Genomic DNA, 279,214 nt, shown 5'->3' on the forward strand with positions numbered 1-279,214 from the left:
TTCTTTTTTGGTTGCTATGACTGTAATAACTCATGATTAGACAGTGGTAGTTGATGGTTACGTAATTACTCACCGTCATTATAACTTATGTACTTTCTCAACTATTTAACAACCAGCTTCATTCACTCTTGTATTCGAAATCAAACCAGTCTATATCTATACTTTCTCAACTATTTTACAACCAGTCTATATCTATACTTTCTCATTCTATAATCTCTTCTCTTGTAATCGTTATGGATTCAAGGAATCTATTGAATCCATATGGTCAGTCCCCTAGTTTAGTTGGCCTCCTGAATAGTCAGAACTTTCCTTATGAAAGTTATCAATCGGGTGTCCACTTTGGAGAGTCACAACAGTCTGATATCCCTCCTTTTAGTTCACAAGAAACCGCGACACCATTGGCCTCTAAGGACAGAAAGAAGTGGACACCAGCTGATGACGAGGTTATCATCAGCGCTTGGATAAACACGTCTAAGGATTCGGTGGTAGGAAATTCACAGAAGTTAGGGACCTTCTGGTCCCGAGTAGGTGAATATTATGCTGCATCTCCACATGCAAAACAGAGTGGTGACCGAAGAGAGCATCTGAATATAAAACAGAGGTGGCACAAAATAAACGATTTCACCAACAAGTTCTGTGCTGCATATGCAGCAGCAGAGAGACAGATCAGCTCTGGTCAGAGTGATCACGATGTTCTCAAGATGGCGCACGAGATCTACTTCGCTGATCACAAGAAGAAATTTACTCTTGAGCATGCGTGGTGTATTCTGCGGTTTGAACAGAAGTGGCTAAGTCTGAACACTCCTAAACCGACTGGTTCTTCAAAGCGAAAAGAATGTGACACCCCGAGCCAAAGTACAAACACCACTGCTGCTGATGATGAGGTCCGGCCTGAAGGTGTAAAGGCGGCTAAGGCTAAAAGGAACACTGAAAAAGGAAAGTCAGTGGCTGATTATGCGACCATCATGGAGATGAAGAGGGAAGATTGGGAGATGAAGAAGGATGATTTGGACAGGAAGGAGAGACTGTCTAAGCTAGCTATTCTAGACACTCTTTTAGCCAAAAAAGAACCACTGAAAGAGGCTGAAGAAGTTGTAAAGAATAACTTACTAAAGCTGTTGTACTGAGATTAGATCGCCTCTTGTTTTAAAAAATGTCTCTTGTTATAATGAATTAATCTATGTCTTTTGCTTCGTTGCTACAATGTTTGAATCAATATATTTGTTTTGCTCCATTGTTTGTATTAATCTTTGTCATTTGCTTCTCTTGTTTTAAAAATCATAACTGCTATTGATGATTAATACTTCGTATTGTTTTTTGCAGGTATTAAAACATGGGAAGGTATAGCTACACCCAACCTTCAAGCTCAGATCCGTATGACAGGCCTGACAGCAGTGAAAACGAGACGGAAGACTTAATCCGTCGTGACCAAGCTGAAATAAGCTTGAAATATGCTGAACTGGTTCAGTACCCTCCACAACCTGAGGTGGAGTTCGGTTTCCCTCAGACTTGTTACTGTGGCTCAGAACCTAGAATTGCAGCGTCAAGATCATCAGCGTTTCCAGGGAGACTGTACTACACCTGCGGCCACGTTGACGACGGCGAATGTCATGTCTGGAAGTGGTGGGACGTCGCCTTGATGGAGGAGATGAAGGCCAGGGCCAACCACCTATTGGTATTAGAGGCAAAGGTAGAAAATCTTAACTTAATGTCTGACCTTGAAACTGAGGAGAAGGTACGTAGACTAGAGAAGCAAGTTCAAGAGAAGGATGTTAGAGTTGAGAAGTTAGTTGAGGAGATATTAGCTAAGAATAAATCAAGTGTTATCGGTGGATTAGAAGTACTTGTTGGTGTAATGGTCATAGTATTAGTTTTAATAGGTGTGGTGATCGCGTATAAGTGAGGGAAGACTTTGTAATATTGTAATGTTGTTATCAACTTTGTTGTTGTGTGAGACTTGACATGCTTGTAATATTTGTTATGTTCAGACTTTGTTGATTTCCCATGAATGCTATATGTTCAGACTCACTTTCCCGTGACCACAAAAGATACAAAACAACAGACTCATACTCACTTTCCCGTGACCACAAAGATACAAAACATCAGTCACTATTGTTTCACAAGATGTATATGTCGACAATAAACACAACCCGGGATGATATATCATTCTCTATAAATATGAGAATGGTTCGAACATTATACATATTCATCAAAAATCTCTTATACTCAACAATCTCTTCTACTCAATCTCAATACCAGTTTTTTTGTTAATAAAAATATGGCATCTTCATCTCATTACCATTACCATCAAAAAGATGATGATGATGATGATGAATATTCACATGTCTTTCAAGAATTTGATGACTTCCCTGCTAATATTCCGGAACCGAAAGAGCGAAAAAAACGTATATTTATCGAGAGAAACCGGGAAGAAGGCGACCGGCAGCTATGGAATGATTATTTCTCGGAAACTCCTACATACCCTCCCAATATATTCCGGCGGCGCTTTCGAATGAGTAAACCCTTATTCTTGCGTATTGTCGACCGTCTCTCTACAGAAGTTGAGTATTTTGCTCCAACAGAAGATGCAGTCGGAAGGCAAAGTCTATCACCACTCCAAAAATGCCCGGCTGCAATTCGTCTATTGGCTTATGGTGGTGGGGCCGATACAGTCGACGAATATGTCCGACTTGGTGAAACAACAGCTCGGAATTGCTTGCATCGATTTTCCGCCGCAATTATCAACTTGTTTGGCCATGAATATCTAAGACGTCCAACATCGAAGGATCTTGAAAGACTACTACATAAGGGAGAATAACGTGGATTTCCCGGAATGATTGGAAGCATCGACTGTATGCACTGGGAGTGGAAGAATTGCCCTACCGCTTGGCAAGGTATGTACTCACGAGGAACCGATAAACCAACGATTGTCCTCGAGGCCGTAGCTTCTTATGACCTCTGGATATGGCATGCATTTTTCGGAGCTCCAGGTACGATGAACGATCTTAATATTCTAGATCGATCACCTGTTTTTGATGACATTATTAACGGAGTTGCTCCGGAAGTCAACTTCCATGTGAACGGAAGGGAGTACGATTTGGCCTACTATCTCACTGATGGTATTTATCCGGAATGGGCGACTTTTATAAAATCTATCCGACTACCACAAGGTCCAAAGCATTCACTATTTGCTGAAACCCAAGAAGCTGTCCGAAAAGACGTTGAGCGTGCCTTTGGAGTCCTCCAAGCTAGATTCGCCATTATTAAAAATCCAGCAAAAATATGGAAAAAATCCATGATATCTAATGTTATGAGAGCATGTATCATACTCCATAATATGATTGTAGAAGATGAACGACGTACAGACGATCAAGATGAGACGTTTCAAGATGCAGATATTTCTTTTCTCGTTAAGGAACCTACTGAGCTTTTCAGTTCACTTGATCGTCGAGCAAGAGTTGGGGGTAGACCAGTCCATCAACAATTGAAACATGATTTGATCGAACATATATGGGATAAGTTTGGGTAAAATCTCATTTTTAAGTTTCTATCTATTAAATAAAAATTATGCTTTTATTTTATGTTTTTGTAATTTTTTTAACTTTTGTAATTTATTTTTTACTTTTCTAATTTTTTTTAAACCTTTGTAATGTTCTTATGTTTAATGTTATAAGTTTTAGTATAAAATCCTATTAATCCATTCTCATTAAAAAAAAAAAAAACTTTGGGGTAAGAACCTCTACAAACTTCTACCAATAATCCCTACTTTTAAGCATGTATCTTGCCAAAACTTCTTAATCTAATTATATTATTAAATATATCCTAAGATATGCAAGCATGTATCTTGCAATGCTGATGGCCTTATCGTAGCGACTCTTCTTCTTCATCACCATTGTTTGGAATCACAATAATTTGCCCTTATCACTAACGCTAACTTAGTAACTTTAGTTTGGGATTCAAGGAGTTTTGATCTCGAGCTTTAAATAACTTTACAATGCCTTTGTACTAAAGTTCAACTTCTCTTTCATCCTTCATCTCACCTTATCTTCAATTGGATTAATATAAGGCGACCTTTTGCATCCTCAAATCTCTTGCAATATGATATCACGAATATGTGGATCGCGACTCAGCATGCGTGGTTCTGACGATCCCTGGTGTAGATCCAAGCTCCCTTGATGAATCTGAGTCGTCGGATGTTAAACTTAAGAAGGTGCGAGCAGCAGTCAGTACTTATCGAGAAGCTAACGAGAGTTGTTGCAGACAGCTAAAGATTGAAGGAGATGCATTGGAGTGTTTCAGTGGAACAGAGAAAGAGATTGTCAAGATGATAAAGACAGTTATGATGATGAACGTACAAGGCAAGCCACGCCTAGCCAATTTCTAGGTGATTTTTCGCCTTTTATTTGTTTCATTTTAATTTCTTAGTTCGACTGCAACCGCTTTTCAACTTATGAATTGTGGTTTGAGCTAGAGAAGCAACACAAGCTCATACACGGCGTGTTTTCAGGTTTGAATATTTCAAGATTCCAGTCTAAAATCACCTCAGCATCTTGATCCCTACTCTAGATTTTATATTCTAAAATATTTCAATTGTGTTATTATATGGATTGTTACAGCCTGTGATTTTACAGTATTGTGCAGTTTATCTGAAAACATCTGGAAACTGAGTCATTTAGTTGTCCGGCATGAGACACATTTAAGAAAGTCACAGAGTCATCGGGCCTTGGAATTCACAGCTAGCAAGTAGCAAGGAAAAGTAAAGGAAACGTTTTGTACTGAGGCTTTTACTCATACCAAATATTTCATACTGTTTATCTTATATTTATTTGTAAGAGTTCAGACTATAAGACAAGGGTATGTTTAAATATTCGTCAAACTTTAGAGGTGGATGGATAATATGGTTTTTAATCCTTGCAAGCTGTTGTATGTTAAATTGGAGAACATGTTTTCAAGCGAGTTTCAGCCTAAAAGGGATCTATTTAGTAAGATGAATATCCTAATTTTAATATAAGTGCAACATGTTTGTGTTTAATATTCCCCAACAGTTCTGACCTCTCCTCCCCGTTTTGTATTAGGTGCATTAATGTCTTAGATTTATTGGGCACATGAAGCTCATCGATGGGCATCATCTCCAGCAACGTCCAGTCCTTGACATGATCATGGGGAATGAGATTGTTGGTACACGTACAACCTAAAGAGTAAGCAAATTGTATTCCATATTACCACCCAACTTCTTAATGCTTCCTTATTAATTTACTCACTCACCATTGAATGACCAAATGCAAGGGCTCAACAGTAATATCATGTTATCCCGGCTTTCTGTAATTGCTTTTAGTTGTTAGCCACTCATTACAACTTCACTGCTTCTGTCATTTTTCATGTCCTAACTTTGGATTGTTCCTATGTCGTCCCAATGTCCAAACTCACAGGGAAGGTCTGGTTCAGCTCAATGTCTTCCTCCAGATTCCAGAGTATTCATTGAGAACGAGGTCAGCCGACCCATCCAGTATCTATCTTGGTACGTGCTTCTGCTTTAAAAACTTTCCAATGTTTTCCTTCCACCTGAACAATATATCGTGTTGTATGCTAGCTGTGCATCCTAACGCATCTGAACTGGTGAACACATCGAAGATAACGAATTTTGAAACCTCACAATTGGTGCGATAGTCACCTTCGTCAACAATGAATCCGTTCAGGTACAATATTAACACAACTGTACTGCTATTTTTTTGTAACTGAACTACTACCTTTTTTTAACAAGAAAATTTACTCCAATCTAAAAGAGACTTTGATTCGGACAGTCAAACCGTACTGCTATTTGTATAACACAACTCATTTTCTTCCTCTATGGATGCAGATAATAAAGACGAGGAATAAATCTACAAGTACAAAAAGGTAGTCGAGGCATAGGTTGGTCATCTCATACGAGGAAATTTAAAGTAAGTTCTCTTTCCTGATGCCTGAAAACATGTTCTCACTTCATTGAAACCATAATCTCAGAAATTTATCATTTATGTCTATAATAAGGTGTTCCGTATGTACCTATCTACAACAAGCGGCCATACCTTTATGTGTATTCACTTATATTTTTTGAAACAAAAACAATGTCTTCGATTTGTTGAGCTTGGTCTGAAGCTCAATGTTTTTTACTTTTGTTAACGCTATTTCGTCTCATATAGAACGGTCCTTACGCATGCTTTCTTATTGACTTCTATTTCAATGTTTCTACGTAAAAAATAGAAAATATTGGGTGAAGAATATTCACAAGAAGCCGAAAGCAAGTCATCAACAAATAAAAAAGAACTGCAAGATTTCTCACCGCCATCATTTCTATGTCAAACTTTTAGTTATTTTGGCTTTTTCTTATAATAATAGTATCATATATTTGCACAAAAATTTAAACATAAAATATTTGACCATACAAAGTAATTTTATTTTACATTTTACTTGATATCCGAAGTACCATAATAAATAAACTAATATCCAAAGTACATTTACTTATATCTAAACATTGAATCGTTAATTTTGCATTTTTATAATAAAAAAACTTATTTACAAAATAATAAATACCAAAAAACAATATTGAAAATAAATTATAGTTTAAAAATTTTAAAACAATTATTGAATCACTTTTTGGCATATATTTACATATTTAAATATTAAAAGTGATTACACATTTTATGATTTTTTTATGAACATATATATACATAGATATGAAATTATTTAATTAAATCGATCAGATGATGTATAAACAAATTAATATATGATACATAAAATAAGAGAAAGTTTTTTTAAAAAATATTAGTATAGAATATTTTGAACTTTTAATAAAGAGTTAGACATGATTACTAAAAGATTAATAGAAACTTCAATTTTTTACATCTAAAATATATACTAAATATAAATAATGATGTTAGAACAAAACGAAAAATTCAAAATATTTCATCCTAATTTTTAAAATATTATATAAAAAAATAAAGGATATAATATAGCAAAAAGTAAAATTAATTATTTATATATATTATATTTAACATTAAAAATTTATAGATAAATAATATTATATTTAATATTATATTTAACATTTTCAGTGTATTTAACACATACAAAATTTTTTAAAGTTGTCTTATTTAAAGCAATGAGTATTTAAATTAGCTTTACTTTAAAATTGTAAAAAAATAGATTATAATCATAAAAATATATATAATAAAATATTAAATATGATATAAATATCATATAAATATGAAATAAATAATACATATAACAAAGAAATATGTGATGTGAAGATTAATGATATATTTACTTAATAACCTAAATATGTAAGAAAAGATACTTTAGATAATAACTATGGTTTAACAAATTTTGTATTAATTTTGCATTTGTTTACCATCCCATACATATTTTAGATAGTAAAAAAATAAATTGTAAGTTTGACTCATTTCTAATTCAATTTCTATTTATATTTTTTATATCATAGAAATAATATATTGTAATATAAATATTAAATATAAGATTATTTGAATAAATAAATCCGGGCGTAGCCCAGACAAAATCTCTAGTATTAATTAAAAGTTTAAAGCCCTTCTTTATAACCCGCACAGCCAGACAAACTAATAACAACAATAAAAAGATACGAACATCAATGATTCAATTCCATCTTATATCACTTCAAAATACAAGCTAGAGTCGAAGAGTTTTGATGGCATTTATACATTATTAGGTGCTGAGACCCCGCGCAAGCGCGGGGCTGGTTATTTTGGATATCTGTGGGATGGTATGATTTACAGGATGTTGGTGTTGTTTAAGATTTGTGTAAATTAAAGAATAAAATTTATCGGAAGTAAGACAACAAAATTGATCTTAGCTTTTGACGATTAACTCAAGTTAGAGACATCTCCCAAAACGGAAGGAAAATTCAAAAAGTATAATTAAGGTAAAATATAGAGAATGTAAAAAATGCCTAAACATGAAACAGAGAGCGTGGAACAACGGAAAGGGAAAGAGAAGAAAATGAAGAAGCTTACGTCAGGTATATGAAATTAAAAAGACAGATATTGTGACAGCGCAGCACCAACTTATTTGGGGATCCATATCAAGTTATCAACTCTGTATATATCCGTTGTTTGAATAAATACTCAAAGTTTCAAACTACTTGCATTACAAAATTATTTTATTTTTTCAAAATACACATTGTTTGCTAGTACTTGTTAGGGAGCTCAAGGACCGTTGCTAGTACTTGTTAGGGAGCTCAAGGACCGTAGTACCATATATTAAAGCTACACTAATCTTCATCGCTAAGATCACACATTGTCTACATCCTCAACGTTAGGATATTCCAAGTAACACTTCTCCTCGTCTTCCTCGTCACGGGTTCCATCTTCATCTTGTAAACTCCAAGTAACCATCTTCCAAAATGCAGCACTCCACTTCTCTTCCCTCTTCAGGCTTAGCGGTGGTCTGTGACAAAATCCAGCCGTTGGATTGAAACAGAGCTCTTATATTGGCTTTGTGGTTCATAAGAGTTTAAAGAATGGTGAAACTGGAAGCATCGTGGCGAGTGGCACCCCTTCTAAGGAGATCTGCCCCCTGTGTGAAATAGTTTAACAAAACATAAAGATTAAAATAGTTTAACAAAACATAAACGAAGGTTGACGTTTTTATATTATGAAAAAGTAATTGTGGGTTTAAAATGTTTAGGCTCAAATTATGTTGGGCTCTATGTCTAAAACATGATTTGAACTTAAAAACTGAAAATTAAAAAAACGTTAGGTTATCTTTCTTTTTTTTCTCCGTCGTCGGGACAGCATCACCTGTGGGATCCCTGGCATGATTAGAGCTTAAGTTTGTGAGATTGGGGAGCGATAATAGTGTGATGCGTTATTGAAGAGGAGTTTACTTACATCAGTTAGGCTTCGTCCGCATCATTCCATTGTCGTTGGTCCTCGGGTGCTTCGTCGTCGGTCCTCGGGTGCTTCGTCGTCGTCGGAATCTGCAAAAGAAAAGGTTTTAATTTGTTAAGTAAGATGTCTTTTATTTCTTTTAGATTCGGTTGCTAAAAACATAATTCATTCAGTTTTCCTATTTAGTTTGGAGATTGCAGGGATGAAACAGTAGATCACAGAATCCTGTAAGAAAAACAGAGAAAAATCATTAGTTGTTCATAAAAAAACCCATAGACAAAACCAAAACAAAAAGATGAAGACACGTTTCATATATGAACAAAGAATAAGCAAAGCAAAGTTAAAGTGATAAAAAATAAGTTAGAAACAATCATCACCAGTTCATCAAGGAGGAGAATGGTGATGCCCATAAGCTCTCCATTCTTGTTAATGTTCCTGGAATCCTAGAATCGGATGAGCCGACCAACAATGGACTGAGTGGACCTTCCAAGGCGGAGAGAGTTGAAGGTGGAGTAGGGAACGGCGGCTGAAGCGGCTGGAGCAGCTGGATAAGTCATTTTCGTGACAAATGTGAGAAAGTAAAGCGATCGGAAAAATGAGAAAGAAAAGTTTGAGACAAGATGGAGCTTTTACCTCGAGGGATTCTATATATATGAGAGCTCTGAAGGCGTTAGAGGAGAAACTAAGCGTTTGGTAGGCGCAAAACATGCATAGAGCCTTAAAGATCGACCATAATAGCTGATTGCCGGAAGGGGAATCGCAAGCGACGAAGGAGATGGTGAAGATGGTGGCTTTCCTAATCTTCTTAGCTTTGTCTGTATCACCACTTTGGACAGATACAAAGCTTAATAAACAGAAAATCAATAAGTCCAAAGCCCACTTTTTGTCGAAGTCCATTCGTTACCCATCAATTAAAAAAAAAGAGGTGGGGTCTACAATGTTATATTAGTTTCCGACCTTTATAATATATATTAGTTTCGACCATCAATATACAAAGTATCATTTAGTGCAATGGTATAGTTATGGGTGCTTATATCTCAGTAACCCGGATTCGAGCTACTTATTTGATATTTTTTCACACTTTTAAAAAGTGGAATCCACAGACCGTTAACGTGTCTCCTCAAGAGGAAAAAAACTCTCCTATTATATAATAGATTTAAAAATGTAAATTATAATATTGCATTCAACATTTCATAAGAAAATTAACAATAATAATAATAATAATAATAATAAGCAATTAAAATTGATAATTTTTATATATATTTCCAATTGACTATTTTGATAGAGGATTAAGTTTGTACAAGGACCTATTGGTGAACCACAACAATTAAGATCAAATCTGAGAAAGCCTAGCTAATACGTGTAACATAATTTTTTTAGCTTTAGAACTGAGAAGTGTTGACCAAAAATTATTTTATTTGTGTAAGTTTGTGTCAGTGCTGGATATGAGATTTGGAAGGGTGGTTTGAAGCATTTCTTAAGAATTTTAGTTAAAAAAAATATTTTTTCATAATTTGGAAACCTGTATTTATGTAAGAACCTCTAAAACCAAGACCAATGTTTTATTGGACCGTGTCTAGATCCGGTCCCGGTCATTGTGGGGGTTAAATTTAACCTCTTCATTTATACGAAACTGATTTGTAGCCAAACACATCTTCACGTAAGATCATGCATGTACTTCTCAATGTGTTGGTGCATGTCCCATAGATTCAGATATGAAATGATCTGATCTTTTTGTGGTTCAGTAGTCAATAGATTATCAATAAAGGACGATCGCTTACCAATCAAATCATTGATGTTTGAGTGAACAGTCATCATATATATGATTCTAGAAGGTTCTATAAATTAAGTACTAATGTGAAAGCAGACACACGCATAAACCTTAATTCCTAAATAGTTTTATAACTTAACTAGGTTGCTATTAACCAATCGGTAGTAGTCTGTAGTAATATTTTGGGACTCGGTCCAGAATTCTCGATTACTTGTGAAAATTTGGGTTTGGATTTGAGTTTCGGAACAATGGTTAACATGGTGAATCATAATAGACGACCGGTCTATTTTTAACAGTTAACATTAGTAGAAAAATATTCAAAATTCAGATCATACAGTGTAGTAATCAGTCTACTTTTTAGCACTAAATTTGTTTTTTCCGAAACCATTTCCGAAACCGATTAGATCATCAGATATAATATATATATAATTTTCTATTCCATTTATTATTTTGTGTTAGTTTTATATAAATTTCTATGTTAATCTAAAAATTAAATACTATAAGATTTTTCCAGCTATAGTTTCAAAACAGTTGCATGTAATCGTATTACGTTGGCACACGTCGGAGAGAATGTATCCCAATTAGCAGCTACATAAACGGATAGGTTCAGATTTAAAACGGACGGTTGGGCCACCAGCCTTATAAAATATAAGTGGATTCTCACATTACTAAAAGCCCATGCATTAGCGGTACGTCCACCCACCCAAAAAGGCGGGTAATTCCTTTGTGCGAAGCCACTTAAAAGTCGTGTATCATTTTCTGTGCGTATGGGTCCTATACACTTTACAATGTTTATAGAGATTCGGACACATAGTTATGAATTTATCCCATTTTAGGTATTTCAATTGTCAATAGATTATCATCTAGAAACGATCTTACACCTTCCCAATCCATCATTCTTGAAGATTAATCGTCACATATATGGCGGATTCTAAAAGGTTCTATGATCAAATGCAAATGTGAAAACATATCTTTGTGTTCGTTCATGTGAATTACATGTATAGTTTTCTTCACAAATTCTTCTGTAAATACATTTTTCTAATTATACTTTACTGTTTACAGTAGCTTACACTTTAGCTCTTATATACAACAGTTTCTTTCGCCAAATAACAAACAAACATTATATAAAATTCTGAGACATTGAAATTTATAAGAATCCAATCAAAATCATGCGTCCATTTCAATCAAACATTATATATATATACAAGATTTTCTTTTATTTCTCTTAAAAGAATGGGGGTGAGTTGGAGAAGAAGACAAAGCATAGGAAAGCTAGTCCATTAAGTGAATGGATTTGAATAGAACATGGATCCTCTCTACTTTGAATAATTGAAATAGCATTGTTTTTTTTTTATCAATTGAAATACAATTGTCTTTTTGCCTTTCTCCATTTTTAATTTTATTTTTATTTTATCTGCTTTTTGCCTATAGTTTTGTTCTTCTCAGTTTCTGTTATGGAGAAACTTCTCTTGAGCAGCGTCACGTTCTCTTTAATTTATAGAGTTTATGCAGATTAAGCTGATATGATATTTTAAAATGTACAAAAACATGTATTATGTTTTTAAAGTTACCCGTATGATGAACCTGATTTGAATTGATGTGAAAGTTACTTTTCTTAGATATCCGCTCATTGTTTTAAAAGATCAGATGGTCAAAAGATTGAAATTAAAATACTGGATTTATCCAAGATTGTTAATTTGCTAACGATAAGCACATGTAAAAGCTGGTCCCATTTGTTCTGTTTAGCAAAGAGCCTAAATAAACATCATGTTACATGTGACATCGGTGTATAGTGTTTATTTCTTAGAAATTAATCCAACCACAAAACCAAACTTGCATATGTTTATATATATTGAAATTTTCTCACTGTAAGCAATTACAAACTAGAGTTGTATCATTTTTTGCATGGAATATTTAATTAATAGATGAAAGCAAATTCATGTGATTACTTTGAGCTACAGAACAAATCCAACTATCCACTACAAGAAAATATTTATATTGTGACAAATGTTTTAGTCACAATAAACATAGTTCCGTAACAATATAACTATTGTGACAGAATTGTTACCATTTATGAATAGTCGCAATAATGTCGTCACAAATTTATGCGGTAACAAAAGACGTCTTAGTTTGTAACAAATAATTCTAGTAACTAGTTTGTCAGTAAAAGTGACAAAAATAAAAGTAATAAAACCGTCACAATTATTGACTAAAATCTGGTCTTAAAAACGTTGGCTTTGGTGACGACTAAAATGTCTCCATTTTGTAATTAATTGCAACAGAACTTAGTTACTAATTTTCCTAAATAGTGACTACAGCATTGTCATCAGTTCGTTACATTTACATACTAAAAAAAGTCTTGAATCCGTCATTCAGATTATCAGTATTATTACAATTTCTCAATTCGGTCATTTTGGTTTCCCTATTACTAAAACTTTGTCACATTTAAATAGCTACTAATTTGAGGTATATGAACTATTAATATTTTGTATTAAATATGTTAGCTCCGTATTAGTATTATTTATACAATTTTCATTAGAACTACACAATTAGGAAATTATTATTAAAAGAAAAACATACACAAAAACTTACATAGATGTCAAGATTATTATAATATACTACATTATACATAGAACAAGAGTCTGTTAAAAAATATCAGAAAGAATAAACTAAACGAAGAAGAAAATCCCAGAAGCAGAGGAAAGCAAATGAATAGATTCATCAAATCTTGTAGTGTTATTTCCGCACCGGCCTTATTAACAGAATCTCGATCTTATAAACTGGCCATCTTGGGAGGTTTGTGATCTTGTCGAGTGATCTTATATGGGTTGACTCTCGTTTCTCTTCTTGATAAAGTCCAAGAGAAAAAGGTCTTCCAAAATCGATAGGCTGGGAATTTGATCCTCTCTCATAAAGGCGCACACCCATGATTAGAAGATGTATCAACAAGTGCCAAAAAAAATTGAGATTCAATACAACAAGCAATTTAAAGAACTGATTCAAAATGTACACCTCCTACAGAAGATTAACCATACGTAATGCAAACTGAAATTAGTGATTGTGAAAATTTAGAAACCAAAAAAGAGACAGCTTCAATTTTGTACAAGACCAGTTCTTAGGTTTTTAGGTAAACTTGTGATGAGGAAGAGAGTAAGTTGTTAACTTGTTTATTTATATATTGTATTCGACTAAATCTTTAGATACTAATGAGTAATAACGTTTGGTGCCTATTATGGTAACAACCCGGATTTTAATGCTTATTTACCGGGATTTATCGCACCACTTTGATTCTCTAATTAATTTCTTATACTCCTTTGTAAAATTAAATCTTTGGGTACTAATGAGTAATGACTGATAATCTTTGGATACCAATGACTGAAGAGTAATGACGGTTGGTGTTTATTTCGTCCGTCTTTCTTCAACTACCAAATTTTATACTCTCCTAAAATTGAAAACTGTTTCTCTAGTTAAAAATTCCGGTAAGAATTTTTTTCTGAGAAAGGGCTAAAAATTCCAGTAAGAATTATTATTTTTTAATTCCCATACAAACATAATCCTTATTTAACTTGGCATCACAGAATTTATATCTCTCCATTGCCATTTTATTTATTTCGTTTCCATAACATAGGTTTGCTAACACTTCCATTTAATTTTATATAACTATATTACATAAACGACAATGAATATTACTAAAAGATCTATGTCACGATTGTTATGAAATCTATTTTTGTCATAGTTATGTTACTAATTGTGACGAAAATTAACCACGGCTTAGATCGTCACAAAATTATGACTAAACAGTTACTATTTTATGACTACAACTTCTTAGTCACATTAATGTCTCTAGAATGTCACAGTTTGTGACGAAAATTAACTACGGCTTAGATTGTCACAATATTGCCACTAAACAGTTACTATCATATGACTGAAAAATTTAGTCACATTAATGTCTCTAGAATGTCACAGATTTGTGACAAAAAAAAATTGTCTCAAAATTCTGTCACAATAGCCCTCTTTTTTTGTAGTGATCACTTCGGAGTTGGGGGTCTTATCACTACAAGAAAACAGCGGTATTCTAACGGACGTTCCGACGGAAAATGAATTCCTCAGAATATACCGAGGAGTTTCCGAGGAAATTCCGAGGAAACACAAAATTTGGTTTCCTCGGAATTTCCTCGGAATATACCGACAGAATTCCGAGGAAAATTCATTCCGTCGGAATATTTCGACGGAATACCGAGGAAAATTGTATTCCTCGGAAAAAACCGATGAATTCCGAGGAAATATTATAGACGTTAGAGAGCCGTTGGAGAGCCGTTGGGGGATTTTAAAAATTCCGAGGAAATTCCGACGAACTAGCCGTTTGCATCGGAATTCCGTCGGAATTTCCTCGGTCTGTCGGCAGGATTTCAACTATAAATACAAGCACCCCTCTTCCTCTTTATTCACTTCATATCTTCATCCTCCCTCTCACTCTCTTTACACACGAATTTGATTCATAAAAAACATGTCTTCTTTAAATTATTTTCGTTCTTGGATCGATCGACCTCATTTGGATCCGAACACGAGATTGCTTACGGAAGAATACCAACAAGGTATAACCGAATTCATGGGGTTAGTTCACCGACAACCGGAAGCAAAAACAGGTATGTTAAGATGTCCTTGCTCTAATTGTAAAAATAAAAAAGTTATTAAACAGTGGGATGTTTGGACTCATCTATATTTGAGTGGGTTTACACGAAGTTACAAAATTTGGTATCATCATGGGGAAACTGATTATGAACATGGTAGTACTAGCGAACCTCAGCCAGCGGTTAGATTAGAAGATCCAATTAGAACGGATGTAGATTACGGTGTAGGTACTGAGCAGATGGTAAATGATCATTTTAGAGGGGAAGATTTACCCAATGCCGAAGCTAGGAGATTTTATGATATGTTGGATGCTGGAAAGCAACCATTGTACGAAGGTTGCAGAGATGGTCATTCAGCTTTATCATCTGCTACAAGATTGATGGGCATTAAGACGGATTATAATTTGGCTGAAGACTGTGTGGATGCGATTGCTGATTATGTAAAAGGTATTCTACCCGAAGATAATGTAGCTCCTGGCTCATACTACGAGGTTCAGAAACTCGTAGCTGGTCTTGGTTTATCGTATCAGGTAATAGATGTATGCAGAGACAACTGCATGATTTATTGGAGGGCGGATGAACAGCGGGTTTCATGCAAATTTTGTGGGAAGCCTCGTTATAAAGATACGAGTGGAAGAGTTCCAGTACCATATAAAAGGATGTGGTATTTGCCTTTGACGGAAAGGTTGCAGAGGCTGTATCTGTCTGAACGCACAGCGCAACCAATGAGATGGCATGCGGAGCACTCAACAGATGGTGAGATCAGACATCCTTCAGATGCAAAAGCGTGGAAGCATTTCCAATCAAAGTATCCCGACTTTGCGTATGAGAGAAGAAATGTCTACCTTGGATTATGTACTGATGGTTTCAGCCCGTTTGGCAAGAGTGGAAGACAGTATTCTCTATGGCCAGTCATTCTTACACCATACAACCTACCCCCAAACTTGTGCTTGCGACGAGAGTTTTTGTTTCTCTCGATTCTCGTTCCCGGACCAGAGCATCCTAAGAGATCACTTGATGTGTTTCTTCAGCCACTAATATATGAGTTGCAACAACTATGGGCTCAAGGTGCTGAAACATACGATGTTTCGTATAAAGAAAACTTTCAAATGCGGGCAGTACTAATGTGGACAATAAGTGATTTTCCAGCATATGGTATGTTATCTGGATGGACAACGCATGGAAGGCTATCATGTCCATATTGTCAAGATAACACTGATGCTTTCTAACTAAAACACGGAAGGAAAACGTGTTGGTTTGACTGTCACAGGAGATTTCTACCACCAGATCATCCATATCGTAGAAGTAGGAATTTGTTTACGAAGAACAAGAGGGTGTTTGACAGTCCACCTCCGGAAATTCGTGGGAAAGATTTGAAGACACAACTTAGAGATTTTGGTGCAGAAAGGACGCCAGACGTCGGTGGACATGAGCATTTTCCGGTAGATGGTGTTGGAAACCTACATAACTGGCACAAAAAAAGTATTTTTTGGGATCTACCATACTGGGAGGATCATCTACTAAGGCATAATTTAGATGTCATGCATATTGAGAAGAACTTTTTTGACAATCTCATGAACACGATCCTTAATGTTCAAGGTAAAAAAAAGGATAATTTGAAGTCAAGACTGGATTTAGTCGATATATGTGCTCGTTCAGAACTTCATGTTGATGAGAGTGGTAGGGCTCCTTTTCCCATATACCGACTTGATGCAGCGGGAAAGGATGCGTTCTTTGATTGGATTTCAAACGATGTGGAATTTCAAGACGGTTACGCATCTAATTTGCGTAACTGTATCGACAGAAAAGAAGGAAAGTTTACTGGCTTGAAAAGCCATGATTGCCATGTAATGATGCAGCGCCTCCTTCCGTTTGCCTTCAAGGAACTATTATCACGAAATGTTCATGAAGCAATTGCAGGGATAAGTGGTTTCTTCCGCGATTTATGCACAAGATCAGTGACTCTTGAAGGTATTGAAAATTTGAAGACTAACATAGCTGTGATTCAGTGCAACCTTGAGAAGATATTTCCTCCCTCATTTTTTGATGTTATGGAGCATCTTGTTATTCACCTGGTAAGAGAATTGGAACTTGGTGGTCCTGTGCAGTATAGATGGATGTATCTGTATGAGCGGTATATGTTCCATTTGAAGAAGATGGTGAAAAATTTAAGTAGGGTGGAAGGGTCTATAGTCGCACAGATGATCAATGAAGAAACTTCAAACTTTGCCGAGTACTACTTTCCAGCAGAAGTTCAGACCAAAAACAGAAGACCTGCTCGGCATGATGATAGAGGCGAACGGGCAACATATCATTGGAAGGTTCCAGACATTTTCACAGACGTTGGACGCCTTAGCGGAAAACCAAAGGACCGTCGACTTACTGATCAGGAGCGCAGTCATTTGCAAACATATTTACTCACCAACTGCGAAGATGTTCTTCAATATGAAAGGATTTTCATGGCAGAAAAGCGGTTCGAATATAGATACGCCACAGAGGACGAACTAGAAGAAATGAAGCAGAGAGAATTTGGTGGATGGATGTTTACTTATGTGAGTGATGGTTTGGCCAGAGGTAAAATATTTGACGATTGGATACGCGAGATGGTCGTTGGACCAAACTTTGTTGTGAAGTCATATCCGAGATTTTGTACTCGATGATATGCATTCACAACTCAGAAGAGGAGACGTTCGAGTACGACTTATGATGCTGGTGTTTGTTCTGCATCAGGAGATGATGTATACTACGGACACATAAATGAGATTTTGGAAATCAAGTATTTGGGCATGGTTGGATTACGCTGTACTGTTTTCTATTGTGATTGGCACGACAACACTCCAGATCGAGGTGTGAGAACAGATGCATTTGGTGTTACATCAGTAAATTCAAGACGGAAGCTGCAATATTATGATCCTTTCATTCTTGCTTCTCAGGCCGATCAGGTTTGTTATATCAAGTACCCCCGGGTAAGGAACAGAGATGATCCATGGGTTACTGTTACAAGACTCAACCCGAGAGGCCGAGTTCAGGGAAGTTCTGAGCTGGAAGACCCACTACAACCAAGCACATCCGGCAACTTAAGTGCAGCAGAAGATTTAGGTGGAGTTGGCCTTGTAGTCGATTTAACCGACTTCGGAGAGGAAGCCGCCGTTCACGTAGAGGATGAACCAGTGATTGGAGAGTTTCACCAAGATCCAGATTCAGATTCATCTGGTGATGACGACTCGGAAACAGACTAGCGTCGACATTTTTTTTTTTTTTTAAATATAAATACCGAGGAAATTCCGAGGACAGATAGGTTTTCCTCGGAATTTCCTCGGAATATATCTTCTCGATTTAGGGATTTGATTATAGATTCCTTTTCCTCGGAATTTTCCGAGAAAATTCCGACGAAGATAAGGATTTCCTCGGAATTCCCTCGGAAAATTCCGAGGAAATTCCGAGGAACTTGGGGTTTTAAACCGAAAACAACGTTTTACGGATTGAATAACACGTATATAACCTTTATTAAGTGTCTTAACCAGATTATGATGTTTGGAACTAGGAACTTTGGTGTTTTATCCAATAACAAACACTTTTACGATTGCATGAACGAAAACCACACAACATAAGGGAAACACTTATACACTTTAATAAACGGTAAAGGGAATACTTACAATTATTTTTGAAATTGTGTTATTTCATGGTTTATGATCATCTATACAAAGAATCCTCAATGGTATGCATTATAATTGTATAAGAAATGAAATACGGCGAAAATAATCGATGTTTTAAAACCCCAAACCCTGGTTCCTCATAATTTCCTCGGTAATTACCGAGGGTATTCCGAGGAATCCTGGTTCCTCGGAATAATTTCATTTAACCGGGTAAACCAAGCCGCCAAATATTTCGCGAAAATTGAATCAAAGAATTCCGAGGAAAATTGAATCAAAGAATCCCTCTCGCGATTTCCGGCGACTCCACCATTCTCTCTCGCGAATTACGGCGAATCTCCCCTAATCCTCCCCCATAATCATGTAAGAACCCTATCCCACTCTCTTAGGGTAGATTTGTATGGTTTTTAAGTAGATTTGATGATTTTGGAATGAGATTTATAGATTTTTGTTAGGTTGATTATGTATTTCACTTGATTTGGATTTTTTTTTTGGTTTTTATTGATTTTGTGTGTATAAAAATCGAATTTGTAATTATATATATATATATTCAAAACGTTTTTTGTATATAAAATCTATTTTTGCATTTTAAAATCATTTATATATTTATTAATGATTTTTAAAATCTATAAAACTTTTTTGTGATTAAAAATCATATATATAATATTTAAAATCATTTTTTGTGGTAATAAAACGTTTTATGTATTTTATATATAAAATATAAATTCTATATTTATTAAACATTTTTAATATTATTAAAACTATTTTTTGTAATTATTAAACATTTTTAATATTTTTAAAACTTTTTTTGTAATTATTAAACTGTTTTTGGGGTTTATTAAAACTATTTTTTTTAATTTTTAAACTATTTTTTATTTATTAAAACTTTTTTTGTTAATTATTAAACTATTTATATTTTTGTGATTAAAAACTATTTTTAATTAAAACTATTTTTTTTTAATTTACAGGTCTAATGATGATCAGATCCGGCCTCGCCAGCGTCGTAGCCGGGGTGGTATGGGGAGCCAGTCTCGGGGTTCGTCCAGCCATGTTCAGGATTCCGTTTCGCCCCACAGCTCTTACCATACATCTCCCTCTCCATTACCCGCTCCTACTGCTCCCGCTCCCGCTGCTACACCCGCTCCTGCTCCTACGGGTCCTCCGGGAGTGATGAGTGTTGCGGAGTTGGTTCGACAGCCCGGTCGTGACCATCTTCCCTATCTCACTGAGTATCCACATGGACATGGTCAAACATGGTAATTAAACTTTTATTTTTTTTCCTTAAAATTTAATTGATTATTAATAATTTGTTCTTTTTATTAGGTTCAACCGATCCGGGAACGGGATCAGCGCATGGATCAACCGTATGATGTACTCTGCCCTCGACAAGGGACATCCGACTTTTACTCACTTCCCTCTCGAGAAGCAGCATCTGTGGTTTCGTCAGTTTGCGGTAAGTATTCAAATTTTTTACTTATATTTTTTATTTATTAAAACTATTTTTTTGTGATTATTAAACTATTTTCTATATTTATTAAACATTTTAAATATTTTTAAAACTATTTTTTTAATTATTAAACTATTTTTTATTTATTAAAACTTTTTTTTGTAATTATTAAACTTTTTTCTATATTTATTAAACTATTTTTTATTTATTAAAACTTTTTTTGTAATTATTAAACTATTTATATTTTTGTGCTTAAAAACTATTTTTAAACTATTTCAGCAAGAATTCAACTAGAATTCCGATGATACGCTCTCTATCTATAACCATTTTGTCCATAAAGTTATGGACAACTATGGGAAGCAAATGTACGAGTGGAAGAAGAAGTGGGAAGTAAACAAGGTAGTTTTTAATTTATTAACAATTTTTAATTTATTAAACTATTTTTTAAATTATTAAACTTTTTTTTAAAAAAATTAAAAGGTCCCAAAGTCGATGAACGACACGGTCTGGAAGGAGTTGTGTGAGCATTGGGATAAGGAAGAGACGAAAGAAACTTCTTCCACCAACTCCAACAACCGCAGGAGCGACTGTAAAGGGAAGGGCATCTACAAGCATAACTTGGGTGCCCAATCTATTGCCACTCTCGCGGATCGCATGGTAAGTTCAACCGCTTTTTCTTCAATTATTTAAGTTTCAGAATTTTATATTTTATGTATTTTTTCAAATTTCTAATGTCTGTTTAATTTATTTTTTTTTCAAGGCGGAAGAAAATGAGGGCGACCCGGTTGATGATCTCGCCCTAATGAAAAGGGCGTATACCAACAAGAAGACCGGTCAGATTGATGATGGTCTTGTGAGGGACGTGGTCGACCTGGTCCAAACTCAGGTGTACGACGAAGTGTCTCAGCTTCAAACCGATGATGACGATTCGACGGCTTCGACCAACTTGTCCCGGGTTCGAATCAACGAAATCGTTGAATCGGTAAGTTTTTTTTTTTTAAAGTTCAATTTATTTATTTCTTGATTTTTATTTTATCATCAATTTATATTATCTAAATTTGGTTATTTATATTTCAGTCGGTTCCAAAGAAGAAGGGACGTTTGGTCGGTTTGGGTCGTCGCTCCCGGTCGGCTGCTCCTTCTTCTGCACCACCGCCATATGTTGATCCAGAAGTTCTTACGGCTCAGCTGAAGAACAAGGATGATCGGATATCTGCGTTGGAGACCCAGATGGCAGCTCAACAGGCGGGCTATGAGACCCAGAAGAGGCTGAACGAGCAGATGATGGAGATGATGAAGAGGATGTACCCGAACGAGGTGTTCCCGAACATTCAAGACCCGTAGTTTTTTTTTTTTTTACCAAAAACTCGGAATGTTTTATTTAACTTTGAATATTATCTACTATGTTTTATTTTATGTTTTATTCAATTTTAATTTTAAATTTTTGAATTTAAATTTAAAAAATTTTAATTTTTTTTTAAAAAATAATTTTTTTTAAAAAATAAATTTTTTCGAAATTCCGAGGGAATGGAGTTCCTCGGAAAATTCCGAGGAACTTTCTTCCCTCGGAAAATTCCGAGGAACTTAACGTTCGTCGGAATTTTCCGAGGGGGTGTAGTCCCTCGGAATTTTCCGACGGATCGGCGTTCCTCGGAATTTTCCTATAAACATTCCGAGGAATATTTCGTCGAAACTTCCGAGGAATATTTCGTCGAAACTTCCGATGATTGGACCATCAGAATTCCCTCAGTATATTCCGAGGAACCTTCCGACGAACTTTGTGTCCTCGGAATTTCCTCGGAATTTTGTTTCCTCGGAATTCCGTCGGAAATTTCCGACGGAATTCCGAGGAAGTATGAATTTCCGAGGAGATATTTCCGAGGACTTTTTTCGTCGGTATGTCCTCGGAATAGCGTTATTCCGACGACATACCGACGATTTTTTCCCTCAGTATCCCGATGTTTTCTTGTAGTGTATGGCTGTGAGAAAGAAATCATTCTTAGGTAAAGGTGGCCCATATGTTTTAATTTCTTCTGATGAAGCTCCCAGATGATGCATGGTGCACATAGGCATTGATGTGTTCACTGTTTCTGTATCAGTTCTCCTTCATGCTTCCCTAAACTGCTATTAGACCGAAAATGCTCCTATCTCCCTATATATATCTTCGTTATAATCTTGATAGGTCGATCTTATATCTTCTTGATTTGTCTAGTAGTCGTATGTAATCAATAAAATAAATGAAGTGCTAAACTGTGTTATTGATCTCTTAACATATACATAAAATATAGAGAACATAGTAACTAACAAAGCAAAGAGTCAAAGACAGATATGTTATTTTATTTATTTGATGGGCTTCTTGGTGAGCCAATCTGAGAAGGCCTGGAGAGTGTTCATGTCTGCTCTATAGTGTTTCTGGGTGAACTCAAGCAACATAGACCAAGTGAAGTCAGGGTATCTCCTAGGTGTGTTGCTGTCCAAAAGCTCTCTTGGTGGCTTCACTACTCTGTCTTTTTTCGGACACAAGAAGAACGCAAGTGATTTCCTCTCGCTCTGGCTGTTCACCACCGCCCGGTGCAAGCAGCTCTTATATATATTGTTTGATAGAGCCTACAAAACAAGTTTTAGTATATACCGAAACCTAGCCAATGGTAGTGTATCTAACCAAGAAGTGGGATTTTTCTTTAGATGATTACCATGAAAGTATCACCGATATTGACAACAAAGGCCTTGGGGTTGGGACTAATGGAGCGCCATTGATTATCGACAAAGACTTGAAGACCATTAACATGGTCTTGGTGAAGAATGGTGAGAGAAGTTGGATCACAATGAGGTCCTGTTCCTAATGTAAGATTTGGTTTTTGACATGGAGGGTAGTAGTTCAGTCTCATAATCGAATCATTTTCTTCGAAAAACTCTCTAAAGTAGTCTCGGGATACGCCTAAACTTAGCCCCAGAAGCTCCATGATCTTCAGTGACAAGGAACTCATTTCCTCACAGTACTCTTGATACACCTTCCTGTAACCAACCACAAACCAAATAATAACGTAAGTCTTCTAGTGTTCAAAAAAAAAAAAAAAAAAAAAACGTAAGTCTTCTAATGTCACGGTACAGTGGTTATTACCGGTTCGGTACAGAATAAACCGGTTCTTGCCTCTTTTTCTTTTTAAAACTTTCTTTTAAAGGACGAAAAAGCAGAGGAGGAAAGGACAAAAAACATGTTAAAGGTTTGATGATTTTTATTTTCTCTATCTCATAGTTTATTGCTCTGTTTTAACTTTTACCCTAGTGGCAAAAACTCATGTCCCAACGCATCGCAGAAGTAATCTTGAACAGTGTTTGGGCTGTTCTTGTCGTCGCAGAACCGGAAAGAAAGGGTTTCCTTCCATGGAAGCTTGGTGGAGAAGCGGCCGGTGAAACTGCTTGCGTAGCCACAACTCTCGCCGGGTTTTCTCTGAACCTTCTGTTTCTCGGAGGGAGGCATATCGTAGAAGCGGGCCATGCACTCATGAGCATCTGATATAAGCTCTTCGCTGATGCCGTGATTGACCACGAGGAAGAAGCCGTGCTTGCTACATGCCTCGGAGATGAGCCTAGAAGCTTCTAAAGTGGCGGAGGGAGAAGAGGAAGCAGAGAGAAAGTTTTGGAGATCGATGAGGGGAACGTCAAGCTCGGGAGCTTCGGTGCAAGGTTTCTCATCGTCAGGCCAAATGAATTGGTTTGGGATAGTGGCTTGGAGGTTAAGCATTGAAGGGTTGAAGATTAGTGGTGGTCTGAATATTACCAAGGTCTAGTTTTGGTGTGTGTTCTTCCTGTGGAGATTTTGTTATGCAGCTCACCATTTTTGATAAATCTTTCGTTGATGAGTAAGTGAGTCTTGTTAGGCGATACGGGATCCAAGGGTCCTTGGAGTCTTTATATAATAAGCAAGCATTTAAGTCGTATAGTGTTGCTCACTGCTTCAATTTTTGTTTTATAATAATAAGTTTGGAAGTAAAGACTTCGGCGATAATGTGATATTTTAAAATAAAGCTTTACAAAAATATATATATTATCGTCTTAAATTTTTTTTCGACTCGAACATTATTTATTTTATTGAGAGAATTTAATTTTACAACACTTGAAAATACAACGATGGTTTAATAGAGACTCCATAACTAAGGCTGTTTAATATGGTAAAACCGAACCGTGCCGAACCGAATCGAAATAAACAATATGATTTGGTTTTGGTATATACCATATAAACCGAATGAATATAATTTTATAAAAACCGTAGGATTTGGATATGGTTTGGTATATAACCGATTAAACCGAATAAACCGAACAAAACCAATTAAAAGTAGAAACATCTAAATATGTATCTATTTTATAACAATACATGAAAATATATTTGTTACATAAGTTAAATTTGTGTTAATAACTATTACCATAATTTTATAGTAATAAAAACCTTAATTTGTAAAACATTTGACCAGAAGAAGTGTATACACCAGAAGTGTTTACTTTGTTCCAAAAGGAATACACAGTCATCGGTGATTATGTTGCAAAAAAGACCAGTAAGTCTGAGATGGTGTATGAATACAATGTATCTTATCGTGGTGCTGCACGAGAGCATTTGGTTAAGTATGATGCTGCAAACCAAACAGTACATTGTAGTTGTATGAAGTTTTCATTTGCTGGGATCTTATGTCGTCATGCATTGAAAGTGTTGGACAAAAAGAATGTTAGAAGAATTCCACCTACTTACATTCTGAATCGATGGAGCAAAGAGGCAAAAGCACGGACCCTATCTCATTACCATTCAGAGATACCCAATGAAGCAGTGAAGCAATCAATTGGAAAGCGATATAGTCATATTTGTCGTACTTTCCGTGAGATTGCATCTGTTGCCGCTGAACATATAGAACTGACATTGTGTGCTGATGAAGATGCGGTTGAGTTGCTTAAAAAACTGGAGGAAAAGAAAAAAGAACTTGTGAGAGCTAATAAATGGATCCTCCATAGTTCAGAGGATAAACTTGTGGAAGAAGAAGAAGAAGGAGATGAGGACATTCCGAATGTACGTGGAATAAAAAGAAAAAATCCATGTGGGCGACCGAAGAACCAAAAAGTCGGATCCCATGGTCGGTTTAAAGGTGTTCTTGAAAAGAAAAATTGTGGTACATCAAAATCATCAAGTAAGGCTAGAGCAAAGAAAAAGTTATCATTTCAGGTATTGATATATATTATTCGTTTTTGGTCTATGTCAATTTGACATCGAAATGTGACTAATCATTATATGTATAATAAATTTATAAATGCTCCAGGAATCAACTTGTACTCTTGATACCCAGCCATCTTTTGCTACCACCGGTCCTTTTTTACATAATGAGTCATTTTTCTCTCAAGTATCCCAGGTAAAAATTTTATTATGTAAAATATTTATAATTTAGTTATATGTTAATATTTTAAAATTTGATAAATCATTTAGGAACCAATTCTCACTCCTAGTATCCAATTATCTGTTGCTGCCACAAATTCGACATTACATAGCGGGTCATTTTTCTCGCAATTACTCGAGGTAGATATTTTATTTTATCTGTTATTAATAATTACTTTTATATGTCATTTAGAAAAACAAATTTTGTTTTATTTTGTAGGACTTTGACAAAAGTTATGGCGATGGTTCATCGAAGGATATCGACAAGAATTATGGTGATGGTTCATCGAAGGACATCGACAAGAATTGTAGCGATGACTCATAGAGTTGCCTGTTTTTTATTGATTTTTTTTTTTGTATTTTCGCATATGGTGTTTTGGACAAAACCATGTTTAGAGTATTTCTACTTTTCTTTTTTTTAATGAAGATTGTTTACCCCAATGATCGATGCAACATATTTTTAGTCTTCAGTTTATGGCAAACCGTTTGTTTAGACCTTGAGATGAAGAAACATGACAGTCTAAACTGAATCCTGAGTCTGAGATGGAGAACAGTGAGCCACTTGCACTCACATTTTTTGTTCCAGATTTATGATCAATCACTACGGAGCAGCATTAAGACATAAGGTATAAACCATGGTGGCAATGAACTCTAGAGTTTTTTGGAAGCCAGCAAACGAGAAGTCAAGACCTGAAAGAATAATGAATATAATGCAAATATAAGAGGTTTACACACAGACATGGAGGCATACTGCTTGTTGAGACACCAAGCTCCCTGGAAGATCTCGTAACTTCTTTTGGAACACTGTTAGCAGATTAGATACAGACAAATAAGTTCTCAAGGGCAAGAATCTAGTTTAGCAGTTGCAAGTATTTAAACTGTTAAGCCTTATTTTTGTTAGACAGCATAGTTTTACCTCCACTTCTTGATTTCGTGAGGCACAACAGAAGGAAGATAAACTTGATCCAAGACGTATATCTCTGCCAAACGTATATTTCTGCCTCCTCTTGTGGCTCTTCCTCACTGCCAAACTCAGACGGTCACCAACGTAGCAGTGTACTCATCTTCTCCCGAGGAAGAGGATTGTCTTGTGGCTGTCAAGTTTTTTGTTTTTGTTGGATGGTCCAAGGTGAATTAGAAAGCAAAGAATTTGAGACTTGAAAGTATTTCTTTTATGTACCGATGAAGAAGAAGGCGGATTGATTCCGACGGCGTTATTAACTTTAACGTTTATCTTTTTCCTTTTTTTTTTCTGTAAATAAATATATTTCTAATTTTTTAACTTTTTGTTTTCTAAAAACTGAATATGAGTTGGCAAGATATTATTGGGTAGGTGAACCTATAAGTTCACTAAGGGGGTGAACCTAAGAATTTCTCATAATTAAATAACAATACATCACAATTCAGACATCTTATTTTCTAAGTCTTATTTTGGTCTTTTTGCTTTATTTTAGTCTTCACTAAATTAATATGAAAATTATAAATTTGATGGACAATAATTAATGGAAAATTTTAATAACTTTTTTCTTATCTGTAAACAAACAGAGTTTCGTGTTCAATTGAAAAAACATGACTTTAATGAACACTAATATGGAAAAGTAGAAAAACTTTTCTTTCATGTTTCCGTTTTGTTTCATATTTTCAAAATTTCAAGCTTTGATTTTAGTTATAGATTTGATTATTTTATTTGATGGTAGAAGCATTTTTACTTTTTTGTTTATTTATTTGAACATGTAATATATTTTTAATAAATGATTGTGTTGACAATATGATTCTAAAATTCATATAATATGATCTCAAACTAAATAATTATGTTTTTTGGTATAAAACCAAATAAACCGAAAACTGACGGTATATAAACCGAACTGAACCGAAGTAAATATGGATTCAGAGTGGTAGTTATATTTTACTAACTGAAATACCAAAAACCGGAAAAAACCGAATCTAAACCGAACCGATATCCGGATTGAACACCCCTACCATAACATATAGTGAAATAATCATCTACGTTGGTAAATTTCTCATTAATTATATTAATATTAATTTGTCATGTGGAAATTTCTCAACTGAAAAATTCTGACATAATTCTCTTAACTTTTCTCAAAAAAAAAAATATATTAAATATTAATATAATTCACCAGTGAAGATATCCTAACTTTTTTAAACACAAACTTACCTCTTTATTCATACTTGTCTTCTTTAGTACAATACAATACAATCCTAACTACACCATAAATATTCATAAACGGCTAGTCAAAAAAAGAAAAACGTCTCAATCTTAAATCTCTTGATATAAAACTATTGGAGTAATAAGATGAAAATTTTTCTAGAACAACCATTTTTAGTTTATTTTGATTAATAATATTTGTACGAAAAATAATACTCATATATCTTCAGTTTTTGTACATTCATTTGAAACGGCTTATAAAGCTAAACGGTTCTCTTGAATATAAGTATAAGTTGTATAACTCATGGTAGATGGGGAACTGGAGTGATGAATATACCTAAGATAATACTTACAAAACAAAACACTGTGGATCCTTTAGGTGGGGGTTTGTTTTTATAGTTGGCAGGACATAAGAGCTTTCCAAGGTTCTTTGGCTTTATATGAGAAGTGTTTGTTCCACATTGTTATTTTGTGTCTGCTTGGCTGTAGAAATGTAGTGCAAAAGCTTATTCGCTACTATTAAATCAATTAATGTTTCTGTCTTTTGTGGTGGATTGGCCATGCATATTCTATAATTAGAACCCAACTTTCTTTTTTACAAGTCGTGACAACTTATATAAATAGGAAAAACAATGGGCAAAAGAAACGATGGGAAAGTAATAAAAAGGGGACTCAAAGATGAGAAAGTTTCATAGAACCAGGAGGCCAACATTTACTTTACATTCCTTGCACGAACCAAACAAAAAAACTTCCATTTGAGTGTCTACTTTTAAAATTACTTACACCTGATGACAAAAGTTGTATGTAAATTAATAACAACAGTGCAAAAAGAATAAGTGCTTTTTTTTTTTTGCTTTCCTGGATGAACGTAAAGAATTCTACATACTTAACTGTTATAAGCCATATGATTTTCAACTGCAATATATATATATATATATATATATATATATATAATTATTTTGCGAGAGTCTTATTTATTAAGTGAAGGTTAGAATTTGGTGTTTTATGTTTAAAGTTTTGTTTTGTTATGATGTCAGTTACTTAATTTGGTTTTGTATAATTGTCAAATTGACCCTACAGTTTAACGAGTCAAAGCTCTTCACTAAAGCGTGTCCTCTTTCTTAAGACACAACAATCTCTTTGTCATTTTCCCACAATATTTCTACTATTATCACACGAGACAAGTGAGTTAAAGTGACTTAATGAAAAAAAAAATGCGGATATAGGCATATAGCCAAAGAGAGACAAGCAAAAGTAGGTTAAGAGAAATAAGGACTCATTTCCTTTTTAGAGTAAATTCATGCTTTGATTGCAAGGAATTCTAGTTTAATTATCTGAGTTTGGATCGTTATGGCTAAGTGAAGGAGCCCGCTCATGGGGTTTGCAAAAGAAGAAACTTATAAATTAGAGAGGAGAGAAGAGCATGATCGGCTCAAGGTGCAAATGGTAGGGTCCATTTCCCATTTCCCATTTCCCTTTGATAAACTAGAGCGTTCTTTTACTATATAGTAGTTTCTAATCATTTGAGCTAAACCGTGGGACAAAGAACTACTAACAACTAAGAAGGGCTGCTACAAAGGTGGGGACGACTAAATGTGTGTGTGTGTCTGTGTGTTTAATGTGCTAAGTATTTTCTCCTTAATTGCTACGGGAGATAGAGGGAGAGAAAGTGATGAGTAGGATACTGAAGGACCTAACAATGCCTGAACTATAAAGGACACGATTAGACATGTGTTTTTGTCGCAAATAGTAGTTCCAATTAAAATCCTCTTATTGATCCACTAAAACATGTGCATCCTTTTTTTTTTTTGTCTCTGGCATTATTATTATTTTTTTTTTGTAAAAAGCATTCTTAAATTAAAGCATAAGACCGAAAATGTTTTACAAGCTTTGCAGCTATAGTTAAGAGTCCAGCCCAATTGAATCACATATTAGAACCCAATTAACAATATAGTATAAGCCCAAAAAGGAAGTTAGTTTGATCGGAAAAGTGTAAAAGATCGAGTTAATACGGTGGTTGAGCGGTGAAGTTCCTTGAAACAATCACTCTTTTCACGCAAACCATTGTTGCATCATTTGCGACGATCGGACAGGATTGGATTCTCTGAAGCTCTGGATCTTGTTTCTAACCTGCCTGTCAATCTGGGAGAAGATCGTGTCGATTGATCGGTAGTTGTTTGCATGAAGTCGGCTGTTCCTCTCATTCCAAATCCAGTACAGAGTTGATTGCCAAGCTAGGAGTGTGAGAAGACGTGAAGAGGCTGGTGGGGGAAGGGAAATCATCTGGTCTAAAGTTTGCAACCAGGTAGTTAGAGGCGAAAGTGGTAGTCTGCTCGCCGTGAGCCGCCAAAGTTGATGTGAGTAGGAACAGGCTCCAAAGAGATGATCGCGGGTTTCAGGATAGGAGTTACAGAGGAGGCACTGCTGATCAACTTGTAATCCCCATCTAGCCAGTCTATCACGAGTAGGGAGCCTATCTAGAACTATCAGCCACGTATGAAAGTTGTGCCGTGGAATCCCTCTAGAAGTCCAAACTGCTTTATGCCATTGGACATCCTGCCTTTCATCTGAAAGGTAAGTGTAAAGCTCTCCCGTTCTGAAGTTAGTTGAGATCCTGCCATTTATTTCCCACTCATAAGAATCTTCAATTTCCAGCATTTGAACAGTGGTTATGTAGCAGTGGAGCTGAAGATGGTGATCAGTTCTTGCTGGGGGTAGTCGCCAGACGCCACGACGGTGGAGAGAGAGGAGACAGTGGCATTCAGGGGGATTCCCATTCGAGAGCGAGAGGCATCCAAGTAGTCATATAGCTTCCCAAAGGGCGTCAAGTTGTCAAACCAAAATCTAGCGGAGTTGCCATTGCCAAGTCAGAGCTTTATCAATGGAAAAGCAGCGTCCTTGAGCTTCAGTAATTTGTTTGTGAACCAGGAATATGATTGCTTTGGAGTAGTGGTCCAGTAGTTGTGAATGGATCCTTTGAGGATGACTTCTTTGAACCACATTACCCAAACAGAGTCTTGACGAAAGAATAGCATCCAGACAAGCCGAAGGCAGCATGCTTTATTCCATGTTTTTAAGTCCTTTACTCCTAGGCTGCATTGCCTCTTGGTGAGCACCACTGTTTCCCAAGCAACCCTCGCATTATTATGTCCTTCAAGATTTCCTTTCCATAGGAAGATACTGCAGAGTGAGTTGATCTGAGCAACACAGGCCTTGGGCAAGATAAACGCAGAGCACCAAAAGTTTGTGATCCCAGCAATGACAATTTTGATGAGGAATCTTCCTGCGAAAGATAGCGACTTTACAGACGAAGAGTTGAATTTTACTTTTACCTCCTGGATCAAGGGCTCGCAGTTGGCAAGAGTGATCTTCCTTGAATCAAGAGGAACACCCAAATATCTAAAAAGTAATTTCCCAAGGGCCATTCCCGTTGATGCTTGAACCGTTTGTACTTCCTCTGTTGTCAGACCTGATGCAAAGAAGCTAGTTTTCTGCATACTAACCGATAAGCCTGATCTCATTTCAAATTCTTTCAAAACTTGCAGGACCTGTTGCACCGATTCAATTGATCCATCAATGAAGATTAAGAGGTCATCCGCAAAGGAGAGATGGGTCAGTTTCATTTTGTCGCAATTGGAGTGAAACTTCAATCTGTTTTGCGATGCAGCTCTGTTCAGCATGTGTGAGAGGACATTCATAGCAATCACAAACAGGTAAGGTGATAGGGGGTCACCCTGTCTAACCCCCCGTTTCCCTTTAAAGAACCCGTTGACCGTTCCGTTATAGCCTAACATGAAGCTAGTAGTGCAGATACAGGCTCTGATCCTCGAGATGAACTGAGGGGGTAGGTGAAGACCATGGAGACATGAGAATAAGAATTCCCACGAGAGGGTATCAAAGGCTTTGGAAATATCCACCTTTATGGTAATTTTCTTCACCCCTTTGTTCTTGTGGTAACCATTTATCAGTTCTCCTGCTAGGACAGTGTTCTCTACCAACAGTCGATCTTTAATGAAAGCGGTTTGACTTTGATGCTCTTGGGAATTTAGGGACCAATGTAAGGATTGTTGCATTTGATGTTGCAGGCAGAAAGCATGAGGCAAAAAAGTTTTTAGTTGATGTGATCACTTCAGCACCAATGGTTTCCCAAGATGACTTGAAGAAAGCTGAGGTTAGTCCGTCTGGCCCTGGCGCCTTGTTGGGGTTTAATCTGAAAAACATTTTCGAGATTTCTTCATCTAAGAGGATCGATACCATACTTTGCGTCTGTTCTTCAGGGAAAGTGTAGCCTAAAATCTCGTGGAACAAGTCAGGATGAGAGAAGATTGGAGGGGGGTGGTAGTTTATCGGTCCAAGGACAGATTGAAAATGGTTGATCGCCAGTAAGCTCATTTCAAGAGGATCAGTTATCAGAGCACCAGTGAGTGTCATGAAGGCACGTATGCAGTTGTAGCTTGCACGAACCTGACAAATCCGATGAAAGTAAGTAGTGTTTAGGGGTCCTTCTCTTAGCCAATTTATCCTTGATTTTTGACGGAAGTACATCTCTTCAATCTGCCTCAAAAAAGTCCAGTTTTGTTGCAGGTCCTTCTCCGCTAGGAAAGTAGCAGTCGTCAGGTTCAACAGGGCCTCCACCTGCGCACATTGAAGCAAATTGTTAGCCTCACTAACTCTCTCTTGTATTTGGGAAAATTTTTCTCTGTTTAGTGCTCTCAGATCACTCTTTATGACTTTTAGTTTCCAACATAGCTGAGCAAGCATTTGACACATATTTCCGGCTTGAAACCAAGCATCTTGTATTAGCTGATTGAATTTTGGGTGTCTGGTAAGATAGTTAGGGAACTTATAAGGTTGAGTACCGGCTTTAGGTAGGGAGAAAGCTAGGTCTAGGATGCATGGTGCATGGTCAGAGAAAAGCGGTGGAAGGAAGGAAGCTAAGGCGTTTGGGTAGGTGGCTAGGGTTGGAAGTTGACTAACAGCCTGTCTAATTTCTTTGAGATGGAACTTTCTGGTTGACTGTTAGTCCAGGTGTGGTGGAGGCCAATATAGTGGAGATCAAATACTCCCAATTGGAGGTAAACGTCATGGAGTTGATACATCAGCGAATCAGGGGTGGTTACATGAGAGCCTGAACGGTCAGATAGGTGGAGGGTCTGGTTAAGGTCACCACCGATGATCCAGCAGGAGCTATCTAGATCAAGGTCTTGGTGTAAGGAGAGAAGTTCAGCCCATAGTGCATTTCGATCGGAGCTTTCATTAAAAGCGCAGATCGCAGAGTAGATAATGGGGGCTCGGTTTGGGAAGGTGATTCTACTTGTAATGCACTGACTGGATTGAGACAGAACTTAGACATTAAGGGAGTCACGCCTTATTAAAATAACCCTACCATCATGGTGAGAAATATGGTTTGAGCTAAACTTCCAGTCGGGGCAAAGGCTAGAGAGTATAGGAATTAGATTGGGTTCTTTTATATGTGATTCAATAATAGTACCAAAAAGAGGCTGATGAGTATAAAGCCAAGAAATAAAGGGTATATGCTTATTCGGTTCGTTAAGTCCCCGAACATTCCAAAAAAAGAGTTTTACACTCATTAAGAAAGGTTTGTTGGATCCCCCGATAGAGCGGAAAGATCCATAAGAGAAAAAGAGTTTGTGGAGAGAATTGAGATCTTTTTAGGATGGTCGTTTAAGGACGGCACATGGGAGAGGGAGTTAAAAGGGGTTAGTGTTTTTAAAGGGGTTTTTAAGAGGATGAAAGGATTGGGGTTTGTTGTTTGAGGAGGAGATAGGGTGGGAGAGGACCGGGATCTTTTGAGTGAGGGTCTAGGATGAGGGTCAGGGGTGGAGAAAGGACAAAAAGGCTTGGGGTTTGAGGTTAATATGATGGCCGATGAGGTCTCCATAGGAATTGGATCAGTATTTGTACCAGAGAGGGGAACGACAGGGCGGAGAGGTGATTTTTGGCCATCCACTAGCGAGATGGGCACTGCCTTTGAGGGAGTGGACTGGGGCAAAGAGGCAACTTTAGAATTACTTGCCTCATGATCCATAGGCTGACTTGAGCTTGCAACTGGCTGGTACTTTTTGGTGATTTTTTCAGAATTTTTGTTGCCCTTTTTTGCAGTAGCAGGCGGTTCAGCCCTTGAGGGAGAGTAATGAAAACAGTTTCGAACTATATGCCCCAACTCATGGCAGTGAGAGCACGTCGGGGGGACCCAAGGGTAATGGACAGATAATTCAACGACTTCACCGCTCTCCCGTTCAAATTCAACAATGGAGGGCAAGGGCTTTGTTAAATCAACCTCCACTTTCACATGAGACAACGTGAGGCTAACCAAATTCCTTGTAAACTCGTCTGTCTCCTTCGGTTCACCTACTAGACCCGCTACTAAGCTCAAACCTTTTGTATGACGCAGGTCTAAAGGGACTCATGTGAGGTGGGCCCAAATCTGGATCGCTTTCAGCGGTGGAGTGCTCGGAGGACCACTGAGCCGTGTGAAACATGGAGTCACCCACATGCCAAATGTTCTTCTCCAAGATCTTTTGCTTCAGGTAATCACTTTGGATCCGCACCAGAACAGTTCTGTTTAACGGGTTGTTATGGATCTCCAGCCTCTTACCCTTTCCCCATAGATGATTGAAGACACTTTGTATCTGGCTAAATGGGGGGGGGGGGGGCTTGGCCATTAAAGTAACATTTAATAAACTCTTTATGTAACTCTGCTCCTTGTTAGAATACATAATCAGGAATAAGCACACGGAATCTTCCTGAAGGAGATATAGAGACAAGAGCAAGTCCTTTGAGGGTCTTATCTTCAGAGCGACGAATCCGCTCAACAAGTGAAGGTGGGAGAGGAATAGTGGGAAGCCGAGCTGCAGTGGAGGGGGAGAATATAGGTTTGGTTATTAGGGGGTAGATGGGGAGAAGAGGGTTCTTCACCTACTGGCAAGATTGATGGAGGTTGGGTGTGGAGAGGGTGAGCAGAGGTTTTGTTAGTCAAGAATGGTGAGTTTTTGGGAGGAATGGTTGTGTAATTTTCTTTAGAGTTTTGAAAGGTTCCAAAAGCATGAACAGTACCTTTTTCAGATCCAGTGTGAGAGTCTCTTGAGACATCACAAATTGGTACTTCAGGGGCTGAGATAGTGGTAGGAAACAAGGTTTCAGCTGAGACCAAAGGGCCATCAGCAGTTTGGGGTTGATTTTTTGACCCTTTACGAAAAGTAAGAGGGACAGTTGGGCGAGAGGAGTTGGCTGGGGGGGGAAGCTAGGGGAGGAAAGTTTTGGGGTGAGAAAGGTGAAGTACTGTCAGGAGGGTCAGGAGGAGCCGGGGGAAGGAGGGAAGGGTCATCAGCATCAACATACGGTGGTTTCAGACCGGAAAGACGGCCAGGGACGAGCCATTGATTTTGCATTGAAAAACGTGTCAGAGAGGTTTTGACTTTTTTATAACGACCAGGGTCTCTGGCAATTATTAGGTGGAGAAAAGAGAGATTGGTCTCTTACCTAAGCACACTAGAAATAGTTATTCTTGGGTTCACCGAGGTTAGGTGAATTTCGTTATTTCATATTCGATATCTTATAGAAAAAGATACAAAATATTGTCAAATTATATTATGTTTTTTAAATAAAAAAATAAATATAAAAAATAATAGTAATTACAATAAAAAATAATAGTAATTACCTAAACTCTTGGGTAATACCTAAACCCTTGGTTAAACTCTAAACTCTTGGATAAATCAAAAACACTAAACACTAAACCTTAAATCTTAAACCCTTGAGTGTTTTAGTGTTTAGTGTTTTTAATTTAGAGTTTAGGATTTATCCAAAGGTTTAGGTTTTATCCAAAGGTTTAGGATTTAGTTTTTTTGCTGACGACGTTAAATATATATATATATATATATATATATATTTTTTTTTTTTTTTTTGTAACTACTACTATTTTTATTAAAAAAAATTATCTTTTTATTTGAAAAACATAATATAATTTGACAATCTTATTGATTGGTGAACCTAGATCTGTTTTTTTCTTAGAAAATGATATTACTCCATCCTCAATTAATGAGGCTGAAAGGAGGTCCTCTCTGCTTAAGTATGGGGTTTATGTCATAAAAATATTATTTGATAAAAAGGACAAACGAGAGCATGAGAAAAATCTTTTTGTCACCAATAATCATGTAATATATGCCACAAAAAACTAAGGCAGACTCATTTATAGCAACCAATCTCATTAATTAATCTATCTATATTAGCGTCTCATTATGGTAATATTTTAATATGAAGTGTGTGCACAGATTTTTTCAAATTATAATGTAACTAAGTGATGTTAACCTATATGGCTATATTGATATCGAGTTAATGTATGAGTCTGTAGATCATTGTTCCATACGTCGTCATTAGATTACGGGGATTAGTATGAGATTTAGCATGAGATTCTTTGATTATTAAGAAAAAGTATGTATAAAGTATAAATAAAATAGCAAAATGAAATAGTTAAGAGCAAAGTTGAGCCGATGAAAAAGAAAAGAGAAGTTGAGACTGGAGTCTTGAGCAAAGAATAGTAAACATTGACAAGTCCTAGTAAATTCAAAGATACTGAAGCTCTGCGGTTCTTTTACGCATACAAAAACGTTTGGACATGTGGCCATGTTTGTAACCTATCAGTGCTATCACTGTTCCCATCAAACAAAGGTTACTACTTTAACTTCTTTGAATTTGTAAAGTTCAAAACTTGAAAAATCCAAAAAGAAAGTGCAGGACTTCAGCACAAAAGCATTGTTATTTGTCTTTCTACACCTATTGATATTATGTAGTATTAAAAATCAACGCAAATAATATATATACTATAACACTATTATATAACAAAAGATTCGAATTTTCCGCCAAGTAAGAAAAACAAAGGAAGATCGCCCCTAGCATCAAAGGGGATTATCGACATCCTTTTCCTATCTGACTGCTCAATGCTCATCCGAGCAATTACCAATAAAGGACAAATCAAAGAGATTTATGGTATCCTTAGGGACATCGATCACGTCTCTTCTGCCTTTATCTCATATCTCGTTCTCAAAACAGAGACGCTGACTTTTTAGCTACACAAGCTTTTATGGCTTTTTCAATTTCTGCATCTGTATCTCATCCCTTTATGGGTTAGTCTTTTTTGGCTCAGACTCTGCTTTTAATATAATTAATCGTTGCAAAAAAAAAACAAAGGAAAAAGAACAATATAGTAGATAATTCTTATACACTACTTTTCTCTTGAATCTATGGATACAGAATCGATTCAATATCCAGAATTTGAAATATGAAAACAAGAACAAGTTGATTAAGGTACACGAATAGATCATCACACTAGACTTTCGAAAGGTGCACTCTCTCACTCACGACTTTCAGGCAATCCGATGGACAACTCAGTTTTGACATCCGATATGTTCATGTTTCCATAAGCACATGATGGTCCACTCTTCTCACTCTCTAGACTCCTCGAGTGCATCCACAAGGTCGGTTCTTCAAACTGAAATGATAACATGTACACTATTCCTAAATTCCATGGAAGAAGAAATTCAATATTTAAGAGAGGAGAACTATAAGGTCCGAATTTAAAGTTTATGCTTGTGCATTAATGAAGTAATGCATATCCTTGGATTATGTATATGTTTCTGTGTACCATTTGTCGTAGACTACTTGTCTCGTTCAAGACTTCTTTCTCTCCTGAAATCTAATGGAGTAAAGTGACCAAATTATTCACAAGGAGAATTAGAAATACAATTAAACTAATTAGTAATATTTACCTCTGCTTTTAGTTTCTCTATCGTATCTTCATTTAACTTAGCCTGCTAAGATTATAGAATCCGGAATAAGCTCATGATTCCGATTTCAATTTCAACGTCTCACACTTTTGTTCAACACATTATGACAACATATATAACGATTGTAATCCTGAGAATTATACCTTTCTTGATCTTACAATAGTAAGGCTTTTCTCAAGTTTGATAGTTATCTCCTTGAGTTCCTCCACTGAACACGAATCCAAATCTTGCCCCATCAGTTTCCTTAAGATGTTATCGGAGTGTGTATTCAATCATATAATTAATGCATATCAAGGATACATATGTACACATTATTTATTTAAAGATCAGAAGATTACCGGCTATGAAGTTGAAGAAGTTCAATCTGGTCTAACGTTTTCGACATTTCGTTCTTAAGCTCCTGCACAAATTGCTGTTTTTGTAGTCTCTCTGCCCCAAAATACTCGCTCCCATGTATCTCATCTTCATCATCTTCTGCATGCTGTATAGATTTTGCAAGAACCTTATCGCTATTATTTATTACCATATATAATTAATCCCGATCAAGAAAACATTATCATGATCAACAAGAGAATTTACTTTTTTTGTTGTTAAAGGGTTTTCATTAATAAAGAAGGTAAGATACATAAGGCAAGCAAGCACCATATTACATAATATAAGAAGCAGAGAGAAGGATCAGATACATCACTGATAGATTAAAGATAAGAAGAGCAGATGAAGACTGGTGATTATGGGGGATCGAACCAGAACTGAGCAAGGCGAGGACCTAAGGGATGGCTAAGGGACAGTAAGGCTGAGCATTTATCTCTAAGAGCAGCAGATATGTATCCCATTATACGAACAGGCGGCAGCGTCAAACCGTCATGTAACCGTCTATTCCTCTCCTTCCAGAGCTCATAGATAGCAGCCTGCCATACTTGAAGAATTGCCAGTTTAACCATAGAATCCGAGTGGGCATTAGGGAGCCATAGCAAGATATCAGCCCACACCAGGGGCACTGAAGGCAAGTGAAACCTCCGAAGCATTGATCGCCACACCACTCCAGAGAAAGAGCATTCAAAGAATAGATGATTGCGCGATTCATCTCCTTCTCCACATAACAAACAAATAGGTTCCAGATCAACATTCCAAGAGACAAGGCGATCAAAGGTTGGATTTCTATTTAGAATAAATAGCCAAGTAGTAGTTGAATGCCTAGGAACTGAAGCCTTATGCCACACCAAAGGAGCCCAATGCTTTTCAGGAAATGACCTTCTGATAACGTTGAAAACCTGCTTGGAGCAAAAACTTTTACACTTCGATCCATTCACTGACCAAACCGCCTGGTCTGAGCCTGTAGTCAAGTGCAGAGTTGTGATATAGGATAGAAGCAGAACTAGATTCTCTGATCTTGCATTTGGAAGCGTCCATCCATTACCAGAGCGAAGATCCGCAACAGTCGCGCTTGAGGGGATACCGAGAGAGGTTTCAGACCCTAAAACTCTCTTAAGATACCAAATGGTGTCCAAGGATCCCACCAAAAAAATGTTGAATCTCCACTTCTGACCTCAACACTGATAAAAGATAAAGCTTTGTGGCGCAGGGAGAGAATTTTTCTGAACATCCAAGAGTACTCATAGTTCTTGTCAGATCAACAAGAGAATTTACACATGCAAAATTCATGTTTTTGGAGACATATATTCTAATCTGAATGCTCGTCATGCCTCAAGTCATCTGTCTTAGTAAATTAAATACACGTTTTGAGACATATTTGTTCTAACATTTTTCTTTTCCCTTAAATGGTCAAATCAATTAGCAAACTCGAAACTAAAAATGAAACGAACATTACTGTTATTACAAAAATTTCGGTTGCTTATCTAAGCTAACTCAAATGTAGTTATTGGCAATTGCTAATAGAGGGGACGAAGATTATTAGTAGTGGTACAGTTAACCAAAAGGCTACAATAATATACTATATGGTTTGGCATAATTAATGATCAGTGTTCTGGTTTGATAATCATTATTACACACTAGGTCACTGGGACACATCACAATTTAAGATCTTTCTGTTAGTTTGGATTTGGTGTTAGAAATTCATTTACCTCTACAAGATCAACACACTCAAGAATCCTTACAACTATACCTATAGGACTAAAGTTCGAGACTATGGCACAAAGCCACATGATAGTGTCTCATACCTCATGTCGTTTCCTATTCTTAAAACGGCAGAATTGTACTTTTAATGTATTTCTTTCTATGGCATGACCAGTTTATCACCGAGATTCTTTTTTTTTTTTTTTTTTTGTCACTAATCACCGAGATTCTTTTATCTTACAATAACGTGTCAAGTGGTTTCAGCATGAGTTCCAAGGTATACTAGGTTCAAAGTTCAAGAACTCTTTTTGGGGAAAACCCTAAATTACTTGCTCGTGCTTGAAGAAGAAAACTTGAGCATACACATTAATTTTGTTAGTTAATTTGACTAGGTGTTATTTCATTAAACAAGAGATTCCATGGTACTTCAAAAAGAAGTACTTGTCTGACTAAAGATAAACAAAGCACTTTGAAAGAGAATGCTTGAGGGGAAATTAAATTTAACAGCTGCAAATATCTAGAAATTTCTAGCACGATTTTGTAAAAGAGAGAAAAAACTAATAGCATTACTGACTACAGAAACAAACCGAAGTAATTAAGCAAGAGCTAAGCATCATAAATAATTAATGATTATTGGATTAGAAGTTTAGTAAATGAGATATATACTTACTCGGAGCTTGCGAAATCATATAATCTTCCTTTTTGAGAAAATACAATGGCTGCGACTTGAGCATCGCATAGAACTGAAAGCTCGTGAGCTTTCTTCAAGAGACCTTTCCTACGCTTGGAGAACGTGACTTGTCTGCTCGTCACGTTCTCGATTCTTTTGATCTCGATTTTTCCTCTCACCATCTTCCTGCCAGGATTACTCAATATCCATAAGAAACCCTAAATCTGATGTACGTTTTTTCGAAAGTGAAAAATTAGTTTCTTTCAGAAAGAAAATGAACTCACTTGAATATAAAGAGTAGATTAACTATGAACTAAAAGTCAAGGTGATATCAGATATAACTTCCCAAAACATCTGGGAAAATACAGAAACCTCACAAAGCCTTTCCTAAATTTGACAAGATTCGCTTCAAAAGAACATAGATCTGTGGGGGCCAAATTAAAAAGCCGACCAAGAAAATAGCGATATGAACAAAGGAATAAGTTGTACAAGAAAAAAAAAGATGTATAAAGGCAAAGCACAATAAAATTGGCGAAAAGAGAAATGAATGAACGAGCAGTAAACTAGATCCCTCTATGATTTAGTCTCCCCTTGGTCTACCCCTCCTTAGTACTCACAAACCCTAAGCCAGCGAGTCATAATTTTTCTCATCTTATGTAATAACTCTCAGGATTAAAGATTTTGCTTAAGTTGCCAAAGAAACTTTGATTATCCCAGGTTGACAGAGCCAAAAGGAAAAATAAGTAATACTAGACTAGGTTAAGATCCGCGCGCGGAATGAATATTATATATAAATTATTTTTAAGAATTATATATATTTTACATATTATAAAATAATAAATATATATTGAATAACTAAAAAATTAGTAACTATTACATATATAATTCTACTTAAATAAATACGTAATTTTATTAATCCAGACAAACACTTTTTTTCTATTTTATATAGCATAAAATTAAGTTTAAATGATATTAACATAGATATATAGTACATATTATTTTTGATCATTTGTATTTCTTTATAACAAAACTTTTAAATCAATGATAACAATAAAAAAATTGTGGGATATTTAATATTTAGTAATTTATAATTTTACAATCATTCAATGCAAAGTTTAAAATCTAAATATTAAGTTGTCAATAATTGTTCAAAATGTTTATCAAAAAAATTCAAAGCAAATTCGAAATTAAAATACTTATGTATTTTATATGGTATATAATTTATTTAATTTTTAAATATTAATATACATATATATAATATTTATTAAATGAGATTTCCTACTTATGTAATTTCGTAATCATTTGTATATTGTTATAACATAAATTTTAAACAATGGATCACAAAAATTTCAATGTGAGATTTTTAACAACTTTAGTCATTTATATTATTTTTTTTTTAAATTTAAAATATAACATATACGAAAAAAACTAAGTTTTTATTATATAGTTAATGTGGTTATTTAATTTATTTTAATAAGTTAAAATTTTTAAAAATGATAGAGAATAGAGTAATTTTTATCAAATCTTTATTATTGAAAATCATTAATTGCCATATATACTTTAGCCACATTAGGTAATTCCGTAATTTTATTTAAGGAAACAATAAAAACATTTATGATTAATTTATGGTTAGTTTAATAAAAAAACTTATTATATATTTATATGGACCAACATATTTTTCTAAGGATTCTAGGAATAATTGTGGTGATGACATATGGCTACAAAAATATGTTGTAATGCTTCTCTTTTAATATATAGGGGATTTGAGCCAAAAGGAATAAAGTAATACTAGATATTATAAATGTATAATTTTGATAATATTACAAATATTTTAGATATATAATCTCCATTTTAGTGTCATATATTGTGTAACTTTATAATATTATTGTTTAGATTTATTATTTAGAATTCTTAATATATAGTGATTTGTTAAATACATTTTATTTTGTTATCAATTTTTATTGCTTACTAATATATTTTCAAGTTAGATACAATAAAATAACAATCTGAAATAATCAAATAGAAAAGGAAAATTGCCACAAATAGCATATTTATAGTACCACTTTTCATGTTTACACTAACCACTTTTACCCTCACTTTTAATAAAGTGTAAAAGATAATTATACCCTTAGGGTTAACTAATCTAGACTTAAGGTTTAGAGTTGAGGGGTGGGGTAGGGTTTTTGGAATGTGAAATTTAGGATTCTAATAAATATATAAATAAATACTTAAAAATATATATAAAAATTTTTAAAAATAGTTTCAAACATAATTTTCGTTTTTCAAAAAGAAATTTGAAAAAAATAAAAAAATTTGAAATTTTTTTTTTAAAAAAAATTTATAAAAAAGTTCAAAGTTGAAAAAGTATAATTTTATTTTTTTATTTTTTATTTTTCTTTTATTATTATTTTATGTAAATAATGATTTATTATATATATAAATAATAACAATGACATAAGTGTATTTTGCCACTTAATGAAGAAGGTATTTTTGAAAATATCTCTTTAGTGGTGGTAAAAATGAAAAGTGGTACCATGAAAGTGGTAAACATGTAATTTCCCCAATAGAAAATCTCCTTCAAAATATATTTTTTCTTCAATTTATACATTTTTAATATATATTTATTTATATTATAGAAATGATATATGTTTAAGATAATTTATATTTACATGATGTGTTAATACACTATTTTGTTTATCCTAGGGTATAAATATATCTTTACCCTTTAATAAAACTTCTTTTGGTCATTTTTCTCTTATTTTGACTAAAAGAGGATATCCAAAAGAATATCTCTATAAAGTTTAACCTATGTTAATATATTTATTTTTGTATAAAAATATTATATAATTTACAATTTTAATTCATTTTAACGATGAGTGATAATTTATTTAAATCAAAACTATTTAATATAATTTTAAAATAAAATAGGTCAATTTACCTATTTAATATATTTTTCATATTTAATTCATATAGCACTCCTATTTTTATATTATACATAATATAATTATAAATTTATAAAAAATAGTATACATAAATTGTTTTTCTTGTTTTATAATATAATTTTAATTAACATTGATCTATAATAATATTATATTATTAATTACGAAATTAATTAGTGTGTTATTTTATATAAATATTCAAAATTTTAGTAGGATTTTGTTAGATTTTTCTCAACATATTTTGTTAAAATAAAAAAATAAAATTAAAATTTAGAGTTGGGTTATTATTAATGTAAATAATCAAATATGTCATATTAATTAATTTTTTAAATAGTTTTACTATGATTTGTTAATAGTAGATAAAAATAGGACTATAAATTAATAAATTAGATTGAAGCTTCTGAATGAGAAATGTCATAGATTTTCATTTTAGTCAGTTAATTTAATTCTAATTTAACTGTATAATTTTTAGTCATAAGTCTTATAAAATTATTCTTATACTACTACTCTTAGAGTGCAAGGTTTAAATCCACCTTGCTACATATAGGTTCTTTCGGAAAAAAAAGATATACGCTTTCAACACGTATTTACTTTCTAATTTTGGAAAAATCTTGCCTATGCGCTTTGATATTCTCTTTTGCGACGTATTTCCAATTTCATGTAACACAGAGTTTATCAATATATTTTCATTGTGTATTGTGAGTAATTTGTATACATATTTTAGATTCCAAATATTTTATAAATAATATTAAAATATTACAGAAATATAAACTACAAAACATACCTTAATTTTTAATATTCATGAAATTTGTGTTACTTTATTTTGTATTAAATTTTCTTAATGCAACATTGTTGATGTGTGAATTATTTTTAAAAATTTAGTTAATAATTCTTCAATTTAAGGTGTTCATTTAATTTTATATGTCGAATAAAATTTATAGAAATTTTTATGTTTGTGTTAGTTTATATATTTTGTATTAGTTTATTTGTATTAAATATGTTTAATGTAACATTGTTGATGTCTAACATTTGTTTTTCATGTTAAGTTAATCTTCTTCGATTTAAGTTGTTCATTTTATTTTATACGTAAAAATAATATTTATAAAAATGTATGTAATATATATGAGATATACAACTGTTGAACTACAACTTATGAGATTGATCCCTGCTATTGCCAGCACACCTCGTCAAAATTATGCTCAGTTTGATGGTGATCATGCGTGACGAATCTGTATAAATTCAAAGTTTTGGTATGTTATTATCAGTGGAAGTGTCGATCTAGTGTGCTAATATTCTAATAAAAAAATGTAAAATTAATCGCCCACTATGGTATTTGAACCCACGACCCCAAGGTTAAGAACCTTGCCCTCTACCAAATGAACTAGATGGTCTTTCCCCGTATTTTCAAGTTTTGATTTGTTATTATTAGTGGAAGTGTCCATCTAGTGTGCTAAGATTCCAAAAAAAAAGTGTAAAATAAATCGCCCACTATGGTATTTGAACCCACGACCCCAAAGTTAAGAGCCTTGCACTCTACCAACTGAGCTGGATGGTCAAGGCGTGTGGGGTTCTTGGCGCTCCTCCTTGGTGGTGTGGGGTCGACGGTGTGGCGCTCCTCGCCTCCGTCTCTCTAACCTTTCGTCATCTTCCTGTGATTTGGCTTTTTTGATAGCGGTCTGGATCAGCGAGTAGATTGGGCGTACTTGGGTTTTCGGTCCTCGTGTTACTCTGAAGGTTGTCACTCCGGAGGATTTGTGCCCAACCCGTCTCATTGCTCTATATGAGCTGTGTGTTAAATGGGTGTAACGGTCCCAGGTTTGGTGGATTGGAGGCAGCATTCTCCGGTTACCAGCTCGCACGACGGCATCGCTGGTTGTGGACTCTTCCTTGTGCTGCCGGTGAGGCGATTTTGGAAAGACTCGCGGTGTCGAGATGTGATTCTTTGTGCAGGTGTTGATGATTGGATCTATTGGAAGCTGTAAGTTCTCGGTGCTTCAAGGTTTGAGGGCTCTTTTCTCTCCGGTCGCTCGTGGCAACCGGGAGCTCAGTCCGTTCATACCTCTTCTTTGGTCTGTCACTGCTCCGCTTTGTTCCGGTCTCTCTATTATCATGTTCTGTTTTTAGTTAAGCTTCTTTGTTGGTAGATGCTCTATTTAGATTAGTTTAGTTTCATTTATGTTCTTTCGCTACTTGTTCCCTTTATATTTTCTTTCAAAAACTAAAAATTTGGTATAATAAATTTAACATTTTACCAAAAAAAAAAGTGAGCTGGATGGTCTTTCCCCATATCTTTCTGTAATTATTATCTGTAATAAAACCAAGCTTGTAGTTTTGGAGAGGAGTGCAATGAGACTAGTTTTTTTTCTAAAAATAGGGCATACAGAATTGAGAAAGGGGACTAGGCCCAGGAAAAGAAACCCATTATCAAATCATAGATTAAAATAAAAAGCGTAAACAAATCGCCCACCGTGGGGCTCGAACCCACGACCACAAGGTTAAGAGCCTTGCGCTCTACCAACTGAGCTAGACGGGCTTGTTACTATATTTTCAAGCAAAATGATTTAAATCATTAATATATTCCCATTTTGACTCGGCTAGTTCTGATGCAGAGCATGTCCACACTCCTTAATTTAATAGCTAGTTATGTTCTTGAAACCACTGGCCATGCTTCAATCTCCAAAAATTATTTGTCAGCCATATTATTATTATTATTATTATTATTATTACAGATTATTAAAACTCTACATAAAAATAGTGAAATGGCAGTTTTCTGAAGATCTGCTGTTGTCTTCCATGATTAAAATGTGATATAATGTGCTTGATGATGGTATTATAGATGGTTGAAAAAAACAACTCTAAGGTTAGCTTTCCAAACATGTGTGTATGCCATTTGGAAATAGGAGAATTCGCATCTCCACACTCAAATATGTCGTCCAGCTTCAGAATTGATCTTAGTAATGAATCAAACTATGTGTGCTAAGCTCGAAGTTCTGACTCGAGACTCGTGAGCAGAGTCAGGTTTGTAGACATTATTATAAAACTTTTGAATGGGTCCTCACTTTCTAAAGGTAACCACATCGTGGTGGTCCGTGCTTATTCAGCTGGCTATGAGCTCGTTGAAGATAGTTTACTCTCATTTTTTACCAGAATCCGGATAGACAGTTGAGTTAGCATTACCATCTACTGACACGAGGCATAGGAAGTGTTGAGATTGAGTCAAGAAAAGCAGAGGAATGGGCGGGCCAGTTGCAGTGCTCTTTTCTTCAGCTTATAAAGTGTAACGCATGTTCGGGAATGATGGAACCACTGGTGTAATATTGCTTGGTCTTCTGATGATTGGTGGTACACGGCCATCGAATGTCTTATTTCAGTGTGGAAATGAAACCGGAATGGGAAACTGCGAGTGAGAGCGATATTTGAGATGATGGAAGGGATCATAACAATAAATACAACAAGATCCTTAAAAGAAGTTGAGAAGATAAGAAATGTCTTTTGCATGGGATTTTAAGCAACTTGAAGGAATCAAAGATGAATGGAAGATTTTCGACCAACAAAAAGAATGGAAGGTTTTTTTTTCTTTTTTATGTGTATGGTACTAAAAAGTTGTTCGTTTGTCCATTTAACATCTTTATTTAGATGCTGCATCCAAATGATTTACATTTACGACTATTCGTTTATACATCCAAATAGTTCGGTTATTGCGCTGAGGTTTTGAGCTTGAAAATGTCTTTGCATGGGGATTCAAGCAACATCCGAAAAATAGGACACCGTGGCAAAAAAAAAAGTGGTGATCGGCTCGCCTTGGTTGGACGGTGAATCCATCTATTCCCATATTTACCGTGTAATGGTAAAACTCGACGCCTAAATGTAACATTAGACATTTAATGCACCGTAACTCTAAACCTGTTCGCTTTGAAAATATTCATTTGATTTGCTAGCTCAGTGTACTGTGTATGCTTTACGCGATGCATAAAGAATCGTATTTTGGAATCGTCTTTTAGAACGCTTTCAGTTTTCTCAACTTCCTCTATGCGATCATATCATCTTTTTCTTTATGTTATGTAGGAACCAATGTATCAAGTTTAGGGGTTGAGTACTTGAGTGTGGAATTTTTAATATCAAGGAGGACCTAAAGAAATATGACCCACAAGATTACTATTTTCAAAATGCAAAAAAAAAAAAAAGATCACTATTTTCACAACCAAAACCAAAAATAATATCTCAATAGAGTATCTTCCTAACAGATATTCGCTGACAAAAATAAACGTCTCTCTCGTTGCTAGTCAGTCTCAACTCTCACGTTAATATTGACATATTGGGAGAAAAACAAGACGACACAAATAGAAGAGGGGGAGGATTAGAGCATGATTATCCCTAAGAGACATTTAGAAATTTTTAATAATTTTTTAATATTTTTAATGGGACCACTTTTCCCACGCCAATCTTCTTCTTCTCCACCTCCAAAAACTTTCTCCTTGTAACCATTCCTATCCAACACATCATCATCTCTCCTCTCAAAACCATGTGAATTCTCATAAACTTTTTCCTTGTATGCGTAAGGGAGAGCTTCATCGGTGATGTCGTAAGGGAGACCTCCGACGTAGACGGAGTTATTGTCGTCCATCGCGGTCTGCGCAAACACTGCCACAGAGGCAAAGAAGAAGAAGAGATCTTCTCTGTCGAGGTTGATTTTCCCTGAATTTGGTTTGAGAAGAGATTCTGTGTGAAAGGATTTTCCCTGAATTTGGTTTGAGAAGAGATTCTGTGTGAAAGGGAGAGAGAAAGACGAAAAGGCGAAGTTAGAGTTGGTTCTTCCGTAAGCTTTCTAGACACCCACCTCTTACCAAAATTTTTTTTTTTAATTTTTTTAATTAAAATTTGGGCTTAAAACCCCACCTAAGAACTAGCGATAATGATGGTCTTAGTGGTGATGTGAATAAAATTACACAAATAATATGTTTTTCTTAAAAGGAAAGTAAAGCTTGAAAGTGATGTGGCACATGTCATATATTGTACGGAACTGACAGTGGAACCACCTAGGGGACCAGTGGTAGGGATGGTGTTTTACGCTGTTAAGCCACGGTGCTAAGATATTTTGACGTGCCCACGACCTCTATTGTTAGGAGTAAGGGCCCATCTTTCTTGTTTTGGATTAACCGTGTGGGTTTCTATTAAATTCACGGTTTGCTAAAAACGGTTATTTCGGTTAAATACTCTACTTTTGGAAACTTCTAATGACAAATAATTTTTAATGTCATTCGCGTTGACACCCATCCGAAGAGTCAATTTGAAGATGTGAGGATCATCTAAAACTTTTTGAAGGTACCTTTCAGAATCAGAAGTACTCTATGTATTGTTGGGACTCATTTCATATGTATGGACTATTTCCACGTGTGATACATGATCGATAGAAGAGTGGCTAACATAAGTGAAAATGACCAAATGGAGATATGAGCCGACCCGTGAGAAAAAAAGCATGCGAGTTTTTCTATAATAGGGAGTAAGATCTTCGAAAAGAAGGTACGTGTACGTAGGAGTTGATCAAAAAAAGGTATGTGTAAAAAAGTAACTAAACTCACACATTCCCCCGAAAGCACACAATAACTCGAAAAGAAGAGTTCTAACCCCCTTTAGGAACTCATAGACGATCTTATAGAAACATCGTTCTACGTATAATCTCCTCATCTTAAACCTCATAAACTTCTCGAATAAGTACTTCTTAGTGAACCAGAGCTGAGGGAAATTTAGGACCATAAAGTGACTTTGAGGTAGGCCTTAAAGGTTTTGAGAAGTACAACTCTCCGGAGAGGAACATAACTTCAAAAAAATGAAGATTTAGATGCAACTGGACCATCTGGTAAATATTAAATGACAGCAACAAAACGCTAGAAGTTTTGGTCAAAATAAGTCGCCCAAGTAGCTAAAAATAGTGGATCTCCCCTTGCCAAACTGAATGCAAAGAAAAATTTAATAGTGGATATGAAAGTCAGATCATGTCAAGGCAAAAATAAAAAGTTTTTTTTTTTGTTTAGTTTTCATTCTTGTAAATATGGTGGTTATAGAGAACACGAGACATAACTTCCACACGTCAAAAATGACATTTGCTCTATATAAAAAGGAGGTTAAAGAACATAAGCTACCGACGTGACCCCGTTCCCAGACCCTAAAGAGTCCACTCCTAGACCAGTGAGTATCAAAAGCTTAAAGTTGTGTATACATTTGTATCGATCTTTCATTTACAAGTACATAAAGCTTGTCACACTAATATAATTCTGTCAGTAATCAAATTTACTTTTGGTTTCTTAGTCAGCACAAATACTTCTCATAGAATACTAACAAATATCTGAGCAATTGATTCCATGATGTATGAACAGAGCCGTGCTTATAATGTATTAATAAAGGCATTCGTTTCAAACTCTGATTAATAGTTTTATTTGGGGCCCTAAAATTAAAATAGTTTCTAGTTTAATGGTTTTGACTATTTTTGTAATAACCTTTTCACAAACTCACATTCTGAATTCAACTATTTTTTTTATATAGTATAATTAAAGCATTTTGACATACTAAACTTATCTTTACAATTTTAAAATTGTGTATTTGGTGAAGATGATATATTAGAAAAGTGTTTCAGTATAGTCGTAAATAATTTTTAAGAAAAATTTGTCTTAGCCTCCTAAACGATCGCACGGCACTGTGTATTAGCTTGTTTTTGTAAAAATTACTCCAGAGAAAAGGTTTGGGTTATTGATTCGATGTGATATGTGAACCCACGTTTTGTTTTCCTGGTTTGCATTAAAAGATCTAAAATAGTACCAACAGTTTTAGTCTTCAGTTGTCATCAAACTTATACCACTCACGGGTATGCAGAGAGATCTTTTGCTATTCAAAAACAAAATATCTGCAACTTTTGCTATTTAAAAATGTACCATAATTTTCTATTACCAAAGTACTTCAGAGCGTTTTCTGCTATCTACTGAAGTATTTGAACTTTGAATTTATTTAGGTAGCTATTACTTTTGTTATTTACAAAAAGCAGCTGAAACTACTTATATATAGTGCCCATACTTTTACTATTCACAAACAAAATCCAGAAGTTTTGATATTCGTCTTCAAGTCTTTATCTATTCATAGAAGTTCCCATATATATGTTATCCATAATATGCTAATAATGCATACAGATTTTGCTAGTAACTAAACTTTTTATTTTAGAGGTCTCAGGAACTTTTTGTCAATAACAAATACATGATGAGCACTTGATTCGTGAAGATGTGGAGTTTATTTTCCTTCAAAGAAAAGGTTTGGGTTATGGATATGATTTGAGGTGTGAACACCCGTTTCGTTTATCGGATTATGTTTTTAAAAATCGAGCGATATAAGTAGTAGCATGCATCGACTGTAGTTTTTAGCTGTCATCAAGACGTTTACCACTTACGGAAGTGCTCAGAGATATTTTCCAACTTCTGCTATTTGAAAATGTACCCACGTTTTTGTATTATTTACCAAATGGCCTCAGATTTTATTATTATTTGATTAAGCATCCGAAACTTTTTTAATTACCTAAGAGCAGCTCCAACACTGATATTCTAAGAAGTTCTTAACATAAAAAAAAGATAAAATCATAAAAGTATTTTAAGAAAAAAGCAAAAGTTCTTAAACTAAAGAGGTTTAGAACCGATTGAAATATTAAAGCAACGACTGTCACTTTATTAATGTTTCTAGAGTTAAAATATTTTTTTTTCTTTTAAATTTCTCACCATATTTATCGATATTGCTGCTCTAAGTGTTATATAAATTTATTGCAGAGATTCTCAACATTAAAACAATTAAAAATATTTAAAAAAAAAAAGAATATGTAGAAAAGTGGGAAGGGTCATTTGAGATATTCAACAAAAAAATAATTGGAGATACTCATTACAAATGTCATTCTATAAGTTAAAAAACTTTCATTTCAATTAAATTTAATCAAATGGTTATTTTTAAAAGAATAGTAATACTATTACTGTATATGGTTAGATATTTTGGATGCTCTAAGTACTTCACATATCATTTTCTATTTTTGCAATAAAAACACTGCTACTTACAAAAAAATTTTGAAACTTATTTATGTAATGTTTACAAAAAAAAAAAAAAACTTATTTATGTAAGGCCTATTTAGCTGAATATACAAATTCCTTGTGGTAATTGCAGATCTATGCATTATTTTTAAATATTTGCATAACCATGTAACAATTGTTCTGTGCTGCCAATATTCTCCTCGAACTGAGACGAAAATGTTTACCTGTTACCGGGGTTGAAGAACAAAATGTATTTTGATTGCAAGTGGAGAGGAAGAGCAATATATGTAGAAAACCGGTTATAATTTGACATAGTTGACGTACATACATATTGAAACCGGATTTAGGAGCAATAATTTATTGCGATCCTATATTAGACACATATGTTGCATGAAGTTCATATTAAAATCAGTAACCGGTTATAAATTCTATAAAACCGAAACATCAGATCTATAACCGGTTATAAATTCTATAAATTTTAGACACAACTAGAGAATGAGTTTAACTTTTTAGAACGAGACGATCTTTTAACATATAAAATGTATCTAAGTGCTTTGGGTTTTTGTAGGAAAGAAAAATAGTAGTTGAACATTCTTGATTCTTTGCATTATTATCACTCTCTCTCTCTCTCTCTCTCTTTTTCTCTCCTCAGTTCTTTGCATTTGTGGTAATTAACAGTGTGTTCAGCTCACGTGTAACGTGTAACAGGTCGTATATTAGGAGCTACCGGTTATAATTTGACATAGTTGGCGTACATAAATATTGAAACCGGATTTAGGAGCAATAATTTATTGCGATCCTATATTAGATACATATGTTGCATGAAGTTCATATTGGAATCAGTAACCGGTTATAAATTCTATAAAACCGAAACATCAGTCCTATAACCGGTTATAAATTCTATAAATTTTAGACACAACTAGAGAATGAGTTTTACTTTTTAAAACGAGACGATCTTTTAACATATAAAATGTATCTAAGCGCTTTGGATTTTTGCAGAAAATAAAAATAGTAGTTGAGCATTCTTGATTCTTTGCATTATTATCACACACTCTCTCTCTCTTTCTCTCCTCAGTTCTTTGCATTTGTGGTAATAAACAGTGTGTTCAGTTCACGTGTAACGTGTAACAGGTCGTATATTAGGGGCACGCTTGGTATTACCACAATTTATACAGTACCATTACCTGTTAGCTAATTTATATCCTTTTTTTGTTATCTAGTGCAAATTCCCTTTATGTAATGCATATACTTGTTCTATTCACACACAATCACACGCACACAAAATAATCCGGAAGTTTTGATATTCTTAAGCGTACCTAACTTTTGATATCTGCTAAGATTACCACACGAGGTATCCCTTTATTTTCTGCTATCCATAATAATGCACATGACTTTGACTATTCATTAGATACCCCATAACTTTTGCTAAAAAGTAATAACTACATGAATGAAGTAGTTTTCATGACTTGGTATTCACAAAAGATCTATAAACTTTTCATATTTACCGAATTGCCTGGACTTTTCCTATTTAATATTTACCAAGTACCAACTATGAAACATCTGCAATGAGAACCGGAGGAGAATGAGCTTTTATTATTTTTAGATGTCTCAGAAGTCAGAAAGTTGTTTGTCAATTAATTTTTTTTTTGTTGGTTCAAAGTCTTCAAATTGAAATTTCTTTCTTGCAGAGGAGAGCCAATAAGATGATTATGCTGCACAAAAAAATACTAGCATTTGATAACACAATTGTTTAAACATTCACACTCAGCTTCCACATTACCAAAAAAAAAAAGATTCCCATAAAAAGGCAGAATCCGAAAATCCAAAAGAAGTATTATACGAAAAAATTGAAAAAAAAACTTTGCACTAATAACTCCAAAGGGACACGTCAGCATCTCCGTCAAAGTCATAGTTATGTCCGAAATGTACGGACGGCGGCGGCAAAAGCATTCCTTCCGCCATACTAGCCAACAAGGCCGGCATCTCTAACATGGACTCCTCGTCCATATAAAACACATCGTTGTTTTCCTCCGTGAAAATAGCCTCCACGATCGTCTCCTCCATGTCCAGGCCATGATCCGTCGTCGTATTATTTATCTCAGCCTGAAAAGCCAAGGCGGCTTCAGCAGCCGCCTTCTGAATCTCCTTGGGGCATGTTGTCTCCGGGATACGGAGCCGCCAAGCCGAGTCAGCAAAATTGAGACAAGCTGATTTGCCGCGGAGGGCTATGGCGGCGACGTCGTGAGCACGAGCTGCGATCTCGGCGGTTAAGAAAGTACCGAGCCAAATCCTGGATTTCTTGTTTGGCTCCCTCACTTCACACACCCATTTACCTGAGTTTCTCAGACGAACTCCTCTATAAACTGGGTGACGCGTCTCCCGAAACTTCTTACGACCGGCTGGTTTCTTCGGACAGCTCGCGGCCAGCTTCGGACAATACTCTCCGCCTAATGTAACCGGAGACTCATACTCGGAGCCCAACATTTCAGAAAAGGTAGAAAATGAGGTCATTGTTGAAAACTTTTTTTAAATAAATAAAAAATAACTGGATAAGTAACTACAAAGATCTATGTTTCGTTGGTTTGATAAATGTTTAATTTATCTCTCAGGTGGATTCTAAAGTTTGTAGTTCGATCAAAAGTTGGGAGTGAGAGTTGGTGTTTATAGGCCTTTGGATGTAGAGGCCTTTGGAAGTAGAGGCGAACACGGAGTTTCTGGTTCCTGGAATGACAAGTGGACATGACACAGCTAAGCGATCCCACGGCTTGTGTATGCGCTGTTTTTATTCACTAATAATATTACACGTGTCCTGTTGACCCCACAAGAAATTTCTTTTGACTCTTCACTCGTTATCAAATACTATAAATTTATTAATTCTTTTTAAACTTTGTGCGAGTGTGTGGCTGTTTTGTGTTGTGTAGGGCAACCGGTATGTAACTATTAACTTCCATGAATAAACAAAGATGGGCATTTTTTGTCAACCATCTAGAAAATAATGGACACAATCGATATGCAAAGAAGATATTTTTTGTGCTCTCTTTTTGTTTTTTTCCTTGATATTTTTTGTGCTTCTGTGTTTTTTTTCTTCCAACAATCTTCATGATTTTATTTTTATTGATATTTGAATATCCTCTATATGTGTTTTTTTTCCTCGACACAACTATTCCTTTAAGGCTTAACATTCCAACGATTATGGTTTCAAGTATCCAACAACTTGTTATAATGATAACTCTCGTTGGAGTGTTATGATTACAGATTTTTTTTTCTTTACTTCTTATATACTGTATAGGTCTAATAAATGACAGTTCAATTACAAAGCATCATTTAAAAGAATATTCGTGTCTAACCATTCTTAGGCTAACGCAAAACAAATATCTATATATATATAGAACAATTAGGATAATCCAAACAAACGTGACAAAACATCCACACAAAAAACAGTCGAAGAATATAGGGTGAAAGAGCGGAACCTTACTGAAATCAACTAGCACAGTCATAGAGACAAAATATTAATGTTCTTTCGTGGCATGCAATAGACTTTCAATTAATCCAATGACGCTATTACTTCTAATGTAATTACTTCTAGTTCTAACTTCTAAGTGATAGAAGATTAACAGAAAGTACTTAATTTTTTTTACTTATATAATATTAATATAGATAATTGGTTCAATTAAAATTTTGACTTTACAAGATCAAATCATTCGCACATTCACAGAGTAGAAAACAATTGATTTAATTGTATAGTGAAAAGAAGAAAAAACAAAGGAGGGGTGTATTCAATATAACATTAGAGGTGATTTGATTTTAATGAAGTTACAGAGATTTAAGTAATTTTTGTTAAACCATTCTAGAATATAAAATAAAACTATGGGATTTGAGTTTTATTTTTATTTTTTAACTAAGAAATTCCACCCAAACATCATAAAATCACCTAAAAATTTTAAAACTCCACAATTTAAAATATTTTCAATAACTGTGGATTTTAGAGTATTCTAAAATATGTCAAGTTCAATAACAATAGATTTTAAATAAGTTTTATGTTTGAATAATAGTTGATTTGTCATTTTAATACAAATTATATACTCAGTTGAATGCACCCCCTTCCCCCCTTCCCTCCCCCCCCCCTTAAAAATTTTAAAATTTCACAATTTAAAATATTTTCAATAACAGTGGATTTTAGAGTTTTATAGTACTCTAAAATATGTCAAATTCAATAACAATAGATTTTAAATAAGTTTTATGTTTGAATAATAGTTGATTTGTCATTTTAATACAAATCATATACTCATTTGAATGCACCCCCTTCCCCCTGCCCCCCCCCCCTCCCCCAAAAACATTTTATCTTATGTCTCCTCAAAGGAAAGAAACCTACATGAAATATCTCGTTTGAAGTTGCTCTTGTTCTAAGTGAAAGAGATTAAAAAGGAGAAGAATAGGTGCAGCTCCAACGGAAACTACTCAAAAGAAAAAACTTTTCACTAACATAATATCAATAGAGCTTATTGATTAAATTATAAATTTAAAAGATCAAATCATTCACACATTCACAGAGTAACAAGTGATTTTACTGTATACTGAAAAAATAGTTTTCTTCCATCTATCTCTCTTTTCATTTTTCAATGGAAAAAAGAGAGATGAAATATCTCGTTTGAAGTTGCCCTAGTTCTTTTTGTTTTCTCTTTTCAATCGACAATATAAGATAACTTATTTTCTATTCTTTTGATACTGGTCTAATTTGGAGTATGAAAAGAACAATTTATTAAGTACACATTGATGATTAGTTCTCAAGTTCAAATAAAATATAATATTCGATTGTGTTTCTCTTATCTTCTGTGCTTCTTAAAGTACTAAAGTTGTATAATATAATAATATAGTTAGTTTTTTAACTATATATAATAATATAGTTAGCGTAAGATGAATTGAGTAAATAATTGACCACCATCGAATGCAAGCATGTAAAAATGTGTAGCTTCGTCTGAGCCAACGGATTAGACAGATACAATAGCAAATTAAACATCACTCTCAGTCTCAAAGTATATCGATAAAATATCTGAAATCAAAAATAATATCTATGAAAAAACTTGTGGTCTAAACCTAAATCACGTGGGCGCGAGTATTTAAAGCCGGACGTTCGATCAAACGTATATGATTTTCTATTCTTACTATAAATCCAAAAGGTAGTATCCCTCTTTAGAATATCTTAAGTAAGTATGGACAATGAAAACAAGAAGCGAACTAAAACAACCAAAACCAAAAAGAAATTGAATAATCAATTTTACTGTAAACTAACAGAAAAAACTGTGTCAAAAATTATATTTATCTAATCAAATTTTCTTTTCTAATATAAAATACTGAAAAACTGAAAGAAATGAATTAAACCAAATAGAATATCAAGTGTTCAGTATTTCTTCTTCATTAATAGATATGTAGAAGACTTTTTCATGATTAAATTAATTAAACTAATTTGAAAAAGAATAAAAGTGAGGAGAGATAAGAGAAATTTTCTTTTGAGAGATACATATGCAGTAACACATTTTTCTGTTAGTGTAATTTTATTTGTAGAGTTTTTTTTTGAATTTTTTTTTTGTAGAGTTTAACTGTATTAATTAAACAAATGATAGAAAGTCCTTTTTCAAGGAAAAAAAAACTCATACAAATTCTGATGTCATTATTCGCTAACAAAAAACATGTCTCTCAGCCTAGCAATTCTCTCACCTTATTATATTGACAATGTCAGAGTAAAAACTAAAAACAAGACAAAATACGAGGGAAAAAGGAGTGGTAACGTGAAGAAAATGACAATAAAAATAATAATAATGGTATCTTGAGAGGAAAGTAAAGCTTGAAATTGACGGAACTCGACAGTGAGAGGGACCAGAAAAGGAAAGGTAGGGACAGTGCTTCCGCTGTTAGGCCACGGTTACCGGACCCATCTTTCTGTTTTTGGAATCGATCTCTACTAATAATTTAACTAGATTTTTTACCCGCACATCCGTGCGGGTAGATTTTCATTTTATAAATATATAACGGATACCATCTCAAAACTTTAAAAGACATGATTTATATTTTAGTGTTATATATTGTGTAAATTTATAATGTTATTGGTTATGTTTCTTATTCGATATTATAAATGTATAATGATTTGTTTTATATATTTTAATTTATTATTAATTATTATTATATATTAATATATTTTCGAGTTTGGTAAAATAAATTGATAGTATGAAATAAAAAAATTGAGAATCTCCTTAATTTTTTATAATTTTTACAGAATGTATACAATACATTTTAAAACTTTATTTGTTATACTATAAAACTGATATTTTCTTAGCATAATTTATATTTCTATGTTATTTGTTTTAGTATATTGTGAGATTTTATAAGTAAATACATTATAATAATACTATATTATTAATTATGGAATCAATCGCTGCATTAATTAAAAAAATATTTTAAAATTTTATTAAGATTTTGTTAGGTTTTTTCAACCTATTTTATTATAAGTAAAAATAAAATTTAAATTTACAGTTAAAATTTATTTACTAATATCTATATAATTTATAAGATTTTTTAGAAGTTATATATTAAATTGATTAACTTAAATATTCAAATAGATGAAATTGATGAAATAGACCTATTATGACTTTTATGGTATTTTTTTAATAAATAAGATATAGAATATAATTACAAAATTTGAAAAATAGCATACACTTTTATTTTATTTTGTTTTATAATAAAATTTTATTTAAATTAATGAATAATAGTATATATTATTAATTACAAAATTAATCAATGGTATTAATTTATATAAAATATTTTAAAATTTTAGAAAGATTTTGTTAGATTTTTTCTTAATATTTTGTTATAACTAAAAATAAAATTTAAATTTATAGTTAAAATTGATTTATTATTAATATCTTAATATAAATAATTAAATAAATGTAATTAACGAAATGGACCTAGTATGACTTTTTTATGGTAGATAAAAATGGTACTTCTCTTTTAATAGAGAAGATGATTGTTTCGGTTTTAAACTCTACTTTCGTCAATGTTATGTGTTACTTATCGCTAAACTAGATTACATTCAGAACTATTGGAAATTTCAGTTGGAAATTTACAGTATTATAATAGAACTAGGATAAGACCCGCGCCTTGTGCGGGATTAAGTTATTATTTTTATTATATTTTGGAGAATGAAACAATAGTTTGGCTTCATTTGGATTACGGGTGTTCAATCCGAATATCGGGTTAGTTTCGGTTCGGTTCGGTTTTTTTCGTATTTGGTTAGTAAAATATAACTACTATTCTAAATCCATATTTACTTTGACTTTAGTCTTTCACATACTTTTGAAAGATTTCAACTGGACGACTAAATTGATCAGCCAATCTTATTGCTTTAAATCATTAGTGTTTATATATATATATTATTTAGTTTGAATATTTATTAAATAAAAATTCATATGCGTTATATTTTATGATCATTAGTAACTTCTTATAACAAAAAAATAATCTATTGATCACAAAATTTTCAGAGTGGGAATATTCAAATTTCTAATAATATATAGACATTTTGAAAAATTCAAATATAACATATAAGAAAAAATATAAATGTTTTTACTATATATTTAATGTGATTTTTTAATATCTTTCAATATCATAAAATTAAAAAAAAAGAACTAAGATACCAAAATTGTTATCAAATATTTATTATTCATAATAATTAATTTTCATATATACGTTAATCATATTAGGTAATTTCGTAGCTTCTAATTAAGGAAAGTGCAAAACAAAATTTGGTAGATTATTTATCAAGTCGATAGTTAGTTTAATAAAAAATATAATGTAAGTCAAGATGGACCAACCTATTTTTCTAAGAATAGTATATTTTATATAGTCATTTATTAAATGAGAATTTATAATCATACAGTTCTATGATCATTCATATCATTTTATAACTGAATATTTAAATCATCGATAACAAAATTTTCAATGTGAAATCTTTAATAAGTTTATAATTTATAAATGTTTTTGAAAATTCATTGAAAGTTTTAATATTAAAATATTTATGTAATCTTATGGTATATAGTATAATATATATATATATATATATATATATATATATATAAATATATATATGTTTTATTATTAAATGATATTTTTTACTCATATGGATTTAAAATAATGTGTATCTTCTTATAATATTAAATAAAAGTTCATATTAATACAATTTTATGATCATTTGTAACTTATTATGACAAAAAAAATAATCTATTGATCACAAAATTTTCAGAGTGGGGATCTTCAATTTTTTAATAATTTATAGACGTTTTGAAAAATTCAAAATATAACATATAAGAAAAATTATAAATGTTTTTATTATATATTTAATGTGATTTTTAAAGATATTTTAATAATATAAAATTAAAAAAAGAACTAAGATACAAAAATTGTTATCAAATATTTATTATTCATTATAATTAATTTTCACATATACGTTAATCATATTAGGTAATTTCGTAGCTTTTATTTAAGGAAAGTGCAAAACATTTTTTGGTACGTTATTTATCAATTCGATAGTTAGTTTAATAAAAAGTGTAATATAAGTTAAGATGGACCAACCTATTTTTCTAGGAATAGTATATTTTGTATAGTTATTTATTAAATAAGAATTTATAATCATACGGTTCTATGATCGTTCATATCGTTTTATAACAAAATATTTAAATCATCGATAACAAAATTTTCAATCTGAAATCTTTAATAAGTTTATAATTTATAAATGTTCTTGAAAATTCATTGAAAGTTTAATTATTAAAATATTTATGTAATCTTATGGTATATAGTGTTTAATATATATATATATATATTTATTTTATTATTAAATGATATTTTTTACTCATATGGTTTTAAAATCATGTGTATCTTCTTATAATAAAAATGTTAAACCATTGATCATTAATTTTTAACATAATAATTTTAATAGTTTTAGTCATTTATTGTCGTTTTTAAAAATTCAAAATATAACATCTACGAAAAAATCTAAATTTTTTTTATAGCTAATTTGATTGTTTAATTTATTTTAATAATATAAAATTAAACAAAAAATGATGGAGGAGATATACATTGTTATCAAATCTTTATTATTAAACTCATTAATTGTCATATATATATTAGTCATTTATGTTAATTCCGTAGATTTTATTTAAGGAAAAAAAATATCATATCATATCATTATATCATATAGTTTGACCAACTTATATATCTAACAACATATAAAAATCGAATGTGGACCTACTTATTTTCCAATTGAATGTAATTGACTACCTAATTGAGTGTCACCTATGCATTGGAGCCTCTTTTAATTAATGCAAAATTGAGGTTACATTTTTTCAAATGTTCCTCAATTAATATATAAGGGATTATATTAATAAAATGCAGTCCTTCCATTTTGGAAATATTGTTTTTGATAAAAATAAACTATGGATTATATATATATTACCATTACATACTCTCAATTTCAGAAGGATTCATATTCTAGAAAAAAAAATTGTTTCAAAATAATACATTTTTTAATTTTTTTCTATCTATTATTTAATAAAAACTGTAAATTTCAAAAAATAATAATGGTGTTTATTGGATTTCTATTAAATAAAAGTTATGAAAAAATATTGTTCACAAAAAAAACAGTATATTTACAATAAAATTTTAATGTGTTTTGTTAATCTAACTAATACTAAAAGGGTTATATGAGGAGTAGAGAGGCTGTCCACGTCAGCAATTAATTCAAGCCAATCAGGAGGCTTCTCTATGACACGTCAGACACGCGATCTTCAGAGGCGAGACCCGGCCCTTTTTCTTTTCATCTTTTCCGCCATCTTCGTTTCATTCGATCGCCGTTCTGGCTACTAGCAATCAATTCCATATCGAGCAATCAATCTCTTCTCTATTATTAAACGTAGTTTGATCTCATAAATGGAGACTTTTGGCTTTCACGATCTGAGATTCTATATATATAGATCTCACTCTCAACCTCTTCCCTTCACCAGAAATTATTCTCTTCCTGCGAGGTGATTGCGTTCGACGATAAAAGGTATGAGCTCTTGCGTTTAGAATCATCTTCTCATCTATTCTAAACTAAACATCAAAGAAAAAAAATGTGATTGTGGCGAACGCTTTGGTTTCCTCTCCGATTTATAAACTGGCCGCTCTTCCTCCACTGTTCAAGTCGCCTGCTTCGATCTACAGAAGTCAGTCGATGTTCTTCAACCATGGCGGTGAGTTTTCTAAGATTCTGGGAAGCCAGAAACGTCGAGAGATGATGGCGTCGATATGCTCTTACTGGATTCAAAGGTATTTCTTTAAAAACTCATGTTCATACTGTTGTTGAATTCATGTTCATCGATAGGTTAGACTACTCCGGCGTGTAATATCAACATTATCAAGGTTTTGAATTTAGATCTTTGTTAGGTGTTTCTGTTTGTAAACTCCTGTTAATAGTGTTCTTAAACTTTCATTTTAATTAAGACGATTCTGTTTTTTAAATCATGTTAATATTGTTCTTAAACTAACACATGTTCAAAGTGTTCTTAACTCATGTTCATATTAATTTATAAATTGTTTGTTGATTATGCTTCCTTTCTTAATTTGTTTCAGGCGACCCTCATGCTGGCCACTGTGAATGTTAACCGGCTTGCAACTTACAGGACTTATCTCAAGGAGGGTTCAATGTATTCCATCACCGGTTTTGATGTTCAATGTTCCGTGAAATCAGAACTTCTGGCTTTCCTACTCCTCCCTGTTGATTAGATTCAGTGATGCTACCTCTTTGGATGAAATAACTAAACCGGCTTCACCCATACCTGAAGAATGTTTCAGGTTATGTAATAACACGAGATGCTTGGTCTTGCCGACTCACACTCAATTCCCAATTATTTACACTCTATTTTTGATTATTAAACGTACGCTTCACATTGACTACGTTATATAACTTATTAAACACTAAACCTGTCGGGTTACTGTCCATTTATGTAGGCTGGTCTCTAGCGACACTGGGCATGCATCAGCAGCTCCACTGCTGAGGGGCTATGCCAAGGTTGAGCCTCTGACTATAGCTGAGCTCAAATGAATTCAGTGACAAGAATGAAGAAGGGCTCAGGTAGTACACTAGCTTTAACATACTATAATTTTCTTTGTCAACACTCTGTCTGTGATTCTGATATTCCAATATTGATCTTATCTGTACCGGCATGATCACCGGCATCAAGATAGACAAAGGGTGATGCTACGTTTCTTGCTCCAACTGTACCAGGAAGCTTCAACGCACTATCTCAGCCTTTACATGTGTTCACTGCAACAATACTAAAGCTGTTGGTGTCCTTCGGCATGTATAATTCCGTAGCATGTTGTTTACATTCATTTTGGTATCACGTGTAGGTCTCGACTTTTTATACACGTTCACTGTCTTATAGCTACCTTGTGGAGATGGCCATTGCTGATGATACTGCTGTAGAGTCTATTTTTCTGCTTTGACAGGGTAATGACAAAACTGCATAACATGAGAGTCTATGAAGATGATATTCCTGGTGCCATCTCGGTACCTGCTAAGGCAGAGCCGAATACATGAGCAGGTCTAAGTGGTGTCAACACAACTAAGTCTCCAGCACTAGGGTGTTCTAAGATGGTCAAGAAAGCACGCAAGTCATAGATTAAAATAATGATAGATCTGGCATCAGTATTTCCTCTTTGAATAATGCTTAGGCATTGTTGTTTTTCTTTTGTTTTTGAACAAGTTCGTTTATGTTTTACTCCTCTTTTGGTTAATCTATGTTTGGTTTAGACTCTCTTTATAAAATATGTCTCAGTTTCCACAATTGTTGTACATCTAACTCACTATTTATTTAAGACGGACGACACTTGGTCCCAGCTTATTGTCTGTATGAAACAAGTGTTTCACCATCATCTTTGTATAACCGATTTACCCTTAATCTAGAATCCAAACAATAAGCAAACGTCTTTTAATGATAGTTAGTACAAGTTCCATCTAAACCCAATATATTGATCCCATCTGTTGTTATGTTACGGACATTGTTTCCTGCAGATACTTTAAATCGTATGAATTAATGAACATAGCATCAATAGCGTGAGAGATAAGTTAATGTCTTTTAATGTTTCCTAAAAATTAGTCTGTAACCGTCGAGTTAATTCATTTTAGTCTCTGCTAATTACCTATATCTTTCGATAATTCTCTGTAATCTCAACCTACAATCACAAAAAAAACTCTTTATGGTGAAAAAAACATCTAAAGAAAGAGCTCGAACTGACACCGGGGAGCCGAGTACAAGCAACCTTAGTCGTCTGTTCGTAAGCACTGACTCACCTAATGCTACCAATGTTGCTGATGACTCCATCTCAGGTTTGTACAACTAATCTAACTTAAAAAAACATATTGTCAACCAAATTACATAAACAATTAAAAGCCACTACAAGTCGGTTCTTCACATTAAAAATCAATATCTTCATGTGTGAATTGTTAAGGAAGTTGAGGATGACGTCACTGTTTACTAAGTGTACCACTAAAGGGCATGAACCTAGACCACTAATTAGATTCTCCCTTTAATACCACAATGTCTACGTTTCAATTTAAATGATTAGTAGTACTATTATTTATTACCCCTAACATTTAATAGACACATTACTCCTAAAGAAGATAATTGAATTAATAATTATTGGTATTGAACCAAAATAAATATGAAAATAAATCATAGAAAATTTTCTTTTCATGAAAAAAAATATAGAATATGTTTTAAAATTATTAATTATTCATAATAGTTTTAAAGTTTATAAACTCTTCAGATTTAGGTTTAAATAAATTGTTGATGTAAACTTTTGAGGCTTTTTGGCGACCTTTTGAAGATTGTTCTACAATGGGTAGCAGTTATCAAAATATCATTGTAAGTGACATCAACTCATATTGATTCTAAATACCATACAAGATTTCTAATACCGTAACTTAGAATTTCATTGTTAATTAATAGTGCAAGCTCACTGATTTCAAGCAAACAATATAAATTTTTGAATATCTACTATGTTAGAATAGTGATGTAATATGTTCTCAAATTTTACACGTGTAATACATGGTTCATTTTTATCGCAATTTTATCTATGATTAATAATTTGTTTCCATGACAATCCAATATATAAGATAAAAAAAATTTGGATCATAACTTAGATTTAACTATTCTTTATTCATTTCACATTTGCTGATCTTTCTATATATAGTTTTAGATAGTACATTGATAACAGTCAGTTTTAGTCCTTTCTAATTTAGTATATGGTTCATATTTTATAAAATGGGATGTAATATATGTGCATTATTATATTAAATACATTTATATTTGTCTAACTCCGGGCGTAGCCCGGACAAAATCTCTAGTATATATAAAAATGTAAAATATGTATCTTTTTGAAACAAAGAAAGTATATATCATGTCTAACCAGCATACGAGTTTCTCTCAAAAGTTTTCTGAATTCTTATATTAAGATGAGCTTTTAAACCAACTAATTTCTAATATTTCCCTTTCAACTTGCGTGGGCCTCCAACCCATTTTAGACAGTCAAGACTCAATAAGACCAGCTCTCCTGGATCCAATGGAATAACTACGATTCTACACTAAGATGATTTTTATCATGGGATTTATTTTCGTTTGATTGGAAATGTGTTTGCACTAGAGTCTTTGTATGAAAATTCTAGCCACCCTTTTTTAATATATTACACCGAATTTTAGCAAAAAAAAAATTTGCATATATATATATAAACATGTAACTTGAGAAAAAATGAAATAAGATTTATAAACACTATAGTTTTTAGGAGAAATTTTATATTTACCATTTTTATGGTACCACTTTTTATCTTTACCACCAAGAAAGAGACATTTTCAAAGATACATTTTTCATTAAGTGACAAAAGAACAAAATCATAATTATATATATATATATATATATATATAATAGATTATTATTTAAATAAATAAAATAAAAAAATAAAAATAATTTTTTCTTTTATGTTTTTGAATTATACTTTTTCAAATTCGAACCTTTATAAATTTTTTTTTCGAATTTTTTTTAAAAATTTGTTTTTTAAAAATTTTTCTTTTGAAAATCGAAAATTATGTTTGAAACTACTTTCAAAATTTTTTAAATTTTTTTTGAAGTATTTATTTATATATTTATTAGAATCCTAAATTTTACATTCCAAAAACCCTATCTCACTCCTATTCCAAAAACCCTATCTCACCCCTTCATTAAAAGTGAGAGTAAAAATAATTGTAAACATGAAAAGTGGTATTATGAATATGATATTTGTGGCAATTTCCATTTTATATTAAAATTAACTAACTAAAATTTTCTGCTTAAGACCATGTTTGTTTCTGTATACAGACGCTGCATCTGGACAGTGATGTGCATATACTTTTGGGGGCCTAAGACTAATTATTTTTAAAATAAATTTTTTTTCATAATTTTTTTAACATAGTTAGAAAGGTAGATACCAAGTACGTTTATGAAAAAAGGGAAACATTATTCAAAAGAGATCAAACTAAAATGCAGAGAACAAAATATATAGACAACAAGTTCTTTATAAACATGTGTATACATTCTTCTTCTTTTTTTGAGCAACGTGTATCCACTCATACTTCATAAACTACTACTGCATTTTGTGTATATGGACCTCAAATATTGATAAAAAATAGGAAGCCTGAGACGATCGCCTTTTTTTTTACTATGGTGAGCACGGCTCTGCATCTGGATGCAGTGTAGGCCCTGAACTAAAGTAGGAGAACCATCTGTTTTAGGCACCAAACTAGACTACATGTTAAAGAGCGCCAAATTTTTTAAAATATGCTTGTATTCTAGTGATTGTGTATCACTTTATTATGTGTTATATACTAGTCTTGATTGGTAGAGCATTAGCATTAACAGTAGTAGTATATAAAAGCAGTATGTTGTAGGAGATGTATGCTTTTGTTAAACTGTTTAATAGGATGATTAGTAGACCAGTATGAATATGCTAGTTAAAATAATTATAAAAATTAGTATATAATATATAATATATTTATAATGAATATATTTCTAATATATATATATATATATTAACATATAAAATTAAAAGATATAAAATTAATTTATTTTATTTAATAATTTTAAATTATGTTTATTTCGAAAATTATTATTTTAAAATAAATTTTATGATTAAAATATCTATTTAAAAAATAATATTACACATTTAAAATAAATTAAATTATATTTTAATTGTAAAATACTATTTAAAAAAATATTTTTATTGTAAATTAATTTTAGAAATCAAAATTTTATTTTCTGGATATAAAATAATTTTATGATATTACTAAATAAAATAAATAAATTAATTATATATTTTCTTAGTCTTATAAATTATAAATGCAAATGTTCTTATAAAAGCTTCATATGAGAACATAGGCGAGAGAGCATTTGGAGAGTTTTGGCATTTAGTAAATGCTTCTATAAATATTTTTCTAACAATTGTTGATTGGATAATGTAAAGCATAATGCTAATGCTAATGCTCTACCTATCAAGCCCTAGGTTCGAAACTTGATGGGTGCCATACTATTTTTTTTTGCTTTATGCGGCAGTTTATATTGGGCCTAGCCTTATCTGAAATTCGGATGTTAGCATTATTCAAATGTTATTCGTTTGGACACTATTGCATCAACATCTATAATATCTTGAATATCTTGATATTTGAGATGCTAAAAAATACAAAAGATCTAAATACACTTAGTACAAATATAAAACATAACTAATTAGTTATTATAATTACTATAAAATATTTTTGATAAAAAAATTGCGATTTTTCGCCAAAAATCAGAAACCCGTTTTCACACCAAAACTGAAGACGCGTTTTTTCGCTGAAATCCAAAAATGCATTTTCCGCTGAATTTCGAAAATGCGCTATCTCGCCAAAACGAAAAAATGTGTTTTCAGTGGAAAACACGTTTTTTTGCTGAAACCCAAAAATGTTTTTTTTCCGCTGAAATCCAAAAAGAAAATTTTTGCAGAATTTCGAAAAACTGTTATCTCGTCAAAACGCAAAAATGTGTTTTCGTGTCAAAACCCAAAAACATGTTTTCCCGCTAAAATCTAAATATGCACTTTCCCACCAAAACTCAAAAACACATTTTCTCGCCAAAACTCGAAAACAGTTTTTCTCGCCAAACCCGAAAATATATTTTCCCGCCAAAATCCGAAAACACGTTTTCCCGTTAAAACAAAAGTAAAGATTTTCCCCCGAAACTCAAAACACATTTTCCCGCAAAAACACAAAAATGCGTTTTCGCGAAGAAACCCAAATATGTGTTTTCCCGCCGAAATCCGGAAAACACGTTTTCCCGCCAACACCAGAAAATGTATTTTTTCGCCTACATCCAAATTATATGTTTTCGTCAAAATTGCAAAATTAACTTTCTTATCAAAATCCGCAAAATCGTATTTTTATGCAAAAAAAAAGAAATACAAAATAATTTATTTGAATATTGTAAAAAATACAATTTTGCGGATTTTGATAAGAAAGTTAATTTTGCAATTTTGACGAAAACATATAATTTGGATGTAGATGAAAAAACACATATTCTGGTGTTGACGGAAAAATCACGAATTTTTAGTCATTTGAAATACTAGTATTCAAATGCTATTATGAATTAAAAAAAAAACAAATAATTTAACATCCAATGTTGCATCTGGATGCAAATACTAACTATATAAACCAACAACATCCGGTTGTATTGTATTATGTTTTTTATGCTGTAATAAGTTGCTAAGCAACATGCAACATCATTACCAGAAAAAAACTTTGTTTGAATATAAAAATGTTATGTTTCTACTGGGCTTTTGATGGAGTGTTTAACAAATTGGCCCATAGCTAAAAATTATACAAAATTGCTTTCATTTTCCAACATCTCCCTATATATTAAAAGAAAAATCACTTTAATGAGGCCTAAAGACGTGTCGCCCATAGATGAAGTTTCAAAAAAATTATTGTAATTTAATTGGTTGATTATTTTTAATTTTTATTCATTTAAATTAGATCTAAAAAATTTAAGGTAAGTATAAAAACATTTAACATCACTTGCCATATAATCTAAAGAATATTACAAATAACAACTTATGGCAACTAATTCTCGAAATTATGAAAGATTAATAATGTTATATTTATTACTTTTAATATTTATAAACTATAAAATATAATGAACGAATTTTTATATAAGATAATTATAATAGTTTTATACTCTACTTGATGAATTGTATTCGAATATAATTATATATTAACTATTTTAAATATTACAAAATCCAAACATATTTATCGTTGTTTATAGAATAAATTTATCAGAATTTTAAAATTATTTATATAGTATTATAAATTATTTATAAAAATATAAATCCTACTATATATTGATTGAAAAGTCACATAAGTGATTTTTTTATTACGTGTTGATCATAAATGAACTCTTCAAATTGTTATAATTTGATTGACCGATGATTTTTAATTTTATTTATTATAATTATATCTAAAAGAAAAGGATAATTCAATTACAACTTTTCAAATAATCTACATAATATTAGAAATAATTATTTATAGTAACTAACTGTTGAAACTATGAAAGAGTAATAATGTGATCAATTTTTTTATATATTTATAAATTACATAAAATAATAAACAAAAGTGTTTATTTCAATTGATATAATGATTTTATATTCGTATAGAAAGAATTATATTTGTATATAAAGTATCATAATAACTATTAATGTCTAATAATTCAATGCATGTTTTATAAATCAATTAATGTCTAATAATTCAATGCATGTTTTATAAATCATTTATAAAATTATAAATATATTTATAAAAATCAGACGTTTTAAATTATTATAAGAGGTTCTAAGTCATTTATAGAAGCTTATACATTAATTTATAAAATGTATTTTGAAAATTTATCCTCATATTACAATATTTTGATTTTTTTTTCATTTTTAATGGTAAAATTCCTCAACTATGTTTACTTAGTGTAGAAATCCCTAAACTAAAGATTTACTGGTAGTAATAGTAATTATGACCTGTTAGAGTTTAATTCATTAAATAAAGTTAGTTTATGGGGTTTTTCGTTAAATACTTAGTTTGAGGGTTTTTACCCAAAACAAACTTAGTTAAGGGGTTTTAACGTTAAAACTCCTTATTATTTCCTTGTTATCTTTTATTTAAATTTTATAATTGGATTTGTTTTATCAAAAACCAGTTGCAATCAACTGACGAGATATCTTCTTTTCTAATATCATGTATTTAATATTTAAATATATATATAGCAAGATTTGAGTTACCAAAATTATGTATATATTATAACTAGAATATCTTTAAAATTTTATTAGAAGATATTCTTTCTCATAGCTGAACTAAAATTTATTAGAGGATATTCTATCTCATAACTTCTCTTGAAAACTAGGTCATTTAGAAACTTAAACTAATTTTCTATATAAATATCAAGCCACCCCTATTAGTTTCACGCATCTATTTTTTAAGTTTTCATATGTTTTTGATCGTTCTAATTTAAATTCTACTTTTGTGATCTTGCGCAGATGTATGATAATCAATAAGTAACTCATAGACGGAAACACCATTACTGGTAATTTTATGGAGGATTTTTCTTCTCCGTTTATTTTTGTTCTCTTCCTCTCCATGTTGTATCTCTATCTATTTTTTTGCAACAGTAGTGATTCAACTAACAAAAAGAGACGACTCTGTTTATCCAAGAACTAATCATCCTTTTTTTTTATAAAGTTAAATCACTTATCAAGAATATAATACAAGATGTGTATGCTAATCAAGTGCAATTTATTTATTGTGTGTGATCTTCTTCGGTACGTCTGAGAGCCAAAGGTAATCTCAAAGCTTTTTAAAAACTTTGAAACTCATTGACATTGTCCTATCAATTATATAATTTGTTATCTTTTGGAGATTGTTTACATCTTTAAATATTTTTGTTAGAATTACCTCTTTTCAGACTCAAGGCTTAGAGAAAGAAACCGTAAATCATCTCTGCTGTTATAATGAAACCAATGATAATAAATCTCAGGTAATTCAAAGCTCTCTTTTATATTTCTGGCTGATTTTTTTATTGGGGTTATGCATGAAATATTTGTTTTTTCTCAATTATATTTTTGTTGTTGTTTTAAGATTAGTGTTAAATGTGATCGTTTCTTAAACGTTCTAATGTATTCTTGTTCATATGAACATAGTATAAATATGAATATGTAACATCGAATCTTTCATATTAGCTATATACATGTAACATAAGTATTATATAGTTGTAAATATATAATTATCAATTTAATATTAATGTTAATGCCTGCACATGCGTGCGGGCGGTCCACCTAATTATTTTAAAATCAGTTGAATTATATAAAAAATATCTGTTTCAAACGTAAAACGTAAAAGTCACATCTCCTAACTACCCTGTTTCATCTCAGACTGATTGGGGCAGTGTCGGACTAACATTTTCCACTGCCCCAATCAAAATTTAAAATTATGCCTTTGTACATATTTTATCAAAATCATAAAACAGTATAAAACAACTTTAATTTTTATTAAATAGAAATGGAAGTCTATAGTTTGTTTAGGAAATAAAACTGTGATAAAAATATTTATTGGTAAAATGAATTTTGTTTTTCATTTTTTATACAAAATTATCCACTAGATTTCTACAGTCATTTTTTCAACCATCCATTATATGTCTATCATAAAAATCAGTAAACACAATCCAAAAATATTATCGTAATAAAGTGAAACTATCAAACTTTTATCACATTTCGAAAACTATGAAATAACAAACATATCTTCTTACTACGTAAAGGATTAGTTGAAAAAACTAAAACATTAAAACTAAACTATATATTAATAGTTAAGAGAAAAGAGGACAAAAAAAAATTAGAATAAAATAAAAATTATGCAAAACGATGCAAAAGAATAAATTGAAACCAAATGAAAATCGGTTTTGTTGCTAATTTTAATTAGAGTTTGAATTATCATCTAAAAGAGAAATGTACTAATATATTTAATATATAACAAATTTATAAATATAGTTGAAAAGTTCAACAAATTTTATATAAAAATGCCTTATAAATAATATTTTAACAAAAAAATTTACAAAAATTTATTTGTTTATAGGTAATAGTATGAATATTTTCTTAAAAATATGCCCTATTATTTTGGATCCTCTAATCCACGGCTTGGGTGGCTTGCCCTCCGGACCGGCCCTGAATTCTCACACAAAATATCTTGAGAGCTTTCAACTAGTTCATTTTTATCACTTTCACAGGTAAACTGATTGAGATAAATTGATCTTGGATCTGATGTGTTTACTCTTACGGTTTTTGTTTGTTTGTTATTAGTTGAATCTTTGTAAGAATCTATTTGCTTGTTATTAGATCTTTGTCCGTTTGAATTCTGATATTAGGTCATTAATTGTCTGGACTTGAGCTCGAATATATGTAAAAAAGATTTTTAAGTCATGGTTAGTGAATTCTGATATAGGTCATTAATCACGGTCTGCCATATATTTCGTAGTTAGTGATTCACAAAAAAAGTCAACACTTGCAAGTCCGTTTATTGTGATGGCTTATGTACATAGTACACTGTGTTGAGTGTTCAGTTTAGGAAGCGTCGTGAACCTCCTTTTATGTTGTGATTCTGTAGTAAAATCATGAAGGCAGTCTTCTGTGGGAACTTTGAGTATGATGCGCGTGAGGGGTGATCTTCAGGAAATATGGCAAAGTTGATAGGGTCGATACGAAAGCTGGTAAGCTCTTTTATATGTTCTGCCTTTTAAATACATGTTATTTTTTTTTATCTTTGTGGTTGACCTCGATGAACAAGCAGTACCATACTCAGCATTTTCTTTGACGCATGATGTTTTGATCTTGGGATTGCCATACTCCCACCAGTCCATGAATGAGCCCATAAGGAAATCCATCTCATTGTCCTCCCAAAACGAGTCACTTTCCTTCCGCCATGCCATCTTAATTGCATTGAATTCTTGGACACATAACTCTGCAATGGAGAAGGCACTCTGTTGTTCCTTGGCATATTAATTCCATAATGCAAGGTCTGTAACTGCTTCACTGGTCATTAAGTTTGCTGAGTTTTCTTTTTTTTTTTAGGTTCTAGGACTGTACAAATAATCTGTCCTACTAGTTAAGTAAAGTCTTATTGTCAGCGACACTCCTTGAGTTTGAGATCAGACACAGCTCTCTGAAGTCTGAACTTTTGTAAGATTCACCACCCGGGAAAACAGTTGGAGGCTTGTAGGACACCAATCCACAAACTGAATGGTTCGTTTTGTCTTCATGGTTGCAACCGCAGCAGTGACATCTTTGGGAGCAACATACATTAGACTACAAGCCATGTATTTTCGCTGTGTATGTCGCCTGTGGTGAGGCGATAAGGTTCTTGCCAAGCGCCTTGGCGGCAAAAGCTGTTAGGATACTCTCGTATCTTCTCATAATATTCTCATATCTCTGTAAATATAGAATGTTTACATATCTTGTCTCTCTAGTTAATACCACGCTCTCCTCTGTAACTATATAACAGCACTTGTATCATTCATTATTTAATAAGAGAAACCATTATCTATATAGTATCAGAGCAGAACGCTCCTTAAACCTAATCAACCCTCTCTTCTCTTTTTCTGTTTTTTGCCGCCAGTCAAAATGGCTGCAACCAACAACTTCGATCTTCCTGTTACACAGGTCACAAACATCAGGTTTTGGTTTTCGAGTACATGGATAACGAAAGGGATGCTGAAGATGCAATCCGAGGCCTTTACCGTATTGAATTTGGGAGTAAAGGACGCAGGCTCTGTGTTGAGTGGACAAAGGTAGGGCACTGAGTATGGTGAGAGCCCGAGGAGGAGGGAGAGGAACAGTCGTAGTCCTGACAACAAGAGAGAGACGTTGAAGAACGAAAGCCCAAGTGGTTACTGTTCAAACATGTATAAAAATGATTGGTTTCATTATGGTCAAACACAGAATGAGTAAGAATACGATTTTTCATTCAGAGAATTTCTTCGGAATTCGTTGACTGGTGTATCTTCTCAAATTCAACTGCCTCTAACATTTCTCTCGTCACATTGGGCGTAGACTTCTTCTTTTTTGACCTTTTAAGCTGATAACATAATAATTATTAGAATGACACTTTTGTAGTTTTATATCGTTTACTTTTCTTGGACCAGAGGCAATTGAAGAAAAGAAACTTCAGTTGTTATTGTGTTTTGTGTTTATTGGACCGTGTTATGCTTCTCCGTTTGCAGCTTTTGGAACGCAACGACAAAGGTAATGCTTCTCCTGTTTCACCAAAGTACCTCTCATTGACAAACAAAGCAGAATAAGTTGGATGTGTGTTAATGAACACTTATGTAGGGAGGACCAATGACTCGACTTTGGTCTGTCATGTCTTGAACGACATTCAGACAACGTTCTGACTAGGCGATTGGTCCCAAAAGCTTTGTCTTCTTGGGTTATGTAAGCGAAAATATATTGTGACCTATGTTACATGGAACCAAAAGCTGATAGTGGAAACAAAATTTTATGGAAGTGCAGAACTAAGATCCTTTTGAAAAAAACAACTAGGAAGAAAAACATGTTAGAAGTGTATATCTAAATATCAATACTATTAAAACAGAAGACCTTTTTTTGAGGTGACCTCCTGTTTCAGCAGTATTTACAAAATCATGCCACTGGCTTAATTAAAACCAATGTTTTTATTTAATTCTGTATTTTTCAAAATTCTTTTGATTTAAATAGCAACACCTATATTTAATTAACAATGCCTTCCTATCGGGTTATTTAAACAGCAACACCTACGTTTTACAAAACTTCAATTGTTATAAACAGCAACACTGATTTTCAATTCTTATACAGTATACGTACATAACATCTTTGTATATTGATTCTGTTTTTCCATCAACACCAAAGCTTGAACGTTTATTGGAATCTGCAAACTACCAATAAAAACAATACATTCTGTTAATACCAGTGTATCTGTATCGACCATTCATCACTTCCAATCCATGTTTTGGTTACAAAAGATTGCACCAAAAAACATACATGTTGCAGTATTCAAAATCATGAAAATCTAACACTTTATAGTATTATTCGTAAGCTTGCATTTTTATATGTATAGTATGTGATACAAACGAACCCATAAACCCCAGATCCTTTTCAGTATTTTAATTTATTAAAATAAAGCAATATCATAAATACCAATCTTTTTTGGGTTTAAAAACCATAAATAGCTATACCATCAAATAAAAAGCAAAAATTTAATCAAATAAACTATTTTTTCCGAAGTTGCTTAAATAACAATAACCAATATATTAAATCATAAATACCTGGTCGAGTTTTATATTTTCATCTTTAAAATATCAATAACAACCAATCAAAACAAGAAGCCACAAAATTTGGTAACTTAAAACTCTATCATGGAATAAAATTTTACATAATAAATACACATAATTAATATCCTCACGGGATTAACCACTGTGCAATATATTCGACAAAATTATTGAATTTTCAAAGTTTTTTTCAAATCAATAACCCAAAATATAAACCACTAAATCAAAAGCTAAAAATTTGGCAAAAAAAACTAGATTTTCGGAATACATAACCATATCGAATAATCATAAATACCAATCTTTTTCAAATCAATAACCATAAGTAACTTTACCATTAAATAAAAAGCTTTCATTTAAGCAATTAACAAAATTTTCGGAAGCTGCTTAAATATCAATAACGAATATACAAATCATAAATAACTGGTCAATCTTTATATTTTCATATCTTTAAAATATTAATAACAACCAATCAAAACAAGAAACTGCAGATTTTGGTAATTTTGATCTATATTATAATAAACCAAATATCTAATTTGTATAACTTGAATAAACTTGATTCACAAAATATATATGATTTGAAAATATATTTATATATATATATGATTTGATTAAACTCACGGCAAATATTCTCTAACAACATTGAATTGGAATATCCTAAACCCATGACCTTTTCTTTTGCTATATATACAGCATTTTAACCTCACGGCAAACACACAGATTTCAAAACGTTTCACAAAATCACACATAATGTCTTCTAAGAAAAAGATGGTGTACCTTGATGAGAGATTAGGCCATGGAAAACAATTTGGTTGATTGAAGCCAAAGTCATACACACCTGAAAACCATACAATGTCGGGTTTGGTGAGACTTTAGAGATCATATTTGCAGACAAAAAAGTAAATGAAGCGACATTTTGAATTGAGTAGTAATATATTACCTGATTAACGTTAGCTACTGTCTCATGCCATCTCAGAATTATCCTAATCTTCTTAGTTTATTTCCTTACGTTTCTAATCTGTAAAAGTGTAAAAATAATAACATTTAAATTCCTGAGTTGTCATAGGTATGCATTCCTTACATTTTGACCAAATGAATATATATTAAAACAAGTAAGGATGGTACTCAGTAGAACACTTATCTTCATACTGATTGTTTGTAGTGCACAGCGTGGATGACAACTGGACTGTAGTTCCTGAAAATGTATTTGTTTTCAATCAAATTATTTTTTGTACTTATAAATGATAAATATATTATATCTCAATAGTAAATAATTTTTTTTTGGTAAAATACAATAGTAAATAATTGACAGTAATAGTATATTATCTTTCATTCAATACGCACCCGTGATAGTTTATATACATCGATCAATGTTTAATGATACAGATTTTTTCATTTGTAGAAATATTTGTGAACTCCCGTTGCAAACCTCACAATAAAAACAAAATAAAGTAAGAATATATTTTGTAAAAATAAAAATAGAAGAAATTACAATGAAGATAAGAAATATTTTTGTTTTCGAGAATATGAAAATATATCTTTTGATAAAATATTATTATTTATTATAAATACTTTTGGTTTTGTCAACTATAAATACTTATTTAATTTTTTTTATTGTAAGAGGATCTACAACTTTAACAAACGGGAGTTTATTTAATTGTATACCTTTTGAATGTTTGTTTCAGACAAACTCAACACCATGTTTGTACGGCTTAAACTTTAAAGAAATTATTTACTTATAAGTCATCGCAACACGTTTCCATCTCATCTGAATAAGAAATAAAATCATCGTATCCAACATGCAAACCAGATTAAAAAATAAGTTAGTTCTGAAAATACAATATTTAAAAGAGATATGGATGAAGAAGAGAAAAGGAAATAACAATGGATTTACCTTTTAGGGATCAGATGAAGTGTTACTTTCGGAAATCACCATCTTCTTCAATTCTTCTCTTTAACCGAGAGGAACCGACAGCTGAGAGAGTGAAATGTTTTAAATGAAACCTGAAAAAAAACACATGTTTGTCTGTTCCTTTAATGGGCTTTAGATTAAAAAAATCTCAAGGCCCAAACTAAAAACACATCTTTAATATATAACCACTGCATTATATTTATAATAATTATTTGAACTGAATTTATCTAATTTATTAATTTATTTTAAATAAATATTTAATTGAAATGATCGAATTTTATTTAGTTAATTAACTTAAATATCATAAAAATTAAGTGTAAATATATTACTAACATTATATTTAAAACACAAACAAGCCTATTAACCGAAAACAAAAATAACTATATTTGAAGAAAATATAATTTTATAAACTAACATAACTTTTTTTTCAATATCGAATATTATTAAACGAAATTAAAATTTCTAAGTTCCTTAACAAGAAAAAAAAGGATCCAAATCGCTGAAGGTACCAAATGGATGTACAAGAAAATGAACACAAACCTTTGGAGTTTTTGTCTATTGAATCACCAAATCGAATGAGCTCAACAAGGTCTTTCTTTCAATGCATCCGACCAACTTCTATTTCATCGGATCTATTATATTATTTAAGTCATCGGAGGGACATGCAAAACAAATAAAATAAGCTTTGTGTAAGAATTGATTTGAATTCAACTCTCTACCGAGGATGAAGAAAATAGAGTAAAAGGTTTACCTTGGAGACGAGGTCGATTCGTGGAAGACAAAACTCATTGCTTGCTTCAATCGCCTTTTGAGAGTTTGATTTTTTTTTTGTAACCAGAAAGTTGTCTGAAAGTGGCAAAAATATCTGGAGTCTATCGGGTAGAAGCTAGAATTAGTGTGAGCTTGGGCCGATTTTGATGAAATCCTTATATAAAAGAATTTGCTTAAGAAAAAAAAAATTACAGCCCATCTTGATAATTTTATAAGCTTAATTATAATCAAGCCATATTCTGGCCCATTTAAAAAAAAATAACAATCACATATCAAATAAAAAGAATTAAATTATAATTAATTCAACATTTATAATGTACTAATAATATAAACATTCAAAGTTTTTTTTTAAAAAAACTATAACATTTTTTTCAACTTTATTGTAATTAATAGTTAAGATAAATATATGTTATCCTATATCCTACAAAGGAATATTGATCAAACTCTATTCCCAAGTAAAACTTTACCACAAATAAATATTATATGTGTACAATATAATTTATTCATAATTTAAAATCTGAAAGGCATAGAAATCATAATTTACCTTGACTTTAAGTTAACAAATAAAAAATCAATAGTATTATAGTAATAGCAGATTGATATATTGTTATTATGTGAAAAATTTAGACAACTTTCTCAATTGTGTAGTTCGAAATAACATTAAACATGTAGACATTTAATCTCTTATAAGATACAAGCAAAATATACATATTTGGATATGTTAATATAACTGAAACAATCCTCGGGCCGAGGATTCCTCGCACTTTCATAATATAAATGCTATTTTTTGCTATCTTATTATACCCTATTTAAAGAAAAAAATGAAAAAAAAAATTCAAAATGTTTTATTTTACTTTATTGGAAACAATAAATCTGAATAGAAATAGAACAAGAACCAAAATACTCGAAACTATATCAGATTCATATTATATCCAGATCCAAACGTAAAACCAAACAATTCAAACACTCTAACCAAACACAGCTTTATACATAAACAAATGGTTCATATATTTTAAACCACAAAACCCAAAACAACAACTAAAACTATACTGAAAACCGAATGTCTTGCCAAAACATATGAATCAACAAACATTCATGTTAATAAAATTGCCAAAAAAAAATATTCCGCGCTTTCAAAGCGCGGGTCACTATCTAGTATATATTAAAATATCAGAATAATTTTAAAAAATTTATGACTAAGGTTCTAACGGGTGAATCTTGAAAATAATAATATGAATAAAGATGAAAGGAACGAAGATGACCAAAATAAAAGGAATATTTGTTCATTATTGTTCCATGATTTGATAAGAAATAGTTTTACACTATCATCCTTAAATTAAAAAAAAAAACTAGGTGTTTTGCCCACACATGCGGGCATAAACTTCTTATGAATACTTATTAGTTTATGTTTTATTAATCTAAAACCAACATAATAAGTTATTATTTATGGTTTTAAATAGTTAAATCAAACATTAAAGTATTTATATATGTCAAATATTTTTTTATCAAAATATATACTTACTATTGTGTTAATTTTTTTTAAACACTCATATCTTAGAAATAGTTTAGAAAATATCTTTATATAAATTTTTTCTTCACTAATATTTAATTATCAATTGTTTTTTTATCTTAACTTTTTAACTTTTATAATAAAATATTGTTTTCAGATAGCAACACAATATATATAAGAATAATATTATTTTTTATAACTCTATTATATTATTTTATAATCAATTATTTAATGTAACATATAACATATAAACTTTATACTATTAAAATAAAATTCATTTTTAATTATATATACAATTCAGTAAAGATATTGTTTAAAATTCGTTTTTAATATAACATAGAAATTTAATATTATTAACATTCGTTTTTAATCATATACAAGATTCATTAAGAATAATTTTAAATTAATATATTAATGACTCAGTAAATAACAAATAATAAATCAATGATTTAGCTAAAACCTAATAAAAACATGACAAGTAAGCAAAATTTCATAAAATCATGGAGAACATGACAAATAAGCAAAATCACTTCATAAATAATAGTATAGATAAGAAGGAAAAAAAATATTCCTTATAAATGGTATCAAATTTAAAGAATGAAGAGAAATTGACTATTTTCATTCATTCATTTGGTTGCTATTTGGACCCTAAAAACATATGCAAAATCTTGTATAAAAAGTTATTTTGTACAAAGATAATTTATAGTATTAGTTTAATATTTATGTATTTTTATTCTCTCTATTTTAATACTATTGATTTTTAGATTTCTTATAAATTAAAAATTATTCATATATGACTTTTGATTTTTGAAACGAATGCTAGATTTTAAAATGGAAGCGCAAACTTAGAACGTATTTTCACAGAAATTATTATAGAAACGTTTTGAAAATGAAATTTTTAATTTTTTTCATAAACTTCTGATACCGATTCCAATTCCGAATTAAGAAGTGGACGTACAATGAAGTTTTTGTGCATCGTAAAGTATGTGACAAAAGGGCATAAATATATGTTTATTTTCCTTTGACCAAAAGTGTATATATTTATATACGTTTTTCCATTTTTTTCGTTGGGTTTCTCTTTCTCTTATATATGGCCGATATTATTCGTTTGCTTTGATTAATTTTTTCCCCTCAATGCGGCCGTAAAGTTGTTATAATATATATCTCTTTTGATTACTACCTCAACTGGGTTTCTACAAAAATTCCTGATTTTGGGATTGGTGCTATGCTAGTCCAAGTCCACTCGATTGGAAGTTTCTGGGTTTTGATTTGAGTTGCCGATTTGATTTGAAAGTTTGTTCCTTTTTCGGTAAGTTCGAGATAGCTACTTCAAGTTTGCTCCTTTGTTAATTTAGGGCTAATCATGTGTAGTAAAGTTTTCGCCTTTCCATCTTCTCCGTTGATTCGATGAAACAATTTGCTTTTCTTTTTCCTTCAGGCTTTGAGAATACTCTGGACAGCTCTAAGCAGAAGTGTGTGATTAGACCATATCCGATTAGGATCAGTTTGGCTTTGTTGCTTGGTTCTAACAGGACTGTTTCAAGTCTCAGTCTTTGCTCTGTGTCTGCTTCTCTCCTGGGGCATGAACAAAGCAACGGTCTCAGGAGCGATAGAATCTAGTTTCTCACTGACTGATGCTCTAACTATGCAGAGGAACGGAGGCATCAGTAATCCACGTGTCCCAACGTCACCAATGTCCTTCTCGAATAACATTAACGTTCCAGGCTCCTTGGTTCTTGATGGCTCTGCTTCAATGCAGCAAGGAGGACAAGGCTCAGTTCCAGTGAGGGAAAACAGTTATCTCCATGTGGATAAGAAGCCCAAGTTAGAGGTTAAGCAAGAGGACATGCTGCAGCAGCAGGTTTTACAGCAGTACATCCAGCGTCAGGACCCCACGGGGAGGAATCCACAGCTGCAAGCTTTGCTTCACCAGCAGAGGATGAGGCAACAGCAGCAGCAGATTCTTCAGTCCATGTCACCGTCTCAGAGACTCCAACTCCAGCAACAGCAGCAGTTGTTGAGACAGCAGCAAGGCGCTCAGCAGATCCCTCCTAGTGTACGTCCTTTTGAACCTGGCGTCTGTGCAAGGAAACTGATGATGTACTTGTATCATCTACAGCAACGACCTGCTGTAAGCTATAATCTTTGGTCTTTTTAGCAGTTTCATCACATCTATTCAGTTCCAGCATTGATAGTTGATACCTTTTTTGTAGGAAAATTGCATTACTTATTGGAGAAAATTCGTGGCTGAGTACTTCTCACCTCGTGCAAAGCAAAGGTTGTGCTTGTCACAGTACGAAAGTGCTGGCCACCATGCGCTTGGCATGGTTTCCCAGGCAGCTCCGGTCAGTCTTCTCTTAGCTTTGTAGTCACACGCGCATGTTTAGTCCGCCTGGACTACTTCTGAATCTCATTTTGTTTGCAGGATATGTGGCAGTGTGATCTTTGTGGCACAAAGTCTGGAAAAGGATTTGGTAAGAGACTAAACGCTCTCTTTTTGTCTCTTACAGATCTGATAATTGTTTTCTATTGTCAAAATCTGCAGAGGCAACGTTCGATGTGCTTGCAAGACTAAATGAAATCAAATTTGCTAGTGGCATCATTGATGAATTCTTATATCTGGACCTTCCACGAGAAAACAGATTTTCCAATGGACTGATGATGTTAGAATATAGAAAAGCAGTTCAGGAAACTGTACATGAGCAGTTTCGTGTTATCCGTGAGGGACATCTTCGTATCATATTCTCTCAAGATTTGAAGGTACCACCAATTTTTTTTCGTTGCCCTGCCAAATCAGTGAATATTAAAAGTGAAGAGGAAAAAAGCAATCAGTCACCAGTGTGCTAGTGCCTAGCTAATGTTTGACTTTGCTTCTTTCCAGATACTTTCTTGGGAGTTTTGTGCTCGGCGTCATGAAGAGCTTCTCCTCCGCAGACTTATTGCTCCACAGGTCCTATTCTGATGACATACCTATTTATTATGAGCATAAGACTTAACACAAAACGTTTTTGGTCAAGTTTGCCCCTTAAATTGTTTGTATACACGGTTTCCCTAAATGCAATTTATGTGCTTAGATATGAACACAAAGTATGTAATACTTGGAAAGTGAATTGAAAACTTATTGGTGATGCAGGTGAACCAGTTGCTTCAGGTTGCACTGAAATGCCAGAGCACAATCTCGGAGAGTGGGTCAGATGGAGTTTCTAAGCAGGATTTACAGTCAAACAGTAACATGTAAGCTGATCCATAACATTTGATTTGCCTTTGATGCAAAGTATTCTTCTTATTGTCCATGTTCTAGCATATTCTGTTTCTAGTGCAATATATCATTGTTGGGTGCCAATTTGTGTCTCAGGGTCTTGGGAGCAGGACGGCAGCTGGCAAAGTTCATGGAATTACAGTCTCTGAATGATCTTGGCTATCCAAAAAGATATATCAGAACTCTACAGGTACTCTTTAAGTTCCTTTCCTTTCCTAGCTGTTAGTTTTATATCTGAAGTCTTAAGAAGTCCTAATATCGAGCCATCACGAGTTGCAGATATCTGAAGTTGTTAAGAGCATGAAGGATCTGATGAACTTCACTGGCGACCACAAAATTGGTCCTATTGGTAAGTCTACAACATTCTTCTTGATATGAGACCTGAATCAAGGTTGCCACACTGGTGTGGACTTCAATTGGAATGATACTTTATTTTTGTAGCTCTCCTTTTGAGATGTTCTGTTTGATGATCTGAGTTTTTGACTGAATGTAATCGTTTTGATACCCTTATGCAGAGGGGTTGAAACGGCTTTTTGAACAGACAGCGACAGTAAAGCTCCAGAGACAGAAAGAGATGGAGCAGTTAGGTAATAGTGGAGCTATAATGAATGCGTCATCTCAAGCTCAGATGGCGTTGACACAAGGAACGATGAACGGCCTAACTGGGAACAACAACAATCACCCTCAAATAGTCGGTCGTGGAGCTATGAATGGCTCAGCTCAAGCCGCAGCAGCTCTGACCAACTACCAGAGCATGCTTATGAGGCAAAATGCTATGAACAACCCAAACTCAAAACAAGAGGGGTTCTCGAGTCAGAGCCAGAGTCCATCTTCCTCGTCTCATCAGAGGCAGAACTTAGCCACAGGTGGATTTCCCAGCTCTCCCCAGATGCAACAGCGCACCATGAATGGCGCTCCCAACACGCTTCAACAGAATCCTCCTCATCGTTTGCTGCAACCACCACATTCACATGGTACCAATCAGGAGCAGCAGATGCTTCACCAGATGTTGCAGCAGATGTCTGAAAATGGAGCAAATGTGCAACAGCAACAAGCCTTTTCAGGTCAAAGTGGTGGCAACAGTAATGCAGAGAGAAACCCAACTGCCTCTACTTCAAACATCTCAGGAGGAGGAGGAGTACGAGTTCCAAGCCGCAACAACAGTTTCAAATCAGCTTCAAACAGCAACCTTCATTTAACAGAAGATATACCTATCACAGAACTACCTCATGATTTCTCAGCAGACGACTTCTTCAACAACAGCGATATTTATGGCAGCTTGTAAGATCTCAACGCAAACAGAAGCATTGGTACTTTGACATAACAAAATGAAGGAGGGTTTAGGCTTAATTTGCCGCATTTAGGTTTGGTTGGGTCTTTGTATAGAAACCAAAGAGATATTGAGAGAAACTGTTATTTGTTGTAACCTATATAAGGTACTTTAGCATCTTTTTCCCATCTTTTTAGTGATAATATGATGAGATCTTAGGTTATGATCTCAGCAAACATTTTTCAAGTGATGTTATTCTTTTCTATGCTTTTGCTTTGATAACAATCTGTTCATAGAAAACATTTGTAAGATAGCCATAAATAGTACAAATCAGAACCATTAACTATTGACAACCATTAACTATTGACTGTAAATTCATGACCTTTTTATTAATTTAAATTTACATTTTTTATTTCTAATAATATAAGATAAAAAAATCATTAGAAATAGATTTATAACTAATCTATATTGAGTTTTTTCAATTAAAAAGAAATATTCTTCCATTTGAATTATAACACTAATAATGAGTATATGTAAATCTCAGAATCAGAACATACGTTACCTTGTATAGTTCTATAATGGAGTATTTTATCTCTCTAGGGATGCTTTTGAGGAGTAATTCTCAACAAATTTTTGTATTGAAATTTTTCATTGAATACATTGAATTTTTTTTTTAATTTTTGGTAGAGCACAGCATGTGCTGTTCCAAATAGAACTGTACTACAGTAAAAAAAGAAAAAAAAACATATATATATATATCTGTGTATTTTTTTATTTTAATAATAATAAAAATTAATAAATAAAAAAACATACGTTTTCTTACCTAATTGATATTCTAAATATTCTATTCAAAAGTAATACTATGCGTCTCTTATTTAAACTGGTCATGAAGCACTTTGTCTGTGTTAGAAGCTTAAAACCCCTTTGACTGATGAATATATATACACAAGTGGTGTAGTTTGAGATTACATCAGTGTCACTAGAAGGGGAAAGAATGAAGATAAAGTGCCTATATGTAGGTTACAACTTCCTTCACTGGTCTCATAACCCTTTTGGTTTCTATACAAAGACCAACAAACCAACCTAAATGAGAAGAATAAAGCCTAAAACCTCCTTTCACTTTGTTAAAGTCAAAGTAGCAACGCCTCTGTTCTGTTCTACAAGCTACCCTGCTTATCACTGTCGTTGAAGTTGTCGTCTGAGAATTCGACAGGTATTTCTGTGGCATCTTCTGGAAAATGTGTCTGCTGAAACGTGTTGAGAGTGCGCTGCTGCTGCTGTTGCATCTGGGGAGAGCTGAGAAATCCACCTGTTGCTAAGTTCTGCCTCTGATGACCCTGGTTTGAGTTTGGGGTTGGATGCTGACTCGACGAGAACCCCTCTTGTATGCTCGTATCTGAGTATTGGTTATTCACAGCATTTAGCCTCATAAGCATGCTTTGGTTGTTGGTCAGAGCAGCAGCGGCTTGAGCTGAGCTATGATGGTGATTGTTGTAGCCAGTTAGGCCGTCCATCTGAGCTTGAGCTGACCTATTCATAGCTCCACTATTCCATAAGTGCTCCATCTCTTGCATTTTCTGTCTCTGGAGCCTCATTCTCTCTTTCTGTTCCGAAAGTCGTTTCCACCCCTCTATGTAAGGGCATCAAAACATTTACATTCAGCCACAAACTCAATCACCGGATCAAAACAGAACATTTCAAGTGAACCAACTTACCGATAGGGCCAATTTTGTGGTTCTCTGTGAAATCCATCAGAGCCTTCATGCTCTTGACAACTTCATATGTCTGCCACATCGCAATGGCTCACTATTAGGTCTTCTTACGACTTCAAGATACAAAACTAACAGCTAGGAAAGCAGCTAACTAGTACCTGTAGAGCTCTGAAATATTTTTTTGGATAGCCAAGATCATTCAGAGGCTGTAATTCCATGGAATTTGCCAGCTGCCTTCTTGCCGCCAAGACCCTGAGACACAAATTGGCACCCAACAATGACATATAGCACTCAAGTGTCATGGACAATAATAAAAGAGTAGAATATTGAATGTATGAAGGGCAAATCAAGTGTCATGGACACATGGATCAACTAACATGTTACTGTTTGTTTGTAAATCCTGCTGAGCAACAACCTGAAGCAACTGGTTCACCTGCATGCATGACCGATAAAAAAAGGTTTGAGGAAACAAAGTAATAATGTTGAGCACAAGCATTTTGTAAGTCTGAATCTCCTAATAATCATCAGAACTAGGACCTTGGGAGCAATACGTCTGCGGGGAAGAAACTCTTCATGACGCTGAACACAAAACTCCCAACGCAGGATCTAGAAAGATCCAAAGGTCACGCACGATTAGCTAAAGCATTAGTAGTACAGTGGTAAAACAGAAAAAAAAAATGGAATAAAGAGAACCTTTAAATCTTGAGAGAATATGATCAGAAAAGGGCCCTCATGAACAACACGACACTGCTCATATTCAATTGTCTGAACTAGTTTTCTATATTTTAATACAATCAGTCCACTGGAAACTCTGCATTCTCGTGGATCTTCCAGAGATAAGAGCTCGTTAACGAAGCCACTAGCAAATTTGATTTCAAATAGTCTGGGAAGCACATCGAAAGTTGCCTCTGCGGATTCAAAACAAGAAGACGACAGCTATTTTAGCATATGGAAGTTGCTTCACTGTGCTTAAAGTAAAGGGAAGTACACAAATGACTCTTACCAACTCCTTTTCCAGACTTGGTGCCGCAGTGATTACACTGCCACATACCCTGCAAACAAAACAAGAAGATAGTATAGTTGGAGTAAACATGTTTGTTTAACAAAAAAAAAAAATAGGCTGATGAAGAAACTGACCTGTGGTAAGGTGCCAAGCATGTGGTCAGCACCTTTGTACTGTGAAAAGCACAACCTTTGCTTTGCACGAGGTGAGAAGTATTCAGCCACGAATGCCCTCCAAAAGGTAATGCAATTATCCTATAAAAAAAAAAGGTATCAGAAGGCTAACTTAAGTAGATGTTATAAAACTGGTAAAAGTCAGAGAGGGATAAGTATTAGCTTATTACCTCAGGTCGTTGCTTTATGTGATGCAAGAACATCATAAATTTCCGATGAGCGCACATACCACCTCCAAAAGGACATACATTAGGAGGGATCTGTTGTTGCAGTAGTAGCCGTCTCAGCTGCTGCTGTTGCTGAAGTTGGAGTTGAAGCGTCTGCTGGTGTTGCCTCAGCCTGTACCGGTGAAGCAAAGCTTGCAACTGCGGATTCCTTACGGTGGGGCCCTGGTGCTGGATGTACTGCTGTTGTGGAAGATGGTGGGGTCTCTGAGATTGAAGAAACTGGTTCTGTTGCCTCCTCCAAGCTTGCAACTGCAGATCTTGTCCCCCCGTGGGTGGGTCCTGATACTGATTGTAGTGCAGCATGTCGTCTTGCTCAACTTCTTCTAACTTGGGCTTCTTCTTCTTATCCACATGGTAATAATTGTTTTCCCCCATCGGAACTGAACTGCATCAGACCCACCAAGAAGGAATGTTAGTGGTTATTTGAGGATGAGACAGGAACCAAATGAAAAGGTTGAGACTTGAAAGTTGAAACCTAACAAACAGAATCATCTTAGCCAATCACAAAACCAAATGGATCCTCCTAAGCACTCTTCTAATCAGTAATCACCCATCAAGAAACGGTTAAAGAAGACGGAAAGGAGCAAACTTGACGTAGCTTCATCAGCATCAACGAGCATCTCAAAAGGATGGTGAACTTACCTAAAGGAACAAACTTTCAAAATCGAACTGTAATCAAAACCTACAAACTTTCGATCACGTAGACTCCGACTCCGACTCCGACTCGGACTCGCACTCGCACCAATCCCAGTTCCCAAAACCAAGAAACTCCAAGTTCGCACCTTTTTTTTCAAACTTTAAAATGATCTTTTGATTTTAATTTGATTAATAGTTGAACCGGACCGGAAATAACCAATTTGTATCACCGACCTTGTGGGTCAAAGGATACTGACACGTGGTGGTCAAGTATTTGTTATAGAAGATCTTCTGCTACGAGTGGGCCCCTTGACACGAAGTATTGTATCAATCTTTGATCCTACGTGGCTTTACGAAATCTTTTCTAGTGCGTGCGATTCCAGACCGTAGATGTCAGTCAGTACAGTGGTAACAACATGGATGAGAGATTAAAATTTAATAAATGTTTAATGTCAAAAAAATATTCTTAAAATTTGATAATTTCTGACAGAAAACCATTAAATCTTATGTTATATGTTAATAATTTTCTTATTCTGTAATCCATGCACTAGAATACAATTGTATTAGTAAATATGTTTTCGTTAATTTAAAATTTAGTCCTTTTATAAAATGTTCTTTATGATTGTGAGGCTATAAGTGGTTTGATGATCTATCATAATCTTGTACTGTGGAAATATAAATGGTTACTATCAATAGTATTCATTGCAGCTGAAATAGCAGAGCGTATGACTCAAAGCAATTACTTAGGTATTCGACTCTTTACGCATATGTAAGAGAACTCATGTAGAGAACGAGGGACAAAACATGAGACTGATGTCCCGAAATAACGTAAATGTGTTATGTGTTATGTGCGTGGTGAGCCTACCGGGATTGTGTTGAGTGCAGCTACCTCTGTTTGGTTTCCAGTGAACCAGAAAACAATGTTTGATTTACTCAGCAACAAAAGTGTTAAGGCTAATGGGATATCTTGATCGATGAAGCCTCCATAGAAGAAACGACCAAGATTCAAAAATGAAGAGCCCATAACAACTATGTCTCTCTTCTTCGAATCGTGTGAGTTTTCAAAATAGAATATGGTCTCCTTTGAGGAGGTTAAATTGGTGTCAATGTTTTTTTTCATTTTTTTGGGGTGCAATTAAAATGCAAACAAGATGTTCTTAATTTCTTATAAATATAAAGTTCTACATATGTATAATCCAGAAATAACACCATAGTGTAACAATGTGTTCATCAAGTAGAAGACGAAGATGACTTCCCTGAAGATATCGCATCCGCAGCACCTGGAGTGTTCTGTGAGATTGTTGCCTCTGGTTTACCTGTTTTGGCACTATCGTCTCCTTCTGCGTCTTCACCATAGAAAGAACCACCAGAGGATCTCATCTCCTTTACCATTCGAAACTCGTCATAGTGCACCCGTCTATGTTCATTGAAACTTGTGTTTTTCTCTCCCTCAGGATCTGCAGTGCACAAAAAAAACAGAGATGAAGATATGATGACATGATGGAACTACTGAGTCAGCTTTGATGGGTATTTTGCGAAGAACCTTCTTCATTTTGATCTATTGGTTCTGCTTCATCCTCTGACGGGGTCCAGTCACCAGAATCAGATATGTGGCTAATAATTTTACTTGAAGAAGCTAAATCGTTCAGATCATTCTTTAGTTCTTCAGCACGATGCATTTCAACAAAGTTGTCAAACGATCTTACTCTAGAACACAGAGAACCTGAAAAAAAATCAACCATAAAGAAAAGGAAAAAAAAAACTAGTTCAAGTCACACTTCCAACTAGGCTGATAACAATTAAAACAGGACGCCTGCGGCAAATAAAACATATATGTAGGCATTAAAAAAAACTGAAAATAGAGCAATGGACAAACCACCATCATCATCAATCATGGGGTACGGTGGGTGATAGGGTGTCTTTGGTTCAGTAATCTTCTGCCTAACAGGTTTGTTGGATTCAATTTCCACTATATTAGCTTCATCCCATTGTACACGTCCCCTGCCATTCAATATTAACATACTTGATGATGCTACACCAAGAGAAGTTTTGCTAATAGCTAAAGAAAAAGGGACAATGTGTACAGCCCCTGAACCGTAGATAGGAAACATCCTTAGATAAACTTAACAACAATTGCTATTCTGTAGTTCATGAGCCTTACAATCAAGACAAGAGTACTCTTACTATTCACTTTTGTGCTTGAATAAGGAAAATCATAAACATACACAAGCAGGTATTCATTTGTCCATGTGTCATTTTCATCCAGATGATCCATTTAAACGCATGTTCTATCTAAATGATCAAATTTATCTAAATTTTTAAAACTCATCTAAATGATTCATTTGAATTTTTTTGTCTTTATCACTAAACAAATAATAATTCTCGTTTCCATCTATATGAACCATCTTGAAGAACAAACGAAAATGTCCAATGTAAAAGTAAAATGGGAGAAGGGGAAACATACTTTGTCATCTTGAGGTGATTATATTCTCTTTCAGGTTTGACCAATATTATAGCTCGACCTGATTGCAACATTAAAGAAGAAGAAAAACTCAGGTTAGATTACGTACATGTTGGGCAGGTCTACACATTGATCATCATCTTCCTCTACTGTTAGGTAGGTCATACACCTATCAAATCCAAATTCACACCAATTCGCAACTGTTTATGATATACAATTCAGACAGAGTCACCTTGCTTCCTATGGCACGACAGATTCTCGCTCGCTTCCGGAAGTTTTTTTTGTCTTGTCTCTCTTGGACTTTTTCTACCTCGTATGTTTACCCTCACCACGGATCTCACGCTTTAAGAAGACGTGCGGTCAATAGCCGTCCGTGCATTTGACATTGACCATTATAGATTCTATGTTTAGCCACTAGAAATAGAATTATCCGTTAGATTCAACTGATTCACGTTGACTGGTAAGGGTAGTTTTGTAATCAGCTTCTTCTAGACATAAATAGAATGTATTTTGAAGAGACCCAGTAAGTTCTTAGAGCACCATTATCCCTAAGAGCATGTTCATTAGTGAAACCCATTAAGGTATCTTAAGTGGGTTGTAATGATTATTATATTATTAAAATTATGGTAAGAGATTTTGCTAAGAGACAGTTAATTATTGGGGTTTATTGGTGGTATCTTAATTAAGGTTCTTAACAATTTAAAAAGACTAAAATTATTTTTTAATATAAAATTCAAAACAAAGATTAAATTTATTTATTAATTAAAACAAAGTCAAACATAACATTTTAAACATAGATTTAAAAAAAACATAAAAACATAAAAACAAATAATACATAAATAAAAGATAATAATTTCAAAGCGGCATCGAATCTCAGTTGTTGTCTTGATCACTTCCGAATTTACGCCATATATGTTCAACCAAATCACCTTTTAGTTGTTCATGCGCTTGTCTATCACGAATTCTCGTTCGAACACCCATCTGGTTGGCGATATTAGTAGGGATATCTGTAGAATAGGTCATATCAACATGTGAACTTCCGTTCCCTTCTCCTTGTTGATAACCCGAGACATCAAAATGAGAGAAGGTATCTCGTTCATTTTCTACTATCATATTATGGAGTATGATGCACGCTCTCATAATCTTTCCAATCTTAACTTTATCCCAACAAAGTGCCGGATTTTTAACAATGGCAAATCGAGCTTGCAAAACTCCGAAAGCCCGCTCAACATCTTTTCGGACAGCTTCTTGATTTTGCGCAAATAAAACTGCTTTCGGCCCTTGTGGAATTGAAATAGATTGGATAAAAGTTGCCATTTTGGATAAATACCATCGGTGAGATAGTAAGCCAAATGGTACTCTCTTCCGTTGACCGAGAAATGCACTTGCGGGGCATGACCATTTATTATGTCATCAAAAACCGGGGAGCGATCAAGAACATTAATATCATTTAAAGTACCTGGAGGTCCAAAAAACGCATGCCATATCCAGAGGTCATATGAAGCAACCGCCTCTAAAACGATTGTGGGTTTTCCCGAACCCCGAGAATATTGGCCTTTCCATGCAGTGGGACAATTCTTCCACTCCCAATGCATACAATCGATGCTTCCTATCATCCCGGGAAATCCACGAACCTCTCCAATATGAAGCAGACGCTGAAGATCAGCCGGGGTTGGTCTCCTTAGGTACTCAACACCGAACAAATTTATTATTGCGTCCACAAAGTTTTCTACACATAAGCGAGCAGTGGTTGCACCGAGCCGGAGGTATTCGTCGACCGCATCAAGCGCAGAACCATATGCCAACACACGAATAGCTGCTGTACACTTTTGAAGTGCAGATAGACCAAGTCTTCCGGTAACGTCTTGCTTTTGACGAAAGAATCGAACTTCATTGGAGAGGCGATCAACAATACGCATGAATAACGCCTTGTTCATTCGAAATCGTCGTCTGAATAAATTTTCGGGATATGTGGGAGTGTCACTGAAATAATCATTCCATAACCGGAGATGACCTTCTTCCCGATTGCGTTCGATGAAAACGCGTTTTTTTTTTTTCCTCGTTTCATCTTCTTGATCACCATAAATATTGCACATATTGTCAAATGTTTCATCGAAAGTTTGATCAAAATATTGATCAAATGTTTGATAGAAAATTTCATCAAAGGACCCATCCAAATTATGATGAGAAGAAGAAGCCATTAGACGTTTGGTTTACGAAATGGAAATTTTTGAATATAGAGAAGAATGAGAAATAGTGTGAGAGTAGAGATAGAGAGATGGCTTGTGAGAGTATTAGATAGAGAGATGGCTTGAGAGAGTATAGATAGAGAAATGGCTTATGTTATGAATATATAACAACATCAACACTTACGAATATATAACAACATCAACACTCGAACACTATACAAAAACACCCGTGACCTCTGTCTTTTCCTCTAACACCCGTGATGCTAAAAGACTCCAAAGACCCGTGAAGGTGATTCTAAAAGACTCCAAAGAAAAAGTACAAAACTCCAAAGACCTCTGTCTTTTGCTTTACACCCGTGACCTCTGTCTTTTTCTTTACAGCACTGAACTCTTTCTTTTGATTTAGACTCCAAAGACCCGTGAACCTGCAAGAACAAAATGAACATGAAACCATCAGACACATTAACAAAATGAACATATAAACATGAAACCATCAGACACATTAACAAGAAACTTAGAGAGAAACCATTTTATACATGAAACTTTCAACTACATATTATACATGAAACTTAAAGAGGAAATTAAACATGAAACATGAAATTTAAAAACGAAACAGAGCTTAAACATGAAACAGGAAATTAAACGAGACTTGAAACATGAAATAAAACAGGAAATAAACATGGAACTAGTTGGACATCAAGTCAGTAATCAGCTTCTTCTTGAGGGCATCTTCACTCTCAGATAGAGGTTCTTTTTTTCCAATAAGACCTTCAAGGAGACTCATCTTAGACAGCATTGATTTGGCGGCTATCTCCTGCTGTCTGATTGTCCACATCGACTGGAACCCATTCAGCGTCTGCTCATCTACCACCGGCCTCTTCGCACTCATCTTTGCGGCCTTCACACCCGGGGGGCGCTTGGAGGAAGTTCCTTGAGAGGTTGAGGAATCAGCACCGTCGTCTTTACACTTCCTCTTCTTCGAGCTCCCTTCGGTTTTAGCAGTAGCAAGATCGCACCACTTCTGGTCGTGGCGCAGTTCCTTCCAAGCGTGTTCTAGAACGAACCTCTTCTTGTAGTTGTTGTAGAAGATTTGATGAGCAAGCTTGAGGACATCAGTCTCGTTCTGGCCGCTCGTTTTCTCTCTAGTAGCCGCTTCGTACGAGCCACAGAACTTTGACACAAGGTCATTGATCCTGTGCCATCGTTGCTTGCAATGGCTTGGCTCTCTCTCTTCACAGCCAACAACCAGAGGACTAGCAGCGAAGTAGGCAGCTATCCTTTTCCAAAAACCGGATGATTTTTGTTCGTTCCCAACCACTGGATCCTTGCTCGTGTTTAACCACGAACTGATCAGGACCACATCATCCGTTGGTGTCCATTTGCGTCTTAATTTAGGCTCCGCTGCAGTGTCTCCCCCATTGTTTGAAGCATCGGTCCCAAGACTGCTTTGAAATGGAACTTGTGATGAAGATAGTTCAACACTATCTTCATTGATACCAAAGGATTGAGTTTGTTGACTAAGCAGTTCAACAAACTTAGAGTGAGAAGAAAATAGATTTGGATCCATATCAGGAGGACGAAAAGAAGAAGATTAAGAAAAAGGGAAGAGATAAAGCAAAAGAAGAGAGGTGAGAAAATTGGAAGAGCATCACACGGTTTATAAATTGAAGAGAGGGATCAGAAGCAACCATAACCGATTAGACATTTATCTAATAGCATTCATCACACAACACTAACCACTCTATTTATTAGACATTTATCTAATAGCATTCATCACAATAGCATTCAGTCTAACTAACTGTATTTATTACCTAATAAGCATTGATCACACTTTCAATATTCAGACCAACCATTATCTTACACTAACCACTCTATTTATTATCTAAGCATTGATCATTTCACTTAAAAAGGGTAAAGAGAAAGTACCTTTACGATGGTGGCGTTTTTGGTCTGACAAAGAGACTACATTGTGCCCACTTCACGTCTCTTGATCAATCCTGCAGCCACACAAACACAAAAAACAAATGACTCTCTGAAACGCTTTCAAAGAAGAGTAAACTCGTCAACTACCAGACTAAAGACAGAGGATTTAATTCATTACATTTACATTTACATTTACCTAACACTAACCCACGATTTAATTCACACATTGATCACACTTTCATTTCAAACTTCAAAAAAATGTAAAGAAACTCTTCGACTAAACTCTACACAAACATCAAAACTGTTTAAACCGGTCCACAATGTATTTTGATTCACAATCTACACTTCCTCAATCTTATACCTAATCACATTCCAGCAAAATAATCAAACCTCAATCACTAGTACATAATGAAGCCACGAACTTGTGTGATGTCTAAATCAAAAATAAAACAGAGGATATGTATTTTGAAATTGACGATGAAGAAGGAAAGAATCAACCTGGCTCATGCCTCTTCATCAATCCACCTAAAGACAAAAAAACACCAACATATCAAAACAAATCAGAGATGATTTTGAAAGATTCAAGAAGATGAATCAAAGACATGCATGCTTGAAAGATTGAAACATAAACATATAGGAGCCTCCGATTTACCTTTTCGATTCACCTCATCCGCAAGCGACGCCGTTGATACCCGTCTCAGAGAGCCACCAATAGAGCGAGAGGTCGGCGTCTTCCTTGGTCGATGACAGCCACCGATGGAAACGTCTCTATTCCCTTCGTCGCCGACACCCACCGATAGAATCGTCGCCATTTCGCCGACAAGAGGCCCCGAGATGACAGAATCGCCATCGCCTTTTGTTTAGGAAAGGAGAGAAGACGCAAAGAAAGAGAGAAGCAAAAATGAAACTTCTTTCTCGAAACCCCGACACCGCTCGACCACCATTCATAACACGACACGTGGCGCATAAGGGACGCCCCTTCACGCTCCTAATTAAGCTACGCCCCTTCCTTTAATCTCCTTTCTTCTTATTTTTAAAAGCCCAAATATTCTAACAAACCCACTTAAGGGACACTTAAGGGACCTTGATAAACATGGTCTAACAACTCTATTGGGGTGCTTATACATTTTTTAGTACTAAATGAGTGTTAAGTACCTCTTTAAGCAACTTCTTATATTTTAACCTCCAATGCAAGTTGCTTATTATGGGTTGCTTAAAAAAATTTATTTAACATTATTTTATATAAGATTAAATCTATTTATTATATAAAACATATTTAATCATAACATTTAGAATATAAATTTTATTATTAAAACATAAGAACAAAGATTAGTACAATAATCGACAATAATTTGAAAGAAACATCCGAGCTCAATTGTTGTCTTCATCATGTCCAAATTTATTCCACAAATGTTCAACCAAATCAGCTTTTAGTTGTTCATGCATTTGTCTATCACGAATTCTAGTTCGAACACCCATCATATTGGCGACATTTGAAGGGATATCTGTAGAAAAGTTGAGATCCACATGTGAACTTCCGTTGTCTTCTGCATGTTGGAACTCGGAAAGATGAAATTGCGTGTATCCATCGCGTTCATCTTCTACTATCATATTATGGAGTATGATACATGCTCTCATAATCTTTCCAATTTTGACTTTATCCCAAAAAAAGTGCTGGATTTTTAACGATGGCAAACCGAGCTTGCAAGACTCCAAAAGCACGCTCGACATCTTTTCGGACAGCTTCCAAAAAAGTGCTGGACTTTTACCTTTATTGCAGACGAGAATCACAGTCAATATGGCCTTCTCATCTTCTTTGATCCATCCATATGAAGCAACAAAGACAAAGACAAATCATGAGGCACATACCAACACAACAACTAATCAAAATAACAAAGAAGGATACAGATTTACCTTTCGTTTTCATTTACTCTGGCCCGGCGATAGAGATTTCGTCTGCTTCATCATCATCGAGGAGATCGACACAGAGAGTCACGGAGAGATTCATCGGGGAGTCCAAGAGGAGAGAGAGAGACGAGGAGAGATCATCTTCGAGTGATCGCGTCGAGGAGAGATCATCTTTGAGGAGCTATCACCAGAAGAGATCACGGAGTCATCGGGGAGAGCGATAGGCACGCCGATTGGGGCGGATTCCATCCAGAAGAGATCAACGACGACTGATTCCGTCGATAGAGAACACGAGATCGAGGAGATTGACACCGATTCGCCAAGAGAGAGACACAAGAGGAGAGGCGAGAGAGGAAAAAAAAAGAGACTTTCGTGAGAGAGAGAGAGAGAGAGAGAGAGAGAGAGAGAGAGAGAGAGAGAGAGAGAGAGAGAGAGAGAGAGAGAGAGAGAGAGAGACACGCTCTCAATGATTAATACGTGTCCATAAACCACGGCGCTTCTTTCGCTTAGTTAAGCGTCGTCCCTTGCCTAATTACATCATTTTCTTTTATTTTTAATTCCAAAATTCTATAAGCCACCCCTTAAGCAACCTGGTTAAAGGTGCTCTTAACTCTTAATAGAGTGTTTTCCGTTCTACACGCGATTCGTGTATTTTAATTGTTTTTTATTTTAATTTTTAATACCATATCAACTGTTTTGGTTCGTTTTTGAATTGTTAATGATTAATTATGTATGTAAAGAACTTTTGAAAGCTTTATATAGCAACAATCTTCGAATAATTTCATAGCAAGGACTGGAAGCAAACTCTCTCTCTATATATACAAAAGGAAGATATTGATCAACTTAAGATACAAAAGAAACTCTGATTAAGACATATATGACATGGCACTTATGATTGGCTGAATTTCTCATCTCTCCCTTGGGATGTTCTTGTTAATACATAAATATTTTTGCCTGCACATTAGTAAAACCAATGCAGTGTTATCAAAACCTTGCATCGTTGCTGAAATGTTGATGATGTAGTGGGTTTTAGTCTGATGATCTTTCCTACCTTGCTACTAAATCTTCTGCAATCTTCCAAGCATCTTTTAACAACTTAAATGATTTTGAAGGGTCGTCTTCAGAGAGAGCACATCTCAGGTCTGCAAACAAATCACCTAAAACAGACATAGATTCTTCGGTGCGAGATTCTGGGGGTTCATCATGTGCTTTTGGTTCCCCCGGTGACTCCATGAGATGCTTTATGCTACTAACTGTATTTCTCTCTCTTGCACGTACCTCAGCTTCCAAATTTGCAGCCATGGTAATGGCTCGATGTATACATGATGGAGGTATCTACAGTCAAATATAGATGTGGAGATCAGCCTCCATAAGCGGACTAAAATGCCTTCAATAATCATCTTAAACATCTATCTATATCTGAATGAACTTAATTGTGTAAGCATCTGCATGTGAGGCGGATGGGGAAAAACAAAGAGACGGAGTTTACCTGGGCAAGCTGAGCAACCTTAAAACCAAAGCTCCTGTTGCAAAGGCCACGCACAAGTTTATATAGGTAGGTCACATCATTATGATCAGACCCGCCATTATCCTTCTGTGATGTCAGATACGAGACATGGTATGTACCAGCAGAAACCGGGAAACTGTTACTAAGCTCAGCTATTTCAGGGTAATGCGTCACAAAAAGAACTAGACATCTCTTTTCTACTAAGAGATGTTGTAGTGTCGCATAGGCAATGGCTACACCGTCATGTGTGCTAGTGCCTCTTCCAAGCTCATCTATTATAACAAGCGAACGTGAAGAGCAGGTTCTGATTATGTGCGAGGCTTCACTTAAGTCCTCTAGAAAGGTACTTCGACCATGCTGGATACTGTCTGTAGCACCCATCCGAGTGAAAACACCATCAAGAACGTGCAGCTTGGCGAATGAAGCTGGTACAAAGGAACCAACCTGGGAAACCAGAATCATTTAGCATTCAACAGATGTAAAAAATACTAAAAACGGATAAGCTTATACTGGTAATCTCCATGTTACCTGAGCCATTATGGAAATTAGAGCAACTTGACGGATATAACAGCTCTTTCCTCCCATGTTAGGTCCAGTGATAATCTGGCAATATTCCCGTTCTGCGTGCAAGCTTGTGTCATTTGGGACGAAGTTATCTTGTAATATAGTCTCCAAAACCTGGGAAATTGTTGAAAAAGCAATGAACAATATATTCCCAACTTGAGTAGGCAAAGGAAGAGAAAAGAATAACAAGTGAGAGCAGAAGCATACAGGATGACGACCAGACTGTATGTTTATCTCAACTGGTTCACTGTCATCAACAAACAAAGGACAAATATAGTTCTGCATAGGGAAAAAAAGAAGAACACAAGTTAAGAATTGAAAAGCAGTGACTACTAGAAAATTTTGTCGGGTTTGTTCCTTTGGCAAACCTTATTTCTAGATAGAGTTGCAAGGGAGTGCAAACAGTCCAGCGCAGCAAGAGCTTGAACGGCAGCCTCAAAATCAGTATAGTATCTAGCAAAACTTTTGAGAAAACTATCCCATGAAGCTCGGTTCACTATAGCAAGATGTTCTGTTGCTAGAGCTAGCTCGTCCAGTCCAGATACTATTTCTGGGGGGTGATATCGAATAGTCTTTTTGGTGCTATTAACTTTCACCCAATTGATAGGAACCTTGGCATCAACAGGCACCTGTATTAGAAAGAAATCATCAGCTTCAAATAAATCCAAAATTTTAAAACATTGTTGTGTTTATAATTGGTACGCAAGAAGATGGATGTGAATGATGTCTAGTGGAATGTGCACGAAATCAAACTAACAAAAGCTTCCTTCTTAAAACCTTTTCTATTCCAGATACATGAAGATGCTTTTGGGGTAGCCATTTAGGTGCAGTTTCAAAAAGAATAAAAAAAGGTGCACTCTTGTGGTAAGAAAGCATCATCTTAAAAATACGAGTTCTCAGGAGAGTACCTCTATTAAATGCGTGATCCCAGACACTTCAAGAAATTCCAAATTTCGATTTGCAAGCTTCTTTCGATATGAAACTATCAAGGAGTCTAGCTTTTCCCTGACAGCTAGAAGTGCTTGGCGAGCTTCAGCAAGCTGTGCATAGTAAATAACACAACTGAGTTATCAACACACAAAATCGCCGCTAAAATAGATACTTGAAAATCAGATCAGTGTTAAGGGCCTTTATGGTGCATAAAACATCATGTAAAGAGAGAAGCGATTAATGGTATACAAACCTCAGGAAATTGGTTGCTGGAAGTGATTAGTATGTCGAGCAAGTCTCCTCGAGCAGCCCCTTCCTTGTTGAGGGCAGAGAGAAGTTTCGCGGCATTGTCAACCACAGCAGGTGACGAAACAACAGAAATCAATTTTCTCAAAAGAGAAGACCGCACAGTTGCGGATTGCATACTCCTCGTTTCACAATCTTGCTTTATGCCAAGGCGTTGAAGTTGCTTCCCCGCAAGTAAAATAGCTTCGATAACTGCAATGAACTTTTCACCCAGAAAGTTAAGAACTCTCAGGCCTCAGGTGAGGAAGAGAGGTAAACAAAGAACTAACAAGATATCTAAGAACAAACAAATGCTTTGGCCCATTGACATTTATAGCTCTTATGACTATCAAAAAATGAATATCATTGTGAGGATAAGACCCTGAACAATTTATGTCAGATGCTATTACTATGAAGCAATTTTTTGGTTTGACTAGATATCACAAAGATACCCATACTCTTTATTGTTAGCCAACTTACTTCAGAAAGAGGTTTATGATAAGTCAACATAAATGGCGGGCTTTATACTTCCTATGCAGAAAAATATGACAGTATTGCATAGGCCAAGTACATATATAAGAGGGTAAAGGACAAGCCAAGTTTCACCTCTGTGGCTTTAGCAGTTCGATGAAAAATTCTTGTTATTCCACGTTGAATATCAGGTGATCTAGACAAAGCTGTCAAGACTGAGGAGAGCACATGATAAAACTCAGGTGGTATAATTTTTCTCTCAGAACTTTCTTCACCTAACTCATCGCTGACCTGGGAAGAACTAGGAGATCCCATGCATGCAACAATCTCAGAAACAGCATCAAGGCGAGCCGATATCAAATTTCTATCGCAAAGAGGATGAGTCACCTGTCGAGTGAAAGTGTTCACAAATCATGATCAGCGAAAAGTCCATCAAGACTCTGTTTCTGAAAGGTAAGTATAGAAATCTATGTCCCTTCAAGAACTGATGGCCGTAAAATCTTATTACTTTCTTATAATACGACGACAATGTGGTTTATCCTTACAAAAAGCCCTTTGTGCCAAAGCTAAGAAGAAAATAAAATGCGTCTTACCCAGTGTCTAAGAAGCCTGGAACCATATACCGTAAGAGTCTGGTTCATATTATGGAATAAAGAGCCAGACTCCGATCCATCTGAATTATTTCTTATAACCTGAAAAAGCGACAAACCGTTTTCAAGACAATCTCTGTTAGAGTACTTAAAAAAGACTGGAGTCTTAATATTCACTGAATATCACATTATGACAGGTAAAATAAAGCGGAAAGCACCTCCAACTGTTGCAGTGTATTGGCTGAGAGAGTCATCTCTGTGGTGCTTGATAAAGAGCGAATTGAAGCTCCCTCGAAAAGGATCCTTTCAAATCCAAACTGTTTGAGATGGCGCAGTGTCAGGGCAAGGGCTTTAACAGTCAGATGTGGCATGTTCATAATTGTCTGCACCATCAACAAGGCAACAAATTAGCAGGAACTGCAACAAGCAACTAGTTTTATTGGAAAAAAAAACTACTAGAAAACATATATCATACACAAAAGTTAAAGGTTTTAAAAATCAAATGACATACATGAACTGTCAAGCGAGATATTTTCTCTTCAGCAGCCTCCACCTTGTTTTCTTTATCATCTTCTATGTTTCTTGCACTGAGATCTTCATATATTGAAACAATCTCATCTACTGCACTACCATTGCGGAAACGATCCAGTGCGGCACGTTCCACTCGAACGTTTGAAGTAGGTCCAGCATATCCCAACAGAAACTGCCAAACAAAGATCCCAAGCGACCATTCATCAGTACATGCATTTATATCAACCAAGAACAGAAGTTCTAGTATACTAAACTAATCCGTAGAATAAATTTCCAAACAGACAAAGATTCTTGTCAAACAGTTCATCAAGAAGCATCCAGCGCACGATAACTAAAAAACCTAAAAACGAGCTTAAAATACCAAATGTAACATTGACTTATACACATATAACTGTACCTTCTCAGTTTGCTGTGAAAGAGGCTGGCCAAGCAACAACTCAGCTGGAGATAAGCTCAAAACCACAGCCTCTAACCCACTCCTCATGAAATTATCATTAAACTCTCCATGAACAACTTCACCAGTCGAAATCTCAACACCAACAACACCAACTCTAACATCAAAACTCGCTTCCAAACCACAACCTTTATTACTCTCCCTATCAACTCTCTCATCCACTACACAAACCAAGAAATTACTCTGACCACCAAAACCTTCTTCACCAACACACCCGCCACTTATATCCTCAGCCGCCTCAAGCGTCGCTTTAGTATACAAACCCGATAAGCCACGGAAAAACGGACCGGCCCGGTTCGCACCGTGGGACTTAATAGCCGCAGTTTCAGTCTGCTTCACCACACCAACCTTGTACCCTGCATTCACCAGCCTCCTCACGTGGACATTGAGCCGAAACGTCGGTACGCTCGCCGTCATGAAGCTGTGATCCATATGAGCGTAGATACCCAACACACGCGCTGCTATCTCCGCGTCTTCTCCGAAGAATCTGTACCTGTAACCAACTTCCACCATCAGAATCACATCCGGGTGCTTCCTCTTCAGCTCCACCACCTGCTGTTCCAACGGCGTGTACTTAATCGAGGTGGTTACGGGGAGAGATTCTTCCTCCGGTGGAGGTTCTAGGAATCTCTGGAGGAATCTTCGGTGTAGATTGGGGTCGGGTTTGGGTGTGGGGTTTTGAGATGGTTTGGGCTTCTTGGGTGACGCGGCGGCGAGATGATCGGAGAGAAGTTTTCGCTTGGAAGGGGAGAAGGAGACGGTGGCGGAAATCTTCGGCGGCGGTGTTGACGATTCCTGATTCGGCGGCGGTGAGGGTTTGGGTTTGGGAGCGAAGAATCGAGAAATCACCTGCTGTTTCTGCTTGCCCATGGTTACTTCTTCGTGGCTATGGCGATTCGTTGGTTGCCAATTTTCGCGCGCTTTCTTAGGCTGCTGCTTGATAGTCTGGAGAAGAGTGACGAAGGCAAGCGGTCTGAGGAGATTCTTCTGGGCCTAATATTTAAATGGGCCTTTATAAACCGGACATGATTCCCTAATGGGCCATCGATGGTTATGATTTGATACGACGTCGTATTAAGAACGCGACTCTAGAAGTTGTAGTGGGTACGGTGTCGTATTAACTTCTCCGTCGAGATAACTTCTCTGTCGCCGTCGCCGTCGCCGCTGAGATCAATAGATCGATTACCCAGGGAGTAGAGAGAGATGGCTATGTCTCAGGTGGTGAACACATACCCTCTTTCGAATTACAGCTTCGGAACTAAAGAACCGAAGCTGGAGAAGGACACCTCCGTCGCCGACCGACTCGCTCGTATGAAAGTCAAGTACGACTCCGACACTTTCCTCTGTCATCTTCTTGTAGCTACTGCTGAATTTAGAAAAACCCTTTAAGAAAGCTCCGGCCTTTACATGCTTAGATCATGATCTTGCTGATTTTCGTAAACGATCACCAAGAAAGATCTAACACAAGACATTGTTATATAACTTTCCAGAAATTGATTTAAGAGGAGGTGTAGCTACTGTGCAATGTGTTGTAGAACACTTTTGTTTTGTAATTATTTATTCTCTCGAAAGTCTCTTACTTCTCTAGTCTCGAGTTCTATAGTTTTAACTCAAGGCATTGTTGAAGTCTGTTGATGACTGAAGTGTATCTCTTTCTTGTTTTATTGACTGGTGTGTTGCAGCTATATGAAAGAGGGCATGAGGACTAGCGTTGAAGGGATTCTTCTGGTGAGATAATGTTTTGCAACTCTAGGTCGACTCTACTTGTTATCAAATTCCTCTCTAGTTTTCTCTATTTTGTATCACCACCTGCTGGTTTAAAATCTGTGGAACAGTTATGTGGCTCACATTTTCTTTTAAACATTAGATAACGTGTTAACATCGTAAGGGTCAGTCTTATGAACGTATAAGTTAAGTGAGTGGTTGGTGTCAAGCTGTACTAGAATTGTTACCACCTACTATGATTTGAGATTTGTTCTCTCTCTCTCTCCCCTACGCTAGGATTGGTCTTGATACCTTTTTGCTGATCAACCTTTCAGGTGCAAGAACACAACCATCCTCATATACTTCTCCTGCAAATCGGTAACACATTCTGCAAACTTCCAGGTGGACGCCTGAAGCCTGGAGAAAGTGGTATGCAGCAACCATCTGTTATTAGTACTTTCTATACTATTGTGATTTTCTTCATTGCTTCATTTTTGGTTTTGCTATGTTATGTCTTGCAGAAGTCGAAGGTCTGAAGAGAAAGTTGACTAGTAAGCTTGGAGGCAATTCGGCTGGTATTGTACCTGACTGGAAGGTACTATTCTGGTTTCCTCTCTATTCCTTTAACTGATAATGACTAAATTATTAGGTATTGATAGATTCCTTAAATGAACTAAGTCGATGTGGCATGTGCTTGCTCTAAATGCAAACGAGAAGCAGTTCAAAGTAGGGACCTTTTGGTTATAAATTATAACACTTTGGCAGTCTAGTAATGAGGGTTTCATAAAAGGAAACAAAGATAGGTCTTGGTTCTTTGATAGAGATTGATATGTATATTACATGAAAAAGAAGACTTTGTCGCTAGTCCCCACATGCCTATGTATGTATATCCCTCTGTCCCTGATCCATAGTTCGTCGATGGATTTTTTTCCCTTGAACAGGTAGGAGAATGTGTTGCGACATGGTGGCGTCCAAACTTTGAAACCATGATGTACCCGTATTGCCCTCCTCACATCACGAAACCAAAGGTAATTAAAAAAAAAACTCACAATATAGCTTCATAACATTCCTGTTTGACTCATCTCCTGAGTAGGTTTTGTTTACATCTCTCTTTTTTTTTGGGAATGGCAGGAATGCAAGAGACTCTACATTGTTCACTTATCTGAGAAAGAGTACTTCGCAGTGCCCAAAAACTTGAAACTCTTGGCCGTCCCTTTGTTTGAACTCTATGACAATGTTCAGGTTTTTGTTTTTTTATATATATTTCCAGATACTTTCAACCGTTAGAAATGGTCTTATCCCAAATTTCTAACGATGTTATTCTTTTCCTGTGACAGAGATATGGACCGGTTATATCGACCATTCCTCAACAGCTATCCAGATTCCATTTCAACATGATTAGTTCGTGATTCTACTCGGTGTTCAAGAAGAAGAAACCTGTCAGATTAGGCACGATAGAGAGATGTAGCTACCAGTTTTAGAGATCCGAGTTCTGGATGATGCATGTTGGTTTCTTTACATTATAGACTTGTTGGCATTATGAAGAACAGGTTCGTTCATGTATCAGCACAAGAAGATTATTCATCTAATTTCTAAAAGCATTCGTCATTATTTGACTAACGGCTGTCTTCTCTAACCATGAAACATGTGTTTTGACTAATGATATTTTCATTGACGTGCTATCAATATATGAAACACAAACTAGGCCATGTTAAATCTACATTGTCTCAGTCGATCTGTAATAAATATCTGAAAGAGAAGTATATTACCATACCACAAATCCAAATGGTGAGAAGCAGGAGAAGTTTTATTATTCAACAGTCTGTCCCTAATCAAGACTGATCATATAACATTTTCGGATGACTAAACATGATCGACGTAACATTAGATGTGTCATTGGTCGAGAGAAGAGTACATTTGGTCATGCTTCATCATAGGCCAGTAGAGCCAACAAGTACAAAACAAAGTCAGAGTATTTGAAAATTAGCGACAGCTCATTGCGAATGGGACATAAGTAATTAACATTGCAAAAGTTAACAATATTCCTCAGATAAATCTTATAACTGGTCCACTTGTCGGTGTAAATGTAATATTTTTTCTTCTATTATCAAGAAAGACAAAAACGTGAGTGGAAAAAACTATACAATTAATTTCTTGCAGCAAATAGGAGCTCAATGTTGACTTCACTGCAAATTACATACAAAATGTCTCTAGCCAACTTAAAGTTCTAATATATATATAGCTAGCAAATAAACTTTTTTTTTCGAACTTTGCTAATACAGTTTGTCTACTTGCTATTGATGCTTTACTAAAAAGACACATTCTTTAACAGATTGAATGATTGCTTCTCTATAATCATTGTTTCATCATTTACAATCATTGGATTGAACCAGACAGATTATTCCATCCACTGAGTTAAATTTATATGTGATCCAAATTGAAGAAGTCGGTCTTATTTTCTTGAGTTCTTGCCACCATTTCAGAGATATTTTTTGGATATGAAGATTTTATATGCATGAAGAAATCACATATCTAAAATACGATTGAACTTAAACTAATACGCTAATCGTTTTGTGTTGAACCCTATTTTCTTTGTTTCACAAAAATTGTTATTTTGATAATTTTTTTTGTTACACGAAAAGTGTCGTTTTATAAATACAATATGAATCATATTTATTTTTCGTTTTGATATTAGTTGAATATTTTTGATTTTATATAGGGCTGGGCAAATAAACCGAACCCGAAAATCCGAACCGAACCCGATCCGATAAAAATGAATCCGAACCGATCCGAACCCGACATAAATACCGAATGGATCCTGTTTTTTGGTATTTTGGGTTATGGGTATTATCCGAACCGAATCCGTACCTAAATGGATATCCGATAGAACCCGAAACATTTAAAATCACAAAAAGAACTTCTACCAAATATGATCTTAATTCTTAATATGTATCCAAAATACTTTAAGATATTATTGAACTTCTAAAATAATTATATGTTACATGAAGATTGATGGTGGAATGTGGCGGTTGATGCCTGAAGTTTTTTGATTTTGGTTTTGTTTTTATTGAATAATATTTCTCATTTCATGAGAACTTATTTTTTGTTTTATGATTTCATTTATCTGGTTTTCTTTCTATCACTAACTATGTTTATCTTTTGCTTGATTTTCAATGATCACGTTTGATGTTTTTTCTTATTTTTGAATTGATTTTACTTATGTTTTGGCTATTAAAATATGTACAAATCATGTATTTTAAATCCGAAGAACCGATTTCATTTATGTTTTAGTTACAAAATAGGTACAAATCAGGTATTTTTAAACTGAAGAACCGACTGGGACCCGAACCCGAAAGTACAATGGGTTATACCGGTTCTTTGAAGATTTACTAACCCCGATCCGAACCCGATAGAACCCGAACCGGTCCCGAACCGAACTTTTATATAACCCGAATGGGGTTGATTTTGATAAACCCGAAAAACCGAAACCCGAATGGATAAAACCGAAACCCGATTGGGACCCCGAATGCCCATGCCTAATTTTATAAATGGATTTATTTTTCTTTAATATTATTGATCAAACAAATGTATTTATTAATCAATATCTTTTACTTTTTGTAAAGTGTTACAAACAAATTTTTGTTTTCTCAACTAAATTTGAAAATAAATAATCATTCTTCTTCATATCTCGTATCCGTTCTTTTTGTCTTCCTATATGTTTTTGTGATGGTTACTAGTTAGATCATATATGTATTAATAATTTAATTTTGTCCTAGCAGACTTTTGCTACCTACACCTAACCAGTCCTTGCATAACCACAATGGCTTTTGTGATCAGTACTTATACAAATACACATATATGCATATACATACGAAATTCACACATAAATATCCTAAATTCCATGTGGGTCTACATGCATATAGTATACGAACCATTTGTCTTTTTATTTCTAAGCAGACCCATTTGGTCATTTCTTAACATTAAGTATGCTAACTCTATCTGTCGGCCTTTGGTGATATATATGTTATCTCAATACAGACATGTATTCTTCTACTATAACAGGATTGAGAAATGTTGAAGACGATAGCTGTAGAGAGACCAAAGCAGAGACAGAGGAAAGGGTTCTGGTCACCAGAAGAAGACGAGAAGCTAAGGAGTTTCATCCTCTCTCATGGTCATTCTTGCTGGACGACTGTTCCCATCAAAGCTGGTCTCTCCTTAAATCTTTTTCTTTTATTGTTTAGTCTTTGTCAAAATAATTTAGCCAATTTTTTTTTTGTTGGGGTTTAATATGAAAAGGGTTACAAAGGAATGGAAAGAGCTGCAGATTAAGATGGATTAATTATCTAAGACCAGGGTTAAAGAGGAATATGATTAATGCAGAAGAAGAAGAGATCATATTGACTTTTCATTCTTCCTTGGGCAACAAGTAAGCTTTACCCTAACCTAAAAAAAAACTAACCCTCTTTTCTCAGCAGATGCTAAAGAGTAAAGAGAGCTGTTCTTTTGTGTGATTAGGTGGTCTCGGATTGCAAAGTTCTTACCGGGGAGGACAGACAATGAGATAAAGAACTATTGGCACTCTCATCTGAAAAAGAAATGGCTCAAGTCTCAGAAGTTGCAACATGCAACATCTATGTCCACTTCTTCCGAATCACTCGTTGCTTGCGGGAGAAGAAACCCGCAAACCTTGATCTCGAATCACGTTATCTCCTTCCAGCCACTTCCAGAGAAGACATCTTCATCTCCATCACAAGAAAGCAATGACAACAACAACAACTATTCATGCTCTTCTGGTCCTGAGATTGCAAGGCTGTTCTTCTCCGAGTGGTTTACTTCGTCGGATCCCTACTTTGATCATTCCTCTAATTTGACAGACTCTAACCACATCCAAACTCCAAATATTCAAGGACCTGCCTCAGACTACGAAGAATCAGGTGATGTTAATCAGTTCTATTACAACGAGATGGTGATGATGAGCAACAGCAACTGGACTCTTAACGACGTCGTTTTTGGCTCGAAGTGACATAAGCAGGGGCATAAGATTGATAGAGACGACTCAGTCGTCAACAACCATGTAAATCCAGTCTCAAACAATGTAAATCAAATTATAAATGAAAAATATTGGGAAAATTATAATTTACCACAAATTTGATACTTTTTTTTTTGACAACAAACAATGCACAGACTCATATTGACTCTGTGAACCAACTTGGAAACTCTGCATACATGTGTACGACGAAAGATAGTTGATGCCGGGCACTACGTGCTAAGCTGTCCGCCTTTTGGTTCGCCGTCCTTGGTACATGAACGATGTCTGAGTTGTGGAAGCTTCTTCTCAAAAGCTTGATGTCTTCTAAATAGGTTCCAAATGCAGGCCATTCCTCATGTTCCGAAACCATCTTCACCAACTGAGAACAATTTGTTGCAAACGTAACCTGAAATTGTCTTAAATTTCTCATGCATTCCATTGCCCAAATCAATGCCTCCACCTCAGAGTGAAGAGGTGATAGACATGCACGGACATTTCGTGCCCCTAACAAACCATCAAAGCCTGGTAAAGTACTAAACCATCCTTGCCCTGAGAACACAGCTTTATCTTTCCAAGAACCATCTATAAAACACCATCGTCATGTATTCGTTTGGATGGAACTATTCTGTGTAACTGGTGCCACTCTCTGATTCCTTAAAACCTGAGCCTCAGCCCAAAGTGTTGATTCCAGTTCAGCCAGCTTAAGTGTATCTCTCGGATCAACATCAATATTACCAAACACCTTCTTATTCCGACTTTTCCAAATATACCACAAGATCCATGCAAACTGATGGTCATCTATCTTTGGATTAACTCTCCAAAAAAGATGATCCATATTCACAAATTTAATACTATTTTCTAAATTTATGTTTAAATGATAACTATTTTGATAAATATCTCAAATTTGTGATGATAAAAAAACTAAAACAAGTCTCCTAAATCATTTATAAATATTTAAGAATCATTTATAAAACATTTATAGAAGTTTAATAGCAATATAAAACATTTATGATATTTCAAACAAATTTCTCCAAAAAAATTGAAGGTAAGATGTATAAAAGAGTTGCATTACAATTTACAACTTAACTAGAGGCTAGAGCTAATTAAAGTGTCTTAACCATAGCAGCAGCGGGAATTCGAGGCAGCATGCGCCACCGCGTGTCTTTGGCTTCATGGAACTTTGCCTCTGAGTTTATCCATCAGCTCAAATTCATTTGGAGCAAGCTTAGAATCTAAAAAATTTGGAAACTCTTCCTCACAAAGCTTATCACATTCACAGCTGGAGTAGCATAATCCATGAGCTCCAAGGACGTGCGCGTTTTTACGTCAGACACAATAAGCTTTACAACTCCTTCATCGAATTTCTTCTTCTGCAAGTTTCTTTCTCGCTGATGTCTTATCTTCCAAATCAATTAAAAGCTCGTGCCCATGCCTAGTTCAATGGTTCGGTTTTAAGCTGAACCAAAAAAAACAAAATGTTTTAACTAAATTAGTTAAGTATCAATACAATACTAAAAGTTGAATAAGAGCTCTTCTCATGCTGTCCACGTCCTCACTAATAATCAACCAATCAAATATCATTTTTCTGCCACATCACCAATCAGCTTTCTCAAAATAAATCCCGTCTCTTTCGATTGTCGTCTCATCTTTTCTCCTCAAGCAAAAACGTTTTTCAGATGATTGTCTTCTCAACTCCCATACTTTCCTCCATCACTCATAATTATCTATTGATCCAACCCATAGAATCTCTAACAATAGATTAATTCGTCTGTTTGATTCAATTTCATCACCATCCACAACCGAGACGACGACGAGGACGAGCAGGAAACTCGAGACTTGGTACCGGAATCGTCAGATCTAGCTCTGAACAGACAGGAGAATCTGTTCCACCAGTGAAACTGTTCTCAGCGAGGTTAAGCCTCACGAGGTTAGTGAGACTGAACAAGCTCTCGGGTATTTGCCGGAGAATCTGTTTCCTTGCAGGTAGAGGTGACGGAGATCGGAGGAGGTGGTTAGATCGAGTGGGAGAGAGCCGGCGAGGGTGTTGAGACGGAGGAGGTGGTTAGATCGAGAGGGAGAGAGCCGGCGAGGGTGTTGAGACGGAGGTCCACGTCTCTGAAAGATATACTTTTTGGTCCACTCACTCCGGCAGAAAACTGATTGCGCCACTTCGTCTTCATCGTTTCCATTGGAAACGTTTCCAACCTCGCAATTTCTCTAAGTAACATCGGCTTACAATCATTCTTTGTCATTAAAATCTCTTCTTTACTCCTTCAGTCGGAAGAGCTATCGTTCTAATTCCCTTTGTTTGTCACAATATATAAACCTATCCATTCTATTACTCTGTCCTTTCCGCATAGCTGAATCGTTTATTTCTACAATCTTTGTTTCTTTCTTTGTTCGCTTTGTGGGTTCTTCTTCAGATGATCTGAAATCTGAAAAGTTTCAAGATTTGCGATGAAATCATCTGATAGGCTTTATTTGGTTGCGTTTCAGCTCACTCACACTCGAACCTGGTAATAAAATGTCTTACTCTTTAATTGAACATAAGAACATAAGATGCTAAACTTTGTGTTCGAAACTGTAACTTTCTGGGAATATTGTCATGTCAAAGTTGAAAGATTGTATTTTTTTGGGTTCCTTGATAAGATCAAAGACTTTAAATGGAAAATGATCCCATAATGTTTAGTTAAATATTTGTGTTAGAAACTGTAAATTCTCAAACTTTTGTCACCAAATGATAGGTGTGATTTATTTGTAACACCTCTCATGGAAAGACTGAGAAGATAGCTACATGGTTGTTTGATCCTCTTCTTGCTTACTTGAAGACATCACCAGATCAAGTTGTTAAAGCTGGCTACTCGATTATTCTCATGCCTGATGAATGTGACAGTGCAGCTTGGTTCACGAATCTAACTGGTGAAAAGTTTATTACCCTATATTGTGTTTAAATGAGACTTTTTTTTGGGTTTGATATCAGACAAATGGATTGAAATCAAGACTCTTTTTTTTTTCTTTGTTATAGGTAGGTTTGTTCGATTAGTGAGAAACCTGGATGTCCTAGAACGTGTTTACACTATTGAAACTCAGATAATGCAGATTATGGACGCAATTGGTATCCAAAATCGTGTGGTGGTAGTAAATGTTGTAAGTACGCTTTAAATTTTGTATATACATTGTTTGGTGAATTGACAGTTTATTGTATCAGTCGGTTGATGATGAACAACGTCCAAAAAGTTCAGAGAGTACAGAAAGTATGTTTTAATGGTGCCAAAATATTTATATCCCGGTCGCTAAGATATTGTTTGCCTCTTGGCTCTTGATCTTACAATTTAACCAATGTAGTCTAGGCGTTTCCAAAGCCAAATGTTTTGTTTACAAGTCCAGTCTCTTTCTTTCTATCTTACATCACTCACTCTCTCTCTCTCTCTCTCTCTCTCTCTCTCTCTCTCTCTCTCTCTCTCTCACAGCTTGCTCAATAAAGGGAAAATGAAGTTGTGAGTGTTGTAAAAACATTTCTGGTGGTATATTCAAGGTACTTATTCATCTTGACCACTGACTAAGTCTTCTCTATTTGGTTTTTCCTTCATTTTCTCAGTGGGTTGCTCTGTTTTCCAGATCCTAAAAGTTCTGATTTTTTTCCAGTCTTTGTGATGATTAGATTATCAATCCTATGATTGTTTTTATTGATAATTCAGGTATGGCGGTGCTTGGAAACATACCAGGCCAGGAACAATTTCTTTAGTCATAATAGCAAAAGATTTGATGAAGAATTTTGGCTAATCCTCAATTCTTCAATTGATTCCGCCACTGTCATACGTCCACAATCTCTTCGTCTGGTACCGGCAAAAGTTAGGTTTAACAAATATTCCTCCAAATTCAATCTTCTCATCATCTTTATAGATGCAAATATTTTAATTTTTGATAACCATTATTTATTTCTACAGGCTGCTTGGTGAGGATAAAAATGGTGTCGCATATTATATGTTCTAATTTTGTAAATACCAGAAACTGATGGAGGTTTTACATGAAAATCTGCTAACGATGTCTCTCATCGCTTTAGACTTTAGCTACTTGCCCGATGTGAAAGTTCCTGGTAAAAGAGCCCCATTGTTCTCAACAAAGGTTTGTTCTCTTCTTTTCTTTCTAACCATACATTGTTGACTTTCTAGCACGTGTGGACTGTTTACTCACTATACTCTACAGATGTGGCCAAAGTTCCAGCCGCTTTACGTTGCTTTATACTATTTCTAATCATCGTTTTTGAATGTGCAGGAGGAGATGACAAGTTAGATGGAGATGCTGCTGTGAACAAGTTTTCCAGCGATATATACTAGAGTATGGATGAGGAGATGAGACAAGCCATATGCATATCAATTTCTCTTTTGGTCTTCTATTTTAACAACTTATCTTTCACCTTTTCACTCACAATATATACCTTCTCAGGTGGTTTTAGATTTGATAAAAAAAACTTTTTGAAAAAAAAAACAGGAAGTTGCGTTGGAGGATGAAATCACAGACCAAGAGCAGAAAAAAGATACTCCCCACAAGCGGCCTTCACTTTGAATCTTATTCTAAATTGTAAAAGAATCAATGAAAGAGTTTGAACCTACAGTTGAAACCAGACCTTGATCTGCTTAGGCTCCATATTTAGACAAAATGGAACATTCGAGATCAATTAATTTTTGTGGCTAGAGCGCCTGTGATTGCTCTGCCCTGAACTTAACGTACTTTTCCAGTATTTTCCTGCTTCAAGTTTGAGTAAAATTCTAAATAGTTTCATTTTTTTTGCCCAGACGCAGAGATTTGTGGTTTCTCTAGCTTTCATAGCTGATATCAGAGCTTTAGAGTATGCATGCTTAGGAGACATGTGCCGATTTATGGTGCCGTGAAACATAACTATATCGTTTAGTTCTTCGAACATGAGATAGTTTTGAAGTGGAGAACCTCCGAAAATGGAAATGTACATCGATGCATATTTCAGTCTTCAATTCTGATGAAATCATAAAAAGGGCAGCTTTTTCGACAAAGTTAGATTTTATTAACTTGAAAGTTGAGTATCACTATACAAACTTGGAGTAAGCTACTTAGGTGGGTATTTCTAATCATTATAGAAAGCTCTGTTGGGAAGACCCTTTTTGGTACATTATTCTAATTACGCCTAACAAATGAATACGAAGAGAAAGTAAACTTTGAATTCTAGAACTCCAAATCACGTAGGATGTTAATAAGTGAAAAATCAGTAGATATTTTCTTTTAAATTTTAAGTATATAAAAGCCTCTGCGGCATCAATGTAAACTTCTTCAAGATGATGTATGAAGATAGCAAAAGATGAATGTGACCGACAATATGACTAGATGAAGTCATTTTTGAAAAAAAAAAATCAATAACAAAATTCTGATTTAACATAATTTACTAAAATTTTAATTCAAGCCAACACTAACTATATATTTATTAAAGAATAATGAAGATTGCTGTTATTTTAATTCAAACCAAAAATTTATTAAAAATAGCAATAAGATCTCTAGAATTTTTTAATTATTTGTTTGTTTACAATATTTTCAATCTATAATGATTTTTCAATACTTTATAAATTAATATAAAATAATTTTTATATAACTTTCTGCCCGTAGGGCGGACCGGCGTTGAGGTCTTGGGTCGAAGGGAGAGGGAGAGAGAGAGTAAGAGGGTTGTGAGGAGAACAGAGAGAATCGTCATGGAGGAGTTGGGGAAGACTTGCATTGTGCGATGATTCATAGAAGGAGAAGGAGAGAGAGAGAGACGATAGAAGAAAGAGAAGGCTCTTTTGTAGAGCTGTGGTTATAGAGACAGAAGTGAAAGCATTCAACAGCCTAATCCTAGATGTAACAAACGCTGCTGCAGAATGAAAATGGAATCATGTAAGCTGTTCATCGGTCGAAGTGATGCTCATGAAGGATCGGCCACTGGCTGTGCTTATGGTTTTGTTTTGTTTTTTTTTTTTTTTGTCTTCACTGATTTCAGAGTTGCTGAGAGAGTCTTATTGCTTCTATACGTAATTCATATTAAATTTTAAGTTTTCATCAAATTTCTTTTGAGCCAATACTTCATTGCTTCAGTATCAATCTGCTTCTTAAAATAATTCATTGTTTGGAACAGAGGTTACTGCTCCTCCAGGTAAAGCTATTCGTTTCTTTGGAGAGCGCACCACCAAACCGTCACGAGGATCTCTATCTCCTTCTCTGTTGTGCAGGAGACGATCTCCATCTCTATTCGTCCTTTCCGAACCTGAGAAACGTGAACCGAGATGGTACCTTTGTCATTATCTCAACATAATCTCCGGCCGCCGGAATCTGTATCTACGGTGTTTCGGGGTTACGCAACCGCCACATCGAAACACGCCTGCGACCATCTTCGCCGTCACCTCCGACTTGGCTTCCATATCCGCTCTTCCCTTCAGGTTCAAGCTAATTTTCTTCTCTTATATTTTTCTCCTAAAGTTTAGAACTTTGGAACAAAAAAGGTTTAAACTTTCTTCACCTGTGTGCTTTGTGATTAGCTCTTTTGCAATTCTAATTGTAAAAAGGTTTCAACTTTCAATCACGATCATATCTGCTTTCAAGATTTATCTCATTTTGTCTTGGACTCTCTGTCTCTCTGCTGCTTTTGAGAGATACTGCTGCAAGTCTATGATGCTGCACGAACGGAGTTCTCAAGAAGAGTCGTTGTATTCAACAGGGCTAAGTTTCTTCACTCCAGAGATGATATCAGATCTTCGTTATCTGTATGTTTCTTTAGTGGATGAGAGAGTAGGATAGGTCCTAGAGGTGAGGAGGGGTCATCATCAAACCAGGAGACATCCAAGAGAAACACAAGCAGTGGACGGAGGTGGACCAATGTCCTCCTTGCCGTTAACGTTATGTAATGTGTTTAGTTCTTCTCTCTGTTACATGTAACAATAGATCATGTCTTTTGGTTTGAGATGTTGCATTAGATAAATGCTTTAGGCTTATGGGTTTCATTCTTGTGTCATGACAGAATGTATATTGCACAAGTTGCATCCAATGGTAGAGTGCTGACATGGGGAGCCAAGGTATCATATTCAGATACTTGATTAAATACAAGAGGGAAACAGTTTGATATCTGAATATCTCTGTTCCATTTCTCTTAAGTCTATCTCCAATGAAATTTTTTGGTTCTTACGATAAGCCAACTCATCTAATAGCTTTTACAGATAAAACGTTGTTTGTTCTCTTCTCACCGCTTGCTCGAAACAGGTATGTTAATTATTATTTTTGGTCCTGTGGAATTTCAGGGCTTTGTTTTTTTTAATAAGTTACAATGTTTAGATTAAGAGTCTTGGCCTTGTGTTTGTCCGCTCGAACCTGCAAAATCAGAGCTTTTTATGTGTTTTGTGTTTGTACTAATCTATATAGTGTATCAAAGGATTTTCTTGAGAGTATCTCCATATTTAGTGGTCTGAACAAAATGTTCTTTATCGAGATTATGTAGATCTATTATTTTCATTTCTTTGGAGTTGCACAAATGAACGGAGCAATCTTTTTCTAATATATAGCTTTGTGACATGTTTCTAGATTATTGTGAAGTTGCATCCGACATTAGAGGTAGTTCTTGACTTTGAAAATATTCTGGTTTTCTTTAATGGGTATCTTCATAGTGTGGTCACTTTATTTAATGTTTTCACCATGGTTACAGGGAGAGTTTGATGCAGTGTTAAAATTTTCAGGTACCGTTAACAGATATGTGGAATATGTTCATAACTTCTTTCATGCTAGAGATTGTTGGGAGCTATCACTTATTTTTCTCTTGCATCTAGCGAGTAAACATGATCTCCGTTGATTTAAATCAAGCAGTCCAGCTGTTGGATTTCCATTGAAGAGAATAAAAGTTTGTATGGGATAAATTTTCAATTGATCAGGATCTGTGTTGTTGGATGAGTTTCAGAAAGCGGTAACGGGCATGGAAGGAGCTGATGTGCTTTCAAGTGTGAAGATGTTCTAAACGATAGAGGCCTGACCGATTCAGTGATGACTGAATCAGTCTAAAGGATTTGTAAGCATCGCCAATTATAGAAATGGGTACAACACCTTCTTCAATGACGCGAGTTATGTAATATTCATCTTACAAGCTCCAAAACGCATTTCTTGCCTTTCTAAAGGATCTATAGATCTTTTAAATTATTCTTATACTATAAATCAGGAGATCTGCCCAGATGTGTGGGTAGAGTAGAGATGGCTGAAGGCGCAGCTAGCTGATGAGATCATTTGTTTTAGCTGGGAGTATGATTATGTCAACTTCATGTTGTAACATGTATACGTTTGTGGAATAGATTTGCATTCTTTTAAAATCTGGTCAAGATAAGGTTAATAAGTTCAATTCAGCATTTTAAACAAAAGTCGAAGTTATAAATTGCACAAACCATTGTATTAAGGTTATTATTTGATTTATATAATTATTTGTGCACCCAGTTAAAAAATGTTTGGCTTCACCCCTGCTCTCAACTATGTATAATAATTTTCAATAAGACTATGTATAATTGGCACTATCTTTAGAAATGTAATATTTAGAGAAAATAGTTTTAAATATAACGTTCCGCCGGTAGGGCAGACAAACCCCTAGATATAGAAGAAAAAGAAAAAAATATTAAGATAAATCATTTTATTACAATTTATCGATAGTGAATGGAAACATTAAAGAAAAATATTTCAACTTCCAAGAGAATTAGAATCCTCATTTGTAGTGAATATTTAGTTATACAAAACAAATTTGATCACGAAAAATTTCCAGAACCCTGGATATCCATTTGGTGCCCACTCTTATGTGTATGTAAAAAATATATAGAGGTAGTTTATAAATATATAAAATACTGTAATTAGTACTAAAATATATTTTTGTTTAAAATAACACATGAAAGATAATACTCTATTAAAATAATTTAAATAAAAATAAAATAAGTGTAGACAATAAGAAATTACATTCATTAAGTTAGATATCATTTTCAAAATATATTTAATCAAAATTACTATACCGTTTGAGTTTATAGGTTAGTGATTATTGTTTAGGTTTAATATTTAGGGAATAAAATTAAGTTTATGTAGGATTTTGTTGCTCGAGAAATAATTTAACGAATATATAAAATTAAATATCATACTTAAAAGTAGAATGTTAAATTCTCTATATAGTAGCGTCTTCTTCGAATTTTACTATATATACATATATACTTTAGAAAACTTTGAATCTATTAATTATTTGGTTAATAGTTGTAATTTTTAAAAGCCCAAACTATTTTTAATTATTTATTTATCAGATTATATGATATGTCATATAAAACAAAAATATTTTTAAAATAGTTTTACTATAATTGGTACTAGAATTTTTTTAAAAATATCAATTTAATCAAATAGAACCTAAATGTAACAAATTAAAATATATAATCCGCGCGTAGCGCGGAAAAAGACTCTAGTAGTAGTAATATTAAGATTTAATATATCTAACCAATTAACCTAAACAACTAAATATAATTTATATATTTTACTTTTAAATAAACAAAATAAACACGACTAAAAATAAAATAAAAAATATGAATCCCATACATATATCAAAGACAGAAAACTACTTTTGATATTTATATTAAGTTTGAAGATAATAGCATAAAGCTATTAGATTACACCTTCTACATTTTCATTTTAATGTTTTGCTTGAAAAAATAATGGTTTCGTGTCAAATGGTAGTCTGTTTATATTCTTATAAAATATCTTTTGTAACTTACCTAAAACAAAACTAATAAATCAACACGGTTGAACTAAAAAAAAACACAAATAAAACCAAATAAAACCGAATGAATACACACCAAGTTAAACTAAAACAAAACCGAACACACACACACAAACAAATTAAAACCAAGCCAAACTGAAAACAAAACTAATTTAGGGTCCGATTGGCAAATAGACTTTAAGAGCTTTTAAGGCTTTGAATCAAATTAAAAGTCTTCAAAGCCATTTTTTTACCAATCACGTTTTGTTACTTCTAAAGTCTCCAAAATCTTCCTAAAAATATCCATAACCCGTAATTAAACCGAAATGCCCACATATAATTAACAAGGTCATATTCAAGCACATTGCAAAAAAAAAAAGAAATTTGAATTTGTAAATCAGCATAACATATACGCGGGTCAAAATCTAACTGTCTGTTAAATGACAATATGAAAAATATTAACAAGAACTGTTGCAATTTTCAACAATACTACTGAAGATTTTTACACACCAGAAGTAATCAAACTCATAATCAGCGAAATCACAAACACAAAGTATTTTCACTACAAATACATCATATAAGAATATGATCTTTTGACAGCACAAGTAGCAACAAAGATATGCGAGGAACTGAGGAAATGTATAAAGCGTTTTCATATGGCAGAATAGCTGTAGTTATCAGCATCATCAATGGAGGAAGGAGACTTAGCAGAAGCAGTGAGTACCACCAAGGCACCAAAGAGAATGGTGACAATGGCTGTGAAGTTCACAAGAAACGCTTCTGGCCCGTACTTGTCGAGCTTAGCACCACTCTCCAGGAAAGTCAGCTTCTCCAGAAACCCTAAAGCTGCGTTCCCAACCGCGAGTATATAAACAAATAGGCCTAGGATTGCGTGCCACGGAAGCAACCCACTTCTAAGGTTTGGTGACCCTCCAGGGAAGAAGAACACTATGAAGCTGTACACCCACTGCAAAGTTTAAAAACATTTTTTTTTTATCTTTCTCTGGTAATGAACAATGTACAAAAACCCTTAAAAAATCTACTTTCTATAAATGGAAAGGTCTAATAGCTGCACAAGGCCATGGGATTTACCTGGAAGCCATAAAGAGAAATGACACCAATGCCAATCCAAGAATGGAGGCTGTAGAGGTTAGGGATTCCACTTTCATTGTGGTTCTTGAAGGCTGCACAGATACCCCATATACCGAGAGCCAGAGCAATGGCATGGAGGATAAGGTGGATCAACTTCTTCACTGGTTTCTCCAATGGAAGCGATTTGTAACTTATAATTGCTGCATTTCAAGTTCAAAAAACAAAGGTTTATGCAGTCATTTTCTATAAAGTGATCATCATCAACAGGGCAAATCCAATCCATATAGTAAGTAATACAAAGCTTTTCTCATTGTTAAAAGGAGGATGTTTATGTTTACCTTCTCCTCCCAAGATTACAAATCCAATGAGCATCAGAACAGGATGCAGCTGGATCACAGAAATAGAAAAAACTCAGATAAAGAAGGTCATGCAACAACTCGAATGGCTAAAAGTAATAATACAATTGAACAGAAGTCATGCTTTGCTTCAATGGCATACTCAGGTAAACATCATGTTTGTTTTGGATGTTTATAATCTTTTTCCTCTCAACAACAACAAAAATAAATGGAACTTTAAAAACAAGATTGAAAAGTCAGAAGATATTTACATTTTCTGTATACCATCAATCAAACGCCAATGACTCAGTAAAGACCAAACATCATTTTAGTACATAACTGTACGCTCATGGAGCCTATTCCACATCCGTAGCAAAACTATTATCCAAGTACATGGGACACACCAGATAAATCAAAGTTATCTGAAAAACTATCAAAAACCCCCACTTTACAAATCAAACAAAAATCAAGAATTAAAACAGAAAGAGACTTCTCCATCACAGAAAGCCACTCACTCAGAAACAGTACTAAGGTATGGATAAGGTTTAAACTTTGCAGATAAACCACAAGATTGTGAAGCAAAAACTCGGAACTGAAATCAATTTGATTTTTGATTTATAAATACTACACATACCACCAATCAGAACAATGGTCAAGAAAGGCAGAAAGTCAACGCAAAGACCTAAAAAAAAGGAGAGAGAGCTTAAAGTAAAGGAAACAATACATTGAAGATGAGATTCTTGTTTTCAGCTTCCCAAGCCAATCCACCTCTGTAGCTGATATTCCAAACCAGCACCATAATCGCCGCTATCACAGCCAGCGCGTGGGCCGCAAACGTCACCGGCATCGCGTTTATCCCGACAGCCATAACTGAACAGAACTGTGTTTCTTTTTTTGGTTCTTGTCTTTTTCTCTCTCCTTCTTCTTCTACTTTTGTGTCAGACTAATCTCGATGATAACCTTTGAGAAGACCCAGCCAGATAAACCAACCACGTGGTCGTCGCGATCCCCTTTCGATTTGTATATTCAGACGTGTATTTTCGTGGGCAGTTAACTGGATAAACAAATCAGAGGTCCCCACGTGGATGTTGTGGTAGCTGCATCTAACCCCCGCGCTTTCGTGTCTGTTCTTCTACCACCAAACCCCTAGAGCATACTGGACCTTGTTTCAGGCCCAATTATACATTTTTAAATGGGCTTAGCCCGAACCATTTTTGTGAAAACAGCCAAGTGAATATGATTAACAGGCTCTGTTAGGTCTATTAACTTCTTTAAGAAGTTACATCGACATTACTTCCCGGATAAAGATCACATTCCAAGAGAGCCACGTACAGAATCAAGAGCCGGCTACGTGGCAATACATGACACGTGGAATCCTCTAACGGAAATATAGAGGACACATGTGTCCTCCTCTATCACTCACTCTGTATAAAGCTTTCAAGAAACTACACGAGTTTCTCACAGAAAAGAATTTGGCTAATGGATTCACAAGCGCAGTTGCAGCGTACTCATGCTCATCATCATCAAGCAGAGGAACCAATCAAGATTCACCATCCAGGTTATATACCAAACTGAACTCTAATTTTCAGAACCCAACGTAAGCTAATGAATGTGTTTCCATGTGTTTTGGATGCAGAGGAAGAAGGGCATCATGAGAAAGGACCATCGAAAGTTTTGAAGAAAGTTAAGGAAAAGGCAAAGAAGATAAAGAACGTTCTTACTAAACATGGACATGGACATGGTCATGAGCATGATCGTGGAGGAGAACAACACATCCCCGACGATCACGATCTTGACGAGGAAGATACTGAAGATTACGACGTAGGCCAACAAGTCCACGGTGGTGCACCAGGTCTGCCCCTCCCTTACTATAAACTTCACTTTAAAAGCAGTTTATGTTTTGGTATTAACACGGTTGATTGGATTTGTTTCGGCAGCGCGAGGAAAAGCACATCACGTTTCTGATCCGATGAAGGAGGAGATAGTTCCTCCAGGAACGAAAGCTTTCCCGGTCGTGTCCTCTTCCCACACTAAAGTCTCTGAGCCAAACAGAGGATTTGAACCAACACGAGCCCCCAATGCCTCTCAAGCTCTGCCTCATCCTGTAAGACCCTTCGGTGTGTCGGAAAAACAAGAAAAAAGAGGCGCTGCTCCTACGATGACGCCGCATAACACGCCCGTGTCTTTGCTCTCTTCAACAGAAGATGTCACGAGTACGTTTGCTCCTGGTGAGCAACGTAAAGTCCATGTCGAGAGAGACAGAGTATTGGAGGAAGACCCGTCTGCTCCAGGTAAAGGGATGTCGAATTATCAGTCCAAAGTCACTGATACCACCGGAAAAGGTGATAGCTTGTCTCCCACGTCTTAGGGTTTTCAATTAGGTTCTTTGACTCATGCTATTTTTTGTATCTCAGCTGGTGGAGAAGTTGGAGCAGCACAGACTATAGCAGCTCTTGCGAGGTTGACAGGGACAGGCGGAGATGATCAGCTAGGGCATGGAAGAGATCTGCCTGAGAGAAGACACGGGCTTGAGAGAGAACTTCCGGCGAAGAGACATGACGTAGATGTGAAGTCAGGAACTGCTTTGGGTAAAGATCTTCCGACAGGAACTCAAGCTAGACATAACCCTGAACGTTTTGAACAACAGAGGGGAGATGAAACGCATCAGCATGATCAGAGCGGCTACACCGACAAGATCGCATCAGTGACCTCAGTCGTGGCGGATAAAGCTGCGGCGGCTAAAAACGTCGTCGCTTCGAAGCTTGGATACTCCGGGGAAGGTGAAAACGTAGGAGCTGAAACTCCGAGCTCCGGGGAAGGATACGGGACCAAGGTTGCATCGGTAGTGACTCCAGTTTACGAGAAGGTCAAAGAGACGGGAGCTAACGTGATGACGAAGCTACCCTTCTCCGGCGGAACAGAGGAGACGCAGCAAGGACAGGACAAGGGCGTGTCTGCCAAGGAATATGTAGCGGAGAAACTTACTCCAGGGGAGGAGGACAAGGCTTTGTCGGAAGTGGTCGCCGAGAAACTTCATCTCGGAGGAGACACACCGAAGAAGGGGACAGTGACGCAATCTAAGGAGGTGGAGGAAAGGCTAGGAGGGTTCCCGGATCCGAAATCGGAAGGAGCGATCAAACACGGTGAAAGGTATGCGGAGGAAGGCGAAGGAGGGATGGTGGATAAGCTGAGAGGAGCTGTTACGTCGTGGATCTCCGGTACGACGGAGGAAGTGACGCAAAAGTCTACTGAGTCTGTTCAAGACTCTTCGCAGTCCGTAGGCGCCACAATTGGTAACACCGTTTTTTTTAATTGAAAATCGCGTTTCTTGATTTTAGCGTTTGTGTAATGATGTTTGGTTTTGGTGTACCGGTGGTTAGGGAATATGGGATTTTCCGGTTCGGGAGCAGAAGGAGCGGGCCAACGAAGCGGTGAGAAGCGTGGCTCTGTGCCTGTGCAGAAGAAGTTCCAAGAAAATTGAGATTAGCTTCTTTTCATAATGTATGGCGTGTGTTAATGCTTTCGAGTACAATGTGTTTCTGGTTTGATCCATGGCTAATTCTGCTGCTGTCATGTAGAAATGGTACAAGTTTTTTTGGGTTAATAATGGAAAACTACTTTAACTGGCCTTTGGAAATTGAAACAGTAGTCAATACAAAACGTCGACAGCAGGGTTCGAACCTGCGCGGGCGAAGCCCAACAGATTTCAAGTCTGTCTCCTTAACCACTCGGACATATCGACGTGCTGTTAAATTTCTTCTTGTTCAGTTACAGATATCGACAGGATGTTAAAAATGGTTACAGCATAGTTCTATTCCTTTTGCATAACAAAGTAGCTTTGCTTTGGGACGTTAACACAAACAAGATATGCATGGTTTCAACTTCCGAACTATATTTTCATGATAATCTGTTTTAAACTTTCCATAAGAATACTTCTACAAAAGAGAAGTGAAAAATGAACGGCGACGACATTGAAGAAATATAAGATCATAACCAAGAAAATTACATAATATGAAAGTGTTTTAATTTTGTTTTCTTTTTAATATGAGAAATACGAAAAGATTATATATTTTTAAATGCTTGATGAATACAACGAAAATGTTTAGAGAGCTCGGCTTTTGACGATGTCAAAGCTCATCTCGCTAGGATCAGTGGCTTGCAACTCAACCTGAATGCCATCCAGTGATCTCTTGAACCTATCCTTAGAGCTCGCGTACACCATCTTCATCCTCACTCTAGAAGAATCCGGTGACCTACAATCATCCAACAAGCCCAAACACATTAATTAGCACACCTTTCTTTTTTAGCCAAGAAATATAAGCACACTTATTGAAACAAATTCAAAGTATTGTATTTCCGAAAAGTATAAGAAGTTTTAACATGTATTTACACAGCTTGTTTAGTCTGGTTAGATCTAACTTAATCTAAGAACATCCACAATGAGAGTTCTTCAAAAGGTTTCGATCAATAAATATCAAAAATGAAAATGAAAAAATGTAGAAATACGATAAAGATTATATCTCGTACAAAAAGCTCAAATTTTTTTTTTTTTTGAGAAACATCTCCACATGTCACCATGTAATTGACTTAACTTTTTTTGTTTAAATTTTAACTAGATAACTAAATTTGAATGAAATTATTAATATTGTATTTGGTTAGATACTCTTTAAAGTATGTAACCATTGATGATGCTAAGTATTTACGCACTTCTGACTAGTCTTGTTTTAGTGAGTTTGTATATAAGTGGATATGATCTCATATGAGGCTATACATATTTCACATGTTATAAGCGTTTTAACCTTATAATCTTATGACAAATATATAGTAAAACTGAAATAAATAAAAGGAAGGTTAATATAACGTACCAGGCGATGAAGAAGATTTTGCTCTTCTGGCAGTTTTCATTGGTGGTAAAATCTAAATCGAAAACCGCATAGCGGCACTCATCGGCAGGGAGGGAATTGGTGAAATCATCATAAGTCTCCTGCGGGTTTCCTAACTTTTCAACCACCACTTGCTGTCCATCTATCCTGAATATTATGAACCGATAGGTTCTTTTCTTTAGCTCCAAAAACTTCAGCTTGCAGTTGTCCTCCACTGCCATCCCCGACGCCGCGTTCGCCTTCTCGTTCAATCATACCATCCATTATATCATTGCAGTCAATCATGCCATCCATTATATTCTTGTATACTAAGTTAGCTAGGTTTTTGGTTCTATACTAATATCTATATGTGGCAGCTAGCTTATATGTGATATATACATTTTGGTATTGAGTTATCACGCTAATATTGTTATTTAAAACGTGATAAACTATACAAAGAAATGAGAATCACGTCAATATATAACATGGCTACATTAAGAAATCTGAGATCTAACATAATTAGACAATACTAGCATGATATGCATCCAAAATCTATATTTTCCTAAACTCTACATAGGTATCTATATTTAATATTTTCATGATCAGATGTTCTATCAAAACTTAGGCTGATTAAAAAGATAAATACAATCCTTAACTTGGAATAAAACTAAATCTTCTTGATTGCCTTCTACAAGCCATTGTTTAGAAACAACAAGCCTACAAAATTATTACAAACAGAGAAGAAAGAGAACAAACCATTGTTTTTGTTCAGTTTCTACGGTAAGACTCGAGGAACAGAGATTTGTTTTTTTTCTTGTGTGAATATGGATTGTCTTCTGGCACAAGAGGGAAAAAAAGACGAATGTAATTTTGGAGGATAATGCTTAATTGGTTTGGTGAAGAAAGGATCGAGACAAACTCGGACAAACAAAGGCTCTTATTTATTAACTTTAATATTGGTTTTAATCTGTTATTTTTTCAAACCTTAAAATTCGCCTAACCATCCCTCTTTTAAGGCACTTTCCGTTCTATTTTTAGCAGCAATTTGTTTACACTCTAATCCATCCATACATTCATGATATGCTGTTGTTCACGTTGATCGCTAGGTTGCATCTATTCGCTCCTTTCCATCTCTTAAAAAAACTTTTACAATACATGTAGATAATCAAATGCGTATGAACGGACTATATCATACACCAAACACACATAAAGACTACAAATAATGGTGATCACAATCTGACAATAGGGGTTACTTAAATTTTTAATGAAAGATACAATGTATATGCTTTGTAATTTTAGAAAGTTTGGCATCAATCGTTTGCTTGCCATGCAGTGACAGTAGTACCAATATCCACTTATCATACCAGTTATCCTTATTTTCAAAGAAAAATCCACTATCTACTTCTTACAAAAACTTCAATATAACCCTTCATAGTAATCCCTTATATATTAATTGAGGAACATTTGAAAAGATGTAACCTCAATTTTGTATTAATTAAAAGAGGCCTCAATGCATAGGTGGCACTCAATTAGGTAGTCAATTACATTCAATTGAAAAATAAGTAGGTCCACATTCGATTTTTATATATTGTTAGATACATAAGTTGGTCAAACTATATGATATAATGATATGATATTTTCTTTCCTTAAATAAAACCTACGGAATTACCATAAATGACTAATAAATATATGACAATTAATGATTTTAATAATAAAGATTTGATAACAATTTATATCTCCTCCATCATTTTTTGTTTAATTTTATATTATTAAAATAAATTAAACAATCAAATTAGCTATAAAAGTAAAATTTAGATTTTTTCGTATACGTTATATTTTGAATTTTTAAAAACGACAATAAATGACTAAAACTATTAAAATTATTATGTTAAAAATTAATGATCAATGGTTTAACATTTTTATTATAAGAAGATACACATGATTTTAAAACCATATGAGTAAAAAATATCATTTAATAATAAAAAATATATATATATATATAGATTAAACACTATATACCATAAGATTACATAAATATTTTAATATTAAAACTTTCAATGAATTTTCAAGAACATTTATAAATTATAAACTTATTAAAGATTTCAGATTGAAAATTTTGTTATCGATGATTTAAATATTTTGTTATAAAACGATATGAATAATCATAGAACCGTATGATTATAAATTCTTATATAATAAATAACTATACAAAATATACTATTCTTAGAAAAATAGGTTGTTTCATCTTAACTTATATTACACTTTTTATTAAACTAACTATCGAATTGATAAATAACGTACCAAAAAATGTTTTGCTCTTTCCTTAAATAAAAAGCTACGAAATTACCTAATATGATTAACGTAGATGTGAAAATTAATTATTATAAATAATAAATATTTGATAACAATTTTTGTATCTTAGTTCTTTTTTTTAATTTTATATTATTAAAAGATATTAAAAAATCACATTAAATATATAATAAAACCATTTATATTTTTTCTTTTTTTTTTGTCGACGCCCATCTTCTAAGATCAAGTGGTAGTCGGGTTTGAGTCGTTCCGAAGAGACGCTCTGTCCGACTGAGTCTGATCAATATGGGAAAAGAGAACACTGCTACATCTTGCTTCCTTGGCGAGAGAATCTGCACGAGAATTTCTTGTCCTCGGTATGCGGCTGATACTGAACTCCAAGAAACCGGCTCGTAAAAGTCGAAAGGAAACTAACTCGGAGGCAAAAGCCGGCCAGTCAGTAGGGTTCGAAATCATGTCCACCAGGTCCGAACAGTCAGTCTCGATATGAATCACGGTGTACTGTAACTCTCGTAAGCAGGACATCGACCATATGAGTCCTTCCATCTCTGCATGGAGAGCTGATAGGCTTTTCCTGCATCCTTGTAGGCCAAATCTTTCAACTCCCATTTGATCCTTGTAGAACCACCCTAAGCCACTAACCGTGCTATTCTCGATCCATGATGCATCGATTTGGCAGGTCGGACGTTGGGGGTCCACAGAAGAAGTCGAAACCAGTGACGGAGTAGGATGTTGCTCCTCTTCTTCTCCCTCCTCCAGTAAATTTGCTTTCCTCCAACAGTCAGCGTCGAGGGAAGCTAGCTGGAGGGAATCCAATGGGGAGATATCCTTACCATTGAAAAATTTATCATTGCGAGCCTTCCAAATGTACCATAAGATCCATGGAAAAGTCTCAATAAGTGGTTCCCTAGGGGTCACGTTTTTCTTCTTCCAAAAAAGGAAGTTCATGTTTTGATAAACATAGGTACTCGGGAAGTAACCCGGAAGGGACGGATAGTCCGATAAAGCCCACACCTGGAGAGCCGGGGGGCATTCAAAGAGGAGGTGATTAATGGTTTCCTCAGGGTCACCGCATCTAGGACAGCTCCTATCGGTTCCCAAGTGTCTATATGCAAGTCTTTCGGCTGTAGCAATACATCCTGTCAAAGCTTGCCACATAAAGTGTTTCATCTTCCCGGGAGCGGGGATACTCCACACATGGCTCTGTAAACCAGTGATACTTGGTTGTACAATCTGAGCTTCGTCATCACATGGTTTAGTCTTCTGTAAACGTTGATATCCTGATTTTACTGAGTAAACGCCCGACTTTGTAAAGTTCCACGCATACCCATCCATAGACCACGTATTACTTGGTCGTAGTTTGAGTATTAACGGGATATCCTCAGAATGAAAGTATTCTAGTAACAGGTTAGTATCCCAATCCCTTGTATCACGCCTAATGAAGGAGTGGACAAGGAGTTTTGGGTGTCTATGAGTGATTTGATTGGATGGTCTCGGCGGGCGAGCCTCAATGTCCGGAATCCAAGGCTCAGACCAAACACATGTGTTTTGTCCTGCTCCAATAGTCTTTCGTAGGCCCGATTTGAGGAGTGGTTTTGCTGCCATAATGCTACGCCAGCCATATGAGGGTGAGTAGACCTTCCGATCTTCCAAGGGGCTTGATCGATTATAGTACCGTCCTCTCAAGACTCGAGCAAGCAGAGAGTTTGGAAACTGGATCAATCTCCAAAGTTGTTTTGCTAATAGGGCGATATTAAAGTCGTGTAGGTCCAAAAAACCAAGTCCACCTTGATCATGTGGAACACATATCTTGTCCCATGCAATCCAGTGTAATCCTCGGTTGTTTTGGCTCGAGCTCCACCAAAAGTTTGAGATAGCACTCTTTAGTTTCTCCACAATGCCTTGTGGAAGCAAGTAGCACGACATATTGTATGTCGGCACAGCTTGCGCCACAGATTTTATTTGAACCTCTTTACCGCCTTTCGAGAGTAATCTAGCGGACCACGAGGTAACACATCCATTAAGACGGTCTTGTACGTAAGAGAAAACTTTCATCTTAGAGCCACAAATTTGCTCTGGGAGTCCTAGGTATTTGCCCATCCCACCTTCAGTAGTAATCCCAAGAACAGCTGTTATAGTCTGCTTTATGTTTTGATCGACCTTATTTCCAAAAAAGATGGAAGATTTAGTCGCATTTAGTTGCTGTCCCGAAGCTTTTCCATATGAGTCCAAGATGTCTAAAATTTCCTTGCACTGTCTCACTTCTGCTTTGCAGAAAAAAAGGCTATCGTCCGCAAAGAGAAGATGAGATATCCGGGGGCTGGCCCGAGCCACACGTAGTCCTAAGATGCGCTTCTCATCCTCCGCTCCTTTAAGAAGGGAGATCAGAGCTTCAGTGCACAAGATGAAAAGGAACGGGGATAATGGGTCTCCCTGCCTCAAACCTCTCGTGGGTATAATTTTACCCCTGGGTTCTCCATTAATGATCACTTGATAGGAGATCGATGTAACACAAAACATAATAAGATCAACCAACTTTTCTGCAAACCCCAAACGCAGCATTAAGGTCCGGATAAAACTCCATTCCACCCTGTCGTACGCTTTGCTCATGTCCGTCTTGATGGCCATAAATTCTTCTCTAGCTCTGGTGTTTGTCCGGAGGGCGTGGAAGTTCTCTTGCGCAAGTAAAATATTATCTGTGATCAAACGTCGTGCCACAAAGGGAGATTGAGTCTCCGAAATCAGCTCAGGAAGAACTCTCTTGAGTCTCTTAGATAGCAGTTTCGATATGATCTTGTAACTAACGTTACAGAGGCTAATAGGTCTGAACTCCGTCATTTCTCTCGGTCTTTCCTTCTTTGGGATCAAGCAAATGTTGGTCTGATTTAGTCTCGGGTCAAAATTTCCATATATTTTTTCTTATATGTTATATTTTGAATTTTTCAAAACGTCTATAAATTATTAGAAATTTGAAGATCCCACTCTGAAAATTTTGTGATCAATAGATTTTTTTTTTGTCATAATAAGTTACAAATGATCATAAAATTGTATTAATATGAACTTTTATTTAATATTATAAGAAGATACACATGATTTTAAAACCATTTGAGTAAAAAATATCATTTAATAATAAAACATATATATATATATATATTAAACTATATACCATAAGATTACAAAAATATTTTAATATTATAACTTTCAATGAATTTTCAAAAATATTTATAAATTATAAACTTATTAAAGATTTCACATTGAAAATTTTGTTATAGATGATTTAAATATTCAGTTATAAAATGATATGAATGATCATAGAACTGTATGATTATAAATTCTCATTTAATAAATTACTATATAAAATATACTATTCTTAGAAAAATAGGTTGGTCCATCTTAACTTACATTATATTTTTTATAAACTAACTATTGAATTGATAAATAATCTACCAAATTTTTGTTTTGCACTTTCCTTAATTAGAAGCTACAAAATTACCTAATATGATTAACGTATATATGAAAATTAATTATTATGAATAAGAAATATTTGATAACAATTTTGGTATCTTAGTTCTTTTTTTTAATTTTATATTATTGAAAGATATTAAAAAATCACATTAAATATATAATAAAAACATTTATATTTTTTCTTATATGTTATATTTTGAATTTTTCAAGACGTCTATATATTATTAGAAATTTGAAGATTCTCACTCTGAAAATTTTGTGATCAATAGATTATTTTTTGTTATAAAAAGTTACAAATTATCATAAAATGTAACCCATATGAATTTTTATTTAATAAATATTCAAACTAAATAATATATATATATATATATATATAAATACTAATGATTTAAAGCAACAAGATTGGCTGATCAATTTAGTCGTCGAGTTGAAATCTTTGAAAAGTACGTGAAAGACTAAAGTCAAAGTAAATATGGATTTAGAATAGTAGTTATATTTTACTAACCGAAATACCGAAAAAACCGAACCGAACCGAAACCAACCCGATATCCGAATTGAACACCCTTAATCCAAATGATGCCAAACTATTGTTTCATTCTCTAAAATATAATAAAAATAATAACTTAATCCCGCGCAAGGCGCGAGTCTTATCCTAGTTGAATGTATATTAAAAAATTAGTAGACATTAAGCCTCAATTTCAAAGAAATGTGAATAATAACCACATTTTAAATTGTAAAAAACACTTTGAATAATTATAAAAGATTTGAAGCAATACATTCATTACTAATTGGTTGAGAACGCATAAAACTTAATTATAGCAACAGTTGAATGAAACTTAAAAAAAAAAAAAAATTGGCTCATGAAATTTTGATTCATTCCATAATCAATTCACATTCTAAACTAGAATTATCTTCGAGGATTACATTGCAATGGTACACGGGATAGATGTAGAAAACCGGAAAGTTGGAAGGTTATATTTGTAATATTCTCAAAACATCTAATCTATTAAAATAGGAGTACAAAATTAGATTATCCCTTAGTTTTCCACTATATTTACAATGGCATGCCACTGAAGTTATTAATTAACCTATCTTTTAGGATTTTTGTCTTTTCTCTTCAATTAATGTATTTCCAAAATCAAATTCTAACTAAAAAAATCATGGCAATAATAATTAATAAACCTAATTTTTAATATTTTTTGTCTTTTCCTTTTTATTATACATATGTGTATTTGAAAATAATTAATTCCATATATACATTTCGTAATTACATACATTATACAGTAATTATTTTACTAATTCCACATATACGTAATAAATAGTATACAACAATTTTATTATACATAATCATAAAATTTTGATCCATAAAAACAGTTTATACAATAATTTTATTATATATAATTATAAAATTTTGATCCATAAAAAATAAAAATACATTTGTGTGATTTTACAGGTCGTATTCTAAATAAATGGATGATATAATTAAGGGTTTACATGATAAAATAAAACTACTCAATATAAACTATAAAATTATTGTGTTTATAAATGTCATATTAAAAAAAAATTAAACGGGTAAATTTTAAAATATATATTATTACTTATACAAATAAATATTCATTTATCAAAAAACTAACACATGCGCGGATGCGCGGGTCAAGCTCTAGTTTTAAGTTAAAATAAGCCACAACTCCCGAAACGACGTCGTCGCAGCCTCGTGTTCATCGGATGAAGAATTAGGGAAAAGATATTCATGAGAATATTTGATCGACGCTATGTTGTTACCACCAACCAACATCACTGGATGCATGATCCATGGCTTCCCTTAGCCAAATCTTCCTTATTCTGATCGTTATCTCTTCTTCCCCTTTCTGCTCAGGCGGAAGGTGCGTTTCGTCGTGATCCCCTCATTTATCAATCATATCACCGAGCTGCGACCATTGGTTTCGGCGGATGCATGTAGCTTTTTTTAATTCATCTTCTAATTGTGGCGATTAGCGTTACTTGAATATCTTGATCCTTGCGTAACACTACTGAACCTTATTATTCATTGAGATGTTAATTGATTCTGCAATAGTTGGTTTGCAAAAATGTTTATTCATACTACTGCTCTTCCTCTACGCAGTCGAAAGGAACTCCGAGATAAAGATAACATTGGTGAGAGTTACATACAGTCGAGTTATGTTGTTGGATCTAAGTCTGTGGACCCGAGACGTGTTCTTCAACTTTCATGGCAACCAAGGTCAGGTACCTTTTGATTTGATATATATATATATATATATATATGCTTCTTCAGTCAGTTGTTAGATAGCCTGCAATTTATTGCAAGCGTTACTAATGTATGTCTGGAACTATTTGGTATGCACCACAGGGTCTTCCTTTACCGTGGGTTCTTGTCCGAGGAAGAGTGTGATCATCTGGTAACATTCCTCTTCCTTTCCTGTTTTGATTAATACATTTGGTTTTTTTTTTTTTTGATTAATGGTTGGTTGCTTTTTTTATGTAGGCGAAGGAAACTTCAGAGGTTAAATCAGGGGATGGTGATGGTGATGGGAAGACTCAACTTTCAAGTTCTGACCACGTCTTAGATGTGCCGGTAATTTTTTTTGTTTTCTTCAAGCTTGACAAGAAATCTTTTGTCGTGTTCCTGGAGGAACACTATGTGGTAAAGATGCTAAGTGTTCTTGAAGTAGACTCTTAAGATATATATGCTTGTAGTTTGTCTGTAACACAAAGTCGTTACCTTTCTTATACATCCTTATCAAGTTAACGGAGATTTGAATGGACGTAACAATTTTATGTTACAATCCTTGTTTTGGTATAAACTAGGACCCAATAGTTGCTGGGATTGAAGAAAGAATTTCTGCGTGGACTTTCCTCCCAAGAGGTAATTTACCTTTACTTTTCAGTCTCGGAAGGGCTCTTTTCATGAGTAATGTTTGTAATAAGTTTCTTCTTGGCCAAACTGCTTGCTTGTGTTTCTCTTTTGATGCACATCTTGCAGAAAACAGCGGTCCCATCAAGGTAAGAAGTTACACTATGGAGAAGTCAGACAAGAAGTTGGATTATTTTGGAGAAGAATCTAGCTCTGTGACGCATGAGTCTTTGTTGGCAACTGTCATTCTCTACGTCTCAAACATAACTCAAGGCGGAGAGCTTCTCTTCCCACATTCAGAGGTCAGTAAAGCAAAAAGAATCTATTTGGCATAACTCAAAGAATATTTGGATTCATGTTTTCTATCCTTTTCCTTCAGGTGAAACTCAAAAGGAGTTGGTCAGACTGCTCAGAGCCCGGTAACATCTTAAGACCAGTAAAAGGAAACGCAATCTTGTTCTTCACCAGACACTTGAATGCGACTTTGGATCAGACGAGCACTCATTTTAGATGCCCTGTCCTGAAAGGGGAACTGCTGGTGGCGACGAAACTGATATACGCGAAGAAACAAGCAAGAAAGGATGAGGAGGGGAGTGGTGAATGCAGTGATGAAGATGAGAGCTGTCCACGATGGGCTGAGCTTGGGGAATGCAAGAAAAACCCTGTCTATATGATTGGCTCTCCTGATTACTTTGGTACCTGCAGAAAAAGTTGTAACGCTTGTTGATTCTTGAAAAGTACTATTCTCATCATCATATTGGAAAATAATGATGGCATAATTGAAACTTTTTCAATATCACAGCTGTTTTTTTTCTGTGGTTTTGTATAGTTTACACTTGAGTACATGACTATCCAAAATTATATTTTTCTAACATATATATCACACATGTGTTTCTGAATACATTGACTCGTGACACCGATTTATTACTATCACAATTTTGAAAAATATTAGACGATTTCACAACTCACGATTCCATTTATTTTATGAGAATTTATAATATTTTTATGAGTATTTCTTTCAGTTTCTTACTACAGCAGGGTTTAAGTATTTCTTTCACTAATTTTCAATACATCATTTTTCTGACGTCGGGGTGTGGAAACAATTTATCACACCTAAAAATATATCTTTTCAAAATCAAAAGTGCATGAATCATCACCAGACAAAAGAGATGAAAGCAAATGTGCATGAATCATGTATTTTAATGAATAATAACTTTCTTCAAAGACTAGTCTTCTTCGTTAAACATCCAAAGCTTAAAAGTCATATATATCTTATGTGTTAAGAAAAAAGAAAAGAAAAGAAGGGTATATACCGATTTTAATCAATTAATATTTGATGGAATTAATGGAAATGGAGCCCCTGAGGGTTATGTTTGTTTTCTCCGTACTAGGCCTTTATAATTTTTCGACGACAGCTCCTTTGCCTCCTCCTCCTCCTCTGAAAATTTTCTTCTCATTTTCTTTTGGCGTCCCATCACTTTCTCTCGGTGACTTTCTTTCCTGCCAAGCCCCGAGGATCGCTCTTGATCTTCCTCTCGGCGCACGCACGCACGCCCGATCTGCTGTTACTGTTCTACTGGTGCGTGATCGGGACTTAAACCATTCGCTTTCCATCATCACTTAAAATCGATTCGTTCGCGTACACGTCGTAACTGTCGTTGATTGAGATTCGAAATCAACCAAACGTTTGTAGTTTACTCCGCCTTCATGATTAGGAGATTTAGGCGTCTGTGTTAGTACTGATTCTGATGATTTGTATGTGTAGTTGCTTAGGGAATCTATACAGAGGGTGATGTGTTTATAGGACTGTGTGTGTTTCAATGATTGTTGCAGTCAAATTCGATGGAGCTCAGCTGGTGAAACAAGATGGGAAACGAGATTTAGGCATCTGTTGTTTCAGTGGTTCTGATGATTTGAATCGAATACTATGTGATTGATTTTGTATTTATAGAGTTGCTATGTAGATTTATACGGGGTGATGTGACTTTGTGTGCGTGTGTGTGTTTGCAGTTGAAGTCGATGGAGCTGGTGAAACAAGATGGGAATGATTCTCTCGACATGCTCATCAGACGCGCCGTTGGAAAGGATCCTTTTCTTTCCTTCCCTAGGCCTGATAATAATCCAGTCCAGCTCTTTCAACTTCTCCATAACTTAGAGCGTCCAGGTGATTGGATCTGATATTGTCTCTCTATCCCAGGCAAGAAGTACTACTCTAGGCTTGGAATCAGTGGGGATATGTAGTTTTAGAGTCTTGATAGGTTTATCATGTTAGAATCTAGATTCAAGTGATGGTTGAATAACATATGTGTGGCTTGGGGTATGGTATTGGTACCTGCTGGCCATTGCTGACTCCTTTGAAGATATAACAAGTACTCCTCTAGAATTGGAACAGTGGATTAGGTGTTATGTGGTTATATATATATTGAGATGTTTATCGTATTAGATTAAAGGGATTTGTTGAATAGCATGTGTGGTTTGGGGTGTGGGATTTGGGATTTATTTCATGTTCTATTTCGTTCCCAGGCTGGCCATTACTGACTCCTTTGAAGATAGAACTGCAAAAGTGTGAAAAGTGCGCCAGGGAGTTTTGCTCTCCTGTGAACCATAGAAGGCATAGCCGTGTGCATCGGCGTCCAAGAAAGCAGGAAAAGGTTTGCTTTTTCTCAACTTAGGTCTACTTCTTTTGTTTTTATGTCTTTCCAAGTTCCAACTTCTGGTTGCTGTAGTCTTTTTACTCAATAGTCATCTGAAGATTGTGTTTGCATGATTCCAGGATTCCAGCAAAGAGAGGGATGCGCTGGGGGAGTTTTGGGATAAGGTAAGTTATCTCTTAGTTTTTTGCCAATTCGATTAAGTCTTTTTTTCCTTTGGGTAATGATCATGTTCGATCCCTCTGGTATTTTCAGCTCTCGGTAGTTGATGCGACGGAGATTCTCTCATTAAAGAGCATGATGCTGGAGGTAGTATAATTCCACGTTACATTTATTTTGTACAAAAGAAATTCTTATCTTTAGTCGTTTAAAGTGCATGGTGACTGGTGAGCATCGCATATGAGTCTAGTATTGCATCTTCTTCTGTCTTCTCAATGACTCATTTCATTGTTGTTTGTCCCACTCCCATCGTTTCTAGGGTTTTGACTCTTCATGAAGGTCTAATTACTTTTTCTCTTCATTTGTGCAAGGTGTGATACAATAACAACGCTGTTATATATGTTTCCTAGAATGCCATATGACTTCATCAGGGTTATAGGATTAATTCCCCAATAATTACGCTTTAGTTAAAAAACAAGAGCATAGCATACTTAATTCGTATACATACTCTCGCACGTCTGATGAGTATGCATACCTAATACATGCTGTCCCATTCTTTGGCATTCTATTTCTGCATCTTTTACCTAATACATACCTGTGTGAGTAATCAATATGCTTTGTTTTGGTTCTTTTAGGATGTGGCTGGGGAATCAGTTGAGTCCGGACTAATGTCACTTATCGAAAAACCAGGATATACTGCTCTGCCACAATATTATCTAAGAGCTGGTTCTGACCTTTTGGTATGAATTTCTTTTTTACCTTTCTGGATAAAGAGTGTCCTCAATGCTCAACTCATGGCTGATTTAGTGATACATGCTCTGGTTTCTCCAGGATATTATCCAGGCTAGAACACCTAGGTTTTCAATTTCTTCGCAGAAGCTTTTTAGCATCCTCGATGAAGCAAGTGAAAAAACTTTCATGTGTAACGAGGCTGCACCAATGCAAAAATACATATTTGACGGGGAAATTGGAAAAAATATGCTGGAGGCAAAAAATGTCGTTGCTTGCGCAAGCTTTCTCCTGGAACAGAAATTGGTAAATTTTTCCTTTAAGGTTTCAACATTGCTCTCTAGTTGGCAGTGCAAAGTGTCTAAGACGAGGACTTAGCCTACTGTGATTTATCTTTGTATTCTTAACGTAAAGATCAAAGCATGGCTTGCTGACAAAGATGCGGAAGCCCTGAGGTGCCAAAATTTACTGGTTGAAGAGGAAAAAGCTGCTCAAAGAAGGTGCGTTCTTATCAATTGAAATGCTTGTCATGTAACGTTACTAGATTCACAATTCTCTAATTCTGAATTGGCTTCTAAGTGTTAAGTCTTATTCGCTGGTATTATGTCTGGAGCAGACAAGCCGAGCTCTTGGAGAGAAAGAAGAGGAAGAAGCTAAGACAGAAAGAACAAAGAGTAAAGGACCAAAAAAAAGATGCTACCGAAGACGTGAGTACCACATCAGAAGAACAACATTCCCCAGCTGAGTCTTCAAGCCCGTTATCTGTAGCTTCAGATTCCGAGGCGCAGAGATCAGATTCCATACCAGTTGAGGATTCTTCATCCCTCGAGGAACCTCAAGTTCTGGAAACGGACAATGAAAGAAACGGTGAAACTCAAGCGCCTATGGTTGATGATGATGGTTTGGGTAATGGTCAAAACATGGAAAGGCGAAGTGGGCGAAGACAAATGGAGAAGAGATCACAGCATGGAATGCCGAATGGGTTCCACGGTAATCATGCGCCAAAACTTGGAGGCATCCGAAAGAATGGAACTAACAGAGACGTAAGAGGCAATACTACTAAAGTTTGGAGCCGAAAAGCCAATAACCCCAACTCGATATCACCAGAAGCAACAGTGGATGAACAGGATCGAACAAAGAACAGTGAAGTTCTGATTGGATCGTTGAGTGTAACAATCCGAAACACCGGAGAACATAACCAAGCAAAATGCCGTGAAGAGGAGCCAAGAATGAAGACTGTTGAGGCGAAACCCACATCTGACCAATCAACTGTAAAAGTATGGAGGCCAGTGAGCAGTCAGGGAAGGATCGATGAAAACACAGACAAAAAGGATAAGATCCCAAGCTCAACTGTACCTGAAGTTAAAACCGCTCATCACATAAGCTTGAACGAAGCTAAGGCGTTTCTTGCAAAGAGTAAAACTTCTTTTAACTGGTCTTTTTTTTTCTCCCTATCGTTTAATTCCAATATTTGTTTACTCAAAAATCTGAATTGGCTTGTCAGGATGGAAAGAGGCAACCTCTGAAGAACACGTGACGTTGGTTCTGTCTCAGGAAACAGACATTTCAGGTAACAACAACACTCACGAATCTTCGAATGGTGTTATAACCGCCGCACGACCAAAGCTCAGGAAGAAACGCGAAAAAGTTAGCAAGGTAAAGTATGTTCCAAAACAGAGGACTCCTTGAGAAATCTAAACAAAAAAAGAACGAGCTCGTCTCTGGACCGGAGTATCATTTTTTAGGTATACCAAAAGTGCAGTATTAGTGAGAGAGACGTATGGTATTTTTTTTCTTTGCTTCTAGAGAGATTTTTCTTGATTTTAAGAGTCAATATTCTTTTTTTGTTTACTTCATTTTCTCGATAGAAAGACATTGAGTTGTTATTTTGTTGACCTTTCTCCATGGTGAGGGTTTAAACTTGAAATTTTGAAATGAAATTGATATTTAGCCAAATCTGAAGTCTACCATACTGTAATGTCATATCAGTACAACATAGATTCCTACAATATATGCATAAGTTGTTACACCCCAATCTCTTACTAAACCACCGAACTGCTTCCAATGTTAGAGGGTTTAGTTCTTTCTGGTAATAAAGAAGATAGAAACCCTTTTTTTCTTTCTTTCTCAGTTAGTCAACTGAATCCTCCAGACCGTAACACCGGAAAGAAACTCCAACTGTTTCCTGGACTGTTGTTATCACCTTCTCGCATGACCTTCTCATTCGACCACCACTCCGTTCTCACCATTTCTTCAGTGTTATCAAACTTGAACTCTTTGCTCGACCCTAGCGAAAACGTTCTTAACTTGTGACTCAGTTCGCTCTCTGTTTCTCCCCACGTTTTGTCACTCCATCTCATTGTAGGCGAAACCGCCTGGTACGTATCCATTTGATCATTTAAACCAACTCGGTTTAGCTTACTTGCAAAACAACGTGCTAAGTCTTCGCCAGTCACCTCAAACGAAACTCTATGACCAACCGTGAGAGCTTCATCGTTCCATGACGACCCGTGATCTGAATATCCAAAAACAGTGCCTTCAAGCGACCCGTGAGCTTCATCGTTTGAGCCGAGTCCGAGTCCTCCGCCACCATCAGGAGTCAGGGCACCAGAACCCAACCTCGAACCTGGACCAGCAGGTGTGATGGATCCAGAACCGAATCTCGACCCCCATTTACGAGCTGTGAAGTGCTCAAACCCCAAGAACTTTGGAGCTTCTCCGACACGAAACTCAATGATGGAGCATTTACCTGGGTAAGGAGAAGAAGTACCTGAACCAGGAGAGATTAGACTACCACCTGGACTTCCTGGATACACTTGATGCGACTGAAACTCGTAGTGCGCAGCTGAAAACTGTTGATCCATTCCCCCGCTGTTTCTCCGAGCTCGTTCCAGAGAAGATGTAAGTAACTGAGCAAATGGCACTTCAGGGGAAGAAGGCGTTGCAGAACTCATTTGACCTGACTCTGGAGGTGGCGTGAACGGCGCAGTGGATGGTCGAGTAGTGTAAGCAGAGTCTACAGGAGGAGTCACGGGTTGAGTTTCGTGAGCGTAAGGTCCAATCTCAAAAGCTGAAGACGGTTCGTTCAGTGAATATGTGTTGACCGGCAAGGAGAGTAGACCATGAGGAGTGTGGGACATAGATGGTGGACCTGACTGAAGAAACGATGCAGGAGATGAAGGAGGAGCCATAAAGGGAAGAAACATAGAAGTTGAGTTGCTCGAAGAGTTTTGGACTGGAGCCACCGGAGCTGATCCGGAGGCAACCGGTTCGGGTACAAGCACGGCGTGGCCTATCCGCTTGTTGTTCTTTTGTGATTTAAAACACCAGTACAAGCTCCAACAGCTTCCCCATTTTTTCTTCTGATGAATTTCAAGAAAAAAAAATACAAGATTTTTGATCAGCTTCGGACAGAACCAAAGTCTATATAACACTTCACTAACACTTCAAACAGACATAAAATGTAATTGAGATCTCCTGTCGGAAAACGTTGGCAAATCAAGACGCAACAATTCTTATTATTTTTTTTCAAAACAATATTCTTATTATTTATGATGACAAGAAGAAGAGGAGGAAACATATGTACACTCCGGAAAAAAGGAGAGCTCGTAGTTACCTGCACCCTCGACGATTGTAGTCTTGACTCGGAGGAGGAGAAGATGGCAGAAGCAGCGGCGCTCACCGTATCAACGTTATTGTTCAAGTTTCTCATATCTTAGACTTGTTTAACATCCAAGATTTGTACAACTCTATCACCACTTTCGATCTCAGTATTAAACGAGGAGGTGGAGATTTTTTTCCCTGGTTAGAATCAAAAGGAACAAATGATCCTAAGTAAAAGAAATGTGAAACCGAAGAAGGATGAGTATAAATAAGCAAACAAGGCTTTGATTCTTATGAACTGGGATGAGTCTTCTCTCTCTCACCGGTCGTTATCTTCCACAGTTTTTCATTCAATTTCCCACGAGATATTGCCATGTCATCCAAATTGACGGTCGGGACCCACGCGCTTCCTTTTTTATTTTATTTCCTTCTTCGAGAAATATTCTCAAATTATTGTATTAAATTAAACTGTGAATTTTTTTTTTTAAAATATACTAAAAAGGGAGAGTAACGCCGCCCCTGTTCTAAAAATTGGTCACTTAGCCGCCTAGGCGACCATCTAGACGCTACACGTCACTTTTTCGCTCTAATCGGTTTAAAAAATTGGATATCCGATTTTTCTGCCTATACTGTCTAAATGACCGTTTAAGCGGCCGCCTAATCTATTTTTTTGTATTTTTATTTTATTTTTAATAATATTTTTTATTTATATATTTTATAAATATCATTTATATTCATAATTTTGATGAAAATTATACTATATTAAGTTTATATATTCTATTTGTGTGTTTTATATAATCTTAAACATGAAAATGTATTAATATTATACACAATTAAAGATTAACATGTTTTATAACATAGTAAACAATCTAAAAATTCTGCTCCGTTTTTTTTTAGGTGCTAGGTCCAATCCGACTGTCCGTCTAGCGCCTAGCGCGTTCTCGAACCGAAGAGGGAATAACGCATAATAGTGAGTCCCCGATGCAGACAAATGGCTTTCTTTATTTGGATCTTTTTAGAAAGGAAACTGAGAGACTAGAAAAAGAACAAAAAAAATTGTGATATAAAAGGATAAACCCTTCGTAATTACAGGGGATACCACTGAGGGTGTCATTATGGTGGGCGTCGCGAAACTCGTGAGTCTGGTCCGCTCTCTGTGTGTCTTTTGTTGGTTCGCGATAATCTCGTGACTGACTTACACAAATTTAGTTTTCTTCCTGCAGGTATAGTATTTATTACCACCAAACAATCATATAGCATATGCAAATATAGTTATTGCTACGGTACCGTTCGTGTATGGAATGAATCTATTAAATGGTTTCCATTTATTTCTTTTGCTATTATCATGTCACTTTTCTCTTTGAGTATAATACATCACTTTCTTATAAGAATATCACTTTTATCTTTTAAAGTTTTAAGTAAGGATATTACACACCTTTTGTTTTTGTATTTGATCCTTTTAATCCCGTGTTATATTATTATGTGACAGATTTTTGGACACCCATTTGCTCGAGTGTCCACACTTCAGGTACGTGCGATATTTACATTTTTCGATTATCTAACCAAGTAAAACTACATCTTGTTTTGTTCAGTTATTATCTGCTTTACTCGTTTATTGTTTTATATCAACTAGTTTGATTTCTTTGTTTTCTTTAATTGCTAGTTTTGGTAGTCTCGCAAATTGAAAACCTAACTTTAAAATCTCACATGCTACCTTAAATCTGCGTTTTAATAGTATCAGGTTAAAAGTTGATCCACAACATATTTGAAATATAAGTCATGTTCAAGCCAGTGTTCTAACTTTCTAATTATATTATATTGATTTTTGCTAGTCAATAAACAATGTTGGATCAGAAACTCATAGGCACTGGAACATAGACATAAACAGGGGCAAATCTAGATAATTTTTTCATTGGGTGCAAAACGTATAAAATGCAAACTGGAGTATTGGACTTGAGATAATAGAGGGTGCACATAAGAGATTTAGCCATTTTATCTATCAAAAGTTATCAATATTGATAATATAATGGGTGCATGTGCCCCCATAGTGGACACTCTAGCTACGGCCCTGGACATAAACATGAAGATGAATGGTTTGGTCAACCGATACAGGCTATTGTTCTTTATTATATAGTATTTCAGTATGTAAACCAGTAACAATCACATAAAAAATTACCAGCTAATTTGTGGCCTGGAATGATAGATAGCATCTGCGTTTGAAAAAGCTGGATCCTTTTCAACGTGAATATCTAAACAAAATTGGTCTTCGAATCGGATCCTGCATGTAAGTTGGTGTGTTTGGCAGATTTGTATTATCTTATGATTTTTTGTCACAATCAATTATGCATTTGTTTACAAAGCGTCCTAATAAAAAAAAATATACGAAGTTAGCTATAAGACAACTTCTCTTGGTCCACATAAAAGAAAGTATTTTACCAAGATTCTTTTAAAAGGAAACGATAATTACTTTGAAGACTTTTGAAGACGATTAAAAAGGATTGTCATGGAGTTTAAAGAGATTCTTTAGAACCAAATCGACTGGTTGTGAACAGCCTTGTAAGCAAAACTAGTTAACAAGTATATTAGTTAATTTATGTAAATAAGTACTCATCTTTCGTAATTGATTTTTTTTCATCTTTTGTAATTGTTATTTGCTTACCAACCTAGAACCAGATGGACATGTTACTAGTCTTAGCCGCCATACTTTAGTTAATGGAAGATCTTCGAAGATGTATGAATTATGATTCAAATGATTTGTGAATGGTTAAACTAGATTTGAGAGGGGTTGATTAGTCGGTGTAAGTAAGAAAGATATAAGAGCATGATTAATGGGGATTTTTATGGTGAGGTTCTTAGCGGAATATAAGAAACCGTCTCTTTATTACTTATTTAAGAGTTGATAGTGAAAAGTTAAGAGACGGGTTTTTATATTCCGCTGAGAACCCCACCCCAAGAACCTCCATTAATTATGTTCTAAGATAAATCTTTGTGGTTATGGGCTAACAAGAGAGCGCACGTTTGCAGAGTGTAATGCCCTTTACCGCTTTACGTGCGTGCGTACAAATGCAACCCTTTACCTTTCTCTCTTGATAAGAAAGTTATTCACTATTTAGAGTATACTATTTTGCAAACAATGATAGAAACTTAGAAAAAATGGCAGTGAATCTTTTTGTGTAAGCAAACAAAATCCATAAAAATGACTTCTCTTTCGAACATTTTCACTATCCTCTCTAGTCATGTAATCAATACATGACAAACAAATCAGTGATACCAGCATATCATGTAACCTGAACGTACACTTGTGATCATATATACAAATGCTCGAAAAATCTGCTTAGCCAGTACCAAGGAGCCAACTAAATAAAGCTTCACTTGTGCACACCTCTGGCTCTAGTTTTTTTTTTTTTTTTTGCTAAACTGTAAATATCATATAAATGATGAAAAGTTTTACAAAGTAGAACCTATTTTCTGCAACATCCCGGCAAAAAGAAATAAAAACAGGATGGAACAAAGTTGAACTGAAATGACAAAATTATTTTAGCCACATAGTCATGAGAGAGCTGAAGCCTTTCCTGGATCTTCTCGCCGAAATGATGTTACGTATGTCCCTGTCAATCCCATGAAACACCACAGACGCAGGCAGAGAGGTTTTATTGTGAACAACATTGTTCCTCTGCTTCCTCTGGCTCTAGTTAATATATTTGAACTATGAAAGTCTAAATACGGAATGGGAAACTCCATAGACACATATATAAAGAAGCATAACTAAAAAACCGCTCCAACCTCTCTCTCTCCCCGTAAACGCTCCAACCTCTCTCTACCAGCGGCACAAGGGTTTGGCTTGCTTTTTCCGGCGGTCGCCGCCTCCGTCGCGGCCGCCGGGATCTCAGTTCTCTTCTCGGTGTTTCCCCTGTTGTCTCCGTCTTCTACGGCTGAGGGAGTGGCTGACTAGCGCTTCAGATCTGGTTTGCTCTGGTACAGATCTACGGTTCGCAACGGCTGAGGCGACTTGAGGACGGTCTCCTCCAGCGTTGTGGTCACCCAAACTCTGACGGAGTAAAGCCGGAAATTTTCCTTTGCGCTTTGTTAGATGCTTCGAGCGTAGAGGCGCGTGCGGCGTCGATAAGCTCCTCGTCGGTCATGTTCGTCCTCCAGCGGTGTCTGGGGGTGAGCTTCTCTGCGTGTCGAGTTGGAGGTCCGGGTTCGCCGGTTCCGGTAAATCTCGGTTTCTCTCTGGTCTGTTTGTTGTGTCGCCTTGTGTTCTCCTTGCTGGCAGCGCGTGGAGGTCTCCGGTGGTGGTGGTTCGGTTCGTCCCGCCGGGTCTTTGTGGCAGCGCGTTGGTGAGTTATCTCTGGTCTGCTTCGGCTACGTCCTTAGCCCCAGGAGCTCCTCACCCTTCAAATCAGAATGGTATCGACGGTTGTGGCCCGCTCCGCCTCTTGCTCTTCTCAAATAATCCATCAGCTTGGGTTCGTCACTTGAGGGCGGTTAACGGCTCAGGTTTGGCTTGTGGTGTATCAGTTAGGCTCCGGGTTCTGAGCGTGGCTTCAGATTTGTTTCCTTCGGAGGGTTGTCCGTGTTCCGATCTGTCATCTATATATGAGTTTACGGTTAGATGGGTGTATACGGTCCCAGTTGATTGCAATGGAGGCGGTAATCTTCAGCGCAAGATACTGAACGACGGCATCGTCGGTTTACGGCTTCTCCTCGTACCGCCGATGGTCTCTATTTTCTGGCTTGCTTTGGGTTCGGGTTCGGATTCTTCCCTCGGGTAAGCTCTGGGTACTTGATGGAAGCTGTAGGAGCCGTTGCAATCAGGGTTTGAGGGCGCCCTTCTCTCGGTAGCTCGCGGCAACCATCGGATTCACCATCTAGTACTTGCGGTTGATTGGTCTGGCATCGTCTCGTTGTTAACCTGCTTTCTCGCTTGAGTTAGTGCCACTTTCGGTTTGTTCCTTTGTTGGTGTATAGTTGTTGTTGTTTCTGATTTCCGCTACTTGTTATCTATGTATCGTCTGTCAAAAATTGAAAATGGTAATAATAATTTAACATTTTTATCAAAAAAAAAAAAAAAAAAAAAAAGAAGCATAACTAAAAATGGTATATATTATTGACAAAATTTTACGTCCAAAGGTCGTCGGTCATCCACCAGCAGTCAGTCACATGGATATCTAGTAGACATTGAACATGATATAAAGTGACATATAAGTGGAATAATCAATGGGAATCTTCATTCACATCCCTAAATAAAAAACATTTCGACCCTATGACCTAGCTATAGCTACTCCATTACATATATGAAAAGAGTTTATATAATTAATTTGAGAATTCGGCCAAAAAAAACCTCAACTTTACACGAATTGCCAAAACAAACATGAACTTTGGGGCTCGCCAAAAAAACACCAAACTTTCATTGACTTTAAAATTAATTAACAATATTTTCGCTGACTTGCCAATTTAGCACGCCGTCAACAAATTTAACAGAAATATTTGACGTCGTTTATTGTTGACGTTAAGTGAAACGACGTCGTTTTCAAATGAGATGAAACGACGTCGTTTTACACGATTTGAAATTAAAAATATGTAAACCCCTGGATTCGAACCCAGGTTGGTTGGTCAAATGGGAAGGTATTTTACCACTGGGCTACTGGCACTTTCAATGTACTTACTAACATGTTTACTTTTATTTGGTACATATTAAATATAAAAAATTCTCTATAAACTTAATAAGATCTTTAAAATTCCAAAAAAATTAAAAAAATAAAGAAGATTTTTATAAAATTAATTTTGAAATTAAAATTGAAAATAAATTTTATTTTTCTTTTTAAAAAATAAAAATTCTTCCAAAATTTTCTAAAAAATTAAAACGAACTTTAAATTCCAAAAAATTGAAAAAAATAAAGAAAATTTTTATAACATAAATTTTGAAATTAAAATTAAAATTAAATTTTATTTTTCTTTAAAAAAATAAAAAAAATACTTTTCTTTAAAAAAAATAAAAAAATCTTCCAAAAATTTCATAAAATTAATTTTGAATTAAAATTAAATATTTGTTTTTCTTTAAAAAATCAAAAAAATTCCAAAATTTTCATTTTTTTTAAAAAAAAATCCAAATTTTTAAAAATTATAATAAAATGCAAAAAATTAAAGTTAGAATTATCAACTTTTTATGTGTGTATAATTAATTTCAACTTTTAGCAAATGTATTAAAAAAATTGAAAATTTTGGAAGATTTGTTATTTTTGAAAAGAAAAAATAAAATTTTATTTTTAATTTTAATTTCAAAATTTATGTTATAAAAAATTTCTTTATTTTTTTCAATTTTTTGGAATTTAAAGTTCGTTTTAATTTTTTAGAAAATTTTGGAAGAATTTTTATTTTTTTAAAAGAAAAATAAAATTTATTTTCAATTTTAATTTCAAAATTAATTTTATAAAAATCTTCTTTATTTTTTTTAATTTTTTTGGAATTTTAAAGATCTTATTAAGTTTATAGATAATTTTTTATATTTAATATGTACCAAATAAAAGTAAACATGTTAGTAAGTACATTGAAAGTGCCAGTAGCCCAGTGGTAAAATACCTTCCCATTTGACCAACCAACCTGGGTTCGACTCCAGGGGTTTACATATTTTTAATTTCAAATCGTGTAAAACGACGTCGTTTCATCTCATTTGAAAACGACGTCGTTTCACTTAACGTCAACAATAAACGACGTCAAATATTTCTGTTAAATTTGTTGACGGCGTGCTAAATTGGTAAGTCAGCGAAAACATTGTTAATTAATTCTAAAGTCAATGAAAGTTTGGTGTTTTTTTGGCGAGCCCCAAAGTTCATGTTTGTTTTGGCAATTCGTGTAAAATTGAGGTTTTTTTTGGCCGAATTCCCTAATTAATTTAGAAGTTGTGGAAAGTTATAATATGATTGGTAGGGAGAGGACTCGAGAAAAAGGGTTGGGGGGCCAGCCAATGGGCCCAATTTCTTCCCCCAACATCCCACATGCACACTTCGTCTCTCCATTCTCTTTCATTCCGTATTTCACAATCTCACTTACTCATTGATTGTAATGTATTAACCTATTACTAATGTTTTAGTAATCCAAGCGGTCGTAGACTCGTAGCTGGGTGGTAAAGAAAAAACTGGGCTAAAGCGTATATCTATCAATTTTTTAAAAAATAAAAAATCTACCAGTTTCATTTAAAACAAAAAAATCTATCAGTTATGTTGGAAACTAAATTATCATTTGTTTGATTATTATCTTATTATTGTATTGATTGATGTCTTATTTTACTATGATCCAATTTAAAACCGAAAACATTTATTTATTTATTGTGTTTTTTTTATTTATCAAATATTAATCTATAGAGTTGGTTCAACATCGGAAGCTGCTTCGTATTAACGCCTAAACTATAAAGATTAAGGCCAAATATAATAAGTATAAACAATGCAGCTTGTAAACCCTATGGGGGAGATGTTTCATACTAAGGCCCAACACAATGAACTTAAGGGAAGGCCCAAACATAGTGTAAGGGTATATGCGTAAATAATAATAATCAAACGCAGCAAGTAAACCCTCTACTAAAACCCTAGACGCACTTGTATAAAAAAAACACCCACATTGCGCTAGGTTAATTGCTTACGACGTCACTAAACTCTCCCTTGAAACTTGTCTCTTCCTTCTCAAGCAAACATGAGATCTCCTCTAACTGGTGGTAAGAACCCTAGTCGCCGCTTCTTTTGACTCCATAGTTTAGTTTTTGTCTCCGTCTTAACAATAGCTAGTTCTCTGTTAGATTTGTCGGAACTCTTTGTGTTTAGCTGAACTGAACATCAAAGTTGGGTATTGAGAATATTGAGTTTCTGCTTTAATGTTGCTTTGTGTTTTAGGACGTGGTGGTGGTGAGTTCAGCGGTGGACGTGGTGGACGGGGAGGTAGCTCTGGAGGTAGAGGAAGAGGTTTTGGAGACCGTGGACGCGGCAGAGGCATGAGAGGAAGAGGTAGAGGAGAGCCTGGTCGCGGAAGAGGAGCACCAGGACGTGGAGGAATGAAGGGAGGCAGCAAAGTGATTGTGGAGCCACACAGACACGCTGGAGTGTTCATTGCAAAGAGTAAAGAAGATGCTCTTGTTACTAAAAACTTGGTTCCTGGTGAAGCTGTTTACAACGAGAAGAGGATCTCTGTTCAGGTATGTTATTAGATGATTGATTGATACTTTCTGTTTGTATGTTTACCTCGATCTTTCTTAATTGGTTTTTGATTGAATCTACAGAATGAGGATGGAACCAAGACTGAGTACAGGGTGTGGAACCCTTTCCGTTCTAAGTTGGCCGCTGCTATTCTCGGTGGTGTTGATAACATTTATATCGTAAGTTGGACTCTTTTGTTAATCTTATGTATGCTGATGTCTGTGGGAAGTGTTCATGTATTGCTTGTTTTATGTTTCAATGTAGAAACCTGGTGCTAAAGTTCTATACCTTGGTGCTGCTTCTGGAACCACAGTCTCCCATGTATCTGATATAGTTGGACCTGTAAGCAAAACTTAGCCTCTATGTTTGTTGATGATTATAAGTCATAAACGTTGTCTTTCTGATATTGTAGGAGGGATGTGTTTACGCGGTTGAGTTTTCTCACAGAAGTGGTAGAGACTTGGTGAACATGGCTAAGAAGAGAACTAATGTTATTCCCATCATTGAAGATGCTAGACACCCTACTAAATACAGAATGCTCGTAGGCATGGTTGATGTTATCTTCGCTGATGTTGCTCAGCCTGATCAGGTTTGCTTTTCTTACACCTTTACACTGGGAATGATCTGATAGTACTGAAGTCAGAGTTGCTTAAAAAACTTTTGCTGTCTAGCATTACATTTTGTATTTGGTGGCAATTAAAACGGTGTTCTAATGATAGCAAATGATGAGCTTTACTTGGATTCCCCTTCAGATCATCATGGGTGATGCAAACTCCAAGTTTCTGATGCTTAAGAACACCTTGTTTCTCTTTTCTTAAATATAGTTTCAGTTTTTGGTTTCTTTTCGGATTTTTATGTCTTGTTCTTAAAAAATGGCAACTGTAGTATATGTTCTGTACATTTTGCATTTACTATTTTTTGGTTTTCAAACTAAATATCTATTTTTGAAAAATACAAATTCAGAATCGGTTTTGGTTTCACTGGTGTAGATAAATCAATAATATTTTAGTCATTCGTTTTTGATTTGATAATTTGATTGGAGCTGATGATGCCATTTAGCATTTCTTGTTCAAAGTTTCTAATGTCATTTTGGTTTCAAGAGTTGCTATTATATTATATTTATATGTAATGATTGTTCTTTATGAAATGTTGTTTGTTCTCTTAAAAACCCTTAAATAGGCTAGGATAGTGGCTTTGAATGCAAATTTCTTCCTCAAAACAGGAGGTCACTTTGTTATCTCAATCAAGGTTAGTAGCATTCCACAAACATTCTTTCATGAAACTTTGAACGTTCATTTGCGGACAAAAGATTAGTAAACATGTTTCTCTCTCGTTTTTGCAGGCTAACTGTATCGACTCAACAGTTCCAGCAGAAGCTGTGTTTCAGAGCGAAGTGAAGAAGCTGCAACAAGAGCAGTTCAAGCCAGCAGAGCAAGTGACTCTTGAGCCATTTGAGCGTGACCATGCTTGCGTCGTTGGTACCTACCGTGCGCCTAAGAAGGTCAAGGCTGCTACTGCTGCTTAGTAGTTCAGAGATTCCTTTTTTTTTTTGGATTTGGTTCACTCCTTTTTTTTGTTCCTCAGATTTTGCTTCTATCTTTCCTCCCTTTAGAATCTCTAAGGTTTTAGGTTTTTTATCCAAGTTTTGAGTATGTATACTTTTTGAATCTTGTTAGGCTTTTTAATCCTGAACTTATTTAATCAGAACTGGATTTTAGAAAAAGTTCTATAAAATTTCCCGACTTGTTTGTTTGAATTATAATCATAAATATAACATGAACCGACTTTCACCCTCGTGGTGATGAATGAATGTCAATGGTGAGGTTAAAAAAAAGAGAAAATATATTCTTGAACCAGGGATTTGCTTCGTCACGGCCATATCCACATACCACCAATACCTGCAACTGTAAGCAACTATGTTTAATGATGATTCACAACTCTTTATTTAGTGAACGAGGACGTTTTACTTGTATTCATGAAATGAGCACACAGAAGGTAGCAGGATAAAAACTATGCTAGCTTTAGTGGTAGTATTAAAACCAGTTTTCATCAAAAAAATGAACATTAATAAAAAAATGAAAATTGTCAGAAGTGGGATTTGAACCCACGCCCTCTTTCGAAGACCAGAACTTGAGTCTGGCGCCTTAGACCACTCGGCCATCCTGACTATTTGTTAGTATATCTATGAAAAATTGTAATATATATACTTATGTAAAATAAAAAATTTCAATACATCTACGAAAAATTATAATATATATACTTATGTAAAATAAAAATTTTCTTAAAGCAATTATATATTGGAAATGTACAAGTCTTGAATTCATAAAAGTTAGTACAGGGTTCTTTGAATTCATAAGTTAGTACTGGGTTGTTTGAATTGTGAAAGTTTAAATAGGTTGGTTGATACATTTAAGTCAGACGAGCAGATGTACCTGACATTTGGTAGGTTTCAGTTGCATTTATCTTTTCTTTTGGAAGAAAATAACAAAAGTACCGTTTGTTACTTCACTGGTCGAGCAGTTTCCTAGAGCCTAATAAAGTTTCTACTGGTGGTACCAAACCAATGAGAGAACACAAACAAAAAAAGCCTTAGAGCTACATATTCATTCATTTTCAAAGCTAAACAAAAGAGAAACCACAAATCATGCAATTAAATCCTTTGTTTCACTCCCTCCCCACTTCTTCATACGTTCCATTGTCTCCTCCACCTGTTCATCACAATTATTTATTAATGAATCTCAATGGACAAGTGTGTATGGATACGGTTTTGTGTCTTAATAAGGTTCTTACCTCTTTATTCCAGTTTGTCTTGTACAGAACAACTATCAGTAACAACGTTTGAAGCGCTGTTCCTGCTATCATTCCACCCCAAAGTCCCTGAAAACATTATTAAAGTATAATCACTATTAATGAACTTGAAAGGTTGCATTACAGTAAATTTTAAGCATGTTTTTACTTACCATCACTCCCAAGTTTGCTTTGTAACCAAGAAGATACCCAAAGGGAAGGCCAAAAATGTAGTAACAACCCAAGTTGATATAAGCCACTAAGCCTTGCCAACCACCTCCAATAGCCACACCTAATGAATTAAGCCAAGAGACTGTTATTATGATGTGATGAAAACCTCTGGTTTGGTTTTTGATGGAAGAAAATATATTATTGTGTTACCGGAAATAACTGGCTGCACGCTGTTGAGAACCATGGTTATACCAAGAAGATAAGCTAGCTTAGACACTGCCCGTTTTAGTACTTCGCTGCTTGTGAAGATGATAGCAAAATGGTCTCTGGCTATGATGATAGCCACCATAAAGACAAGACCAATGAGGAGAGACTGGAACACCGTTACATAGACAGAGTATTTAGCTGCTCGTGGACGGCCTAACCCAAGCTCATTAGAGACACGGACACTAACACAGGTAGACAACACATTAGCTTCATAAGTCTAATATATAGTTGCCTAAACAATGTCGGTACCTTATAGCAGCGTTTATTCCAATGAACAACATAGCCTCCACACCATTAACATTCATGCTGAAATGTCAAAATATTTCAAATATTACGTGATAGTAAAATATGATTAGTATACAAAAGCATTTTTTTGTGAAAGTCACTAACCATATAGAAAGGGAATCAACAGCGATGACAGCGTTGTCAAGACGACCAGTTAGGACAATGATACTCATCATATACCAAAGCTCAAGACAAAGCATAACAGCAGACGCAATAGAGAGCCTTACAAAAGCCCAAATCTCTTTAAAAGCCAACCAAGTCAAGCCAGTCCACCCTTCATTACACCAACCAATCACATAAACAATCTGAGAGATCGCTGTTCCCCAGTTCGTAATACTAAACGCCAAAGCGGCACCGTTTGTTCCCCAACCAAACACAACTATGAACAGCCAGAGCATAGCAACGTGCATGATAAGAGCAACGAAACCAATCCAAGCAATGGCGATGACTTTGCTCTGCGCTTGAAGGAACTTGGAGGTAGGGAAAGTGAAGGCCATCGAGAAGAGCTGAGGGATAGTTAGAAGAGTGAACTCTCCAGCTGCTACAGCTATCTCCTCTGCTTGACCGAGAAGTCTCAAGACCGGTGTGGCGAAGACGTAGATAGGAAGGAGGAAGATGCATGAAACGAATAAGATGATCCATGATCTTTGCATGTAGACGCCTAACATGTTGACTTGACCAGCTCCAAAGGCTTGGCCACAGAGTGTTTCAAGTGCACTTCCCATGCCAAGCTACACCAAAGCAAGTTTCATCAAGATTCAACAAAATATTTGATCATGTCTGTCCTGAAATTTTTATAGATAATTAATTTAATAAAAAAAGTTAATTATTCTTTTTTTAATAAATTTGGAGGTCTATGTAAATTACTTTTGTGTTTCAAAAAGAAATGTAAATGAATTTTATAATGTTAGAGACTATAAGCTAATATTTTATTTGTCTATGCTCATGACCTGAGTTATAAGGAATCTAGAGAGAGAGAGAGTACCAAGAAGCCGAAGGAGAAGGTGCCGATGACGGAGAGAGAGATGGAGACGGCGGAGAGCTCTATCTCGCCGATGTGACCGACGAAGATGTTGGTGAAGGAGGTAACACCGTACTGGCAGATGATGTTAAAACCTATCGGAGCAGCGATCTTCCACAACTTGGCCGACTCCATAGAAAAGACTCGCTTCACGTCGCTCAACGTCCTCGCGGGCGAGTAATCTTCATCTACCGTATCGCCACCACCGTGCTCAAGAAGCGGCGTCGTCGGTTCCATCTCCTCCTCTGAGTCACAAACGTTAAACCTACGCTTGCTCACTCACTAGCCTCTCTTTTAAGTCTTTTATCTCTTTTTGAGTCAATGTCTGTTGCGAATTAATAGGTTTGGTTTTATATAACAAAGACGTTGGATCACACACTTCTCTCCACCCTTCGTTTTTGCATACTAATCTTATTTTATTATCATGTAAATAAGTATATATAAATATATATATATATATATATTAATTGTTTTCACAACTAGTCAACTATATATGACAGTTTGCGGAAAATATCATTTTTTGCCAATAAAAAAATTGAAGATTTGAAATGTAATGTTTTGAATACATTGGTTGCATGGTAGCCTTTAAATTTGATATTATGCCAAAAAGGAAGTTAATATTCTCGGAATAACTTGATTTATTACCTATTACTATAGTCTAAAAATAGGATAAAACCATATTTATCCATAGTTATAGAGCATAAATCTTTTTTTTAATAGTATGTTTAGAGTTTGGGAAGAATGATAATAGTTAATGGAAAAGAGAGAGAAAAAGAAAGAAAGTGTTGGAGAAACTTTCTTCGAAATGGGATTTGGTAGGTAAGGCTAACCGGTGGCGACGTTTGGCGTATGAATCAAAGATTCATAAAAGAAGCAACCAAATAAACGTTACGTTGAGATGAGAGAGACATGTTGGCGTCGTACCTCCCTTTAATGCCTCTTTCCCGGCAAACGACAGAAAGCATTTACTAGGGAGAGAGGGAGAGAAAAGTTTGGTAGTATAGAAGAAGAATCACATGAAGGTTATTAATAATACATTTACTACTCATTGGTTAGTGATAGTATTTAGCAAGTTGTTGTAACGTCCCGGCCTCGACAGACTCCCATGTTTGTTCACTGGGCATGTGCGTTTAACTTTGTGAAACGGTAGGTATTAGGCATAGGCATAACAACCGAAAACCAAACCGGAACCGAACCGGAAAACCGAATCCGAAACCAAACTAAAGTTCAAAGATAACCGAACGGTTCCTACATTTCTATAACAGAAAAAACCGAAACCGAATCGGAACCGAACCGAGAACCGAATGAGTACCCGAATATCTGAAATAAAATTTATATACCTAAAACTATTAATTATATTTAGTATTAAAAATACTAAATATTCAAAACTCACTACTTATATACCGAACTATCCAAAAAAAATCGAAATACTCGAATATTTTTTTTATCTAGAGTATTTTAAATTATCCAAATTATCCTAAAGAACCGAATTACCCAAATAGTTTTTATCCAAAATATTAAAATTTATCTGAATTACCCTATTTATATCCAAAATATCCCCAATAAATTGTTTTTACCCCGAATCATCTAAAATTAACCGAAAAACCAGAACCGAACCATAACTAAACTGAAACCACAAATTTATTGGATATTAGTCGGTTCTTATAATTGTTATCTAAACCGACCCAAAACCGAAAAGAACCGTACCGGACCCGAACCCGAACCGAATTTCATAGATAACCGAATGGTTCCTATATCTCTATAACCAAAAAATTGCAAACCGAAAGAACCAAACCGGAACCGAACCAAAAACCGAAAGAACCAAACCGGAGCCAAACCGAAAACCGAACGCCAGTAGGTATGTTGTTATTTTTTTAAAGGTTCAGAAAAGTCTTATTTTCATGTACATCATCTTATACTTGAAATCATCATGTGAAATTTCTATATGATGTTACAGTTGTCCATTCAATTTTAACTTCCAAAAGGTTAAAGCCATAGCTCCACTTTAACAGTTGTCCATTCATACTTACAATTATTGTAAACATTTTCATGTACATCATCTTATACTTGAAATCTGATGTTACAGTTGTCCATTCAATTTTAACTTCCAAAAGGTTAAAGACATAGCTCCACTTTCATGCTGTTAGCATATATATAAGGTAGGAAAGTTGCTTAATCCTTCTAGAAGCCAAAGAAGTGGGTTACGTAACGTATGGGTCGTCGGATGCATTGATCAATAACATTGGAAGAAGAGTCCGAGAATGAAACACCTTTTTTCTTCCTTTGGGGTGTTTCTACGGAAACTACTACTATGGTCCCATGGTCCAGCTTTCTTGTTTTGGTCTTCGTCGTCCCTACTGTGTTTAATTCATAATTTAAAAACCTTTTGTCACCAACCCAAACACACAGTACATCATCATCATCTTTAACTTGTGAACCGAGCCCATCCAGTTCACCAAAGGCCAATCCTGGCCAGGATGAAGATGCAAATCCTGCAAATCTCCAATCAGCAAAAACAAAGCCGTGACTCTGAGGCTTTAATCTTTCAGTAAGATCCATACCAAGGCAAGCAACCATAATACATTCATATGGTTAAATATATATTCACCGGTCCAAAAGTTAATCATCTCTCCATTACTGTGTCACACCACTGGAACCCATCTCTCTTTTTTTCATCAGAAGGTGTGATTTTGTTGAGAAGTAACCAAGCAAGTCTTGGCATTTGGTTTGCATACAGTTAAAAAGTTTTTTTTTGTGATAAATAAAATATAGCTGCAATTCAGATAAGAAGAGTTTTAAACATGTAAATGAATACAACTCGCAATGAAAACATAGTGTAAGCAACAGAGTAATCTCACATCAAAGCAACCAAAACGGCTATACAAATAAACAACACAGTAACTTATATCATAACACATTCATGATTCTTTTAGCAAACCAAATCTGGAATCATGGTATTCATCATCCCCGGAACATCCCATTCAACACAAAGGCGTTCTCGTCACTGTTTTCAGATATATGTAGCGACGAGACAGCCTGAGCAGCGATCAAATCAGCTGATATTCCCATGCTGTCATCCCAAACATCACCAGCAAATGGCGACCAGTTACTGTCTCCTAATCCACAACCGTTTGACACAAACCCAATCCCTTGAACCGCATAGCTTTCACCTCTAAACATATCCATCTTGAAACCCTTTTCTTCACCAAGCATGACTGGAGATGAATCATCATCGTCAGAGTCTTCTCCCAGTAAGACGTGAAGAGCAACAGCTTCTGCAACAGCAGCACCTTCTTCATCTAACCTCTGTTGTTCTTCAAGTTTCTTCTGCTTCTTCTTCTCAAGCTCAGCCCTGATGGCTGCAGAAGTAGCAAGAGCTTTCTCAAGACGTCTCTTCTTCTTCTCAGCTTGTTTGACGCGGTCAGACTCATCTTTACCATGTGCCTTCTTCTTCTTCTTCACTTTCCTAGCTACTGGCTGAAATTGCTTGCACACCACGTGATCCATGCTTGCTTGCTTATACTATTATCTATAACTCTTAACTAAATAAACTCGTAGTAGAAGGATGTCAAGAACTACTACAACCACTCTGGTATATAGGAATACCTCATGGTTCGGACAATACAATCCCAAAAAGAAACAAGTGGAGACAGCTGAAGAGAGACGTTGTAAGAATTAACATTTGGAATCACTCGTCCTCCTCTCCCATACCCCTTAGACTCGCCCATTTTCTGCATTTGGCAATTAATTAATTATTACTTGATTAGTTTTAAAGCTGCAAAGGAGAAACACAGAGAAACTAAAGGAGAATCACAGTTTTACTATGCCGAACACACCACAGCATTTATTAGAAGCTAAGGGCATCATTATTGGTGTCCCTTAAGTTAAGTTGGGTTCTTAAGCGTAGGGTTTCTTAATTTTTAATTAAAAAAACTAAAGAACGACCCTTAAATAAGAGATTTGAGAAATCCCTTAGCATTTTTAGTTAAAAGTTAAGGGACCCTACGCTTAAGGACCTCAACCTAAGGGACACCAATAATGTTGCTCTAACAGTTGTAGAAACCAATGTTGTATTCAAGATACCAAATCTTAAAGGAAGTAAAATAAAGTCAACGGCTATATAGATTTCAAGACAAGTCAACGATAACACAAGATATAGGAGATACATCACATTCTCTAAAGCCTGATCATTTTTTGATGAATATTGAATCCCTTAATTGCCACCAAACTTCAACAACTCATATAAACATACAGCGAGAATGCCACAGAGAGAAAATAATCAAATTAAACCTCAAAACTTCAAGAAAAATCTCAAAGATTGAAAGCAATCAAACGAAAGAAAGTAAGATCTGACTCAGAAACTCAAGTTGGATCAGAATTCAATCGCACGATTAAGTCAATTCGATTGAAAAAGATATAAGGAAATTGAAGATGATACAAGTTTCGATCCAAACCTCTACACGTTGGCATAGAAGCGGCAACCTCAAAAGAATCCTTCTCAAGATGATCGAAAATACAGAGAGAGATGCTTGTTATCTGGATGAAGAGAAGAAAGTAATGACTGATGAGCTAGAGAAGAGGAAAGAGACAGAACAGAGCCGTGAGATGATCAACAAAGAACACAAAAGACCGTCTTCTAATCATCCAATCATATTAAGCCATGTGGCGAGTTATGTCTAGATGGTCTACTACAGTTTCCAATATTGACTTGACCGTGTGTCAGATTGTTTCCTCGTAATAGATCTGCTAACAGCCGTTAGATTTGATATTTTGTTTCGTTCCTACGGTTGAGATTTATTAATATTACACTAGACCAAAACCAAATTGGGGGCAATTTTACACCTAAATTTTTAAGAGTCAATTTTTAATCAACTTGACAATTAACTACCATGATGTTTTTACATTCTTAAATCTGCAGGAGGATCAGCAAGTTTTGCATAAGCATTAGTTTCAGTCTTGTAGCTTACTTGACAAACTCTGCACCACTACACTAAGATTTGGTAGGGCTGGACATGATTACTTGGTATTTGGCTTGTTATTTGATTCGTATCCGTCTTGAAAAATCAAGAACTTGAGGTTGTCAAATAACAAGTCAACAAAATTTATTATCTGCAAGTTAGAATCAAGTATCATTATTTCTCTTTATATTTGTTTTGGGAGTTGTCTTATTACCTGTTATTCGTTACCTATTTTTTAAAAATACTTGTTATTTGCTAGAAAGTACTTGTTACTCGTGAAAAATATTTGTTTCATATATATTTTCTAACAAGTCAAATATATACCAAATACAAATACTACTACTTAAATAAGTCAAGCCAAATAGTGACAAGTACTTGTCTTGTGTCGATCCCTGATTTGATTTGGTTTCTACTCAAGTCTCGTTTAAACGACTAACACGAGCCGTTCACAACAACTCTTAAAAAATCAGCTCTCATGGATTATTTGGAGGGTTATCCCTCTTTATTCGTTTTTCGTAAGGTTTTTTACCCTCAGGACTATTTCAAACTTGAAAGTGAAAAACTTAGAAGCTTGGAATCAGGATTGAGTTTCTAAAATGAACACTAGCTAGATTGCCTTAGTTAAGACAATTGAGAGGAAAACAAGCACATCATGTATAGTTTTTGTTACCATTGTCCCATGTCTTTTACCGTAGATATGATATACAGGTGAACAGCCCGAGCTTATGGAAGCAGCATTGCCATTGAATAAGGTTTTCTGATCGACAAAGTGAACTAATATATATAATACATGTGCATGTTAGAAAATGCTTATCCTTTTTTTACTTGAATGATGGATCCAAACGTGAGCTGTCTTGCCTATCGGCACAATTGAAAACTTGAAGATCTTGAGATTCATTGATGTTGAATTCGAAACGTATCCTTTCCTTGAAGCTTTTTGCCAGAACAAGATCATTAGATCATCTTGAAAGCATTCCTTAAATACTGCATTAGCTTTTCATAAGAAACATGATCTTCACTTATGCTTCATCTGCCAACAAAGTTGATAGCAAGAAGTTTCATAAAGTATGGTTAGTATATATTGATTCGACCAATGATTTCATCCGTTTTTTTTTTTGGGGGGGGGGGGGGTGTTTGTTGGATTAAACCTGTTTTGCATAAGTAACTTTCACTCAGACTGAACATTTTTATGCGTAAGAATTATTATATTATTTTTTGATTGATTTTCAGCTAACTTAAGTGTCACTAAGACCATCTTTATCGCAAGTTCTTAGTAGAGGTTTTAAACAAAAGTAGGCATTTAATTAAATCAAAATAAATGAAAATTAAAGTAACCGATCCTTAATACAGAGTTTTGACAACCGACTATAGAGAGATTTCTTAATACACGTGTCACCAGGCTGTTATTTAGGAACTTTTTTATTTTCTCTTCTTTCTCTTCTTTCTCTCCTCTTCTCTCGTGTTCGTCGACTCAAAGAAAAACGACAGAGATGCCCGCTTGATCGCCGGCGTTCTGTTTCTCTCCGGCCGCCGAGTCTTTCACCTTTTTTTACTAGTAAGATTTTCGTTCTCTTATCGATGTCTTTGTTTATTATTATTATTTTTAATCGTTAGTTGAATCTGTTTGCAAATCTTCGTTGATGTGATTAAATTGGCTTAGATTAACCTTTTGTATGTGTTTGATTGTTGATTGTTCGATATGTATCTACTGGAGATTGAAACATAGGCTCAGTCTCGTGGGTACAGTAGCTTTCGATCTGGCTTTAACCGCCGCTGCAGCCTTCGCCGCCGATGATCATCTTCGTGAAAACGTCCCCGTCATGGTGGTCGAGACTGTTTTCCCTGGAGGATCCGACCCGAAGGCTACTGTCTCAACCCGATTGGCTTGGTCTTGTTTTCTAAGCAGGTAACATGACACAAGACGAGGCATGAAGTTGGTTGCTGTTTCTAAAAAAACACGAGGCATGAAGTTGGTAGAAAGTTACTTGGGAGTGGAAGGATCACGGACTTGTGTCTTGTGGTGATTGTGTCTTGTGGTGATTGTGTAATGTGTTTTAAGAAACCTTATCTTTGTTCTATCTACTTCCTCTTAAGTGCTATCAACGCTCTCGAGAGTTAATTGTTATTACCGTGTGTTGTGCAGATCATTACAATCATCCAAGCAGCAGCTGGTGCTGGCCGTACAATGCTGATAAGTGATAGTGGAAACGTTTACTCGTGTGGGAAAGATTCGTTCGGTGAAGCTGAATACGGAGGGCAAGGGTCTAATGTTCCTGGTGTTGATTTTGTTCTGTTTTCTCATTGTTTCAAATGTTCATGTTGATCTTGTTCATGCTAAAATGTTTAAATTTATCTTGTAATGCAGGTCTTGTTGTCTAGTTCGTATGTCAGGATCACTCACTCTATCTTCAAAGAACGTCAAGAATGGCTCGGGAAAGGTGTGTGTGTGTGTTGGAGTGTGTGTTGGAGTGTCACGAGATATGTGTGTCTGTTGTAGTTGTTGTCTTGTGGCACAAACAGTTTATAAATCACAAGAGAAGTGTTGTTGTTGTTGTCTTGTGTCGCGGGTGATTTATAAATCACAAGAGAAGTTGTAGTTGTTCTCTTGTGTCACAGACACTTTATAAATCACAAACACACTTGATTCTCTTTATAAATCACAATCAATTCTTCTCCTTCTCTTCACATTCTTCTCTTCATTTTTTTGCTCACATTCTTCTCTCAAATATGATGGGTGTTCAAATTACAATTCGTAATAGACAAATGCATCACCAACTCAAAACTGATTTGGTTGAACATTTATGAAGTAAATTTGTATGTGATGAAAACAACAACTGAGTTCGAGATGTTTATTTCAAATTATTTTCGTTTATTGTACTAATTTTTATTTTTATGTTTTCTTTTAAATCTATGTTTTAAATGTTATCTTTTAATATGTTTTATTTAATAAATAAATTTTATCTTAAAATTTTTTTTTTTTAAGAATCTCTAATTAAGAAACTCCCATTGGACCACTCAAAATAAGAGTTTCTTAACTAGAGTTCTTAATCCCACTAAAGTACATTTATATAACTAAATTATCATTAAGAAACCCATTTAAGAGTCATGGGATAATCATGCTCTAAGACACGTAGCAAAGTTGGACACCTTAATGAGATTGTTGTGGATTGGAAAATGGACACTGCAAAACGCGTTTTACTCATTTGGTTACGTTTAAAAATTATATATAGTCACTTTGGTCGGTCGAAACAAGGCTTACCATTCGTCCACGAATGAATCTTAAACTTTACAACAGCAAAAAAGAAATATAAAACACTAGACTTTCTAACAAAATGTGTAGTATTTAGGATTGATTATTGATTTGTGCGTTATTGGTTATATTGGAGCTACTTGGTCAAAAGCTGTACCGAACTTCCTATTTGTGTAAAAAGAAGCTATCATCGAATTTTTATATCGCACGTTTTATGTCATAATCTAATTATGCGTCCACGCCACCTCATCCTCATCCTCTGTCACTTTTCACCATCAAATAATTTGGTCTCCCTCTTATCTCTTGGGATTTAATTGGGTAGTGTCGTGGGAGTGTACATAATAAACTTACACTTACAATCGATGAGCATGATGAGATAATACTGTGATGTACCCACTGGTGAAATTAAAGTGAGTTAGTTCTAATAGAACAGACTAAGCACGTAACACGTATCCATAACTTTTTCTTTAAAGAATTATTCCCTTTTTATGATCTCACCCGCCAAGTAATAAACTGATACCATAGCACTAATATATCTTTGACTGTATAGTGGTTACGACTTCTAGACTGTACGTGTCTTCTTTACTCGTCTTCTACAGTATATTCGTATGTTGTACTCACTCGCAAAAGCTTCAGTGTTTGAAGTGTAAGAACATTTGCTCCAGTTCCACTAATGATCATTAATTATATACTACTTCGTTTTGCATAGTATTAATTAGTGAGCGTTTAGGGGTCTCCTTATTCATCTTCTATCTTTGATGTTGTTAAAGAAAAAAAGATGAGAGTGATTGCATGCAGCAATTGATTTCAACCTTTTCTTTTATTTTGAACATTAATGAATCATGACGTTACACGCAACGTTCGATGGCGCCATCTTCCACGAGATCGCGCGAAGAAGCGGGCCATACTATGAACGTAAGCTTAAATAAACTTGCGTGACGAAGAAACATCCAGAAACATCAATTTGGGTAGATGCATGAATATTATTAACTTGTTGGTTGCAAACGTGCATGCATAAGCAAAAGATCTTCTAGTGCAAGTCATAATATGTTTCAATTTATTCCAGATAAGTATAAGATCTATAATGTCTCGCCTTGTTCATATTCACTGAATAAGATATGTCTAATAAATAGTCAGTCGAATTGGTATGTTTATATTTATTTACTTTTAGCTAAGATGATTAATGGTGTGTTTATGTAGTATTAGCCTAATTTTCTACTTTTATAATTAAAAATCAAAATCGGCATATATGATTTATCAACAAAGACCGTATTTCAGATCATGACAAAAGACCATAAAAGAAAAAGAGAAGTAAAATTTGTTTTTAATTAAGTAATCAAGAGCTCGAACTCTTTTTGTATAATTTGATTCTCCGACTAATCTCCTTGTCTAACTCTTCATCTCCTCCAACTTCTTCCAATTCCTAGAATCACCAGTTCATTTGTCAAAATTAAACTATTAAAGACCAACATAAATTAGAAGATTGAGAATCTAAAGCAGATCCAAAAACTCACCTTTGGTCCAAGAAACAGTCCATATGGCACACCATCGAACTTGTCAGTGTGATGTAGCTGAAACACCATCATGAACGAGCGTATGAAATTTCTAAATCAATAACTAGGAACGCCGAAAACATTGTTTTATATTTTTAACGCCAGACAATTATACAACAAAGCGCATGGATAAAAAGTTAAAAACCAATAGAATCCAATAAAATACTATTCATTCAGGAGACTTCAACGAAATGCGTTTCTATTTTGGGAAAGGAACTGTTTATACTTTTGTCGTTGACCGATCAAGTCAATGAGTTATATACCTGGTGAGCGGCAGCGACCTTCCGGAGATAAGGGACATCAGCGATGGGACCTACAGGGAAACGCTTGTGCACCAAACCATCGTGGACAAACATATAGGCGATCCCAAACACCGTTATTCCTAGTCCCTGTTGCAAGGAGAGAAACAACTTAGAGCAAAAACGCAGACGCGAACGCAACATAACGGCGTTTTTAGCGGAAAACAAAAGACAGAGTAAGCCACCACTAGTCTCATGGGGTATTAATGAAAGCCAACGAGCCTATTTTGTCATCACATGAACCGAAGATCCCAATGTCTTTAGTAAAATAAAATACATATAATTTAGAGACAGAAAATCTTGCAAGAGAGATACGTTTCTTTAAGCCTAATGTCCACAGAGAATAAAATACTAATTGTTTTGACCTTTAGTACTAATAAAAAGGCACCGAAATGTGCTAACTGTTGTTTAATTTTGTATTAAAATAGCCTAATCACTTAGTTAAAGATTTAAAATCCTTTTAGCATAGTTGTTTGTGAGAGTATATAGACAAATGAGTTTGCGTGTATAGAGAGAGAGAGATGACATACGGCGCCAAAGCAAAGACCAGGGACGAGTCCTTTATTGAAGAAACCATAAGAAAGGAGACCAATCGCAGGAACAGCGTTTATAATTGCAAACACATCGTTCAGCTCAAAGGGACCTTCTCTTGGTTTGTGATGTGACTGCTCCCAAAAAAAAGAGGAGAAAAATCAAATTAAGTAGCTAGAGATTGAATTACTCAGTCAGGATGAGAACTGAAGGTAACCAACCTCATGCATATTCCAAAGAGAAGCGTGCCAGAGAGCTCTATGAGCCCATCTTGCCCAAAACTCCATGCCCACCTGATAGACAAATATTCATTGAATTCAGACAAACTATGTGTGTGTTTAAAGAAGATTGTTTGAGAACTTACAGCAGCACCAACAGAGAGTGCAAATGTACCAAACATCTCTGACATTGGGATCACACCTCCCTGATTCATTTTTTATAACCAAAACAAAAAGAAACAATTATGAAACTTTTTCAAATTGAATTGAGTTTTTTGTTATATTTTTTTTGGTTATTACCTCCATTTGCCAAGAGAATCTGTAGTAAACGGCCATAACGGCCATGGAAGTGATACCAAAGCTCGACATCACAGCTGCTATTAGATAAGTGAACCTCTCGGACTTCTTCCTCTCCAACTTCTCAGCCAAACGCAAAGCCAAGAGCTCGGGATCTATGACGTTGGTTCTCTCAGGTCTTTCATCGTTGTCGACGGGAGAGCTCTGCCTCTGCTCCTCGACGACGTAGCAGACCGAGAAGCCTCTGAACCGGAGAGATGAAGGGAGTCCGGTTAAGGATCTTGGGTGGTGTAAGCGGACACTTGAGGAGGATGAGAAAGAGCGGTGGAGAGGGTTGAATGTTACGGTGGTTGAGAGACCTGCCGCCATGGTGAAGAAGGAGCTCCGAGAGTACCTGGTGATTGACTGGTGGTTCACCTTTTATGCGAGAGAGAGAAAGAGATGTGGTTGTTAAATGCAATGAGGAGGCCTAGGATTCATTTTGTTTTGGGTCTTTTATTATTAAAAAGAAAAAACAAAAAGACACTTTGAAAATTAAATAAAATACAAGTGAAGGACGGTTTAGTTTCGTGTAATGAAATTTCCCCCTTCAAGTCTTTTGTCCTCCACTAATCTTACCCCACCCTTCTTCTACTTTATCTTATTTAAAATCACCAATATTAATTTACACACGATTTTAGTGAAAATTTTTTATATAATTAGGAAATATAAAGAATAAACGTAAATGAAATCTTGTAAATTTTAACAGTCTTGAAGTCAATTTAATTGTACAAATATTCTTGTTTTAATTGTTAATGAAAAAGATTATGTTTCTATGTGTACGTAAATGTAGTGAAATCCGTGGTAAGTTAAGTATAAAAGATGGGAAGGATTCAGGAAAGACAAAAACACAAAGGAAAGCAACAAGTTACTTACAAGTTACATCCATTTAATATGAGGCTGATGCTTAGATAGTGTTGGGCATATGGGTCTTCTTTACGTGTCATTTTTCCATTGGTTCACAGAATTCCTCGTAGTATCTTTGTCTTTCTGATATATTTATTTATTTCATTTTTTTGGACCACTCCAAATGCAACTTGGGCCATGGACCTCAAGGTTACACTACACCTCCTATTGTTAGGAATACAAGTACAACCTAACCATAAGCATTATATGTATCTTCATTTCATACCAAGCATTGTTTCGTGTCTGTTTCTCGCTCTATTCTAATGCCTGTTTTAGCTTGATTTAGTAAAATCTTCATACATAGTTTCCCCCTTACTGCATAACCCGAGACTCAAAATGTCATACGACTATAAAGAGATTTATTACCAAAGAGGCGTTGCTTGTCGCTGTCCCATGCAATGGTATTCAACAGATCAATACTTATAGTTCCGAACAAGATTGAGTTAAGTGTAAAAAGCGTTAGTAAGGATCATTTCAAACAGTGTATCATCTCCCGCATAAACAAGTCCCTGAGTAAACGCGTCAGGGTCATGAGGAAACTCAGCAACAACCTATGGTTCTGTCATCACTATTGTGAATCTAAATTGAATTATAAGAACTTTTATGGAACAAGCTCCTCCCAGTTGTAACCCGCACTCACGTAACAAGGTACATATTGAAAGCATTACCATACCTCTTCATAAACAAGATAAGAGTTCCAGTAAGTTTAAACTTGGGACTCGAAAAAAAACAAAGTACTGATTTAAGAATCAAAAAACAAAGTCAAGAAGTGTGCTCAAAATAGATATATCAGACTACGACGGTACACGGTAACAAAACTTCCTGTCGCGACATAACCGAACCGTTGAGGACTTAACCGCCGCCCATGGGTCTCTTACCCCTCGGTTTTTTCTGGCCTGACTTATTACCAGGGGCACTCTTCTTCCCCTTCCTACCAGGCTTGCCTCCTCCACGTTGCCTAGCGTCACTCTTCATCCTCCTATCCACTCTCTTCTGTCCTTTCCCAACCTTAACCCCAACTCCTTTCTTTGACACAACAAGTTCCTTCTTAGGCTTCCTCGGCTCCGCTGCCTTCTTGTACAGCTTGTCTATCATCTTGTCCTTTGAACGGTCTGATATATCAGTTGTGTCGGATATTACGTTTGCCTTCTTCCTCACCTTCTCCAATCTTTTCGCCGCGGCTCTCTTCTTCCTTGCCTTGGCCTCTGCCACCTTTTTGGCTGGACGAGCGTTGATTTCTCTGAACTGAGCCTTCATTGCGTTGATTTCTTCTTTCGTGACGGGTTTCATCGGTTGCCTATGCTGCTTCTCGTCATCCAAAAACCATTTGGGTAAAAAACCTTCGTCACCATACATGTACTTGTTATAAGCATCGTCGAGCATCTCTTCTCTCTGCTTCTTCCTCAGCATTTTCTTAGCGCAGGCCAAAATCTCGGCTTTTGTATGAACGTTGTCGTCATCTGAGGATGAATCAGAGTCCGAATCTGTGACTGGCGCAGGGACGATCTCGAAATCGTCTTCCTTCTTAGAGCTAGCGAGTGAAGCATGATCAGACAACTTGCTTGCTTTCGCCTTCTTCCTCTTCTCGGCTTTAGATAAGTTCTTCTTAGTTGGCATGTCGTCGTCACTGTCATCTTTTCCCAAGTCTCCTTCTTCAACCGCTTCTGCAAATATATCCTGACTGAACCACTGGTTGGATATTTCCTCTTTTGTTTGGGTCTCTCCATCATCAAGTGGCACCATAAGAGGGTTCGCCTCATCCATCTCTACATTCATATCTGAATCGTAATCTAGTTTCATTTCTTCATCTCCATCACCCTCCTGCAGATCCAAGCAAAAAAATGTGTCAATCAAAACAAATCTGTAGCATCCATGAAAATGAGGGGTAAGCAATGATATTTAGTTACCTCCAGCTTTTCAGCGTGTGCCTGTCTAGCACGCTTCCTTTGCTTTGCGCTTCCTTCTTTCTTCTCCATGTACCGGTCATATGCCTCATCAAAAGCCTCTTCCATTATTTCAGTGTATCTGCAATGTCAAAAAGACTATAAGATGAGATAGCTGCACAACACAAACTTGAGCAAGATATGGCAATCTCGAAACACATTCTATAATCAACACATAAGGATGGGGTCAGAAGCCTGACCTCTGACGTTCTTCATCAGAATCTAGGCCACTGTCCTCGAAGTCATCTGAGTCGACAACAACACGGTTTTCGTTCTCAATGTCATTGGTGTTGACATTATCATCTTCATCATTGTCAACTGCCATAAGATCTTTCTTTCCCTGCAAAGGATAAATAAATTAATATTTCTACGTATTTACAAGCTAATTCGGAGTAGAATCATATGTTAACACAACTGAATCATATCAAAACAAGCTTCCTTTTGATGGCAGTTAGTCATACAAAACAAATTTAACGTAGAGTCTGGATAAAAAACTGGAGTACCTTGATAGCCGCAAGAGAGAACAAATCATGGTCCACGTAACCATCTTCAAGTGCATCTATCTGTAGATTAGTCGCCTTCCGTGTCTTATCCTGGCAAATTATATCGAATTTAGCAAAGGAAGTAAAAGGTCAAAATGATCTAACACTAAGACCACTGATAACAGTATAAAAAGTGCTCTTAGTTCCTAGAAATCAGTGGTAAAGCAACTGATTATAAATTATACAATTGGCGACAACACGATTATCCACTTTATACCAACGGAAATGGCAAATAGGAATGTAACAAAAAAAAACTGAGCCTAACCTTAGCTCGTCGTTTTGCAAGAAGCTTCTTTGCTTGTTTCTTCTTGCGATCTACTGCGTTTGTCAGCTCTTCTAATTCATTGAGTAATTTATCATCCTCATTTTCCTCTTCCTTCTCCACATCAGGCTCCTTTTTAGCTACTTCCTTTTTCTCAGGAGTCAGAGCTTTCCTGATTTGCATTCGCCATCTACAACAAAAAAAAAAGGAGTTACATATCTGCTACAAAGCTAATCCAATTTCCTAACGTATTGATGGTTGACATAAAATGGTAAGAGAGTCATAACAAAACCATATTTTCCCTCACGACAGTCCTAAGACCATCGGACACCAGATATAGCCTATTTTACGCACAATGTTTTATCTGGTTGAGTATGTAAGGTATTATTCAGACTAGTAACACAGTTCTTACTTTAAGATGTGCTTAAAGTCATTCTTCCCCAAAACCGGAAGATCATCGCAAAGAATTTTAATCTGCAACCAAAAAAAAAAAGTTACCAGCAGGTTTATGGAAATAATCATGGCTTAGTTAAAATAAAGGCAAATTAGAGAGCAGTACCTCCTCTGAAGTCAACTCGTGTTCCTTTAAAGGACGAGAGGCTTCATCGTCAAAGGATATAGAAGTAACCGTGCCAAGAATCTCAAGAGGATTCTCAGACCAGATGAAATCAGAAGCAGATGAAACTCTCCACAAAATGGACTCTCCATCCTCATACCTAAACATAATCCTCAGTTACTAAAACTTCATATAAACAAAACAAAAACAAGATAGTTGACATTGCATACCCATCACGGTTTCTCTTCTGCTTCGATGTTGCAAGAACATCCACAACCTGCAAAATACAACATGTAATACTTACTCACAAATCTTAACTACATAAAAAAAAAAGCCAAACACTAAACAAAAATAGAACAAACCTTTCTTGTAGGTTCAGCTGCCTCCTTAAAGAGATGTCTGAAATCAAGAAGACGAGGATCAATCTTTCCAGGAGCTTTGTACTTCAACCCCAAAAGATACGTCTCAGCAGACGCTGAACGACTAGCCGCCGGCTTATACACTTCAACCTTCTCAAACAGCTGCACCAAACCAAAGACCCACCAGTAAGAAACAAGAACCTCTCATCACATTACATTCAACAAGTAAAACAAATACCTTCCCAAGACAGAACAGTACAGAGTTGTAATCTCTAGACCTGAAAACCTAAACACAGAGAAAAAAAAACAATTGTCAAAACATAATCAAATAAAGAAAACGAATCAAATTCCAAAAGCTCAAAGGTGAGACCTTTGTGACGAAATTGCCATTAGGAGCCAAAAACTCAGTGGCCAATTTAACGGAATCAATAACCAAAGCGTTCTGAGTCATGGCCTCCTGAGCCCAGGCACCACCGATGTTGGGAGACCCATCGTGAACAACGAGATCGAAAGCCTTGACGCCGTGCTTGTCAAGCACCTGCCTGATCTTGGACCTGCACTCGGGCCTCGTGATGTCCTGCTGGATGGCGACGCAGCCGCCGATGGTCTTGATGGGGACGAGATCGATCCCGAGGACGAGGCTGCCGACGGGGACCTTCTGGACAACGACTTGCATCCAACCACCGGGGGCGGCGCAGAGATCGAGGACGGCTCGGGATTTGTGGAGGAAGGAGAACTTTTCGTCGAGCTGGAGGAGCTTGTAGGAGGCTCGGGAGCGGAAGCCGCGCTCCTTCGCGAGCTTGTAGTACTTATCCAAACGTTGACTCCCTTTCAGCTTACTCTTACCCATTGCTGAGGGTTTTTCTTTTTTTTCTTCAGGAAGCAGCTGTGATAGAAAGTGTTTATAAGCTAGGGTTTAGGGTTTACTACGCGCGCCGTGTAAATGGGCCTTATGTAACTCTTTTTAATGGGCCTTATGTAACTCTTTTTAATGGGCTTCACCCAAAGAGTTGCGCGGTTCGAACTTAATCACTAATTGTGGCACCCACCCATAAGAGTCAGTAATGATACACTCAAAGAAATGTTTGAATCTTGTTCTTGAATATGAAACTTTGAATCAGTAAATATAAATTGAATAACCAGACACACAAGTGTAATCCAATGTATTACCGATCATGGATTTCTGAAGAAGTTGAAGATTTTGGTTGACACTCCATAACATGTTACTCTTAAGCAGATACACAGGTATAGTTTGGACAAGTAATGTTCGGACATATTAAAAAACCTTATTTGGTCATAGCACCAGTTTACTCATGTCAGAAACTAGTAAGAAACGTGCATTTTAGCACTAATTATGGAAACTATAAGATTAGTTTCTTTAGACCAAAAGTCAGAGAAATAGATATAGATTATAGATTACCGATTACTCATGTCAGAAAATAATAAGAAACGTGCATTTCAACAAGAATTCAACTATAAGATTTGTTTCTTTAGACCAAAAGTCATAGAAATAGATAGATTATAGATTCCCGATGTGTATTACAGAAACAAAACTGAAGCCAAAAAAAAAAAAAAAAAAAACAGTCTTTCCATAGCTTAACGATTACATAAATTTCTTTCAAGGTAAACCAGAACCAGAGGGTGCTGCTGCGCTGAAACCTCCTGCACCACGGCCAAATCCAGGCCTACCACCACCTCCCTGTCAACACAAACAACAATATCACATATCCAATGTTAGACTCATCAACTACTGACAAGACTTGAGTGAAGGCAGATCATTTGTAAGAACTACTACTACTAGGGATTGTTAGAGAGAGAGAGATTTACTTGGAACGAGGGCTGGTAATCAGCAGGAGCTCCACCCTTTTCACCTCCAACATCTCCACCACGTTGCCCTCCACGGTACCCATCACGGTCACCATATCTTGGACGGTCTCCATCAAAACGAGGTGGTCCTCTGAAACAATCCCCCAAAACCCATATTACTAAATGAGTCAATGTTACAATGGATACAAAGATAGAAACGAAACATACCTTGGGCGATCACCAGGTGGGCCACCAAAGGGACGACCAATGGGCTTAGCAGACTTCTTCAAGGTCGCAGGAACAACATCAGACGGAAGGTTAAGGTAAGTTCTCAAGAACTCAATCCCTTCATTGGTCAGAAACCAATAGTAGTGCATCCAAGCGAACGTCTCCCTAACGTACTCCTTGGACTTGAAACTCTGCATGAGCTTGATCACTTGCAAGTTGGGCACTGACTCAATCAACGGATGCTTCGGGAGATTGAAATCTTTCTTCGCAAACAATACTCCTTCTGTAGAAACAAACCAAGGTAATGATATAAATCATTGCAATAATTACCTCATTATCCTAAAGATTTAAACTTTATGAACAACCCTCGAAGGTTCACAAGATCTAGCATCTACATTACTCATTTAATAAGGTTACAAACCTTTGAAGAGGTACTTGCAGATCTCTCTGCGGTTGGTCTCTGAGATAATCTGGTAACAGAACAAACAAGAGCACAATCAGTACATACTTGGTTAAGTTTTTTCATTACATAACGTAGAAAATAGAGGAACAGAGTTAAAGCAGAGTCTTTACCATCGTCTTTGTTGATAGAGATTTCGCTGCAAAGGGGCACAGAGCTTTTGTTTTTTTTGGTCAAAAGAGGCGGAGATGTTCAGCTAAGGGAGCTAGGGTTTTCTGTAGATAAAAGATGACTTGGGCTTTTATTGGGCCGAGCATCGTATTGATTGTTTGTTGCAAGCCTGGCCTTTGGATTTTGATTAAACCGGTTCAAAATTAGATTTCTGAACCTCATCGTACCAATTGATTTAGATTATGGAATTCATGGCTGTCAAAATGGACTAGAGATTAAAAAGGAAAATAGCACAAGTACAAATTGAATGAGCAAAGTGAGAAGATGCATATAGTGGTGTTAACCACATGAACTGCAACCTTCAGGATGATTTGAGAAATACACAACCAAAGTGTACACCCCCATCTTTTAAAAACTTGTTCTATTGATCTAGCTGTTTTTCCTTTCTCGACTATTGTATTTGCACCAATATTTAATGGATGTGATCTTCCAAATTGAAGTAAATGCATATATGAAACTATTATTTTTATTCTTTTTAATTAAAATATGAAATGGGTGTACACTTCTGTTTTATTTTCTATGATTACCATTGTTTACACTATTATTAACACATAAAAATTGCGCATCAGACGGTCCATTTCCCAATCTGTAAACCTTCCTTTTGTTTGGCGCACACATTGCAAAACCAGTTTTACAGTATAATACTAAATGACTAGGTAATAATATGCGCCTTGCGCGGAATTGATTATTAGTTTTATTATTTTTAATAAAAAGACATTAAATCTGTTTAATCTTGATATTAGTTCGGTTATAAGTTTTTTTAGTTTTTAATCTTCTAAAATATAAATTATTTTATATTAATATTCATTTTAGTTTATTCAATTAAATTATTTGATTTTTTTGGTTTTTCCTGGTAAAAACCAAAAATTAATATTATTTTTTTATTTTTATTTTATGAATTTTAGATAGTCGTCATGTCGAACCAGTAGTTTCATATTATATTTTCTAAACAAATAATAGTTTAAGAAAAAGAAAAAAAAATTATTAATACAAATCATTTCAGTATAATTTGGTCGATAGTGAAAGAAGCGTCAAGAAAAAATATTTCAACTTTCAAAAAAATTAGATACTTCAGTTGTGCTTTATTTTAAAGTTTAAAGGTGTTCAAAAAGGAACTCTATTTTGAAGTTTCCAAAACTCTATATTTGAAGTTTAAAGGTGTTCTTCTCCAAAAGCAAAACTTCAAACTCAACTTCAAAATTATTTGTATTTTATAATATGGTCTTTATATTTGTCATAAATAATTTAAATTCACAAAACTTTTGTAAATAACTAGCACATATATAAACATATTACAACAATATTAATTAATAAAATATTATATTAAAATATAACATTTTAAACAAAATAAATTAATTAATATTAAACTTCAAGCAATACGATATTATTCCATAAAGTGATTTTTGTAATGCATATATGATATACAAGTGCATTTTGAAGTAAAAATGGTTCTCCTCATTTTAATTTGTAGATTAAAGATATAAATTGTTGAAATCGGGTGATATTAATACTTATAAATACATTAGATTAGAGCAAGAAAGTGAAAGAGAAACATAAAATATTGCTAAAAGACCAACTTTTATCGATGATATTAATACTCGTTAATATATTCAATATGAACAAGAAAAAGATGCACGAAAAGACATCATCATCAATAACAAAAACAACCATCTTAAGTTTAACAAAAACAAAATAGACAATATTTGGAAATTTTGAAGGTTCCGGATCAAACTTACTTGACTATTAGTGTTGTTGTAATATTTAAATTTGTGTAGTAGTTATGTCTTCATGAATTTTTTTATACTTTTGTTATCTAAATTTAGTTTTAAATATTTTAAATCTTATTTTAAAATTTTATTTAATTTTATGTGTAAACTTAAATTTTGTAAAAAAAACTTAAAATATTTATGAGATATAATTTTTATACTGATTATACAATAAACAAGAAAATATTTATGAGTCATAAATGTGATGTGTAATTGTAGTGACCAAAATGCAAATAAAAATATGAAACTTCAAATTTGAAGTTTTGACTTTGAGTAGTGAAACTTCAAATATAGAGTTTCACTCCTCAAAACTTTGAAGTTCCTTTTTGGAAAGCAAAAAACTTCATATTTGAAGTTATAGAGTGTCTTTTGGAGATGCTCTAAATGAATAGGTAATAATCCGCGCCTTGCACGGGATGTGATTATTAGTTTCATTATTTTGAATAAAAAGACATTAAATCTGTTTAATTTGGATATTGGTTCGGTTATAAGTTTTTTTTGGTTTTTAATCTTCTAAAATATAACTAATATTTTAAATTAATTTTTATTTTAGTTAATTCGGTTAAAACTTAAAATGTTTGATTTTTTGTTTTTCTGGTAAAAACCAAAAACTAATATTATTTTTTTATTTTCATGTTATGAATTTTAGATAGTCGTCAAGTCAAACCAATAGTTTCATATTATAGTTTTTAAACAGATAATAGTTTAAGAAAAAAAATTATTAAGATAAATCATTTAACTACAATTTGGTCGGTAGTGAAAGAAGCATTAAGAAAAAATATTTCAACTTTCAAAAAAATTAGATACTTCAATTGTGGTGAATACTTAGTTACAAGGTGCTCACATCAAGGTGCACATGTATGTGTATGTAAAAAGTATATAAAAATAGTTGACAAATATATAAAGATATTGTTAATTAATATTAAATGACTTTTTTGTTCAAAATAATACATGAAACATAAAATTAAAATTAATTTTAAAAAAAGGCCTTAACAATAGTCATTTTTCATATAAAGAAAATAAAATTGTATCAATAAATAGGGGTGGACACATATCGAATATCTGGGTATTTGGAAGCTTTCGTGTCGATTCAATCTTTAACCACCTATATATTCGGTGTCTCGGATATCCGCAATGTTTTAGAATTTTAAAGAATATCCTATTTGATCCGTAAATAAAAAAAATTGAAAAAATTGAAAATTTTAATAATAACATTTTATTACAAAAATAATACATTAATTAACTTTTAAATTCTAGTACCTAATATAATAAAATTAATTCATAAAAATAGTGTAAAACTGATATAAAATATAATATATATAACATATATATATAATTATTTACATATATGTATATATATGCATATAGCAGATCGAATTAGATATTTGTTCCTAAAAATATTGGTATTTGTGATTTGTTTCTTTTTGGATATTGTATTCTACTATTTGATTTGTTTCATTTTTTGGTTCAAATCAAAACGGATAACGAATCGAATAAAAAATTAAGAATATTTTGCTCAACTTTATTCGTAAACAACATATGTATATATATATATATATATATATATATTTATATAGGTTGGCTTTTGATTTGTTATCTATTTTTATTCGAACCAAAAAATCCAGAGTTTTATTGGAACCATTTATGTGAGTTTTATATTTAAAAAAAACATAAAGTACATAGTATGAACACATTTATGAATATAGTGTGAACGCGTTAGCATATTTGTTATTAAATATTGTAAGACTGTCACGTGTCTATTATAGTATGAATGCATTTATTATAATGATTCTATTTTAATATATAAGAATGTGTATGAATTTACATAAATCCAAGTTATTGTAGCTTAATAGTTTAGTTAAAGTGCTGAAGAATTTGCTATATGGATTGAGAAAATATATAGTTCTAATCCCACGAAATATGAGGACTATCCACTTAGTCACTAGAAATTTCCGCATGTTTGCAAATAATATTCTAACCTTGTTCACAACTTGAATTACATTCCCTTATGACATGAATTACTTTAAACAAACGAGATTAATTGGGGCAAGGCCTTTGTCCCCTACACAATACATGCAGTTTTCACAAGATAATATCAAGCAAAGTAGAGGATGCAATTCATAAAAAAATATTGTTAACTACAAAGTTGTCTTTGGTGTAGTCTGTAGATACAAGATCACATATGATAATATTTGTGACGGGTTCACAAACGTAGTTCATCCTTCCTGAATATGACAATATAGCACATAAAACCAAGTCTGACTCAAAATCTTGGAAGGTCATGCATCAGCTGAAAAACAAAAATGACCAGACGAAAAGAATAAACTGTTTAACCAATTTTGTAGGAACTAGGTTCTCATTTAACATGGTTTATCTGTTTATATGGTTTCACATCAGAAGAAGAGAATAAAATTAAATGATCCCATGTGCAAATGTACTCATAGCACATGCATATGGCTTCCTAGACTTCAAATTCTGATCCGATAACACCAAGTATTCCTCTAGCCGGTTAAGCCAGCCGCACTAGGACTAGGGTGAATAGTGTTATTAGCTAATACTCAAGACTAGACGTATCTGAGTGCACGAATTCATTAATGGTATCCAATGAATGTGTGGGTAAGTTAAAATGGGCAAGGCCGACAATGGAGGTAGATGGACCAGACCAGGGTGCTGGACGATAAGGACGTCTCGACTAAAAGTTGAACCACCCTCCGGGCGTGGGTCCTGCAAGGGCTGGTCCCCGTTGACAGTCTCGCATGTACTCTCTCTCAAGGAAACACCTCTTTCTGCTTTACTTCTACTAACTATTCCCCTCTTTATTCCTCCATTTTTACAGCTTCCACATGAATCTTATCATAACAAATAAAAAGCATAAAGTTCAAAAAAAGCATAACAAAAAACTATGCAATATTAGGAAATGAACCAAAAAAATCTTATATATCGCTCTGTTTTTTTTTGTATCTTTACTCCTTGTTTCTTTTCATCTACGTGTTTTATGATACATGTGTATATGAATCACTACAATTATTGTACTTTCATCTCCTTAGAGTTAAAATAAGAACATCCTTTTGTCATCATTTATTTTTAATAGACCTTTTTTTTATAACCTTCTTCTCTTTTCCTGAGAGCGAATCTTAATTATTTTATTGTAATTAAAATATTCTTTCTAGACGTTCAGGTTTTTCAAGTAACTAATGGGAGACATGCAATAATGAAATTTGCTGCATTCTATAGTTTCAGTAGGTCATCAGTCATCATAGATCTATAAAGCTATACGTGCCACTGTAATGTTATATACTACTATTATATTAGTGAATAGTGGTGATACTCTTATCCAATTTACATCCACTTATCTGTTTTTAAGTTATCTAACATTCACAAATAATGAATTCTAGCGCCCTTTAAAGTGAGGGTGTAAATACAAGCAGCGTGATGCGTCTAAATATTAAACTGAGATCAATGACCTGCTGGTGTATTTTTAGATATCCAACAAAATCATGTATATTATAACAATGATTGATTTTTGGTGAATTTTATAGAAATTGTTGCCTAGAAATAAGGTGAAGAAGGCAAGTATTCCGGTTGTTGAAAATCACAGGTAATCTGGTTGTTTACCACGAACAGGCACCCATCATTCTTTCAAATAAACTGATTGGTCCAAACCACTATGGCAAAATAACTACCGTACCAGAAAGAAGAATAAAACTACATTATTTAGGGTGCAACTTTCGCTTTAGTCTGTTACTTTAGACTATTAGGTGTAGAGATTCTGGCTGTTAAAACTATAAGTATTATTTTAAATATTTGAAAAAAATAAAACTAATGATAAAAATTGTAGAAATTGTTAATTTTATTCTTAATATTTCATTACAAATATAAAATTATACTAATAATAAAGAAAAACCATATATGAAAATAAAAGTAAATCAATATGGATCTTAAAATAACAAAAAGAAATATAATAATAATTTATTTATCAAAACAATTTTAAAATAAAATAAATATAACTTAGATTAAGTTGTTTTAGTTATTATGTGGTAAAGAAAAATTATTTGTATGATTAAAATGTTTTTTGTTCTGAAAGTAACGTAGAAGTGGCGGTAGAAAAATTAGTGTAAAAGAAAAGAGAGAAATAAAAAGAGACTTCGAAAACTTTAGAATCATTAAGATTAGAAAAAAAAATGATTAGTGAAAAATGGGATTTAGAAACTGTTTAATTCCACGAAGCTTTGACAGCCACAACTCCGATCAGAGCCTTAATTTTGTACTTAATTGATAATTACTTCCTTTAATTTATTTATGCTAGAAACTAATGGGCTCCTCCTATATGTAGTGTTTTTTTTTAACTGGCTTTGTGTAGTATTTTTTATATTCTTTACATGGAACGTGCCTATATAACGAGAATATGATTCCCTAAGATTCATGCATAAACACGAATCAAATCCGGGAATTTTAAGTTGGATTAGGGATCGTTATACAGACCACAAGTTAAGTAGGTTAAACTTCAACATAAGAAAAATAAACTATAAATACCTAAAACATTTTGGTTATGGTTATAAAAAGATAAACTTATTAGAAACTTGATATATAATATGAAAATGATCATTCGACTAATATATTCCGGCTCCACCACATATCTGTTATGTATGTGCGTATATATATGTCTGTACACATGTGAGAAATGAAAATGAGAGTTAATCTCAATAGGTTAATGTAAGAGGAGGATTAGGTTAGAATATTATTCTTTCAAAATTGTTGGCTTGGATGCTTTAAAAAAAGTTTTGCCTTAGAAATTCCTTTCACTCGACTTAATGATATATTAGTGCTTAAGATAATACTAGTGGGCACATTAAAGAATAATCAGAAAACAGAAATTAATAAACTAAGAAAGAAAAGAGGAAGAATGTGGAAATGAGGAACGCAAGAGAAGTGATTGGAAACCAACGGAATATCCGTGTGTCCTTAGACATGGTGGAAGCTGACGCTGAGAACCAAACCCGCCCGTTACGTATACTCATTCTGTTATTTCATTTCGTAGCGAATAGATATTCCCAATAGCTCACTATATAGTTACTATATATTTTTATAAATGTTGTTAAGAATTCTACATTGATATATAGAATAATATATCAATGATGTATGCCAATCTACGAGTATCAGACATATTGTTGAATTGAAAATCCATAAAACTAACATAAATTTAATTTATAAAGTTCTATATATGGGACGTCAACTTTTTTTTTTGTTTTTAGTAACATAAATTTATTTTATAAGTTCTATTATGTTTTTACGTTCCAGAATAATCTTGGATGAAATTACAAAAGAAATTGTGCATTACTTCCAATTTTTGCTGATTTTTATCAAACTGGTTGAACTACCAACTCCTGTAATTTTAAAGTTGTTTTCGTATATGTGGATTCATTTTTTTTTTTGGTCAAACGTATATGTGGATTCGTATTTTTCTGTTTAGTCTATAAGATTTATTGGTTTTTATTGAGTTTTAGTTAAATACTGTTACTGTATTTTTCCAAAACAGTGAAGTGTGTGTACAAATCGCCATAACAAGATTATTAAAGGGGTTTTTGCCAAAACTAACCCACAACTTGATTTTAATTCCAAACCTATACCCAAACTTGAATCAAATGCAAAACTAATCTAAAAGCCTAGTGAAATTACAGCTCAGCCTCTTGTGACCAAACAAAAAAACAGAAGCCATTTTTACGAATATAGCCCCAGTAAATCGTCTGAGTCGTCTGAGATGTTGGAAGTCGTCTGGACGACTGAAGTGTAAGTCGTCTGGACGACTGAAGTGTAAGTCGTCTGGACGACTGAAGTGTAAGTCGTCTGGTACCAGTTTATTTTAAAAATAATTTATAAATCTTGTAAAAAAATATTTAGATGCGTAAAAAATAAAAATCAAGTAATTATAAACAGTTTTAACTGATATAAATTAAGATATGATAAAATTGATTTGTTTTGAAGATATATGAGTGGAAGTAGTGAATCATGAAATACTTTGGTTTAGGAGTTTGGCAAACATATGTTGTAGTATTGTATGTATTGTTAGGGTTAGATTTTGGAAAACTAAAATGTTTTTTTCAAAAATTAGTTTTCATCTATATGTGTTTATTTCTGTGTATAGTAAACACTTTTCAAGTTTGATTTGGTTTTATGAAGTGTTTACGAGGTTTGACCAGAATCTCGGAAAAAAATCCTGGACGACTTACAATTAAGTCGTCTGGTGGACGACTGAATTATAAGTCGTCTGTGTATAATTAAATCTTGAAGTTTTTTTTTTCAATTGCAAAACTAACCTATGACTACTTAATTGTAAGTCGTTTACTTTAAAAAAAATATTATTATTTTAATTTTCGCCAGACGACTGAAATGTAAGTCGTCTGGGGAAGTCAAACTTCTGAAATTATCCAGTCAAATACAAAACTAACCTATGACGACTGAAATGTAAGTCGTCTAGGTTCTTTGGAATTTTTTTTGAAACCAAACAATAGTAGACGACTTAACTTTCAGTCGTCTCAGGTTACAGATTTCAAAGTCAATTGCAAAAATAACCTCTGCGTTGACCAGACGACTTCCAGGTAAGTCGTCTACAGCCAGACGACTGAAAGGTAAGTCGTCTACAGCCAGACGACTTCCCAAGTAAGTCGTCTGACGAACAGATCTGGAAAAAAACTCGATGTCATACCTTAAATTAGTGAGATAAGTTCCTTAGCATACATAAGGCTTCTCCAAGCACACAGAATCACAAACGGAAGTCACCCACCCATAATCGTTAGCTTCTATGACTCTATGAACCATAAAAATTTTAGAATCAAAATCTTGAGTTTTTTTAGCTCATTGTGGAGAGAAAGTGAGAGATATGTTGTGTTTAGGTCACAAGAATGGAAAAAGAAGAAGGGTAAATCGATTTTAGGAGCATTAAGAGCTTCAAATTGGTTGTTCATGGTGGTTGTGGTATTGATGACAATGGCAATCTTGTAATTACTTGAAGATGATGAGGGTGAGAGAGTAAAAATGTCATTTTCGAAAAAAAAAATAAAAAAAAAATGGATGGCATTTTCGTAAATTATATGAACTTGTGGGGTGAATAGGGCAAAACCAATTTTCAAAAAAAAAGGAGGTTAGTTTTGTGTTTGACTTTAAGTTATAGGTCAATTTTGCAAAAATCCCATTATTAAATACTGTTACTGTATCTTCCATTCAACCTCAACCCATTATTGCATTTTAAAGACTATTGAATCCGTTGCAAAAACAAAGACTATTGAATCCACCACTAAACTTAAATCTTTGTTTTTTTTTTTACGTCAAACGGCCATTCTATTATTCAAAACTTAAACCTTTGTTAAATTACTAAAATGGAGACATATAATGTAAAAAAAATTCTGGAAAACCAACTTAATTAAGTTATAGTTATTAACCCAAAACGAGGAAAACCCCCGAAATCATGTAAATACTAAATACAGATGGAAAAGCTACATCTCTATACCATGAATTGAAGTTGTTTACTTCACCAATAATAGACGATTCCCTATAAAATTAATTATGTTACTACTTACTCATTAAAACATTACATATAATTAATGAATATTATTTGATTAAGAAAAACTCTCCCAATTATACTAAAAATTGGAAGTATTAATCAGGACCACAACATACATGAAGAATTGAAGACATTCAAATTTATGTTTTATCAATTATCAACATACTGCTTGGATTTCGTAAAAAAAAAAAAAAACTCCCGCTGTCGATTGACATGCTTAAAAAAGATTAGAAGATACCATATGCATATTAAGAATGATAAACATAATAATGAAACGTCATGCACGATCAAATGCGTTAAACAATAATTCCCTTTACTCTCTTCTATAAATGCCCCTCACAACACAATCCCTTCTCCCACCACTTTATTAATTGAATAAAAGAAAAAAAAAACATTTCAATTATTCACTTTGAGAAACACATGCAGACAATGGAAGGAAGACAATATTACAAAAATCATGAAGGAAACAATCATAGCTCTTCCATGGTGGTGCCTCACTCGGCGTGGCACTCTCCGGTTCCTTATCTCTTCGGTGGTTTGGCCGCCATGTTTGCTCTCATCGCCTTCGCTCTTCTCATACTCGCTTGTTCTTACTGGCGACTCTCTGGTTCGGTTGAGAGAGATCTCGAGGACGGAGAGGATGGCAAATCCGACGGCGACACTCACAAGGAAAGGACTACCGCGATGCCGGAGAAGTTTCTCGTCATCATGGCCGGCGATGTCAAACCAACTTACTTGGCTACGCCGGCGAATAGGTCTGACTACAGTTGTACTTGCGGCGATCATAAGGAAGAAGTGGCTAGTGATCAGGTGGTGCGGCAGAACACTGGAACTTGAAAAACAGAACAATCATTATGGACTCTGAACTGTTAACGGGTCCGGCCGGGTCATAATTATGCTGACCTTAGAGGAGCGGATTGGATAAAATTGGGTTTTATAACTTTTATTTTATTATTTTTGTCTGCTTAAACGATGTTTATGCATCGTTAGTATGGTTTTGGTTTTTTTTTTTAACTTATTCTCCACTATTTTCCCGTTTATGGGTCAAGAAGGAGAACTTGAATAGATGATTAGTAACTACTATGATGCTTAAGTACCTTATGAGCTGCTTAACTACATATATCGTTGTGATTCATGTCGGATTGTTGCCGATGGTAGTTCGGTCATAACTAGAGAATCGGCCTAAGTGGTCGTCAAGTGAAAGAAAATTGAAGAGAATTAGTAACAACGACACGTACCAAGATCTTGATGGTGTCGTCGTTGGCTCGTTGCGGCGAGCCGAAGTTGTTAAATTCTCGTTGCATCTTTACTCAAAATTTTCTAAATAGATTGATAACTATCAAGTTTTATAAAAGAACAAATAGCCCAAATACATTTATCCTTTTAAGTGTTTCAAAAAAGACATTTATCCTTCTTCCTGTTTATCTTTATAGTTGGACAAAAAAAATATTATCTTTTGGAAAATCAGTACAATGTAAATAGTGACTACAGCGACTGGACTGTTTTAGGAGAAATTAGGCCACATATACCTAGAAAAATTCATAATTAAGTAAATACCCTAAATACTATTGATACTTCTAAATCTCAATATTGTCCCTGCCCTTATCCTACCCCATATCTCTGCCCCTACCCTGCCAGTTCCTGCCCATTCTTCTTCCTTCTACCTCTTGTATCTCGCTAAATTTTTTTACCGAATAATAATATGCTGGCTCTTTCTTCTTTCCTAATCCATTATCACAATATTTTTTTTTCTCTTTTCTATTTTCACAGTTGTGGATCCAACAAAATTATCCCATCGAGGTAGGAGAGAAGATTAACTCCTAACACAACCAAAAATTGATTGAACCAAATCTCTCGCCGCGAACCGAGAAGATTGAATTTCTGCAGAACTGGATACTCAGAGTGAAGAAAAAATACAAGATCTAGTTTTTGATTGATGGAACTTCGGTGAGAACTTCCCTGCACACGACAGAGAAATAAACGAAGAGAGTAAGATATATAATCTAATAGCTGGTAGTTTACATCTTACGTGCTAACCATTGCCCAAAATTGTTATTCATAGCATCATTGGTTGTATCTATAGAAAATTAGTTCTTGACTAAAGTTGTTTCAATGGTCGGTATCATTCCTAGTATTGATTAACTTTAATTTTAACATAGCTGGAACTGCTGTTATCATTTATAATAGACACTAACTATGTGCCTTGCATTACTTTATCGTTAGCATGTAAATATTTTCATCTTACGCTAAATATATGCCTCACATTGACATTATTAGGTGTTAGTATTTATATTAGCCGTTACTACAAAAGTTAGCAGTGACCTCATTTGTATCATATATAAATTAATAAACTACATCTAAATTTATGTTTTACACGTTAAATAACATATCACAATGAGGTCACTGCTTTTGTTACTTGTTAGTTATAATTTTTTCATAAACAAGTTTATTCACTAACAACTCATATAAACCAGAAATTAGATTTATGTCATTGTTAACATTACTTGATACCTACATCATTATCTGTCTAATATATATTATTTAATGCTAACATTTTCCTTAAAGCTTAACGTAAAATGTTAACATTATATGTTATAGGATAAATACCGTTTTAGAGTTATTTCATTGTTAACATTACATGACAAATGCATCATTAGCTGTTTAACTTATCTAATATTTAATGTTAACATTTTACGTTAAAGCTTAACGTTAAATATTTTAAGATAAAGCTTAACATTAAATCTTAACGTTAAATATTTTACGATAAAGCTTAACATTAAACATTTTATGTTAACATATAATAATCTATGTTTGAGTTTCGTACTATGCTTTTTCTCTTTGTGAACTATTGATTCCTACAACTTATCGTAATCTCTAATTTATTGGTAACAAATTCATAATTAGGAAAAACGTTTTTGGTGTATCTGAGATTAGATGTTGATGACGAGCATAAATTAAAAATGAGGAGATTATGTTGGATTTGAGTTGGAAACCAAGGAAGCAATAGTTAAAGGATTCGATGAAAAATTGATTGTGTGTTTGAAGAAAAGCTTTATACTTCGATAAAGGTGGAGAAGAAAGATAAAAAAAGATTTATGATATAGATGGAAACCTGGAAAAAAAAGAGAAAGCAATTCGGGAAAGAAAGAGAAAGATGAGGAATGTTTGGGGCAGGGGCAAAACCGTCAAAGAAAACCAAAAATGTACTTGGTACTAGAGTTTATGAGCGCTTAGGGTATTTCCCTAATATTGCACTCGATTTGGTATTTCTAGCCAATTGTCTCCTGTTTTAGTGTGAGGCAAGTGGTCAATGATTGTAGCAATTATGTACGTCATTTCCTTAGAGTGTCCTGGTATGTTTATGTGAACATGTGACAATCGACACAATTAAACAAGAAACAATTACACTCAGGGTCACTTTCTATCTTTTTATATCATAATAGGTCAGTTGTTGCTACACACACACTTTCTTCCAAATAACCTATTGAATCTTAACTAAAATACACTAACCATAACTCTAAAACTTATGGACCTAACTAGAGAATAAGCGGGAATTAATATCAGCCACACATCTCTCCTCCTATCCGACAGACAATATTAATTATAGTACACTTTAACAAATTTTATATTTGTCTTATTTTATGACCATTGGATCTACTATTATAACTTTAATATGAATAGCCCAGATTCATCTTATCTTTTTAACACATCATCATCTTCATCGGCTGATTTTTTTGTCCTCATAAATTCGAAAATCCCAACCTTCAACCATCTCTCTCGATTCATTGCTGGCGAATGGAGTTTCGGTGACTCTCGTTGGAATTACGCGATGGACAAGGAAATTATGTCACGAATTATTCTCATTTTCCCAGATATATCCTTGCTTGAATTACAAAACAATATCATCAACAAGTTCTTCACAGTCACGGTTGCGGCACCTTCGGTGGTTTTGAGTTATTGGATGCCTAACACAAAGGAACTTGTAACTGGAATCTCCCCACCGCCGGTCATGCTTATCCACCATAGATTTGTCTTGTACTTCTACGGTCATTTCGAATTGGGTCAAGAAACAATTACATGAACTGAGTCAAGATAACATTACATGAACTGAACTAGTTATGATGATTGTGTACATATGGATATCATGTGTGTTTATGTTAATTGTGTGTACATATGGATATCATGTACATGTAAATATTGTATTTAGGTATACACGTGGATATTGTTCTCATGTGTACACGTGATTCTCACAAAGTCCTAGTCCATTCATCCAACACAAAATACATCTAGTGATACTACATACGACTATCTAACATAAAGCAATCAAATTTTTGAAGTCATAAAAATACACGTTTATGGCTATATTGCAATCCACGAGTTCTCGATCTCTAATGTCCATATGTACACACTCTCTCTATTGTCCATATGTACGCACTATTTCTAATGTCCATATGTACACATTCCCCTGTGTACACTTATTTTACTCACTATACAGATGATTGGTTTAAACAATATACATCCACTCCATCAATGAAATATGTGATCCAGTTTATAATAATGTTTTAAATGGTTCTCAATGTAGAAAATATTCAAATAAAAAAATAAAAATAAATTTGCAATGAAGTAGATTGGTATTGCTTTACTGGAAAATTTACATTTTTCTGTATATGTGAATATCATTACATCGGTGTACACATGGATATTGTTCATATGCACCGGCTCCTACACCAACAAACACAACATATACATGTCAACCTATCAACAATAATACTCATATCTACATTACTTATTATGTACATATACATACGTGTACACATGTACAAAATCCTGATTGTTCATATGTACACACGTGTTGGTGTACATCCGACCACAAATTTGTCAAAACACCAAAACTAGCAACAAGCTTCGACCTTTTACTCTATTCACCGCTCCCTTTTCAGTTTGCGCCATCTCTGTAAAACAAACAAAAACCAGAAAAAAAAACTTAGAGAACTTGGATATCTAGAACCACACCCCTAAATGAAACCCTAATGATAGTTTTGCATAGATCTAGAACCGCTCCCCCAAATCGAAACCCTAACACCTCACGTCCAGGCTCTTACCAAACTCGAAAAATCAAAACCTAGAAATCGAAACTCTAATCCCCAATCCGAAATCCAAATCGATGAAACTGGGAGGAAGGAAAATATCTAACCTTTAGCATCACCCCTTGAACCTCTCCGCTTTCGAGACGACATCGTCTTCTCCGTCTGAAAATCTTTTTCGTGTTCGGCTTCTCAGGTCTCCGTTCTTACTTTTGTTGGAGAAAAAAAACAGGACTCACCGTCGTCTATGTCTTGCCACAGCGTTTACGCTTAATCGTCATCTTCTTTTCTCTCCGTCGCTCGTCGTCGGCAAAACGATATGTGAAAAGTAAAATTAGGTTTACAAATAGGGGAAAGTTGAAACAAATATTACAGTTTTATCTTTTTACGGACCCAAGCTCAGATAATAAACCAAACAACACTACGCCCAAGAAATCCACCAATCAGCTTCCAACGGTTTTGAATTTTAAACTCCCAAACCAGAGTAACCAGAAACAAATGTTCTATTACAAATATGCCCACGCCTGGTTTGCCTTTATTAAGGACAAAGACTACTTTAACCAACATAAAGTGTCCTAGTAGCAACAACTGCTCTTTCATGTAATAAAAACTCAACAACTGCCTATATGTGTTATAAACTCATTAAACAAAAACAACAATACTTGTGAAAATTCCGTTCTTTCTATGATGTTTCTCTACTATATTCTTGATACCAAAATATAATTATTTTTGTTATTTTAGAAGCAAAAGAAACAGATTTTCTCTGACCCACAAAAAAATATTCTTACATTGATCATTTAGTATAAACTAAGAAACACAAATGTTTGGTACAGAGAAAAAATATCACTAGTTGATTACTCTCTAACTTGATCCCTTAAAAACAGAAAATTAAAAATTTACAAGCTATAATGTATGTGGAGAGGAATTGGAAGATCCCTTGCATTAAAAAGACACGAGACTTTCCCTTTTGGCCCCTTCATCCCAATATATATCATATCGATGTTTCTTAGATTGATCATGTGTCAGTTAGTAGATTGGGATGATGTTTTACGGACAACATAGGATGTCGTAAAAGCTTTTTTTGTATTTTACGTGGAGCTGACCGGTTTCCTTTGGCTATATTCAACCTAAGAGAGAAGATAATATTTTCAGATAGACTTGAGACGGATTATGCAAATTTGCTGAAGATTACTGAAGATCCAGCATATTGCTTCACGTGTAGAAGAGAGATGCCTAGGCACCTAGGGACAATGGGGTCTTCCTCAAGCTGCACTTTGAAGTCACAGTGGGCCTATAAAGCTCATTAGTGTATTTATTGATATGCGTCTATTAAAGACCCAATAAATGATAGACTAAATGCCCAACTACGAAAAAACACGTCTCTTGTACTTTTTCTAACTCATATGTAACGTTTTCGGATCCAATCTTGTTTGTTTTCCTTATATATGAATCAGATTCTCCTTAGATGGAACTCCGGTAAGAGAATTCAAGACATGGAATCTAAAGGGACTTTGTTCCCTAAGAACCAGCCGATGAAAATGTACTCGAGTCTATGGAATGCCGAAGACTTGTCAAAGCTTAACGAAATATTGACCTTAAGTTCCCAATTTTTTTTTTGTAAAAAAATTACACTGACACGTAGCCTTTCAAATTTTTTTAGCCTCCAAATTTATTTTACAAAAAAATTTAGTTAAAATCTTTAGTAAATCTCCCGTGGCCTCTAAATTTCATGACCGACCCAGTGGGCCGCACAGGGTGGTCTGGTGAAAACTGACTGTTCTACAGCTCCCTTCACCGCTTCATATCTAGGCTACAACGAAGAAGCTTGCGACGTGTCAAACGGCAAGTCATCGTGCCCCAACGGGTCAGAGCAAGGGAGTAGTAGTGGTTCGTGGTTGTCGCAGGAGTTAGACTCCACACGTCAAGAACGGATGAGATGCCGGATGCGTGCAGCGTAACTACATGATCTATAATTACTGTACGGACGCTAAGAGGTTCCCTCAAGGTCTTCCACGAGAGTGTCTAGCTGCGTAAAGCTTTAAAACTTAAGATCCAAAAATACTTAATTATTTCATTCATCATATAAAGTACCTCCTTGGTTGGTTAATTATTTGTATTACGCTTCACAATCTAATTAATAAATATGTTGTTAAAAATAAAATATCTTGTGTTTGGTCACAAATTTTATATTCCTTCTATGTAAGTAAGTACATGTATACAATGCAAATGATAAATATAAAAAGTTTCAATTCAAAAAATTGAATGGATGCGTGGAGAAAACGTATGAGTTTTCTATATTACTTGAGAAATTTTAGGAATGCAGGCCTAGACAAATTAAAGTCGTACCACTATGAGAACACATTAAACGGAATCCCTTTTATCTCAGACAAATTAAATGATTATCTCAAGTCCAAATTGAATAAATCAGAAACCTTAACCCTTCAAAAGCCTCATGCATGGCCACGAAGCTCGTTGCAAGATCCTTAACAAGAAGTAGTGTGCCTAATTGGATGCAGCTTGTGCGTGATCCAACGATAGAAGTGGTTCGCCATTTTTCTATCTATACCTAATAATTATTATTACTTATGGTCTTTAGCCATCAATCAATAACGATTTTTCATATCTGGTTAGAGAAGTATAGTATTTCACTTTGTTTTGATATGAAAAAGTAAAAAAAAACTACAAAGTTACCGAATATCGTTTTCGTAGATTCCTTTTATTGATTCCTCAAGCAAAAATTATAAATTATAAATTATTATTAATTAATTAATCCGATAACGGTATAATTCTTCAACCCTTTCAATTTAACAAATGGCATGTTGATCTAAACTAATATTTAGAAAATACAAAATAAAATTTATTTTGGTGACAGATAGACAATATCAATGTATTGAAGAAAAAAAAAAACTTTAGACACAAACAGTCCATGAACTTGCCTATACGTTGAACCGTGTAAGGCCGAATAATTCTTAATTTAACTCTGTAAGGTCGAATAATTCTTAATTTAAATACTAGTAAATACAAAGTTTAAGACTACCACGTCGATAGATGATGTGCCTCCACGAAACTCCCTTTATATAAACTCTCATTTCCAACTCATCTTAATCCATCGACCAACACTTATCTTCCACGGCAAGAAACAACAGAGTTACCGGGCAAAAAATGGCGGTTCCCGCATCTAAAAAGCCTCTGTTGTTGTCTTTCCTCTGGTTTGGCTTATTTGTTGCCGCTGCATCTGCCGGAAGCTTCTACGAGAGCTTTGATATCACTTGGGGAGATGGTCGTGCCGACATTTACGAGACTGGACAGCTTCTCACTTGCACTCTTGACAAGGTCTCCGGCTCAGGGTTTCAATCCAAGAAGGAGTACTTGTACGGTAAGATCGACATGAAGCTCAAGCTTGTCGCTGGAAACTCAGCTGGAACCGTGACCGCCTACTACGTAAGGAATCTCCTTGTGAAAATGATTTGATATTAGGGTTCTTTCTCATCTGAAAACCAGTCGGTAATAAATGAAATTATCTCCTAATATTGTACATTTTGTGGCAGCTTTCGTCTAAAGGTGCGACATGGGATGAGATTGATTTTGAGTTCTTGGGAAATGTCACAGGACAGCCTTACACTATCCACACCAATGTCTTCACCGGAGGTAAAGGTGACCGCGAGATGCAGTTCCGCCTCTGGTTCGATCCCACCGCTGATTTCCACACCTACACCGTCCACTGGAATCCTCTTAACATCATGTGAGTATTATAGTTTATCAGGAAACCCTACATTGATAACAACGGGTAATATTAGTTAGTATAAAAAAAAATATGGCATGGAACTTTGTGTAGATGTGGTGCTATATAAAAGTTATGATGGGGAAATAGATTGTTACCCAAAAATATATGTTTTCATATGTTCGTTGTTACAAGCCTTACGATCACTTTGACATGTCTAATCCCATTTTTTTTCCAGTAATCCCTTGACCATTGTTATGTTATTTTTACATAGGCGTAGGAATATTAGTTGTAAAAATGATTTTTGGCATTTTAAAACGTCTAGAATCACTTGTCATGTTTTTGATATACTTTTTTTGTGTATGAAGCTTCCTTGTGGATGGGATCCCAATTCGGGTGTTCAAGAACAACGAGAAGAATGGAGTGGCTTACCCTACGTCCCAACCCATGAAGATATACTCAAGTCTTTGGGAAGCCGATGACTGGGCCACGCAAGGCGGTCGCGTGAAGACAGACTGGAGCAACGCACCATTCAGAGCACATTACAGGAACTTCGACGACAAAAACTCATGTAGCAGGACATCAAACTTGACATGGGTGACTTGTGACGGAAACAAAAACTCGTGGATGTGGACCACTCTCAATAACCACCAGATCGGACAGATGAACTGGGTGCAAAAAGAATTCCTGATCTACAACTATTGTACCGATTACAAGAGGTTCCCTCAGGGTTTTGCCAAGGAGTGTTACCTTTGAAAACTTTGGTTGATCCTCATACTATGAGAATTTTCGAGCATTTTCCTCAAATTTTTTTTTTTATTTCCCCTTCGTGTTATTTGATTCTTGTGATGTTACTTTGATTTATTCTCTCTTTTTTCAAGTGTTTCTGCGATGCGATAATACACGCATATATAATGTTACCGAGAAAATAAAAAGTTGTACTTGATAATACATTTTATCTCGCAGAATCTTATATATTAAAACATAAGTCATGACTTATTTTCATGTGTGATTTTTTTTAATTTGGACCATTCCTAAAAAATATCATATTTTACATAAGTTCATTATTATATTTTTTAACATCATTATCTTTTTATTTGAAATACAAATGAATATATTTAAAATGTTCTAACAAAATCTTTTAAAAATCTTCTTAGAATCTTTTTAAATTTACTTTCAAAAATTAGTTAGTTTTAATTTAAATTATCATAAAATATAATTAGAAATTAAAATTGAATATATTTTTGATTTATAAACGAAAATTTAAATAAAATAAAATTAATTAATTTCACAAATACATTTACTAATAATTTTTAAAGATTTTGTTAGAAATAAATATTTATTTTAATTTTAATTTTTTCAAATTTATTTTCTAATAAAATAAAAATCATGATTTTTAGATGAGTGATATTTTTATTTGGACCATCATTTAAATTTTATATTAAATGTATATCACTAATGCTAATATACATAATATTTTTAACTACTTTAATCATAATATCTTTTATATCTTTTAATTTTTTTTAAAAAAAAATTAAAATTCTAACAAATCTCTTGAAAAAGATTATAATAAGATCTTAATTGTCATAAATTGAATATAAATATTTTCAACTAATTTTGTAATTAGTAATGAAATGTTACTAAAAGAATAAAATTATATCCTATTTTATCAATTTTATAATAATATCTATCATTTTATAATAAAAATATTATATTGAACAAAGTATGATAAAATTATTTTAAATTGATAAGTTAACATATTTTATTTTCATAAATATAAAATATTTATGCTAAAAATATAATATGTTGGTAGAACGGGTTAATATTAGTAAACTATATAATACATTTATAAAAATTTAACTTATCTTAAACTTTTTAATATACAGTAATTTATTATATAAAATTAATAAACATTAAAAAATTACTAAAAAAATCTAGCGATTTGAATTACGGATCATGATTATAATAAATTAAATACAAAATTGTCTTCATATATGTTGTTTCATGCATTAAAAAATTTAGTTTAGTAATCAAACGCAAATTCAATAAGACAAATATATAATAAGCAACATATATATGTGATGATTTTAATTTACAGCATGAAAACTATAAAATTATTATTTTTGGCATAATTATACAAAAATTTAAATATGTGAGTAACATTAAAAATATATAATGATTATGTAAAACAATTATCTATATATATAAATGTGAAAATATATACCCGCACGGTTGTGCGGGTGGAAATCTAGTGTTTATTAATTCTGTTGAACTGTGGTTGTTTATTTTGCGTCCAGTGTTTACGCAAACATCATTGTTCTAAAAGAAACACACTTAAAAAAAAAGATATAACACACAACAATAAAAAAAAATCTTAGATTCCGCATGTCCTTAATGACCTAGTATTAATGCAAACACTACTCTAAAGATTATGGCATGAGGGAAACAGATTGCACAATGGAGTAGCGGCTACCCCACTAGATACATTAAGATGAATGGACATCCAAGTTCATCCCACAAACATGGCAAATTTTGTTTTACTAAGAATTAGGTTTCAGGCCTATCCCTCTCCAGCAGCTTTTTGTTTAAGAAATTCAGCAACATTGTTTGGAATTATTGATGGTAATTTTTGTAAAGTCTATAGCCTAAAAATTAAAATCCAGAAAATCAAAATGTCTGTATATTATAGTATAACTTCTTACAAGCGTACTACAAAACTGACCAGCGAATCATTACCCATAACTAAAAGAGATGAATAGAACTCATGATTCTTGGCTATCTGTAGCGACAGATTGGAAGTGCCATCATTTTAAACTACATCGCCGCCACGGTGTTCATACTCGTTGTTCTCGTTGTCTCCTCCGCCTTCAACCTCTTACGCCTCTACTCGCATAAACATTATTTTTACTATAAGTCCTCGTAATTAATTACACTGTTAATCATTTAATTTCTTAATCCAAAATAATGTTGATTAATGCGTATAAAGGGGTTATTAGTAATTGATTCGACTCTAAAATATAGTTTGTGTATCTTCAATTAACTGCAAAATTATTCGCAACAATAAATATATGATTAGTCTATTGCCTGAGGCCCTGAGAAAACAAGTGTGGACGTAGTAGTATTTCGTTTGATCCAAAAGACGGATGCTGTGCAACAGACAATTGATTCAACGTTCTGAAACCATCTGTCATATCTTTTCAAAATTACAATCCAAAAATAATTATAGTTATTAGGCACCGCCGCATGTGAAACTGATTTCAACATTATTCTGTTACCCCCCCAGACACACGAACTTTTGTTTTCGTATGAGACACACAAACTTGTAAATATGGAAACGTTTTATTTTACTCTACAAGAAACGTTTTAAGCATTTACAACTCTATTGACCAAAGAGTCATTGGACCTTAGCCAACAGAACCGTGATGATTAACATGTGAAAGATTTCCGTATCCCTTCTCTTTTAATTTATTTAGATACTTCAAAAATAAAAATCTGCAGAATCTAAAATCAAAGAAATCAATATGATTTTTATCAACATAACTTAAATTTAATATTTAATTATTTTTTTCAAAAAATAAGAAAATAACCAAAATTTAAAATCACAAAATATCAAATATATATAAACTTTTTTTCATCAAAATTAAAAAATAGATATAAATTAAAACAAAACACAATCATTTTGACCCATCTTAGCCTTGATTGGTAGAGCATAGCAGTAACAATATGCTATAGAAGCAATACGTTATAGAAGCAGTATGCTGCATGAGCTGTATGTTTTTACGAAACTGTTTAATATGATGATTGGTAGCACAGTATGAATATACTATTTAAAATTATTATAAAAATGAGTATATAATATATTTATTTTTAAAGAATATATTTCTAATATATATATATATATAAATATATTAACATATAAAATTAAAAACATATATAATTAATATATTTTATTTAATAATTTTAAAATTATGTTTATATCGAAAATTATATTTTAATATAATTTTTTATATTAAAATATCTATTTTTAATAATAATATTTCACATTTAAAATAAATTAAATTATATTTTAAACGTGAAATACTATTTAAAAAAAAAAAATTATTGTAAAATAATTTTAAAAATCAAAATTTTATTTTCTGGATATAAAAAAATTTTATGATATTATTAAATAAAATAAATGAATTAATTATATATTTTTCTTAATTTTATAAATTATAAATGCAAATGTTCTTCTAAAAGCTTCATATGAGAGTATTGGCCATAGAGCATTTGGAGAGCATTAGCATTTAGTAAATGTTTCTCTAAATTTTTTTCTAACAATTGTTCAATGCTAATGATAATGCTCTACCAATCAATGTCTTAGAAAAAAAGAGACTTGTTGAATAATAACTTTGTAATTATTTTTGATAATGGGTGTGACTGACAATTGTTGTAGATGCTCTCCACATCAGTAATTATATCCACATCCCTAAATCTAAGCCAATCTTGATTTGTACTTTTTTAAAGCTCACAATTATTTTTTAGAAATCCACAGTACTTTTTAAACTTATGTCTTTATAATTTCTTTTTAGAGATAAACTAGACCTCGACCCGCACATTTCAATTATTTTTATATAATTTTTTTAATTTTAAATTAATATATATTATAATATATATGTATATATCAATTTTTAAAACATAATACATTTACGGTATTTTTTTCATTGAATATATATTTTTAAACTTCCACATGTATTTGTATCTTTTCTATATATATATATTTTGGATTATTATTTCATTATTAAAATTGTAACTATATATATAAAGATTAGTAAAATATTATTTTATTATCATTTTCTAAGATATTGTAACATTTCACAAATTTAGAAAGTTTTTAAAAAAAATATTTTTCACTTCACAGATTTATATTATCGAGTAAATAATTAAACACTGGTTTAATGTAGTAAATATTAATCATGGTTAGATAATATGATTTTTGTTATTTAAAAAAGAATCTTTATAATTTTAAAAGTTACCATCGACAAATATTTAAATAATTAATATATGGAGGTATAGCATTACAATATTAAATTATATATATTTAATTTATACTATCCATAAATCCAATAAATCATCTATTATTTAAATCCAATTATTGATAGTCCAATAAAAATTTCTGGTAGGCCCAAAATTTAAATGATAAGATTAGAGATTAAATGTAACATGACTTTCTATGAATAGGTCTATTAGGTCTATTTTTAAAAAAAAATCACACATGAATCAAAGTTGTGACTCCTGTTTTAATATATAAGATACATACGTCTCAAATTTAAAAACTTTTAAAAATTAAAAATCTAGAGTCAAAACAGAAAAAAATCACAATAATATTTCTATATTAAAAAATGAATCATAGCTCTTACCGATCAAATCCAATCCCTTTCTTATTAAAGGAGGAGCATTGGTAGAAATAAACCTTGGCCTCACGTGTTTACCACGTGCACTTTCACTTACTTTTTAAAAAAACCCTTTACGTACTAGAATAATTACAGACAAATGCCACTGGTCATTTGTTTATACTATATGATTTCAGATTTCAAAAATAACCTTTGAATTATCATCTTGATTACATTTCGATTTCAAAAAAAAAAACGGGGATCTAACTAAGGCAGCATATTAACTTCTTCCTAAGAGAGGCTTTATGGTATGTTCAAAAATTTGGAAGTGTTTCATTTAATTAAGGCAACAAAATAAGTGTCTCATCTAAAGTCATAAACGCTTTAGTACAATTTTTGATTCTTTAAACGTGATACAACTAAGTTCTTTACGGTTTGCATTTGTTATTTTAACCTGTACGAAAGTTCATATCATAACCTGTACGAGTGTTCATATCTAATCTTGCAACAAGCAAACCATGTTTATTAAAAAACTAATATCAAATCGTTTATCATAATGTTCATATCATAATCTATACGAATGTTCATATCAAATCGTGGTAAGATATTTTCTATTCAATTCATCGAAAATAACCAATTATTACCAACCCTTAATGCTTCAAAATATTAAGGAAACACAATTAAATTGTTAACGTATTCAAGGAAACAAAATTCAAAGAATTGAAAAACTTACCTTGATCGATAGGAGAATATTTCTGAAATATTTTTTGCGTGACCATCACTGATTTTTCTTACCTATTTCACGTCCAGGCATCACACAATATATAAATCAGGTAACTGGTATACACAGTATTCATTTCCCATCATTAATATTGGTTTCTTCGATTGAATTTGACGTGGTGATGAAAGACCTAGGCTCCTTGTTGATATAAATAGTAGAGTTGTTCGTTTCCATCTCCTCACCATTGCCTCCTTCTCTAAACTCCTTTAGCACTACATTTCTAGCAAACACAAAAAAATTAATGGCAGGTTTTAACTCTGTTGCCGACTTGAAACCCTATAAGACTATGAGGAGAGTGAAAATGAGTATTGTGAGACTGTGAATTTAAATAATACTAGATTTTAACCCGCGCTTAAAAGCGCGGGTTATTTTTCAGTTGATAAAAATATATGATATGAATTAGTATTTTAGTCTTGTTATACATTATTATGTTACAAAATTTTATTATATCAAAAAAAATTATTATTATGTAATTATATTTTTAATCGTTTGATTACTTTTTTCAAAAAAAATTATATGGATTGATCAGACTCAGTGCGTATATTATTTTAAAATAAATTATTTTTAATTAGATGAGAACAATACTTTTATATCAAGTTTGGACCCATCGTCGAACCAGTAAACACGAAGACTTGTACATAAGCTGGTTTAGATTTAATGAAAACTCGTTAATTTAAAGCATGCAAACTTCGAAAAAACGTGCAATCAAGTGTGACCCGGCATTTGGTTTACATGGTAGGAAAAAAATAATCTTCAATAATATTTTAAGAGATGAATGAAACTTCTAATATATTAATGTAATAAAAAATAATTTAACGTAAATATATATAATTTTGTTTTAACAAATGATTTGCTAAAGTGTTTTTTTATTAAATTTGATTTTGTAAATATTTAGAATTATATAATGTTAGATGACATGATATAATATGATGTGTGATATATGCTTTCGTTTTAATAATTGATATCTAAATATTATATATCCATCTTTGAGCATGATATATGATGTATATAACGTTATTGAATAACAACAATAACATTGGATGATAATAAGAAAAATAATTAGAGAAGTGTATCATACAAAATAAGAAATAATAATAGGATTTGTTTAAATTATTTAAATTATTTATAGTTATTGTAGTTAATGGTAGGATAAAAAATAAAGAGTTTTATATAGATGTTATAAATTCTTTTATAAATATTTTTAAAAATATTTTCTTTTAATAATATAAATTTTCAACCGCATCTATAATATATTCTTATTAAAAATCATCATAACAATATATTTAGATACATATATTTAGAATATATTGTTAAACTAAATTAGAGAAATATAAGGTAATTGATTATTGCATAGTTAGAGAAATATAAGATAATTGACTATTGCAGAGAAATATAAGGTGAGACCAAAAAAATAGTTAAGTCTAATGAAAGAGTCCAATAACTTTTCATAGGTAGATTTTTTAAAATTCATTCCCTTTCAATAGTATAGATTTTTAAATTCTCTAGATGATCTCTTTGCTATTGCTCATAATAGGATTGCAAACGAAGACTTCTGAAGGCATTATTGACAGCAGTTATTTTGTCTCTATTTTTAATTTTCTTTTGTTTTTTATACATTGTTCCTTTTATATTTTATTAGACTATTGCTTATGTTTTATTTAATATTTATATTTATAATTTATCCGTATGCAAACAAATATACAATTTAATTTTAATGGCCATCGCATATAAATTTATATTGACATACTAAAATTCTTAGCTATAATCCGTATTTTCTTACATATATTTTTTTTACTATGGCTTTAACTTTTATTATGTCTAAATATTAAAAGTTATAATATTTTAATAATCTCCTCGTTCCGCGCAGGGCGCGGGTTATCACCTAGTATAGTACTATTTGTCAAGTCATGATTTGCAGTAAAATCTGTGATAATAGATTCTGTAACAAAAACAAATAACTACTTATAAGTTATAACTATAATATGTAAAAATCATTTAAACTTAAACAAATTGTCTGAAAATCTTTGAATTCCTATCAGTTCTTCACCTAATTATTCACACCTCAGATATATTTCCTTTTTACTACCTTTATATATGAATGGCCTTAATTGGACTACAATTTTGACAAAATCTATAACATTTTGTCCTTGACAAAATCTGGAATTTATATTTAGACGTATATGATATATCTCCACTAAAATAGTCCTTATTTCAGTAAAGAGTGTATCAAAATTTATTGCCTTTCCTTCTTTTATGGTCAAAGCATTTAGGGCATCAGCAATGGTGATACTCAAAGCACAAATTTTTAGAAATAGTAGTTATGATTATTTTATTTTATTTTTTCAGATTTTTTTTCTTAAAAAAAACTAACCAATCGTGGGACGCCACATGTCAGTGGGGCCCGCAAATAGTTAAGAGGCTCAGCAAATCGAATCCTTAGCTAGGGAGTTTATGAGTTTTTATTGGCACAAAAACATAGATGAAGTGGGGCTAACATAATTTTGTAATAATTTTTTTCTTAAGGATTTGTGCTAAGGATCATTGTTGCAGATGGTCTTAGAACACCTGCAATGGTGTTACTCTAAGAGGAGTCCTTAGAAAAAGTGTATTTTGATTTTTTAAATATTATTATTTATTTTTTCTTTTTTAGATAAAAAAAATAAATATCAACCAATCACGGATCGCCACATGTCGTCGGAACCCGCAAATAGTGCAATGATTCACTAAGAAAGAGTCCTTATTTAGAAATTTTAAGGATTGAATCCTTAGCTTTTGGTGGGGTCTACCGATTATTTAATTATTTTTTCCTAAGGACTCCCCTTTAAGGATTCCCATTGTGGGTGCTCTTATATCCATAATGGTCCAACCTTGTAATTCTTTTTTTTTGGCTACCAAAAAATATTTAAATGGCCCTATGAAGTATGAACTCCTTATATTTTAATAACATTTTTGTCACATTTATTAATTTTTATCTCTTCCCCAAATAAAAAAAAAACTAAAAGGGTTTCAAATCAAACAAAAAAACAGTTCAATTGTATGTATAAATTGAGAGAAAACCCACATTGTTTTTTCTTCTCTAAAGTTACATCCAGCTGCTTCATCACAAGCTTGATCACTAAAAGCTTCCTCCTGGAAAAAAAACGAGAGACTCGTTGTTCAAGAAAACTCTATTCAAAATCTAACAATTTGATTATTACAAGACAAATCAATCAAAGTTGTCACCTTTCAACTTGTTTCAGCCGTAAAGTTATCACCTTTTCAACCTATCCATTAAAACACCTCTGTTTCTCTCTCTCCTCTCTCTCAAAGACAATGAAAGAGTATTGGACCTCTCTAGCTTCCCTTCTCGGCGTTATAGCCTTCTGCCAGACCCTCATGAACTCAGTCTTCCCACCAGAGCTCCGTTTCGCCATCACCAAACACTTCAACACACTCTTCCAACTCTTCTCCTCCTACTGCTACTTCGACATAACGGAGATCGACGGCGTCAACACCAACGAGCTCTACGACGCCGTCCAGCTCTACCTAACCTCCTCCACCGTCACCTCCAACCGCCTCAGCCTCACCCGCGCCACCAACTCCTCCTCCACCACATTCTCCCTCTCCAGCAACGACTCCATCGCCGACACCTTCGACTCCGCCACCGTCCTCTGGGAGCACGTCGTCGCGCAGAGACAAACTCAGACCTTCGCGTGGCGGCCAATGCCCGATGAGAAGCGCGGCTTCACGCTCCGCGTCGAGAAGAAAGACAAAAGCTTTATCCTCGGCTCTTACCTGGACCACATCATGGAAACAGCTAACGAGATTCGCCGCAAGAATCAAGATCGGTTTCTTTACACGAACTCGCGCGGTGGCGGGGGAATGGACTCGAGGGGGCTCCCTTGGGAGTCTGTTCCCTTTAAGCATCCCAGCACGTTCGAGACGCTGGCGATGGACCCGGCGAAGAAGAGAGAGATCATGGAGGATCTCAAGGACTTCGCCGAGTGTGAGTCTTTTTACCGGAAGACCGGCCGGGCTTGGAAGAGAGGGTACTTGCTTTACGGACCACCGGGAACAGGGAAGTCGAGTATGATCGCAGCCATGGCTAACTATCTCGGATACGACATTTACGATCTTGAGCTCGCGGAGGTAAGGAGCAACTCGGAGCTGAGGAAGCTGTTGATGAAGACGAGCTCGAAGTCGATAATTGTGATCGAGGATATAGACTGCTCGATCGATTTAAAGAACCGGAGCAAAAAGAAACAGAGTTATTATGAACCGGAGATGATGCTAACCGGGTCCGGTTTAGGAGGCGATGAGGGGAATGGGAACACGATCACTTTGTCCGGTTTGTTGAACTTTACGGATGGGCTTTGGTCCTGTTGCGGTAGCGAGAGGATCTTTGTGTTCACGACCAATCACATTGAGAAGCTTGACCCCGCGTTGCTTAGGAGCGGGAGGATGGATATGCATGTGTACATGAGTTACTGTACGTTTGCTTCGGTTAAGATCTTGTTGAAGAATTACTTGGGATACGAGGAAGGAGATTTAAGCGACGACGTTTTGAAGGAGCTTGAGAGGGTGGTTGATAAGGCGGAGATTACGCCTGCTGATGTAAGCGAGTGTCTTATTAAGAATAAGAGGGATAAAGAGAGAGCTGTGAGTGAGCTGTTGGAGGATATGAAAAGAAGGGCGGAGAGAAATGAGAAGCATGGGAAGCTAAGGGGTCAAATTGGGAGGTTGGCTGTGGCTGACGACGCGGAGGAGCAGGAGAAGAGGGCTTTGGACAGTTCTTATGGAGAAGAAGAAGAGATTGAGGACAGCATTTGCAAGAGTAGTGAAGATTAAGTGTTCTAATGTTTCATTGTTCTTGAGTTTTTCTAACATTCTATGTTTACACAATGTGAAGGTTGTGATCTTTGTCTTTCTTTTTCTCCTTTTTGGGTAGTCAACTTTTAGAAGTGAGCTAAAGTGAAAGATCAAGAATAAGAGGATTTAGAGAGTTAGTTGAAAAGAGCCAATGGTGGTGCTGGAGATTTTTTGTATGTGGGGATTAGAAAATGCAAAGAGAATCATTGGATAAACCATTGGCATATGATGTGTTATGACTTATAGTAATAGTAGTGTTATAGAATATCATGGTTATCATATATTGTTATGTACGGCCGTATGGGAGTTTGTATTTAAACTATCTGCTTTAGTTGATTAAGTATCCCAAGATTAATAATTTATATACAAGTCAGTGCAGACTTGTTTTGAGATTTGGATATGGACCTATTCTCTCCTCTAAGGAAACGATGTTCGAATCCGGTTTTGGGTTTCGGTAGACTTTTGAGTAAAAAAGAACAGTTAGAAGTTGTAACCTTTTTACATAGGAGAAAAAATGTTCTGAAGTATAGTGACGTGACCATCTGTTTAGTAGTAGTAATAAAAGTAGAAGTTCTCACTTTCTTCAATGACATAGTAATCATTTTAATTTCAAACATGTTATTCATATTTATACCATTTCACTGAAATCTAGTTTTGTGTTGTAACATTAATAGGAAGGATAATACTGTGGAAGATAAGAGTTAACATCTACAATTTGAATATGTATAAGTTGATCTCTATTACATGCCAAACCTTATTTGCTATTATATGCTACAAGTTTAATGTTCTTTTGTTTAATATTTCTTAAATCTATTTATAATACAGATTATAGATTTATATAGAGAAGCAACAAATTTCATGCTTGTGCTAATTGACTAACTGGCCAAACAAATTGAATATGTCCAACGACAATATTAAATAAATTACGAGTGAATTGTGCATAGATAAAATAATAATATTGTTTAACATCATCTCCAACAAGACACTAAAACACCAATAATTCCATTCCTAACAAGACACTAAAATTGACACAATAAGGGTTAATATGTATTGATAAGATTTGGATGTCTTTAGTCACATTTCCACAATCAGAACGAGAGTTGAAGTTTCCAAAATAGATAAACTAACAAAGTTTAACGTCATGAAATAATAATGGTGTACACGAAAGTATCCAAAAAGCAAAATTGAAAAGAGTAGCTTTTGTGGGGATTCGGTGAAAACTATAGGAAGATTTGATTTAGAAGTGAGTTGGAGGTGATGCATGTACATTAGGCTTTTGTCGGAAAAGCTGTGAAAACTATGACTTATTATGTCCAATATCTGACTCGGACTCATACCTTTTCTTTTCTTTGTAGTACTTGAGAACCTACATGAAGGATCTCCACTTTCACAATTGGCCTTAAAACAATGAGTTGACTTGTGAAACCTAAATCTTGGCTTCAACACCCTTCTTCTCCTTCCAAGTATCTCACATGTAAACTTCCATAATCTCAACCATGTTCTTGTAGTTTTTTCTTGAGGTTTCAATAAAAATTCGAGAATCACTTTCAAAAAGGACATCTTCAGACCCTATATTATCCAAGATATTGCAAAAGAAAACATAGAGTAGCTTCAGCTTCAAGGGAAGATTGAAAACGAGAAAAAGCCTTTGCATTGTACCATATAACCAATAATTTATCATTTGGATGTACACATCCTATGCCACATCTATTCGGACCATCATACCAAAAGACTATCTATATTACGCTTCAGAGTATCTGACGGTGAAGTGCTCCATTTAAGAGTTGGCTGGTTCATCCCTTGCTTTTCAACACAACACACTACATGTGTTAAAAGAAACGATTTTAGAAATGCCAATTGCTCAAAGCTCATGAAACGACGCAGTTCAAAACCTCCAAATTACCAGCCACAGGCCCACAGCCCATTATTAAAGTAAAGCCCAACAAATTTTAAAGCCCAATTAATGATGACGCTTATAAATAGCTCAAAGGTCAAAGCTTACTACGTTGTCGAACTATGTTAGCATCTCCAACTAGATTCGTTGCTCAAAGAATCACACTCCGATCTTCTAATACGATTCCAACGAGCTTCATTCCTCCCTTTCCCAGAGGTTTACCGCAGCGATCAGTGACCAAAGCTTCAGTAGCAGCTATGTCAACCACTTCCGTCAACGCCGTCACAGACGCCGGGAGAGGTTCGATCACTCACGTCATATTCGACATGGATGGTCTCCTTCTAGGTAACTTCCTTGTCTTCGGTCTTAAGAATTTGTTTAAAGTTGGAAACTTTATGCTATTTTGTGAGCATTCAGTGGTAAAAGTCAACAACTTTGTGAGATTACTTAAATGTTTGGTAAAAGATGTGTCTTTGCTTGTCCTAAACTCTCCCCCTATTGTCATGTCTGTTTTTTGTAGACACTGAGAAGTTTTACACGGAGGTACAGGAGAAGATACTTGCGAGATACAACAAAACATTTGACTGGTCTTTGAAAGCGAAGATGATGGGGAGGAAAGCGATAGAAGCTGCCACGCTTTTCGTTGAGGAATGTGGAATCAGTGACTCTCTTTCCCCTGAAGCTTTCATTGTAGAGAGAGAGTCTATGTTGCAAGACCTCTTTCCCACAAGTGACTTAATGCCAGGTTACAATACAATGAGACTATTAACACAAAGACAAATTTTTCTCCGGTTGTGTTCATTGGTTGAACACAACAGGAGATATATATATATAACTTTTGGTGACATGATCTCTTTCTCTGATATAGGAGCTAGCCGACTTCTCAGACATCTCCATGGGAAAGGGATTCCAATTTGTGTGGCCACAGGGTATCTGTTTCTGCATCACCATCACAATACTACAACATTTAGATTGCAAATGGCGTTTTCAGTTTCCTTTTTTATCTTTTTGCCGTATCTGATCTGTTTGGTATCCTTAATGATATGCAGTACACACACACGACATTTTGATCTGAAAACGCAAAGACACCGGGAGCTTTTTTCACTGATGCATCACATAGTGCGTGGAGATGATCCAGAGGTGAAGCAAGGGAAGCCTGCTCCTGACGGTTTTCTTGCTGCCGCTAGGAGATTTGAGGTCATTAATACTATACATGACTGTACTAGCTAGTGGTCTTTCGACCTTCAAAATAAATTGAGAGGTAGTAAACTAATAATGTATGTCCCACTCTTCTTTGTGGGTTTTATAGGACGGTCCTGTAGATCCACGCAAGGCTCTGGTGTTTGAAGATGCTCCTTCTGGAGTCATGGCAGCTAAAAATGCTGGAATGTAAGTTGGTTTCTGACAACATTCTGCAAGTCCCCTCAGCGGATGAGCAGTTAGTGATTGAGTTTGAGAGTCCCTAAAAGGTTAACATGTGATTCTTTCTTCGATGGTGTGTGAGCAGGAATGTGATAATGGTACCGGATCCAAGATTGGACAAGTCCTACTGTACCGTTGCAGATCAAGTTCTAGCCTCTCTGCTACATTTCAAACCAGAGGAATGGGGCTTGCCTCCTTTCGAGGATTCACAAAACTAAGACCACAAAGCTTCAGTGTAACATTATCCTCAAGCCACATGATACTTGACTGGCTCGGTTTTATTCTTTTATGATTGAAGACCTGTACTCTGGCTGTATGGGAAACAATGTTCATACACTTGACTGACAATAAAACGATTTGATTCCTGTTGGGGTATTTTTTCTTTCATGTTATGATTTCATAATAAAATTCGAATACTTTAATATGGTTTGGTGAGTGACTTCGACATTACCAAAACTCTGTGTTGTTGATAGTGATTACAATGTCATGAACATAAACTTGTTGATAGAGAGTTAGAGACGAAGCAAAGGGATATACCAGCAATATGAAAGTCTTTTTAACCAAAAAATTTCTGCTCTAATTTTGTATAAACCAACTCTTCAGGTCCATCAAGAAACATCAACTTCCACGAATCATTTCAGTTTTTGTTTTTCGGAAAATTTACAATATCTAAAAGATCCAACATATCTGGAACAAAAATGAATTCAAGAATTGCCTGTTTCGGCTCTAGAATCCTTCCCTCAGATAACTGTGCTTGTGTAGTTAGGGAAGAGGTTGACCAATGTGTCGAGAGTATCAGGATGAAACTTCCTCGCAAACAGATAACAAGGCCGTCTAATCCCGTTCCATGTACATGGCCAATGCAGCTCATCTCCATGCTTCAAAACCACAAGTCCAAAATTATAAAGAAAGAGAAGAGAGAAGTAAAGACCACAAAAGAGAGATCTGCTAGAGAGCATATACCTCTCCCACACTTGTGACGTGTGTACTCATCTCTTCGGTCTGACAAGCGAGAAACGAGGATAATAAGAAGCTAATCATGACAACTTTCAAGAGATTGTGTTTTCTAAACATACCGTGACGTTTTTCATGAACTCTAGTGATATCTCATTTGCCGTGTGAGTCTTTGGATGCCACTGTCGTTCAGACCAATCAACATAAGTCACTGACCAGTTCGAGATCCCCATAGGATCAATCATCTGAAAAAAAGATCCAGCAAACAAACAAAAATGTTTCAGCATCAAGAAGACTGCAGAAGATGGGTGTGTGTGAGTTAAGAAAGCATATACTCACACTGAAGAATGTTGGCAAGTAATGTTCATCTGCAATACAGTTTTTGTCAGCCTCTATCCCTGGCTGAAATTCATATAAACTTTCTCGTCAGAATCAGAACTGAAGAGAACTAAAAACGAAAACTAATCAGCTGCAGGACAAACTTACTCCACAATACTCTCGGAACCTTGAGTAGTAGAGACCATCAGCCATCACTATAACCGCGTGTTGCCGCTTCATTGTGAACCACTGGCCAGAAGAAAAGACACCACAAACAGTCAACAGGAGTAGCAACATACTACTAGTTAAGACAAGCTCTTAAAGACTAAGGCTTGTCTTTTTACCTGAGCACCCTTTCTAAAATCTTCCCTAGCAATCTCAGGTAACATGTGTTCCATATGTCTACCAGTTCCATGAGGACCAGGATCCACAAAACTTGAGAAAAACAAAAATAATTGAAGCTTGTGTCAATGAACATCAAACAAAAAAACTCTTTTCTTTTGATTAAAGAGATTAATTTACCTCTCAATGAAGCTGACGTTGGAATAGAGCAAATATCTATAAGTATAGTCAAAGGTATGCAAGGGTATACAACTGCATAGAGGAACAAAGTTATTTTTTTTTAGTTGTGGAGAAGAACTTAATTGAGACACAGTCGTTACCTCTCTGAAAGAAGAACAAAGTGTTGGTTGTCAGGATCTTCAAGAGCACTAACTAGCAACCTCTTCTCTGCATCAACCATAGAGATCCTTCCCCAAGTGACCTCATCACTATGGATCTCCCTATCAGAAAAGTGACTACTGATATGAACTGGCCGTTCCTTGGACGGGTGGATGTAGATAGAGAACTTCCCTTCATGACCCTTCAGATTAAAACCATGATTCATTAGCGGATATAATGCAAGTGCAATTCGTTGAGGTGTGTTAGTTACCGTGAAGAACTCATCCCAGAGCTTCTCAAACGGCAAAGTCCCCGGAGTCAAGAACAAGAAGGCTATTTTGGAGTTTTCTGTTACGACGGGAGGCGTTTTGAGTATGTCTCTGACCACTGCTCTAGCTGCCACCTCCTCGTCGGTGTGTTTCCTGACGTGAACAGGTAGCCACGAGGAGAGAGCCTTAGAGGAGTTATTGCTGTGTCGTGGGGACATGCGAGTGCAGATGAGAAGCATGCTGAACACTGAAACTGACAAGACCAGCCATAGGGGCTTCTTGAGAGATGTGTGGTGACGTGGCGGCCCTTGATAATTCTTCTGCGCCTCAACCATTTGATGAAACCAAATCACGCCTCCAAACACACCTCCCTTGTCGTGCCTTCTAGTTGAAAGGCATACAAAGATTGAATCTTTATTTCATACTTCTTTTAAAGTGGCATTGCCTGAAGAAGAAAGATCCAGACCGGAAAACACGGAGATATTAAGTAACGTTTCAAACTAATCTTTAAAGAAGAAGAATCCAATCAGCAAAATGAAGAATTGTGAAAACCGCAAAAAAAATGCACGTTGTTCCCGTGATTCAGTCCTCACTCTAGCACACGTAGGAACTTAACTGAAGTCTAAGTAAGTCTCGTGAGCAAGCTAAAGTCCAAAAGCTATAAATCTCAGATTCGCTTTCCAGCATAAGAGCAGTTACAAAGACTTTAAAGAGGCACTCAAAGTGCATGTTTACCTTAATAAAACTTCGAGCTGAGCTGAAACAAAACGGTAGAATGAAGAAAGACAGAGTCTTTGTCCAAACCCAGATCTCAAAAAGTCAACTTTGATCCTCTTCTTCAAGATCTAGGGCAGCAAACAGGAGTGATTCTGCGAATATATGGTCGAAAGAGAGAGAGAGAGAGAAAAGGAGTGTGTTTTTTTTTTTAATTTCTAAAAGCATGCACACAAGTAAACTGTTAATGTCAAGACGCTTCAGAGCCTTTTCATTGGGTCTTTTTATACTTTGATCACTAGAGACTTTTTTGGTGAATCAGCATGTCTTGTTTTCTATTTTCTCTTAATATTTTGTTATTAGATCAAAAGGATCTACATTTCTATTTTGTGTTGGATTTGAGTTGGCTTCACGACTCTTTGAACCTTTTTAATTTTATTTTTAATGGGTAATGGAACATAAATGTTACCAAGTGGATGGTCTAAATAATGAATTAAGTCCTATCATCGCACTTAACCCTTCAGGACACTCGCCGTTTTGTTCCTACAACGACGCCGGAAGACCTGCTTACGGACATTAATTTATTTGATTATTTTTTATTAGCAACGAAACTCGAATTAACCTGAGATCATGACTCGCACTCTCTTTCTCTGTGGAAGGTGAAGGTCCATACTACAAGCAGAGCTATTGACTCTGCGCAAAAACATACAAGAACTAAAAGTGGCCACGAACGCAAGTGGATATGATGGTATTTAAATTCGATATTGATGTGCACTCATGTATATAGCGGGATCCCTGTATATATATAGCTTTAATCATGTACGCAGAGTCATGTATATTATAAACCGGTATAGTATAAACCAGTGTAATAGAGTCTTTTGGTTTTGGGTTTTGGGATAGGTGTAGAGCTTGGTCAGATTGTATATAAAACCTCCAATTATACATTTTCTTAATTAGCTAGAATAAAATTTACTTATATGGTTTATATTTATGGTAAAGAGCACACAAAATAGAAGTATTTTGTTTTCTAACAAAGTTTCGTCATATTTCATTTCCCATTTCTCAAGAACCTAGCCAACTTCTTACCAAACATGTACTGGATTAAATTATATCAAGGTCATCTGTTTTTATAAATTAGTTTTTAGATAAATTTTAAATATTTTCTTTACAACCTAGTCAATTTATTATTTTCTAAAATCGCTAGAAATTTATGAATCACGAATAGTAATCCAGAAGGAAGTTTAGAAGCATTGAAAAGTTGGAAGAATCACCTCTAATCCAGAATCTGTTTTACCCGATAAGACATTAGTTGACTTGGACCCTTCACGTCTCAGGTTTGAAGCTGACACCACTTCTCTGTCATCAGCAAATCAGGACAATGTAGGTGCTAGTTTTGTATGGCTTGTGTGGATTTCCTTGTTTAGTTTTTTCTTCTTTTCGAATTCAGTTCATCTGAGTTTAAAGGATTAATTCCACTTATTATTTGCAATCTCCTTAAGAAATCCTTGACTTTTAAGATACATAAACTTGTTCTGTATGTTTTATGAATATCCAAATTTCATTAAGAATTTGTTAAAACTTTTTTGTTCACACTAATAATATTATATATTAAACACTGTTTAAAATACATTTATATAAACTTGTTAAACATAAAATTATGTAGAGTATTTCAAATCAATAATTAAAACAGATTAATTAGGTTAGTTGTAGTCCATGTTCTAAAAATCGGCCGCCTAGCCGTCTGGGCACTACACGTCACTTTTCCGTCCCGATTTATGCCAAATCGGTTTAAAAAATCGGATATCTGATTTTTTTCCGCATAAACCGCCTAAATGACCGCCTAGCTGCCTAGATGGCCGCCTAATCTATTTTTTATTTTATTTTATTTTATAATTTTTATTTTACTTTTAATAATATATTTATTTATTTATTTGATCTAAAATTTTATAAATATCATTTGTATTCATAATTTTGATGAAAATTACACTATATTAAGTTTATATATTATATTTGTGTGTTTTATACAGTTTTTAAACATGAAAATATATTAATGTTATACACAAATTAAGATTAACATGTTTTATAACATAGTAAACAATCTAAAAATTCTGTCATGTATAGTTTTCGATTAATTCCCGATTTTCTTTTTGTGTGTTAGGTCCAATCCGACCGTCCGACTAGCGGCTACCGCGTTCCGGAACAGGGGTTGTAGTTGGAGTAAGTGTAATTCAAGAGCCAACAAACATGTCTTATATAATGAAGAAAAAATAGAAGGACTAATAATTTGGTTAACCGATAATGGTCAAAAAGTCAAAACTCCACAAACTTCGTGGAAGAAAGAAAGAAAGAAAGAAAGAAATGATAAGTTATCTAGCTGATAAGTCAAAAGAAATCTCAGCCGTGATCTAGGGTCGGCCCGATGTTAATCCGTGATCAAGTTACCCTGGATCATTTATGGCTAGTGATAAAATTGGAGCATCACATTCATAATATATCCTTAATGGGTATATTATTCATTTAAAGAGAACATGATCAAGTTATTCATAATATATCCATTTATTAATAATAAAATTATTCAGGGTAACTTGATCATGGGTAAACATGATCACCGATGATCTAGTGATCCTATTAACGTTTTGATCAAAAAAGCCCCTTTCAAAACGTCAAAACTTGAATAGAAAACTCAAACAAAAAATTCATACTAGATTTTGACCCGCGCTTTGAAAGCGCGGGATAACATTTTGATTATTTTTTTTAATTTAACAGACTAATTTGTTTTGTCTGAGCTTTAATATTTGAGTTTTGACATCTATAATTGAAAGTAATTTATTTTGACATCTCATAGTAATGTGCGTTCAAGTTTTAGGTTTATATCGGTTCGAGTTTAAGTTTTCAAATTGTTAGGCTTGGGGTTTTCGGACCCATTTAGAACATGAAAACAGAAGGCCCTTTTTTGAAGTCACCTTGAAGTTTTGAAGTATTTACTATTCTATGCCATTGGTTTTGTTTAAACATATGGTTTTAATTAAATGCTTTTGTTTTTTTGTTAATTAATACGCAAATATCGAAACAAAATTTACCTACATTGGCTCCGTTTACTTCTTCATTAACAGTAATCACCTAAAAGTGAGCGAATAATTTATACGCATAAAGGTACCAACTTTAACATTTCTTTTTGTTCAATTCATCAGTTACACTAACCTACTGGTTGTTGGTGCTACAATCTGGGCATCTTCCTGGACAGGTACGAGAGAAAACATGAACTTTATGTTTCTTGACCTGTGAGTAAGCAATGATTATTCTAACTTGTGTTGCAGAATTTTTGTGTGTTTGATGTGGCTTTAGAAGAAACAAATAACGAAGTTGATGATAACACCGACAAAGTTATGGATCAATATGTCATTATTCAATTTTGTCTCTGTTATTAACACCTACAAAGTTATGGTTCAATACGTCATTAGCGATAAAGGAAGCAAAAAACTCTATTTATTTATTCTTCCTCCACTGATCTGATCTTGAATCTCAGTTGAGGTAACTTCAACCATTACAAGGAGACTTTTGTAACAGGATTCATCGTGGATTTCACCGCGGTGTGGCAAGTGGCAACTAGCATTAGTGACTTCTGCAGTGGTTACAGTAATAGATGTCATCGTGTAATCTACATCACAATTCTCTTTAAGCTCTCTAACAAGAGTTAACAAGAGTCAAGATTCTCTTTCAGAAGCTGGTAATATTGTCAAACATATTAAACTATTTTTCAAAAAATACTGTTGAGTGAATAAACCCCAAAAGAAATGTTTAAAGTGCATGATATTTATAATATTAATTAAATTTCAAAAGCAAATATTTACCATCAAATAAAAGGATACCTTACTTATCATTTCATAATATGTTTTCTTCTATACTTATGTCATGGCTAATATTTAGTTACCAAATATAATACTCAATTATATAAAAATCTATATACTTTTGAAATCTATATTTTCGAAATCTAACAATGTTGGGAATATACCTCCATATTTTCATTATTTACTTACTATTTATCTAAAAATCTTACAATCAAATCTATATATTTTCAAAATCTAACAATGTTGAGAATATGAAAGTATATTCTAAAATTTCTTAATATTTATCTAAAAATCCATTAAATAAAATATATAAAGATCTCTTCAATCATTAAAATTTGTATATTTAAAAAATTAATGTAGTTGGAACGCTAAACGATATGAGTCGCTACATACTTTTTGGCAAAGTCAATATTAAAAAAAATCATTGGTATAATAAAGACAATCTCTTTTTTTTTGTGTGTAAATTATATAGACAATCTTGCTTCCCCATATATTAGTCATTACCTAATTACTTTCAAAATTTAAAGTATATGCTTATCCAATCTTAATGTGAACGTAACAACTTTAGTTTCTTGATACTATCAGTGCATATAAGACATAACCTATATGATATAACCAATTTTTTGATATAACCTAAAAAATTTATCGATTGAACCACTGATTGAACCAATATATAATTTTCACTTATTTTTTTAGTTTTTTAATTATGTTTTAGAATCTGTTATATTCTAAATTTTTAATTAAGAAGTTATGTCAAATGAAAAAAAATATAGAAACTCAAGTAGTATTTTCTAAATGGTTTAAACATAAAACATTTTGCTCAAATCTATTTCTATTTTAATGCATCCTCTCAAATATTGATCCATTACGCTTACAATAAAATGATAAATTAGTTTGATTAAAAAATTGTATAGCTAACTTTAATAAAATTGGAGCATCACATTCATAATATATCCACTATTCATATAAACATTCATGAATTAAAATATTTTAAATATCACAATTTAAGTTAAATTGTATTACATAATGGGACATCCATCTGTTTAACCGGTTGCCGAGTCCCATGTTTTAGCGTTTTTTGCGGGTTTTATAGAACTTTTAAATAGCGATTTTTTTTAAATCTAATTGAATTACATATAAGGTCACCGGTTTTGTCAGTTTAACTGCATGTCAGGGTCGAGTTTCAGAACACTAAATATAATATTTCATGTGTAATATTTAAAAATAGATACACAATCAAAAATACAAATTTAAGTTAAATTGAATTACATAATGGGACATTCATCGGTTTAACCAGTTGCCGAGTTCCATGTTTTAGCGTTTTTTGCGGGTTTTATAGAACTTTTAAATCACAAGTTCTTTTTAAAATCTAACCGGATTACATATAAGGTCACTGAGTTTGCCGGTTTTGCCAGTTTAACCACGGGTCAGGGTCGAGTTTCAGTACACTAAATATAATATTGCATGTGTAACATTTAAAAGTAGATACACAATCAAAAAAAAAATTTATATCATATAAATTTGGTTTGTTTCGAAAATATCCCGCGCTTTCAAAGCGCGGATCAAAATCTAGTGATTTTTTTGGATCATTTATAGGTAACTTATAAATGAAAAAAATGTTATCAATGGTTATCCTAAGTTACCCTGGATCATTTAAGTTAAACAATAATAGGATCACGTTTTGATCAATACTATTAAAACACAAGGGGCTTTTTTGAGGTGCCCTCCTGTTTTGAAAATAATTACAGATCTCTGCCACTCAATTATTCTAAACCTATGTTTTTTTGTTATAAATATATTCATCGTGATCTTTTTTTTTCTGGTATTAAGTGGTGGGACCCGCCACTCTATTATTTAGGATGCAAAATGTTTTTGAAAACAAACTGGATTTTCTATTGTTCTCTTCGATTCTTCTTTTCTTCAGACTCTTCTTCGTTCCAGCCTTCTAAAAATATGCGATATTTTTTTTTTGAACAAATATATGCGACATTTTCCGAAACAAAATTATTCTCAACAAACATGAATCATAATTTATCTGCACATTTCTAGACATCGAACATGAATCATATTATGTTATTATATTATGTTTTCATATGTCAATCATTTAAAATTGTCATAACTTTATCATTTTCTAATAGGGAAATAATATATTTTGTTTAACCTAAATATACTAATAAGTAATAATCATTGACCAATATCTCACATATATCGATCAATATGTATGAAAAATACCTAACAATATATTCTCATATATTTTTACAAAAAAAATATAGAAAATATATATCCTCATATTCCATATTTCCATATCAAATCTTGACCACAGTTTAAAAAGTGTTTTTTTTTACAAATACATCCTACATTTATGGCAATTTTTAAGAGGATAGTTTTTTAATAATCCCAAATTTATTTATGAATATTCCTAATCGTAACTAATGTACCTTATTATACTCAAAAATCGGCATTGGAAATAGTTAAACTTATTTTAACAACAAATATTTTAATTCCTAATCTTCAAGAAAAAAATATTTTAGTTCCTAATCTTACGCTCAAGAATATCGTAACTATATCGATTATTCGAATGTATAAACCTTAAACCTGCAAATCATATAAATATAGTCATCACCATCTCCACAATTCAACTAAAAAAAATAAGCTCAAACGTGAAGATCCTACAGCTCAAACCTGAAAACACAGCCGTTGAGACCATTCACATGTCTGTATTGAGAATGTTCTTCTCTTTTTGTTGTGTTTGCTTAGAATTGTTTACTTTTACTTTAAACGCAAGAGTACGAAGCTGTCTTCCGTAAGGAAGAGAGACTAAGGAAAGAAGGTAAATAAGCTTTGGCGAAACAAAGGACATTACTGGAGAAGACTAAACAAGAAACGGACGAGGCTCTTAGCATCATTCTGCAAGGAAAAAAAAATAAACAATGAGGAACTTGGACGCAAAGTTGAAACTGGTTTATAAACAATGAGGAAAGGAAAATAAACATTTTTTTTGTTTTAAAAGGAAACAAAACTCTTATTGGTTTATTTATACGACCAACATAATAAATTACAAATTACTAAATTATAAATTACAAAAAATTCAAAAAAACATAATAAACTACAAATCGCACTGCATTTTTGAAAAGATTAGGACTCGACCAACAATAAAGACTTTCCATCTTGTGTAGTGTGTAAAAAAAATTCTTTACCAATATCATATGTTCCTATTTAAAGAATATTTGAACTGTTGCAACAAACGACAGATTTATCAATATATTATATACCTCAGTATATTCAGAATATATTAGCTTTATAATTTGTCACATCCATAATAAATTAAACATATAATCATTAATATAAATCACTATACCTCAGTATATTCTGAATATATTAACTTAACAATTTTTCGCACCCACAATCATTATAAATTCACACTTTACCATTATGATATATCATCGAAAAAAATATATCTTAACGTGTTTCACCAAAAAGATATTATAATTCTCATAATAGTTAGAATTGTTGGCCGTAGAATCAGCACCGAAATAATTTTTATTATTTGTAATAGTATAATTAACCAAACGGCTAAAAAACGTGTTTCACCAAATCTACGGGTTCTATAACCAAAATAACATCTGTGAAATCAAGTCACAGCCAAAACATTTATCATAACATATCGGAGTAGTTGGAATATGTAAAAATTTCATTAAATAAAAGTTTTATCGTAAAGTTATCCCGCGCTTTTAAAGCGCGGATCAAAGAAAGAAAGAAAGCACCGTAAGGGTGGAAATAGCCTTGCTCTTTTTTTTATTGCCATTACCGGAAAAAATCTAAAACATTTTAAAAAATCTGACTGAGTTAACCAAAGATAGTCACTTTATGTTTTAAGACACCAATGCAATCAATACCCTTGTCTCTTCTCTCTCTCTCCTCCTTGTCTCTTTGACTCTGACGACTTAATAAGAGCAGCAGACTCTAGGGTTTGTTAACAGTGAATCTATCCGCTTCCTCCCCCAATAGTCCCCGCTCTCTGGTAAGCCGAAGCAGTCCTCTCCCTCGTTTCACTTCTTGCTTTGTTTCTAGGGTTCTTTTAGGACACGCAATCTAAGTTTTTCTCTGTTTCTTCTCTTTCTCTCTGCTTCTCGTTTCGGGTTTTCTCGTTCTTTCTAGAAGAATCTACATGGTCATGTAGATATGTCATAGTCTTGGTTGTTCTGTGTTCTTTACCTTTTCAAGTTATACACTTTTTATTACTACTCGATTTTGAAAAAAGGTTTAAACTTTCTTGCGTGTTCATACACTTGTTATCTAGAGGGATGGTCAAAATTAGAGATTTTGATAAAGATTATATGTCATAGTCTTTAAGTTTCTGCTCTTGGTTGTTCTGTGTTCTTTACTTTTTCAAGTTATACACTTTTACTACTCGAAAGGTTCAAACTTTCTGCAGACTCTTCCTTGTTTCCTTGAGAAATGTATTAAATTGAGGCAAATTAGAGATTTTTATTAAGAAGCTATGTATCACTTGCTCTGTTTATGAGCATGATTTCACAAACAAGCTCATTAACTTATCATGTTGATGAATTAGTGTGTGTTTGAATATGACTAGTTTGTGTTAATTGTCCCTTCTTGTTCATGTTGTAGACTAACGAAAGCAACAACCTTTGGAGCAATGGCAACTGAGAATCCTATTAGGATGTCTGGTAACAACGAAAGATGGTCTAACTCTAGGCCAGTTTCTGTTCCTAACCGAAGTGAAAGCGCGCCTCCGAGCATGGAGGGATCGTTTCTAGCTGTTGATAGTCTCTTGTCACGACAGGGTCACGACAGGGCAGCTCAGGAGCCTCTGAACACTCATCCTAATAAACACAACCTGACCCGCACACCTTCGCCACCTGTTTATTACCCTACTACTGAGTATCAGCTCGTAGACAGTCGTGTAGGTAGCTTTAGAAGTAACCAGGGATTGAGTATAGTCAACATTCCCATTCATTCTCCCCAAGCTACACTTTCTACTCACAAGGAAGTGTCTGAGGATGAAGTCTCTCCTCAACAGCATTCTGTTAATAGTGTTTCAGATAGGACTAATGTGGTGGACACTAGTCTTTCACAAGGCCTGGCAGATACTAGGCAGGTTCGGCTTCTGCTTCCTTTTCTCGAAGTTCAAGGTTTTTGATAATTGTGGTAAGTTTAAAGTTGTATCTCTTTTTGGTTGCAGGATGGTAGTTCTTCTGGTCCAACCCCTCAGCATCGTCGGCCTAACTCTTCAGATGGTGAAATGAACACAGCGGATGAGAGTGGTAACTTCTCGGAGATGTCAGGTGACGTCGTGGTTAAAGATAATCCTGCTTCAGTTGGCACTGAGAAGAGTCTCGATGAGTCTACTATCATCTCCAAGATGAAGAATACTAACATATCTGGGCCCGGGACGGCTAAACACCCTCGAGAACAACCAAGGAATGCAAGGCCAGAAAGGCAGATGTATCCACAACAAAGTAATGTAACATGGATTCAAAATGGCGGCAACATGGGTTATCAGAGTGTTAACGGGACCACGGGACAGTTTCATTATGGTCAGCAGCATGTGCTTCATCAGTCTCCAGGCTTTACTCCGCCTACGCAAACGGGTTATGTGACTTCACCAGCTCAAGTCTACAACATGCAGTCTCCTGGTGTCTACTCTCCACAATATGGTTATGGACCGTACACTAACATGATTCCACCACACCCACAGTTCATACCTGGATACCCTTCCCATGGTTCAGTTCCGCTTATTGTCCGTCCAGAATATATTCCTCAGTTACATGGGCCGAGTGCGGGGAGTGTAGTCCACAGAGGTGCTGAGAGTTTCTATGCTCCACCAGGGCAACCTTCTTTTCCAGATCCTATGTATATGCACTACAGTCAACATTCATTGGGGCATATGAATGCTCCTAGAGGGAACCATAAGAATGCTCCTGAGCCTCATAAAGATGAGTCCAGGTTTGTCCGGCAAATAAGGGGACCAAATAACTCTAATATGGGTCTTAATTACTATGGAGTCCAGCCAAATATGGTGCAATATCTGCCTAGTGCTCCTCCTTCACCGGGCTATGTTCCCTATGTAGAGGCATACCCTGGATGGCAGCAGCAGGGAAGCTTGGAAGGTACTAATGGTCCAAGGTTATGCAATTTTCTTGAAGAGTTGAAGTCTGGAAAGGGCAGGAGGTTTGGGTTATCAGACATCACTGGACACATTGTTGAGTTCAGGCAAGTTTTTTTTCATCTTTCTTTCACCAGTCTTGTCTTGGTTTTGGTAACAAGCTTTTATTAAAAACCTTGTTGTCTTTACAGTGCGGATCAGCACGGGAGCCGATTCATTCAGCAGAAGCTTGAGAACTGTAATCCAGAAGAGAAAGAAGCTGTGTTTAGGGAGCTTCTTCCTCATGCTTGCAAACTAATGACAGATGTGTTTGGCAATTATGTCATTCAAAAGGTCTGTTCCTAGTACTTGAGCATATGTCTTACCAATGCATTATCTCTCAGACTGATTGTTAGCGATATCTGTTTCAGTTTTTCGAATACGGAACCCCATCACAGAGAATGGAACTTGCTGATCAGCTCATGGGACAAATAGTACCACTTAGTATGCAGATGTACGGTTGTCGCGTGATACAAAAGGTAACCAAGTCACTTCCATTTTTTGTCTGGACTTGGAGTTTTTTTAAAGACTCATGGTTGAAACTTTGTTTCTGGTGTAGGCACTTGATGTCATAGAGCCTGATCAAAGAGTTCGTTTAGCACGTGAGCTTGACGGGGAGGTCATGAGATGTGTTCGAGACCAAAATGGAAACCATGTGATCCAGAAATGCATCGAGAGTATCCACGCAGACAGAGTTGGTTTCATGTTATCTGCATTCCGTGGTCAAGTCTCCTCTCTCTCTATGCATCCTTATGGCTGCCGTGTCATACAGGTAACTAAGAAACTCACTTAAACATACTATGTTTCTATGCATTAGTACTCAAAGAACAAATGTGTTAAATGTATAGAGGCTTATGGAGCGTTGCTCAAATGAGCATCAGTGTCATTTCATCACAGAGGAGATACTGGAGTCAGCACGTGTCCTTTGCAAGGATCAATACGGCAATTACGTCATACAGGTCTGTCATAAATACCCACAGCTTCCAACCAATCATTACTTAAAACCAATGTTGGCTATTTTGGCAGCATGTATTGGAGAAAGGGACATCTGAAGAACGAGAGAGAATCGTGAGGAAACTATCAGGGCATATAGTGCAGCTTAGCCTGCATAAATTTGCATCAAATGTTATAGAGAAGTGTCTGGAGCATGGTGGTCGAATTGAGAGGGACCTCATCATCAAAGAGATTGCAGGGGCTGATGAGAGCTATGATAGTCTATTGGTGAGCAAAAAAAGTGGACCAAACTTTGTAATCTTATTTTGATAGGATATTATTAACTGTAAGATACCTTTTTAACAGATGATGATGAAGGACCAGTACGGTAACTATGTGGTGCAGAAGATATTCGAGACGTGTAGTGTTGATCAGCGTGTGGTGTTGGTCAGCAGAGTCAGGATGCACGCTTCTGCTTTGAAGAAGTACACTTATGGGAAACATATTGTCACTCGTTTGGAAAAGCCCTTTGGTCAAGGTACTACTAACTTCCTCACAATCTTAAGAATATAAAAGATTTGTCTTGATGTCTTATATACACAACCAAATAGAGTTCTATGCTAAAATGGATTGTTCAAAATTGACATGTGCATAGGGACTGAATAGACTTGAAATGATTTGTTTTATGGGTCATTGTTGTTTTATGTGTTCTGTAGAAAGCCGAGAATCAAGGCGATGAGTGGCTCTTCTGATTCAATACAGTGACTGATTCAGATATAGTCGAGATACAATTCGCTATTTCATGAAAGCTGGAGATTCATTGCAAAGGTTCACTTCACAATCCACAATGATTGTGAAGAATGTTGTTTGTACTTTAGAATTTGATAATAGCCGTTGTGATGACTGTGTGGCCATGTTGGTAAATATTGATAATTGTATCAGTAGTGTACACTCGTATTTGTAACTGGTTTGTGGATTCATCAAAGACAATTTCAAACTTTTCTGGACAGTTTGTTTATTCATGCCAAATCGTTATAACTTGTCATCACATTAGAGGGTAAATGCAAAGTCGTTTTGCATATCACATGGCAATAGAAAAAAAAAACTCAAAAAAATAAAATGGAAACTTAGCAACAAAATAAGGAACTATGAGGTGAGTGTATTGAGAATCATGCTCCAGTAGTGGTAACATACTTGATGAGCATTTTGACAATCTCCTTAGAGACCTTTGAACTAGACTCCTTAAGGTTCTGGATCCTGCCATCTGTCTCCTCTTCTAAACGTTTTGCAGCTGCCTCTTGTTCCGTCTGAAAATAAAAGGTAAAGAATGAGTACAACATCAAGCTTTGTAGGTAGTTTTTTTTTTGTTTCGGTGCTAATTTACCCCAGAGATTTGTGTCTGATACTCTTCTTCTAATCGGGACCGATACTCTTCCATCTCCTTCTCAGCCTCGTCTTTTGCTTGCTTCATTCTTGCTAATTTTGCTGATCATTGATTTATCCAACAAAAATAAATAAAAAGCAAAAGATGATCAGGCCAAGAAACCGCATAAACATGTCATGTCCCTACCTAAGTGAAACATTGGATTTGTACCCCACCCCCAAATTTCTTTTTTTGTGTTTTCGAGTTAAATATGTGGACATAGACTCCAAACTGGTTTATATTTTCTTCTTTCTAAGTGTTTATTACATTGTTTAAAGCCTCCAAAAATTTCAGGGTCTGTCCTGAGAAACCCTCAAGAGAAAGACTATACCGGTTCTAGCAGCTGAAACGATCCAGCCTGCTTCTTGTTCAGCAGTTAAAAGCATCTGAATCCCACCTTGGCCTCTTAATGAATCCATGGCTTGTGTTCTCCTCAAAGAAAGTGAAGACTTGTGTTTATTCTTTTTGCAAATTTTTATGCCAGAGATGGAATCTTTTGATATGAGCATCTTTGGTTATGGTTTTAATTAGATGGAGAGCTTTTCTCTCCTTGGTTTATGGAGTTAGTTTCTGACTAACTTTTTTGAATATTAGAATGTGTTTGCAAAACATTGCGTGATCCCCGGATCAGTATCGATGTAAGAATGTTGTGTGAATTGAAATAAAAGGGATTATAAACGTGAAATACATTCTCTAGGGGCTGCATATCACTGGCTACTGAACATGATCATAAAAGAAGACAATGGTCATTGCATGCTAGTGAATATCTACATTTATGAGGTATCTACGTCGCTGATCCTCAGCTCTGAATGGGTCACATAACGAGTTCGCAAAGTTAGGAAAAATAAAATTATTAGTTTGACGTTTAATACCCAGCTCAAATACGTCATCTTCACTCGCACAAATGCAAAAGAACTCTTAATGCCCAAAATAACTAAATCATGCACATGCAGTTAGATCATTAATTTGCATTAAATCTTGCACCATGCGTTCCCTATTTAAAAGATAATAATTATGATAAAATTATAGAATTTTCAACATTAAACAAGTCGTTAGAGTTGGAAAACAAAGTAAGGATCATGTAAAAATACAATCAAATTCACAATATAAGATGGTGATCAATAGGATGTGGTTATTTTTAGTTATCCTCATAGCGTCTTGTCTTCTACGATTCAAAGCGGTGATAGTGGTCTCGAGCGGAGCTGTTGTCATCATTGCGTTTAACGCGGCAATGGTTTGGTTAAATATATGGTTGCTGTTCAGAGGCCATACTTTGATGTTTTTGTCTCCTTTTAGTTTGTTGATTTTTGTTGTTCTTCAACAAAGAATGTCTTAAGTTTCAAAAAAGAAAAAAACAAAGAATGTCTTGAAAATTGCTAAAAGCAATATTTGTTGCACAGACATTTTTCTCTATATTCATAAGTTTATTGAAACATAACAATAGAATAAGTGCCCGCCTCTGGGTTCGAGCCTTGGTCACTGCGGAATTTACATATGGGCTGCAGCATCCGAGACCGAAGACCGTTACACGGTGAGCCACCTGGTGACTTTCGGGTCCATACTCACTTCGGTCTCTAGTCTGGACCACCATGATGGGACCAGGATACTCGGTTAGCAAAAAAAAATAACAATAGAATAAGCAATGGCAATGGAAACAATTATTGCACATGTATGAATTTGATTTCTCTCATGTCTCATGTTGCACATGCACGGTTGGTTTCCGGGTGACGAACAAGTATTGTATCCCATCCTTCAAAATTTCCGGAGATGAATAAAACTTTATTATAAGTTGAAGATTTTCCCTTGGGTCGATCTCTCTATACTTTATATAGAATCTAGTAGATGGGCATAAGAAGTATCGATCGCGTCTACTTCTAGATTTTATGTTTCCCTCTTTTATCCACAAATACTGAAGCAATCCAAAAAGTACAATTGTCAATAATAGCACCTTCTAAAGTTTATGTCTCAAAAATAGCACTAGAAAGAGAAAATCACAAAAATGACATTCATTAAAGGGTAAAATATCTATAATACCCTTGGTTTAAAATTAAATAAACAAACAAAAATAAATAAAAATAAAAATAAAAAATAATTTTTTTTTTTATAGTTTCAGATTATATGTTTTCAGATTCGAAATTTTTATAATTTTTTTTAGATTTTTTTTTCAAAATTTTTATTTTTTCAAATTTTTTTTTAAAAATTTTTTTTTTATAATTTAAAAATACTTTTTGAAACTGTTTTTAAAATTTTTATTTTTTATTTTATTATTTATTTTTTATAAAATTTTAAACCCTAATTCCAAAACCCCACCCCTTAACTCTAAACCCTAAGGTTTGGATTAATTAACCCAAGGGGTATAAGTATATATTACCTCTTTAATGAAACCTATTTTTGTGACTTTGAGCCTTGAATGCTACTTTGGGAACAAAAACTTGGTTTGGTGCTATTCTAGTCTTTTTCTCATCCAAAAATGATTAAAAGATTGTCTAAAAAATAAAATAAAAGATCTCAAATTTTCACTTGAAATTCTAGAGCAATGATACAACATGTAATATATTTATATATCATATAAAGGATATAAAAAATCCAGTTATGACAATTGTTGATATTACGTTCAAGGTACATAAACTATCTCACTGTATCATTATTACTTTCCGAATTGCATGGATGTTTTTTTTTGTCATCTTCCATGTATGTTTTAAAATCATTCAGAAAGTCATAAAATGGCGGAATTTGAATATTTTTTTCAAAAAAAAATTAAATGAACTATTTGACCTATTATTTAGAAAATAAATATTTAAAATATAATTCAAGTTTGGAGATTCAAACATTTCATATTAACATTAGTATTTAATATTTGCTAAAAAAAATTTTAATGAGACCATAGAGATGAAATAAGAATGCTCTCAGATAAATTTACAAAAATCTTAGAAGATAGTATATCAATACTTTTAAAAGGGAAGAAATTTTAATAAATCTACTTAAAAAGGTTATTTGGACTCTTTCATTAATTAATAATATTTTGGTCTTACTTTAAATTTCAACTAACAATTAGTTACCTTATATTTCTCTAACAATCATTCAGTCAATATTTTTATGTACTACACCCATATCTTTTTGTTCACGATTTGATTATACCACATATATACTTTATTTATTAGACCGCATCATTTAATACACAAAAATATTATACCACATGATACACTTCATTTTATTAAAACACATTTATTATCAATACATCACTTATTAATCCCAACCACGGGTTGTAGCAATATTAAAGGTTTAAATTAAAGTTCAAATATGGGTAATTCATTACAACATTAAATGAAACTAACATGTATTGTAAGTCAATTTCTATAATTTCATTAAAAGAGAAACTGGTTTTTGCTCATTAACAATAGTATAGGCATTGAAAACAATATAAAATATATTGGAAACGTTTCATTCAAATAAATACTGAAATTTTGGTTGTTAAAATCAATGCTGATATTGCCTAGATTGTAACAATCAGTTTGAAAAACAAAAGAGAATATATTATCGATATGCTAATTATATTCATTTACTTGATTAACACTTTTATTGATTTCGAATTCATTTTAAAGAAAGTCGATTCTTAGAATATATTGTATTTTATTGGGAATATATTATATATATACTGAAACGATTCTTTTTTTATTTAGAATTTTAATCCACATAGTATTGGTTTCAAAGATATAGAATCTGCTTGGCTATTTATAAAATTCATTTTAATGTTAGTTTCGTTTTTTCAGTTTGGTATGATTCATTCTCCAATAAATGTTATCAGATCAATGCTTTATCTTATTTAGAAATTCATTAAAATTTTATTTAATTTCAAAAACAAACCCGCGCTTTTAAGCGCGGGTCAAAATCTAGTTAGAGCATCCTTATCCCACAACCCCATTAAGGGTCTCTTGAGATAAAATTAATAATATTTAAAGCATAAAGGTGTTAAAGAGACTTTGTCAAGAACCTTGAGATTTTAATGTCTGCATTGCAAGTCTCTTGCTTTGGAGTTCTTGAAAATAAAATAATATTGAATATTTATTTAAAAACTTATATTTATTAGTAAATAAAAGACAACATATTATACATAGATTTTAAATTAAAAACATGAAAACAAAGATTATTAAAATGAACGAGAATTATTTGAAATAAGCATCAGAGATCAATTGTTGTCTTCACCACCTCCAAATCTACGCCATATGTGTTCAACCAAATCATCTTTCAGTTGTTGATGCTTTTGTGTATCACGAATTCTTGTTCGAACACCCATCATATTTGCGATATTTGAAGGGATATCTGTAGAATACGTGAGATCAACATGTGAACTTCCTTGGTCTTCTCCTTGTTGGAACCCTCGAACATCAAATTGAGTGTAACCGTCTCTTTCGTTTTCGACGATTATATTATGGAGTATGATACATGCTCTCATAATCTTCTCAATTTTGACTTTATCCCAACTCCTCGCTGGATTTTTAACAATGCCAAAGCGAGCTTGCAAGACTCCAAAAGCCCACTCTACAACTTTTCGGGCAGCTTCTTGATGCTGAGCAAATAAAACTGCTTGCGGCCCTTGTGGTATACGAATAGATTGGATAAAAGTTGACCATTTCGGATAAATACCATCGGTGAGATAGTAAGCCATATTATACTGATGTCCGTTGACAGAGAAAGTGACTTTTGGAGCTTGACCATTTATTATGTCATCAAAAACTGGTGAACGATCAAGAACATTGATATCATTTAACGTACCTGGAGGTCCAAAAAACGCATGCCATATCCAGAGATCATATAAAGCAACCACCTCTAAAACGATTGTTGGTTTACCCGAACCACGAGCATATTGCCCTTTCCAAGCGGTGGGACAATTCTTCCACTCCCAATGCATACAATCGATGCTTCCTATCATCCCAGGAAAGCCACGATACTCTCCAATATCAAGTAGACGTTGAAGATCAGCTGGTGTTGGTTTTCTTAGGTATTCTTCGCCGAACAAATTTATTATCCCTTCCACAAAATTTTCTACACATAACCGAGTTGTTGTTTCACCGAGCCGGAGGTATTCGTCGACGGTATCAGCTGCAGAACTATATGCCAAGACACGAATGGCGGCGGTACACTTTTGAAGTGGAGAGAGACTGTTCCTTCCGAGACCATCTTTTGTTTCCCGAAAATATTGAACTTCGTTGGAGAGTCGATCCACAATGTTCATGAACAATGGCTTGTTCATTCTAAAACGTCGTCGGAATAATAAAGGAGGATATGTTGGAGTTTGACTGAAATAATCGTTCCATAAACGATTATGCCCTTCTTCACGATGTCTTTCAATATAAGCTCGTTTTTTTCTTTTTTTTCTTCGTTCTTCTTGATTTGCTTGAATGGTAAAATCCTCAAATGCTTGATCAAAATGTTGATCAAATAGCTCATCAAATGTATCATCAAATGTATCATGAAAAGCGTCATTGAAAGTGTTGTGAGAAGAAGAAGAAGCCATTAACGTGATTAAAAAAAGTTTATATAGAGAGTGATTAAGAGTTTAACGTGAATGAAGAAATTGATTAAGTGTTGAAGTGTTTATAAAGTGAGAGATTTAGAAGAACTTGTGAAGGAAGAAAGTGATTAAGTGTTTATAAAAGAGATAGAAGAAGTTTGAAATAACTTGAGAGAGAGAAGTGGACTTGATATGGAAGTTTGAAATAACTTGAGAACTTGTGTTTATAAAGTTTCATTTATACACCCTTTGAAAACTTGTGTCCGTGACATGAGTTATGCTACAAAATAATACAAGACAAAATGTGATACAACTCTCTACGAACTCTCTTATCTTCACATGTGTGTCCGTGACTCACTATCTCTCTTGTCTTTTCTTCACTCACGCTCCGTGACATGAGTGTCCGTGACGAACTCTCTTGTCTTTTCTTCACTCACCCTCCGTGACTCAATGCTCTAGTCTGCCAAGAAAGAAAGAACAACATAAATTCACGTGAAACAACAACAAGTGAAACACGTGAAACAACAACAAGACTCACAACAACATAACACGTGAAACAACAACAAGTGAAACAACAACAACAAGTGAAACAACAACACGTTTTTATATTATCACGTTACCAACATACAACAGAGGAACAACAACAAGATAAAATCAACGTGACCAAAGACTTAAACCCATACTTAAACTAGTTCAACTAAGCTAGTTCAACACAAACTCTTAAACCCATACTTAAACTAGTTCAACAACTCAGCTAGGAGCTTTTTCACAACAGCATTTTCGACCTCATCTAAGGGCTCTTGCTTTGCAAGTAAACGGTCAAGTATCCGATTTCTTGATAGCGTGTCCTTGGAGACCAAGTCTTTTTGTTTTATTTCCCACATAGTCTGAAACTGTGACAGCCTTTCCTCCCCCTTGACATTCTTGTTCTTCCCTTTTGCTGCCTTAACACCCGGGGGACGCTCCTCCTCAACAGCGTGTGAAGTCTCAGACTGTGAACCCTCGTCTAACTTCCTCCTTCTACTGCTTCCTTCGTTTTTAGATGTAGCAGTGGCACACCATTTTTGATCATTTCGAAGCTCCTTCCAAGCGTGCTCAAGAATAAATTTTTTTCGGTGGTTGGTGAAGAAGATTTCATGAGCTCTGTTGAGAACATGATTCTCATTTTGCCCACTTGTCTTCTCTCTGGTTGCTGCTTCGAAAACCCCACAGAACTTGTTGACTTGATCATTGATCTTGTGCCAACGCTGCTTGCAATGAGTTGATTCTCGGTGTTCAGTGGCTGCAACCTTGGGACTTGCCGCAAAATAAGCGGCGATCCTATTCCAGAATGCCCCAGACCGTTGCTCATTTCCCACTACTGGATCCTTGCTTGTGTTGAGCCAGGAGCTGATGAGCACCATATCTTCTACAGGCGTCCACATCCGGCGTTCCTTACGCTCAACAGGAATGTCTTCAGGGACAGTTTCTTCAACTAAACTAAAGACGCTTTGTTGACTCGTAAGGAGATCAACAAAGTTACTACCATGCCGGTATGGATTGGAATCCATCCCCAAGAATGTCACAGAAAGAAAGGAAAAAAGAAGAGAGTTCAACAGATAAAAGGAAGACAAGAAGAAGCAATGTTGATGCCAGAAGAGAGAAAGCAAAGAACGCTATTTTAAAGGGAAGAAACTACTAAATGGACTTGACATCAACCAAACACATTCATCACACTTCATCACGTTTTCTATCTAACCATCAACCTAGCCATTACACCTATTTATTACTAACCCAACCATTAACAACCTAACTCAACATTAAAGCACTCAATAAATTCGAAAGGAGTAGACATTTACCTGTATTGCTCTGCTTTGCACTCCTCTCGTTCGCGGTTCCTTCTTCTTGTAACTTCGAGCCACGCACTCTGACACAAACACACAAACAAGACGTTAAAACTTCATCAATGACTTTGAGGAACACAAACAAACAAAGTACTACTCTGAACTTATTAAAAACGATTTCATCAGTAACTTTTAACAAATCAAGTTAGATCAATCCATCTATATTGAAACAATCTTACTAATAAATTCAATTTGATCCATGAAAACTTAAAATATTTAAGACTTTGAGGAACAACAGAAACTTTACCTTTGATTCGAGGAGAAGGAAAGTGAGAGAGCTCTGTCACCACCGAGAGACAGCTTCATCACCGTCGAGGACAGAGACGGTGCCGTCGAGGAGAGCTCCGTCGCTGACGAGGACAGAGACGGCCTTGTCGAGGAGAGCTCCGTCGCCACATAGCTCGCCAATTCGAACCGAACAAACAAAATATAAAGTAAATAAGCCGATCAGAACAAGTTAAACAATAATCGATCACATGCATGATCAAAAACAATATGATCTCCTATCACTACCTTTCGATTAGAGCCGAGCCACCGCGGGAAAGCTCCTTCGCCGTCGAGGAGACTCACCGTGCCCCAGATTCGACGAGAACCAACACATAACAACCGATCAGAACGAGTCGCGAGGATTTGAGAGAGAGAGAGAGACAGATTCGCCATAGAAATCGCCAAGTCGAGAGGATTCGAGAGAGAGAGAGAGAGAGAGAGAGAGAGAGAGAGAGAGAGAGAGAGAGAGAGAGAGAGAGAGAGAGAGAGAGAGAGAGAGAGAGAGAGAAAGTCAAGTTTCAAACGCGTTTAACGCATAACCGAACTTCCACCCACTCCCTTGTTGACACGCGTCCACCAACTGCCAACAAAACACTCGTCTCCTCCGCTTTCTTCCTTTTTTATATTTTTTTAATCAAAAAAATATAAAGAGACGGCCCAAATTAACCGCGATGCGGATGCTCTTAGAAGTTATAATTACCTCAGTTACGCAAAGTCGCAAACTCGTACGCTAAGATCTGATACTTGTTTTTTTTTTTTTTTTTTTTTTTTTTTTGTAACTGATCTGATACTTGTTCCTTTCACCATTATTAACCTTTTTGGATTCATTACATTTACCTTGAGCAAACTTAATACTTCAAGTAAATAACTACCACTATAATACGGTAACGACTACAAACAATTCAAAATAAAGCGGGAGATCATACTTTGTTAGACACTCCCTTATCAGTAAGGGTCACATACACACACACACAGCTTCATACCAAACTATTCTCACCGAAACCAAAAAAACTTGGTTTTATATGTCTTCTTTCATTTAATGTATCACCTCTCATTTCTTCCTCTCTAAACACTTTCCCAATTTATTTTATCTTCCTTTTTTCTCTCATATTTCCTCTCCAACAACTAAAGACACACTTTCCGATAACAATGGAGCCGTCCGATGATCTGGCGACGGAGGTGGAGAAGGAGAAGAAGGCAGCGACGCCAAAGGTGTCATTTCTTAAGCTCTTCTCCTTCGCAGATTTCAACGATTGCGTTCTCATGACTCTCGGATCAATCGGTGCTTGCATTCACGGCGCTTCCGTTCCGGTCTTTTTCATATTTTTTGGCAAACTTATCAACATTATTGGTATTGCTTATATGGATAGACACCAAGCCTCTCACAAAGTCGCCAAGGTTTTGAAAACTGAATAGAAGTTTACCTATAAAAAATTGTTGTTTGTAGCATAATTAAATTAATATTTACTCCAAATAAAATTCGAGTGAAATGCTAATCACGTATATTTTTTTTGTATTTATGATTGCTCGGCTTAATTGTTTTCTAATTTATTTGGTGCAGTACTCGTTGGATTTTGTATATCTCAGTGTGGCTATACTTTTCTCATCATGGCTAGGTAAATAAATACGTAATTCAATTTTTTTTAAAAACAAAGCAATGTCTCTGAATTATAATTCATTTGTAAGTAAGTAGTAGATAAAATATAATAAAATGGAAACAGAGGTTGCATGTTGGATGCATACGGGAGAGAGGCAAGCAGCAAAAATGAGGAGAGCTTATCTCCGGTCAATCTTAAGTCAAGACATAAGCTTATTTGATACTGAAGCTTCCTCCGGAGAAGTCATATCCGCCATCACCTCTGACATTCTCGTCGTCCAAGATGCACTCTCCGAGAAGGTACCTCTTTAAGCCGAATGAAACTGGTATCAACTCCTAATTGTATAATTTGCTTGTGTACTTGTGTTGCGTTTTTTGACTTGATTCATAATAGCTAATTAATTTTTTTGTGTGGTACACATTAGTTACTAAATGCATTTGTTTTTTTTTTGTGTAAATACCGCCTAACGCGTTGGTCGATCAACACTAGCTATAGACATGACATATATAGGTATTAAAATTCAGAAACCTTGTACATGGATTGTGTTTTTTACCTACACATGGGTTGTCTACTCCGTATCATTTTTAATGTGTATCACCATATGGTCCATGGCTTAGTCCAATGAATTAATATTATTTACATGCATTTCCTTTGGTTTTGGCCTTTTAGGTAATCTTTAAACTGATATTTTTATTTTTTTCTGTTACTCCAATAAATTATAGTTGCATTGCATGTTGCATTTTTAAGGCGTTTGAGTTTGATACGATTTAGTTTATATTTTAAATGTTGACCTATATTTGGTTATTTCCATCAAGCCAGCCACTTAAACAGCCTGGTCGCTTAATCTCAAAATTTTAAGGTGATCACGCAAATCTTGTTCATGGTTTATGATAACCGGTAAAAATCGTTGCAGGTAGGGAATTTCTTGCACTATATAAGCCGGTTCATAGCCGGTTTTGCAATCGGATTCACGAGCGTATGGCAAATAAGTCTTGTCACTCTGGCCATAGTCCCTCTCATTGCTCTAGCTGGCGGCTTCTATGCGTTTGTCGCCATCGGACTTATCTCCCGTGTCCGGAAATCATACATCAAGGCCGGCCAGGTTGCGGAAGAGGTTAGTTACTTCTCTGACAAGGAAAGCTCAAAGATTTTGTGTGTACTTTATATTTCACTGTCGGAACTCAGGTGATTGGTAATGTGAGGACCGTACAAGCATTTACCGGTGAAGAAAGGGCAGCGAAATTATACCGGGAAGCTCTCAAGAACACGTACAAGTACGGAAGAAAAGCCGGTTTAATTAAAGGACTAGGTCTTGGTTCGTTGCACTGTGTCTTGTTTCTATCATGGGCCTTGCTCGTCTGGTTCACAAGCGTTGTTGTCCACAAGGGTATCGCCAATGCTGGCGAGTCATTCACTACCATGCTCAACGTTGTCATCGCCGGCCTGTATACTATCATCTTGCTTGCTTGCTCTACACGTTTCCTTTGTATCTTTTATGTATCACAAACTCTTTGTTCTCGTGTTCGTGTAGGTCACTTGGACAGGCAGCGCCGGATATTTCAGCCTTTGTACGAGCCAAAGCTTCTGCGCATCCAATTTTTCAGATGATTGAACGTGACACAGCGGCTAAAACAAGCGCAAAATCTGGCCGTAAACTCAGCAAAGTAGACGGCCACATTCAATTCACGGACGTGACTTTTAGCTACCCATCTCGCCCTGATGTGGTAATCTTTGACAAGCTAAACCTAGCCATCCCTGCCGGGAAAACCGTGGCGCTTGTTGGAGGAAGTGGTTCAGGGAAGAGCACGGTCATATCCTTGATAGAGCGGTTCTACGAGCCCACATCCGGAGCCGTGTTGCTGGACGGGAGTGATATCAAAGAGCTGGATATTAAGTGGTTAAGGGGACATATTGGTTTGGTTAGTCAAGAGCCAGCTCTATTTGCTACAACGATTCGCGAGAACATTATGTATGGCAAAGATGACGCGACGGATGAGGAGATTGGCCGTGCTGCAAAGCTCTCAGAAGCCTTTTCATTTATCAACAACCTTCCCGAAGGATTTGAGACGCAGGTAGGTCAAAATAGATACCTTGTGACACAAGAAATTACTATAAACACTGATGTTCTTGTGCCTTTTCTTAGGTTGGAGAGAGGGGGATACAACTTTCAGGTGGACAGAAACAGAGGATTGCGATATCAAGAGCAATCCTGAAGAATCCATCGATACTCTTACTCGACGAGGCGACAAGTGCTCTAGATGCAGAGTCGGAGAAGAGCGTGCAAGAAGCGTTGGAGGGAGTGATGGTTGGAAGAACAACGGTGGTTGTGGCTCACAGACTCTCAACAGTAAGAAATGCTGATGTAATAGCAGTTGTTCACGAAGGGAAGATTGTAGAGTTTGGAAATCACGAGAATCTCGTATCTAATCCCGATGGAGCCTACTCTGCTCTACTTCGTCTCCAAGAAGCTGCCTCCTTGGAGTGTAACCCTTCCTTGGATCGCACGTTAAGCAGGCCACATAAGTACTATTTGCTGTATACTCATTTTTTTCATTAGAACTAAGTTTATTTTTTAATAAAAAAAATCAAAACCTAATACAACTCGAAAACCGAACTCTTCTTGTTTGTTAAGGTTCCTAGACTTACGACTTCAAACCATAAATGAAAGATATTTTACTTAAAGCCTCTTTTTAAGTTTTTGATGTGATGTGAGATCTTTTTAGGAACATTCTTTTTTGCATTTTCAGTATACAATACTCGAGGGAACAATCAAGAACGAGCTCCTGCTTGGAGAAGGAATCAGTAACTCGAGAGGACGGTGAAGATCAGTCCAAAGAGGCTAAAGTAACGATGAGACGTCTTTATTCTATGATCCGCCCGGACTGGTTGTACGGTATTTGTGGAACGTTATGTGCCTTTATTGCTGGATCTCTGATGCCTCTTTTCGCGCTTGGAGTCTCGCACTCCTTAGTTTCCTATTACGAGAAGGGTTGGGACAACACTCAAATAGAGGTGAAGAAGATCGCTATCCTCTTCTGCTTCGCTTCAGCCATCACCCTCATCGTCTACACTATTGAGCATCTTTGCTTCGGTATTATGGGGGAGCGTCTCACTCGCCGCGTCCGCGAAAAGATGTTCTTAGGTTCGTCTCAAACTACTTTGAAGTTCTTTGCAAGTTTTAAAATCAGTAATAAACTTATTTTTTGGTTATGTAGCGATCTTGAAGAACGAAATGGGGTGGTTTGATGAGGTGGACAACACGAGCTCGATGTTAGCGTCGCGGCTTGAGAGCGACGCGACTTTGCTTAAAACCATAGTGGTCGATAGGTCAACAATTCTACTTCAGAACTTAGGTCTCGTTGTGACCTCTTTCGTTATTTCCTTCATGCTCAACTGGCGTCTCACTCTTGTCGTCTTGGCCACATACCCGTTGGTTATAAGCGGACATATCAGCGAGGTAAACGCAGCGGCTTCGCGTCGGTTGAGTTTACGTGGGCAATAAGTTAAGTTTAACCTATTTGTCATATTTGTATGTATAGAAACTTTTCATGCAAGGCTACGGAGGAAACTTGAGCAAAGCGTATTTGAAGGCCAACATGTTGGCCGGAGAGTCTGTAAGCAACATCCGCACGGTGGCTGCCTTCTGTGCTGAAGAGAAGGTTCTAGAACTTTACTCAAAAGAGCTTTTAGAACCTTCTAAACGTTCTTTCAGGCGAGGACAAACAGCTGGACTTTTCTATGGCATCTCCCAGTTCTTCATTTTCTCTTCTTATGGCCTCGCTCTATGGTATGTCTCTATATAGACAAGTTCCACCTATAGGCCTAGGAGTTCCAGATGTTTTCGGTTTTGTGAAGAGTATGTTTGAAGTTAGGTTTTGGTTAATATAATAAAAGTACAAATAGATCATATATAATGATCAATATTATATTAAACAAATGTATGTTTGGTATATGTTTTTGAACTGTAAATGTTTAATTTGATAGGTACGGATCAACTTTGATGGATAATAAAATATCTAGCTTTAAATCATTGATGAAAACATTCATGGTTTTGATCGTGACGGCATTAGCGATGGGTGAAACATTGGCTCTAGCTCCGGATCTGCTGAAAGGAAACCAGATGATTGCGTCCGTATTTGAGATCTTGGACCGTAAAAGTCAGCTTGTTGGAGAAACCAGCGAGGAGCTGACTAATGTGGAAGGCACGATTGAGCTCAAAGGCATCCAGTTCAGCTACCCTTCAAGACCAAATGTTGTAATTTTCAAGGACTTTGATTTGATAGTTCGGTCGGGACAGAGCATGGCGCTTGTCGGACAGAGTGGGTCTGGGAAAAGCTCGGTCATTTCACTTATTCTCCGGTTCTATGACCCGACCGCAGGAACAATCATGATAGAGGGTGAGTGCTCTCGCCTTGGTACTATTAACACAAAGTTTCTTGTGTCTCAAGTAAACTCTGAGAAACCTAGGTTTCTTGCGTCAAAAGGAAGTTACTTAGCTTATTAAGCTGACTTCTTTTGCAGGAAAAGACATCAAGAAACTAGATCTGAAAGCTCTGAGGAAGCACATTGGTCTGATTCAACAAGAGCCAGCGCTTTTTGCAACCACAATCTACGAGAACATTCTGTACGGAAACGAAGAAGCTTCTCATTCTGAAGTCATAGAGTCAGCTATGTTCGCAAACGCTCACAGCTTCATCACCTCTCTCCCGGAAGGTTACAATACTAAAGTAGGTGAACGTGGTGTTCAGATGTCAGGTGGTCAGCGACAGAGGATTGCTATAGCTAGAGCGATCCTAAGGAATCCAGAGATTCTGCTACTTGACGAAGCCACAAGCGCTTTGGACACTGAATCTGAGCGTGTGGTAAGTTCTTAAGAACTTGATTTTCTAAGGGTTTGATCCACGTACACATGGGTTTATAATATATGAATGAATATTAGGTACAACAAGCATTGGATCGGTTAATGACAAACCGAACAACGGTGGTGATAGCTCACCGGTTATCAACGATCAAGAACGCTGATACAATAAGTGTATTACATGGAGGAAAAATCGTACAGCAAGGCAGCCACCGTTGGCTAGTTCTGAACAAGGTTGGTCCGTATTTTAACCTCTTCAATCTTCAGCAGCAGCCAGCAGCAACAACATCCTTAAATACTATATAGTTAAATTGTTTAAAACTCTTAATTTGGTTTTGGGGAAATATTAATCTTACTTTATATTCGTTGTTGGTTATGTAATCATATGTTATTATACCGATCATCTTGATTACTGTTGGCAAGTTTACATGCGTTTTATAAACTCTAATGATCAACAAAAAAAGACAACTTTGATCATTAAACATGAATAAACAAAAGAGATTCCACTCTTCTTCTCACAATCATAACCCACTTAAGCTCCTTACGTTGGGCCGTCTCACAAATCGTCCCTGTCGATGAGACAACAAACAATATTATTATATTAGAATCTGTCCTAAAACCGCAGCTCACATGAAAAATGTATTAACATTAGTATTATTCTACCCTAATCATCAATGCATGCAACCATTTAAAGACAATAATATAGAGATATTACCTTCATACGGGGTCGTTGATCGGCACTGAGTTTGCGAACTTGATATCGAATTTGTTTAGAGTTGGAGAAGAGTCGATTCATCCGTTTCTCTTTATACCTCAACACACTAGCTTCTCTCATTCCACTTTCTCCAAACAAATCTATCTCAGCCAACATTGTCTGTCCCAAAAACCCTCATACATTAGTAACTTTTGCATTTGCTGCTTCAAAATCTTCTATCCTTTATTAAAGCATCATCTAATGTTTTTTGATTAAATCTGTGCCGTTATAGAGAAGAAAACATTAATTTCTTGGTTTAAGAATTTCAAAAGCTCACTCATTTGAAAAGATTATTGAACAAAAGAAAACTATTAAGAGTTTTAAAACAAAATAGAATAGAAAATACTAGTTAACAACCACTTTCAAGTCTTGTAAATAAATTAATTACAAGGATTAAAGATATGGTTAAAAAAATTGAAAAAAGTGGCGGGAAAGAAAGATTAATTAGAGGATAAAAGTATAACGTACATGGATGTCTATACCGGTAGCGTGCGAGCCAAGAATCTCATCGGAGAAAGGCGACTCCTTATCCGACCAAGCCTCTAAAACCCTATCGTAGTCAAGCTTCAAAAACGTACTCACTCTCTTCTCCGTCGTCAAATCTTCAACGCTCCTTGATTCCGCCGCCGCCGCAGCCACTTTCTTCTTCTTCTTCGTCTTTTTTTTCTTACTCTTGATACTATCCACGGCTACGTCATCGGTTAATGCGGCGGCGGTTGTGGTGGTCTGAATTCTCGGCGAGATGTGTTTGAGTTCTACAGTGGGATATCTGCACAAGCTCCCATCATCATCGTCGTCTTCTTCCCGAAGAGAGCTCCTCAAGCCGAGCCCTAACGGGAAGTTTCCGGGGGAGCTGAATCCTATGGAGCTTCGGTACCAAGGCATCGTCGTACATTCTCCGTCGTTGGATTCGTTGCTCCCCATAAAACTATCTATCCCTTCTTCAATCTCCTCATCATCAAGAATAATCGATTCCGCGTCGAAGTCGTCTAATAACTCAAACCGAGTCACCTCCGAGTTGAAACTGAACTCTCTCTTCTCCAAGAACTGATACGGTTCGGTCTGTATTGCGGGATTGAACACCTCGTCGATTGTCTCAAAGGGAAGAAGTAACTGGGAAGCTTCGTCGTAGTCGCTGAGAGGAGACTTAGTCCCGGGAGACAGAGTGTTTCTCATGGAGGAGAAGATGTTTGGGTATGCGGTCGAGAGGAGAGCCGCCGCTTCGTTGTAAGTTTGGTTTGGTCGTTTCCGCCGAGTCCTTGGCCTTCTTGTGGAGATTGTGAACGGAGGCGAGTTGGATTCGGAGATTGTAGATGACGGTGAAGGAGTGTTGTGTGTGGAGGCGGCTCTCGACGGCGGAGATTTCATCGTTTTTAAAGTATAGGTGGCGCCGCCGCTTAGACAAGACGACATTTCTCTGCCGATAAGAGATAAAAAAAAAAAACAGAACTTTCCGGGAAAATCAAGAAACAGAGGAGTACAGTTCTGATAACTATTGGACTTGAGGATGTGGTTAACTCTTAATTAAGTTTTCTTTTTAAAAGTTGATTCAGAAAATTTCTGAGAATTGTACCAAGTACCAACTCAACTGTTCGTGTGAGAGAGAAGGTTTAAGGTTTCCTTTTTAGGAAAGTTATAATAAGGCTTTGGGAAATGAATCTTGATTTGTTTTGGGCTGTTTATCTGTAGGGTGATGGATGATAAACCCTTAAACCCTCTGACAAAATCTTTGTTTACTAAATTTAGCAAAAATGTCAACACTTTAAGGAGGGAAAAGGAAAGATTCTATGTACTAGAAAGGAAATGAAAAGATAGAGATGTTCATTTGACACCTTGAAGAAAGAAAGAAAACCCAATGAACATCTAAGATTAGACAGAGAGAGAGAGAGATAGAGTCACCGACTGGATAGGGAGAGTCACGAGATGGTACAAGAAAAGAGAAAAGATCCGTTAGGGTTTGTCAAAGTTATATATATAGTCAATTAGATGGAGGCTCTCTGTTAGTTGCGGCGAAAATAGTCTCTGTAAAAGGTGATAAGTGAGACAGAAGGAGAGTAAGAATAGGGCTATAGGGAATTAAACACAAAACATGTAATGTCTTGGAAGATAATGAATAGTAGTATAGTATTACATTTATTTATTTTTTGAGAAAAAGTAGTAATACATTTTTGTGACTTTCAAAAGAAAACAAAGTTCTCAGCTTGTTGGATTAACAATAATACTACAAAAAGAAATTGAAATAACCTTTTCGAAAATAGAACATCAGCAGCAGTGAATCTCTCTATTTCAGTAAATCTCTTTACCAATAAAAATTTAAAAAGAAAAAAAAAAGAAAAAGAGATCACAATTTTCTTGTTTAAGAAACTCGAAAACTTAAAAAAAGAATCATTTAACATTGTCAAAATTTTAATGGTTAACTAGATTTTGACCCGTGCTTAAGAAGCGCAAATATTTTTTTGGTGACCGTAAACTCAAATATTAAATGAATTTATATTTATCATTAGATATCTAAATATTTAAAAGCTGTTATATTATTATTATTTCAGTCCGGTACAATATTTTCATTGAATTTTCATATCCGAATCAGACTTTTGGTCGAACCGTAAGATCTAGTAACTCATATATAGTGGGATAGAATATAATAAAATGAATATAGTAAAAGTATTTGAAAATAAAAAAGATCGTTATTAACCCACTGAGAAAAATATAATTTGTTTTTTGTTTTATAAATTTTTGATATATTAATATATATTTGACTTGAATAAGAAATTTCTTTTAACAAATATTGTTAAGTTTATTTATAAATATATTAATTATCAATCTACCAAAATAGTGAAGCAAGTATTACTTTTTTTTCCTTTTTTAATTTTCTATCAAACTATTATCAATTTTTTTTTAAAAAAAAAATCAGTTTGTGACATATATTTTAGAAATCCATACAATTTAAATAATGTTACATTTATATGTATTTATATATAAAATGGTCTTCATAATTTGGAATTTTGTAAAAAAATGGTCTAAAGTTAATTTGGTTAATTTTTTTTCTGTAACAAAAGTTAATTGGATTTATAATTTTCTTTTCTGAATGGGTTGTATCAGTTAAATTATCTTTTTTAAGTTAAACGTCCAAAATCCAATTAATAATATTTATTTTGCTGATAACAAAGTGAGATTAAATATGGATAACATATAATATATATAAGGAAGACCAAAAAATAAAAAAAAATAAAAAAGTCCAAACAACTTTTTAAATAGATTTATTTAAACTCCTTCTCTTTTAATAGTATTGATATTATTATAGTATTAAAATTTGGTTAATGTTGATGCTTTAAAGCACTCACTTCTAGAACATTTAAGTTTTGTATGCAGAAAACCCAAAACATCATGTCAAGGGCTGGGCACATATCGTATATCTGGATTTTTAAAAGTATTTGGAATTTACTTTATATGTTACGAATATCTAATTTTTCGATTTGCTTTGTTTCGAAAAATAAATAAATATTTGTGGATATTTACAAATATTTACGGATATCTCATCCGTTTTAATTAATAAAAATCATCTTAAAATTTTGATACAAATTTGTTTTTTTTTCAAAATATTTTTTTCATGATTTATAAAATAAAAATTAAAAGAAGTAGTAAAACTACATATCTTGTAAATTTTAAATTTAGTTAACAATTATAATAACACAAAACTTAAGAAAAAGTTATAATTGTCATAATTTTTTTCTCTTATTTTTTATGTAATACTTTTATATAATTAATAATGTGAATAGAGTTTGTCAAATCATATGTTAGAATAATAATTATGTAAACTTAAACATTTAAAACTTTAAATATAATCAAGATATATATGTACTTATTTATTGTCGGATATGAGCGGATATCCGCTTCCCAAAATTTTAATATTTTGGATTTGCTTTGATTTTGACGGATATCGATTTTTAGTATTCGTTTTGTTTCGAAAGTTTACGGAAATCCAAAATTTTCGGATCAAATCGAAACAAATAATGAATCGAATCAAATCAAATTTAACGGATAAAATGCCCAACCCTAATCATGTATGTGTATGTGGCCTGATTTCATTGCATGTGTTGGATTTCTGTAATGACGTGGTGCTTTTCCTTTACACTCTGAAACCTTTCACCATGTTCATAAAACTGACAAAAAGATAACTCGTTTGTGAACTTTTGAGTTATGAGGTTTCATAATTCTTTTTGCTATAAAGAAAGAATTAACTTGCAAAAGAAAAAGAAAAATAAGTCAACTAAATTTGTCCCAAGTTGGAACTCTTCACAAAATTTCTTAGATTATTTCGTTTTTAATGTACGAGTTTAAAATAGCTACTAATTTTCAGTGATTATAGGAGTAGTAAAGTACTTGACTTCATGCTGTCTCTCTGTGTCATTTACTGCAGTCTTTTAGACCACTAAAACTAGAAGACATCGTTTCAAACAATACGTACTGCAGTCATATTAATACTGTAATTTGACTGGACGTTTTGTAAAAGTGGAATGATGTGATGTGATTTCGTCGATGAATCACCTTTTTTTTTTTTTTTGACACAAATTTTTTTTTTTCATTAAAAAAGGGGCAAGGCCCAAACAGAACCGAACTACAAACAGGCCCAAAACGAACCGGGCCAACTAAAACCAAAAAGAAAGGCCTTCGGCCCCAACAACCTGGGCCTTAGCCCACACCCAAACCCTAGGGTAGGGAATCCTAATTTCCGCGCCTCACCGAACGTCGGCGACGCAGCCCTAACCCCAACTCACCACCGCGCTAACGCCATGTCGCATGGGGTCATTCATCGGAGAGCATCATTCCATCGCGATCTCATCCGTATCCCATGCCGACAGAACCAAACACTCATCAAACACGATCTGCGTAGTCTCATAAGAACCGTCTACCATTGACCAACCACCCCCGACATTCCGAGTCGTTTCAGGTGAGAGATCAAGAGGCGGAAGAACTATGAAGCTTTGAGTTTCAGATTACACCGAGAAAGAAAGACCAGGGAAAAAACTAGAAAGACTGAAACGAAAAGAAAAAACCAAAGCCGAGAAGAGCGATACTAAGTGAGCTACCGCCTTCCGGAAGCAGGAGCCGGCGATGACGGTGCTAACAGAGCCACCGTCTCCCAGAAACAAAGGCCGGCGGTCGTAGAGCTGAGAGAGCCTCTACTCCCCGGGAACTAAAACTGAACTCACGAGCCGTCTGCCGCTTCGATTAACCGTTCTTCACCCCTCACCCCGACTCCAGAGAAAACAGCATCGCCGCCGTCTGGAGAACCGTACGAGTCGATCCCTTCTTGGCGCGATACCCTAGCCCAGAGCCGTCGGCATGTCGGGGTAATCGGTAGATCGAAAACCACAGCGGAAATCCCTGACTTGAACGGAAAAAGATGAGCCACCGACGCCGGCACGCGCGCGGACGCGCCACCGGACGTCGGGGGCGTCGACACTTTTCTCTCTCTTTTTTTCTCTCTCTGTATAAGCTATTACTTTCTAATCACCCATATAGTTTTTTTTTTTTTTTTTTTTTGGATCAAAATCACCCATATAGTTTTTTTTTGGGATCAAAATCACCCATATAGTTTTTTTTTTGGATCAAAATCACCCATATAGTTTAAAGTCAAAATTACGGCAGTAGAATGATCCTCATTGCTTAGTGCTTACATATCTTGATAAAATCAATCCAATCCTTTTTTGTTTTAACAATAGTGTATAAACACATTTTCTTCATATTAAAAACAAAAATAATATTTATGTTTGTGCACTACAAGAAAACATCCGCATACTAAGGGAAAAAATTGTCGGTATGTCTTCGGAATAACGCTATTCCGAGGACATACCGACGAAACAAGTCGTCGGAAATATCTCCTCGGAAAATCATATTTTCTCGGAATTCCGTCGGATATTTCCGACGGAATTCCGAGGAAACAAAATTCCGAGGAAACTCCGAGGACACAGAGTTCGTCGGAAGGTTCCTCGGAATATACCGAGGGATGTCTTCCTCGGAATATTTCGATGGAATTCTGATGGTCCAATCCTCGGAAGTTTCGACGAAATATTCCTCGGAATGTTTATCGGAAAATTCCGAGGAACTTTTGTCCCTCGGAAAATTCCGAGGAACTTTCTTCCCTCGGAATATTCCGAGGAATTTCAGTCCCTCGGAAAATTCCGAGGAACATGTTTCCCTCGGAATTTTCCAAGGGAAGAAAGTTCCTCGGAAAATTCCGAGGAACTGCTTTCCCTCGGAATTTCGAAAAAATTAATTTTTTTTAAAATTTTTTTTTATTTTTAAAATTTAAAATTTAAAATTTTTAAAATTTAAATTCGAAAATTTAAAATTAAAATTAAAATTGAATAAAACATAAAACATTAAAACATAGTAGATAATATTCAAAGTTAAATAAAACATTCAGAGTTTTTGGTAAAAAAAAAAAAACTACTGGTCTGGAATGTTCGGGAACACCTCGTTCGGGTACATCCTCTTCATCATCTCCATCATCTCCTCGTTCAGCCTCTTCTGGGTCTCATAGCCCGCCTGTTGAGCTGCCATCTGGGTCTCCAACGCAGATATCCGATCATCCTTGTCCTTCAGCTGAGCCGTAAGAACTTCTGGATCAACATATGCCGGTGGTGCAGAAGAAGGAGCAGCCGACCGGGAGCGACGACCCAAACCGACCAAACGTCCCTTTTTCTTTGGAACCGACTGAAATATAAATAACCAAATTTAGATAATATAAATTGATAGATAAAATAAAAATCAAGAAATAATTACATTGAACTTTTTTAAAAAAAAAACTTACCGATTCAACGATTTCGTTGATTCGAACCCGGGACAAGTTGGTCGAGGCCGTCGAATCGTCATCATCGGTTTGAAGCTGAGACACTTCGTCATACACCTGAATTTGGACCAGGTCGACCACGTCCCTCACAAGACCATCATCAATCTGGCCGGTCTTCTTGTTGGTATACGCCCTTTTCATAAAGGCGAGATCATCAACCGGGTCGCCCTCATTTTCTTCCGCCTTGAAAAAAAATAAATTAAACAAACATTAGAAATTTGAAAAAATGCACAAAAAATAAAATTCTGAAACTTAAATAATTGAAGAAAAAGCGGTTGAACTTACCATGCGATCCGCCAGAGTGGCAATAGATTGAGCACCCAAGTTATGCTTGTAGATGCCCTTTCCTTTACGGTCGCTCCTGCAGTTGTTGGAGTTGGTGGAAGAAGTTTCTTTCGACAAGATCTATTCCGAGGAAATTCCGAGGAAAACGAATGTATAATCAAATCCCTAAATCGACAAGATCTATTCCGAGGAAATTCCGAGGAAAACCTTTCTGCCCTCGGAATTTCCTCGGTATTTATATTTAAAAAAAAAAAAAAAGGTCGACGTTAGTCTGTTTCCGAGTCGTCATCACCAGATGAATCTGAATCTGGATCTTGGTGAAACTCTCCAATCACTGGTTCATCCTCTACGTGAACGGCGGCTTCCTCTCCGAAGTCGGTTAAATCGACTACAAGGCCAACTCCACCTAAATCTTCTGCTGCACTTAAGTTGCCGGATGTGCTTGGTTGTAGTGGGTCTTCCAGCTCAGAACTTCCCTGAACTCGGCCTCCCGGGTTCAGTCTTGTAACAGTAACCCATGGATCATCTCTGTTCCTTACCCGGGAGTACTTGATATAACAAACCTGATCGGCCTGAGAAGCAAGAATGAAAGGATCATAATATTGCAGCTTCCGTCTTGAATTTACTGATGTAACACCAAATGCATCTGTTCTCACACCTCGATCTGGAGTGCTGTCGTGCCAATCACAATAGAAAACAGTACAGCGCAATCCAACCATGCCCAAATACTTGATTTCCAAAATCGCATTTATGTGTCCGTAGTATACATCATCTCCTGATGCAGAACAAACACCAGCATCATAAGTCGTACTCGAACGTCTCCTCTTCTGAGTTGTGAATGCATATCCTCGAGTACAAAATCTCGGATATGACTTCACAACAAAGTTTGGTCCAACGACCATCTCGCGTATCCAATCGTCAAATGTTTCACCTCTGGCCAAACCATCACTCACAAAAGTAAACATCCATCCACCAAATTCTCTCTGCTTCATTTCTTCTAGTTCGTCCTCTGTAGCGTATCTATATTCGAACCGCTTTTCTGCCATGAAAATCCTTTCATATTGAAGAACATCTTCGCAGTTGGTGAGTAAATATGTTTGCAAATGACTGCGCTCCTGATCAGTAAGTCGACGGTCCTTTGGTTTTCCGCTAAGTCGTCCAACGTCTGTGAAAATGTCTGGAACCTTCCAATGATATGTTGCCCGTTCGCCTCTATCATCATGCCGAGCAGGTCTTCTGTTTTTGGTCTGAACTTCTGCTGGAAAGTAGTACTCGGCAAAGTTTGAAGTTTCTTCATTGATCATCTGTGCGACTATAGAACCTTCCACCCTACTTAAATTTTTCACCATCTTCTTCAAATGGAACATATACCGCTCATACAGATACATCCATCTATACTGCACAGGACCACCAAGTTCCAATTCTCTTACCAGGTGAATAACAAGATGCTCCATAACATCAAAAAATGAGGGAGGAAATATCTTCTCAACGTTGCACTGAATCACGGCTATGTTAGTCTTCAAATTTTCAATACCTTCAAGAGTCACTGATCTCGTGCATAAATCGCGGAAGAAACCACTTATCCCTGCAATTGCTTCATGAACATTTCGTGGTAATAGTTCCTTGAAGGCAAACGGAAGGAGGCGCTGCATCATTATATGGCAATCGTGGCTTTTCAAGCCAGTAAACTTTCCTTCCTTTCTGTCGATACAGTTACGCAAATTAGATGCGTAACCGTCTGGAAATTCCACATCGTTTGAAATCCAATCAAAGAACGCATCCTTTCCCGCTGCATCAAGTCGGTATATGGGAAAAGGAGCCCTACCACTCTCATCAACATGAAGTTCTGAACGAGCACATATATCGACTAAATCCAGTCTTGACTTCAAATTATCCTTTGTTTTACCTTGAACATTAAGGATCGTGTTCATGAGATTGTCAAAAAAGTTCTTCTCAATATGCATGACATCTAAATTATGCCTTAGTAGATGATCCTCCTAGTATGGCAGATCCCAAAAAATACTTTTTTTGTGCCAGTTATGTAGGTTTCCAACACCATCTACCAGAAAATGCTCATGTCCACCGACGTCTGGCGTCCTTTCTGCACCAAAATCTCTAAGTTGTGTCTTCAAATCTTTCCCACGAATTTCCGGAGGTGGACTGTCAAAAACCCTCTTGTTCTTCGTAAACAAATTCCTACTTCTACGATATGGATGATCTGGTGGTAGAAATCTCCTGTGACAGTCAAACCAACACGTTTTTCTTCCGTGTTTTAGTTGGAAAGCATCAGTGTTATCTTAACAATATGGACATGATAGCCTTCCATGCGTTGTCCATCCAGATAACATACCATATACTGGAAAATCACTTATTGTCCACATTAGTACTGCCCGCATTTGAAAGTTTTCTTTATACGAAACATCGTATGTTTCAGCACCTTGAGCCCATAGTTGTTGCAACTCATATATTAGTGGCTGAAGAAACACATCAAGTGATCTCTTAGGATGCTCTGGTCCGGGAACGAGAATCGAGAGAAACAAAAACTCTCGTCGCAAGCACAAGTTTGGGGGTAGGTTGTATGGTGTAAGAATGACTGGCCGTAGAGAATACTGTCTTCCACTTTTGCCAAACGGGCTGAAACCATCAGTACATAATCCAAGGTAGACATTTCTTCTCTCATACGCAAAGTCGGGATACTTTGATTGGAAATGCTTCCACGCTTTTGCATCTGAAGGATGTCTGATCTCACCATCTGTTGAGTGCTCCGCATGCCATCTCATTGGTTGCGCTGTGCGTTCAGACAGATACAGCCTCTGCAACCTTTCTGTCAAAGGCAAATACCACATCCTTTTATATGGTACTGGAACTCTTCCACTCGTATCTTTATAACGAGGCTTCCCACAAAATTTGTATGAAACCCGCTGTTCATCCGCCCTCTAATAAATCATGCAGTTGTCTCTGCATACATCTATTACCTGATACGATAAACCAAGACCAGCTACGAGTTTCTGAACCTCGTAGTATGAGCCAGGAGCTACATTATCTTCGGGTAGAATACCTTTTTCATAATCAGCAATCGCATCCACACAGTCTTCAGCCAAATTATAATTCGTCTTAATGCCCATCAATCTTGTAGCAGATGATAAAGCTGAATGACCATCTCTGCAACCTTCGTACAATGGTTGTTTTCCAGCATCCAACATATCATAAAATCTCCTAGCTTCGGCATTGGGTAAATCTTCCCCTCTAAAATGATCATTTACCATCTGCTCAGTACCTACACCGTAATCTACATCCGTTCTAATTGGATCTTCTAATCTAACCGCTGGCTGAGGTTCGCTAGTACTACCATGTTCATAATCAGTTTCTCCATGACGATACCAAATTTTGTAACTTCGTGTAAACCCACTCAAATATAGATGAGTCCAAACATCCCATTGTTTAATAACTTTTTTATTTTTACAATTAGAGCAAGGACATCTTAACATACCTGTTTTTGCTTCCGGTTGTCGGTGAACTAACCCCATGAATTCGGTTATACCTTGTTGGTATTCTTCCGTAAGCAATCTCGTGTTCGGATCCAAATGAGGTCGATCGATCCAAGAACGAAAATAATTTGAAGAAGACATGTTTTTTATGAATCAAATTCGTGTGTAAAGAAAGTGAGAGGGAGGATGAAGATATGGAGTGAATGAAGAGGAAGAGGGGTGCTTGTATTTATAGTTGAAATCCTGCCGACAGACCGAGGAAATTCCGACGGAATTCCGATGCAAACGGCTAGTTCGTCGGAATTTCCTCGGAATTTTTAAAATCCCCCAACGGCTCTCTAACGTCTATAATATTTCCTCGGAATTCATCGGTTTTTTCCGAGGAATACTAGTTTCCTCGGTATTCCGTCGGAATATTCCGACGAGATGAATTTTCCTCGGAATTCCGTCGGAATGTTCCGAGGAAATTCCGAGAAAGCCAAATTTTGTGTTTCCTCGGAATTGTCTCGGAAATTCCTCGGTATATTCCGAAGAATTCATTTTCCGTCGGAACGTCCGTCAGAATACCGCTGTTTTCTTGTAGTGGTGGAGTGAATATGTGTAGGAGAACTTAGCAATGGTGAAGCTGCAATGCTGCATGAGATTTATCTAACGAGGAAAATGTAAAGAGAGGATAAACCTGTCTGCGAACTCTGCCCACTGTCTCCAAAGTCCATCTCTGTTCCTTTTTTTTTGGAATCTTCTTATGTTATTACACTTCTTTTCATATGACATGTGACCTCTCCTTCTTTTCCTCATTTTTTCCTTTTAAATCAGTTACTTTTTCTTTCTTTCTTAATGTTTCAATGAAGAAAATAAATAAAATATATTTGATTCTAAAACACAAATGTCTTTTGGAATGGTTAACTTTTTTTTGTCACTATTGGAATGGTTAAGTAATTGTTGTGGAAGCATCATTAGCTCGATGGACATAGAAGATTCAATTGTGTATTTGACTTTTTTCTTCTAACAGTTGTTTCGCGAAGCTATTGATGTTTGATGAGTTATCTTTCACTCACATCATCTGATGTGTTTACCTTTGGATAAAAACATTATTTCGGGATTTTCAATGGTAGATGTTACCTTTCGTAGGTGTTGGAAATATGTTAATTATGATGTAAAGGAAATAAAGAAAATGTGCTAAAAATAAGTAAGATTCTCGTTTTTATATAAAAAAAAAATTAAGAAAGACTACCAAAAAAATTGCATGTAACTGGAAATGTGATAATGTTTAAGTATGTTGTTAAGCACGTGACCCTTGAGAGTCAATTAGGGCACTGTACAAGATTGATTCAAATGGTTACAAACTACAAGTGAACTCTCTTCTATGTGCGTGTATTGAGGGGACCATTAACATATACACATATAATATGCGTTTTGCCTAAACTCTCGAAGCCTTTTGGGTAACCCAAACAATGAAAATCTAAAATAAACAAAAACAATCGTCTTTAAAAAAGAACAAGAACGAAAAGAACTACTGTAATAATTAACTAACGCATAACGAGATTATACTAAAGATAATTGAGTTTAAAATATTGATGATGATGTCAAAAACTAATTGGTGAGTATAAGAAATGGAGGATAAAATTTTAGATAGTGATGATTATTCAATAGTACTTCGAAAAATATGAAAACATATAAAAATAATGAAATGTCAAAAACTATATAAGACTATCTTTCAAAGAACACCATTTCTCGAAGTTTTGATGACTATAAAATCTACATAATATAGTATAAGTTCAACCGGTCATAAAGATGCTGCATGTTTCAGCTTTATATGATCCATATTTTCTAGTTCCAAAGGAAATTGTATGACAATATTGAGATCTATAAATTTTGAAACATAGGAATAAAAAAGCTTTCGAGTCGAAAGAATAAAAACCTAAAATACAAAAAAAAACTCGCAAAGGGATAAGTATCTTCTGGGCCAGCACATAATTTCTACGTCACGTCCCTTTCTTTTTCATTGCCAGTTGCAAATGAGGACAAGATGTGCAAACTAAATCTTCCATAGCATACAAAACATAAGATATCCTAACTTACGGTAAAACGAATAGTGCAAGTGTGCAACCATTTCACGTGAGGCAGAGAATATATTAACCCATAAAACATACACTGACTTTGTGTGATAATAGGTAAACTTACATACTTAAAAAGAATAAAGATGATCCCATAATTAAAAAGAATAAAGATTCCATAAGGGATAATATCAGTGGCGAAACCAGGACTTAGGCTGTGGGGGCACGTGCACCCACTATTATATAACAATTCAAAATTTTACAATGTAGAAAAGCAAAGTTTCGTTAGCTCTTATGGTAATAAGAAGCTTGTGCACCCTTGATTTCCCAGGTTTGATTCTTGTCTAATGCATTTTTATTTTTTTACTATTAACAGTGCACCCGTTACTTCAATGGTCTGGATTCCCCTCTGGATAATATCGTCTGGAGTGTTAAGCAGACAGTCAGAGCAGACAAACCTAACCGAATCGGGGATAAAACTTGAAACATATACATAAAGTAGGAGTTCAAATATAGCTCATGGGCTAAAAGAAGCCCAAATGAATATCATTACGGGCCTAGTCTACATAACATGCCCAAAGCCCAAAACATCTGAACTGAAACGACACCGTATATAACCAAAGGTCAAATCATCTTCTCCTTCTCGCTCGCTCGCTCGCTATCCCCTTTTTTAATTTGTTCCGATTCTAATGGCCGCCGTCGCCGATTCCGCCGAGAACGGTGCTACAAACTTCCCCGAGAATGAAACCCTCACACCTTCCGGAGTCACTGCCTCCTCATTGCTCAACGAAGCCTCCGTCGCCTTCCCCGAATCGAATCAGCCGGATACCTTAACTGCCGAGACCGCCCCCAATACGAACGATTCCGCGGCGGAGAGATGGCCAGGATGGCCTGGCGATTGCGTGTTCCGTGTGATCGTTCCGGTATCTAAGGTCGGAGCTATTATCGGACGCAAAGGAGATATCATCAGAAAGATGTGCGAGGAGACTCGCGCTCGCATCAAAGTCCTCGACGGTCCCACCACAACTCCTGATCGCATCGTTAGTATCTTTCTTAATTGGGATTTGTTTATTTCTAAAGGTTGTAACTTTCTTAAACCTAATTAGAGAAAATTAGGGTTTAGTTAGCATCAGTATTCAGATTCATGGGGGTATGATCATTGCGATGCTCTTTCTAGGGAAAGTTGTAAGCTTTCTGTGTTTGATTGTAGTTTGAAGTGTCCACTTGAGTTATTCCGTTTTAATTCGAAGTTTCAGTTTTGATTGCTTTATGGGTTTGATTGTAGTTTTAAGTGTCCACTGTTATGTTTAGGTGATGATATCTGCAAAGGAAGAACCAGAGGCGTACATGTCACCTGCAATGGAGGCAGTCGTGAGGGTGTTCAGAAGAGTTTCGGGGCTGCCTGATAGTGATGATGATGAGGATCTTCAGAACGCTGGAGTTGCTTTCTCTTCAGTGCGTTTATTAGTTGCTTCTTCGCAGGCGATTAATTTAATCGGGAAACAAGGGTCCTCTATTAAATCTATAGTAGAGAACTCTGGTGCATCGGTTCGCATTTTATCAGACGGTACTAACATCATCATCTATGTTTGTTATTTCTCAGTTAACTGTCATCTCTGGAGTTTTGTGCTATTATAGTTCTTTAACCGGATGATAATAAGTAAACTGTATTTTCTTGTTGACAGAGGACACACCGTTTTATGCTGCGCAAGATGAGAGGATAGTGGATTTGCAGGGGGAAGCTTTAAAGATCGTAAAGGCGTTAGAAGGTGTTGTAGGACACTTGAGGAAATTTCTAGTCGACCATTCTGTGGTTCCTCTCTTCGAGAAGCAAGTAAGCTTGATTCTCTGAAAAGACTTCTTCCTTGCGGTTCTCTCTGTTTTATCTAACTTTTGTTAATTTTTTTTTGTCTTTAGTATCTAGCTAGAGTCTCCCAAGTTCGTCAGGAGGAACCGTTAGCTAACAACAAGTCAGCTCTCCATGCTGCTTTGTCAAATGCAATCGAGTCTGATCTCTTGGCACGGAGGGAAGCTCTGTTTTTGGAGCGGGATACTCGGGTGGAGTCATTTGTTCAGCCTTCGGGAGCTTCCATCTACAGTCAGGATCCTGCATTGGCCGCTAGACACTCCCCTGGCCTTGCTCGAGTTTCTGCTGCTTTTGTTACACAGGTAGTTGTCATGTTCTTACCTGTTATGTTTGGTCTTCTACTAGCGTCTTTTATCTTAGCTAATCTCTTGGAACTAGTGAAGATTTTTCTATTATGGGTTTTTCTTGCCAGGTATCTCAGACGATGCAAATACCGTTCTCCTATGCGGAGGATATTATTGGTTTAGAAGGAGCTAATATAGCCTTCATCCGGAGAAGAAGCGGCGCTACCATTACCATTCAAGAGAGTCCACATCCTGATCAAATCACAGTTGAAATCAAAGGCACATCTTCTCAAGTACAAACTGCCCAGCAACTAATTCAAGTACTAAGACTAGTCTTCCTTTTTCCATGCTACCCTCTGCTTCGTTCCTTAGCATAAAATTGTATATGTCGTTTACCTATGTGTAGGACTTCATCAGCAATCACAAGGAACCGGCTTCGGTTTCAGGGGGATATGCTAGAGTGGATACTGGTTATGTACCTGCGTACCCTCCTCAGCTGAGCAACCTTCAAGAGCCGCTCGCGAGCAGCTACATGGGCACAGAGACGGTGCAGTACAGACCAACAGCCTACTCTCAGCTTGCTGGTCCGTCGGCGTCTGCATACACGCCGTCACTGAATGGGCAAACTTATGGAACGGAATATAGACCAGCTTCTGATGCTGGTGGCTACAACACTTATAATTTATGAATCGTTTGCTGTGTGGGTTGTTTACGAGGTTTAGAGAGGTGGCTCATTTATGATAGAGGGGGAAAGAACAAGTGCAAGAGAGCCAATGTTGTTGATTGTGTAATGTAAAGCTAGGTGCCTGTTCTTTTTTACTTGAATCTTGATATGTTTACACGACAGGTCTTGTTACTTTCAAATAAGAACAGTTTCTTGTTTTTTTTTTTAATTTAAAAAGAAATCCTGTTAGTTTTGAGAGATGTTGACAGAAATTAGAAGACTTAGATATGAATTATTTTTTTCATTTATACAAATCTGAAATTTACTTTACAACTTTGTCAAAACATCGCCTTAGTGATGCTGATACGAGGAACACAATAAACAAAATAGAAATAATTTAAATTCTGTTTTAATGGGACAGCACCTGTGTCGGCCTCTAGGGGAAGCAAATCAAGCATCTGTTTCTAGTCCTGATGGTCTTTAGGGTCCAATTTTACGTCGACTCGTGTTAGCACTAAACTAAATCCACTTCTCGACGTAGAAATGGTACATTTCAAAGCCGGCTCAATGTTGAACGTAAGTTTTTCAATAAATATTCCAAGTTGGCCATGTTGAATCTTCGACGTGTGGAGAACAAACTCTAAAACATTTTTTGAAACATTTTTAAAGCACAATGATACATCATGTATATTCCTTTAAACCAGTTAAATTGACAATGTATCCACCTTTACTCTATGCACGTCTTCTAAATGAGACATTCTCTTTGCCTACGTCCTGTCCCTAAATTTATATATAAATATGTATGTTATGGACACTTAGAATATCATCACCAAAAGTAATTAACATTTACAGGAGAGGCAAAGAAGAGCTCATCATTCAAAATGAGGTCAATCACAGCTTTGTTTTTCCTTTTCTGTTTCCTTGTCCCATCTGCCTTGGCGCAGCTCCGCTTTGGGTTCTACGGCCGATCATGCCCCCGCGCGGAATCTATTGTTGCTAATGTTGTTGCCAACCGTTTCCGCCGTGACCGTAGCATCACTGCAGCATTGCTTCGTATGCAGTTTCATGATTGCTTTGTCAGGGTTAGTAAGCTTCTCCTTGTTATGTTGTGTGCACACGCATATATATCCTCTCTATCCGTAGTCTCTAGAAGAGTTTCTCATAATTAAAATTAAGAAAATAAATACAAAAATATAAAATGTGATGAAAGATTAATGAAATTTCCGATTGAGAAATTCAATTTTTTTTTTAATAGAAACTCATATAAGATTTGTTTTCTTGTCAATAGTCGTTTTTGGTTAAAATTTGATTAGAATATAACATTATATTAATACTATATCACTAAATACTTTAGCTACAGACTATATGAATGCTGATGTTCTAATTTATCTTCTTGACGTTACGTTGACCAATCAATGTTTGATACGGTTGTATAGGGTTGTGATGCTTCCCTCTTGATCGACCCAAGACCCGGAAGGCCATCAGAGAAAAGCACCGGACCAAATGCAAGTGTCAGAGGCTACGAGATCATTGATGAGGCCAAAAGACAGCTCGAGGCTGCGTGCCCCAGAACTGTCTCATGCGCAGACATTGTAACTCTAGCCACCAGAGACTCAGTCGCATTAGCTGGTGGTCCAAGGTTCTCAGTACCAACAGGAAGACGTGATGGATTAAGGTCAAGTCCCAATGATGTGAACTTGCCCGGACCAACAATCCCTGTGTCTGCATCCATCCAAGCATTTGCAGCTAAAGGTATGAATGCGAACGACATGGTTACACTTATTGGTGGTGGCCACAGTGTTGGTTCTATTCATTGCAGTCTTTTCCAGGATAGGCTTAATGACCCTGCCATGGACCGCACTTTAAATGCTAGGTACGTGTGTGTGTGTGTGTGAATACTAACACAAATCACTTGACTAAATGTGTTATTATTTTATGTATCAAATGATATATGTGAATGTGACCCACTAATACATTTCTTTAGGTTGAGGAACACATGCCGTTCTCCAAATGACCCATCGGTATTCTTGGACCAAAGGACACCATTCATCGTGGATAACGCAATCTACGGAGAGATCCGAAGGCAGAGAGGAGTCATGAGGATTGATCAAAACATGGGTCTTGACAGGTCAACCCGTGGAATTGTGTCGAGCTTTGCACAAAGCAATGCACTCTTTAGGAAGAGATTTGCTGAAGCAATGGTGAAAATGGGTAGGATTGGGGTTCTTACCGGACGTTCTGGAGAGATCAGGAGAAACTGTAGAGTCTTCAACAACGGACGTTGATTCTACACTGTCCTGACCATTGCTTATTTTCACTCTTTTTCGTTCTTTTCCCATTTTTACTCTTTTGAATAATCAACCGAAACCGAAGTTTGTTTTTTAATTTATTTCTGCTATCATATTTTATTATTTCCATGAATTGATATGTAACTGCATTTTCTAATGACTTTTCATAATTTCTTTAATTTTTACTTTCATGTCTATTGTGTGCATTTTATGTTGTTTAACTATTTGTTCGTTGTTCTTTTATAATACCCTTTATAATTTCACTTCTAATTATGATACGATAAAAACAAACTTTTAAACTCATTTAGTGATATACTAAACGAGACCAGTACACTCACATATATATAGTAGTGGTTTGGATCAAAGAGTGCAAATCATTATATAGGCAACGAAACAATTGAAATGCATAAACTAAGCACAATTCTACAGCATTACCACTAATTTCATTCAAATCAGCTTTCAGCGCAGTGGCCCTAGATTTCTTTTGCTAACTATTGGAAGTTATTAAACTCTCATTTGTGAATGATTAGCAAGTATTAATAATTAAGTCCAGTAAACGTACAATCCTTTTGAACATCTTCTTAGTGGTTAAGATAAAAACTATTCACTTAGGTTTACTTGACGCATTTTTTTACGGCAAATGCATTTCTTCAAACAAATTTTGGTGCGTAAAAAAACTTATGGTCTAGAACAGAATGATCAAAGTTCTCATGGCATAGACGCATACTTTAAATGAAGGATTTAATCAGATATACTAACAAATTAATTAATCACCACATCACGGTAATCATTGGTCTACCGTAAGACTCAAGTAGTAGACTACTCATACATATAGTAGTGTTAAGGTAAATGAACTTTCAACCTAAAATCAATTGGTGATAAAAGAAGTGGTTCATCTATTTTATATATTGCTTCAAATCTCTTCCAACTACCGATGTGATACACTATTTTTGTGACTAATAAGTAGGCCCTAAAACGTTGCAAGAAAAACTAAAAGACAAGATGAAGGTAAAACATACTAAGGGCCTGACTGGTTTAACCGCAGCGGTTGCGGTTGCGGTTGCGGGAGTTTGCGGATGCGGGTGGTTGCGGTTTCTAGCGGTTTTAAGAGATTTGTACGACTGGTTATGCGGTTAGAAATTTGTGCGTTTGCGGGATACTTATGACTGGTTAACTACCAAATGCAGCAGCAGTTAAATAATAAATTAACAATATTTACATTTTATACAATTATAAAAATATCAAAAATAATAATATTATAATAAATATAAAATTTATATTTAGAAAGTTATAGTTTAAATTTTTTAAAAATATAGAAAATATTTTTATTTTAAAGTTTTATAATATTAATTAAAATTTAATTGATATATTTTAGCATTTTTATAATTTCAGTTTAATTTTTTTATTGAATTTTTTTATTTTTGTATTTATATTGTTTTGGAAAAAAAATAATTTTTTTTTATCCTCCCGCAAACGCCCGCAACCGCAAACGCTAGCTGGAACCAGCTTTTGAATTTATGAGGTTCAGAGCGATTTGGAGCGGTTTAGAGCGGTTTGAGCGATTGTTGCAAAACGCCAGCAACCGCTACCAACCGCAAAAGCTGCGTTTGCGGGTGGTAGCGGGAAAACCAGTCATACCCTAAATTGTATAATTGTAAATGTAAAGATGAAAAAAATCCTCTTTAAAGAAGCAGTGAAACGCTAATCTTTTTGGAGGTCTACCAAAATGTATTCTTAGATTCAAAAGAGATAAGCTAATTAAATCAAGCTCGAGGGTTATAATTAAAAGCTAACATAACGCTTACATACAAACACATACGAACCAAGTTCGTCCCGAAATAAATTGGGTCGAAACTTTCTCGTTTGGACGAAACTTGGTCGAACTTGGTTAGTATTTTTTGGTTGGATCTAGACGAGTGTACAAGCGAGAGCTTCTCTAAAACTGCCTCGGTTGTGTACGTGCAAAGAAAAGGAGAGTACAGGAGTGTCTTGACTGAGTAAAAATCCAGACGCTCTAGTTAAACTTGAACGCGTCGGCTTGAAGGACAATTGTCAACCAAGTCATATTCCTGAATGATTATATTCACAATATACGCGTATTATATTATTTTCTATCTTATTTTTACGTCTTGTACAGCAAGAAACAGACCATGCAGACTTTTCTTTGTTTCTTTTTCTTTTACAACTTGTTTTATTTGAGAGGGAAAATATACAAAAAAAAACTGAAACAAATTGCATATTTTACTAAGTAGGCATCCACTTCTCGAAATAGAAATGGTATATACCTATTCAAAATTGACAGAATGTCGCAAATTGTTCAAAACATATTCCAAGTTGGCCGGAACCAGTCTTTTGACGTATAGAAGAGGTTTATGGAAAACATTTATTAAATCACAACTACTATATAGATAATGTTAAAACTTAAAACCATCAATTGTGAATATCTACCTTTACCCTATGCACGTCTTTGATATGAAACATTCTCTTTGTCAATGTCGTGTTCATCAATTTACATATAAATATGCAATCTACGACTAACAATTACAACACAACCCAAAAATATTTCTAAGTTTTCGCAGGAGAGGCAAGGAAATGAAGTCAATTACAGCTTTGTTTTTACTTTTCTGTTTCCTTGTTCCCTCTGCTTTGGCGCAACTCAAGTTTGCGTTCTACGGTCCCTCATGCCACCGCGCTGGATCTATCATTTCTACTGTCGTTGCCAACAGTTTCCGTAGCGACCCTAGCATTACTGCAGCATTGCTTCGTATGCAGTTTCATGATTGCTTTGTTACGGTTAGTAAGCTTCTCCTTGTGTGTGTGACTATGTATTATGATGGACTCACTAATATATAGACGTAACTAACATTGATCAACCAATGTTTGGAATGATTGTGTAGGGTTGTGATGCTTCCCTTTTGATTGACCCAAGACCAGGAAGGCCATCAGAGAAAAGCACAGGACCAAATGCAAGCGTGAGAGGCTATGAGGTCATTGATGAGATTAAGAGACAGCTCGAGGCTGTGTGCCCCGGAATTGTCTCATGCGCAGACATTGTAGCTCTAGCCACCAGAGATGCGATCAAATTAGCTGGTGGTCCAAGCTTCTTGATAAAAACAGGAAGACGTGATGGATTAAGGTCAAACCCAGCCGATGTGAACTTGCCCGGACCAACAATTCCTGTGTCCGCATCCATCCAAGCATTTGCAGCTAAAGGCATGAGTGTGAACGATATGGTTACACTAATTGGTGGTGGCCACAGTGTTGGTTCTATTCATTGCAGTCTTTTCCAGGATAGGCTTAATGACCCTGCCATGGACCGCTCACTGAACGCTCAGTACGTATTTTGATACATAGCATCAAATGAACATCAATTTTATGTATATCTGACCAACTAATACATCTCTTTTCAAAGGTTGAGGAACACATGTCGTGCCCCAAATGACCCATCCGTGTTCTTGGACCAAAGGACTCCATTCGTTGTGGATAACGCAATCTTTGGAGAGATGCAAAGACAAAGAGCAGTCATGAGGATTGATTCAAACTTGGCTTTCGATGGAGCAACCCGTGGAATTGTGTCGAGTTTTGCACAAAGCAATTCACTCTTCAGACAGAGATTTGCTCAGGCAATGGAGAAAATGGGTACCATTGGAGTCCTTACCGGACGTGCTGGAGAGATCAGGAGAAACTGCAGAGTCTTCAACAACGGACGTTGATTCTATATTGTTCTTAATCTAAAGACCAAGAGGAATCCTATGTTTGTTTTCTAACAAATAATCAAATCCGGAAGTGTGCTTTCTCCAGGATCTTGTTTTATTTATCCGTTCAAAATTGATTTGCGTGTTGCATGTACTTTATTATCTTTTTTAATATTGAGTTCTTATTCAGGCTTTGTGGTGTTGTATGTTTTCAACTGTATCATTTGAATTTAAAAAATGGTTTGGTTTTGTGGAACTTACTCGTTGAGGGACGGAGCAGTAAGTGTTTGCCAAGCAAAGTTTTTGTTCCTGGCTGTTCTATGAAGAAGATAGTTTCCGTTTAAGGATCTCATTCTCTTTTCTCAGTTTCATTAGCTTCTGCTTCAAAGTCTCCACCTGTCGATATGAAGTTGTATCCCTCTGCTTTTCGGCTACTGTTGTTCTACTTATAACCACTGCATAGAATATAAAGGGATCTGCCATTAAGGTTTGCAATATACTGACTAAAAATGTAATGTGAAGCTCTTACTCTCGCTAACGAAAACCATAAAACCAAACTAGAGCGTCTCAGGAACTTAGTAATCCATCACTTTTAAAAAGCATTTTCAGACACTGAGTTAGCAAAGAGGAGAAACTCTTACGTTCCTTCTGCAGACTCTGAAGTTTGTTAGTAATATCAATTTTCTCTTCTTGCTCCATGAGAAGACAGTCCTTCAGATCCTGAACCTCGACTTCATCTATAAAATGATTACCATTAGGAAGCCAATATATGTATGCAGCAACATAAACACAAACTTAAAGCAAACATAAGGCGTCTGCCAAGTCTTACACTTGGATTCCACTTCGGAATAGACTCGATCCAGCTTCCTCGACATTGCTTGAATATGCGATTTGTTAGCTGCCAAATCCTGGCGCAGCCTATCAATCACCATCTCGTTTGTTGCCTTTTCAACCAAAAGGCTTCTGTATGTAAATATCGAAAAGATGAGACACAATACAATACATATGTCAGTTATAATAAGAGTAGTGAACGTGGTGCTTATAAACCTGATTTTGTTCTCTAGCTCTTCAACCTTTGCTACATGCTTCTGCATAAGCGACTCCAAAGCATTCCTATGTTCCTGCCACAGCTTATAAAGCATCTCAGAACAGATAGGAACACGATCAAAGCATCATCTTTGCTTCTGTTTGGAGTCTCACATGCTCTTTGCTTCTGTTTTCATCATTCACTCTCTTCAGTTCTTCTTTCAAGCCGTGGCACTTAGTTCGATGCTCAAGCTGTATTTTTCCCAGAATCAAGAATCACACACACACGAAACATATTAACTAGAGAAGGATTCAAAAGGAAAGAAGACCTGATCTACGAAGTTGTTTAACGATTCTGTATGTAGCTTCTTCAGCCTTTCGTTCTCTGCAGGTTCATCACTTAAAATTAGATTACCACTAGTGAATACAAAGAATAACACAGTCAAACCAGAACCTTCTTTAAGAGTCTTATTGCTAATCTCAAGCGCCTCTCTTCTACTGGTTTCCACATTGCTCCTCGATCTGAACACGTTCATCTCGCTCATCCCGCTTTTGAAATCCTGAGCAACAAATCAAGCTATGAATGATGATGACAGTAGTATAACTGAAGCCTAAGCAATGAGCAGATCGTAGTTTCTAGATTTCAATTTCAATCGGTTCAGATAGAGATCTCGGCATAATCGAATCCGATCAGAGAAACAGAAACAGAATATTCTGAGCTCTACTCGATGAACAAGAGATCGGAAGAGAGTATCGAGAAACTTCACCTCGTAGATCTGATCGAAGCTGGAGAGAAGCAAACGCATCTGCTCGTCGCTTGTTGCCGCCATGATTCTTCGATTTGAGCTTTCTTACTCGACTGGTACTGTTAGGGATTTCAAATTCGAGAGGCTTTTCTTAGGAAACATGCTGAGTAATCTGGACCGTCGATGTCATCGTGTGGCTCTCGTACTCTTCAGTATCGTAATTGCTAATTCGTTTTCAAAATCAAATTTATCTTACTTTATATGATGATGTATAGAAGACTAAAATTTGTTTCATGGTGTTATGGAATGTCACTTAGGGTATGACTGGTTTTCCCATTACCACCCGCAAATACAGCTTTTGCGGTTGGTAGCGGTTGTTGGCGTTTTGCAACAATCGCTCAAACCGCTCCAAACCGCTCCAAATCGCTCTGAACCTCATAAATTCAAAAGCTGGTTCCAGCTAGCGTTTGCGGTTGCGGGCGGTTGAGGGAGGATAAATTTTTTTTTTTTTCCAAAACAATATAAATACAAAAATAAAATTATTCAATAAAAAAAATAAATTGGAATTATAAAAATGCTAAAATATATCTATTATATTTTAATTAATATTATAAAATTTTAAAACAAAAATATTTTCTATATTTTAAAAAAAATTAAACTATAACTTTCTAAATATAACTTTTATATTTATTATAATATTATTATTTTTGATATTTTTATAATTATATAAAATGTAAATATTGTTAATTTATTATTTAACCGCTGCTGCACTTAGAGTAGTTAACCAGTCATAAGTATCCTGCAAACGCACCAATTTTTAACCGCAGAACCAGTCGTACAAATCTCTTAAAACCGCTAGAAACCGCAACCATCCGCATCCGCAAACTCCCGCAACCGTAACCGCAACCGCTGCGGTTGAACCAGTCAGGCCTTATTTTATTTCTGTTAGTAGTTTTACGGTATGTCGTTAAAAATATTTTATAGACCTTATTATAATGACATTTTTACGTTATATTAATAACATATGAGGTTCAATAAGTTTCAATTCTTACCACATAGTATGTGGTTCGACATCATAGTAAGAGACTCAAACGACTGTAATACCAATTGTTAAATTGTTAGTGACAAAAGATTTGAAATAATGTTATTAAATATTCATGGTCTAAACTTATAAACACAATAGAAATAAAAAGATATGAAACGAAATTTTCTTACCATGGTGATTGTCACTAAGATTAATATATTTTAACAGTCAAAAACTCAATATATAACTTGGATAAGAGTACTAATACATGGAAGCGCAAAAAAATTTAGAAACGGTCCCAACTGTGTAATACACACAAGTACCACAAACAAAATAAAAGCGAATAACCCACAAACAAAAAAGTACTAGATGATAACATGCGTGCGGGGAGTAAGTTTTTATAATAATATATTTTTTTCTTAAATAGTTTTAATATTTTGCAATATTACAATCTTATAAATTATAAAATGACGAATACAAATGTTGGTTTCTTAAATTTATCATTGTTGTTAAAGAGTTAACGTATTACATCTCATTTTAATTGTTTTTAAGATTTCATATGCACAAAAAAAAATTAAATTTTGCAGGTGACACAAATCATCAAAACCAAATAGGCAACATCGATTGAATAATGACAAAAGGAGATTATGTTCTCGATTTGTTTACTATTAACTTTTCATAAGTGATTCATTTTCAACATTTATAAAATTGTTTTTTCGTTCTTGTATTTGTTGCATTGATATGAATTTAGTTTTTTTTTTCTAACTTCTTCTATGAATTCAGTGAATTACATAAGTGTCAATTAAAAAAGTTAGACATCTGTAAAAATTAGTTCTACTCCAGATACATATCTAAGAATCAAATTTTGAAAAAAATCACTGGCAAACTATATTAAAAAGTTATTTTTCAAATCCAATATATCAAAGTATTATAAAATATAAGTGCAGACTCGAAATATATTGATATTGACATAGATATATAGTATATTTTAATATAAATATTTATTATTGACACTTCCTACTCATATTATTTTTTTAACATTTGTGTATTTGCTGTAACAAAAATTTAAACCGTTAATCACAAAACTTTTAATGTGAGATTTTTCAATACAAATTTCAAAATTAAAACATTAAGATTTCAATAAATTTTCACTGAAAAATTTGAAATTAACATATTTTAATATAGTATATAATTTATTTCAAATGATATTAATATACATATTACATATATATATATATATATATATATATATATATAATATGAATATCTATTAATGAGACTTCGTATTCATACGATTTATTAGGGTTGAGAATTTTATCTGATACCCGAACCCGTATCTGAATCCAATCCAAAATTCTCAACCGAAATAGCAAAATATCCGAACGATTATTGTGAATTCGGAGAGATTGGATATCCAAACCCAAACGTGTAATATCCAAACTGGAACTGATAATATCTAAACCCGAATGGATATCCGAAGATAAACAAACATAAGTATACTTAACCCTATATTTCTAGTTTATTTCTCTCATTTTATTCAAAATATTTATATTAATGATGCACATTGCTTAAAATTAGATATTATACATATAATTATGGACAAAATCATTTGCTCCAAAATTATAAAACAACAACTAAACTAGTGGTTTTCTATTTTTAAAGTTTTCTCTCCAAACCTATTAAGAATTTAATCTTTTAAAAATTAGAAAATCAGTTGAGTTAAAAATATATTTTAAATACAAAACAAAAATTAAACAGTAAATAATTTATTTAATTTTTCTTCAAAATTTAGATATCCGAACCCGACCTAAAATATTCAAACCCAAACATAAAATACCCGAACCTCACCTGAAGTGTAAAAATACCCGAATGGGTTCTATACCTTTATATTGAAATACCTAAAATATTAAATACCCGATACGAACCCGAACATGTATCTGAATGCCCATCCCTACGATATATGATCATTTGTCTCTTGCTTGAACCAAAAAAGTGAAACCACTGATCACAAACTTTTCAATGTGGGACTTTTACCATTTTTAGTAATTTATAGTCGTTTTTAAAAATTCAAAATATAACATATAAGAAACAGTCTAAATTTTTTAATTATATCTTTAAAGTGATTGCTTAATTTCTTTTAATAATATAAAATTAAACAGAAAGAGAAAATATACAAAAATTGTTATCAAATATGTATTATTCATAATAATTAATTGTCATATATATGTTAACCAAATTAGATAATTCCGTAGATTTTATTTAAAGAAAAAAAAATGATTATTCTTTGGTACTAAATTAATTTGATAGGTAGTTTAATAAAAAGCATCGTATAAGTTTATATGGACCGACTTATTTTTGTAAGAATCATTCTTGTGATGACACGTGACTTCGAAAACATGTTGTAATGCTCCACGATTAATATATAGTGGATATATATTAAAACTGATGAAGCTCCAGACGTAAACCCATAGAAACAATTTTTTGTTGTTGTTCAACCCCATAGAAACAATTAAAACCCCGTATAGTGCAAATCACAAGCTTCAATTCACATAAAATACAACATCTAAATATTCTACTGTTAGTCTTAGTTAGGAGTTATCGGAACAACCAATCTCCCAAACTGCAACTGCACATATATAGCTCAAATTACTTGAAAAGATATATTCTTTCACACACAAAAAATATGCTACACATAACAAAAAAAAAAAAAACTCCTCATAAAAGAAACGTGGAAAAATCACAAACAGAACTAAAATATTTAATGGCACATCATAAAATCACTAATAAAAACAAAATATTTGATCACATACCATAAATGATTCTCACCTAACAAATCTAAGCGAGTAGCTCCAAAAAAGAATTAAAAGCGTTGACTGACCATGTACATAAAAAGTATTCATTACCAATATTGAGAAATGTAATAGAAGATTTTCATATGTAGAAATTAAAAATAGTCAACATAGAATATGCGATTCCTATTTTAAAGTTTATATTTTAGTCTATGTGTATGCATACTAACACTATAAATAGATAGATATGCAAAGGTCTAAACCACACACTCATTCTCAAGATGCCTTCCCTACCAAATGAGTTCATCCCTTATACCGATAATACCATGACCCAAAATGATTTTGTTCCCATCCAGATTAACCGAAACGAGACCCGAACGGTGGTTCGATCAACGTTCGTTACTTCTGGAAACACAAACTATGCCAATTTGTTTTCTCCATCTCCGCCTTTTACTTCTTCTTACCGTGCTTCACAAGTCTATTCATCTACCTTAACATTCAACAGTTCACGCATGGCTTATCAGCCGAGAAATAACATGGTTTCTGCTGTGAGAATGCGTCAAATCTCAGGATTTGTTAACCCTCATTTTTCTCCAGTTTTGGCCACTCCAACCATCCCAAACATGTATCATCATGCTACTGTCCCAACCAATAATATGGTCACTAGCCAAAATGGTCATGACCGTGTCATAACTTCTGGTCAAACCATTAGAAATCACTCTCCAAATGTTTTTGGTAACGCCACTCCAACTATCTCAAACATGTATGATGATGTTATGGTTCCGACCAATAATATGGTCACTAGCCAAAATGGTCATGAACGTGTCATAACTTCTGATCCAACCATTAACCCTCCAAATGTTTTTAATAACAACCGGGAAACCTTTTACCCTGAACCTATCGATTACACTAAAGTCGACACAAATGACAAAGGTGGTGAAAACAAGTATCAAACCCATGGCATACCAAATGAAAATTACGGTTCATATATGTGTCCCAAGTGTCACAGTCAGTTTGATATTTCACCAATAATATCAGCTGCACGCATGGGGTTAGTTCATTCTAGCAATGAGACTAAAGATCAGGAAAACGAGAAAGGACCTTGTGCAAGAACTAAAAAAAGGTATCATGAACAAAGTCATCCTGAAGTCAATGGTAAAGCTCGGAAGATCGAATCGGAGGACAAAGTTCCAGAAGAGAGCTGTGGCTCTAAAACTAATTAATCAAATATCATATAAGTTAAAAAATATGTATTTTGAATTAAGCTTTTAATATTAATATCTATATGTTTGTATTAACTTATGATATATGTAAAATAAATAAAGCTGAATTTCTTTTTTCTTGTTTTCTTTTCACATTCATCACATTGTTGATGATTTAAAGGTTACAACATTTCCTTTTGATGTAAAAAAAAACGAGTTAGAACATTTTAGTGTCGTTTGAGATAAAACAGAAATATTGTGTAAAAGATGTTTGATTTCAGTCGATTGCACAAAGAATTCGATAGAAATAATTTGATTTAACCAATCATAGAACACCGCATAAATTTTTGGTATATGTATAGTTTGAACCACATATCTCACTGAGAATGATATTATGCAAGAGTATATGAAATTTCGATGATTTTATTCAAATTAGAAACCGTCAAACGATACGTAACGCCTGACCGCCCACGGCGGTGCGTTAAATTTTTTATGGCCCGAAATCATTTTTACTGACCCTACAATCACCACATGACTTTTCTCCGTACTTTCGCCTCACTTGCATGGTATCGCGAATCATTTTTCGATAGGTCAACCATCTTTTCACTACTCTAGTTCAAGCATGCTTAACTCTGGACTTATAAACAGATGTCTAATGGAAAAAGTAAGTCAACTTTGGTGACATAGGTAACCAAATCAGTTCTCTTATGCGTTTTCCATATATCACAACTCGGGATGTTACAATTCATTTCTTCTCAAAGAACGCAACACCCTCGTTGTATCCCACAAAAGGTCTCAAGACACCTCTCAGGTCAGAACTGAGATGGCTAACTACCTCTGATACCACTTATAACACCCCGACTGCTCACGGCTAATGAACCATCCACGTCCTCTCTCTTGGCTCGTGGCCCCATCCCGCCTGACGGGCGGTGCGGTAATTTTTATAATGCCTGAAAGTCATGTTTACAGACTCTGCAATCACCACATGACATTTTCTCGTACTTTGACAAAATATTTGAAATAATGTTATTAAATATTAATGGTCTAAACTTATAAACACAATAGCAATAAAAAGAAATGAAACGAAATTTTCTTACCATGGTGATTGTCACTAAGATTAATATTTTTTAACAGTCAAAAACTCTAAATAAAACTTGAATAAGAGTGTACTAATACATGAAAGCGCAAAAATATTTAGAAACGGTGCCAACTATGTAATATACACAAGTACCACCAACAAATAAAAGCGAATAACCCGCAAACAAAAAAAGTACTAGATGATAACTTGCGCGCATACGCGGAGTGAGTTTTTATAATAATGTTTTTTTCTTAAATAATTTTAATATTTTGCAACACTACAATCTTATCGATTATAAAATGACGAATACAAATGTTGGTTTCTTAAATGTATCATCATTGTTAAAGAGTTATCGTATTATATCTCATTTTAATTGTTTTTAAGATTTCATATGGACAAAAGGAAATTAATTTTTGCGGGTGACACAAATCAGCAAAACAAAATAGGCAACATCAATTGAATAATGACGAAAGGAGACTATGTTTTCTGCTCTCAATTTGTTTACTATTAACTTTCCATAAGAGATTTATTTTCTACATTTATAAAATTATTTTTTCGTTCTCGTCTTTGTTGCATTGATATGAGTTTAGTTTTTTTTTTCTAACTTCTTCTATGAATTCAGTGAATTAGATAAGTGTCAATTTAAAAAGTTGGACATCTGTAAAAATTAGTTCTACTCGAGATACATATCTAAGAATCAAATTTTGAAGAAAATAACTGGCAAACTATATTAACAAGTTAGTGTTCAAATCTAATATATCAAACTATTATAGAATATAACTGCAAACTCGAAATATATTGATATTGACATAGATATATAGTATATTTTAATATACATATTTATTATTGACACTTCCTATTCATATTTTTTTTTTAACATTTGTATATTTGTTGTAACAAAAATTTAAACTGTTAATCACAAAACTTTTAATGTGAGATGTTTCAATACAAATTTTAAAAATAAATATTAATATTTCAATAATTTTTCACTGGAAATTTTGAAATTAACATATTTTCATATAGTATATAATTTATTTCAAATGATATTAATTTACATATTACATATATATATATATATTTATAATATGAATATCTGTTAATGAGACTTCATATTCATACGATTTATTAGGGTTGAGAATTTTATCCGATACCCGAACCCTTATTTGAATCCAATCCGAAAATCTCAACCGAAATAGCAAAATATCCGAACGATTATTGAATTCGGAGAGATTGGATATCCAAACCCAAACGTGTAATATCCAAACCGGAACGGGTAATATCTGAACCCGAATGGATATCCGAAGATAACCAAACATAAGTATACTTAACCCTATATTTCTAGTTTATTTCTCTCATTTTATTCAAAATATTTTTATTAATGATGCACATTGCTTAAAATTAGATATTATACATATAATTATGAAAAAATCATTTGCTTCAAAATTACAAAACAACAACTAAACTAGTGGTTTTCTATTTTTAAAGTTTTATCTCCAAACCTATTAAAGTTTTCCAAACCTATTAAAAATTTAATCTCTTAAAATTAGAAAATCCGTTGAGTTAAAAATATATTTTAAATACAAAACAAAACTAAAACAATAAATAATTTATTTAATTTTTCTTCAAAATTTAGATATCCGAACCCGACCCAAAATATTCAAACCCAAACATAAAATACCCGAACCTCACCCGAAGTGTAGAAATACCCGAACGGGTTCTATACCTTTATATTGAAATACCTGAAAATTCTAAATACCCGATACAAACCCGAACGTGTATCCGAACGCCCATTCCTACGATATATGATCATTTGTCTCTTGCTTGAACCAAAAAGTTAAACCACTGATCACAAAATTTTTAATGTGGGACTTTTACCATTTTTAGTAATTTAGAGTCATTTTTAAAAATTCAAAATATAACATATAAGAAATAAACTAAATTTTTTAATTATATCTTTAAAGTAATTGTTTAATTTCTTTTAATAATATAAAATTAAACAGAAAGAGAGAGGATACAAAAATTGTTATCAAATATGTATTATTCATAACAATTAATTGTCATATATATGTTAACCAAATTAAGTAATTCCGTAGATTTTATTTAAAGAAAGAAAAAATGATTATTTGATACTAAATTATTTTGATAGGTAGTTTAATAAAAGCATAGTATAAATTTATATGGACTGACTTATCTTTCTAAGAATCATTCTCGTGATGACACGTGACTTCGAAAACATGTTGTAATGCTCCAGGATTAATATATAGTGGATATATATTAAAACTGATGAAGCTACAGACGTAAACCCATAGAAACAATTATTTTTGTTGTTCAACCCCATAGAAACAATTAAAACCCCGTATAGTGCAAATGACAAGCTTCAATTCACATAAAATACAACATCTAAATATTCTACTGTTAGTCTTAGTTAGGAGTTATAGCAACAACCAATCTCCCAAACTGCAACTGCACATATTTAGCTCAAATTACTTGATAAGATATATTCTTTCACACATAAAAAGTATGCTACACATAACAAAAAAAAAATAAAACTCATAAAAAACGTGAAAAAAATCACAAACAGAACTAAAATATTTAATGGCATATCATAAAATCACTAATAAAAATAAAATATTTGATCACATACCATAAATGATTCTCACCTAACAAATCTAAGCGAGTAGCTCCAAAAAAGAATTAAAAGCGTTGACTGACCATGTACATAAAAAGTATTCATTACCAATATTGAGAAATGTAATAGAAGATTTTCATATGTAGAAATTAAAAATAGTCAACATAGAATATGCGATTCCTATTTTAAAGTTTATATTTTAGCCAATGTGTATGCATACTAACACTATAAATAGATAGATATGCAAAGGTCTAAACCACACACTCATTCTCAAGATGCCTTCCCTACCAAATGAGTTCATCCCTTATACCGATAATACCATGACCCAAAATGATTTTGTTCCCATCCAGATTAACCGAAACGAGACCCGAACGGTGGTTCGATCAACGTTCGTTACTTCTGGAAACACAAACTATGCCAGTTTGTTTTCTCCATCTCCGCCTTTTACTTCTTCTTACCGTGCTTCACAAGTCTATTCATCTACCTTAACATTCAACAGTTCACGCATGGCTTATCAGCCGAGAAATAACATGGTTTCTGCTGTGAGAATGCGTCAAATCTCAGGATTTGTTAACCCTCATTTTTCTCCAGTTTTGGCCACTCCAACCATCCCAAACATGTATCATCATGCTACTGTCCCAACCAATAATATGGTCACTAGCCAAAATGGTCATGACCGTGTCATAACTTCTGGTCAAACCATTAGAAATCACTCTCCAAATGTTTTTGGTAACGCCACTCCAACTATCTCAAACATGTATGATGATGTTATGGTTCCGACCAATAATATGGTCACTAGCCAAAATGGTCATGAACGTGTCATAACTTCTGATCCAACCATTAACCCTCCAAATGTTTTTAATAACAACCGGGAAACCTTTTACCCTGAACCTATCGATTACACTAAAGTCGACACAAATGACAAAGGTGGTGAAAACAAGTATCAAACCCATGTCATACCAAATGAAAATTACGGTTCATATATGTGTCCCAAGTGTCACAGTCAGTTTGATATTTCACCAATAATATCAGCTGCACGCATGGGGTTAGTTCATTCTAGCAATGAGACTAAAGATCAGGAAAACGAGAAAGGACCTTGTGCAAGAACTAAAAAAAGGTATCGTGAACAAAGTCATCCTGAAGTCAATGGTAAAGCTCGGAAGATCGAATCGGAGGACAAAGTTCCAGAAGAGAGCTGTGGCTCTAAAACTAATTAATCAAATATCATATAAGTTAAGAAATATGTATTTTGAATTAAGCTTTTAATATTAATATCTATATGTTTGTATTAACTTATGATATATGTAAAATAAATAAAGCTGAATTTCTTTTTTCTTGTTTTCTTTTCACATTCATCACATTGTTGATGATTTAAAGGTTACAACATTTCCTTTTGATGTAAAAAAAAAACGAGTTAGAACATTTTAGTGTCGTTTGAGATAAAACAGAAATATTGTGTAAAAGATGTTTGATTTCAGTCGATTGCACAAAGAATTCGATAGAAATAATTTGATTTAACCAATCATAGAACACCGCATAAATTTTTGGTATATGTATAGTTTGAACCACATACCTCACTGAGAATGATATTATGCAAGAGTATATGAAATTTCGAAGATTTTATTCAAATTAGAAACCGTCAAACGATACGTAACGCCCGACCGCCCACGGCGGTGCGTTAAATTTTTTATGGCCCGAAATCATTTTTACTGACACTACAATCACCACATGACTTTTCTCTGTACTTTAGCCTCACTTGCATAGTATCGCGAATCACTTTCCGATAGGTCAACCATCCTTTCACTACTCTAGCCCAAGCATGCTTAACTCTAGAGTTCTAAACGGATGTGTGATGGAAAAAGTAAGTCAACTTTGGTGACATAGGTAACCAAATCAGTTCTCTTATGCATTTTCAATATATCACAAGTCGGGATGTTACGATTCACTTCTTCTCAAAGAACGCAACACCCTCGTTGCGTCCCACAAAAGGTCTCATGGCACCTCTTAGGTCAAAACTGAGATGGCTAACCACTTCTGATACCACTTATAACGCCCCGCTGCTCACGGCTAATGGACCATCCACGTCGTCTCTCTTGGCTCGTGGCCCCATCCCGTCTGACGGGTGGTTCGTTAATTTTTCTAAGGCCCGAAAGTCCTGTTTACAGACCTTGCAATCACCACATGATCTTTCCCCGTACTTTGACAAAAGATTTGAAATAATGTTATTAAATATTAATGGTCTATACTTATAAACACAATAGAAATAAAAAGAAATGAAAAGAAATTTTCTTACCATGGTGATTGTCACTAAGATTAATAATTTTTAACAGTCAAAAACTCAAAATATAACTTGAATAAGAGTGTACTAATACATGGAAGCGCAGTAAAATTTAGAAACGGTCCCAACTATGTAATATACACAAGTACCACCAACAAAAGAAAAGCGAATAACCTACAAACAAAAAAGTACTAGATGATAACCTGCGCGCATGCGCGGAGTGAGTTTTTATAATAATGTTTTTTTCTTAAATACTTTTAATATTTTGCAACACTACAATCTTATCGATTATAAAATGACGAATACAAATGTTGGTTTCTTAAATGTATCATCGTTGTTAAAGAGTTAACGTATTACATCTCATTTTAATTAATTTTAATATTTCATATGCACAAAAGGAAATTAATTTTTGCGGGTGACACAAATCACCAAAACCAAATAGGCAACATCGATTGAATAATGACGAAAGAAGATTATGTTTTCTGCTCTCGATTTTTTTACTATTAACTTTCTATAAGTGATTCATTTTCTATATTTATAAAATTGTGTTTTCGTTCTCTTCTTTATGCATTGATATGAGTTAAATTTTTTTTGTAACTTCTTCTATGAATTAAGTGAATTACATAAGTGTTAATTTAAAAAACTTGGACATCTGTAAAAACTAGTTCTACTCCAGATACATATCTTAGAATCAAATTTTGAAGAAAATCACTCGAAAACTATATTAACAAGTTAGTGTTCACATCTAATATATCAAGCTATTATAGAATATAAGTGCAGACTCGAAATATATTGATATTGACATAGATATATAGTATATTTTAATATAAATATTTATGATTGACACTTCCTACTCATATTATTTTTTTAACATTTGTATATTTGCTGTAACAAAAATTTAAACCGTTAATCACAAAACTTTTAATGGGAGATTTTTCAATACAAATTTCAAAATTAAAATATTAAGATTTCCATAATTTTTCACTGGAAATTTTGAAATTAACATATTTTTATATAGTATATAATTTATTTCAAATGTTATTAATATACATATTACATATATATATATATAATATAAATCTATACTATTAATTGCGAAATAAATTTTCGTAATCGAGCTCTCACGTTAAAAGTTAGAGTGGTTAATATCGTTTATACCCTTAATGAATAAAATATATAAACAAATTAAAAAATAAAAACGAAAATTTAATTTATTTGATCAGATAATTGATTAAAATTAATAATAGTAAGAATTACCTAAAATCTGAAAATATAATTTAAAAAAGAGATAATTTCTATGTATATTGTATTGTTATCTGAAAAAGTCTTTTAGTGAAAAGTTAAAAACATAATTATATAACTAAATATTAATCTAAAAATATAATTAAAAAAAGATAATTTCTATATATATATATATATTGTATTGTTATCTGACGGGCGGTGCGTTAATTTTTCTAAGGCCCGAAACTCATGTTTACAAACCCTGCAATTACCACATGACCTTTCCCCGTACTTTGACCTCGCTCGCATGGTATCACAAATCACTTTCCGATAGGCCACCTATCTTTTCACTATTCCAGGCTAAAAACGCTTAATTCTGGAATTCTAAATGGATGCGTGGCGGAAAAAGTAAATCAACTTTAGTGATATAGATAACCAAATCAATTCTCTTAAGTCTTTTCCATATATCACAACTCGGGATTTTACACTATAGTTCTAGGAAAACCGTCAAACTATACATATACCAAAAATTTAATCTAAATGATGATTTTATTAAAATTAGAATTTTACACTTAGTGTTGAAAAACCGAGCGGCTGCGGTCCGGTGGCTGGGGGCACAAAAGCCTAAGCTCTGTAATTGGTCCGTTGTAATTGGTCCGTTGGTCGCCTTGAATTCACCCCTAGAAAGTACATACATGATCTACTGGGTGAGTTACTGAGTTGGTTTTTGAATACCCAATGAGTCACTTCAGTGGTTCCGGGCCTGGAATATTTATTACCAAAAAAAAACATGAGTTGATGAGCTAATAAAATTGTCTCCAGACTCAAAAACCGTCCGCACTAATCACAAGTAAATCACCCATATCACACTATAATGAGGCAGTTTCAAAACTCTTCAGCGCGCCACATCAGCAGGTTTGTAGGCCCCGCGTTTATTTTTTAAAAGCCCATAATCTTTGTAAGATAGCTATGAACAACAAAATACACTTTAAACAAGTGGTCTAAGGCTTCTAATTAGGAACACAAGTTTATGGGTTCAAACCACACAGCTGCCATATTATATGGGTCTCACTCAAAGTAATTTTTTTTTTATTTTTTTGATATTATGTAATATGATAATGATAAATGGGCTTCTTCAAAAAATAAAAAAGTTTGATATTATGTTATGATAAATGGGTTTTGACTCTTGAGTTTCCAGGAAAGTAAGAAACAGCTTCTCTTCGTAAATTTCTCCATTTCCCCATCTTAAATCAATTCATTATTAATGGTCTCGATTCGTAACACCTCCTTAAATCCTCCTTATATATACTTCATCTTAAACAAAGCAACCCTTCATCTCTAAACCTCTCAACGATTCTTCTACTGGTTGCAGCTTCAGGGAGAATACAGAGCAACGAAAGTCGGTAACATCAGCAGACTGTTCAATTTTGAGTTATCGTGCATTTCAGCGTGAGTGAGTTGAACTAAAAAAACGGAGATCCGATGTCGTTCGAATCACAAAAACAGTTGCTTCATTATGCCCCTGAGAATAAAATGATGAAAATATATAAGAAGAAATGGTAAGATATTTTTAAAACTTGAATATTTCAATTTGAAGGCATATTTAATGATATCAGCTGCGTAGTTTCTTTTTTTTGTCGTAGGCTTTTTAAACCGTTAGATTATATGTAGATCTTCGGTTCAGCTTTAAGATCTTCTAGGTATCAAACCCACAAAAGAACATTAAATCTCACCATCACAAACATATCAAATCCATGCGTCGGCAGATTAAAAGAGCAAGAAATGAAAAATAATAATGGAGATTTGGGAAGAATCTTCCTCCTCTCTGTTAGGCTAGATTGACGGCGAACTTGAGCCGATGGCGTGACGGCGAGATTGCGAAGATGGTGTGACGTTAAGCTTGAGCACATGTGAGATGATGGCGTGAAGTCGACCTTGAGCTCCGCCGTGGATTCGTCTCCAGAGAGCCTCCAGAGCTTCGTCACCAGCGAATCTTCGTATTCTTCAACTCCATTATCATTTTCTTATGTTTTATGTTGATCAAATATGAAAAGCAAATGGTAAGAAAGAAGAGGAAGAGAAGATTCATACCAAAAAGAAGAGAAGAGAATGAGAAATATGTGTCTGCAGAGAGAAAGAGAGAGAATAATAAATCTGCACCCTCAGATTTATATTTATCCAACAATTCATAAGGTTGTCTTTTTATCTGTTTTTCAATGGTCAAAAATTTTAATATTTCTTTTAATTAATTATTATATAAATTTAGTTATAATTTTAATGTAGTTTATGTGTTTAGTATATTTAATAGTTATTGTTTATTTTATGGTTTAATGGATCTATGTTAACAAGGGAAACACATCAAGCTTGATAATCAATTTATTTAAATGTCAAAATCAATTAACAAATTCAAACCTTCTTATTTTAGACTTCGAGAACAACAAAGCAACAAATGAACACTGAGCAAGAAATGCAGTAGAGACAGCCTTAGCTGAGGTGAGCAAATCTCTTTTCCATGACGCTTTAGAATAACTATAATTTTACAAACTCACACACTGAAAATGCAATCAGGCCAGGAATCGCAAGAACTTGTGAAGCTGTCGATGATGAGGAAAAAAAAGGAGATTAAAACATTTTTCCAGTTTCAGACCTAAATTGTGACTCAAGACCCACCGATTTTCAAGCCCAAGCATTTAAAAACCCAGCTATTACGTTTTCATTGTGTTCGAAAATAAACCTATACCACTTTAACCTTTTTAGTCCACCATTCCCATTTTTAAACTATCCACAATATTTTTACCAAATACTCCCTCCGTTTCATATTAAGTGTCATTTTAGAGAAATTTTTTTGTTACAAAATAAGTGCCGTTTTCGGTTTTTAATGCAAAATTTATTAATTTTATTCTGTTATTTGTTTTTCTATTGGTTGAAATATGGTTAGGTGTATAGGTAATTGTGTTTTTATATAGAAAACATGCAAAATTAATTGTTTCCTTAATCTGTGTGCACAAGTCTAAAACGACACTTAATATGAAACAGAGGAAATATAAAAAAACTACGAATGAAATAGGCATACAACTATATAATTATATGAAATTATATCATTATTAATCTATCTAAAAGAAACTATACTACAATTATATATTTTCAAAAACATGTCATGACACATTTAAAAAAAAAACTAATTAAATTTCTTTTGGAAAAAAAACTGTTTTACGTTCCAATATTAGAGTTTTATATTAACAATTACCTAAGTTTTGCTACCTACGGTCATGAAATCGCTAATAACGTAAATATCCGATTAAATCGTACAAAAATAAAATATGGAAATACAGACACAATTCAATTTGTTAAACTTTTATCTGTAAATAAAAAGTTATTCACTAATAAATATTAACCTCTAAACATTCCGCACAAGCTCTAAACAAGCATGATCCCTCTTTCTCTTTTCTATCGATTAAACTATGTTTCTTTGTATAATTTGTAAACATCTTGAAAACCATTTTATTTTTAATGTCATTCAACTATTTAACAATAATATAATAACAACCTACTAATTTGATAATAACAACACCATAAACCGCAACTCTTGAACATGAAAGCACTAATAACACAAATACTCGATAACATCATATAAAATAATATATGGAAATATTAAAAGCATATGAATTCCTAATCATTTTTATATCAACTAGAGATTTTTTCCGCGCTTTGCGCGGATTGTGTCTTATAAATTTATTTTATTTATAATATTATTTGTCGGTTTTTTTCTTTTACATTAATTTTTTATTTTTCCAATGTTAGTTTTTCTTAATTTAAATTTATATGTTTATAGTTTTTCTTTTTTCTGGTTGTAGATGGAGAATTATATTTTTTATTGATGGTTTTTGTATGTGACATAAACTTTTTGAATTTTTAAAATAATGTTATATATAGTACAATTAACACATTAAAGAAGAGAAACATATTTAAGCACATTTTATACAGGTTTTATATACATAATTTTAAACATTATATGTGTATATATTATAAGTTTGAAACATGTAAATGCTTTCTAAAGTTAAATACTTGTTCTGAGTTTACATAACTTATCGAAAGTTTTATCTTTTTTAAATTTAAATCACAGAAAAAAATCAAAAAGTCAGTATAGATGGGTTTTCTTGGGCTTTTAAATCAACACTGAAAATTTACATGAATCATATAACAACAGTTTTATAAACAACTCGATAAAATTTGACCGAGCCAAAGATTTTCACACAATATGTTCTTTCTTCTTCAAATTGCGAAGCGCCTATAGGCACAAGAAAAAAATCATAATTTTTGTTTTCACTTATATAACATTTTTTTTCCTTTACACACGGATTTTATTACACTGCTATAAGCAATTGAGAACTCTATTCATATAAGATTCACATCTATGCATTTTGACAAAGAAGAATTTTAGCCATCTTTAGTTTCGGAATGAATCAACTTCAGTCATATACACTATATTTTCTCTATGATTTAAATCTTACAATTTTAATATATGTGCAGATTTCCATGTGAAAAAACACGCACGCCATCTATCGTTCAACCTATTACGTTTTTCAAAGTAAACACTATAATCCTCGTTTGGTTAGCTCCACAAACTAATCTCTTTGGATCAGTGTAACCTTTCAGAAAATGATAATCTTAACATCTTACAAAAAAAAACAACAAATATTGACTTATTTATATGAATATATATTATTTTAAATCATTATAGTGGACGAAGAAAGCACCATAATTTGTACAACAAATTTTCTTAGATTCACTTCATCATATTCACCATTTTACCATTTTAATTACATAATTTTATATGAGCTTCTTCACCTTTCCCGGTTATTTTCTCTTTATTTATAACTACAATATAAAGTTATAAACTATATATATATATTATAAATTAATAATTTATTTACTCTTAAAGTAACGATTAAAAATAGAACATAATTCAATATAGATATATGATTCTATTAATAAATTAGCAGTTACAAATTTGAAATTTTTAGAAATATCAAAAGTTTTATATTAGTTAATTATCTTCTAAATGACATTTATTTTTAATTCTTTTTGGATGAGAATATTTTGGCTGAGATGGATAGTCTCAAAAGCCTTGAATTTAGTTCCTTTTATATAGTAGGATTCAATCATGCTGGGAGATTCAAATTTCAAACCTGACCATTTTCCGTTAAAACCCGAACAGAAAAATATTCACAAAACAAACATCAAAATCTCATCCAAGCATCATCATTGTCTCCGGCCCCGCGCTTGCGCGGAGACTACAAAACTAGTGACATCAAAACCATAGAACCCGTTAAAACCATAACAAAATTAAATAAAATTATTAAACCAACAAAAAGAGAGTTCTGGCAAATTTGGTTTGAGCGTGCACAAAAAATAACAAACCACTAAACTAGAAGTCTCATAACAAAATAACAGATTTTAAATACCAAAATTTTATCAAAATGTCTTGTAGCCCTGCTATTAAATGTATAGAAATTGCTTAAACTACATTCAATCAAAAATAATCTAGTATTTGGGTTTAAGATTTAGTGATTATTATTTAGGGGGTAATATTGGATCTATTAAATTTTATAAATATTTTATAAATTATTTTTAAACATTTATATATGAATTTAAAGATTTAAAATAATTTTTATCACAAATTTAAAATATATATCAAAATGGTTGTCCGTAAATTTTGAAAATAATACTATTTTTTGGTAAAATTGAAATTCCTCCTTAAAATATATACACAATTTTGCTTTAGTAAAACGTTTCTCTATTTCAAAAACTAAACAAATCAGTTATATATTTTCTGTAAAAGACTGACTATATTTTTTAATTGATCAAATTTATTTGATATATAAATCTTATATTGACCGAATACATTAAAGAATATTTTTGCTCAAGTGTCTCACTAATGAATGGTTTTTCTTCTGCTGGTTTAGAACTCCGGGAGTTTTGACAACTCATTGGCTTTAGTTTAAATTTTGTGTAATCTTCGTTTTAATGATAATCTAATCAACTAGCGTTAAAAAAAATAGTTATTTTTTTATCTAACCAATATATGTGAATGCGTAAACCATAATTACTCAACAAAAACCAAATTTCATAACAAAAAATACAACTTTTATAAATAGTATGTATTAATGTATATACAGTAAAATAAAATGTCTTTATGTGTAATTTATATTGTATTAAATTTGAAATAATTTATTTAAGCTAACATTGTTGTCAATTGGCTAATCATATACTTAGATGATCTACAAATAAGATATATTAGATTTTGATCCACGCGCTCACGCGGATATATTTAAAAAAAATATGATATTATTTATTTTTTATGTCACTATTTAGGGTTGGGTAAAAAACTCGAATTTGAAGAACATAACCGATCTCAATCAGAATAAGTAATACTAAATCCGAACCAAAATTGATTAATTATCTGAATTATTCAAAATTTTGGTATTTGAATAACTGAAACCTAATCCGATCCGAACTAAAGTAATTTGGGTAACCAAAATAGATTTATATACTTATATATATATCAATTATTTTTAGATTTAATATATATAAAAACATCCATAATATATATGATACTTTTAAGTTCGCTTAAATACTTGAAAATATATACAAAAAATCAAACGTAAATATCTAAAATAGTTAAAATATATTCAAAACTCCAAAAATACTTAAATAATTATTAATTCTCTATCCAAATATTTAAACCAAACCAATTTATATGTTAAGTTAGGTACTCTGATATATGTTATTCAAATTTATATGTAATATATTCTATTGTTTATAGATTTTTTTAAAATTAAAGCATATAATAAATTTTTAATTTTTAAAAATAATTTAAATTAGTTATCCAATTCTGAATCAAATCCTCAAAGATCTGAACCGAACAAGAAATCACCAATAGACCCGAAAACGAATCCGAACGCCCACCCCTAATCACTATTATAGTATATCCTATATGTGTCATCATAGGTTACAAAAATATTTGTTATCATATAATTAATCGTATTTTATATGTACCATCAAATAAATAATCTTATAATTAATAATATTTTATACGTACAATCATATAAATAATCACATATATTAAAATTTTAAATTTCAATGTGAAATATAAAAACTATAATTTAAGTTGGTGTTTGAAATTGGGCTTTGTAATGTATTTTTTATATATATTGAAAACATTTTTATAATGTATTTTTTATATATATTGAAAACATTTTTATAATGATTATTGGAAAATATGTTAGTAAAAATCAACTTTTGAATATATGTATATTTTTGAATGAATTTTTGATATAAATCAGTTTTAAATTATTATTTTGATTTGAATATGTATATCAAGTAACATAAACTCATTATTTTTTAATATAATGTAATGGACTTCTAATTTTTTTAATAGCATAAGTCTATTACTCTTTTTTTCTAAATTATTGTTATTCATGTTTCCAAATAACATTATTTTTTTTTTACTACTATCAATGTTTCCGAACAAAATTTTAAAATATTTCTACTTTAATAAGATAGATGTATTAAATTTAATTAATTGGAGGAGAAGCAATGGCTAAAAAATATCGTGAGTAGGTACGTCTTGTAAGCAAAATATTCTTGAAAAGTTGGAAGTAGCAAATAAACAACGGGTAATCAATTAATTAACTACTACTTGACTAAGATAGCAGATTAACAGCTTAGCACTAAGCCTAGAATATGCATTTTTAATATATATATAAGCTATCTCTCCTATCAAATACTAAAATCTATTTTTAAAACTTAAACCATCTCCAATGACTTACTCTATTTTTTACTCTAAAATAGAGTAACTCTATAATAGAGTTTGAGTTTACTCCAATGGTACTCTAAAATAGAGTAGAAAATAAAGTAATGAACAAAAAAAAACAAATTACTCTATATTTGGAGTAAACCTATTTTTTACTCTATTATAGAGTGAGAAATAGAATACCATTTGAGCATTTTTTACTCTAAACTCTATTTTAGAGTGAAAAATAGAGTGAGGTTGGAGATGCTCTTACGGCCACCTTCCGTAGCGGTTGAAGAAAATGTGTTTACGTATATTTAAGTTGAATCTTCTCGAGGAGGAACTCATTGCATCCAATATTTTGATCATTATATTGAATTTTAGAACAAATGGTGAACTTTATATCAAACAACAAAGCAAATAATTACAAAGATAACAAAGACTTAATATCCCTTTCACATGTGCTCATATGCCTAGTGGCAGTTCTGTGGGCGCTTGCACCTAAACCCATCTCACTGCCTTTTGTTTTCTACACAAAAACAAGTTTTAATAATACTAAGAATAAACAAACATGAGAATCGAAAGAATATTTAGTGTTATAATTATATTTTCTGTGTCTATACGTGTAATTAAGAATTCATAGTAAGTATGATATGGTTATAGCTATTGGGTTCTAGTATGTGTCATATGGATTGTTGGTATTGGATCTCACATACAATATTCATTCGAAGAAATCTATTAACAGCCACGTTAATGCCCATGATTAGGTCTAAAATTGAGGACGGTCTAAAGAAAGAGGGGTCAAATGGTCGATGAAGGATTATTTCTACCTCTTTTCTTCTCCTTAATTCTTCTTCTTCTTCTTTTTTTGGTTTTATTATTTTGGCGTCCACCATTTTCACCGTATTCATCTTCCACTAGTTTGTACATTTTAATCAAGACATTTTTAGTAAGAACAGAACACCATCTTTCATATTATTTTATGTACAGTTTTGTTCCGTTTTTTGATATCTCTATAAAAAATTTTAGCCCCAATCAATTAGTGAATTACATGTTTATCTACAACATTTTGCATCCATACTGATAATATATGATCAGATGAAAGATATCGGATTGACTAAAAAGAGTAACTTGTTAAAGGTTAGTAATTCAAAGTTCTAATATGTATACAATAAGGTTATGCAATTACCATATTTCTCTTTTGAAAATAACTATTGGTCCCAGAATATGAGGTCATACTGTGACTTTATATGATATTAACAAAGACATAAATAGAAGATAAGACATAGATAGAAGATAAGAAATGTTGTTTCTTTCCACCAAAAGATAAGAAGATTATCTTCAACTGAAAACATAAACCGCCATAGTACTTGAGCCAAAAGAAAAACCGCCATAGTACTACGTCTGTTTTCTGATAAATGATCAGATACATACATTTTGGGACAAATGCTCTATAAAAAAAAAATATAATTCCACAAACGGTCGTCATGTGACTTAGTAGTTATAAATCAAGAATTATAATCGAGTTACATGCAAGTCAATCAAATTACTGCATTTCTTTAACTAAATTTTATAAACCAGCCACTTTACTAAAATTACCAATTAAAAATCACATTATACGGTGCAAAGAAAATCATTTCATTTCCCTTCTTAATCAAAGTTTCAAAAAAAAAAAAATTCCCTTCTTCATAAAGTACACTAGCTTTTTAACAAACGAAGGTTGGGACTCGCGAGATTCGCGGGTACACAAAATTAAAAATAAAATCAAAAGTCTACCCTTTTAGAAAAGTTGACTTATTCAAATTAATGACGTGGCATCTATACTATAATAAAAGGGGATATAAGCCATGGAGAGGGTGTCCACATAGGATAGAAAAATCAACCAATCAGAGAACCCAGGTTAGTATGATATATATATAGTACAGTTACCACTAAGCCATTGAAACATTCTTGGACACATATACAAGAACCACTAAGTATATAATCACAAACTCTTATGTACATTTACAATAATATAAATTCAACTTTCAAGACTCCGATACTTTGTTTTGTAAAAAAAAAAATAAGTAAGTGACTAAGCTAATATATTCTTAGAAAGTGTGAGAACGTTGACAAATATGAAAAAGCATAGATTTTTGTTTTCGTGACAAAGTTAAGAATTTTGTAAAAGTAAGTTTAACATATAAATTTTCGTGACAAATATGAAAAAGCATAGGAAACAATTAAAATATACTTCTCTAATGTCTTAATAAAATATTATTTAAGGGTGTAATAATTAAATATATTAATTCAATAAATTTTGTAATTTATAGACAAAACAATAACACAACAAATTTTGAAACATTTGTTTAACCTATCGATTTTTTTCATGAGAATCCAACTAAACAAGATAAAAAAAATAATTAG

At 34.6% G+C, this 279,214-nt stretch overlaps 41 protein-coding genes, 4 long non-coding RNA genes, 4 other non-coding genes and 1 pseudogene across 103 annotated transcripts; 24 read left to right on the plus strand and 26 right to left on the minus strand.

The window, feature by feature from the left end:
• The first annotated feature begins 233 nt into the window (after positions 1-233).
• Positions 234-1,127, plus strand: LOC103861774 (glutathione S-transferase T3-like). The gene has a single exon (XM_009139480.2). It carries the CDS (start codon positions 234-236, stop codon positions 1,125-1,127), a length of 894 nt encoding a protein of 297 aa, XP_009137728.2.
• Positions 1,128-20,122: 18,995 nt separating this feature from the next.
• LOC117132533 lies at positions 20,123-22,691 on the plus strand (annotated as a pseudogene).
• LOC103861559 (gibberellin 20 oxidase 1) lies at positions 21,909-27,392 on the minus strand. Its single transcript, XM_009139278.3, is given in 4 exon segments — positions 21,909-23,006; positions 23,093-23,414; positions 23,681-24,165; positions 24,167-27,392. Coding segments are annotated over 4 exon segments (1,146 nt in total). The 5' UTR covers positions 24,239-27,392; the 3' UTR covers positions 21,909-22,739.
• Positions 27,393-37,352: 9,960 nt separating this feature from the next.
• Positions 37,353-39,195, minus strand: LOC117132641. Its single transcript, XM_033287421.1, has 7 exons — positions 39,100-39,195; positions 38,530-39,056; positions 38,124-38,294; positions 37,929-38,028; positions 37,768-37,809; positions 37,644-37,694; positions 37,353-37,490 (listed from the first exon to the last, which is right to left on the minus strand). The coding sequence occupies exons 1-7, from the start codon at positions 39,193-39,195 to the stop codon at positions 37,353-37,355; spliced, it is 1,125 nt and encodes a 374-aa protein (XP_033143312.1).
• Positions 39,196-44,452: 5,257 nt separating this feature from the next.
• Positions 44,453-55,546, minus strand: LOC103861560 (dehydration-responsive element-binding protein 1C). Its single transcript, XM_033287130.1, has one exon. It carries the CDS (start codon positions 54,030-54,032, stop codon positions 53,388-53,390), a length of 645 nt encoding a protein of 214 aa, XP_033143021.1. The 5' UTR covers positions 54,033-55,546; the 3' UTR covers positions 44,453-53,387.
• Positions 45,928-46,000, minus strand: TRNAK-CUU. The gene has a single exon. It is a non-coding gene; the product is annotated as a tRNA-Lys (tRNA).
• Positions 55,547-61,237: 5,691 nt separating the features above from the next.
• Positions 61,238-63,443, plus strand: LOC103869272. Of its 3 annotated transcripts, XR_633169.3 has the most exons (5): positions 61,240-61,611; positions 61,747-61,871; positions 62,175-62,396; positions 62,553-62,676; positions 62,786-63,443. It is a non-coding gene; the product is annotated as an uncharacterized LOC103869272 (long non-coding RNA). The 3 variants fall into 3 exon arrangements; XR_633170.3 differs by having other exon boundaries at positions 61,238-61,871; positions 62,790-63,443; XR_633168.3 differs by having other exon boundaries at positions 61,250-61,871.
• A 6,688-nt stretch (positions 63,444-70,131) lies between these two features.
• Positions 70,132-75,825, minus strand: LOC103839338. The gene is made up of 2 exons (XR_004456165.1): positions 75,765-75,825; positions 70,132-74,597 (listed from the first exon to the last, which is right to left on the minus strand). It is a non-coding gene; the product is annotated as an uncharacterized LOC103839338 (long non-coding RNA).
• A 264-nt stretch (positions 75,826-76,089) lies between these two features.
• LOC117132537 lies at positions 76,090-78,705 on the plus strand. The gene is made up of 2 exons (XR_004456166.1): positions 76,090-76,253; positions 76,286-78,705. It is a non-coding gene; the product is annotated as an uncharacterized LOC117132537 (long non-coding RNA).
• Positions 78,706-79,759: 1,054 nt separating this feature from the next.
• Positions 79,760-83,978, plus strand: LOC103861563 (probable transcriptional regulator SLK1). The gene is made up of 10 exons (XM_009139282.3): positions 79,760-80,489; positions 80,619-81,311; positions 81,394-81,525; positions 81,606-81,654; positions 81,726-81,940; positions 82,062-82,130; positions 82,314-82,414; positions 82,536-82,629; positions 82,719-82,788; positions 82,955-83,978. Exons 2-10 carry the CDS (start codon positions 80,763-80,765, stop codon positions 83,722-83,724), a joined length of 2,049 nt encoding a protein of 682 aa, XP_009137530.1. The 5' UTR covers positions 79,760-80,489; positions 80,619-80,762; the 3' UTR covers positions 83,725-83,978.
• Positions 83,979-84,100: 122 nt separating this feature from the next.
• Positions 84,101-96,317, minus strand: LOC103861564 (probable transcriptional regulator SLK1). Of its 13 annotated transcripts, none has more exons than XM_033287077.1 (16): positions 95,948-96,317; positions 94,686-95,844; positions 94,037-94,558; positions 90,154-92,535; positions 89,925-89,982; positions 89,004-89,461; positions 87,300-88,917; positions 86,768-87,209; positions 86,559-86,678; positions 86,425-86,473; positions 86,115-86,329; positions 85,959-86,027; positions 85,799-85,854; positions 85,580-85,673; positions 85,425-85,494; positions 84,101-85,339 (listed from the first exon to the last, which is right to left on the minus strand). In XM_033287077.1, the coding sequence occupies exons 7-16, from the start codon at positions 87,314-87,316 to the stop codon at positions 84,867-84,869; spliced, it is 1,605 nt and encodes a 534-aa protein (XP_033142968.1). In that variant the 5' UTR covers positions 87,317-88,917; positions 89,004-89,461; positions 89,925-89,982; positions 90,154-92,535; positions 94,037-94,558; positions 94,686-95,844; positions 95,948-96,317; the 3' UTR covers positions 84,101-84,866. The 13 variants fall into 13 exon arrangements, with proteins under 13 accessions (XP_033142968.1, XP_033142967.1, XP_033142971.1 ...); XM_033287076.1 differs by having other exon boundaries at positions 94,686-95,847; XM_033287080.1 differs by having other exon boundaries at positions 94,037-94,107; positions 94,532-94,558; positions 94,686-96,317.
• Positions 88,691-89,571, minus strand: LOC103861565 (protein phosphatase inhibitor 2-like). Its single transcript, XM_033287422.1, has 3 exons — positions 89,337-89,571; positions 89,004-89,183; positions 88,691-88,917 (listed from the first exon to the last, which is right to left on the minus strand). The coding sequence occupies exons 1-3, from the start codon at positions 89,569-89,571 to the stop codon at positions 88,691-88,693; spliced, it is 642 nt and encodes a 213-aa protein (XP_033143313.1).
• On the minus strand, positions 90,795-91,858 carry LOC103861779. The gene is made up of 2 exons (XM_033287423.1): positions 91,381-91,858; positions 90,795-91,201 (listed from the first exon to the last, which is right to left on the minus strand). Exons 1-2 carry the CDS (start codon positions 91,856-91,858, stop codon positions 90,795-90,797), a joined length of 885 nt encoding a protein of 294 aa, XP_033143314.1.
• Positions 92,796-93,677, minus strand: LOC117132642 (glutathione S-transferase T3-like). Its single transcript, XM_033287424.1, has one exon. The coding sequence runs from the start codon at positions 93,675-93,677 to the stop codon at positions 92,796-92,798; it is 882 nt and encodes a 293-aa protein (XP_033143315.1).
• Positions 96,318-96,672: 355 nt separating the features above from the next.
• LOC103861568 (DNA mismatch repair protein MSH3) lies at positions 96,673-102,204 on the minus strand. Of its 2 annotated transcripts, XM_009139286.3 has the most exons (13): positions 101,217-102,143; positions 100,800-100,991; positions 100,507-100,671; positions 100,292-100,390; positions 99,834-100,085; positions 99,196-99,450; positions 98,921-99,052; positions 98,381-98,641; positions 98,220-98,291; positions 97,977-98,126; positions 97,431-97,892; positions 96,993-97,276; positions 96,673-96,895 (listed from the first exon to the last, which is right to left on the minus strand). In XM_009139286.3, exons 1-13 carry the CDS (start codon positions 102,141-102,143, stop codon positions 96,850-96,852), a joined length of 3,297 nt encoding a protein of 1,098 aa, XP_009137534.1. In that variant the 3' UTR covers positions 96,673-96,849. The 2 variants fall into 2 exon arrangements, with proteins under 2 accessions (XP_009137534.1, XP_033142959.1); XM_033287068.1 differs by having other exon boundaries at positions 97,977-98,291; positions 101,217-102,204.
• Positions 102,205-102,373: 169 nt separating this feature from the next.
• On the plus strand, positions 102,374-104,658 carry LOC103861569 (pre-mRNA cleavage factor Im 25 kDa subunit 2). The gene is made up of 7 exons (XM_009139287.3): positions 102,374-102,595; positions 102,956-103,001; positions 103,313-103,406; positions 103,499-103,572; positions 103,919-104,005; positions 104,109-104,219; positions 104,315-104,658. Exons 1-7 carry the CDS (start codon positions 102,477-102,479, stop codon positions 104,384-104,386), a joined length of 603 nt encoding a protein of 200 aa, XP_009137535.1. The 5' UTR covers positions 102,374-102,476; the 3' UTR covers positions 104,387-104,658.
• A 1,866-nt stretch (positions 104,659-106,524) lies between these two features.
• LOC103861571 (transcription factor LAF1-like) lies at positions 106,525-113,352 on the plus strand. Of its 27 annotated transcripts, none has more exons than XM_033287111.1 (11): positions 106,525-107,187; positions 107,277-107,406; positions 107,496-110,017; positions 110,068-110,525; positions 110,754-110,928; positions 111,035-111,156; positions 111,480-111,544; positions 111,708-111,865; positions 111,957-112,134; positions 112,285-112,347; positions 112,501-113,352. In XM_033287111.1, exons 1-3 carry the CDS (start codon positions 107,049-107,051, stop codon positions 108,001-108,003), a joined length of 777 nt encoding a protein of 258 aa, XP_033143002.1. In that variant the 5' UTR covers positions 106,525-107,048; the 3' UTR covers positions 108,004-110,017; positions 110,068-110,525; positions 110,754-110,928; positions 111,035-111,156; positions 111,480-111,544; positions 111,708-111,865; positions 111,957-112,134; positions 112,285-112,347; positions 112,501-113,352. The 27 variants fall into 27 exon arrangements, with proteins under 27 accessions (XP_033143002.1, XP_033142998.1, XP_033142993.1 ...); XM_033287107.1 differs by adding an exon at positions 111,218-111,263 and having other exon boundaries at positions 110,754-110,935; positions 112,285-112,796; XM_033287102.1 differs by adding an exon at positions 111,218-111,263 and having other exon boundaries at positions 112,285-112,796.
• Positions 113,353-118,189: 4,837 nt separating this feature from the next.
• On the minus strand, positions 118,190-120,184 carry LOC103861573 (transmembrane ascorbate ferrireductase 1). Its single transcript, XM_009139289.3, has 4 exons — positions 119,915-120,184; positions 119,194-119,242; positions 118,856-119,055; positions 118,190-118,730 (listed from the first exon to the last, which is right to left on the minus strand). Exons 1-4 carry the CDS (start codon positions 120,056-120,058, stop codon positions 118,416-118,418), a joined length of 708 nt encoding a protein of 235 aa, XP_009137537.1. The 5' UTR covers positions 120,059-120,184; the 3' UTR covers positions 118,190-118,415.
• Positions 120,185-120,601: 417 nt separating this feature from the next.
• Positions 120,602-122,819, plus strand: LOC103861574 (low-temperature-induced 65 kDa protein). Its single transcript, XM_009139290.3, has 5 exons — positions 120,602-120,748; positions 120,827-121,042; positions 121,128-121,532; positions 121,605-122,483; positions 122,571-122,819. Exons 1-5 carry the CDS (start codon positions 120,670-120,672, stop codon positions 122,669-122,671), a joined length of 1,680 nt encoding a protein of 559 aa, XP_009137538.1. The 5' UTR covers positions 120,602-120,669; the 3' UTR covers positions 122,672-122,819.
• A 31-nt stretch (positions 122,820-122,850) lies between these two features.
• Positions 122,851-122,932, minus strand: TRNAS-UGA. Its single transcript has one exon. It is a non-coding gene; the product is annotated as a tRNA-Ser (tRNA).
• Positions 122,933-123,096: 164 nt separating this feature from the next.
• LOC103861576 (actin-depolymerizing factor-like) lies at positions 123,097-125,631 on the minus strand. The gene is made up of 3 exons (XM_009139291.3): positions 124,809-125,631; positions 124,056-124,312; positions 123,097-123,443 (listed from the first exon to the last, which is right to left on the minus strand). The coding sequence occupies exons 1-3, from the start codon at positions 124,809-124,811 to the stop codon at positions 123,293-123,295; spliced, it is 411 nt and encodes a 136-aa protein (XP_009137539.1). The 5' UTR covers positions 124,812-125,631; the 3' UTR covers positions 123,097-123,292.
• Positions 125,632-131,513: 5,882 nt separating this feature from the next.
• On the plus strand, positions 131,514-133,575 carry LOC103861577 (probable prolyl 4-hydroxylase 12). 4 transcript variants are annotated; one of them, XM_009139293.3, is made up of 7 exons: positions 131,514-131,710; positions 131,950-132,066; positions 132,196-132,244; positions 132,331-132,420; positions 132,654-132,711; positions 132,829-133,001; positions 133,079-133,575. In XM_009139293.3, exons 1-7 carry the CDS (start codon positions 131,640-131,642, stop codon positions 133,424-133,426), a joined length of 906 nt encoding a protein of 301 aa, XP_009137541.1. In that variant the 5' UTR covers positions 131,514-131,639; the 3' UTR covers positions 133,427-133,575. The 4 variants fall into 4 exon arrangements, with proteins under 4 accessions (XP_009137541.1, XP_009137542.1, XP_009137540.1 ...); XM_033287094.1 differs by having other exon boundaries at positions 131,515-131,710; positions 131,950-132,071; XM_009139294.3 differs by having other exon boundaries at positions 131,950-132,071; positions 132,654-133,001.
• A 458-nt stretch (positions 133,576-134,033) lies between these two features.
• On the plus strand, positions 134,034-138,194 carry LOC103861579. 4 transcript variants are annotated; one of them, XM_033287074.1, is made up of 11 exons: positions 134,042-134,278; positions 134,533-134,598; positions 134,710-134,863; positions 135,223-135,350; positions 135,473-135,517; positions 135,606-135,659; positions 136,145-136,249; positions 136,341-136,544; positions 136,653-136,738; positions 136,855-137,654; positions 137,743-138,194. In XM_033287074.1, the coding sequence occupies exons 3-11, from the start codon at positions 134,719-134,721 to the stop codon at positions 137,925-137,927; spliced, it is 1,752 nt and encodes a 583-aa protein (XP_033142965.1). In that variant the 5' UTR covers positions 134,042-134,278; positions 134,533-134,598; positions 134,710-134,718; the 3' UTR covers positions 137,928-138,194. The 4 variants fall into 4 exon arrangements, with proteins under 4 accessions (XP_009137544.2, XP_033142965.1, XP_033142964.1 ...); XM_033287073.1 differs by having other exon boundaries at positions 134,043-134,278; positions 134,533-134,628; XM_033287072.1 differs by having other exon boundaries at positions 134,043-134,278; positions 134,533-134,601.
• Positions 138,166-140,171, minus strand: LOC103861578. Its single transcript, XM_009139295.3, has 2 exons — positions 139,855-140,171; positions 138,166-139,600 (listed from the first exon to the last, which is right to left on the minus strand). The coding sequence occupies exons 1-2, from the start codon at positions 139,948-139,950 to the stop codon at positions 138,374-138,376; spliced, it is 1,323 nt and encodes a 440-aa protein (XP_009137543.1). The 5' UTR covers positions 139,951-140,171; the 3' UTR covers positions 138,166-138,373.
• A 1,019-nt stretch (positions 140,172-141,190) lies between these two features.
• On the plus strand, positions 141,191-149,975 carry LOC103861582 (mediator of RNA polymerase II transcription subunit 36a). Of its 2 annotated transcripts, none has more exons than XM_033287097.1 (7): positions 141,191-141,369; positions 147,728-148,026; positions 148,111-148,206; positions 148,292-148,369; positions 148,440-148,616; positions 149,207-149,275; positions 149,370-149,975. In XM_033287097.1, exons 2-7 carry the CDS (start codon positions 147,826-147,828, stop codon positions 149,550-149,552), a joined length of 804 nt encoding a protein of 267 aa, XP_033142988.1. In that variant the 5' UTR covers positions 141,191-141,369; positions 147,728-147,825; the 3' UTR covers positions 149,553-149,975. The 2 variants fall into 2 exon arrangements, with proteins under 2 accessions (XP_033142988.1, XP_009137547.1); XM_009139299.3 differs by lacking the exon at positions 141,191-141,369 and adding an exon at positions 146,589-147,552.
• LOC117133212 lies at positions 148,744-148,817 on the plus strand. Its single transcript, XR_004457046.1, has one exon. It is a non-coding gene; the product is annotated as a small nucleolar RNA snoR60 (small nucleolar RNA).
• A 135-nt stretch (positions 149,976-150,110) lies between the features above and the next one.
• Positions 150,111-150,194, minus strand: TRNAL-CAA. The gene has a single exon. It is a non-coding gene; the product is annotated as a tRNA-Leu (tRNA).
• A 262-nt stretch (positions 150,195-150,456) lies between these two features.
• Positions 150,457-152,948, minus strand: LOC103861583 (protein DETOXIFICATION 35). Its single transcript, XM_009139300.3, has 7 exons — positions 152,523-152,948; positions 151,643-152,268; positions 151,502-151,558; positions 151,196-151,434; positions 150,988-151,106; positions 150,818-150,904; positions 150,457-150,735 (listed from the first exon to the last, which is right to left on the minus strand). The coding sequence occupies exons 1-7, from the start codon at positions 152,793-152,795 to the stop codon at positions 150,670-150,672; spliced, it is 1,467 nt and encodes a 488-aa protein (XP_009137548.2). The 5' UTR covers positions 152,796-152,948; the 3' UTR covers positions 150,457-150,669.
• A 2,368-nt stretch (positions 152,949-155,316) lies between these two features.
• LOC103861585 lies at positions 155,317-157,258 on the minus strand. Of its 2 annotated transcripts, none has more exons than XM_009139302.3 (2): positions 157,013-157,258; positions 155,317-156,289 (listed from the first exon to the last, which is right to left on the minus strand). In XM_009139302.3, exon 2 carries the CDS (start codon positions 156,063-156,065, stop codon positions 155,520-155,522), a length of 546 nt encoding a protein of 181 aa, XP_009137550.2. In that variant the 5' UTR covers positions 156,066-156,289; positions 157,013-157,258; the 3' UTR covers positions 155,317-155,519. The 2 variants fall into 2 exon arrangements, with proteins under 2 accessions (XP_009137550.2, XP_009137551.2); XM_009139303.3 differs by having other exon boundaries at positions 156,997-157,209.
• Positions 157,259-158,792: 1,534 nt separating this feature from the next.
• Positions 158,793-160,201, plus strand: LOC103861780. Of its 3 annotated transcripts, XR_004456162.1 has the most exons (4): positions 158,793-159,071; positions 159,231-159,544; positions 159,660-159,792; positions 159,882-160,201. It is a non-coding gene; the product is annotated as an uncharacterized LOC103861780 (long non-coding RNA). The 3 variants fall into 3 exon arrangements; XR_004456163.1 differs by having other exon boundaries at positions 158,800-159,560; XR_004456161.1 differs by having other exon boundaries at positions 158,808-159,544.
• A 1,767-nt stretch (positions 160,202-161,968) lies between these two features.
• Positions 161,969-164,054, minus strand: BCH (beta-carotene 3-hydroxylase 1, chloroplastic). Its single transcript, NM_001301961.1, is given in 7 exon segments — positions 161,969-162,189; positions 162,281-162,337; positions 162,583-162,708; positions 163,149-163,283; positions 163,371-163,442; positions 163,514-163,573; positions 163,668-164,054. Coding segments are annotated over 7 exon segments (903 nt in total). The 5' UTR covers positions 164,034-164,054; the 3' UTR covers positions 161,969-162,102.
• Positions 164,055-165,250: 1,196 nt separating this feature from the next.
• LOC103861588 (pre-rRNA 2'-O-ribose RNA methyltransferase) lies at positions 165,251-169,169 on the minus strand. Its single transcript, XM_009139305.3, has 11 exons — positions 168,642-169,169; positions 168,510-168,557; positions 168,275-168,433; positions 168,143-168,189; positions 167,916-168,072; positions 167,769-167,830; positions 167,360-167,546; positions 167,056-167,145; positions 166,753-166,892; positions 166,517-166,634; positions 165,251-166,430 (listed from the first exon to the last, which is right to left on the minus strand). The coding sequence occupies exons 1-11, from the start codon at positions 169,119-169,121 to the stop codon at positions 165,462-165,464; spliced, it is 2,457 nt and encodes an 818-aa protein (XP_009137553.2). The 5' UTR covers positions 169,122-169,169; the 3' UTR covers positions 165,251-165,461.
• A 542-nt stretch (positions 169,170-169,711) lies between these two features.
• On the minus strand, positions 169,712-170,997 carry LOC103861589 (40S ribosomal protein S10-1). Its single transcript, XM_009139306.3, has 5 exons — positions 170,879-170,997; positions 170,727-170,775; positions 170,306-170,588; positions 170,099-170,228; positions 169,712-169,970 (listed from the first exon to the last, which is right to left on the minus strand). Exons 1-5 carry the CDS (start codon positions 170,879-170,881, stop codon positions 169,890-169,892), a joined length of 546 nt encoding a protein of 181 aa, XP_009137554.1. The 5' UTR covers positions 170,882-170,997; the 3' UTR covers positions 169,712-169,889.
• An 8,748-nt stretch (positions 170,998-179,745) lies between these two features.
• Positions 179,746-184,861, plus strand: LOC103861590 (protein GLUTAMINE DUMPER 2-like). The gene has a single exon (XM_033287137.1). It carries the CDS (start codon positions 180,681-180,683, stop codon positions 181,095-181,097), a length of 417 nt encoding a protein of 138 aa, XP_033143028.1. The 5' UTR covers positions 179,746-180,680; the 3' UTR covers positions 181,098-184,861.
• A 456-nt stretch (positions 184,862-185,317) lies between these two features.
• Positions 185,318-190,033, plus strand: LOC103861591 (xyloglucan endotransglucosylase/hydrolase protein 14-like). The gene is made up of 3 exons (XM_009139309.3): positions 185,318-188,785; positions 188,893-189,086; positions 189,434-190,033. Exons 1-3 carry the CDS (start codon positions 188,507-188,509, stop codon positions 189,819-189,821), a joined length of 861 nt encoding a protein of 286 aa, XP_009137557.1. The 5' UTR covers positions 185,318-188,506; the 3' UTR covers positions 189,822-190,033.
• A 6,487-nt stretch (positions 190,034-196,520) lies between these two features.
• LOC103861592 (AAA-ATPase At4g25835-like) lies at positions 196,521-200,461 on the plus strand. Its single transcript, XM_009139310.2, has one exon. The coding sequence runs from the start codon at positions 198,255-198,257 to the stop codon at positions 200,043-200,045; it is 1,791 nt and encodes a 596-aa protein (XP_009137558.2). The 5' UTR covers positions 196,521-198,254; the 3' UTR covers positions 200,046-200,461.
• A 1,596-nt stretch (positions 200,462-202,057) lies between these two features.
• LOC103861593 ((DL)-glycerol-3-phosphatase 2) lies at positions 202,058-203,806 on the plus strand. Its single transcript, XM_009139311.2, has 6 exons — positions 202,058-202,305; positions 202,481-202,705; positions 202,829-202,889; positions 203,010-203,157; positions 203,270-203,349; positions 203,468-203,806. Exons 1-6 carry the CDS (start codon positions 202,083-202,085, stop codon positions 203,598-203,600), a joined length of 870 nt encoding a protein of 289 aa, XP_009137559.1. The 5' UTR covers positions 202,058-202,082; the 3' UTR covers positions 203,601-203,806.
• Positions 203,807-203,894: 88 nt separating this feature from the next.
• On the minus strand, positions 203,895-208,560 carry LOC103861594 (glycosyltransferase BC10). Its single transcript, XM_009139313.3, has 10 exons — positions 206,319-208,560; positions 205,586-206,028; positions 205,317-205,516; positions 205,177-205,248; positions 204,999-205,089; positions 204,823-204,903; positions 204,676-204,738; positions 204,459-204,581; positions 204,346-204,384; positions 203,895-204,260 (listed from the first exon to the last, which is right to left on the minus strand). The coding sequence occupies exons 2-10, from the start codon at positions 205,916-205,918 to the stop codon at positions 204,123-204,125; spliced, it is 1,140 nt and encodes a 379-aa protein (XP_009137561.1). The 5' UTR covers positions 205,919-206,028; positions 206,319-208,560; the 3' UTR covers positions 203,895-204,122.
• A 5,384-nt stretch (positions 208,561-213,944) lies between these two features.
• LOC103861595 (pumilio homolog 6, chloroplastic) lies at positions 213,945-218,253 on the plus strand. Its single transcript, XM_009139314.3, has 10 exons — positions 213,945-214,166; positions 214,775-215,264; positions 215,349-216,379; positions 216,464-216,605; positions 216,683-216,790; positions 216,871-217,083; positions 217,160-217,270; positions 217,338-217,532; positions 217,611-217,782; positions 217,961-218,253. Exons 2-10 carry the CDS (start codon positions 214,803-214,805, stop codon positions 217,981-217,983), a joined length of 2,457 nt encoding a protein of 818 aa, XP_009137562.1. The 5' UTR covers positions 213,945-214,166; positions 214,775-214,802; the 3' UTR covers positions 217,984-218,253.
• A 20-nt stretch (positions 218,254-218,273) lies between these two features.
• On the minus strand, positions 218,274-220,701 carry LOC103861596 (V-type proton ATPase subunit G3-like). Its single transcript, XM_009139315.3, has 3 exons — positions 218,999-220,701; positions 218,629-218,729; positions 218,274-218,551 (listed from the first exon to the last, which is right to left on the minus strand). The coding sequence occupies exons 1-3, from the start codon at positions 219,174-219,176 to the stop codon at positions 218,414-218,416; spliced, it is 417 nt and encodes a 138-aa protein (XP_009137563.1). The 5' UTR covers positions 219,177-220,701; the 3' UTR covers positions 218,274-218,413.
• Positions 220,702-222,267: 1,566 nt separating this feature from the next.
• Positions 222,268-226,561, minus strand: LOC103874917 (glutathione S-transferase T3). Its single transcript, XM_033287100.1, has 2 exons — positions 226,310-226,561; positions 222,268-226,085 (listed from the first exon to the last, which is right to left on the minus strand). Exon 2 carries the CDS (start codon positions 225,727-225,729, stop codon positions 224,917-224,919), a length of 813 nt encoding a protein of 270 aa, XP_033142991.1. The 5' UTR covers positions 225,730-226,085; positions 226,310-226,561; the 3' UTR covers positions 222,268-224,916.
• LOC103861781 lies at positions 222,854-223,918 on the minus strand. The gene is made up of 2 exons (XM_033287425.1): positions 223,579-223,918; positions 222,854-223,440 (listed from the first exon to the last, which is right to left on the minus strand). Exons 1-2 carry the CDS (start codon positions 223,916-223,918, stop codon positions 222,854-222,856), a joined length of 927 nt encoding a protein of 308 aa, XP_033143316.1.
• An 829-nt stretch (positions 226,562-227,390) lies between the features above and the next one.
• On the plus strand, positions 227,391-233,197 carry LOC103861599 (ABC transporter B family member 2-like). The gene is made up of 13 exons (XM_009139318.3): positions 227,391-227,727; positions 227,891-227,945; positions 228,051-228,226; positions 228,841-229,041; positions 229,113-229,372; positions 229,459-229,999; positions 230,071-230,450; positions 230,675-231,069; positions 231,143-231,384; positions 231,467-231,714; positions 231,912-232,324; positions 232,449-232,789; positions 232,867-233,197. The coding sequence occupies exons 1-13, from the start codon at positions 227,479-227,481 to the stop codon at positions 233,089-233,091; spliced, it is 3,726 nt and encodes a 1,241-aa protein (XP_009137566.2). The 5' UTR covers positions 227,391-227,478; the 3' UTR covers positions 233,092-233,197.
• LOC103861597 (protein CHLOROPLAST IMPORT APPARATUS 2) lies at positions 233,155-236,063 on the minus strand. Of its 2 annotated transcripts, none has more exons than XM_009139316.3 (3): positions 234,008-236,045; positions 233,501-233,659; positions 233,155-233,354 (listed from the first exon to the last, which is right to left on the minus strand). In XM_009139316.3, the coding sequence occupies exons 1-3, from the start codon at positions 234,950-234,952 to the stop codon at positions 233,307-233,309; spliced, it is 1,152 nt and encodes a 383-aa protein (XP_009137564.1). In that variant the 5' UTR covers positions 234,953-236,045; the 3' UTR covers positions 233,155-233,306. The 2 variants fall into 2 exon arrangements, 1 of the variants encoding a protein (XP_009137564.1); XR_004456157.1 differs by having other exon boundaries at positions 233,262-233,354; positions 233,501-233,757; positions 234,008-236,063.
• A 10,848-nt stretch (positions 236,064-246,911) lies between these two features.
• On the plus strand, positions 246,912-249,293 carry LOC103861600 (RNA-binding KH domain-containing protein PEPPER). Its single transcript, XM_009139319.3, has 6 exons — positions 246,912-247,262; positions 247,534-247,789; positions 247,908-248,056; positions 248,140-248,391; positions 248,502-248,693; positions 248,780-249,293. The coding sequence occupies exons 1-6, from the start codon at positions 246,912-246,914 to the stop codon at positions 249,059-249,061; spliced, it is 1,482 nt and encodes a 493-aa protein (XP_009137567.1). The 3' UTR covers positions 249,062-249,293.
• Positions 249,294-249,525: 232 nt separating this feature from the next.
• LOC103861601 (peroxidase 44) lies at positions 249,526-251,562 on the plus strand. Its single transcript, XM_009139321.3, has 3 exons — positions 249,526-250,119; positions 250,474-250,910; positions 251,022-251,562. The coding sequence occupies exons 1-3, from the start codon at positions 249,919-249,921 to the stop codon at positions 251,320-251,322; spliced, it is 939 nt and encodes a 312-aa protein (XP_009137569.1). The 5' UTR covers positions 249,526-249,918; the 3' UTR covers positions 251,323-251,562.
• Positions 251,563-253,864: 2,302 nt separating this feature from the next.
• On the plus strand, positions 253,865-255,276 carry LOC103861603 (peroxidase 44). Its single transcript, XM_033287139.1, has 3 exons — positions 253,865-254,142; positions 254,223-254,659; positions 254,738-255,276. The coding sequence occupies exons 1-3, from the start codon at positions 253,918-253,920 to the stop codon at positions 255,036-255,038; spliced, it is 963 nt and encodes a 320-aa protein (XP_033143030.1). The 5' UTR covers positions 253,865-253,917; the 3' UTR covers positions 255,039-255,276.
• LOC103861602 (protein At-4/1) lies at positions 253,953-257,089 on the minus strand. Of its 3 annotated transcripts, none has more exons than XR_004456159.1 (9): positions 256,814-257,089; positions 256,501-256,606; positions 256,376-256,431; positions 256,221-256,298; positions 256,068-256,141; positions 255,850-255,983; positions 255,662-255,757; positions 255,282-255,475; positions 253,953-254,631 (listed from the first exon to the last, which is right to left on the minus strand). XR_004456159.1 is itself a non-coding variant. In XM_009139322.3 (8 exons), exons 1-8 carry the CDS (start codon positions 256,874-256,876, stop codon positions 255,339-255,341), a joined length of 744 nt encoding a protein of 247 aa, XP_009137570.1. In that variant the 5' UTR covers positions 256,877-257,082; the 3' UTR covers positions 255,222-255,338. The 3 variants fall into 3 exon arrangements, 1 of the variants encoding a protein (XP_009137570.1); XR_004456158.1 differs by having other exon boundaries at positions 253,953-255,019; XM_009139322.3 differs by lacking the exon at positions 253,953-254,631 and having other exon boundaries at positions 255,222-255,475; positions 256,814-257,082.
• A 1,816-nt stretch (positions 257,090-258,905) lies between these two features.
• Positions 258,906-265,674, plus strand: LOC103848394. The gene has a single exon (XM_033287096.1). The coding sequence runs from the start codon at positions 260,887-260,889 to the stop codon at positions 261,826-261,828; it is 942 nt and encodes a 313-aa protein (XP_033142987.1). The 5' UTR covers positions 258,906-260,886; the 3' UTR covers positions 261,829-265,674.
• Positions 265,675-265,834: 160 nt separating this feature from the next.
• On the plus strand, positions 265,835-266,731 carry LOC103861782. Its single transcript, XM_009139488.3, has one exon. The coding sequence runs from the start codon at positions 265,835-265,837 to the stop codon at positions 266,729-266,731; it is 897 nt and encodes a 298-aa protein (XP_009137736.3).
• Positions 266,732-279,214: the final 12,483 nt, after the last annotated feature.

The sequence above is a fragment of the Brassica rapa genome, chromosome A03 (assembly GCF_000309985.2).
Source record: "Brassica rapa cultivar Chiifu-401-42 chromosome A03, CAAS_Brap_v3.01, whole genome shotgun sequence".
NCBI classification, from domain to species: Eukaryota; Viridiplantae; Streptophyta; class Magnoliopsida; order Brassicales; family Brassicaceae; genus Brassica; species Brassica rapa.

Bases quoted from the DNA above. Each gene is read 5' to 3' on its own strand.
- LOC103861563 (XM_009139282.3), top strand. From the start codon at position 80,763: ATGAACAAAGCAACGGTCTCAGGAGCGATAGAATCTAGTTTCTCACTG. The intron at 81,655-81,725 runs GTAAGAGACTAA...CAAAATCTGCAG, and splicing joins AAAGTCTGGAAAAGGATTTG to AGGCAACGTTCGATGTGCTT. The intron at 82,415-82,535 runs GTAAGCTGATCC...TTTGTGTCTCAG, and splicing joins TTACAGTCAAACAGTAACAT to GGTCTTGGGAGCAGGACGGC.
- LOC103861564 (XM_033287077.1), bottom strand. The intron at 85,855-85,958 runs GTCCTAGTTCTG...TCATGCATGCAG, and splicing joins GCAGACGTATTGCTCCCAAG to GTGAACCAGTTGCTTCAGGT. The intron at 85,495-85,579 runs GTACTAGTTAGC...GCGATGTGGCAG, and splicing joins AATATTTCAGAGCTCTACAG to ACATATGAAGTTGTCAAGAG.
- LOC103861601 (XM_009139321.3), top strand. From the start codon at position 249,919: ATGAGGTCAATCACAGCTTTGTTTTTCCTTTTCTGTTTCCTTGTCCCA. The intron at 250,120-250,473 runs GTTAGTAAGCTT...ACGGTTGTATAG, and splicing joins TTCATGATTGCTTTGTCAGG to GGTTGTGATGCTTCCCTCTT. The intron at 250,911-251,021 runs GTACGTGTGTGT...ACATTTCTTTAG, and splicing joins GACCGCACTTTAAATGCTAG to GTTGAGGAACACATGCCGTT.
- LOC103861577 (XM_009139292.3), top strand. From the start codon at position 131,640: ATGGCTTCCCTTAGCCAAATCTTCCTTATTCTGATCGTTATCTCTTCT. The intron at 131,711-131,949 runs GTGCGTTTCGTC...TCCTCTACGCAG, and splicing joins CCTTTCTGCTCAGGCGGAAG to TCGAAAGGAACTCCGAGATA. The intron at 133,002-133,078 runs GTCAGTAAAGCA...CTTTTCCTTCAG, and splicing joins TTCTCTTCCCACATTCAGAG to GTGAAACTCAAAAGGAGTTG.
- LOC103861583 (XM_009139300.3), bottom strand. From the start codon at position 152,795: ATGGAACCGACGACGCCGCTTCTTGAGCACGGTGGTGGCGATACGGTA. The intron at 151,559-151,642 runs GTTAGTGACTTT...TTGACATTTCAG, and splicing joins GTTGATTCCCTTTCTATATG to CATGAATGTTAATGGTGTGG. The intron at 151,435-151,501 runs GTACCGACATTG...TACCTGTGTTAG, and splicing joins GGAATAAACGCTGCTATAAG to TGTCCGTGTCTCTAATGAGC.
- LOC103861590 (XM_033287137.1), top strand. From the start codon at position 180,681: ATGCAGACAATGGAAGGAAGACAATATTACAAAAATCATGAAGGAAAC.
- LOC103861578 (XM_009139295.3), bottom strand. From the start codon at position 139,950: ATGAGAAACTTGAACAATAACGTTGATACGGTGAGCGCCGCTGCTTCT. The intron at 139,601-139,854 runs GTAACTACGAGC...GAAATTCATCAG, and splicing joins TACAATCGTCGAGGGTGCAG to AAGAAAAAATGGGGAAGCTG.
- LOC103874917 (XM_033287100.1), bottom strand. From the start codon at position 225,729: ATGGATTCCAATCCATACCGGCATGGTAGTAACTTTGTTGATCTCCTT.
- LOC103861774 (XM_009139480.2), top strand. From the start codon at position 234: ATGGATTCAAGGAATCTATTGAATCCATATGGTCAGTCCCCTAGTTTA.
- LOC103861596 (XM_009139315.3), bottom strand. From the start codon at position 219,176: ATGCTCATATCAAAAGATTCCATCTCTGGCATAAAAATTTGCAAAAAG. The intron at 218,730-218,998 runs GTATAGTCTTTC...ATCAATGATCAG, and splicing joins CGTTTCAGCTGCTAGAACCG to CAAAATTAGCAAGAATGAAG. The intron at 218,552-218,628 runs GTAAATTAGCAC...TTTTATTTTCAG, and splicing joins ATCAGACACAAATCTCTGGG to ACGGAACAAGAGGCAGCTGC.
- LOC103861589 (XM_009139306.3), bottom strand. The intron at 170,589-170,726 runs GTTTGTAACCTT...TTGTTTCTACAG, and splicing joins CTGCAAGTACCTCTTCAAAG to AAGGAGTATTGTTTGCGAAG. The intron at 170,229-170,305 runs GTATGTTTCGTT...GGATTGTTTCAG, and splicing joins CCACCTGGTGATCGCCCAAG to AGGACCACCTCGTTTTGATG.
- LOC103861579 (XM_009139296.3), top strand. From the start codon at position 134,036: ATGGAATTAATGGAAATGGAGCCCCTGAGGGTTATGTTTGTTTTCTCC. The intron at 134,279-134,709 runs GTGCGTGATCGG...GTGTGTTTGCAG, and splicing joins CTGCTGTTACTGTTCTACTG to TTGAAGTCGATGGAGCTGGT. The intron at 137,655-137,742 runs GTAAAACTTCTT...TTGGCTTGTCAG, and splicing joins TAAGGCGTTTCTTGCAAAGA to GATGGAAAGAGGCAACCTCT.
- LOC103861782 (XM_009139488.3), top strand. From the start codon at position 265,835: ATGACCCAAAATGATTTTGTTCCCATCCAGATTAACCGAAACGAGACC.
- LOC103861597 (XM_009139316.3), bottom strand. From the start codon at position 234,952: ATGTCGTCTTGTCTAAGCGGCGGCGCCACCTATACTTTAAAAACGATG. The intron at 233,660-234,007 runs GTACGTTATACT...TTTTTGGGACAG, and splicing joins CTACCGGTATAGACATCCAT to ACAATGTTGGCTGAGATAGA. The intron at 233,355-233,500 runs GTAATATCTCTA...TCTCATCGACAG, and splicing joins ATCAACGACCCCGTATGAAG to GGACGATTTGTGAGACGGCC.
- LOC103861603 (XM_033287139.1), top strand. From the start codon at position 253,918: ATGAAGTCAATTACAGCTTTGTTTTTACTTTTCTGTTTCCTTGTTCCC. The intron at 254,143-254,222 runs GTGACTATGTAT...ATGATTGTGTAG, and splicing joins GTAAGCTTCTCCTTGTGTGT to GGTTGTGATGCTTCCCTTTT. The intron at 254,660-254,737 runs GTACGTATTTTG...CTCTTTTCAAAG, and splicing joins GACCGCTCACTGAACGCTCA to GTTGAGGAACACATGTCGTG.
- LOC103861574 (XM_009139290.3), top strand. From the start codon at position 120,670: ATGGATTCACAAGCGCAGTTGCAGCGTACTCATGCTCATCATCATCAA. The intron at 121,043-121,127 runs GTCTGCCCCTCC...TTGTTTCGGCAG, and splicing joins AGTCCACGGTGGTGCACCAG to CGCGAGGAAAAGCACATCAC. The intron at 122,484-122,570 runs GTAACACCGTTT...ACCGGTGGTTAG, and splicing joins GTCCGTAGGCGCCACAATTG to GGAATATGGGATTTTCCGGT.
- LOC103861600 (XM_009139319.3), top strand. From the start codon at position 246,912: ATGGCCGCCGTCGCCGATTCCGCCGAGAACGGTGCTACAAACTTCCCC. The intron at 247,790-247,907 runs GTACTAACATCA...TCTTGTTGACAG, and splicing joins GGTTCGCATTTTATCAGACG to AGGACACACCGTTTTATGCT. The intron at 248,392-248,501 runs GTAGTTGTCATG...TTTTCTTGCCAG, and splicing joins CTGCTGCTTTTGTTACACAG to GTATCTCAGACGATGCAAAT.
- LOC103861781 (XM_033287425.1), bottom strand. From the start codon at position 223,918: ATGAACAAGCCATTGTTCATGAACATTGTGGATCGACTCTCCAACGAA. The intron at 223,441-223,578 runs GTATGCATTGGG...TTGGACCTCCAG, and splicing joins GATGATAGGAAGCATCGATT to GTACGTTAAATGATATCAAT.
- LOC103861576 (XM_009139291.3), bottom strand. The intron at 123,444-124,055 runs GTACGTTATATT...GGATGATTGTAG, and splicing joins AAAATCTTCTTCATCGCCTG to GTCACCGGATTCTTCTAGAG.
- LOC117132642 (XM_033287424.1), bottom strand. From the start codon at position 93,677: ATGGATCCAAATCTATTTTCTTCTCACTCTAAGTTTGTTGAACTGCTT.
- LOC117132641 (XM_033287421.1), bottom strand. From the start codon at position 39,195: ATGGACGCTTCCAAATGCAAGATCAGAGAATCTAGTTCTGCTTCTATC. The intron at 37,810-37,928 runs GTATAATTCTCA...TAATCTTAGCAG, and splicing joins CTATTGTAAGATCAAGAAAG to GCTAAGTTAAATGAAGATAC. The intron at 37,491-37,643 runs GTACACAGAAAC...TTATCATTTCAG, and splicing joins CAAGTAGTCTACGACAAATG to TTTGAAGAACCGACCTTGTG.
- LOC103848394 (XM_033287096.1), top strand. From the start codon at position 260,887: ATGCCTTCCCTACCAAATGAGTTCATCCCTTATACCGATAATACCATG.
- LOC103861591 (XM_009139309.3), top strand. From the start codon at position 188,507: ATGGCGGTTCCCGCATCTAAAAAGCCTCTGTTGTTGTCTTTCCTCTGG. The intron at 188,786-188,892 runs GTAAGGAATCTC...ATTTTGTGGCAG, and splicing joins GAACCGTGACCGCCTACTAC to CTTTCGTCTAAAGGTGCGAC. The intron at 189,087-189,433 runs GTGAGTATTATA...TTGTGTATGAAG, and splicing joins TGGAATCCTCTTAACATCAT to CTTCCTTGTGGATGGGATCC.
- LOC103861573 (XM_009139289.3), bottom strand. From the start codon at position 120,058: ATGGCTGTCGGGATAAACGCGATGCCGGTGACGTTTGCGGCCCACGCG. The intron at 119,243-119,914 runs GTATTGTTTCCT...TCTGTGATCCAG, and splicing joins ACAAGAATCTCATCTTCAAT to CTGCATCCTGTTCTGATGCT. The intron at 118,731-118,855 runs GTAAATCCCATG...TAAACTTTGCAG, and splicing joins TTTCTCTTTATGGCTTCCAG to TGGGTGTACAGCTTCATAGT.
- LOC103861565 (XM_033287422.1), bottom strand. From the start codon at position 89,571: ATGTTTCCTATCTACGGTTCAGGGGCTGTACACATTGTCCCTTTTTCT. The intron at 89,184-89,336 runs GTTTGTCCATTG...ATTTTTTTTCAG, and splicing joins CATGATTGATGATGATGGTG to GTTCTCTGTGTTCTAGAGTA. The intron at 88,918-89,003 runs GTTCTTCGCAAA...TGTGCACTGCAG, and splicing joins AATAGATCAAAATGAAGAAG to ATCCTGAGGGAGAGAAAAAC.
- LOC103861595 (XM_009139314.3), top strand. From the start codon at position 214,803: ATGGCAACTGAGAATCCTATTAGGATGTCTGGTAACAACGAAAGATGG. The intron at 217,271-217,337 runs GTCTGTCATAAA...CTATTTTGGCAG, and splicing joins ACGGCAATTACGTCATACAG to CATGTATTGGAGAAAGGGAC. The intron at 217,533-217,610 runs GTGAGCAAAAAA...CCTTTTTAACAG, and splicing joins AGAGCTATGATAGTCTATTG to ATGATGATGAAGGACCAGTA.
- LOC103861599 (XM_009139318.3), top strand. From the start codon at position 227,479: ATGGAGCCGTCCGATGATCTGGCGACGGAGGTGGAGAAGGAGAAGAAG. The intron at 230,451-230,674 runs GTACTATTTGCT...TTGCATTTTCAG, and splicing joins ACGTTAAGCAGGCCACATAA to TATACAATACTCGAGGGAAC. The intron at 232,325-232,448 runs GTGAGTGCTCTC...CTTCTTTTGCAG, and splicing joins AGGAACAATCATGATAGAGG to GAAAAGACATCAAGAAACTA.
- LOC103861585 (XM_009139302.3), bottom strand. From the start codon at position 156,065: ATGGATCACGTGGTGTGCAAGCAATTTCAGCCAGTAGCTAGGAAAGTG.
- LOC103861568 (XM_033287068.1), bottom strand. From the start codon at position 102,143: ATGGGCAAGCAGAAACAGCAGGTGATTTCTCGATTCTTCGCTCCCAAA. The intron at 100,992-101,216 runs GTACAGTTATAT...TTTGTTTGGCAG, and splicing joins TTTCACAGCAAACTGAGAAG to TTTCTGTTGGGATATGCTGG. The intron at 97,893-97,976 runs GTAACATGGAGA...CTGGTTTCCCAG, and splicing joins TAATTTCCATAATGGCTCAG to GTTGGTTCCTTTGTACCAGC.
- LOC103861571 (XM_033287111.1), top strand. From the start codon at position 107,049: ATGTTGAAGACGATAGCTGTAGAGAGACCAAAGCAGAGACAGAGGAAA. The intron at 107,188-107,276 runs GTCTCTCCTTAA...TAATATGAAAAG, and splicing joins GACTGTTCCCATCAAAGCTG to GGTTACAAAGGAATGGAAAG. The intron at 107,407-107,495 runs GTAAGCTTTACC...TTGTGTGATTAG, and splicing joins CATTCTTCCTTGGGCAACAA to GTGGTCTCGGATTGCAAAGT.
- LOC103861569 (XM_009139287.3), top strand. From the start codon at position 102,477: ATGGCTATGTCTCAGGTGGTGAACACATACCCTCTTTCGAATTACAGC. The intron at 104,006-104,108 runs GTAATTAAAAAA...TGGGAATGGCAG, and splicing joins CTCACATCACGAAACCAAAG to GAATGCAAGAGACTCTACAT. The intron at 104,220-104,314 runs GTTTTTGTTTTT...TTCCTGTGACAG, and splicing joins AACTCTATGACAATGTTCAG to AGATATGGACCGGTTATATC.
- LOC103861582 (XM_009139299.3), top strand. From the start codon at position 147,531: ATGAGATCTCCTCTAACTGGTG. The intron at 148,370-148,439 runs GTAAGCAAAACT...CTGATATTGTAG, and splicing joins TATCTGATATAGTTGGACCT to GAGGGATGTGTTTACGCGGT. The intron at 148,617-149,206 runs GTTTGCTTTTCT...ACCCTTAAATAG, and splicing joins ATGTTGCTCAGCCTGATCAG to GCTAGGATAGTGGCTTTGAA.
- LOC103861593 (XM_009139311.2), top strand. From the start codon at position 202,083: ATGTTAGCATCTCCAACTAGATTCGTTGCTCAAAGAATCACACTCCGA. The intron at 202,306-202,480 runs GTAACTTCCTTG...TGTTTTTTGTAG, and splicing joins CATGGATGGTCTCCTTCTAG to ACACTGAGAAGTTTTACACG. The intron at 203,350-203,467 runs GTAAGTTGGTTT...GTGTGTGAGCAG, and splicing joins GCAGCTAAAAATGCTGGAAT to GAATGTGATAATGGTACCGG.
- LOC103861592 (XM_009139310.2), top strand. From the start codon at position 198,255: ATGTATAAATTGAGAGAAAACCCACATTGTTTTTTCTTCTCTAAAGTT.
- LOC103861779 (XM_033287423.1), bottom strand. From the start codon at position 91,858: ATGAACAAGGCGTTATTCATGCGTATTGTTGATCGCCTCTCCAATGAA. The intron at 91,202-91,380 runs GTACTTTAAATG...CAATTCCACAAG, and splicing joins TGCGTTTTTTGGACCTCCAG to GGCCGAAAGCAGTTTTATTT.
- LOC103861602 (XM_009139322.3), bottom strand. From the start codon at position 256,876: ATGGCGGCAACAAGCGACGAGCAGATGCGTTTGCTTCTCTCCAGCTTC. The intron at 256,607-256,813 runs GTGAAGTTTCTC...TTTGTTGCTCAG, and splicing joins GCTTCGATCAGATCTACGAG to GATTTCAAAAGCGGGATGAG. The intron at 256,142-256,220 runs GTGAGACTCCAA...AAGCTGTGGCAG, and splicing joins AAAACAGAAGCAAAGAGCAT to GAACATAGGAATGCTTTGGA.
- LOC103861560 (XM_033287130.1), bottom strand. From the start codon at position 54,032: ATGACCTCATTTTCTACCTTTTCTGAAATGTTGGGCTCCGAGTATGAG.
- LOC103861594 (XM_009139313.3), bottom strand. From the start codon at position 205,918: ATGGTTGAGGCGCAGAAGAATTATCAAGGGCCGCCACGTCACCACACA. The intron at 205,249-205,316 runs GTAACGACTGTG...TCCTCTATGCAG, and splicing joins TTTGTTCTTCTTTCAGAGAG to TTGTATACCCTTGCATACCT. The intron at 204,582-204,675 runs GTGAGTATATGC...TCTTTTTTTCAG, and splicing joins ACTTGCCAACATTCTTCAGT to ATGATTGATCCTATGGGGAT.
- LOC103861588 (XM_009139305.3), bottom strand. From the start codon at position 169,121: ATGGGTAAGAGTAAGCTGAAAGGGAGTCAACGTTTGGATAAGTACTAC. The intron at 168,558-168,641 runs GTCTCACCTTTG...CTCTGTGTTTAG, and splicing joins ATGGCAATTTCGTCACAAAG to GTTTTCAGGTCTAGAGATTA. The intron at 168,073-168,142 runs GTATGCAATGTC...GATTATGTTTAG, and splicing joins CAGAAGAGAAACCGTGATGG to GTATGAGGATGGAGAGTCCA.